Below are 270,552 nucleotides of genomic sequence, written 5' to 3' on the forward strand. Positions count from 1 at the left end.
GAAGGCACACGCACAGGCTTGTTTATTAGGCAAAGTCTTGGAGGCTCAGTAAGGCACATGGTCCAGGAAGACCCAGTCTCAGGGCTGAGCATTCAGAGTGCTCAGTGTTCATGGCCTTCTGAGTGGCTCTGACCAGTTCTCCCCTTCAGCCCCTCTCTCGGGGAGCATAAGAACAGGGGCCCGTCTGTCCCAAGAGGGCAAGTGTGGGTGACGAGGGGCAGGGAAGGAAGAGGCAGCTCGTGGTCTGGGGGTAGCAGGAGGGTGGAGCTCAGACAGGAGCCTGATGTTGCTCAGACCCTGAAGGCACTAAGAATGGCGGGCACTTGGCTCTGGCTGTCCTGGAGGAGGGTGGGTGGGCTCAGCTTCACTGACTGGCGTGGGGAGGGGAAAACTGGCTGTCACTGAGCCATGATGCACCGAGTGGGCAGGCTGCAAGGGTGCCTCCTCAGCTGAAGTCCCGGTTGGGCAGGAGCAGGGGAGCCACCAGGGTCCACAGGTAGAGGCACAGCCCTGCCCAGCTGGCGCAGATCTTCACCCACACGGCGGTCCACGTGCTGATCATCTTCTGCGTCTCATTGGGGCTGGAACATACCATCCCCCTCGTGAGCCTGGACCCATCTCCTGAGCTCTGTCCTGTTCCCTGACCTTATGACCAAGTTGTGACCCCTGATTTCAAGGCTGACTCTTACCCTGTAACTCTGGTCCTTGTCTCTGATACTACAGGTACCTCAGCCTTGTGACCCTGGGACAAAGCTTATGGCCCTGTACTACAGACCTGACTTTGACCTCAATTCCAGGATTGACCCAGTTCTAGACCTCAAAATAGACCTGACTCCTGGTCTCTAACCTTGTGACCTTGGAACCCTGGAGGTCCTGACCTTAGTCCTGATCTGAAACCTTGACTTTGATACTTGATCTCATATCCCAGCCTTGGCCTCTGATCTTAGCCTCTCAACCCTATTTCTGGCCTCTCAACTGCAGTTTTAACTAAATGACCCAGCCCTGCTGTGTGTGTGTGTGTGTGTGTGTGTGTGTGTGTGTGTGTGCACTAAACTACTGTTACCCAGTAGTCCTGCATAACCATATAAGCTGTGGTTCTATATGGCCCCAACCCCAACCCCAGATCTCATGACCTCTATTCTTGACCTCATGATTTTGGTTCTGACCCCCACACCCTAATCTTTACCCTCCAGCCCATGAATTCCAAACCTGACCTTACAATCCAGCTCTAATTTGCAAACCCAGCTGCCCAGACAGACCAGTCCCACCTCCTGTTGGCCCCTTTCAGTCACTCAGTGAGCATGTTAGGAGCTGAGTCAATGAAGACATGTCAGGAAAACTGAGGCAGGACAGGGGCAGTCTCTGTGAGGGTCCTAGACAGCCAGGTCTTGAGCAGGCACCCCCTCTGGGAGGGGGCCAAAGAGAGGAGATGTATGGCACGTGCACGCAGCACCCCACGTCCACCCTGCCCACCGGGCTGCCCGTACCTGTACCAGTTGGTGAGCGTCATCATGATGTACAGAGAGGCCAGCACGAGGCAGAAGTGGAAGAAGGAGTAGCTGTAGGTGACCCCATCCTGCTCGTTGTCGAAGGCTCGGCCCTCAAAGGCTGCTACCTGCTGCTGCTGCTGTGTGGCCTCCAGCACGGCTGGGCACTCCTCTGTCCGCATCAGGTTATTCACCTGCCGGTGGTCTGAGGAACGAAGACTGCAGGGAGAAAGGCAGGTGGTCATGGCCATTGCCACCAAGGTGGGCAAATGGCTATGAGTGGGCGACCCAGTCAGCCACGGCATGGGTCACAGCACTGGACCCAGATGGTCTCAGAGCCTCAGAGGCCAAGGACCTAGTGGTTGGGTGCCGGGGCCAGGAGTTAACAAATTATTTTGATTCTCAACCTTATTCCAACTCCCTGTGTGACCTTGAGCAAGAACGTCTGCCAGCTCTGACCCACCAGCTGTAAAATCTTCTGCAGGCTTCTGGGAAGATCCAATGAATCGTGATGTTAAGTCCCTGGCACTGTGCCTGGCACAAAGTGGAAACTAAGAAAGCTGTCACCAGTATTAGGATGTGTCGTGCCATTTTCACAAACACCATATCAGCTGCTTCATTCATTAATAATGTTAAGAATTAATTAATAATGCTCACTTGCCATTAACTTTAAGGATTCTTCGGGGGCTTTTGTTGGGAGCTTAGTTTGTTTGAATTGCAGGTTGTTTTGGTTTTGTTTCTTTTTGTTGTTGTTGTTGTTTTCGGGGAGAGGGTCTGGGTTTTGAACTCTGGGCTTCACGTTTATAAACCAGAGGCCTACCACTTGAACCACACCTCCAGCCATTTTGCTCTGGTTGTTTTGGAGATGGGGGTCTCTTGAACTATTTGCCCAGGCTGGCTTCGAATCTCCATTCTCCCAATCTCAGCCTCACAAGTAGCTAGGATTACAGGCGTGAGCCACCGGGCCCAGCTTTATTTTAGTTTTTGAGACAGGGTCTCAAATATATAGCCCACACTGGCCTCAAACCCATGATCTTCCAGCCTTCGCCTTTCAGACACTGGAGTTACAGGACGTACCACCACACCTGGCAACTTTATATTTTATTAGTCTTATGTAATTAGTTTTACCAAGTGTCTCAACTTCCTTCATGTTTACACTAAAAAAAGAAAATAATAATCATAGTAATGATTGTATGTCATTTTTCTGTGATGAGGTCTCAGTGTTTAAGAATTTAATAGTTTGAGGCACATGTCATTTGAAAACCCAGTCCATATTTTTGAAAAAGTGAGGAGAAGGGGCTGGGTTTGGTGGCTCAGGCCTGTAATTCCAGCTATTCTAGAGGCAGAGATGGAGATTCAAGGCCCGCCCAGGCAAAAAGCCCAAAGTTGTTATTGAGGAAAATAGCTAAAGCGAAAAGGGATAGAGGTGTGGCTCAAGTGGTAGAGTGTCTGACTTGGCAAGGCTCTGAGTACTGTACTGCCCACCCCCCCGCAAAAAAAGAAAAGAAAAACAGTGAAAGGAGCTGGATACCAGCTTCAGCTCAGTTCACAGATGCATCTCAGCTTCCCCACCTGTAAAATGGAGATAACTAGGGGCTTTCCAGGTTTAAAAGGAACCAAATGTGACAAAGAACAGAAATGTTTGTGAACTGTCCAGATAAAACTTAGAGAAATGGTTTCTTTGTTTGTTTGTTTTTTGTAGTACTGGGGATTGAACTCAGGGCCTGGTATTTGCTAAGCAGGAACTCTAGCACTTGAGCCATACTCTCAATCCAGAAATGTTTTGAAAAAGGTCAAAACCAGGCAAATTGTGAAACTGCCCCCAAAAACATCCCGGCCTAGGAGTCTGGTGGTGCCTGGGAGAACAAAGCTGGAGATGAAGAGGCAGCCAGGATTCCCTCAGAGAGCCACAGGCAGAAGGGACAGTGTGCTGGGGAAATGCTGGGCCTCGGGAGGCAGACGAGGCATCGAGGCATCGGCCAGCTCCAGCATGACAACAACTATCCCAATGTCAGCCACCCTCCGGGCCGCCAGCTGTGTGAACACTCATGCAGTCTCACACTTACCCAGCACCTACTACCTGCTGTAACAGTAACTCATCATGTCTCCCTTCAACAATCCAGTGTGTAGGTACTATTTTTATCTTTATTTCAGAGTTAAGGAAACTGAAACTCAGAGAAGTGACATGACTTGCCCAGGATCACACAGCTAGCAAGTGGCAGTGACAGGCAGTCAGTACATGCCTATAATCCCAGAACTCATAAGACTGAGGCAGAAAAAACAAAACAAACAAACAAACAAAAAAAGGAAGGTGGCCCAGCTCCAGAGTCTGCACTGATCAACACTTGCTAAGATGTCCCTTTTAAAAATCACTGTGATTTTTGACACAGCTGCCCTCTCTCAGGGGAGGTTAGGGGGCCACAGCCACCTCTGCCACCATGGAGATTATCACTCTCCTCTGAGAAGAAAACAGAGGCTCAGAAAGGTGAAGTCACTTATCCAAGACCACACAGCAGGTGAGAAGCAGAGCTCAATCCAAGCTCCCTCACTGCCCAACTGCTGCCTGTGCACCACTGAGCTGGAGAGTAGGTGGCTTGGTGCGCAGGAAGGGGCCCTGGGCCAGAAGGCAGGCTCCAGCCCCCGTGCCCCCCACTCAACTGCACCCTCTGAGGACACCCTTATCCACCAACACAAGGTAGCAGCTGGACACCTTGCATGCTGGGACACTGTCCAGCATGGTGGCTTGGCTCCCATATGCGCCCCTCACTTCTGCTCTGTGGCTGATCAGAACCCCCTGCACCGGAGCCCACAGTCCCCGTACCTAATGAACAGAGTGCAAAGGAGGAAGATGATGAGGCCCAGGATGCTTGGGGCGTCCCACCACTGCGTCTGGTAGTCCCCGAGCGTCTGGTTGCCCCCCGCGGTCGGCAGGTGAAGATTACACTTCTGGTCTGGGAAGGGGAGCACAGTCTCCCTCAGCCTGAGCTGGCTGGGTCTAGGGAGCCAGGGAGCCCTGACCCAAGAGGCCAGCCCTCCAAGGCCCAGCAGTAGACAGCACTGAGCAAACAGAATGACAGACAGACAGGAGCAGGGTGGGGGAGGGTCCTCCCACCTTCCCAAAGGACTGAGTCTAAGATGGGCTGACTTGGGGTGTCCCTGTGAGGGTCCCCAGCCCCTCAACAGGTTAGGTCTCTGCAAGCCTGAACCCATACTCACCAGGGACGTTGGACAGAGCTGACCAGGTGACAAACATTGTATACAGTGTGACGACTGATGCCTGCAGCAGACCTGAGTTCGGCTGGGCCTCCTGGCAAGAACCATTCATTGGTAAAACCCTGCCAGACCTGGGGGCACCCATTCCCTCTCAGCCCACTCACACCAACTGGGGCTTCAGGGACCCCACCCTCTCCAGGGGCATCTTACCCCACACCAACCCGGTCACCACCACCCCTCACACCCAGTGGAGACTTAATTTCTCTTTCTTTTCACACCCCTGAGATTATCCAATGTCCTCCCTCCAAAAACTCTTCAAGGGCAGCAGTGAAGGACTAAAGCCTCCTGGTTTTGCTCCATCTTCACCTCCATCTGACCTGCCATGCCACACTCCAGCCACAGAAGCCTCCTCGGTGTGTGGAACCTGCCAAACCCTCTCCCACCCCAGGGCCTTGGCTTGTGCTGTGCTACTCCCTGGCACATTTGTTCCCAGGTCCCCCATAGTCCTTCCTTAGACCTTCCCTATCCCTCACCACACAGGCACTTAAAAATCTGAATGGAAAGTCTGCATTTCAGAGCATAGGCTCTAATATCAGGCTGTCTAGGTTCGAATCCTACCTCCACTGTTTACTAGCTGTGTGACCTTGGCTAATTTTCTTCACTTCTTTACATCTGTTTGCTCATCTGTAAAGTAGAAATGACTATCGTGTGAGGACCAAGTGACATACATGGCATTTCTCCTCTCTTCCTCACAGCTAATCCTTAACACCTAGAAGAACAAATGCCTGGTAAACAATAGGCGCTCGAGAGGTATTTGCTGAATGAACCCTAATTGCTGTGTTGCCTGGGACAAAGCATCACCATCTCTGGACTTCATTACTGACCTTTCTGCCAATGACCCCTGAAAACCACCTGAGCAACCTGCAAATGTCCTGTCATGTTAAGATTCACCCTGGGAAGCACCCCTGGGTGCCCAAGGTGGTCCAGAGGTAACTTCTGAAGGACAAACCATTACTCTGGGGACTACCCGGTCTCAGCTGGCCTGGGATGGGGACTCTGTGGAACTGCTCTCCCAGCACCAATTCTTGGGGTGAGGAACCATCACTCTCTGACTCTTCCTAAAGCCCCAACTTGCAGGGACACAAAAAACAACAAGCTTAAGAATGCCAAACAGCAGGTGTTGATATCCTCATCTTACATTTGAGGAGAGAGGAGCTCAGAGAGGTAAAGACACTTTCTCAGTGACACCCAGCATATAAATGTGCAGCCAAGACTCTAAGTTGGAGAGGATGTCCCGGGAGGCTGCACATATAGCCTAAGCATTTGTGACTGTCAACCCAGCTCCAGAACCCTGGTTCCTACAAGAAGTCTCACTCGCCAAGGGGCCAGGCTGAGAAGCAGCTCACCTGGACCTTGGGCAGGACAGCAATGATGGAGACGCAGACGCAGAAGGTGAGGTTGAGGCTGATGAAGATTTTGCCCTCGTGGCAGGCGCCAGGCTCGGTGTAATAGATGAACATGAGTGTTATGGCAGCAATGGAGAGGGCGTAGAAGAGAAGGGTGAAGAAGAAGAGGCCTGGGCAGAGGGGTAGCAAGCCACAGGCTCAGGAGGCAGGAAGCCTAGGGACCCTGACCCCTCAAGGGGGCCTGCAGGGCAGTCCCTCCCCACCCCAGCCTCAGTTTCCTCATCTGAGGAGCAACATCAGTGTCTCCCACCAGCACCTTTGGGAGTTCTTGCCCCGTCCTGACCTGACAATTCACTTGCTATAATGAGGTAACTGTCACCATAAATGTGATGAATTCAAAACAGTGCTGTAAAGAGTGAATGAGGCAGCTGGGCACCAGTGGCTCACCCTATCATCCTAACTAGTCAGGAGGCAGAGGTCAGGAGGATCGCAGTTTAAGGCCGGCCTGGGCAAATAGTTCAAGAGACCCTATCTTGAAAATACCCAACACAAAACAGGGCTGGCAGAGTAGCTCAAGTGGTAGAGCCTACCTAGCAAGCAGGAGGCCCTGAGTTCAAACCCCATTACCACCAAAAAAAAAGCAAATGAGGTACCCAGTGGTTGGAGAGAGTCTGGCAAGCTTTAGAGCTGAAGGGCAGAGCAGTGCCCAGGCAGGCCTGGGTTCTAGATTTAGTCACAAGAACTCAAAGACAGTTGGCTGGGCCTCGCTCTGCTAGTGGGGTTTCAACCAGCAGGTGTCCCTTGACATCTGGTCCAGACACCACCACCCATCCTTGGAGCCCGAGCCCTCCAAGGCCTCTCCAGGGCAGCTCCCCTCTGCCTCCGAGATCATCCTGTAATCAGCACCTCCCCTCCCTCTGGACCCCATCTGCCTGGCCAGGTTCAGCTTCCGCCTGGGGCTGCTGGAGTTGCTCCAGGCTTCCGTTCAGCACCTTTGGGACCCCATCCAGCCCAGCCCCATGTGGAAGCGGGGACAGCACTGACCTGCGTACCAGGCACGGGAGTCGCACTCCTCGGCCTTGCCCAGCCACTGCTGGTTCCAAGAGTGGGCAAAGTCAATAAGCAGGATCAGCTGGATGAGGATGAAGAGGAAGGAGCCCACGACGCCAAAATAGAACCAGACTGTGGGGAAGGGCAGAGGGGAATGAGCAAGGCAAGGTGAGGGGGAAGCAGCTCCTCAGAGTTCCTAGGGAAGACATATGCCCCTCTGCCACACATATTCACTCAACAATCATTCATGCCATACCTCACACAGGAACATCGAGGAGAAACAGAGTCCTGCCCTCGGGGAGTCCCAGCCATGCTGAGACACATGCAGTGTGGCAGAATAGAGGTCAGGACCAGCCAGGCTCCCTCACTCCGAGTTCCCCAAAGGCCAAGAGGCTGAGCACCAGGGAGTTATCTCATGGGTGGAAGAGGCCAACACCCAGCCGCACCTGGGGTCAGTACACCCAGGGAAAGAGCAGCCCCCCATGCTCCTCCCACCCAAGGCCACGCCCTGCTGCCTCCCTGCTGTCCCTCCATGTCCCCCAGCCACCTACTCTTGGAGAAGGAGCCGTCAGGGATGTAGAAGGCACCCACGGTGATGCCCACGAGGACCAGGAACTTAAAGAACCAAAATCTATCATGGAAGAGAAGTGGACAAGGAAGTTGAGTCAGGGTAAGGACACCGGAAGCCAGAGCAGGCCTGCTCCAGAACCCCCACTCAAGGAGCAGGGATGGGGGTGTGGATGGAGGGACTTCCTGATGGGCTGATGGGCACAGAGTCTGTCCCGCCCCTAGAAAAAGCCCCAGCTCAGGGCAGAGGGAAGAACCAAGCAGCAAGCACTGTAGTGAGGTTCTGGACCAACAGCGTCACTAGGAGCTGGGTGGCTTTGGGCATACTGCTGACCTTTCTGATCTCTTTTCCTCATCTGAGAAATGGGTGTATCTAAGTGAGCTGTTCTCTGTGAGGCAGCCCCTGGGTTCAGAGTCTGTCCAGATGCCTGGAGAAAGGCAGGGAAGGAGAAAAGCCACTGGGGAGGGTGAGGCCCCTCACCCATTCTGGATGGCAGCCCGGGGGTCCCTGCTGCTGCGCACACAAATCATGAGTAGAGTAAAAAGGAAGAAAAAGGCGGCCGTGGCAAAGCACATTCGGTAGACGGAGCGGAAGCCCAGCAGGGAGCCACAGTCGTTGGGGCCTTGCAAGACGTCCTCACACACCCAGGGCAGCTGTGGAGACAACGGGAGAGACTTGAGGGTCCCACCCCACCCTGAAGCCTGCAGTGCTGGGCCAGGCCTGGGAGGGGAGCAGCCTAGCTTCATCTCCACCCTCTTCCACCTTCCTCAGGCTGAGCCCTGAGGGGGCTCCCCAAAACCCCAATCCAGTTACAACCTGTTCTTGGCTGTCCCTTTCACTGTTGTCACCCCAGGCCTCACTAACATGCTGCACTGTCTGAAGAGGCTTCCCTGAGCTGTCTCCACCCACGACCATGAAGTCCTGGGGAAACAGAGTCCAGGCTGCAGAGCCTCTAGGACAGGGCTGACTCCTTCACACACCCTGACATGTAAGAGCTGTAGGCCTAGGCGCCCCCCTGAGTATGTGCCACAGTGAGACCCTGAACTAAAGGGAAGAATCAGGATCTCCACACTGGGCCTGGGCACTCTCAAGGAGAAGCAGTCCCTGGCCCATGCCTAGGGGGCAGTGATGACTCACGATCCTCTAAGGGGACAGTGACTTACAAAAAACAGGAATGGCATACTCCCCACCACTGCCTCCTTCTGGTCATCCATGCTCCCAAAATCCTGCTACCTCCCCTTGACTGCTGGGCCGGCCCTCCAGCCTGGAGCAGCGGAGGCCCCCAGACCACCCCTGGACTGCTCACCTTGTGGAGTTGACTCTCCACACTGGGGCTCAGCATAATGATGGACACCAGCACCCCCAGGAAGAGGAAGCTGGTGAAGAGTAAGCGGCTCACGGTGGAGTTGGGGCTGGAGGGGCAACAGCCGCACAGGATACAGGGGGCAGAACCGCAGAGGCAGGATGCCTGTGGAGGGAGGGAGGGTGGGGGCACGGTTAGTTACTCCCTGCCACCCCTTCCCCGGCACAGGCACACAGCATGTACCACCTGCCCGGTCAGTGTCTCCAAGCCTGCGCTGAGCTGGACAGGAGCACCCCTCCCCAGATATCCTACCTTTCGTTTTCAAACTGGAGGGGGGAAACTGAGTCACATACAACCATGACGCCACTAAGCAATAGAAAACAGACTGAGACCCATTTGTACCTCAAGTGCTACTGTGGCTTTAGCAAGAGAACTGCGGTCATATGGTTACTCACTTAGTTGAAGGAAGTGGTTAAAAAGGAAAAAAGAGGCCAGCTCTGTCACTGATTAACTGTGTGATGTTATACAACTCACTGACCTCTCTGAACCTGTTTCCTCTTCTATACAGTACAACAGGGACTGTGCAGTACTTGCTCCTCTGCCCCTCTTAGGGTGGCTGTGAGAACAGATGGGAATCTTAAAAGTGTAACCCCCCTCGGCTCCCTTGTCCCTTCCCGCTTCATTTCTCTCCATAGAACTTACTGTCATGTGATAGGCTTTGTATTTTACTTATCTGCCTGCCTCCCCCTCTAGCACGACAAGGAAATGTTTTAGTACATTTGTTCACTGTGCTGTGAACTGATACAGAGCCTGGCACATATCTGTTGAATGAATATAAAGTGCTTGGCACGGAAGTAGACACATTCTAAGACCTCACAAATCAGCAAGTGCAGAACAAAATCTGTTGCATGAAAGGAATTGAGAATCCCAAGTGGCCATTTCCCACCTAGGGCTGGACCAGGTCTGGACAGCAGGTGGTGGCCCTAATGCTTCCCCTCCACATCTACAGTCCATTCGGCCATCAGCCCTCCCTGGGCTGCTGAAACTATTGAGAGGCTGGGGAGGCCACACCACTTACAGTTGTGCCGAGAACAGAGACTCACCCCTCTGGGTGGAGAGTGGGAAACAGACCAGGCCTTGAGGACACAGGCCCTGCAGCCAGCCACCAACAGCCTTCACCCCAAAATTTAAGTCCTCACCCCAGAATGTAAGAGCCCCACCCTCCCAGAACCTCCCAGAGCCAGAAGGCAAACAAAAAGTTACAGGCATCTTAGCAAGTGCCCAAAAAAACATGCCCACTGCCATGAGAGTGCTGTCAAGGCCTAGTTTTGATTGGGGCTGGCTGGTCAGGGAAGGCCTCCTTGAAGAAGTGACATTTAAACTCTGGGCTGAAGGACAAGGGGGTGCTGCCAGCCCAGGCAGGAAAGTACTCCTGCCAGGGGCTCTAGGATGACAGGAGCTGGGCTCCAGAGGAAGGGAAAGCAGGCTCTTGTGGCTAAAGTGAGCTGGCAAGAAGCAGCTAGTGCCTGGCAGCCGAGCACAGCACCCGGTTTTCATCTGGAGAGCATGGAGGCTCCACGGAGGGTGGACAGCTAGAGGTTCAGGAAGGGACGGCTTCCCATTGCAGAAGCAGATTTGCAGACAGCAAGCCCTGCTCCTCAGAGACTCTGATGCTATGAAGTGTGTTGTAATCTTCCACTTAGGGATGGGGAAACTGAAGACTCAAAAAAAGTTACATGAGAAAAAGAAAAAAAAATGTGACATGAGGCCTGAAATTTTACTTCACACCTATAATCCCAGCACTTGAGAGGCTGAGGCAGGAGGACAGAGGTTGGAAGCCAGCCTGGACTATATAGTGAGACCCTGTCTTAAAACAAAAAAATGACATGAGCAAGGTCACATGGCAAGTAAGTCTTGAGGCGCTAGGATCCCAACCCAGGTCTGTGTGCTGTAAGGGCTAAGCTCTGCCCACAGAGCTACACTACTTCCCAGCCCACTAACTCACTGAGGTCTCATTTAATTTAAAATCCCCCACGATGAAAACAACCCCTCAAAGGCCAGAGGAAAGCAAGGAGGCCACCAAGCCCTGGTCTCAGGAACACATGGGCTAGACAGGCCCTGACTCTGGCTTGTTACCATTTCAATTTGAGAAATTTGAAACAAGATTGCTGCCCCACTTTCGGGGAGCTTGGCCTTTGAGCTCACTCTGGATTTAAATCCAGGTGTTTCTGACACCAGAAACCTCAGGATTTCCAATTTCCAAAGCTCTGATCAGCGACCAGACACCAGGTCTGAGAGAAAACACCACACCAGCCCCAGCTGCTTGCAGAGCAAAGTTCACCCACTCGGATCCTCCCCCCCAGAACAGCTCTTGCTGGAACCCCCAGCAGCCATGGGAGGGCAGGCAGCCATGTGCAGCACGAACACACAGAAGCGCAGTGACGTGTGCACAACAAGAACTAACCGGGCACACCAATAACCGAGTGCCCTTCAGTGCATTTTGGTATCCACAGCAGAAGCTTCTCTGCTACAAGGGGCAGGTGTGGGTGACACTGAACTGAGGGACATCTAACTGTATATAAATTATATCTTGACTAAGTTGATTTTACAAACAAAATATTTTTAATAAAGGAAAAATCTAAAACACAAAGCTTGATTAGAAATTCAAGAAACTGCAAATAATCTTAATGTCCTACACCTGGAGACAGTGGTGGCCCATTCACTCCCGCCTCCTCCTCCTCCCCCCATGCACCCTGGAGAGGCAGCAGTGGAACAGCTAGGTCTGATCCTATGCCAGCCCAGCTTCTCCAAATGGAGAACTCGGAATCTAAGAAGCCCTGGATTCTGGAGCTTGAAAGCTGCAAGGTTTCTTAGCACTCAACCAACCCAGTCTCTGCCATGAAGACTAGACCAGAAACAGCCATCCATCCTCCACTGCCTGCACACTGCCAGTGACAAGGAGCTCACCACCTCCCAGAGCAAGCTGGACAGCTGCTGGTCACTGTGTCATTTGCACTCTTTCCTGGTTATTCCTAGAGCCAGTGGCAGGGGTTCTCAGAACCACTCCTGGGGTGGGTAGAAGAGGCAGCTCAGGGTAGTTTTAAGTTGTGCTTAAAACAAACTGTCCCTTGCCAGGCACTGATGGCTCTTGCCTGTAATCCTAGCTACTCAGGAGGCAGAGATCAAGAGGATCAGGTTCAAAGCCAGCCTGGGCAAAAAGTGCACAAGACCCTATCTTGAAAAAACCTGTCACAAAAAAAAAGACTGATGGAGCAGCTCAAGGTGGGCCCTGAGTTCAAGCTCCAGTACCACAAAAAAAAAAAAAAAAAAGAACTGGCCCTTCACTTCCTGCTTTATATCTAAAAGCAATAAAAGCAGAGACACTCACTCATACGGTCACAATCACAGTCCAGGAGGTGGAAATAAGCCCATGTCCACTGATGAATGAACAGATAAACAAATTGTGGTGTAGAATGCAATGGACTCTCACTCCCTTTTGAAAAGGGAGGAAATTTACATGTGCTGGAACCCTGAGGCTATGATGCCAAGTGACAGAAGCCAGGCACAAACAGACACACCGTAACCATATGAATCTAGAGTGGTCAGGGGCACTGGGAGGAGAGGGAGAATGGGGGCCAGCAGGAGCTGGGGAGCTGCTCCGTGACAGGTGCTTCAGTTTGTGGAGATGAAGGACTGGAGAGCACGGCACCAGTGGCTCACACCTGTAATCCTAGGTACTCAGGAGGCAGAGATCAGAAGGATCAAGGTTCAAAGCCAGCCCAGGCAAATAGTTCACAAGACCCTATCTTGAAAATACCCAACACAAAAAAGGGCTGGTGGAGTGGCTCAAGTGGCAGGGCACCTGCCTAGTAAATGTGAGACCCTGAGTTCAAATCCCAGTGCCACCAAAAAAAGAAGGGCTGGAGATGGGTAGTGACAATGATGGCACAACACTGTGAATGTACTTAATACGGCTGAACTGTACACTTCACAATGGCTAAAATGAAGCAGGGTACAGTCCTATAGTCCCAGCTATGTGGGTGGTTGAGCAGGAAGATTGCTTGAGACCAGGAATTTGAGGCCAGCCTAGGCAACATAGCAAGACAAAAAAAAAAAAGCTACAATGGCCCATTTTATATTATATATATATATATATATATATATATATATATATATATATATATATATTACCACAATAAAAATGGGAGGGGGCAGCTACTTGAAGATCAAGAAGTCAGCCACTTGAGGCTGGGAGAAAGGAGGTCCCAGCAAAGAGGATTAGACATGCAGATGGCCCTCCTAAATATCTACTGACTGTAGGCACCCTACACTGACTTGCCTAGTGACTGTCACCCCCGGTCACCCTATCTTATCTCCCCATCTAAGACAGGACTCACCTTCTGCCCAGTACAAATGCTGAGAGAGGCACAATGGGCAAAAAGGGTCACACCTGGGAGGATACAGAAGCTTTCACCAACCCATATAGGGCAACTAACTCTTCATTGACCCAGGATATATACATCCAGGAGTGCCCCACTGTATCACTTAATACTGTGCAGCTATGGAGAAATCGCCAGCCCTCTCTGATCCACCTTGCTCATCTGTGAATTGTGATGATTAAATGAAAGGATGAGGTGGAAAGTGCTCACTACAGTGCTGGGCCTGTCTCAGCTCCTGCAGGACAGCGCTATGACTTAAGTAACCAGTAAATGGTGACCATTGTTGGTGTGGTCATCTGTAAAACAAGAAAATGATGTCACAGAGCTGGGGGAGAACCAGTGAGGTGGCACTGGTGAGGGCTTCAGCAAAGCACATGGTACAGAAATGTCAGAGTCACAGTTCGAAGAAGGGTGCCAAGTGAGGGAAGGGCAGGTCCGTTGCAGATATTGGACCCTCACTAACTTACTTAGCTCCCCTCCCCCCACAGCCTGCCAGGACACAGAGGAGGGAGGGAAGGTGTGAGCAGCAGCCTGGCCAGAAATCAGATTTTCATCCTGACCATGCAGTAGTACCCCCATCCTTTCAAGTGGCTATGGGTCTCCATGTCTACACAGTGAGGATCTGAGCAGGCCTGTCTGGTCTCAGCTCAGTGGGACTCCATGACTCAGACCACTCTCCCCAGATGGAATCCTCCACCTACCTTTCCTCAGGGATAACAGCCCCTGAAGTGAGCCCTCACTGGGCCTGGGCTGGACACTTTCAGAATCTTATTTAATCCTTTACAGCATCATGAGGAAGGCACTACCATCCTCAACTCACAGACAGGAGACCCCAGCACAGGGGGCTGGTAGGTCTTCCCTCACACACAGGGTGCCAAACCAGGCAGGACAGACAGGAATCTAGTGGACCTTAGGAAGCTCTCCCGCCCTCACCAGGAAGCAATGGGTTCTGCCCCAGCAGATCCAGCAGATCCCTCCTCCAGCACACACACACACACACACACACACACACACACACACACACACACACACACACACACGGAGGGAGGGAGGGGGAGAGAGAGAGAGAGAGAGGCACTTCACTGGAGGTCCAGAGAGAGAGAAATGTGTCCAGTGACACACTCCACAGCTACACACACACACACACACACACACACACACACACACACACACACACACACACACACACACACGGAGGGAGGGAGGGAGAGAGAGAGAGAGAGACAGAGAGAGAGGCACTTCACTGGAGGTCCAGAGAGAGAGAAATGTGTCCAGTGACACACTCCACAGCTTCCTTAGGCTCTTGCTCATTCTCAGAAATTGGCTACAAAGAAAACCTCTGGATCCCCAGCTCCATCCCCCCAAACCCCTCCTAACACACACAAATCAGGGACAAAGGAAAGCCAAGCCTGGGGAGCCCCTTCCCCTCCACCCCTCTTTGTGTGGGGCCAGAGTGGGAGGGAGCTGTCTGAAAGAACCTCAGATTTAATGAGGGGAAGAGAGGGGGCTGGGAAAAGGAAAGAAGAAGGCCTCCCAGCCGGAGTCTAGCTAGAGCCCCTCCCCTCCCCTATGCTGGCTACCATCCCAAAACAGAGCTGGCTGCCCCCCAGATCCCCTAACATAGGCCACCAGGCACGCACACCCAAATCTCCCTCGATTCCTGGGTCTCCCAATCCAAAGTTTGGCCCAGGTGGCCAGTGACAAGGGCAGGGACTTCCTCCCACCCCCATCCCCACCCCTGTCTGGCCGAGAGGAAAAGGGTCCAGCGCTTGCCGGGGAAGTGCACAGGAGTGAGTCTGGGCCAGAGTGCATAGAGCAGACAGGGCAGCCAGAGACCGGGAGGCGACAAGCAGACAGACGGACAGACTCCGAGCCCTACAGACCTGTATGGGACAAAAACAAATGAGCAAACCGGGCCAGAGAAAAGCACACAAAAGAGAACAGCCGGGACCAGGCAAGCCACACAAAGACAGCGACCGGGAGGGAGTCGCGAGACGCACCCCGGGGACTACTCCAAGTTGGGTGGTGGGGCGGGGACCCGGGGCGGCGACGAGCGCCCCCTCCGCCCTGCCTTCGGGCCTCAGTCTCCCCAGTTCCCAGGAGGGACACCGCCGAAGGCCCTCCCCGCCGGGCCCGGCGTGCCCCACCCCTCCCGCGCGGTAACCCGAGCGGCGACACCAGCAGTCCCAGCGCCTGCCGGCCCGGAGCGGGGTGGTTGCGGGGGGCCGGGTGAGAAAGGGCCCCGAGGAACGAGGAAGCAGGGTGCGGACCCAGAAAGTCAAGTTTGGAAGAAGGAAAAAGAAACTATTTGGAGGAAGAAGACAGAGAAAAAGTGCAGGGTCCAGCTGGGACGGGGTCGCGGGGTGGGGACTCACGCAGCTGAGCAGGGAGCAAGCGCCCAGGCAGGCCCCCATGGCGGCGGCGGCGGCGGCGGGGCGCGGGGCGCGGGGCGCCGGCCTCAGGATCCGGATAGCTGGGCTGCGAACGCCGGGCCCGGCCCCTCCCCACCCCCGCCCCGCCCCGCCCCGCCCCGCTCGGCCCCGCCCCACCTGCCGAGGCCGCTCGTCACTTTCCGGCGGTGTTCGGGGCTTCCCTGGACACACCTGAGTCAGGTGCGCGGGGCGGGACCGTCCGGAAAGGGTGCGGCCGCGCTAACCACACAACCTGACCCAACTCCAGCCCGAGCCCCGATTCTGGTCCAAAGCGAGGACAAATCGAAGATTTGGAAATAGATCTGGATTTGAGCTCTGGCAAAGCCACTATGTGACCTCAGGTTACTGTCACCAACAGATACAGAATCCAAGAGGTGGTTACCGCTGACTCCTCGGCCTTGGTGCAGAGCCTCTGCTCAACACATGAGTGTTGAATGGTGAATGATTGGATAAAGAAAAAAATAACTGAGTGATTGGATAAAGAAACGTGGGCTAGTGACTTCACCTGTCCAAGCCTGTTTCCCCAGTTATAAATTGAGGATAGTTACCCCCATAGGGCTGTTACAACAGAGTAGATACTTGGTGAACCTAAGTCCCCTAAGTCCCCTGGCATCCCTGTTCCTTCTAAGAGCCTAGTCTCATACTCTTTCAAACTGTCTCCCCTCCATCCACCTGTTCAAACTCTACTGACTCTGAGCACCCTGTCTTGGGCCACACCCTCCCCCAGCCATGCTCAGTGACTTCTCAGTCCCTAGATATGCCCAAACCCTAGTCCTTACAAGGGGCAGGGGGATCCTGGCAGATGGCCACCAGAGGTAGTTATGAGACCTAGCAGCAGGGCTGTGTGATTACTCCACTTAGCCTCCAGCCCTCTCCTACACTTACTCTAGACTGAACGATGTTAGGGAAGGAGTACATATGCCTCTTAGCCGGCCCTGGGAGCTAAAGATCCGGCCTGACTGCTTGCTTGGATGACTCAGAGTGCCAGGCTTGGCCATTAATTGTGCCAGGACTGTTCCCCAAATGCACCCTACACTTTCCCTCCTCCACACTTTTGCCCACACGAAGCCCTCCTCTTGAACATTTCTCCTTAGCCCCCTTCAAAGCCCATGTCCTTATGTCCCATGTCCTCTCAGTGAGGAGAAGCTTGGCCCCCACTCCAGCCACTACCTGGCCCCATGAGGAATAAACCTCCTCCTGCTTCCCTTGTCTTCAGAACAACGGGGCCTCGCAGATACCATGAGTTCCCATAAAGTTTGAGCAGGTGCCAAACTCTCACCATTCGAGGCCCACAGCTGTCTTAAGAAGTAGGACACCCCGAGCAACAGATGAGAAACTGAGTGCTAACCAGACATTGGCTGTGACAGTGGTTGTTGTCACTATCACTCAGGTTCACACAGTTCAGAAGGGACAAAGCTGAAATGCTACTCTGTATGGCCTTAATCTCAGACCCCAAGCCCTAATAGTTCATGCCCATCTTGGAAAGTGGAGATGATAAGATCCAGTCCACTTTTTCCTGTCCTGTAATTCTTCAGTCCTTCCCTAGCCTCCTAGGAAGCAGACTTGAACTGCCCACAGACCATCTCATTCATCTCTGGCTGTCCCCTGTCCTGGCCCAAGCAAGTACAGGCCCAGCCCATGATAGGACAGTAAATGCTTGCTGAGCAAATGTCTGAACTCTTACCACAAATCCAGTTCCCTCATTGTGCTGTGACTGATTGTCTGATCCCAACCCCCCCCCATAGGCACCTTCTGCCTAGCAGTCCTCTATGCCTGAAATAAGGTCTGAAGTGAGCCCTCCCTGTTCCTATCCCAAAGTCAGATCCCTTTGACACTTCTGCCCCATTGCTGAATTCTCCAGATCACAGTCTCTCCCTTCCCTGGCACAGTAGACAGGGCCAATACCCAAAGGGGTGATACCTGGGGCCCTTGTTCTGGTCCAGCCTCCCATACCCTATGCCATCTCAGGCAATACTTAGCCTCTCTTACCTCCCTTCATCCCCTCCCCTGGAATAGGGCTGGTTAGTCTGCTCAGTCTCACAGAGCAAGTGTGAGTAAACACATTCTAAGAAGCAGCTGCTATCTGAAGTTCACCTGACTGCAGTGTAGACAGTCCCTCCGGTTTTACGTTGAAATTAGAACAGGATAATATGCTCCCATTGTCCTGGCCTCACCCCTGTCCAGGACCGAGGCCAGTGGGCTCTCACATCCCCCTTGCCAGTCCACATGGAGGGCCAGCCCGCTCTGCAGTCAACTCACTGTGAAGCTTTTTCCTGGTGAGTCCTCCTCCTCTTTCAGCCTCACGCTTCTCATCTGTAAAGTGGAGATAATCGTTTTTGCTCTGGCTGTCTCCAGGGGCTACTGAGGAGATGATGTGAGGAAGTAGATAAAGGAGCTTCATTGCTTGGCAGCAATGACCAGCCCCTCTCTTCTAGTCCTGAATCTTCTGCCTCTCTGTCTCTCAGACCTCCAAAGACAAGATCAGTCAGCAGCTGTATGACCACAGCAAGTTATCCAACCTCCCTGAGGCTTACTGGAAGACTAAGATTCAGGATTCTTGCACTCAATGCCATGTAAGCCATATTCATTGAGAAAAACATGCAGGTGTCATTTGGTCCATCCCCCTGTGCTCACCACCCAGCCCAGACAGATGCTCAGCCCCCAGTATCCAAAAAGCAGGTCTGACTCCATAGACCCCCTCATCCCAAGGGTTCTCTGATCTGATCTCATTGGGCCTCACTTTTCAAATCTGCAATATAGGAGCAGATTTGCCCAAGCCGTCAGTGCCCCCCAACCTCCCCCAGCCCATTCTTGCCCCATTCCCTCTCACCATCCTCCCATCCATGAGGACTCAGATGTATCGCTGCTATGAGCCTCCTGTCCCCTGGGCCTTGCTCTCTGCACTGGCCTCCACTTCCTGCTTCTGACCCATTTACAGAGTAGGGTTGAGGCCATCTCTTATGAATATTCATGTAGGATAATGAGGGCTTGCAATTGGGGAGTACCTGGGAAGAAGAACAGTCATCATCCACCCTGCTCTTACCATACAAATTTCCAGCCAAGGGTGCCCTTCCTCCCAGAGGGTGCATGGGAGTTTGGGGAAAAAGTCAAAGTAACAATAATCAACAACATGATAATAATCACATCCACAGCAAGCATTTTTAAGTGCCTACAACATGCTGGCTCCCTGCTAAGAACATCTCCTAGAAGATGTACTTACGGAGGGACCTACTCTCCCCACTTAGCAGACAAGAAAACTGATGCTCCTGGAAGTTAACCAACACACACAGAAGCTATAGGTGGGATGTGTGCGGTGATTATGTGCAGAGCTGGGGTGGAACCTGATTTTTTCCAGAGGATGGAACTTCAGATCTGGTGATGAAGCCCTGCTGCCCAGATGTTCAAGGACAAGTGGATCCTTCATGTACAGGCAGATGAGCCCACAGTGATCTTAGGTGACCAAGGACTTGGGAAGAGACTAGGGTGGAAGTGATTACACGTACACTAACACTCCAGAAGGGATCCACTCCCTTCTGACTGAGTGGAGGAAGAGAGAGAAGATGGTGGTGAAGATGGAAAAGGCGGGCACACAAGGTGGGTCGCTGCCAGATCTGAGGATTCCCAAAATGTCTTGGATTTGCTTCCGTCACAGGCGTCAAGCATCTGCCATGAATACGAAACACATGCACAAAGGGCAGCGGCGGGGCAGGGTGGGGGGGATTGTCAGGTGTATGCACTGCAGAGTGTGTGCGGTGTTTGCTATGGGGATACGTGTTGCTCTGCACATGGAGTGTGCATGTGTGAATTTGGGACACAAATCATATGCAGTGTGTGTACATGTGGATTTTACATGTAGGTGTGTGGGGCCTCAGTATATATGCATATGTAAACAGGGCCTGTTACTCTCGGGAGAAGGAAAGAAAAAAAATGTTATTTGGCCCAATCCTCACAATCAAAAGCCTCAAAAAATTCATGGATGGAAGTCTGGGTGCCAGTGGCTCACACCTATAATTCTAGCTACTCAGGAGGCAGAGATCAAGAGGACTGCAGTTCAAAGCCAGCCCAGGGAAATAGTTCATAAGACCCTATTTCGAAAAAAAAAATCACAAAAAAGGGCTGGCAAAGTGGCTCAAGGTATAGACCCTGAGCTCAAACCCCAGTATCACAGGAAAAAAAAGCCTCAAAACTGCAGAGGGGGGGCCACTCTGTCTTGGGACTCCTCCCAGCTCTGGGAACTCTACTCTTTGCTAGTTTTCTATCTCAATAAACTTTCCTGCTTTTAAAAAAAAAAATGCCTGGATGGGTGGATGGATGGCAGATGAGTGGATGGATGGATGGATGGAGAGGTGGCTGGAGGCCTGGATGGAGGAATAGATACATGATAAAGCAAATTCTGTGCAGTACTGTTCATTGTAGGCTCTAGGCAGTGAGTATATGGGTGTTCACTGCACAGTTCTTGTAACCCTTCTAGATACACTAACGTTTTTATAGTAAAATGTCCACTCAAAGTGGCCTGGAGGTCTAGTCCCAGAGAATCACAACAGGATGGAAAGAGCGGAATGCTCATCAGGCAATTTTAGACTGATCCCATGGCCAGATTCCAAAGCACTGCTTTTTGTATGAGTGTGCTTGAAATATTAACTCGTTAAATGAAAGCATATAAAAATACTATCATTGTGACCATCCTGTTTAGGCTATCCTTCATTTTTAACTTACTGGGCCTTGCTTGAGCCACATAGCAAATAAGCAGCAGCACCAATCCAAGGCCTGCAGAGCCTGCAAAAGGGGGATCCAGACCCAGCAGATCCCGCTGCTCAGGTTGCCTGTGTTGAGTATGTCAGGCCAAGGCTCTCGTGCCCACGGGGGATTTAGCCTCTTCCTAGCCACCATGAAGCCAGCACTATTCCTGGACTGGGGGATGTCATGTGGTTGAGGAAGGGCAGCCACCAGCCCCAAGGAAGCCTTGGGGACCAGGAACTCTGTCATCTAAGGCTTGGACACGCTCAGGCCAAGCAGCGTCCCTTGGCGGGCAGCATGAGTGTGGGTGGCTGAATCGTGGGTGTTTCCTGGAGGGGGTGGGGCAAAGGGAGGGTATTTGGAGACCTCCTGGGACCCAGAGAATGGCTTCTCTCTTCCTCCTTGTACATTCATTATCTCCTGCCTGAGCCATTCATCCTGCCCTGTTCCATGTCTTAGGCGCAAGCTACCAATACCCTCTCATTTTACAGCTGGGGAAACTAAGGCCTGGAGCTTCTTAGGGCATACAGCATGTTAGCAGCAGCAGCGGTGCAGCCCAAGGCGTAAGGGGAGCTACAGACGAGAGATCCAGGCCCAGCAGATGCAGGAGGGGAGACTGGAGTGCCCTCCTGCCTGAGCAGATCACACATGGAATCCAAGAGTCCAAGGTGGGCACCAGAAGCAGCACAGGGCTGGGAGGCAGGGCCTGGATTCTAATCCCAGCTGTGCTAGGGATGCTGTCAGAGTGACCCTGAACACTTCCTTCCCCTCTCCGGACCTCAGTTCCTCCATCTGTAAAATGAACAGCTTGAACTACAATTGTGGTCTCATGTATGCTTTGAAGCAGATCCTAAGTAGCTTTAAGGGGCACTGTCTTGGTCCACGTAGGAAAGCAGATGGATCTCCACCATTGGGCTCCCTCACCTTCCCAAAGAAAGTTCCACTGAACCAAAGGACCTGTGGATAAGACAGCAACTTTCAGCACAGAACCAATTCCAGCTGGGTCAGACAAGGCTCTCAAATCCTCAGCTTGCCCATCTGTGAATGGGGGCAACACCACCAGCCTCCTAGGACTGTGTGACAATGAGGCTCACTCTCATTCAGTGCTTGGCACGCAATGGCCATATTACAACTTCAAGCAAGAGTGGCTGTTGTTAGAGATATCCCCAGAGAACACGTATGAACTTGCTGGCTTCACTATGAATTTTAATCGCTATTCCAGACCCCAAGAGCAATGCATTTGGGCAGCTGATACTCCAAATCCTTCAGCCCCACCTTTCACAGCTGTTTCAGAACAGCTGGGCAGGCAGGGGCTTTTGTAAGGTTTGGCTGGGCCCCAGGCAGGGGAAGCACAGGGTTCCCTGTAATCAGGCCAGCCTCAGAGCAGGACCCGTTTCATCTGGACTATCCAGCCCTTGGCAGGCTATCATTAGCTCCCCTAGCCCCAGGCTGTGACCCAGCCGCTTGAGCCCCAAGGAGAGGGGTAGTTAGCCAAAGCCTTTCATGACAGGAAGTCCTCTTTCAGGCTCTCTCCAGGGCCCCTGGGTTCAAGTAAGGGTGCCTGGCGACACTGGCAGGAAGAACAGTCAGCCTAAAGCCAGGGTACCCACTCATCCCACCAGGCAGTGGTCAGCCCAAGGGATTACAGAGGCCTGTCATTGGCAATCCTATAACCTCTGAGCTGAAGGAAACTCAAAAAGCATTGTATATAGACACTTTCAAAAGGAAGAGAATTCCAACACCTTCTACAATCTGGGTGAGCCTGTGGACATGATGCTAAGTAAGTAAGTCAGTCCCAACAGAGCAAAAATTGGGTGATTCCACTCATATGAGGTCCTGAGAGTAGTCAAATTCATAGAGAAAAAAGTAGAGTAGAAGTGGAGAATTATTTTATTTTATTTATTTTTTTTGGGAGGTGGGACTGGGGTTTGAACTCAGGGCTAGACTTTGCACTTGCAAAGCAGGCACTCTACTGCTTGAGCCAGACCTCCAGTCCAAGAATTATTTTTAAAACACAAGGGCTGGAGGCATGGCTCAAGTGGCAGGGCACCACCCAACAAGTTAAGGCCCTGAGTTCAAATCTTAGTACCACAAAAAAAAGAAAGAAAAGAGAGAAAGAAAGAACAAAAGAATGAAAGAAACAAGAAAGAACAACAAAAAAGAAAAGAAAAACAAGATGAAGCCGGGCCTGGTGGTATAAACCTATAATCCCAGCACTCCAGAGGTTGAGACAGGAGGATTGTGAGTTTGAGGTCAGCCTGGACTACATAGTGAGACTTTGTCTCCATAGTGAGACTTTGTCTCAAAAAAAACCAAAAACCAGTCAGGCACCAGTGGCTCATGCCTGTAATCCTTGCTACTCAGGACGCAGCGATCAGGAGAATCACGATTCAAAACCAGTCCAGGCAAATAGTTCCAGAGACACTATCTCAAAATTACAAAATTTTGTATTATCTCTAATACAAAAAGGGCTGGTGGAGTGGCTCAAGTGGTAGAGTGCCCGCCTAGCAAGCATGAGGCCCTAAGTTCAAACCCCAGTACCACCACCACCACCATCAAAAAAAAATCCAAACTCAATAATAATAATAATATTACATACATAAGGTGAGAAAAAGGAAGGGAAGAGGAACGAGGAACTATTGCAGCTTTGGTTACTGTTTGCAGTGGTGTAGAGAGGAAGAAGTTGGCACAGTGGGTAACGGTTGCTGTCTGCCTTCCAGATGGCAGAACTCGTGGGGTGCTATGGAGAAAAGGCTGTTCACAATATAAAGAGGGAACCAGCATGACGTCCTGCTCAGGCCAGTGGAAAATCCTTATAAGAATGTAACTTGTGGTGGAGGTTTGGCTGAAGTCATAGAGCAACTGCCTTAGAATTGTGAGTCCCTGAGTTCAAATCCCAGCACTGCCAAAAAGAATCTTGTGTAGTTTGTAAGAATGTATAGTTTTTATCCCAATTTATTTCTCCATTTCCTGGATACATTTGTGGAAAGCATTTCACAGGTCTTTGTGGAAAGAAACAGAAAGAAATAACAAAAGCAATTAAAAGAGTTCAAATAATGGGGTTTCTGCCAGTTACATACCACAATCCTGCATCTCAAAGATCCTCAAGTTTGTTAACATCGAAAATCGCGAATAAAGTATATGAGGCCACTGTCAGTAAACTGACTTTATAATAAGGGTTGCACACTGACTCAGACTGCCCTTTGGGTAGAAAAGTGTTTCAAGTGTTTCAAACGTGAGATTGGGAGTGACACTTCCCTCCATATCAGCGTGCTCACTGAACAGATTGCTTTTTTAAAATGCTAATGCTCACATGGACATACTCTGAGAGTGCTGCTGTCTGATCGCCACTTTAAAAAATAACGCACAAGATGAAAGACGGCAACTGTTAGAAAGACAGGGAAAAAGGGAACCCTTCACGCTGTGGGAATATGAATTAGTGCAGCCACTAAGGAAAAGCGGGGCGGGGGTGGGACTGAGGAGATAGTGGGTCAAAGGATGTGCAAATCCAATTGAACACAGCAGGCAGGCGTTAACAGTGCTAAGAGAGGAGACAAAGCGTTCTTACTACCACAAAGAGAAAGCTAAGTGGAAGACACGCAAACGCTAATGGTTCAGTTAGCCATTCCCAGTGTGCCCGTTGTACACTAAAAAACTGCAGAGTTTCATCAATTAATTTCGCTGTTGTTATTTTGTTTTGCTTTGTCTTTTGAGACAAGCTCTCCCTATTAGCCCAGGCGGCTGTCAACCTTCGATCTTCCTGCCTCCTGAGTGTTGGGATTATAGGCCTGCACCACCATGTCTGGCTTTAATTAAGTTTTTAGAGTAAACGCTGGGCCTTGAACATGCCAGGCAAGCGCTCTACCACTGAGCTACACCTGCAGAACCAATTTAACTTTTTTTTGGCAGTACTGGGGCTTGATCTCAATGCCTACACCTTGAGCCACTCCACCAGCCCTTTTTTATGAAGGATTTTTTTCAAGATAGGGTCTTGAGAACTATTTGCCCAGCCTGGCTTCGAACCACAATTCTCTTGATCTCCACCTCCTGAGTAGCTAGAATTACTGGTGTGAGCCAGCAGGGCCGGCTCCGATTTAACTTTTTTTTAAGCTTTCTGATTTGAATGATAAAGAGAAAATACACAGCATACCTAGTGTCTTCTCTGGTATGGGGAAACTGAGGCCAAGATAGTGAAGGGACTCAGCAGAGTGCATGTCTAGGGCACTCCCTGCTCCTTCCCAGTTGCACTGCATCCTTCTGACAGCTTCAGGCTTCCAGCTGCCTCTGTGCCCCGCCCCCCCACTACCCCTGTCCCATCAGCTTTTTAAGATGTAACTCTGTCCCAAAAGTAATCTACATGTTTAATGCAATTCCCATCAAAATTCCAATGACATTCATCAAAGAGATTGAAAAATCTACTGTTAAATTTATATGGAAACACAAGAGGCCACGAATAGCCAAGGCAATACTCAGTCAAAAGAACAATGCAGGAGGTATCACAATACCTGACTTCAAACTATATTACAAAGCAATAACAATAAAAACAGCATGGTACTGGCACAAAAACAGACATGAAGACCAGTGGAACAGAATAGAGGATCCAGATATGAAGCCACACAACTATAAGCAACTTATCTTTGACAAAGGAGCTAAAAATATACGATGGAGAAATAGCAGCCTCTTCAACAAAAACTGCTGGGAAAACTGGTTAGCAGTCTGCAAAAAACTGAAACTAGATCCATGTATATCACCCTATACCAAGATTAACTCAAAATGGATCAAGGATCTTAATATCAGACCCCAAACTCTTAAGTTGATACAAGAAAGAGTAGGAAATACTCTGGAGTTAGTAGGTATAGGTAAGAACTTTCTCAATGAAACCCCAGCAGCACAGCAACTAAGAGATAGCATAGATAAATGGGACCTCATAAAACTAAAAAGCTTCTGTTCATCAAAAGAAATGGTCTCTAAACTGAAGAGAACACCCACAGAGTGGGAGAAAATATTTGCCAACTATACATCAGACAAAGGACTGATAACCAGAATATACAGGGAACTTAAAAAACTAAATTCTCCCAAAACTAATGAACCAATAAAGAAATGGGCACGTGAACTAAACAGAACTTTCTCAAAAGAAGAAATTCAAATGGCCAGAAAACACATGAAAAAATGCTCACCATCTCTAGCAATAAAGGAAATGCAAATTAAAACCACACTAAGATTCCACCTCACCCCTGTTAGAATAGCCATCATCAGCAACACCACCAACAACAGGTGTTGGCGAGGATGCGGGGAAAAAGGAACCCTCTTACACTGTTGGTGGGAATGTAGACTAGTACAACCACTCTGGAAAAAAATTTGGAGGCTACTTAAAAAGCTGGACATCGATCTACCATTTGATCCAGCAATACCACTCTTGGGGATATACCCAAAAGACTGTTACTCCAGAGGCACCTGCACATCCATGTTTATTGCGGCACTATTCACAATAGCCAAGTTATGGAAACAGCCAAGATGCCCCAGCACTGACGAATGGATTAAGAAAATGTGGTATCTATACACAATGGAATTTTATGCAGCCATGAAGAAGAACGAAATGTTATCATTCGCTGGTAAATGGATGGAATTGGAGAACATCATTCTGAGTGAGGTTAGCCTGGCTCAAAAGACCAAAAATCGTATGTTCTCCCTCATATGTGGACATTAGATCAAGGGCAAACACAACAAGGGGATTGGACTATGAGCACATGATAAAAGCGAGAGCACACAAGGGAGGGGTGAGGATAGGTAAGACACCTAAAAAACTAGCTAGCATTTGTTGCCCTTAACGCAGAGAAACTAAAGCAGATACCTTAAAGCAACTGAGGCCAATAGGAAAAGGGGACCAGGAACTAGAGAAAAGGTTAGATTAAAAAGAATTAACCTAGAAGGTAACACCCACGCACAGGAAATCAATGTGAGTCAATGCCCTGTATAGCTATCCTTATCTCAACCAGCAAAACCCCTTGTTCCTTCCTATTATTGCTTATACTCTCTCTACAACAAAATTAGAGATAAGGGCAAAATAGTTTCTGCTGGGTATTGAGGGGGGGGAGCGGGAGGGGGTGGAGTGGGTGGAAAGGGAGGGGGTGGGGGCAGGGGGGAGAAATGAACCAAGCCTTGTATGCACATATGAATAATAAAAGAAAAATGAAAAAAAAAAAAAAAAAAAGATGTAACTCTGCTCCTTTACTCTGGGTTTCATTTTCCCCAAGTGTAAAACCTACCTGTCCCAGGGCAGCTGGGACCTCATCTGTCTAGTTTACCACCAGGTCCCAACTCCCAGATTTGCATATGGCCAGACAATTAGGGAGTTGGAAAGCACAGAAATATTTTTTTAAAAAATTCAAAAGAGAGAACTAGGCACCTGTAGTTCCAGGTACTTTGAAGGCTGAGGCGGGAAGAGTGCTTGGGTCCAAGAGTTCAAGACCAGCCAGGGCAGCATAGTGAAGTCCAGTCTCAAAAACAAAATTAAAAAGAACTGAGCTATGGATTCTCACCCTCAATGTTTATTTACTTATTTATTTATTTTGGGTGCCGAGAATGGATTTATTTGCAGGGCCTCACACATGCTAAGCAGGCACTCTCTTACTGGGCTATATCCCCAGCCCTCAACGTCTTTTACTGTATCTTAATCTGACCTCTTCTGTTGGGGGAGGGAGGACATAAGGAAAGTGTGAAGGAGGTGAATATGCTGGAAATATTATATACTCATGTATGAAAACGGAAAAATGAGACCTGTTGAAACTATTCTAAGAAAGGGGGGGAGGGATGATAAAGAATGATGGAGGGGTGAATTTGACTAAGATACATTGTAAGCACTTTTGTAAATGTCACAATGTACTCTCAGTACAACAGAAATATGATAATAAAAATTTAAGAAAAAAATTAATATCTTCTAATGCTTAAACAGTTTCTCTGTTTTGTTTTGTTTTTGTGGTACTGGCCCTTGCACTCAAGTGCTTTGCCACTTAAGCCACTCCCAGCCCTTTCTTCCTTTATTTTGCTTTTGAGCTAGGGTCATGCTAACGTTGCCTGGGCTAGGCTCTGACTCAGATCCTCCTGCCTCTGACTCCCAAGTGGTAGGAATTACAGACATGCACCACCACACCTGGCTCAAATGCTTAAACACCTTTAAAGAAACAATTTGGGGGCTAGGGATATAGCTCAGTGGTGAAGAGCACTTGCCTTAGCATGTGTGAAGCCCAGGGTTCAATCCCCAGCACCGGAAAAAAATCCTGGATAGAAAGGGACCACGGAAATGAAATTCTACTATACATACAGAACCATGGTTAGGTAAATAAGTAAACCTTTAAAAAAAAAAAAAAGAAACAATTTGGACTCACACTACATAAATAGTTTTGTGTCCATCTTCTTTACATAACACTCCACCAGGCACATTCTTTTTTTCTTTTAAGACAAGGTTTTGCTATGCTGCCTAAGATGGTCCCAAACTCTTGGTCTCAGATCCCCGAGTAGCTGGGACCACAGGTGCACACTAGCACGCCTGGCTCCTGTCCTGAGTGTTTGTCCTTGCCATTAAAATGTTTTAGTGGCCAGGTGCTGGTGGCTCACACCTATAATCCTAGCTACTCAGGAGGCAGAGATTCAAAACCAGCCCAAGCAAATATCTCTCCAGACCCTATCTCACAAATACCCATCACAAAAAAGGGCTGGCAGAGCAACTCAAGCAGTAAGAGTGCTTGTCTAGCAAGCGTGAGGATCTGAGCTCAAACCCCAGTACTGCCAAAAAAAAAAAAAAGTTTCTGTAACAGCACCATGAGTCATGCTGTCAGTCAGAGGCTGTCCTCCACTCACAAGTCACCTTCTTAGCCACACTGAATCAGCCTGAATCACCTCCTCCCGAGTCACTTTCTTTTTTTCCATGACATTTACCACTACTATAGATGAAACTATCTTATCCCCTCTCTTGCTCACTAGTTTATTGTCTATTTAGTAAACTGTCACGAGAAAGTTTAAGCCCTGGGTCAGCAGGAGCCACTGTGCTGGGGACGCTCAGCACATCAGGGGCTGGGATGAGGTACAGCACCAGCTTGGCATGCATGAGGCCCTGGGCTCTGTCCCCAGCACTGCCCAAAAAATTATTCCACAGCTTGTACTTGGCACACAGTCCCTCTCAACAAACATCTATGCAACGCTCTTGGGAGTACAGCAGTGAGCAAAATAGACAAAGTCCTCACTCCATGGGGAATGAACAAACGAATGAATGAATGAATGAATTAGTATCACTGCCTCCTGCTGTCAGCCACGCACGTCAAAGCTCCTTAAACATTCTCTCTGCAGCACCCCTGAGGGACTGAAAGCAAGAAATTACTTTAAAATCTCTTATTTTATCATGAAATGAATTCATTCCTAGCACTGCAAAAAACAAAAACCAGAAGGCAAAGTTCACATTCTATCTAGGGTGACCAACTGCTGTTTACCTGGGTTTTGTGTCTCATGTCATCTTTCAGTCCTGGGAAAACTGGAAACGTGGTCACCCCAATTCAGTGTAATATCATAATCTATGTTTTGGTTTTGGTTTGGTTTTTCTTTTCTCTTTTTTCAGTGCTGGGGCTCAAACCCAGGGCCTCAAACATCCATGGTTTTCATTTTATTTCTTTTTTAAACAGCTTTATTGAAACATATTTCACATATATATTCCACTTATGTTAAAGGCCACCATGTAAAAAAGTTGGGCATGGTGGTACATACCTGTAATCCCAGAACTCAGGAGGCTGAGAAGGAGAATTTCGAGTTCAAGGCCAGCCTGGGTAATAGGGAGGCCTTGTCTCAAAAAAAAGAAAAGTGCACAGAGCTGGGGGTGCCTGCCTAGCAAGTCCAGAGTTCAAATCCCAGTACCATTTTTAAAAAGTGCACAACACAGTGGTTTTTAGTACATTCACTGGGTTATATAATCAGCACCACTATCTTGTTCTAAGATATTTTCCTCACTTCAAAAACAAGCCCCATACCCATGAAGCAGTCACCCCTCATCCACACTCCCTGGCAGCCATGAATCTATTCTCAGTCTCTGTGGATTTTCCTAATCTAGATATTTCATAAAAATTAAATCGAACAGCACATTCTTCCTTCACATTTTGGAGGGGAGAGAAGATAGTGTCTTGCTATGTAGCCCAGGCTGGTCTTGAACTTATTACCCTCCTTCTTCAGTCTCCTGAGTGCTGGGATTACAGGTGGGCACCACCACACCTGGCTTATTCTTTCACTTGACATGATGTTTTCAAAGCTAACACAATGTGTTTGAGTCTCATCCCTATCAGTGCATATACTAGGACTCTATCATCTTCTATTGACAAACAGTTTTCCACTGCATATATATACTACATGGGGGCAACTAGGATTTGAACTCAGGACTTTGAGTTTGCAAAGCAGGCACTCTATCACTTGAGCCACACATACACCTCCCATTCTTTTTTTTTTGGTGTATGTGGTACTGGAGCTTGAACTCAGAGCCTACACATAGAGCCACTCCAACAGCCCTTTTTTGTGATGAGTGTTTTCCATATAGGGTCTCACAAACTATTTGCCCACCCTGGCTTCGAACCACCATCCTCCTAATCTTTGCCTTCTGAGTGGCTCAAATTACAGGCGTAAGCCACCAGCACCCAGCCTTCCAGTCCATTTTGCTCTGGTTATTTTGGAGACAGGGTTTCTTGGACTGTTCCCTGGGCTGACCTTAAACCTTGATCCTTGCAATCTCAAACTAGTAGCTAAGATTATAGGCATGAGCCACTGGTACTGGCTATTCTATATATTTTTATCCAGTGATCATTGTTTGGCATTTAGGGGGTGGTTATGAATGAAGCCGCTACAGATGTTCAAATGTGAGTTTTTGAGTAGACGTAGTCTTGGCCTCTGTGGGGACAGAGTGGGGAGTTGAGTCACTGGGTTCTGTGGTGACGCCATGCTTAGCTCTTTAAGAAGCTGCCAAACTATTTTCCAAATCTGTCGCTCGTTCTACATTCCCACCAGCAATGCCTGAGGCTTCAATTTCTTGGCACCCTTGCCTGCACCTGTCACCATCTATCTTTTTTATTTTCACCATCCTAGTGATGTGGAGTGCTCCACTGGTTTTGTAGTAACATAAAAATTTGGCTCTAAATTACTTATCATTAAAGAAAACCAAAGGTTAGGAGTGTAGGTCAGTGGTAGAATGCTTGTCTAGCAAGCACAAGACCCTGGGTTTGATCTCCAGCTCTGGAAAAAAAAATTCTTTTAAAGTTAGGCATGGTAGCATTTTTGGGAGCCTGAGGCAGGAGGATCATAAGTTCTAGGCCAGCCTATGCTACGCAGCAAATTCACAGCTAGCTTGGACTACATACGGAGACACTGTCTCAAAAATAAATAAAATAATCAGGCAAATAAAATCAGCACCCTTTGAATGTGCTCAGAACACCAACATACTGCTTTGTACCTCTGGGGACAAGGGCACCAGCCCTCCATGTTGCACACGACACCGTGATAACCAGACACTATGGATTTGTGCGCCTCTAGGATCCTTTCCTCCGGAACGGTTCATAGGAATGGAGTTATTTGGCTAAGGGATCCGCATTCAACTCTAGACCCTGGCCCACTGATATAGGCAGTGGTGAACAGGGGACAGCACATTTCCTCTTTCCCTTGCCCCCAGGCTCCTCCCATAGCCACCTCGGCACCAGTTTCTTAAGCCTCCTTCCCCAAGCATCTCCCAGTGCACTCTGGAAGGCTTTCCAGCCTCCTGGTACCAGGAAACTATGCCAACTGGTAAATCCACCACTGGTGGGGAAGTTTTCTCTTTTTTCTTTTATTTTTCTTTTTGTCATTGTATTCTATCTTTGTTTTAGTTCTCTTATTCACTAGTAGATTGCACTTTTTTATATGTATTTTTACTTTTGTATTAGTCGTGTGTTATCGTTTGTATTTTTCATGTTTGTTATTTGCATTTCTTTTTTCTTTTGGGTTTTCTTTTCTTTTTTAAACAGGGTCTCACTAGGTAGCCTAAACTGGCCTTGAACTCTACATTCTTCTGCCTCAGACGCTCAAGTACTGGAATTATAGACACCCGTCTTACTATTTTCATTTCTTATTTGGTGCCAGAATAACCTTTAAACAAACAAACAAGCCCACCTCTAATAAAGACCCAGATCCCGCACTGGCCACAGACTCCAGCTGCTCTTGTCCCTTTGCAATATTGTCTAGAAAACTTGCAGTTTCCAAAAATAACTATGCAACCTCTCTCTTCCTGGCTTTGGCAACTGTGGTTATCACCTCTGCCCTGAAAGCCTCCAGGATGACTCCCACCCCCAGCTCTGATGGAGTCACTGTTTCCAGAGCCAGCTTCAAGGGAGCACAGGCTCTGCAGAAGGGCCCTCTGGCCCTGGACTGGTTTAATGCTGTGCAGTCACTGTTTTGAAATGCATAATAACTTTTTAACAAGGGGCACTGCATTTTCATTCTGAAACCTACCAATTAGGTGGTGCTTGTTTGCCTTCTGCCTCACACAGCACCTTGACCTCAGGGCTATCCAAGTCCCCCTTGCACTCCAGTGCCGGGCAGAAGGCAGACAAAGAAATGTATGAATAAATGCCCGAATGAATGAGTGAATGAATGAATGAATGGGCAGAAGAAAGGAAGATGGGAAGGAGCCAAAGAGGGGGGAAGGAAAGAAAACAAGGGAGGGAGGAATGGAGGGAAAGAAGGAAAGGTGGGGAGGAAGAAGTCTGTTATACCGAGGGGAGTAGGGTAGGAAGAGTTTACAGTGCAAGAAAAGCTGGGAGGGCATTCCAAGTCACAAGAACAGCTTGGGCAAAACTCCCATGGTGTACAATCCATGCTGGCCGGGACCAGAGACCCTGGGAAAGCAGCTACACCGGCCTCACTGAACCCCAGACCTGGGAAGTGGGAGAGGAAGGGTGATGGCTGTCCTCTAGAAGAAAACATTTCCCTGACTGGAGGAGGGAGAAAGCCCTGGAATCCAGAAGAGGAAGCTAATTAGTACCCTGGAGGGCCTCTCCTATCAGGGGGTGGCAAGAGGTCAGATCAGGAAGCTGAAGAGACCAATGGGACAGCTTGGCTTACGGTCAGGCCAGCAAGGCTTGGTGAGCTTAATGGCCCATTAAAGTGGCTTTGCTACCACAGGGCCTCTGGTCAGGGTCAACAGCTCTACCCCAAATCCCCCTCAGCTGATAGGGCTTCTCTGGGCCCCAGGCCCTCCATCCCAGCCCATGCTTGGCCCCCAACTCCCCATCAAAGAATCTGGATGTTGATCAGAGTCCCACAACCAGTGGAACCAGAGAGAGGTCAGAGTGGGTGTCCCAGCTGCCAACAGGGATGGAGAGGTAATGACCTCTTAGGGTTTTAGGGGGGTAGGGCTGACCTGCCTGCACAAGGAAAGAGGCCCAAATGGCTACAAACTCCTTGAGAGGTTTTATGGACTGAATATTCTTATCCAAAGTGCCAGGATCATGGGCTCATGCCTGTAATCCCAGCTACTCAGGAGGCAGAGATCAGGAAGATCCAGGTTTGAAGCCAGCCTTGGGCAAAAAGTTCACAACACCCTATCTCAAAAAAACCCATCACATAAAAGGGCTGGTGGAGTGGCTCAAGGTGTAGGCCCAGAGTTCAAACTCCAGTACTGGAAAAAAAAAAAAAAAGCGTTAGAAACCAGAAGTATTTTAGATTTTTTGTTTTCAGATTTTGGAATATTCTTACATGCACAATGAGATATCTAGGGGAAGGAACCCCTCAAAACACAAAATCCATTTATGTTTCATCCGTACCTTATCCACATGTAGCCTGAGGTCCTTTTATCCAATGTTCTTAGTAATTTGTGTGTAAACAAAGGCTGTGTGCATGGAACCACAGAAGGCAGAGGTGTCGTCATGTCAAGTTGGCCTCCCGTGTGGAGATTTGCAGTTGTTCGGCATCATCCCCCACTCTGAATGTACATTCCATTTGTTTATTTTTGAGACAGAGTATCTATATGAAACCAGGTGAGCTGTGAACTTATGAGCTTGCTGTCTCAGCTTTCCCGAGTGCTTGGCGATCTTTTTTTTTCTTTTTTCTTTTTTTTCTGGAGTGGACTGGAGTTTGAACTTTGTACTTCAAAGCAGGCACTCTACTGCTTGAGTCACACCTCCAGTTCATTTTGCTCTGATTATTTTGGAGATAGGGTCTCTCAAACTATTTGCCCAGGCTGGCATTGAACCAAGATCCTCCTAACCTCAGCCTACAAAGTATCTTGGATTGTGGGCGTGAGCCATTGGCACCCGGCAGCAATCATTTTCTTAATATATTTATTCACATATAAACACTTAACAGTAAAAAATATATATATAAGTATATATATATGTATCATATACACATATAATACAGTGGGAAAGCTGGGTACCGGTGGCTCACACCTGTGATCCTAGCTACTCAGGAGGCTAAGATCATGAAGCATAAAAGTTCCCCAAGACCGCATCTCAACAGAAAAAAGCTGGGCACAGTGGCACTCACCTGTCCTCCCAGCTACAATAGTAAGTTCAGAATAGGAGAATGGTGGTCCAGGCCTGCCTAGGCAAAAAACAAAGCCCTATCTCAAAAACAACCAGAGCAAAAAGGGCTGGAGGCATGGCTCAAGCAGCATAGGCCTGCCTAGCAAATCCAAAGTCCAAAGTCCAGTACCAAAAAAAAAGAGGAAAAAAGATGTTTTCAGATTAACTAAGCAACACCATAGCATCACCAGGACACCTGTATTGGCTGCAACCAACACCAGCAACAGCAAATACCAGCAGCCTTCCGTTTCCACAGGTGATGCTGCATTTGATTAAAAGGTTGCTGTAGGGGGTGGAGCTCGGTGGAGAGTGTTTGCTTAGCTATGTGAGGCTCCTGGTTGCCCTCTGAGCTCTGCAAAAGAAGAAAAGACTGTTCTTAACTTGTGAAAGATAACTGTACTGTGCCTTTTTTTTTTTTTTTTTGGGGTATTGGGGGCAGAACTCAGGGCCTCATGATTACCAGACAGGTGTTCTACCACTTGAGCCATACCCCCCAGCCCTCTGACTTAACTTTTTAGGAGCAGGAACATCAGACTCAGTTGAGGGATCATTAAGTGGGTCCTCTAGGAAGGAGGCATTCAGCCGGGTGGCTTTTTAAAATGTTTTCACCAAGTCAAGTGTGGTGGCTCATGCCTGTAATCCCAGCTACTGGGGAAGCAGAGATTGGGAGGATGGAGGTTCAATGTCAGCCTGAATAAAGTTGATGAGACTCCATCTAAAGACAAGCATGAACTTCTCCAGGAAAACACCAAATGCAGATGACGCTGGTCCAGTGAGAGGGCCCAGAGGTTCCGAGGGGCCCAGGCATGGGAGGCCAAGTTGGCTTCCTCAGGCTTTGGCAGCAGACTCCAGGGTTGCAGTGGTGGCCTAGTTTGGACCAGGGCCAAGGCCACAAGGCTGGTGGAAGCAAGGCCAAAGACAAGAAGTAGATCCCTATCACCAAGTTGGGCCACCTGCTCCAGGACATGAAGATCGAGCTCCTGGAGAACATCTGTCTTTTCTCCCTGCCAGTCAAGGAGTCTGAGATGATGAACTCTTTCCTGGGGGCACCCTGCAAGGATGAGGTTTTAAGGATTGTGCTGGTGCAGAAGCAGACCCCCACTGGCCAGCGGACCAGGTTCAAGGCATTTGTTGCTGTTGGAGACGACAATGTGTCATGTGAGTCTAGTGTTGAGTGCTCCAAGGAGGTAGTCACCACCATAGATGGGCCATTGTCTTGGCCAAGCTTTCCACTGTCCCTGTGTGGAGAAGCTACTAGGGGAACAAGATTGGTAAGCTCTACACTGTCCCATGCATGGTGACAGGCTGCTATGGTTTTACGTTGGTGGCCTCACCTTGCCTTCAGAGGCACTGGCCTGGTCTCAGCTCCTGTGCCCGGGAAGCTGCTATTGATGCTGGTGTTGTAACTGCTACACTTCAGAGAGGGACTGACTGCAACCCTGCAACTGTGCCAAGGCCACCATTGGTGCCATCTCCAAGACCTACAGCTACCTGACCCCTGACCTCTGGAAAGAGACTGTGCTCCATGTCAGGAATTCACTGACCATCTTGTGAAGACCCACACCTGAGTCTTCGGGCAGAGAACCCAGGCTCCTGCTGTGGCTATGACATGAAGTTTTATACAGCAAAAATAAAGTGAATTAAAAAGCCAAAAAAAAGCCATGTGTCATGCCTGTAATCCTAGCTACTCAGGAGGCAGAGATCAGAAGGATCATGGTTCAAAGCCAGCCTGGGCAAATAGTTCACAACACACTATCTTGAAAAACCCTTCACAAAAAAATAGGGCTGGTGTTGTGGCTGAGGTGAAGGTCCTGAGTTCAAACCCCAGTACCGCAAAAAAAAAAAAAAGACAGGGTGGGGGCAGGGGGGAGAAATGACCCAAGCCTTGTATGCACATATGAATTAAAAAAAAAAAAAAAGACAAAATGAAAACAAAAGGGTTGGGGGTTGGGGCATAGTTCAAGTGGAATCATGCTTCAAGCATGAGGGTCCAGAATTAAATCTCAGTACGGGGGCGGGGGGGGGGGTAGTTTTCTCCAGACTCTGTCTCACTAACAACCATTCTTAGAGGTCTCTCTTTGATTTGATTTGATTTTTAGTTACTTTGTGTTACTGGGGTTTGAACTCAGGGTCTACACCTTCAGCCACTCCACCAGCACTTTTTTATGATGGTTTTTTTTAAGATAGAGTCTTGAGAGCTATTTGTCTGGGACTGGCTCTGAACCTCTGTCCTCCTGATCTTTGCCTCCAGAGTAGCTAGGATTACAGATATGAGCCACCAGGTGCTCAGCTCTCTTTGACATGACTCCTTGCTGTGTGATGTATGCACGTTGCTCTAGTCCTTCATGAAATCCCTCCTACATTGTCACATGTCATCTACAGGCACTTTTTCTGCAGTGTTAACACTGCCATTGTCATGGTCACTACTATCAGTCACCTTGATTTGGAACCATTTTGGCTATTTCACCTCAGTCAATGAATGAACAACACAAGCCTCATTGTCAATGTTAACAGCTTCTTTGGTATCCACTTTCCAGCTCACTGACACTTTGAAGGCATAGTTTTGCACAGGTAAGGAGATCAGGCACTATTTTCTTCTCATTGATTCTTCTCAGAGGAACCCTTCAAAGTCACCACATTGAGGAGGGACAAAGGAGAATGGTGGCTAAACGGGGTGCATTTAGCTAAGCTGTACTGTAAACATGTTTGTAAATGTCCCAATCACCCCCAGTACAAGTATAATTTAATAACTAAAAACAATTTTTTAGCCAGGTGCCAGTGGCTCACGAACTAATCCTAGCTACTCAGGAGGCAGACATCATGATTCAAAGCCAACCTGGGCAAACAGTTTTGGAAACCCTATCTTGGAAAAAACCCTTCAAAAAAAAAAGGGCTGGTGGAGTAGCTCGAGGTGTAGACCCTGAGTTCAAATCCCAGTACCGCAAAAAAAAAAAATCCTTCATGCTAAACTCCTTCACATGTCTTCCATACTCAGGCTTCTGATCACTGTGGCCAGCCTGTTGTTCAAGAAAGGCTTTCTCATTTACTCCTCAGTGCCTCCAGGACACCCTGGTCGCATGACTGAATCAAAGTCACACTTTGGGGAAAGCACACGGCATAAACATTATTTTCGATGAGAATTTCAGCTGGAGGATGAGCCAGACAGTTAGCAAGGAACAGCAGGATCTGGCAGTCAGCCTGCAGCCAGCTGCCCTACAGTGAGCACGAGCCACTGGTGTACCCTGGACCCTCTCTGCTTGGATGTCCTCACCTACAGAATGAGGATGACAACAGCACTCACCTGCCATGTTGTTGGAAGAAGCAAATGAGATAACACAGGGCTGGCACACAGCAGGGCTCCACCCATGGGAACCATTCTAGCCACCGCTGTCTGTGCCACAGGCTCCAGGGGAAGAAGGGGTGGTGTCTGCTCCTAGCTGTGACTGCAGGTGCTGGAACAGCTCTTGGTACACAGAAGGCGCTGCAGAAACACGCACTGAAGCCATTGATCGGTTGGTTTCTCCATGGGCATTTTAGCCTTTCCTTACTTCCCCCACCCCCAGCTCAGCAGGTGGTCTGTTAGGGCAAGACCAGAGGCTCCCCAGGCTAGAGGGAGAGAGAGATGGAGCCAGTGGCAAGTTCAGAGACATCCCTGGCCCTGAGATGGCCTTGTAGATAGTGGCCAGAGCCCACAGGGGGGCTGACCAGAATGACCCTGAGCCACACTGTGACCCTGACTCAGCAGGACAGTTCTGATGCTCTCCAGTAATGCCCAGAAGTAGAGGGACACAGCCCCAGAAGGGCCACTCAGAGCAAAAAACACAGTGGCTAAGGTGTCCCATTCAGGGACATGACGGGGAGACACTGGACCTTAGCTCTGCATTAAAAATAAAAAAGCCTACACACATAGCACAAGGACTTGATGTGCGATGTCATTTAACCTCTCAACAGTCCTCTGAGGTGAGAACTACTACATTAGCTTTGCAGATAAGGAAACCGGGGTGCAAACCTGTGTAACCAAGTCTAACTCCAACTTCTCCCTCTTCCCACACGATGTTCAGTAAACCTCAAAGACCTGCGTGCTACGGGGTGCTGACTGCTTGGCCGAGGGTCCTGGACAGAGCAGGGGTGTAGCCGGTGCCGTTGGTGTCCCAGTGGAGTTGCGACACCATATATGCCAGCGATGCAGGGCTGTGGGTCAGGGCAGCCTGGCCCAGGAGCGCCTTAGCAGAGGGTGAATCTGCGCGCAGAGGCTCCGCGAGCCCGGGTCGTTAGCGCCCCCTGGTGGGAAGTTGGTGCGCCTCCATTGATTCCCAGGCTAGGACCCGGGGGAATCGCTCCGCAGCCCGCGATCCCTGGCCCCGCGTGCATGGAGGAGGCGCTCCCAAGCCTCATTTCCAGGCCCCAAGAGGAAGGTCTCCCGAGGAGGCCTAGGTGGGACGGGTGAACTCCCAGACTCTGGCTCTGTCACTTGTTCTCTCTGAGCCTGTTTCCCTATCTCGTAGAAGAGAATAAATACGATGGGTCCAGGGGGTCTAGGGTGTAGCTCACAGGCAAAGCACTTGCCTAGCATGCGCCAGGCCCTGGGTTGGATCACCAGCACCACTAAAGAAAAAAAAAAATGACGAGAAAGGATGACTCCTGACCTGAGAGTCATTAAGATTTCGTTTTTTATTATATTAATGAGCTGTGTGAGTTTAGGCAAGCCTCTGCCCTTTCACTGGGCCTCAGTTTCTCCATCAGTACAAGCAGACTTGGGACCAAATGGCTTCAAGACCCTTCTGGCTCTGACACTTAGGAGTTCAAGTGAGTTTAGGGAGATTAAGAAAATGTATACGGAACCCCAAGACGTTTTCTGAGGTAAGAACTAGATCAGAATCACTTCCTAGAGCAAGTAAGAGGCCACCTGGCATTGAATACACATTCATATTTTTAGATTTGACGTTTTTATTGAGAACATGCTTGATGCTAGGCCCTGAACTAAACATTGGCCATACAATAAACAGCACACAGAGAGACACCATCCTTGCTCTTGAGAAAAAAAAACTTACAGCCTAGCCCAGAGCACTGAGTAGTTCACAAACATTTACACTATAGTCTGAACAAGTAACAACAGGGTGTGGGTGCATCAGTCATGTTTCTGTTGGAAGGTGAGGTGACACATCAGTAGGGTTTTTTTGTTTTTGCTTTTATTTTTGCTTTTTGCAGCCCTGGGGTTTAAACTCAGGGCCTACACCTTGAGCCACTCCACCAGCCCATTTTTGTGATGGGTTTTTTAGAGATAGGGTCTCTGGAACTATTTGCTTAGGCTGGCTTCAAACCACAATCCTCCTGATCTCTGCCTTCTGAGTAGCTAAGATTACAGATATGAGCCACCAGTGCCCGGCATCAATAGGGTTTTGAAGGGTGAAGAGAGGTATAACATGCACTGAGATCTTTTAAAAATAAAGCAGTTTTTTTCCTGTTTGCGATCCTAGTGAAAGTCCTTCCTTCTGATGGGAAAATGGTCAGCAAACTATGATAGGGATGGAAAAAAATCTAAGGAATGACAGGGCTGCTTCTCTGGGTGCCTGAGATGAACACAGGCAACTAATGACAGTAGTAAGTGGGGGCGTCTCAGACTCAGAGTGGGTGCAGTAATGAGCTGAGGCCAAGGGTGAGGAATGTCTGTGGAGCACTTGATAATGATCACTCAACCTCACATTTTGAGCTGGGAGAATCCATTTGGAGGATCTGATTGGCCTGCTTGGATCAAGTGGCCAGGACGCTGGAGGAGTGGGGAGTCAAGGATATACAAACATAGCTTGAGTGGAGTCGGCTGGGGAAGGAGGGTGGGGCTGGCTGAGCAAAGCTCTGGAAGGTCTGTCATTCTAATCTAGGTCATAAGTAAGGGCACAGAGTTTCCTCCCATTCCTGCAGTGAGAAAGTCCTCTAGACCAGAGAACAAGCCACTTTGTGGACTATCCATTATTTAACCATACACTCTTGTCAGTGCAAATGCTGTTGACATAAAAATACCAACTGGGGGCTGGAAAAGGCAGTAGATGCCTACTTTGCAAGCATGAAGCCCTGAATTCAAACCCCAGTACCACCAGAAAAAAAGAACCAAAAAAAAAAAAAAGCAACTCTGCTTTAAGGAAACAAGAGAAGTTTATTCTAAGCCAATCATGAGTGAACACAGCCTGGGAACATGGATTACAGTTACCCTGAGTGACATGCTCCCCCATGGAAAAGGTTACATGAGCTTTTATGGTCATAGAAAACAAAGTCAAGCTTTTATGGTCACAGGTAGCCGGTCACACCAGTAATCCTAGCTACTCAGGAGGCAGATATCAGGAGGATCACAGTTTGAGACCAGCCCAGATAAACAGTTCATTACACCCTATCTCGAAAAAACCCAACACAAAAAAGGGCTGGTGGAGTGGCTCAAGTGGTAGTGTGAAGCCCTGAGTTCAAACCCCAGTACTGTGAAAAAAAGAAAGTCAATGTGTTTACAAAATACATAGGTGAAAGGAAGGATAAGAGAGGAAGATGGAGGAGGTGAATTTAATTAAGATATATTATAAGCACTTTTGTAAATGTCACAACGTACTCCCAGTACAATAGTAATATGAAAATAAAAATTTAAAGAGGATATACAGGTGAGGCACCAGGTGGGTGGGCTACAGCAAGGCAGGGAAATGTATAGAATTTAGATGTCTGTATCACACTGTCAGCTTTAGGTTGGTGGAGATGAGGGATACATTCCAAGAGTTTTATGGAAAAGTCAATAGGATGATAGGTCCAATAAACAAGTTAAAAAAGGCTAAAGGTGGCCCAAGATAATTCTGACTGACTTACAACATTCCATCTAGGTCAAGCAGTCTGCTTCTTTGAAGAACTTCAATTCACAATGCCATCATTATGTATTTGACAATTTGTTTTAAAAATGAAAAGACACATGTCTTTCATTCAGATATCTTTCAAATATTGAGATTGTAATAAGAAGTCACTGGCAGAGTGGCTCAAGTGGTAGAGCACCTGCCTAGCAAGAGTGAGGCCTTGAGTTCAAATCCCAGTACCACCAAATAAATAAATTTTTAAAAATATGGAGTGGCTCAAGCTGTAGAGCACCTGCTTTACAAGCATGAAGCCCTGAGTTCAACCCCTGCCCCCCCCAAAAAAAACGAAGTCACCTCTGCTTCTCCAGGCTGTAGCATCCTGGGACTCCAGGGTTGTCTGTGAATCCCTGTCCATGTGACACTGCAGCTTTTTTTTTTTCTACTGGGTCTTCACATCAACAACTCACAGAACTTTTACTCTTTAGCAAACAGCCTGAGTTCAAATCCTGATGCCATTTTTTTTTTCAAAGACAAAGTCTTACTCTGTAGCCGAGGCTGGACTACAACTCACCATCCTCCTGCCTCAGTCTCCCAAATGCTCAGATTACAGGCCGCCACACCCAGCTCCTTGCTCCTTTCTTACTAGCTGTGTGATCTTGGGCAAGTGACTTGGCTTTCCTGTGGCTTCAGTTTCCACGTATGTAAAAGGACAGTGCCCATCCCATGGGGCATTGAAGATCAAATGAGTTAGGGAAGAGGGCAATGCCTGTCCCTCCAGGTGCTTTTCGTACTTTGCATGCCTGCCTGCAGGAGAGCAGGTGAGAATGAGATGCCAATACATGGGTAGGTGCTATAGGTCTAACACTATAAATTCTATTATTCCCCTGAGCCAGCAGGCAGGCTAGTGGGAGGGACCTGACTGCTAGATCTGGGAGGGTCTGGTCCCATGAGACATATGGCTCTGAAGTGGACAGGACACACAACTTGGTGGCAGAGCCGTGACTCAACTATGTCTTCCTGCCAACCCTGCCCCCATGCCACACTGCTGCGGCCACCATCACTGCTCTGAACCACAGCAATTCTGTCACTCTCGGGAACCCAGCACCCACAGCTCCCTCTCTGCCCCAGCCCCTAGTCTTTCTGCCGGTCACCAATGAGAAAGGGTTGAAGAATGCCATCACACTTTTCCCTCATTGTACAGATAGGGAAACTGAGACCCAGGGAGATGCAGCAGTCACTCTGACACTTAGCCAGGTGGCACCAGGAGCCTCACAACTCCAAATCTCATGCCTCTCTTCCCATCCCCCTGCTCAGGACTCCAATCTCTGCTAAGCACCCATAGGCAGTGGAATCTGAGGGCTTTCTCTGTCCCCCTCCAGCCCACACACCCAGGGTAGGGGCATTATCATAAGTGGGTGGCACTGGCTCCCAAGCCCCACCCTCCCTGGCCCCCAAGGAATCTTGAAACTGGCCTCCCCAGGCCTGGGGCCACCCAAGGAGGTTCCAGGCCCCTAAATAGCTTCCAAGGGCAGTCCCCTTTTATTTAATCCCTGGAACTTCCATCTAAGAATTTGTTTGAAGACAGGACTCCGTGGTGTTAAAATAGCTACCTCCAAAAAAGCCTACTCAATACTCAGATGGGGAGAGGGTTCCAGAGGGCAAGTGGTTTGTCCAAGGTCATATAGAAAGGTGATGAGACAGTCCTGCCTGGGACCCAGTCTCCTACCTCCCAGTTGTCTTTCTTTCCCCCAAGGCCACATTTCAGATCTTCCCCAAAGCAGGATGAGGACCAGGGAAGGGTCACTTCCCGAAGGCCCCATGGGAGCTGAGTCTGGGGTTCATCCACAAACTCTGAAGACATGTCTGTTTTCAGTGGGGGCTTACGCTGTGCCCTAGGAATGGGAGGAGAGATGAATAAGGCATAGGGCCTCCATCAGTGAGCTTCTCAGCTGGGCCTGAGCGTGGGTTTCCCCCAAAAGTAACTCTAGACACTCCACCCCATGTCAAGGTAAAATAATGACTGATTTAAAGGAAATAATATAGCTTATTCAGAGCCAAATATGAGTGACCATGACTCAGGTACATGGATTCAAATTACCCTGAATAATATGTTCGACCTTGAAAGAGTTTACATGATGTTTTGGTTTGGTTTTGGTGGGACTGCATTATTTCACACTTGAAATCACTCTATCACTTGCGCCACAATTCCAGTCCATTTTGCTCTGGTTATTTTGGAGATGGGGGAGGGTCTCACCAACTATTTTCCTGGGCTGGCCTGGAGCCATATCCTCCCAATCTCAGCCTCCTAAATAACCAGGATTACAGGGTTGAGCCACTGTTTTGTTTCCAGAAACAAAAGAAAGTCATGAGTCAATTCATTTACCAATCACATGGGCAGGTATATCAGGCAGACCTGCTGCAGCAAGGCGGTGGGGGGGGGGGGGAATCCCTTCCAAGTGTCTCAGACTTTATTTTATAGCATTCTTAGTTTAAGCTGGTGGAGGGGAGAGGTCTGCAAAGCTTTTGTGTTAAAGCTTTGAGAGGTTTATCTACTAGTCAAGAGAATATTAGGTCACACACAAAAGTTAGGATAATTTGCTATTAAGGGGCCTCTTAAGACAGCCCAAGGTAATTTTGGCTCTGAACCTACCACATTCCATGTAGCCCACCAAGGTCTCAAGTCTGCAGGAGCTGTAACTCAGGTGCATCTTCTTCAGAGAGCTTCAGGTCACCTGTTTCACTATAAGCTTTTCACTGCCCTCCCCACCCCTCACCCCCCACACCCTATGAATCCTCAATCTTATCTCTCTGCCTTTTCCCTGAGGTCACAATTCTCTCTCCTCTTTCTTCTTACCTAATCTCCCAGGGATTTTCCACTCCCACTCCCACTATTCTTATCTCATCTGTGAGGTGTTACAATCTATAGCCTGGGGAAAGGAGTTTAGGTAAAAGGAGAAAGAAGGCAGGACTCACAGGTATGGCTCACAGGACCAAACTCCGAAGCTTCTCTTTCCCAGGAGGGGGCGCACTGCCAACAGCAGCAGATGGACAACATCTTCCAAGGTGATCAATCCTGCAGGGAGCAACTCAATTCCAGAGCCAAGACTGACATCTCATCTTCACAATCACCTGCCAGGAAAACAAGGTTAAGCAGTTCCCAACTTCCAGATGGGAAGACTTAGTCCAGAGACTGACAGTGGAGGCTGAAGGCCTGGGGCTACTCAGCAATTGTGAGTCTAAACTGTGGTTCAGGTAACCTGAACTTCTAACTATCTGCCCCAGGACTTCCTGCCTGAGGTTCTGGGAGGTCTGCTGTGCTGTGAACAGGACAGAGGAAGGGTCTCCAGGCTGGGCTGCCTCTGAACCTGTTGTATCAAGCTTTAGGCCACCCATTCTTAGAATCCTACCCCCAATCCTGCTCCTGGCATTCTGCATCTCTGCTAAACTGTGGGTGTGAGGGAAGAGCTGAAGGGTGCAGTTCATAGGCCTGGTGGCACCAGCCAGATGTGCACACCATGTGGGTGTCTCAAATCTACCTGGGGTGTGTTGGTTCACACCCCAAGTTGCCCTTAGATGAGACATCTGAGGCACAGAGAAAGTGGTAAAGCTGGACTTAAACTCAGGAAATGTGGTTTCAGAGTGAGACTTTGAAGTACTGTGCTAAAGACCTCCAGGCTCCTGATGTCCCACTCTCGTTTTTCTGAAAAACAGCACAGAATAATGACCATATTCCCCAGTCTCACTGGCAGCTAAATGTGAATGTGTGGCTAGGGTGTGGTCAAGAGAGATGTGCTCAGCTGCCACCTACCGTTCCCCTTCCTGCTGGCTCATGTGGGTGTAGATGCAATGCGCTCTCCTGGACCACCAGTCCACACAGCTGCCATAACTCCTAACTGGTCTCCCACCCAGCCCCACACAATGGCCAGAGCATCTTCATATGGTAAGAGGTGGATCATGGAGCCCCCCTGCCCAAACCCTCAGCACCTCTTGACTGCCTTCCAAAGAAAGACCAGGCTGGGGACGTGGTACAGTGCCTGCCTGAAAGTGTGAAGCCCTGATTTACCACTTGCCATTTTTATCCTCTGCTTTCACCCAGGCAATTATCAGGAAAAGCTCATCTTTTTTCACCAAGTCCTTCCTCCTCTGCCTTCCCAATTACTCTCCCAACACCAAGCATACTCCTATACATACTTCAAGACCCAGCCCAAAGAGTGCCTCCTGGGAGGGTGAGCGGCTTCCTCCTTTGGTCTTCCCTGGCAGGTCTGTAACCAGTCTTGTGAAGGCTTGTAGATATGGTTACCTCTCCTAGCTCATGAGATGACCAAGTCTAGGTCATCTGTTGGCCATTGTACCCAGTTTGGGACCAAGCAACCAAGACAATGGGCAGTCAAGTTAAGCAAGTGACTGAGAGAGAGAAAGACAGAGAAAGAGACTCTGTGTGTGTGTGTGTGTGTGTGTGTGTGTGTGTGTGTGTGTGTGTGTGACCTGACCTGGCTGGAGGCCCAGACCAAGGAGACAGGGAGAACATCTAGAATTTAGAAATAGCCCCAGACCAGGCCTGGTGCCCAGATAAACTGAAGCTATGTGACAGGGCAGGTCCCAGCATGGGCAGGTGGAGACTGAAGTGTGAGTCAGGTGGGCTGTGGCCCTGCTGCCTGTGGGACTGTTAGCCAAAGTAGTTGGGCCCTTCCTGTCTTTTGGCAGGCAGTCCTGACACAGACCTCAGTGACCCTCAGTGAACAGTGAGTATTTTGGGCTGGAGCTGAGTATCACTTGCTCTCTTGGCTCCACTTGTAGGGCAAAGGGGAACCTGCCAGTCTTATGAAGGGGCAGGCTTAAGACAGGACACTGGAAAAATTTGTCCTCTCTCTACTCTGCTCCATGTCACCCTCTTCCCCACTTGGAAATTCCCTTCCTGAATCATGGGCTGGCAAAGCTTGAAGGATGAAGGGATCACTGGCCTGAGCCCCATCATGGAGTTGTGAAGAGTCAGGCCCAAGGTCACAGTGCCAGGAAGGAGAAAGACTGGCACATGGAAAGGGGTGCAGAAGCACTGCAGCCTCTAGACCAATCACTCAGTCCAAAGCCTGGCTCTTGCCTGAAAACTGGGGATAGGAACCACAATACCTGCACCACTAAGTTATTGCCAGGGTCACAGGAATTGAAGAGTCCAGCACTTAGTAATGGCTGCATTGATGCTAGCTATCATGGCGAGAGGAGAAATTCCTGCAGGAGTGCCAGTCCTGGTCACTCCCTAGTCCATCCAGTCCTTCTGAAAATGGCCTCCTTCCTCCTACCTATTGTTGTTGTTTACTACCGAGAACAAGCATGATATCCCCCGCACACCTTCAGACACCCCTGGATCCCAGACCCCTGGAAAAGTCCAAGCCAGACCTATGGTCTTGGCTCTGTACCTGCTTCCTGGAACACATCTGGCCCTAGACTCCTGAGAACAAAGTCCTTTCCCTGCCAACCCCTTGACAGCTCTCTTCACCCAGAAACACACAGTGGTCATTTGTTCTCACCACCAGGCTCATCACGCCTTCTGGAACTTCCTGGATCCTTCTAAAATTTGGGGCAGGCTGTTTCTGAACAGAATGCACTCTGAGCATTGGTGCCAGGAGAAGAGGCAGAATATCAAGGGATGGAGGCCAGGCTACCTGGCCCAGGGGAAGGACACAGGTATTGATCTGTAAAGCATTACATTTACCTTTCTAATTATACTTCACCTAATCCAACATTAGAGGTTATTTAGATTTTTGCAGAAGCAATTTTTTCATTTGTGAGAGGAGGAAACTGTAGTTTGGGGTGGGAGGAACTGGGGTCAGCCCCAATTCTGGGACTTGGTTTCATTACTTCCTGGGAACAGCCCTGTCTTCAAAGAAAGCTGCCTTTGAGATCCAGGCTACAGGGAGCATCCAGAAGGCCAAATGTCAACTGGGAGAACTTGGGACCCCACCACACACTGGAAATAACCCAGTGTCCTGGCCCTGGGAGATGGAGTGAGACGCAGCTCAGGAGACAGGATCCTCTGGCAAGAGGAAAGTTGAGAGTAGTTGCGGGGAAGGACAGAATTTTCAAACAGAGAGAATACTGAGGGGGACAAGTGACTGTCTTTGCTCTGGAGAGACTGATCTTCCACTATCCAAACTCTTGCCAGACACTGTGCACAGCAGAGAGCAGCACAGACCCATCCAACCCCAGAAGGGCCAGACTTGGAAATAAATGGCTTGCATCAAAGCAGAAGTGCCACGGTAGGGGAAAAGGGGCTCCCCAGAGACAGGACTTAAAATTAAGCAGAAAAGGAATAGTAGTAATTACATGATACCAGGGGGTAGGCAGGAAGAGCCAAGAAATGGGGCTTGTGCCATGTGGCAGGAAAATGACCTTTGCACGGCATTCCCCAAGAGTCCTATCTTGTACTCTGAGTCCTTGGGAGGCCAGCTAGTTGGAGATCCTGGTGTTTTTTACAGATGAATAAACTGAGATCCAGGGAGATCATGCCTTGCAGAGGGCACCAGCTGGTATATAAGTAACAGAGGCAGGACTGGAACTCAGGTGAGTTTCACTCCAGGGTCCCTAAAGCTATAGAGGTTCACTCACTTCTCACTCATTCATTCATTCAATATACATAAACCCTACCATCTGCCAAGTACTCTTCTTGGAACAGGATTTCAGTAATAACTTAGACCGACAAAACAGAGGAGAGCAGGTCAGAGTGTGGGCTTTATTCTGTCAGCCACAGTCAGAAGGACTGGTTTCTGGGAAGGCAGAGTGCCCCCCCTACCTGGGCCGCCCCTCTCCCAGGCAAAAAAGGGACATTGTTCTTCTTCTAGTGAGCATCTGCCCTAGGCAGCAGTTTCTCAGAAGCAAACTGGTGTTAGTACACCCATACCTGCTCCCATCATTTGTCCTCTCACACACAGTCTTAGAAATCTGTTTTTGTTTTTGAGAGGAAGTAGGTTCTGTAGGCAACCTCTCTTCTGCTTCTCAATCCTCCTCAAATTTCTCCAAGGCAAGGAGGTCAGAACCTTCTTCAGATGCTGGGCACTGGTGGCTCACATCTGTAATCCTAGCTACTGAGGAAACAGAGATCAGGATGATCAAGGTTCAAAGCCAGCCTGGGCAAATAGTGCGCAAGACCCTATCTCAGAAATACCCATCACATAAAAAGGGCTGGTGGAGTGGCTCAAAGGCCTTGAGTTCAAGCCCCAGTGCTGCCAAAAAAAAAAAAAAAGCTTCAGAAAACTATCTTGTCACAATCCCTCCTGTTTGTACGTATATCATATATGTATGTATATCATTATATGTATGAACTCATATAATAAATAAATATATCATGTACCATATGCAAGTATGTGCATGGATGTATATATGCTGCACTACTGCTATTCCATAATCTTGAACAATGGAGACAAGTTTCTCCTCTATTTTATTTATTTATTTATTTTGTGGTACTGGTGCTTGAACTCAGGGCCTCGTGCTTGCTAGGCAGGTGCAGGTCTTAAGTCACTCCATCAGCCCCTTTTTTTGTTGGGTAATTTTGAGATAGGGTCTTACAAACTACTTGCTCAGGCTGGCCTCTGCCTCCTGAGCAGAGTAGGATTACAGGCATGAGCCTGGCTTCCAGAACTCTTGGGGAACAAAGAAGCAGATTTCCTAGTGGTAGAAGAAACATTCCCCTGCACTCGCTGTGGCTGCAGTCACCCTGAGCTGTGTGCTGTGCCCTTAGGAGGCAGGGGCAGTGGCTCTCCTGTTTACCCAGGGTCCCCATTGAGCACAGCACAGTGCCTGGCCATGGGAGGTACTCAAGTAAGGTTAGTAGAATGGACAAATTACTTAAAGAGAGAGCAAGGGAGAAGGGCTGGGGATGTAGCCTAGCAAGCTTAAGGCATTGAGTTCAAACAGTAAGGCCAAGAGAGCAAGGGAGAGATGAGAAAACTTCTCTGCAGTATCTGAAGGCTGCTCCATGACCTCAGTAGAAATTGTCATAGATCCTTTCCTTCTAACTTGGCCCATTCACCTGTCCTAGGAAGGAGACTTGGAAGAGAGAAAGAGAAAGGAATTACTGTTCATTGAATATATTAGTGTGTGTTAGGCTTCCCAGTTATTCTCTTATGCTTGTTCTCTCTCTTTTGTTTGTTGTGTTTTTTTGCTTTTGTTGGTACTGGGTTTTGAACTCAGGGCTTCCCACTTGCAAAGCAGGCTCTCTACCACTCGAGCCACACCTCCAGCCCATTTTGCTCTGGTTATTTTGGAGAAGGAATCTCGAGAACTACTTGCCTAGGCTGGCCTCAAACCTGTGATCCTACTGGTCTCATACAGGTGTGAGCCTCTGGCGCCCAGCTTATCTCTGTCTGTGTTTTGGTGGGGCTGGAGATGGAACCCAGGGCCTCACACATGCTAGTTACGCAAGCACTGTACTGTTAAGCTACACCCCAGCCCCATTTAGTCTTTCTTTGAATCCTGTGAAGCTGATGACTTCCTCCATTGATAGGAAAGGGGACATGGGGGTGAGGGGGAGGCTTGTTCCAGGGGTCTAGTTAGTAGGCTTGGAGCACAGGCCTTTCCAAATGGAACCCACCATGCACCAAGGGAGGGGTATGGAGGAAAGGGGAAAAGAATCATCTAAGAATTGATGATTCCATGACAGGCAGAGGCAGAGTGCCCTGCTGGCTGCCATTACCAGCAAAAGAGAAAAGCTTCCAAACTCCCAGTTATAGGTATTTGCGGGGAGGAGGGGGTCAGCATCCACTGGCTCAGCTCCACCCAGCTCATCTTCTTTGGCCACTATCTGTAGGCGCTCTCCCATGCTAGTAGCTCATTTCTTGGCGGAGGCATTCAGATGTCAGGGAGGGCCCAGGAAACAACTGAACATGCTGAGCAGACCTCCCTTCCCTCCCCCCTCCAGATGGCCCCATGGATCAGCCGGTGCTGCTGGCCCATCTCATTGGTTCCCTTCTGGTTACTCATCTCTCCTCTTCTCCATCTTCCAATCCTGTGGTTGCCATGGAAACAGAACAGTGACATCACCACAGGGTGAGGACTGGGGAGATTTTGCTCTTGACAGGCACTAGTTCTGCTGTCTGCCAGATGTTACAGCCACATCTAGATCTGCCAAGGGCAAGAAGAGCAGGAAAAGGGACAGGGCTCACTCCCTATCCCAAGGTACTGAGCTAACAGGGCAAGGTACTCACAGGGATGGGGGAGAACTGCATTCTCAGAAGAGAGGATGGGAGTTGGTCTGGGGTTTGTCTAGTTTTCAAAATCCCATGCTTGCCAGGCATGTTAGTGCACATCTGTAATCCCAGCACTTAGAAGGTGGAAGATTTCCAGTTTGAGGCCAGCCTGGGCTGTATAGTGAGACCTTGTCTCAAAACCAAGCCAAAACAAACAAACAACAATAGCAACAAAGCAATAGCAGCAAGAGAGCAACAGTGAGTCATTACTAAGTGAACCATATGCAGCATTTTAAATGTATTATCTCAGGCGATCCCCAAGTACCCCATCTCAAAGCTGAAACTGAGACTCAGAGTGGCTAAAATGAATTGCTCAAGGCCACAAAGCTAATACCCAGTGAAATCAGGATTGGAACACAGATCTTTCTGCCCAGCCCAGCCACATCTCTCCATCACTGAATCTTGTAGGAAGACAGCTCTGGTCCCTGGGTCTTTTGCCATTTGCTCCTTGAGAGAGGAGACCCTGTGTCTAAAGACTATGACCTTGAACTGGAAACCATCTTCCTCCCTCTCCCCTGGTACCTGCTCTGGCGGTGAAGTCACCAGGGCTTCATGCCCAGCCCTAAGGCCTGTCCCTGTAGTTTTGGCAGAAATGGGCCTCTCAGTTCTGGCAACTGGACTGTCCAAAGGAGTCAAGACCTCAGGGGTAGGAAGTGAGAGGACTCTTCCTTACTGGCCTCCTTCCGAGAACCATAGGGAAGAGAGGAAGGGACCTTTACACGGACAAACAAGAGGCCCAGGAAGAAGGGCTTGCTATACAAGTGTGTGGCAGAGCTGTCCTGGCCCCCGCCAGCTCTAGTGCTGACTGCCCCATGTCTACCCTGGACACCTTTCTGCGGGCTGAAGTTCAGTCCACACCACTCCCTCAGGCATGGGGCCATAGGGTCAGGAATTCCTTTGCACCTCTCCTCCTCTGAGTTCCCAAGTCAGGCCAGGCTTCCTAGAGTCACCACACTAGTGTGTGACTGCTCCTTGTATAACAAGTACTTAGAAAATGCTTTTGCTGAAAAGCACTGACTCCTCTTTGGGCCCACAAGATACTAAAAGCAGAAAGAAAGCCTGGTATCCCTGCCTTCATTTTGTCTCTATCTCCTTTGTCATAAGATTTTGGGTCAGACTCCTGCTTAACTCTGCACGTAGGCATGTTAATCGCTCAGGACCATCTGTCTAAAAACTGGTGACACCTAACCTATCACACCTACCTTCAAGGCTGAAGACACAAGATAAGAATAACAGAGGCATCTTGCTGTCAGCTTTCACAATGTCTCCTATTCCAGACCCCAACGGGCACCTGAAAGTCTCCAGTTACTGTCCTAAGGGCCGGTGACCTTGGATTCCAGGAAAAGCAGAGATTTGCAGACAGATCACCCCACAATGAAAACACCCCCACGCAGGAGCAATCATGTCACAGGAACTGGGTTGTCACCTCATGCACTAAGGACTTCTTTGGGTCACCTTGCAGAACCAGAACTGAGATAATGATCAACCAGCCACACTTTGACCAAGATTACTTAACTATGCGTACCTCTTACCCCCTCCCCCAATTTTTCCTCCATTTAAAACTAAGGCCCATGCTAGTTAGTTAGTACCCCATTTAGGGGCTGAACTGCTTACTTTCTGCCTTCCCAGAATGGTTATTTTGATTAAACACCTTTCCTACCTTTCGCCATTACTTCTGTTTGCTTTCTTTGGGGCAAGTGGCTGGACCTGAACCCACAGAGTAAGACCTCTGGTTTGGGCTCCAGTTATGCCTGGAGGTGAGCTGGCTGAGTGTGTGTCTTGTTCCCTGTAGTCTCTCTCCAGAGCAGGGTGAGTACAAAGGAGGTGCTTTGTTTTATTATATTCACGTATTTTATTTTTAGACAGGATCTCACTATGTATCTCAGGCCAACATCCAACTCTCCATCCTCCTGCCTCAGCCTCTCCAGTACTGTAGGTGCTTTAATAACTGATGAATTAAGCTGGGTGTGGTGGCATTCTCCTGTAATCCCAGCACTCAGACGCAGGAGGCTGAGAGAGTTTTTGTTTTTCCAGTATGCTGGGGATTGAACTCAGCACCTCCTGCTTGCTACGCAAGCACTCTACCATTTGAGACATGTCCCCAGTACAGGATTGCAAGTCTGAGAACAGCCCAGGCTAGTGATAGTAGACCAGTCTCTCTCTCTCTCTCTCTCTCTCTCCCCCTCTCTCTCACTCACACACACACACACACACACACACACACACACTCACACACACACATTTCAAAAACTGCTGAATTCTTGAATGGGCTCTGTGGAGCTTCGGTTTGTCACCTGTAAAAGGGGATAAAACAGTATCTACTTTATAGAATTTGTTTTAAAAGTTCAATGTGACAGTATACTTAAAGCCCTCTGCATGCTATTCTTGAAAGTGCTCTGTACACTGTAAAACACTGCAGTCAGCTCTTTAAGGAGGTGACAAGTTTGAATGCAGGTTAGTTGGTGGGCAGAAGCCGGAGGAAGGACTTGTAGGAGTGTCGGCACCTATCCGGCAGGTGGGTGAGGTGGCCTGGGGCTTTGAAGAATGGGCTGAATTGACAGATTTCTAAAGGAGGGTGAGGGGAATGACCTGAGCACAAGCTCAGAGACCAGAACGCTTGCAAGGGCGGGTGGGGAGCAGAACCGCTGAAGGAGGGGCACCAGCAGGAGACATTCCGAAGGGAGGGGCAAGCACGTGTGGGGCGGGCACCAGGGAAGGGTCATGCTTTCTCCCAGACCAGGTGAGGACATGGGCTTTGGGCTCTGGAGCGAGCTAGACCAGGCGTGCTGTCTGGGATCCAACTCACTTCCTACTTATCGTGACCTTGTCAGTTCCCCTCTAAGCCTTGGGCTTCTCACTTACAAACGAGGACAAGGATGCCCGAGCCACAAGGGTCAAGCAGAGCTCCCCTAGCTTTCTCTAGTCTCATCTCAGGGAGGGACTGGGCGATGGAAGAGGTCGGTGGCGTGCGTCCTGGCTTGCAGCGGTGCCCCAGCTGCTTCCTTCTCAGGCTCCGGAGGTCGCCCTGAAGCCAGAGAAGGGGACAGGTCCTGCCAGCGTGGGCAGGGACTCCGAGGCCCCGCACCCGCGCTGACGCAGGCAAGCGAGGCGCCACTGGTCCCCTCCTCCCTCGGCGGGCTGGGGGATGGGCATCCAGCCCCTCTGGTGAGCTCTAGCCTTGGGCTTCCTATTTCGGGAGCCGGGTTGTGGGCTGTGTCTAATCACGTGATGCGAGGGCTATTTAAAGCGTCGGCTCCGGCTGGGAGCCGCGGGTCCCGGAGTCCCTGCAAGGTTCCCTCTCGCAGCTTCTTTCCCAGCCCAGTCCAACCTCACCATGGTGGACGCCTTCGTGGGCACCTGGAAGCTAACAGACAGCAAGAATTTTGATGACTACCTCAAGTCACTTGGTGAGCAAGCTCGGAGCTCGGGTTGCGGGAATGGGGAGGGGCTGGCCGCATGCGTACCCGGAGCAGCGATCCCGCCTGGCTAGGGCCCCGGGCGGGCGCACTGCTGAATCCCTACCTCCTGGTCAAGGTTGGAGAATAGGGACGAAGAGATGGCAGCCTGGACTAGGGCATGGGGTGTGTGTGTGTGTGTGTGTGTGGTGGTGGGGGAACCTGTGGGAGGGCGGGTTCAATGCCTGAATCTGGCGAGGGGAATATCCAGGTTGGGAGGCGCAGCAAAGAGGCTGCAATCCACCCATGTCCGGGTGGTGCTTTCTAGGAAGTGGGGTATGTGATCGGGAGGTGGTAAGAGGGCTGGGTAAAAGGAGGGCACTGAGCGCAGAAGGCAGGAGGCTAACTGGGGGAGAAAATTAACAGGGACACAATGGCCTTATCGGAGAAGCCGGAATCTGGAAGGTGAATGGGGTAGACAGGGAGTGTACTGTGTCCTAAAGTCGGAGGAAATACCTAAGGGGAGGGGAATTGAGTGAGGAAAATTGACGAACAGAATATGGGGAAGAGGTGAGACAGGGACCTGACACATTCGCGACAATCGCTTTCCCTGCATATTGGGTTAGGGAAGATTGTCCCTGGAGGGTGCCCCCTTTCTCACGTTATGACCTTGTCCTGCAGTGGTATGTAACCAGGCCTTCACCACTGCTGGTGAGCTTTGTGGTAGAGCGAGGCAAGAGGCCCATCACCACCTGGGCCTTCCCATCGGCCCCAGTCAATCTCACCACCTGTTCAGTTGGGCAGGTAGGTTGGAGAAAGCCACTGAACTTCTGGGGTGCAGCAGAGTCCCAGGGCAAGGCCAAGACCTGTTAAAGGGGGTAGGGTCATTAAGTCTAGGAGGACTAATGGAGAGCTTCGTGGTGATGGAATGAGGAAAAATAAAACTTCAAAGAATCTTACAGATAAGGACCTTGGAGATGGCCATACCTTGCCTAGTCTGGGAAACAGTCCAAGAATAGAAACGTGCCACAAATTGCACAGCAGAGCTAATGTGAAAACCCAGGATTTCTTAGATCTATAGTCCAGAGCTCCTCCCACTACACTGTGGGCCCTGGGAGTAAGGAGTGGCATGAATTGCTGACGGGACTCCCCTCAGCAGGCTTACCCCTGGTTTGGGCTTAGATGGAGGGGATAACCTTTCCCTGAAATTCCTGGCCGTATCTTCCCAGTCCACAGGCTGGGATGGGAAAACCTAGGTTGAGCTAAGTTCCATGCCTTCCTCTCAAGAAAGGAGATGTAGATTGTGGGGGGAGGGCAATCTCACCTTTGCTTCTGTCCCTTTCCTAGAACAGGGCCCGCAAGTGTGCCTGAGGCCATAACTCTCAGCTACACCTACCCTATCCTGGGCACTATGCCTAGTGACTCCAGAAAGACAGTCTTTCTTGAGACTGTCTTCCCAAAGACGGCACTGGGGAACTGGGGCTGTGGCTCAAGTGGTAGAGTACCTGCCTAGTGAGGCCCTGAGTTCAAACCCCAGTACTGAAGGAAAAAAAAAAAAAAAAAAGACCTAGCAGAGCAGACATTGTGCGAAACAGCTGAATCCCTGAACTGAGAGGTGCAGCAATCTTATGTTCCCTTATTCTGCCCCAAGTTGGGCTGGGGAGCAGGTATCCTAAAGACCTGTTGTCTTGGCTGGGTGCTGGTGGCTCACTCCTGTAATCCTAGCTACTCAGACAGAGATCAGGAGGACTGAGTTCAAAGCCAGCCTGCACAAATACTTTGCCAGATCCTAGCTTGAAAAACACCATTACAGAAAAGGGCTGGTTGAATGGGTCAAGGTGTAGGCCTCGAGTTCAAACCCCAGTATCACAAAAAAAAACCAAAAACAAAAACCTGTTGTCTTTGGGTTGTGTGTGTGTGTGTGTGTGTGTGTGTGTCACTGGGGACTGAACCCAGGGTCTTGGACATGCTAAGCATGTGCTCTATGACAGAACCACGTCTTTAGCCCAGGGCAGCTTATGTGAGGGGCCAAGATTTCATTCAGCCTGCTTTTCTCATCATACATATGGAAAGGTTAAGGCCCACTGAAGAGAGAAGACCTACCCAGCTCTCAGTAAATAGTTCTGTCTTCATTTCTAAGCAGAATCCATCTCTCTGAGTCTCCGAAATTCTGTCAGCCCAGTTTTCTTAGTTTCTCTCAGCTCAGTCTCGGAATAACAAGGTGTTTTCCTTCCTCAAACGCTCCACACTTCTGAGGAAGGTCCTAAGCAGATAGCTCCTGGTTCAGTGCCAAAGCCATGCTTTGTCCTGGGAAACATAACTGGTCCAACTCACTCAGCTACTAGGAGGTATCTCAGATACCAGGTCCCTCCCTGGCAGGGGAGGGTAGATTGGCATCAGCACGGCTATGGCTGAAGTCCCTGCCCCTTTTGCCCTAGACCCAGGGTTCTTAGGCACTGGTAGAAGCCCAGCCTACACCAGCGACCACAGGCACAACTGGTAGCCTTGCTGGACTGAGTATATGCTGGGCAAAACAGCACAGTGGGAATAGTGAATACTTTGAGACTCTAGGTCAATCACTTCTGTTGATTTTGGGTAAGACACCCAGCTCTCTGAGCCTCATTTGTAAACTGGGAGTAATAGGACCGTTCCAACCATTAGGTAAAACAACCCATGTGGAGCATGTGTAAAGGACATAGCTTCCAGCAAGCAGTGTGTCACCAGGCACATTTGGAGACCTGACACCACCACACCACACTGAGCTGCCTCTTGCCTCACCTATGCCTTGGAGGTCAGCTTAGTATAGCTGCTGAGGGCAGAGGGACAGACCACAGGAAAGCTACAACCTGAAGGGGGAAGGTCTGGCCTAAAGAATTCTGTACCTGCCTGTAGGGCACTAAGGACTTTGCCAAGCATATAGGAAAGCCATGCTTGATCAGAAGAGTTCCCCCAGAGCCCCAGACTAGGAGGCAGGAGGCTTTTGAGTTTGAGTCTCAGTTCATTGTTGCTACCACTTTAGGCCATTTCCTAAACCTGTACAATGGGACAAAATTCCCTTGTGTCCACCTCCTAAACAAGAGGCTTTGAAGCTGTCATTTTGCCACTTATAGGGGACAAGAGCACTAATGCAACTCAGGTTTCAGGATAAGAACTTCCCAAGGTACAAAATCCTTGTTCCAAGGGCTTTGGAAGGCAAAATCCATTTCTCCTTTCTTCAGCCCCCAGCTCTAGACACTAAGGTGCCCTGGAAGGCAGCCTGGTGCTGTACCTTAGAAGACTGCATTGCTGAGCAGTTAAGTGAGCTCTGGAGCCCAATAGCTCAGGGCTTCAATCTCAGATCAGTGACCTGGGCTTAAACCCAGTTCAGTGTTTGCATCTATAAAGTGGAGATGACAGAATCAGTCCTCCAAAAGGACAGGAAGGACTGATTTAGGTAGCATATGTATGTTTCTTACCATCCAGAAAGTACTCAATACTTTATTTTAATCTCAAGTCTGTCGCTGACTTGCTATGGCATGCCTGTTCCTTGCATCTCTCATCTATCTAATGGCTGCACAGAGCTAAGGAAAAGACTGAATAATAATAATCAAAAATGACCTCACAAAGTTTGGTTTATTTTTTATTTATTTATTTATTTTTGAGGTATTGGGGCTTGAACTCAGAGCCTTCACCTTGAGCCACTCCACCAGCCCTATTTTTGTGAAGGATTTTTCGAGATAGGGTCTCATGAACTTTTTTGTCCACACTGGCTTCCAACCATGATCCTTCTATCTCTGCTTCCTGAGTAGCTAGGATTACAGGTGTGAGCCACCAGCTCCTGGCTCAAAACTGGAATTTTTTTTTTTTTTTTTACTGGGCTTGAACTCAGGGCCTCACGCTTGCTAGGCAGGTGCTCTACCACTTAAGGCACTCTGTCAGCCCTTTTTTCTTAAATATGTAATCTTTTTTTTTTTTTTAATTTTTTTGGTGGCACTTGGATTCAAATTCAGGGCCTCACGCTTGCAAGGCAGGTGTTCTTACCACTTGAACCACTCTGTCAGCTTAGTTGATGGTTCTGTTTTTTCTTAAATGTGGCAAAGGTTTTTTTTTTTTTTATTTCCCCATTTTTTCCAATTAAAGATTTATTTATTTATTTGCAGTACTGGAGTTTGAACTCAGGACCTCATGCTTGCTAGGCAGGTGCTCTACAACTTGAGCTACTCCCCCAGCCCTATCACAAAGGTTTTGAAAGCAGGGCAGCTATAATCTCAGCCACTTGGGGCGGGGGAAGATAAGGAGGATTTTGGTTTGTGGCCAATTAGGCAAAAAGTTATTGAGACTCATCTCAACAAAAAAGTCAGGTTTGGTGGCCCACACTTGTGATCTCAGCTACTGGTTTGCATAGGTAGAAGGATTTTGGTCTGAGGATGGCCCAGGGCAAAAATGTAAGACCCTATCTGAAAAATAACTAAAGCAAAAAAGAGCTTAGGGCATGGCTCAAGTGGTAGAGTGCCTGCCTAGCAAGCTCAAGGCTCTGAGTTCAAACCTCAGTACTGCCTTGGTAGTGTTTTTTTTATTTTTTATTTTTTTAAGTACTGGTAATAAAAAAAGGCCTTGAAAGCTATGGTCCTCCTTTGCCCCACACCTGAGCATGAGAGTTATCCCTTGAGCTTTTATAGTGCTTCTCTGCTCCAGCTCATATACTCCTAACTTTCTTCCTGCCCTCAGGTGTGGGCTTTGCTACCAGGCAGGTGGCTTCCATGACCAAGCCTACCACAATCATCGAGAAGAAAGACAGCACTGTCATCATAAAAACACACAGCACCTTCAAGAACACAGAAATCAGCTTTCAGCTGGGAGTGGAGTTTGATGAGACAACAGCAGACGACAGGAAGGTCAAGGTGAGTGAGGGAAGGGGGAATGGGGAATGCAGGGTGCTGAGACCCTGAAGGGAAAGAGGCTGGTTGTCTCCTTGGTTCCTTGCACTGTACTCTTTTGAGGGTTATTATGAGGGATTTAGATGAAGGAAGGTTCATAAAGCCTGCTCAGTGCTTCAGTGTCCCTGGAGCTCAGTACATAGTTCTACTCTTCTGTTTTCTTCCCTCCCTTCTTGGGAAGCATCTACTAGCTGTCTGTGAGTGAGCAGCACAAGCTAGGATGTTCTTCTGACCTTAATGTCTATGCTAGCTCCATCTGAGTGACCTCATGCAAGGTATGCATTAGCTCTGGGTTTTTTTCCTCTGTCATAGATGGAGGAGTTAAGTAGCATGATTGTGACCTAAAGTGCTTTAGGAATGAAGCCCAGGAGAAGTCAGGGCCTGCCTCTGAGTAAGGTCATCCAGGCCTCCAGCAACTGGGAACAAGAGGCTGGGACCTACTCAGATGCTTCCTCTTCTGCAGCTTCAGCTCTCAGATTTGGCCAGTGACCTGCTGCACTGTTTCCAGTGCTGCCAACTTACAGGCAGGAGGAGCTATGTTCTGGAATGTGCATTCATGTTGTTGTGGGTGTTTGCAGTCTTCCCACCAAGCCTTAGCCCCCTCCCCCAGGGTGTGAGTAGGCAGCAACTATTCCCAGTCGGCTTTGTCACCCCATGGTGCCTCTGCCTCCCACTACTGGGCCAGGCATGGGAGACAGAACCAAGGGACTGACTTTGACAGGGTATCTCTACAGCAGTATCTTTTCCACCATGACCCTAAAATTCAGCTCCTCAGCTGTTCGTTCCTCTTCCTCACAGCTGCCTCCAAGAAGAACAGGGTAGGGGCTGGTCTCCTTATAGAGGAAGAGGAGATAAAGTGTAGCCCAGGATCCCACAGCAGGCTGAGACAGTGGAACAGGGGATGGTGCCCAAAGACGGCAGCCTTCCTTGGATGAAGGTGGCTGTCCCACCACATGCCACTACCTCCTTGGTCTTGCTACCTTCTGGAGGGGCAAGAACTCCACAGAGCACAACAGGGGTCCTCTGAGATGTCTAGGACGAAACAATCTATTCAGAACCAGATGTGAGTGGTGCACACCTATCATCCTAACCACTTGGGAGGCTGAGATTAGGAGGACCACAGTTCAAGGCCTGCTTGGACAAACAGTTTAGAGACTCCATCTCCAAAAAAATAACCAGAGCAAAATGGACTGGAGGTGTGGCTTATGCAGTGGAGTGTCTACTTTCCAAGCATGAAGGCAAGTTCCCACTGATTAAAAAAAAAAAAAAAAAAAACCTGTTCTGAGTGGGCAAAAACCTGGGGAGAATGAGAATAGGAGGTAAAATGGTATACAGACAGCACACCAAGAGATAAGCAACCCAAACATGCACAACTTTCCCAGCCTCCTGCTGAACCCTGCTCAGTGACAGTTCCTTAGTCTGGTGTACCACCCCCAAATTCCTAGAGAAAGACCCGGGAGAGCTGCCACATGCAAACCAGCTGATGAAGGCTGGCAGCACCCAGAGGGCTAAGAGGGCTTTTGAGCCAGGACTGAGGAATACTCCAGGGACACCGAGTCCCGGAACTTTGCCGTTGCTGCCCTCTTGTCAGCTAAAGGGGTCACAGGAAGTGGACCAAGAAGAGGGGACGTGGGGAGGGAAGTCTAGTTTTCCAATGCTTCCCAACACTAAGTGTCTTTTAGACGCTATGATGACCACAAGGCTAGAGTCTCAGAACTTCTCCTCAGCCAGTCTTTCTCAGGGATAGGGACGGGTACATGTTCCTCTATCTGAGGGGAAACAGGGCCAAGGACATTACCTAGAGTATAGAATAAGTAACCATTTTTTGGAGGGTTGCTGAGGAATTGAACCCAGGGCCTCGTGCATGCTAAGCACTACCCCTGAGCTATATCCCCAACCTAAGTGTCCATCTCCTGGTGCTTCTGGGCTAGACCATCTGGATTTGCCATGCTGTCTGACTCTCCCAACTCATCCAGTAACCTGAAGGCCTCTCCCCCAGTCAGGCAGCCATGAAGCAGAAGCTGGAGGGCACCGTATCAGGCTAGGTTACAAGGCAGGGGTTGCCTGATACTGTAACTAGGTTGGGTCAGAGGCTGTCCTCTGTGACTCTGAACCCATCGTGCTCCTCAATCCTGGCTCACAGCACTACTTATGCCGCTATCCTCTTTCCACAGTCCCTTGTGACGCTGGATGGAGGAAAGCTTGTCCATGTGCAGAAGTGGGATGGGCAAGAGACAACACTTGTGCGGGAGCTAAGTGATGGAAAACTCATTCTGGTAAGATGGAAAGCTTTGGAACCTCACCTAATTAGTTACTACACTGCCCTTTCAGCCAAAGTCCTGCCATGAAAGCCATTGAAGCTAAGAAAAGAGGCAGAGGCAGGGTCTTTGCTTTAGAGTCACACAAATCTGAGTTCAAATCTCAGCTTACAGGTTGCAAGTCACCTCCAGGTGTAACTGTAAAATGAGTATTAATCATACCAACCTTGTGGGACTGCTGTGAAGTCTGAAAGAGACAGTGTATATGTAGTAGAAAGCATCATGGAGGTGGGAGGAATACAGCAGGTGCTCCACAGCCTTAGTTTCTTCATCCTATTTTTGGCTTGCCTCCCCCAAGAAAAGGTAGAAAGCAGGGCCAATCTGATCCCAGGTTCTCTAGAGAGAGGCTCCCATCTCCCATCCCAGCATTCCCTTCCCCCTCCTCTCTAGGATTGCATGTTCATGTACAGGGGCAGGCTAGTGACTGGTGGGGGGCGGGCACTGACTGGCAGTGCCTATTCCAGTCTTCCCCAGTTCAGTCTCCCTCTCCTTTGTATGGCTTTGTATGGCTAGTACCCTGCAAATACTTGACTATTGCCTGGGCAGGAAATAACACAAGTAGGCCCACAAATCTGTTTAGGGATAAGCTTGGGGAGAATGTTGGCTTGACTGAACTGTCCCTGGACTCAGGGGCACAGAGAGCAGCCATCATGGTCTCTGTCTCTTTTCTTGGTAAGGCCTCAGGTTCTCACCTCAGCATCTGCAACGCAGACCTCCCTGTGTCAGCGGAACCTGCTGACTGCATTTCTCACATTCACACCAGATGGGGTCCCCACAAAGTTAGGAATGAGGTGCCTAGCTGTGGTGGAGATGTAACATGCAGGACCAAATACTCACTGGGCACTTAGACTATGGTGAGGCTTGGCTTCATGATGTCAGACTGAAAAAAGTGGGAGTTCAGGTATCTAGCCCTGGCATTTCCCTGAATTAGGGAAGGAAGAGTTGGCAGTTTAGCAGAGTTCTTTCTTGAGTCTCTGGACATTTTTATTTACCTATCTGTTTACTATGTGCCAGTACCATCTTAGGTGCTAAGCTTGAAGAAAGCTGAATGGTATAAGAGAAAGGGGAACATTCTGGATCTTGACTAACTTCTCTTTCAAGACTTATTTTTCCAAATTGCTAAAATAGGAATTATAATATCGATCTTAAAGCCTTGTATCAGAACAAACACATATATACAGTGCCTGGCACATAGTAAGTACACAGAGGTGACCATCAGGATGGAGGGAATGTGAGCACTGTGGAGGCCTGCCTTGCTCTGCACCATCTGACTCTGTCTTTCCTTCTAGACACTCACCCACGGCAATGCAGTGAGCACTCGCACTTACGAGAAAGAGGCATGACCTCCCGGCGCTGTCACTGACTGCTCCTCTGCCATCTGGCTATCCCTCGACTCAGTACCGCATTGCCTCATTTTTTTTTTCCTGTGGTATTTTGTATAAATCCACTTTGATTGGGGAATTCTTCTGGGGCCAAGTGGTACCAGCCTGAATACAGTTTCAGTTCCCATTGTGTATGTGTTTTTTTAAAAACTGCATCCAAGGGGTGCTCTAAGGTCAATAAAACATAGAAAAGGCCACCCCATTGCCTTTTTGTCTTTCATGACATGACTCTTGGAGTCTGCCTTTTCCCTGTGTGACTGCCTGAAGCTCAGGCAAGCAGCAGCACTGGATAAGAAGGTGAAATGGACAGTCTGAGGGACTGCTAGGCAGCTGACTGCCTTACATATTCAAAAATGAAACAGCTATACCTACATATTGCCTTTTTATCATCAAGTGAGCTAGTTCAGTCAGTATGGTGCTTCCCCAGACTTAGTCATTGAGTGGTCACCTCAGACCAGTCCTGCATTGAATACTTTTGGGTCTGGCTCTCTGTGGAATGCAGATTCAGGACACAGGATCTAGGCTTGCACCACTGTGGTAGGAGATGGCCACTGGCCAAAGGGACTGCTGCGCTTACACTGCAGGTTAGTACCCCATTCTTACTAATTCTCTAATCAACCCTGTGGAAAAAGGTCACTGATCACTACAAAAAGGAGGGCTGTAAGCGATCTCTCAAAAAGACTCTGACCTTCCAGTGCCTCTGGCTCTGTACCTCAGCTTGGCCTCTCTCCAAGGTCTCAAATAACATATTAAATGTTTTCCTGTCAACTGATGCAGGCTCAGTAACTGTTAAGTCTGTAAGTTACCTAGGAAGAGGATTATAGGAAAAAGAACTTTTGGTAAGTTTAAAACCAAACACACTTCCATTTAGTGCTAGGAATTTAAGCAGAGACCTGAAGTGGAATCAACTCACACAGTAATAAACAGAAAGCAGAGCAATGACCTTGGCTTCAGATGTCTGGTTCAGTGGTGTCTGTTGGAATGTCATACACAAGATAAGTCACACTGCAAATGATGGTTTTCTGGCTGTGGTCACTTCTAGCATAGTAGAACCATGTTGAGGGAATGGAAAAAGTGAGCACCAGTCGGTTCTTACCAAGTTCTCCCTTCTGCTGCCAGTCTCCTGCTCTTGAGCTGCAGGCAGGAAAGACCACTCACCAACTGGTCCAACACAGACTGACAGGAAAGAGCCAATCACTGTTCTCTAGCTATACCCAGGCTCACCTCTACAGCAGTACTTGTGGCTCTAGCCTGGACTCCTGCAGGGGATCCAGCTCTGGCAGTGGCAGCTGGGGAGGATAACGGTACCTCCTGCTGTATGAAGGAAGCTGGGAGAATGAATGAGTGGGCTGCAGGGGTCACTTGCAATGGGATCAGGAGCGATAAGAAAACAACTCATTCAGGCAGCTGCTTTTTGCCTTCTAGCTCCCAAAGTTGCCGGCTGCATGAGGGAAAGGCGTCTCCCATGGGAACAGCCAGTGGGTGGGAGGCTGCATTCTCACTACCGAGTCTTTCCAGGAGCCAGAGCTTCAAGCACACCTCCTGGCTCCTTATTCTCTCAGCGCCCCCCCCCCCTCTACTCTCACTCCTTGTGCTTCCTCTTGTGCTTTTTCTTCTTCTTCTTTTTCTTTGTTGCCTTGCTGTCTTTTGACGTGTGTCTTGTCCTCTTGCCAGTGTCACTCTCAGAGTCTGAGCTGTCAGAGTCAGATGACTTCCTGTCTCTATGTTTCTTTTTCTTCTTTTCCTGAGAAGAAAATTTAAAAATTAAGGGCTGGGGCATGGCTCAAGTGATAAAGCACCTGCCTGGCAAGCATAAGGCCCTGAGTTCAAACCCTAGTACTGCCAAGGGAAAAAGATTTAAAAAGAGAACAAAGAAAAATTTTAAAAATAAAGATTAATAAGTTCAATATTGTGTATATATATATTTGCTTTAAAAATCATAGCAGGAAACCAACAGGGGACCACTTAATTATAAAACAGTAATTAAAAGCAATAAATAAACCTTTAAATAGCCAAAAACAAATGAGCCAAGACACATTCCACTATGTGTTATAGATTCTAGCACACTAGAACTGTGTTGAGGAAATTCTAGTACATATAACATACACACATGCATTTATACATACACACACGCTTACCATAATGTGTATATTTATACGTATATAGATATATAATTTTTTTCTTTTTTCAAGACAATGTCTCATTATGTAGCCCAGGCTGGCCTCAAACTCATAGTCTTCCTGCCTCTGCCTGGGTTACATAGTGAGACCCTGTCTCAAAAGCAAAACAAAACAGAACAAAGCTCAGAAAGAAATTTCCCAAAACTAGATATCCTTCCCCCCCCCCCACTCCCCCAATAACATGCTGCCAGAGTAACAGTGCAAACCCATACAAAGAACAGGAGGCAGGTTCCCAGGCTTCTATGAGGCAGTCTGGGCATTTTAAAGTACTACATAAGCCTTTTCTCTGAGTTTCAAATATCTATATTGCCTCAGGAAAGTTTCCAAGAGATGGAGACTACAGGAGGAAAAAAGAGAAAGAAAAGGGTTAGACTGCTGCCCCTCATACAGGCATCCAGCCAGTATCCTGAGAGGCATATGTTACCTTGAGTGATATACCAGATGTTAGAAGGTGGCTGTGATATGGTGGAAAGAACAATAAACCAGATGTTAGACAGACCTAGACCTGAGTTCTATTTACTATTCTGTAACCTTGGGAAGTCATCTCATCTCACTGAAGCCTACCTTATCTACTCAAATGGAAACCAGAGGGCTGATGGGGAGTTGTTCAAGCTGTAAAGCATCCTAGAGGAAATCAGGCAACAACAGCACCTATGTCACATGGCTGTGGTGATTTAATGAGACGGTATCTATGGCTTGGGGAAGCTGGAAGCCACTTTCTCCAGATCATGGAGGCAAAGTTGGGATCTACATATAGACACTAAAAATGGAAATCTGAGTTATCCCATGTAGTACATGGTCTTTCTTCCCATAGAGTGATGGAACGTCTCATAGTGTAGTGGTCAGAACAGTAATTTTGGAATAAGAATTAATTCAAATTCCAGCTCTGTCACTTAACTCTCAATGGGACTTGGAATAGAGACTTGACTTTTTTGAAGCTCAGTTTCCTTTTCAGTAATTTGGAAATAATAAATATCGATTTCAAAGAACGTTATGAGAATTAAGTGAGTTCTAACTATAATGTCTGATACCTTATAGAAACTCAGTGTTAGCTAGAAGTTTTTCCTAGGTAGTTTTTCTAGTACTGGGGATCCAACCTAGAGTTTCAAGGATGCTAAGCAAGCACTCTACCACTAAGATAAACCTCCAGCCCACAAGAAGGTTTTTGATTGTTTGCTTATTTTTGGTGATATTGGGGTTTGAACTCAGGACTGTAAGTTTGCAAGGCAGGTGCCCTACCTCTTGAGCCACACCCCCAGCCAGAAATATATTTCTCTTATTTCTGAGAACTCCCAGAATGTTCTTCAGTTTGGCTAAATAACTACAGCAGATGAGTCAGTTTTAAAAGGAGTTTAATCCAAAATTCTTTCTTGGAATCTGGTGGAGCAGAGAGTAAAGAAAGCTCCCTAGATCCAAATTACTAAGCTACAGCAACCGTGGCTAGGACTGAGTGCTGGCCAATTAATGTTTCGGCTTATGGTGCAGCACCTTCTTGGATGGCAAGACTGTAGAGATCTACCACAAGATATTATGGCTTGGCCATCTCTCCAGGTTCTGCCTCTTACGTAGGACAGGGTGCTTGGAAAGTAAATAAGCGAATGTAGAGCCTGGTACCAATTTCCTCCAAGCCTGGCCCAGCCTGGGTAAGGAAATGAGAATAATAACACTGCATTATGTCTAAAAAACACAAGCTTTTTGCATCCTTTGTATTATTGCAATAATAATAATAATAATCGGTCAGCATCAATATTCGTGATTTGTTTCTGAGATTGGGGGGGGTCTCACTTTGTAGCCGAGGCTGACCCTGACTTAGTAATCCTCTTGCTTGGGACAACAGATGTGAACCATTGCACTAATTAAAACCCATTTTACTTGTTTTGTTTTTTTTGTCAGTATTGATATTTGAACAGGGCTTCAGGCTTGCTGGACAAGAGCTCTACCACTTGAGCCATGCCCCCACTTTTTTTTTGCGGTACTATGGTTTGAACTCAGGGCCTTCACCTTGAGCCACTCCACCAGAACTTTTTTGTGATGGGTTTTTTTGAGATAGGGTCTCATGAACTGTTTGCCCAGGCTGGCTTCAAACTGTGATCTTCCTGATCTCTGCCTCCGGAGTAGCTAGGATTGCAGACGTGAGCCACCGGCACCCAGCTGCCCCCAGCTCTTTATCCTCATTTTATAAATGAAAAACTGCAACTCAGAAGACACAAACACAGTGTCTAATTCTGTTAGAACAGAGTTTTACACTTCTCCCACTTTTTCTCTCAAAGATGCAGACTCAAATCACTAGAAAAACAAAATCACCAGAAACACCCTGGCACACTGAAAGTGAGCCCTAGCTCATAAGGAGGGCTGAGGAGATGGCCTTCTAGACCTCAATCAGATGCAGAGGTGCAATTGCAGTTTGACTCCAGCAGGTGGAGTCACACATCTGGATCTAGCTCTGAGTTACAGAACAAAAGAACAGTTACTTCAGAAGCACAAGTTCAACAGCAAACTTTCTTCCTTCAACTGCCTTCAAGCGGGAAAAGGAACAGAAGGGGCTAAAAAAAAATAGCCAGAGATGTGAACCCATGACAGACAGGGAGGAAAGGCACTGGAAAGAAGCCGTTGCACATACCCCTTATTAGAGTATCTTCTCCCTATCTTTGAAGCGGGATAGCAGCAACCCATTGTGACAGAAAGACAAAAATGAAAGCAAAGTCTAAGAAGGGGGAATAATAGCAGTGAGCATTTACTCAGCACTTAATACGAATTAAAGTGTTGGGCTGGGCACTCTGCACATGTATATCTAACTTTTGTCAGCAAATCTACAAAATTTTTAGGGAAGAAAATGAAAACCTCAAAGAGGGTGACGAAGCCAGGCTCTGGTGGCTCATACCTGTAATTCTAGACAGAGATCAGGAGGATTGTGGTTTGAGGCTAGCTGGGGCAAATATTCACCAGACCCTATCACGAAAATATCCAACACAAAACAGGGCTGATGGAGTAGCTCAAGTGGCAGAGCAATAGTGAGGCCCCGAGTTCAAACCTCAGTGCTGCAAAAAAAAAAAAAGAGGGTGACTGAATTGAAGTGACTTGCTCCGTGGTAGGATCTAGACTTGACTGGCTGGGTCCCAAAGAGGATGTTCTTTTTAGCCCTGTCTATAGTAAAGGCAATACCTAACTTAAGCACCCACAACCTTTGGCATTGATTTGACTGGAAGTTAAGCAGCCATTGGTTCTTCAGAAATGACTGACTCTCAAGAGATGATTTGCTTATCAAACTGATTCTCTAGAATAAGCTTTGGGAAGTAGGACATGGGGTGATTCCTGGCCAGAATTTGCCTACAAAACACCAGTTTATTGTAGCTTGAAAGGAAAAATAAGGAGAGAAAGAAAAAGGTTTATCAATCAATTCAAATATTTACTACCTACAAAGCACTTTAGAAAGTCTTAATTATATACAGGGTTGCTTAGGCGATAAGGTGAACACAGATTCTTAATAAAATTCAGACAGAGTCTATTATATACAGTATTATGCAGGTACTGGGGATGAGTTACAGAGTAATCACTCAACAATGGAGTCTGAAACCATGTCCTCCAAACCTGAGCCAACCTCATCAAATGAGAGTAAGAGGAACTCCTTATATCCATATAGTACATTCTCATCGAACAAAAATTAAGGACTTCCTATGAGCCAAAAACATCCACTAATTAAATGTCTCTTATAATAATAGTTGAGTGAGGTCAGAAATCAGAGATCATGAGCCTTTAAGGAACAAAGTATCTACTTGGGAAGGAAGACTGAAATACTAGGCAGCAGTCCATGCTAAGTGATGTCAGGTACAACAAATGCACAATAACACTCAAGGGAAATAGATAAATTATGTCCTAGGAATTTGAGAATGATGTCATGAAGAACATGTAATGTGTTATGCTTTGAGGCATGAATTGTTGATGGGTGGAGTAGTGGTGGTGATGATACTGGACTAAGGAAAGTGAGGGCATTCCAGCCAGAGGGAAGCCAGGATGAGGCAAAGACATGACAGACCTTTCAAGAAGGTATAAATTACCCTGTGTGGCTTACTTATTATGCACTGGATCCCAATTCTTCTTTCTTACTCAAAAACACAAGTCCAGGGATTATCCACTCTGGCTTGTTTTCAACAACAAACAAATATGCTACAATAGTTTCCATCCAAAAAGACAAAAACAAAATCCAACCCTCCTGAGCAACTGTAATCAGGAAGTCACCCTGCCACTCTACTGCAACATCTTTTGTCAAAGTCAGCAATAGCCACCACATGGCCCAATCTAATGGCCAATTCTTGAGCTTCATTTACTTCATCACACAGTCCTCACCTAACTTCTACTACATTCATCTTTATCTTGATAACCTCGAAATGTTGGGCACTCTGGGGCTCAGTCTTTAGATGCCTTCTCTTTCCTATATTAACTCTCCAGGTGATCTCATATAATCTCATGAACAGAAAGAACATCTGTATAAGATGAGTCTCAAAATTTGTATCTTTTACCTGACTTCTCCCTTGAACTCCAGACTATATCCAGCTGCCTGCTCTCCAGTCCACTTGGATATCTGATAGGCATTTGAATTAATCTTCTCCAGCCTTCTTTCCCATCTTCACAGACAATAACTCAGACTAGACTCCTGATAGCTCTCCACTCCCACTTTTACTTCTTTTCTGTTCCTTCTCCCCTTAACTCATTTAGTTACTCAGTCCTAAAATCTTGGAGCCATCTTCACCTGCTCTTTCCTACCTCACATCCAATTCCTCAACAAATTCTGTCAACTTTATGTTCAAAACATATCCACACTTCAACTCCCTTCATCTCTGCCACCATCATTCTAGTGCAAGCTACCGTGCTCTCACCAGGATTAATAGTGCCTATTAACTGGTTTGCTACTTCTAACCTGAACTTCTAATCATCTAGGTTCCATGTAGCATCCAGAATAGTTCTCTTAAAATCAGATCATGTCATTCCACTGCTGAAAACCTTGTAGTAAAAGCTGAAAACTGCTGGGCACAAGTGGCTCATGCCTGTCATCCTAGCTACTCAGGAGGCAGAGATGATGTAGAGGATCGTGGTTTGAGGCCAGCCTGGGCAAATAGTTCACGAGGCCCTATCTCGAAAATACCCATCACAAAAAAAAAAGCTGGAGTGGCTCAAGGTTTAGGCCCTGAGTTCAAGTCCCGGTACTGGAAAAAAAAAACAAAACAAAACTGACCTCCACACAATCACCAACAACACTCTCTACCATCTGGTTCCCTCTCTGCCTTTGAACTTCTCCTACCACACTCTCTTTTCACTCACTCCTCTCTAAACTACGCTGACCTTCTTACTGTTCCTGAATTGTGCCAAGTTCATTCCCAACATCCAGCTATCACACCTGTCAAAGTCTTCTCTCTCCACTTATCTGAATAATCTGCTTCCTCACTTTTTTCCAGGTATGTACTCAGGTGATGTGTTATGAGAGAGGCTTACATAAAAAACACCCTATCTAAAATGGGTCAGGGCTTAAGGTATATCTTGTTGGTACTTGCTTATCATGTGCAAGGCCCTGGGTTCAATCACTAGTACCACAAAAAATTAAGTAGATAACTTTAGCACTTTCTATTCCCCATAACCAGGTTAGACCTTCTCTAAGGCATGTTGACTACCTGACATATTATTGTTTTGTGTTTGTTTACCAGTTATTGTCCATCACCTCCATTAGAATCTAAATGCCACCAAGATAGGAATTTTAGCTGTCCAGGTGTTTAGTTCATACCTCCATTGACCAGAACAGAGGTGGCACATTGTAAGAGCTGCATTAATGAGTCAGGTGTGTGTAGGAAGGGACGGTGGAAGATGACGCCGAAAAGCTAAGCAGATTTCAAGAGTCTTAAAGGAAGATGGACTTTTTGCCAAAGAAGTGGACTCATCGATAGCTCTTGAGCAGACTACCCTGGGCAACTCTTTGTGCTCTGTCAGAATGGGCCCAGGCCTGGCAATCTCTCTCTAGATAGGCATCAGAAATTTTCTGACAGTAGGATAGCACCAGCACTGCAGCTGAAGAATGACATTCCTGTTTGTTTTTCCGTGAATGGTACAGAAGAGAGCAAATCAAAAGAAGAAAATTACATTCTGGATTAAATGTAGCTAAACGCTGAGTAGCTGTGTTCCTAGCTACTCAGGAGGCGAGATCAGGAGGACTGCAGTTCAAAGTCAGCCCAGGTAAATAGTTCGTGAGACCCTATCTTGAAAAAATCCTTCACAAAAAAGGGCTGGTGGAGTGGCTCAAGGTGTAGGCCCTGAGTTCAAACCCCAATACTGCAAAATTAAAAAAAAAAAAAAAAAAAGGAGCTAAACTTCACTATTATCAGTGGGTAGCCTGATCCCCAAAGCACATGCTTTCTTATGATACAGCACTGATTTAGAAAGACCCATGGCAATACATAAATGGAAGAGGCCAGCAAAGCACAAACCACAGGTTCATGGGAAGATTATCCAGGAATTCACTACAAAATTCTCCATTCCTATTTTACCAACTACTAGACTGTTGAAGTGGTTCAACTGGTAGAGTGCCTGAGTAGCAAGTGTGAGGCCCAAAGCTCAAACCCCAGTACAACCAAAAAAAATTAAAAATAAAAAAGATTTCCTATTTTATCAACTACTTCATAACCCATTTCCATTTGCAACAGCTTCCTCTTGTTCTAGTTATATCCAATAAAATGATTTAGAATTTTCAGACACTAGAACAAAAACTGTCATAGTACTGAATACAAAGCTAAACCAGCACACCCTAGATTTGTGGATAAGGGCACATGTTCACCACATGTATGTTTGGTGAAAAGAGGTAGGGGCTCCAGGTAAGGAGCCTCTCTTCTCCTGCCCTTGCTCCCTTTATTATTGCCCACCAGCAGCAGCAATAGTCAATTTCTATTATGGTCCAAACTGAGGGCATTTCTCATAAAGTGAAAGAACTCAAGGAGCTACAGACAGCAGAAATTATGGGGTCCATCTACTCAAAGTAGTTAGAGCATATCTATTGTGCCAGGTATTTTTTGGAGCCCCAAACATCTTTTCTTTGTCCTGAGTAATTTCCTAATGGTTCAACATGCCTAGCATTGTCTATCTCAAGAGTCTTGGGTTAGACTGCAAAAAGAAGTGAGACAATGAAGCAGACTTGTTAAGAAACAGATGAGACCCAATAGCCTCAGTTTCTGCCTTTCTGGTTTACAATCCTGACTAGCCTGGATATACTTCATTTCCTGTCCTTTGATATACATGAGATGTGATGACTGACTGGGGTGAGTTTTTGTCCTTTACTACCTTACAAACCTTGGCTGCTTATTCTTCTCCTTAAGTATTAGCTACTTGAGTATGGGTGCTATGTCCATGATTTCCTGTGATCTTCTTTCTACCTACCAGCCATTCCTGCTATCCACTGACCAATCTGGTAGCATGGACTATGAGGCATTTCACCTCATCTGAACCACCTCTGTTTTACATTTGACTGCCAGAGCTGTCTAGTCCTGGAACAGGTATCCTAATCTACCACTCTCACAAACTCCACAAAGTCCATCTCAGAGTTGGGGGTTGGTGGCTCATGCCTGAATTCCTAGCTACTTTGGAGGCTGAGATTGGGAGGACCATGGTTCAAGGCCAGTACAGGCAAAATGTTTGAGACCCCATCTCAACCAAAAAGCTGGACATGGTGGTTCATGCCTATCATCCCAGTGACAGTGGGAAGCATAAAATATAAGGATCATGGTCCAGACTGACCTGGGCAAAAAGACAGACTTTATCTCCAAAATAACCAGAGCAAAAGGGTTGGAGGTGTGGCTCAAGTAGTAGAGTACCTGCCTATCAAGCACAAACCCCAGCACCATCAAAAACACACACACACACCAAAAAAAAAAAAAAAAAAGAGGCCATCTTAAGTAGAAGTTTATACTGAAAAGCAAAGTCAATCTCCTATTGAAACCAAAGATTTCGAGGGGCTAGGCATGGTAGCACACACCTGTAATCCCAGCATTCAGTTGGTAGAGGTAGGAAAACAATGAGTTGGATGCCAGCCTGGGCTACATAATGAGACCCTGTCTCAAAAAAGAAAAAAAACCAAAAAACCTAAATAAATAAAAATAAAAAAATTAAAAATTAGAAGATAAAAGGAAACAGACAGGAGGCCTGGAACTTTGATTTACAGTGTGTACAAAAACAAATCAACAGATAACTTCATGTGGCTGTTAAGTATAGCTGGTAATAAAATAAAAACCAGCTAAAGATGACCTTATGAGTCACTATCACCGTGCTAGACATATAGGATGCAAATAATACCTGGCTGAAGTGTGATACATAGAATATTGTTAGTAACCAGACACCTGAGCTCTTAATTTTAGCACTGTCTCTTATGTTTGTGCGACTGCAGGTAAGTCGATTTCTCTGAATCTCCATTTTCCTCATGTGCAAAATGGTGTGAAAATAGTATCTACTCTAGCTACCTCAAAGGAGTATATGAGGATGAAAAGAAATGAAAACAGGAAAGTACTTTACAAACTGCAAGTACTGAACAGAGAGAGGCATAAGAGACAATGAAAGGATTAACACTGAAGTGAAAGTGTAATGGTACTAGATGCTACATATCTTGATAGAAAGAGCAACGTTAAGGGGGAAGTTTCAGGCTTTCCAACTCCCTCAAATTTTTATTATTTGTTTTGGTGCAGGAAGTGAAGCCAGGACTTCTCCATGATAAACACGTTTCTACCGCTGAGCTATACTCCTAGACTAGAGCAACTGTTAGCCCAATTGGACTGTGAGTTATAAGTCACATACACAAAGGTTCTTTAAAAAATAATAAGGCATAATGATTATCACTGTCATTTTTCATCAAACCACTCTTACACTAAGTGATGGGCAATGGGGATTAGTGGATTGACTAAACCCATAAAAAGCCTAAAACCTTTAAAAAGCCTCATACTAGCAGATTCTTAGTAATTGTTTTGGTGAACTGAAATACATATGTCACAGCAGCTTTAGAAAAAAGCAATAGCTAATTGTACTAGTATTCAGCAATGCAAAAGAACTCAACCAAAGACCCAAAGAAGTGTAACCACTTTAAGAATGTGACAAATACCATTCATTCCCCAAAAAGTTAAAAGAAAAAAAGTAATACTTGGAATATATTAATACAGTCATAGTTTCTAACTCTGCTAAAGAAATAAAATTATTTCTCTTTGCAGATAGGATCTTCTTGGTAGAAACCGTACAGAGGGCTGAGGGTATATGGGGGGAAGAGACTGGTGTAAAGCAATTGGACATCTAATCTATAGGCAAAAAATTAAACTTGACCTAAACCTCACACCTTACACAAAACTAATTCAAAATAGATCAAGAACTTAAAACTATAAAAAAGAAAACCATAGCAATTCCACATACACAAAGTCTGTTTAGAGCTAATAAATTAAGGGCTGGTGGAGTGGCTCAAGTGGTTAAAGCACTTAACCTAGCAAGTGTGAGGCCCTGAATTCAAACCCCAGTACCTGCCACCCCCACAAAAAAAAGAACTAATAAATTAATTTAGCAAAGTTACAGGATACAAAACCACTATGTAAAAATCAATTGTACATTTATTCACTAAAGATGAGCAATCCAGAAACTGGAAATTAAGAAAACAAATCCAGCCAGGTGTGTAGTACACATCCCAGTACTTGGAAGGCTGAGGCAGGAGGATCTCAAGTTCAAGGCCAGCTTGAGCTACATACTGAGCTTCAGGCCAGCATGGGCTACACAGGGAAACCCTGTTTCCAAAACAAAATTCCATTTATAATAGCATCAAAAAGAATACAATATTTAGGAATAAACTATCAAGAAGGTGAAAGATCTATACAGTGTTGCTGAAAGAAAACAAACAAGTAAGGGCTGATGGAGGGAGGGAAGGAGGGAGGGAGGAAGGAAGGGAGGAGACTCAAATGGAACTTAATATAGTTAAGACACCCATACCATCCAAAGTGAACTACAGATTCAATACAATCCCAATGACATTTTTGTGAAAACAGAAAAATCCACTCTAAAATTTATACAAAATCTCAAAAGATTTCAAGACAATCTTGGGGAAAAAAAAAGAACAAAGCTGGAAGACTCACATTCCCTTAATAAAAAGCTACAGGAATCAAAATAGTATGATACTGGCATAAGGACATACAGACCCATGGAATAAAAAGTTCAGAAACAAATCTTCACATACATATTCAAATGACTTTCAATAAAGGTACAAAGACCATTTGTGAGGAAAGGGCACTCTTTTCATCAGATGGTATTGGGAAAACTGGATATCCACACAGAAAAAAGTTAATTACTTTATACCATATATAAAAATTAATTCAAAATGGATCAAAGTCCTAAATGTAAAAAGTCTTCGAAGAAAAACGGTGGTGGGGGGGGACTTATGACACTGGACTTAGCAATGATTTCATGTTCTTTTTCTTTTTTTTTGAGACAGAGTCTTGGTATATAGCTCAGGTTTATCTCAAACTCACTATGTAGCCCATGCTAGCCTTGAGCTTGCCATCCTCCTACCTTGGCCTCCTGAGTTATGGGTATGTCCCACTGGCAATGGTTTCTTGAATATGACACCAAAAGCACAGGTAATAAAAGAAAAAAGGTAAGCTGTATTTCATCAATTTACAATTATTTGTGCAAAGAATGTGAATATACCTAACAATGCTGAACTATATACTTAAAAATAGCTAAGCAGGGGTTGCAAGTACAGCTCAGGGGTTGAGCACTTGCCTAGCATGCATGAGGTCCTAGGTTCAATTCTCAGCACCATGAAAGAAAAAGTTAGGATGGTAAATTTTATGTTATGTGTTCTTTACCACAATTGCTAAAAATGTAAATCAGAAGGGGGCAAAAAAAAAAAAAAAGATGCAACACAGTAAAAAGGCATCCACAGAATAGGAGAAAATATTTGCAAATCATGTATCTGATAGGACAGTCAGAACATATAAAGAATACCAGTAACTCAAAAACAAAAATAACACAATATTAATAAATAATAAATATAATAAAATGAAATAAATAAACAATCTGATTCAAAAATGGGCAAAGAACTTGAATAAACATTTCTCTAAAGAAAATATATAAATAGTCAATAAGAACTCAGGAGATCAGGAGGATTTACAGTTTGAAGCCAGCCTTGGGCAAATAGTTCACAAGACCCTATCTTGAAAAAAACCCATCACAATAAAGGGATGGCAGTGGCTCAAGTGGTTGAGCACCTGCCTAGCAAGCGTGAGGCCCTGAGTTCAAGCCCCAGTACCACAAAAAAGGATCATGATTCAAGGCCAGCCCAGGCAAACAGTCTGAGAGATCCAGTCTTGAAAATACCCATCATAAAACAGGGCTGGCAGAGTGGCTCAAGTTGTAGACAGCCTAAAATACTAGTAAGACTCTTTCTGAGTGGAAAAACTACGGGAGATCTTGATTTTCTTCTTTGTTTCTCAGCATTTCTAAAATTTCTACAAAAAGCACATTTTCATTTTAAAACTCAAAAAAATATGATAAATAAAACCAAGACAGCACTTACCTTCTTTCTTTTTCTTGAAGAATTCCTTGTGGGATCAGGCTTCTCAAATTCTGCTGCCTTTGCCTCTTCTTTTTCTTCTTCCTCATCAGGTATCAGAGAATATTTGGTCCCACCTGGTTGCATGAAGCAATCTTTTGCAAAGTGGCCTGCAGAAGAGAAGCAGAAAAGGTAGAAAGGGAGGAAGTAGTTTCTCTTCTCTGCAGGTTTATGCTCCTCAGAAGCTCCTGACAAAGGTCCTCTGCTCAGGAGATACCACTGAGTTTATTCAGAGCAGATTTTCTGCCACTTCAAGATGGCATTGCTTACTTAACTAGAGCCAGGTGAGCAGCTGGTGTCAGAGCTGCAGGAGACACTGGTGCTGCTTTGAAAATGGCAGATAATGAGGATACAGGCCTGTGCTGCCCTCCACAGCAATGGGGCTTATTAATTTTTAAAGATCTATTTTGGAATTTATTCCTGATAATGAAAGGCTGCTCCAAAGAGCAGAATGCTTAGCAGGAGGAGCTGAGTGTCAGGCCAAGCCCTAAAGGAAGATAGCTGGCAGGAAATGGGCACTCACATCCAAGCTAACACAGACAGACAGGCACAGTCAGCGAGGGGTACTGAACATTCACAGATTGTCAGGTCTGGCAAAGGCCTTAGAAATCATGAAATCCAACATCCTGCAATTGGGAAAGATACTAAGACCTGGAGTTAAGAAACAGCTCAAGGTCACACACACAGCAGCAGAGCTACTTACCTCATGGTTCATGCCTCCCTGCCCTGTGCTCTTATAGCTGCACCAAAACTACCTTTGGCCTGACCTTTGTTGACTGGAACAAATTATTATTTATTTTCATTTTTATTCTCATGATTCTTCTCTGCCTTATGTAGCATCTGGTGGACAAAAGTGAAGAAAGGATACTCCACCCTCTCTGAACCTACAAGTGCTACTGAAGAGCCCTTTAACACATATAGTGCCTACACCACACGCCTCATCTAAGCTTCTAATAGATCTTATCCCAGGGGCAGAGAGGAACTGCAGGAGATAAAAGCCATGTGTAAGCTGTTGTGCACCTTGGGTCCAGAAGCTGGATGGTGCCTGGAAAGGGAACACAGCACAGAGTTCTCCAAGTATCTGAAATGCTCACACAATTCCCCTGACAAGGTATTCTGTCTCTCAACTTTTCCTTTCTTCCTCTACATTAATAATAAATAGGGCTTAAAATCCCACAACTTCAACAGGGCACAAACTTGCTACACATCACTGCAGAAAAATGAACAGAGCAGGATGGATGGAAGACTGGGGAAAAGAGGTGACAAATTGAGGTCACTCTGAAAATGAGAAGCTAGCAATCCCACTCATCATCGCTCCAACAAGGGAAGTCAGGCTAAAAGAGCTTTTTAGTATTTCAGTAAGACCAGAAGAAACCTGAGGAAACTGAACTGAAAGGAAGTAACTATCCTATATTTTTATTACTAAAAGGACACTGTATTCAGAACTCTGAAGTTAAAGATTTATCTTGGATCCTTCAGGAATATATTTCTAAGTTACTTAATTTTCTTTTGGCAAAATAATTGTCCTTAGAGATAAAATTTAGTGTCAATCATAATCTAACAGTCTTCCTCATCTTGGCCTGGTATATGGAGACCTTACCCAGATCAGGATTCTGCTGCACAGTCAGGTGCAGGGTTTGAGTGGGAGGGTAATGGTGGTGATGTGGTATCTTGCAGGGCCGGCATTCAGAGAAGTAAACAGAAACAGCATCAAGTCATACTCTCTAATATAAGTCTGGTGGAGTAACAGCATGTGTAAGTGCATCCATCAACTGGCTAAAAAACAGAGTGAGGTGAACTAATGCTGAGCTATTCCTTCATTCAGTAGAGGGCCTGTCCACAGGAGAGAAACAGAGAAATGACCCACTTCATCTTACCTTTACAGCCACACTTCTTGCAGGTAGTGTTCAGGACAGCCTCAAGGGTGATCTTCTGTCCAGTGTAATCCTGAAAGGACCGCCTCCGCCTCTCTTCTTGTCTGTAAAGAAGAAAATACTGACTGCTGGCCCTCTTAAGAGATGTAGTCAGAGATACTACAAGGTAAAGTTGTATGTTGGGTTTTTGTTTTGTTTCTGGCAGGGAGAAGGGAGAGAGAAGGAAAAATGTTGGTTAGAATGAGACAGACAGTAAAATCAATGATATAGGAACAGTATACTTTTTTTTCATTCAGAACAAGACTTTGAGTTAATCATTATGAATGAGATTAGGTCCCATCTTGCTAATGTACAAAAGATGAAAATATAATTACTAACAATAAATACTAAACACCCTACAACCCTTACCTAGCTTCTCATGAATTTAAAAGAACTTCATAGGCTTTCTAGAAAATCAAGTCCAAATTCCTTACCTCGACATTCACCTTATTGATGCAGTATGTTCGGGCCAAATGAGTTTACTGTACCTTGTCCAGACCTAATTTGTTCAACAGTTCCCACTCTGTGAAATGCTCTGCTTCCCCTTTTTACTCCCACCTCAGCACTTCACTATACCCAAACCTTTCAAGGCTCCCATCTTTCTATCAAATCTTTTTCTCTGAGCTCTTCGGTCAGCATTAATCTTTTTGTTCACATTCCCAAAGCACTTTTAATAATCATAAACATCTAATCAATATATAACATGCACATAGAAAAGTATTTGTACTAAGCATACAGGTTGATTAATTTTCACAGTCTGAACTTACTCATATAACCAGTACTCAGATCAAAAAACAACATAACCAGCACCTCTGCAGCCCATCATCTCATGCTCTTGTCGCCTGCCTCCCCTAAGGGTAACCGCTATTCTGATTTCTAATAGCATACACTCATTTCACCGATTTTTATGACACAGACAGTAGCTGGCCATAAAGGTGCACACCTGCAATCCCAGCTACTAAAGAGACTGAGGCAGGAGGATCACAAGTTCAAGGCCAGCCTGGATGACTATCTCAAAATAAAGTAGAAAAAGACTAGGGATGTTAACTTAGTGATAGAGCTTGCTTTGTATATGAGAGACTATTTGTTCAATTCCCAACACCAGACAAAATATATTTATATATAATAATATATACATATAAATGCATACATATACATACATCCATAAAATATGTATATTTCTGTGTTTGGCTTCTTTTGCTTGTTTGTAGCTCTGGAAGTCTCATTGCTATATAGCATTCTATTTGGGTTTTTGGCGATACTGGGGTTTGAACTCTGGGTCTCATGCTTGCTAGACAGGTACTCTACCACTTGAGCCACTCTGCCAGCCCTTTTTGTGTTGAGCATTTTTGAGATAGGATCTTGTGAACTATTTTACTGAGCCTGGCTTTGTACAATCCTCCTGATCTCTGCTTCCCAAGTAGTTAGGATTACAGCTGTGAACCTATTTAAAAAAAAAAAAAAAGTTGGTGCCCGGCTTGAAGAGAAATCTCACTGTTTGTTACTCAGGCTGGTCTTGAACTCTGTGTGGTCAAGGATGAACTTACAACTTGCAATTCTCCTGCTTCTACCTCCTAAGTGTTGGGATTATAGCTGTGTACCACCATACTCTACCAAACGGTTTTCCCTAATGTTTACCAATTTACACTCCTACCAGAAGAGTATAAATGCTCCAGTTGTCAGGTTTTTTTTTTTTTACGTTTACTATAACACAGAGTGCCTGCAAATGAGTTACTCAAAAAGTAGTCAATTGAAAAGCATCATTCTTAATCACTTTCTTTTCATATTTATACAAGCTTCAGTCCCAGCACACAACACTGTATCAGATACTTATATTAGGATGGTAAGTTGGTTTTTATTTGTTTGTTTTGAAAGAGGGTCTTACCATAGCCCAGGCTGGCCTCAAATTTGTCATCCTCCTGCCTCAGCATGACAGAATAATATGGCATTTCACCATCAAAAGCAACAATTAACATTATGGCTGACCTAAGGATAAATGTATGATTTTGGTTGGCTTTCTGAAATACTGAAAACAGTTAATAACCTCCCCCAAATTGCTTGAGGGATCTAAGATTCAAGAAACCCTGATTAGAAATTTAAGAAAGATTTAAACAGATAGCAAATTTTTTGTGTCACTAGACATTAGGTCAGTAGAAAATCTTCCATTCTATTTCAGAAGAGACAATGAAAGTAAGGTGCTATGCTCACAAGATGCTCTGAGACTACCTTGCTCTCTCCCACACAGTCTCTACGTTTTTTCAGCCAAATGAATAAGTCACTAGGAGAGAGGCAAGAAATAATGCTTTGTAAATGCTTGTTAGTTAGCAGGCTAAAGGGTAGAAGCAGAAAGAGACAAAGAGGAAGGAAACAAAATCACTGATGGAGCACTCCTATGCTAGGAGACTGGTGTGTTTAGCACGTCATCTTCGAGCTCTCCTCTGTAAGCCAAGCATGGTGGTACATGCCTGCGATTCCAGCTCTCAGGAGGATAAGGCAAAAGCATCAAAAGTTCACAGCCAGCACATAAGGAGACTCTGTCTCAAAAAAAAAAAAGAACTCTACACTCTATGCAATTGTGTCATGTACACTTTATACCTCTAAAAACCAAACATTATAAAAGTTGTATAACTACTCATTAATATCACAAAGTCTGCAAATGGTAGAGGTCCCCATTCAGTCTGATTTACTACAACATTCAATGCTTTGGGTAGGATTTTAGCCTTTCCAAACCTTTTACCTACTCAATGATAACGTTGTTGGGATCGAGGTCTTTCCCAGTCCCTTGGTTGACAACTTTCATGGAGAGAGATACTTTAATCCTATCATTTTTCATCTGAAAAAGATAAAAGAACAATCACCAAAAACTCTCAGTACATAACTGAGATTGCCAGTTTACAGTTAACTGACAAAGAATCAAATTTTCCATCACCACAATGAACACTAAGCTCCTCTGCAGGACACAGAACTGTGCCAGGAACACTGGGAGTACAAAGAGTCATAATAGCAGACCCTATGGCCAAAATGTAGGATATGGTCTTTATCTCATTCTTGTCCTCTGGGGGAAGACAAATGGTTGCTCGGCAGCCAGGTGCTGGTGACTTATGCCTATAATTCTAGCTACTTAGAAGGCAGAGATCAGAAAGATCATGATTCGAAGCCAGCCCAGGCAAACAGTTCACAAGACCCTATCTTGAAAAAACTCATCACACAAAAGAGCTGGTGGAGTGGCTCAAGGTGTAGGCTCTGGGTTGCTCAGAAATCCAAGGGCTGCCAGACTAACAAGGCAGAAAATAAAAGCTGAAACCCAATGATGGGTTCAGAGATACATAAGCCTAGAACAGATTTTAGAACATTCCTAAATCTCCCTTTGGATTTGGTCTAGAATTTCTTAAAGCATGAAGGACACTTGTTTCCATGTTGGTCTTCCTTCACTTGTCTTTGTATCAGTTATTCTCTCTACCTACGATGTTCTTATGCAAACTCTTCATATGACTAGTGAGTTTTCTTTTGAGGTCTCAGCTTATATGCCATCTCCTCAGAGGGCCCTTTATTTAAATTATAATGTATACCTAAAATCTGCAATTATTTTATGTATATATTTGTTTACTTTCAAAAATTTGTCTCTCCACTTATATTCTACATAAGCTCTATAAGTAGCTAGGATCATTTACGTCTGGCTCACTCCTTTTGTTTTTTGAGACCAGGTCTTGCTATTTAACTCAGGCTAGCCTGAAACTCAAGATCCTCCTGCTTCAGTCTCCCAAGTGCTGTGATGTGCCATGCCCAGCTTCTGGTTCATTCTTGTATTCCCCCAACCTAGCATATATTAAGCACTCAAATATTATCAAATAATAGCCTTTCAGGTTTATCTCCCCTGCCATTCCCTCGTAAAACAGGATGAGTGCATATTCACATGCCTCCTGTGGTCTGTGCATACTCACAGCTCACATGCCCTCAAATGAGTTGTTAACAGGTCCTTCATATCATTCTCACTTCTACCACATTGCTTGGTAACAGATATTAGGAAAAATGACTATAAATCCTGTGTCTTTTTTGTTGTTCCCTAAATTAAAGTATATCTGGCAGGTACTCTTGGAAGTTTGTGATAAAGACTTTCCCATAGATCAAGTTTCCTTCCCTCTTTTGGTTATTTTCTTTTTACCTCTTGTCCACCACATGAGATAAGGGTTAGGGAGGAGAGTTTTACCAACTTACTGCACCATACTTTCATTGTTCACATCATTCCTCTGAGTGTGCAGGACAGACAACTAGAAGATTTAAATTTAAGACAGATAATTGTGACAAATTAAAAATAAGATCATCGGTCACAATTAACATCATAAAATTCTAAGAAACCTCAGCCTTTCCTAATCTTTCTAACCACATGAAACTGCACAGAACTTTACCTCTCGGCCAATAAGCTTCACCCACACTTTGTCTCCAACATCTACTATCTCAGAGGGCTTATCCACCCGACAGGAAGACATGTGAGTTCGATGGACCAGACCTGGGCACAAGAGAGAGAAATAAAATAAAGTGGAGAGCACATCTGGTATTTAGACACTAAAGGACTGCATAAGGAAAAGATAGGAGTTGAGAAATGTGAAGGAAAATGAAAAATTTCACTGAAAAATATAAATGAATTTAAAGCTACAAATTAATGCCATTTGAGGTCACTTTTTGGTTTTGCTTTTTTGTTTTTATGAAATAGTCTCACTACATGGCTCAGGCTGGCCTCAAACTTGTAAGCCTCCTGCCTCAGACTCCCAAGGCTGGGATTATAGACACGTGCCACTGTGTATGGTATTATTCTATTTGGAATTCTTTTTAAACAGTGTTGGGGATAGAATCCAGGACCTCATGCATGCCAGGCCAGCACTCTACCAGTAAACTACATTCCCAACCTTTGGGATCATTCTTCTACCTAATCAACCAGCAAACTTTCTTTAAACACTGCTTGGCTGAGGGTACAGCTCAGAGGTGGAGCACATGCTTGGCATAACTAGGACCGGGATTTAATCTGCAGTACCAAAAAATATAAATAAAAAAATAATGTTCAAGGTTAGTAAATATGTGAAAAAATAATAGCAATTATATAGTGTTGGTAGAAATATAAATTGGTAATACTCTTTGAAAACAACTGCATAAAGATATTTATTCCTTTGATACAACAATATCATCACTGAAATTATTCCCAAAGAAAAAAACCCAATAGAGGCAAAAACCCAAGATCATAAAACATCTGCAATTTTATTATACTCAAATGTTTAAAATAAATAAAAAATAGGGCTGGGAAGCCAGGCACTGGTGGTACACACCTGTAGTCCTGGCTACTTGGGAGGGTGAGATCCAGAGGCTCAAGCTTCCAGGCCAGTCAGGACAAATAGTCTGTAAGACCCCATCTCCAAAATAACCACTAAAATAGATTGGAAGAATGTCTCAAGTGTTAGAGTGCCTGCTTTTTAAGTGCAAAGCCCTGCGTTCAAACCCTCAGTTGTGCCAAACAAAAACAAAAAAGAAAGAAAGAAAGAAAGAAAGAAAGAAAGAAAGAAATAGGGCTAGGAGCATGGCTCAAGTGGTAAACCTGCATGAGGCTCTGAGTTCAAACCTCAGTACCAAAAAAAAAAAAAAAAAAGAAGTATAAAATGACTTAAGTGACCAATAATTGGAAAACAGCTTGGCAAACTATGATAAATCTGTCAAACAGAAGTGTAAACATCCATTTAAATTACAGTTATGGAAAGTAACTATGGTAGACATTAAGTGAAAAAGGGAACTAGAAGCAAAGTATCTTTTCTTAAGGTTAGATCAAAAAGAATTAACCTAGAAGGTAACACACACTCACAGGAAATTAATGTGAGTCAATTCCCTGTATAGCTATCCTTATCTCAACTGGCAAAAACCCTTGTTCCTTCCTATTATTGCTTATACTCTCTCTAACAAAATTAGAGATAAAGGCAAAATAGTTTCTGCTGGGTACTGACGGGGTGGGGGGGAGAGGGAGGGGGCGGAGTGGGTAGTAAGGGAGGGGGTGGGGGCAGGCGGGAGAAATGACCCAAGCCTTGTATGCACATATGAATAATAAAACAATAAATAAATAAAAAAAAAGTATCTTTTCTTTTTTTTTTTTTGAGACAGCAGGCAAGTCTGTCCTCCTGCCTCAGCCTCCCAAGTGCTGAGATTATAGGTATGCATCATGGCACCCCACCAAAGTACTGTTTTTAATTTATTAAATTAGCAAAATATTTAGAAAAGAACAATATCCAATGTTGGGGAAAGCATAGCAAAATAAAATTACTAAGGCTAGAATAAACGTAATCACTTAGCAATGATGACCAAGATGATAGGTGTGGGGGTGTAGCTAAGTGGTAAAGCACTTGCCCAGTACTGTGAAGCCCTGAGTTAACTCTCCAGCACTGAAAAAACAAAAGATAAAAATTTATAGAAATTAAAATAATTTAAAATTAACAATAATTAAATAATAGCACTACATTTAATAAACACTTAATACTTAATGAAACACATAAACACCCTCTTCCTGGCTGGCCAAGGTCGTTTCCTGCAGAGATCCACCTTCCCTACATTGGTCAGCCATGTGATTTGGTTGAAGCTGAACTAGCCTCTAACTGTGGGCACAGCTATAGGCTTACTCGGTCAAGGTACTTACTTCCCCTGGTCATGGTGATTGCTTCAGGGATAGACACAAAAACAACTAAGGCAATCATCTTTCTCAAAACTTTTGGAAGGATATAAGCTGAAAACAACAACAACAACAACAACAAAAAACCGAAAAACAAAAACCTGCCAATAGCCCATCTTTCCCAGTAGATGGCAAGAGTCTACCAGAGGGAAGCAAAGAACAGCATGAGTGAACAAGAAAAAGGCGTGGAGGAGTGAACTGAGCAGCTGACAAAAGCCAAAGCTGAAGCTGCATCTCTCCTGCAAGTCCCCAGGAAGACCGGCAAACATTTTTTCAACAGGTTTGTGCCTCTTGCAACTAAGAATTCTAACAATAATTACACCATAATCACTTCTGAGAATCTGTCCTAAGGAAATAATCCTTTTTTCTTTGTTTTTAAAGAGTTGGGAGGGGTCTAGCTATGTTGCCCAGACTAGCCTCAAACTCAAGCAATTCTACTGCCTCAGACTCCTGAGTAGCTGAGACTATAGGGGCACCCCACCATACCAGGCAAAATATTAAGACAAAATTTAGAAGTGATCTAATACTAACTCAATTATGGTAGTCATTCAAAGGCCACTCAAATGTTCAGGTAAAACATGTCAATTAATTTGTTTTTCAGTAAAAATCTATTGATTGCTTACTATGCACCAATTGCTATAGTCATCTAGCATTTTCCCAGGCTAAAACAAAAGTAGAACGTAAAATTAGACAGTACAATTACAACTTATATTTAAAAATTGGAAAGAAATTACCCAAAATGATAACAATGGGTACATTATTACAATTTAAGTGTTTCATTTATTTTCAAAATAAAGAAAATTACTTCTACTCTACAGAAAGCAAAAATATTTTTTTTTGTGTGTGTGGTACTGGGTTTTGAGCTCAGGGGCTCACTCTTGCTAAACAGACACTTACCACTTCAGCCATACCCCAGCCTTAAGCAATTATTTTGAAGGGCCATAAACCAGGAATCATGTCTAAAAATAATTGCTTTTAAAATAACTGTCCAAGGTTTGAGGCATGGCTTGAGTATTCGAGCACCTGCCTAAAAACTGTGAAGTCCTGAGTTCAAACCCCAGTACTGCCTCCCCCCACCCTAAAATAATAACTATCCAAGCAACTCACTTTCTTGGGACACTTAACCTTTATCTCTCTGCTCCACCCACTCCCACATATGCACAAGGGTGCCTGGATATGCCTGAAACTCAAACTGCCTACCCTGGAGCTCCTATTAGAAGCTACTGCTTTCTTTATGGTTACTGGGTCTCTCATGCCTACCCCAGATAATTCTAGAGGTTGACAGCCTATCTATGTGAAAAACTCCTAGGCCTCCAAAATGGTTTAATTAATATATGAGGTATGGTTTTAATTTTAGATCAATACATAATCTCCAAATTGGGTAAAATTTGTGCAGCTAAGGTTTCCCACCCCCCCATGGTGATATAATGAGCAGACTTGCCTAATTGGAAAATTTGAAGAGGAAATTAAGATTCCCCTGGGGAAAAAAGGGAAACCTTTCACTTTGACATTTTTTTGGCTGCCACTGTTCTCAAGTGGTTAAAATTCACCTCTTCCCTCTATTGTTAATTGCAGTTGTGAAAATTAATGTTGTACCTAATATACTTGAGAGAACATTATTTTTCTTCCCTACAACTGGAATTTGAGTCCTACCGAGAAATAATCAGCAACTGTCTTTCTCCCACCTGTTCCCAAGTATGATATTCTTTTGACCCAGCCATCTCTCCCCTGGGTAAATATAACACTTCTAGAAGGATTAACAACAATAAAAAATTGGAAATACCTTAAAATGTGGAAACATTGAAATGACAAAATAAAGCCATTGAAGGTTTACAAAAGGTAAATGAGCTTGGCATGGTGGTGCACACCTGTGATCTCAGCATTTGCGAGGCAGGACAATCTCAAGTTCAAGGTCAGCCTGAGCTACATAGTGACACTGACTTAAACAAAAATGAGGAAATGTTAAAGGTCCATTTAAGCATAGAAAGCTACAAATTCACATATAATATGATATTAATCCCGACATGTTAAATTTTGTACAGATATGTGACTGCAAAGAAATATATCAAGGGGCTGGTGGTATAGCTCAGTGGTAAAGCACTTGTCTAGCATGCACAAGGCTGTGGATTCCATCCCTAGAACCACAAAAACAGATAGATAGATAGACAGACAGATAGATAGCTAGATGAAAGAATGAAAAAAGAAATACATCAAAAATGTTAACAATGCCTATCTCTATCTCTATGTAGTAATAACACATAAATATTTTCTTTTGTTTCCCCTTTTTTTTTTTATAATGAGCATGATTTCTAGTCATAAAAATACTTTAAAAGTAAATTTATAAATCACATACATGCTATGATGGACAAATGAGTATATGCTCATTTGGACATGAATCAAAAGTAATATAAAAAGTTATACTAGGGTATAAAAAAATTTTTTTTTCCTGTGGGATTAGGGTTTGAGGTTTGAACTCAGGGCTTTGCACTTGCGAGGCAGGCGCTCTACCGCTTGAGTCACACCTCCAACCCATTTTACTCTGGTTATTTTTTGGAGATAGAGTCTCCTGAACTATTTGCCCAGGCTGGCCTTAAATCTTGATCCTCCCAATCTCAACCTCCCAAGCAGCTAGGATTACAGGCCTGAGTCACTGGTGTGTAGGTACAAGATTTTTAAAGTTGAGACATTAGTGACTTATTACCAAAAGTCCTTAGCTTACACAGTGAGTTAAACAAGGGACATGATCTAGTTCTCAATCTTGAATGCAAGTATCAGGTAGGCAACTGCATAGCTATGTCTGTAACTCAGGGGAAAAGCAGGAACTGCAGATACAAGTGTAGGATTCTTTGCATGCAGATGCTTGGACAGTTGTCCCTGAGAATGGTTCCAGGGCCGCCCCACCCCCCAGTATACTAAAATCTGCAGGTGCTGAAGTCCCTTAAATAAGATGATACACTACATATATATAATCTACACATACCCTCTGGCATACTATAAAGCATGTCCAGATTACTATAATACTTAATATAATGTAAATAATTGTTGCACTGCATTAATTAGGGAATGACAAGAAAGAAAGTCTGTACACGTTCAGTACAGATGGAACTTTTTTTCTCACACTTTTGATCCACAGTTAGTTGAATCCATGAATACAGTGAGATGGATGACTGTATACTAAAATGCATTAACCAAATTGGCAGTTTAGTGATTGGTCCAAGGAGATACACAATTCACCAATTTATTAATTTATAATAAAGAACAAATTTTTCTTTTGCCTGGAAGGTTCTCAGTCCTCATCTAGGTAAACTATCTGCTACCCCATCTATCACATACCTGAAAATTTAGAATAATCAGAAATTACTTCAATGTGGAATTGGAACAAAAAAGCAGACAAATGTTTTGAGATACTTTTCCATTCCAGGAAGGGCCAATGGATTATCACTGCCTCATAAAAGAATTCATCTATTTCCTATCATCAGATTTTTTTTTTTTTTTTTTTTTTTTGGCAGCACGGGGGTCTGAATTTGGGATCTCATGTTTGCTAGGCAGGTGCTCTACCATTGGAGTCACACCTCCATCTTTTTGGTACTTTTGGTAAAAATAACTTTTTGGTTATTTTTCAGGTAGGATCTCCCATTTTTTTGCCTGGAGCCGGCCTCAGACCAAAATTCTTCTACATACGGTTTTTTGGTTTTTATTTGTTCTGCAGTGTGGGACCCAAACCCAGGGTCTTACACATACTAGGTAAACCCTTTACCACTGAGCTATATCCACAGCCCTTCTGGTGTTTCCTGTCTGCATCACTTATCTGGTACTTGACTTAACCTCATGTTGTTTTGTTCTTCACACCCCTATGAGCAAGACTGTGTGTGTGTGTGTGTGTGTGTGTGTGTGTGTGTGTGTGTGTGTGTGTGTGTGTGTGTGTGAGATATACTGCATAGGCAGGTAGGTAGACTACACAATTTAGGTTTACATTTTGTGATGCTTGCAAGACAATGAAATTGCCTACATACACATTTATCAGAACATATCCCTAACACTAAGCAAAGCATTACTACAGTTACACTGTTGTTTAGGGAATAAGGAAAAGGATAAAAAAAGTCTGCACATGTTCAGATTAATGATTTTTTTTTCAAATACTTTACATCCGAGGTTGGCTGAATCCATGGATGTGAAAGCCAAGGATACAGACAGCCAACTGTAGAACTTCAATTCAAATGAACCTTTCAGTGCTCCTATGGCATACGAGTATTTCCCTCAATTTTCTTTCTTTTTCTTCCTTCCTTTCTTCCCTCCCTTTCCCTTTCTTTTTTTGATTTTTTCCAACAAGGTCTTGCTAAGTTGCACAGGTTAGCCTCAAATTATGAAGCCCAGGTTGACCTCAAACTCATGATCCTTCTGTCACAGCCTCCTAACGTGCTGGGATCACAGGCAAATGACATATTCAGCTTCCCTTTCTTTCTTTTCTTTTTTTTTTTTTCAGTGGTTCTGGGCATTGAACTCAAGGTCTTGCACTTGCTAGGCAGACGTGATCTATCACTTGAGCCACTCAACCAGCCCATGGCTTCCAGTTTTTGTTATTTATTTGTGTGGTGTTAGAGATTGAACCTAGGACCTCTACCACTTGAGCTAGGCCCCAGCCCTCATTATTTCTTTGCTGATCTATACTATCCTTTCAATTAAAAAAACAAAAAAGAAATACAGTTGCCTACAAACAGTGGAAACGTATAATTCTACTCTAATACATACCCGAAATGCAACAGAAACAAAACAAATGCCTTGCTTGCCGTGCCTCATGGCAGGGAGTTCTTCAGGGAAATCTGTGCCTGATTTCTTCCTCCCTCTCCTTTTGCTCCCAACCCTTTCTCTTTCTTCATTTTTACCCTTCTGGAAACTGAACCTACAGCCTTGGGGATACTAGACAAGCATTCTACCACTGAGCTACAGCCCAGCTCCTAGGGCTGGATTTTGGGTTGTTTTTTTTTTCCCCTTCACCATATTCCTTCTTATATGTATCAAAACTCATACTATACAATGAGTTCTGGGTTGCAAAAGAGGATTATTTTTTGTTGTCTGTAAGTCTTTGTCCACAAGCTAAAAAAAAAAAAAAAAGTACAAGATCTTGTTTTTTGGAGGGTGTCTCACTATACAGCCCAGGCTGGCCTTGAACTCAAAATCCTACTTTTAACTCCCTAGTGCTAGAATCACAGTTGTGAGCCACCATGCCTAGCTCTCTGAAATGAAGCCATACATGCCGAAAGGGCATATCAAATCCATCATCATGTTCAATAAGCCCAACATGACACTTAAGCAAAACAAGTCCTATCTGAATGTCTGTTGGTTAAAGAAGAAAAAAAACACAAACCTGACAACTTGGAAAGAACTAGTTCCTTAATTGCTATATCAGAGAAACAGACTGGGCCTATTACAGTCTCCTGAAAACTGTTCTCCCAACTGTATTAGGCTCATCAACAAGGGAAAAAGTTGAAAATTTCAAACAATTAAAGGACAGCTGCAGACAAAAATGTTAAAATACAAGGTCTCCTTTATCTCTGGGAACTCTGAATTCCCTCTCCGGACATTTCATGTGAGTCATCTTTGACCAATGGAACATACATACATATAAAGCATATATATAATATATACATACGGAATGCTTTCATACCCTTTATTTGCTGGAATTAAGGATTCATTCAAACATTGACTAATACTTATTATATTATAGGCAAAAATGGATCCAAGGGTGAATAAAATATGATCCTGACAGTTAAGCAACTCAGAGTCTAACACATGTACATCATTCCCATCTCACAAATGAAGAAACTGAGGCTCAAAAACTAAGTGATTTGTCCAAGTCAAAAAGCTAGCAAATGGCAGAGCTGGGTCTAGAATTCATTTATTCATTCAACAAGATTTATTGAACACCCACCATACCTCAGGCACTGTACTAGGCCCAGATTCATCTGAACAGCCTAACTATTCCAAAACTTGGTGGATTAAGGTACAACTTCCCTCACTTTTACTACACGCCCTTGTAATTTATTCACACCTGTAGAATATGGATAATCTGAGGGCAAGTAGCAACTGTTTTTCTTATCTCTGGATTCCCACTGGAAAAGTCAATCAGAAAGTGGAATTTAGTAATTATTTACTAAGCTGACTTCATTGGTAAATATATTTGAGCTTCCACCATAAGCAAGGAACTCTAAAAGTATAACACTGAGCAATTTCCACTCTCAAAATTTCATATTTAGTGCTAAAAGAACAGAATACAGCAACGAAAAAACCTTTGTAATTGTATAGGGCTACACAATCCACTACTATAGTCACTAGCTGCCTAGTTATTTTAAATTAGTTAAAATAAACTTAAGTTTCAGTGGCTACTGTATTGGACAGCATAGATAGCATAGAATATAATAAAAATGTATTTGATCGTTGTCCCTGTTCTTTGCAAAGAGTTCCTAAAACTCTTAGAATTTCTAAAGTGACAGAAGTGTTTTTTATTGCTCATAAGAAACCCCTCTTGATCATACCTCAGTCCACACTAATAAAGTGACAGAGTGGGGCCCTAGATGGTCTTTGGATGGGGCTGGTCACAAGAAAAAACAAGTAGTTAGAAGTTTGGAACATTAGCTCCACCCATCGACTTCCCAATTCTGGGAAGGGAGAGTGGAGGCTAGAGATAGAGCTCTATAATAACTCCTGAACATTAATGTATGCTACTTAAAATGCATAAAAAGAGGGGGTGAATTCAACTATGATATATTGTAAGAACTTTTATAAATGTCACAATGTACCCCCAGCACAACAATAATAAAATAAAGCATATTGCAAAAAAAAAAAAAAAAAAACCACTAAAAAAAACCTCTTGCACAAAGAGATCTGTAGAGCTTATGGGTTGCTGAACATATCCCAGTGCTGGGAGGGTGGCACCACAGAGGACATGAAAGCCCCTCCCACTTGCCCTATGGATTCCTTCCATTATTTAGCTATTCCTTGAGGGTGTTTCTTATAATAAACTGTGAAAAATAAGTGTTTTCCCAAGTTCTGTGAATTATTCTAGCAAATTCTCACACTGAAGGAGGGGGTCATGGGAACCCCTGATCAAATTTTAGCTGGTTGGTCAGAAGTACAGGGTCATGTGAAGTGGGGCAATCTTGTGGGATCTGATACTAACTGAAGGTTGATAATGTCAGAATTGAATCAAAGTGTTGGATATCTAATTGATGTTCAGAGAACTGGTTAGTGTCAGAAAACAAGAGCTGGAAGTAATCCTAGCTACTCGGGAGGCAAAGATCAGTAGGATCATGGTTCAAAGCTAGCCTGGGCAAATAGTGTGCAACACCTATCTCAAAAAAAAAAAAAAAAAAAAACCATCACAAAAAAGGACTGGTGGAGTGGCTCAAGATGTAGGCCCTATGTTTGTGTACCACAAACACACAAAAACACTGACAGGGGAAAGAAAATCCAGTTTAGATCTGAATATTAGGAAAGGATCTTCAAGTTGGCATTGGTTAAAGAATTCTGTACAGCAGTCTGGGAAACTAATTCAAATTAGAGTCTACCTTCCTGAATCAGAGATGTTAAGTTCTGATCGGACCGTAGTTATTCCACTGCTCGGTCCTTCCAGGGTGGGGTCAATGATCTCCCCCTTAGAGAAGCTAAGATAGATACATTGTAGTTTGGAAGTCAATTGCTCAAGTTATTCAAAAAACCTGCAGAAGATGTCAGAATTAGAACTCAGTTTCCACTTAATTATTTGGCTCCCTGATCACTCTCTCTCTAAGGTTTGTCTCAGCATATCTGTCAGACTGACAGATTCGCTTGTAAGTGGTCAGCCATAATGTCTGGGAGTACAGACACAACTGAATTTTAAATTGCAAAAATGTAGCAGATCTTTAATTTCTAAACAGTTCCAAAAGTGTCACATAATACCCAAGTAAAAATGGCACTTCCAGGCACTGGCAGCCATGGCAAGTATAAGAAAAGGTACACATTTGTAGGGGTGGCAATGAGTTCTACCTCATTAAATCCAGCCAACATAAAATGAGAAACTTAATTACAGACTGCTGACTGCCAGCTTGAAAACTACTGGTAAGCTATTTCTAATGCAAGGATGCAATATGCAGCACAGTAGTCTCTGAGGCTAGAGAGATGACTTTATTTTCCAAAGATCAGCTATCAGGCTTTCTGAAAGAAAAGAACTCTTAAAAAAATTACACAAAGTTAGTCTTCCATATATATCTCTTCCTTAGTAAACCAACACACCAAAGGTGACCACTGTTAAGAATTTTTTTGATATCCTCTCAGACTTTCTTCTAAATATATGTAATAATTAAAAAAATATATAGACATATGTATACTTTCTTTAAAAGGGCGTGGAGGGGCATGATATGCGAACTCTTCTGCAGTAAGAATTTTATTATATTATCATTATGGACATCTTTCAGTATCAGCAAATTGAGATCTATCCAGAGATCATGCATTATTTATTTATTTTTTTATTTCCTTTCTTCCTTGCCTTTTCTTCCTTCCCTTCCCCTTCTTTCCTATCTTCCTCCCTCCCTTTCTTTCTTGTTTGTGCCACTACAACCAGTAAGACTCAATTTCTTTTCCTCTCTTTTATAATCTCTGAAAAGAAAAGCTTCTTTGAATTTTTTTTGTCTGTCTTGTTTTTGTTTTTGCTTTGAGACAGGTCTTGCTATAGAGCCCTGGCTGGCCAGGAACTCAGTATGTAGCCCAGGCAGGTCTTGAAATTGCGCTCTTCCCCCCTTAGCCTCTGCAGTGCCGAACATGCTAGGATTTCAGGCATGGACCACCATGGTTGGCTAGAATGCCGCTGCTTCTTTTTTTTAATAAGGAACATCAATTTATTTCTCAGAGTATGAAGCTGGGAAGTCTAACATCAAGGTGCTGGCAGATGAGCTTTTGGTGAAAGCCCAGTCTCTGCTTCCAAAATTACACTTTGAGTGCTATGTCTGTCCTCATATGGTGGACAGCAAAAAGGTGGAATACTTCTTATAATCAGTGGTTATGTTATAACTGCTCACGGGTAGCATGTGATAGAATTGTATAAAAACCTTCCAATGATCCTTTCTAGTTAGAGGAAGTTGGAGGTATAGCTCAGTGGAAGAGCACTATTTAGCACGCACAAGGCCCTGGGTTCAATTCTAGAACCAAAAAGGAAATAGTTATCATTCTTTTTTTTCATCTGCATAATCTGCACAAATGTATATAATTTATGTAACTTTCTACTGTAAACTAAATTCCCTCACCGCTGGGAATGTAGCTCAGTGGTAAGCATGCAGAAGGCCCTGGGTTCAATTTCCAGCACCACAAAAAATAAAATTAAATTAAAAAATGGAAGACAAGTACATTAAAAGTGTTAATAATCATCGCCAATGTCCAAAAATTTATGCTCAGAATGGTGAATAAAAGTGCCTAGTTCCAACAGCGAGTCTTAATAGCCATCTTTTAAATATTTGTTAATTTCAAAGATGTTGTATGTTAAATCACCTCGAGATGTTTTTGAGATAACTATAGATTCATATACACTGAAAAGAAACAATACAGTGAGCCTATTACCTTCTACCCAATTTTCTCCAGAGGTAGCATTTTCCAAGGTGACAGCACACTATCACAACTAGGATGCTGGAACTAACATTATGATACAAGAAATAAATATACTCTGTCTTTGTCCCTAGTTACTGGTACAGAGCTTATAAAATTCCTGGAATTTCTTGAGTGACAGAAGCATCTTTTATTGTCTATTAAGTTCCTTTCACCATCCCAGGAATTTATAATAATGAGATAACTACTAGTGGATCCTTAAATAGCTTCAGGACAAGGTCTAGGAGCCAGAGAAATGAGTATGATTAATGGATTGGAACTTTCAACTCCACTCTTTCAGTTCTGGGGAGGAAAATGGGTTGGAGCTTAAGATCAATCACCAGTGACCAATGATTTCACCCATCATGCCTATGTAACAGAGCTCCATAAACACTCCTAAGCAATGAGGTTCAGAGAGTTTATGAACACATCCAAGTGCCAGGAGGGTGGTGCACCCCAACTCCCTGGTAAGTTGGAGAGCTTCACCCAATGTACCTCCTCATCTCACTGTTCATTTCTATCCTTTATAATAAACTAATACTATTATAGCATATTCCTCAGTTCTAGAAGTTGTTCTAGGAAACTATCAAACCTGGATATGGCGGGGTACCCCCAAATTGTAGCCACATGAGACAAGGTGTAGACAACCTGAGGACTCGATACGTGGGACTAGCATCAGTCTTAAGTGTCTGAGCCCTTAAATGTGTGGAATCTGATACTAACAACCAATAATGTTGGAACTAAATTAAACTGCTTAGACAACCAATTGACATCAGAGTCAGACAACTGAAGAATTAGTTGGTGTTGGAAAAAACATCTTAGATACAATCCTGAGTCTTACTCAGATTTCCCCAGTTTTACCTGTATTCATTTGTACAATCAACCACCACAGTCAAAACACAGAACAGGTCCACCATCACGAGGATCCTGCATGCTACCACTTTCTTCACATACCACTCCTACCTCCTCCTCAATCTCTGCTAATAACTGATTTGCCCTCATTTTATAGAACTTTATCATTTCAAGAACATTACATAATAATATTTGCTTTGGAAGCCAGGTGCTGGTGGCTCACACCTGTAATCACAGCTACTTGGGAGGCTGAGATTGAGAGGATCAAGGTTTGAGGGGAGCCCAGGCAAATAGTTTGAGAGACTCCATCCCCAAAATAAACAGAAAAATTGACTGGAAGTGTGGCTCAAGCAGTAGAGTGCCTGCTTTGCAAGCATGAAACCCCGAGTTCAAACCCCAGTCCCACCCAAAAAAAAAAAAAATTACTTTGCAAATTATATATTTGATATGGAATTAGTATACAATTTAGCAACAACAAAAAAAAATCACTCAATTTAAAAAAGGCAAAGGATTTGAGCAGTCATTTCTCCAAAGAGGATATACAAATAGCTAATAAACACATGAAAAGAAGCCCAACATCATTAGACATCAGGGAAATGTAAATCAAAAGCACATGAGATACTTCATACTCACTAGGAGGGCTATACTCCAAAAGAGAATTACATGTCTGGCAAAACCACAGAGAAAAGATAAAATGATGCAGTTTAGAAAGACAATTAGGCACTTCTTCAAACACCATACGACCCTGCAATTCTACTCTTTAGGTATTCACCTAACAAAAATGAAAGTACCTATTCACACAAAAACCTGTATACAAATGTTCATAGTTATCATTATTCATAAGTAAAAAAGTGGAAACAAACCTACTATCCATCAACTGGTGAAACTGCAATGAAATGACTTGGAATGGCAATAGAAAGAAATGAAATACACGGACAAAACAGGTGAACCCTGAAAACATTAAGCTACGTGAAAGACCGCAGTCATGAAAGACCACACACTGTATGATTCCATTTTATAAGAATTGGGCAGAATCTGCAAACATATAGAGAGACAGTGTAGATTGGTGGTTGCTAAAAGCTAGAGAGAATTTGGAGTGACTGCTCATGGGCCCAGGGTCTCACTCTAAAGACAAAAAAATGTTCTTAGATTGCGATGGATAGACTCTGAATATACCAAAAACCATCTATCGGTACACTTTTAGTGGGTAAAACATGTACTGTGTGAATTATTCATCAATAATATTTTTAATTTTTCTGTGGCACTGGGGTTTGGACTCAGGGCCTCATGCTTGATAAGCAGGTGCTCTATTGTCTGAGCCACTCTGTCAGCCTCAACATTTTTAAAAAGAATGTTCCATAAGTGGAATTATAAAGGGTACACAACCGTTTGGGATTAGCTTTTTTCACTTAGTTTAATTATCTGGATCAATCCACGTTGCTGCACATATCAATACTTCATTCTCACTCCTTTTAATTTCTGAGTGGTATTCCATTATACTCCAGTTTTTTGTTTGTTTTTGGCGGTACTGGGGTTTGAACTCAGAGCTTCATGCTTGCTAGGCAAGAGCTCTACCACTTAAGCCATGCCTCTAGTCTTTAGTTCTCAGTTACTTTTTAATTAATACTGAAAATGAGTACCTTTTAATATAATGATCAAATGATATATTTTTCCTCCTGTGAGATGTGTTTTCCTATCTTTGGCCCCTTTTCCTACTTTCCCTTTTATTATTAGCCTATTATTAATTGTACAGCAAATTATTTTTCCCACCTTAACTTTCCTTATGATGATTTTTTTGAGTGGTACATGAGGCACAGGGCCTCATGCTTGCTAGTCAAATGCTGTACTGCTTGGGTCACACCGTCAGGCCATGATTTTTATAATTACATTTTTTACTTCTATGTAGTGAAATATTCTTCTATATTTTCTTCTAGTCCTTCTATGGTTAATTTTTTTATGTTAATATCTTAAATAAATCTAAGGAGTTAGGAAACATAAGAAGTTGGCAAGATGAGTCTCTGGGTCTACCAGCAGTGTGATAAAGCAGAACGCTCAGTTGGTTTGCACTCAGAAGGCTTTGGTTCTAGTCTTAGTTATACACATTTCCTAGCTACATCACTTTGGGCAGGCCACCAGTCTGTGGAACCCAACTTTAGTACTTCAAGCAATTACTTTGAGAAATAAGATTATAGATGTGAGATAGATTCTCCAAAAATGTCTAACAGCTATCTCTTTATGAAGAAAATTTAAAAACATTTTACCTACCCACCCCTGCCAGTACACACACGCATGCACATTGGGAGCAGGGGTAGTGGCATATACCTGTAATCCTAGCTACTCAGGAAGCTGAGGTGGGAGGATCACTTGGGCCTAGGAATTTGAGGTCAGCCTGAGCAACATAGCAAGACTTTTTTTTTCCTTTATTTTTTGTTAGTGTTGTTTTTGAGACAGGATCTCACTATGTAGCCCAGGCTGGCCTCCAACTCTTGATCCTCATGCCTAAGCCTCCAGACTGTTGGGATTACATGTATGTGTCCCTCTGTCCAGGAAGACTACAGCTCTAAAATAATACTGTTTCTATTTCACATGCTAATCTGGAACACTCACAAGGTCAGCCATAGAGAAGTAGCTTGCCACATGCAAATTCCTATGCCCAAAGAGGTCAGGTGACTTGCCTAGAGGCACAGGAAGCCTAGGAGGAGTTGGTTCCAGAAGTAAATCCAATTAGCTGTACCTCAACCATTTCCCCAAGTCAGAGAGCAGCATTCTTACTCAGTGGTAGAGTGCTTCCTAGCATGCACAATGTCCTGGGTTTAATCTCCAGCACCACCAACAAAACAAAGCAAACAAAAAAATAAGAGTACCATTCTTCTGATTTAAGACCTGCTAAATGGGTTAGGGGTATAGCTCGGTGGCAGAGCATGTGCTTAGCATGCATACACCCTTGGGTTCAATCAACCCAGCATACACAAAAAAGAACCTACTAAAAATAAGCAGTCACCACTCATCTGTATTTATACCACTACACTAAAAACAAAATATAACAAAAAAGCCCAAAACTCTCTGAAAAATGTAGATCCCACAATTAGGATGTGGTGGGGTTATAGCAAAGAAAGTGAAATGGGAGGGCTGAATTTCAAGTTTAGTCTCTTACCTTGCTTCCGACATCCTGGGATTTTGATAAAGGCTCCATAGTCTGTCACCATGGCAACCTAAAAGACAAAAAAAAAAATCTATGTTGTACAAATGAGACTCTTTCTTCTACAACATTTAACCTAGTCTCCCTGAACTTGTATTTGGTACTGACTTGTCTCTGTCTATTATCAAACTGCCTAAAAGTGATGTTCTGTTAGACACTGGGTTTTTTTGTTTGTTTGTTTTTTGTTTTTGGCAGTAGTAAGATTTGAACCAAGGCCTTCCCCTTGCTAGGCAGGTGCTCTACCACATAAGCCACACCCCCCACCCTCTTTCAGTTCTTTTTAAAATGCAGACTGCTGGGGATATGGATCAAATTGAAGAAAGCATGCCTAGCAAGTCTAAGGCCCAGAGTTCAAATCCCAGTACTGCCCAAAAAAAAAAGTCTTTTTAGACCAACAGATGTATGTGTATGCATTAAAAATACTTGTGAAACTGGAGTGTTCTCATATGGTATGATGATAAACTAGGAAGGCCCAAATTTCACATCTATCAAAAGCATTAAAGTTTAATGAACAAAAGGAACAAGCAGCAGAAACCAGGTAATAAAGTTATATTTTACATCATCTGGGACCGAGGCCCTCATCACAATACAGAGAACTTGACTAGTTTGGGATGGATTGTGTGGAGCATCTGTTTTCTAAACTTCAACCAGACCACAGCCTGCTGTCTTTCAATCCCACTCTTATGTTTTATTGAGACAATTAGAGAAAAAGTCAATACACAGACATCTGACAGAACCTGAAAAGATGTAATCAGAGAGAAAAAGAGTTGTCCCCAGGTCTTTTGTAGAGTTGACCTACCATGGAGAAGGTTAGAGGCTTAAGATTTTATGTAATGAACAAGCAATAGATGTTAGTGATGAAAGGCCCAGAAACCCTGCCAGATGAACTATTATCCCAGGCTCTCTTTTCTTTCACCTTAATCTTCTAGTCTACCCCTCAACCTGTGGATTAGGATTAATGTTGTCACTATATACTATATTCATCACTAAGTTCATTAATATTTACAAAATATTTAATAGTCTTACATGTGTAAAATTTGTTCTTTGCAATGCTTTTAGTTGGCTGTTTCATCTTGAGCAACTACTGTTTGAGCGTCACATAACAAACATAAGTATACTGGACAAGACAGTCCCTGCTATGTGCTCTTCACCAGTACACACTCAACACTCGCTAAATGCAGAACTGGCATTAAAAATCCTCGGGACTCTGTATGAAGTTGGCACTGTTATTTTCATTCAACAGATAATAACTGGTACATGGAGAGATGAGGTAATTTACTGAAGGTCCAAAGCTAGCAAATAGCAGAACTGGATTTCGAACTCTGAATCCTAACTACAATACAGCTGCTCTTGGGTTCCCTTTAAAATTCTAATGGCCAAAGCATTGTAATATCTGGTATCCTATCTGCTCCTGGCAACAATCCCAGGACATATATATGATAGGTTCCTATGTTGCGTATGGGTAGAATAGTCTATGTGTAGAAAGAACACAGGCTTTGAAGCAAAAGATGTGACTTTTTTTCCTTGGCAGTACTGGGATTTGAACTCAGGACTTCCGGCTTGCTAGGCAGGCACTCTACTACTTGAGTCATACCTCCAGCCTAAAAGATGTGGCTATGTGGCTTCTAATCCTAGCTCTGCCATTTCCTACCTGTGGAATATTGAATACAACCTGCCTTTCACTGCCTAAGCTCCCATTTATTCTCATTTTGGTGCCACAGATAACAAATATTGTACATAAAAGTGCCTGGCACTAGTATCTGGCACACAACATACATCCAATAATGTGCAGCTTTTTATTTATAGCCCAAGACAGTAAAGCACAAAAAGATTTAGCAACTGGTAGAAAAGTATACAATTTAGATACAAGCTAGGCACAGACCCTGAACCTCCTTCTAGTTCAGTGACTGATTTTAAGTATCATCATTACTCACTTCAATGTAAGATGGAAAAAGAATTAAAAACTTTCATTTTTCTCATTCTTAAATGGGGATACTGAGATAGAGGACCTGAACTGATTTCCAAGACACAGCATGAAGAATGGGTTACAACACAGAAGTTCTAAACTTCTGTTTTCCACTGGTGAACAAGCTATGCTGAAGCAAGGACAAACAGCCCCAAAGAAAGAGGATAATCAAGTAGATACTTAAAACTCAAGGCAACGAAGAAGGACTTTAAAACAAGACCATATTCCTTTTTTCTGGACCAACCAAAAGCACATTGACTGACTTTTGCTTCAGGATTCTAGAAAAAGGGCTAAGGAGTCTCAGGTTGTGTAAATGATATTATTAAGGAACATAACTAACAAACTTAACAGTAGCATCTGGAAGTTAAAGCCCAAATCACCTTGCTGCTGTAAATTAAGACAATCTCACTTTTCAATCACTTTTTAAGCTCCATTATAGTCTTTAGAGGTAATAACAGACCTTAATTTGGGCTCTCCCAAAAGGAAAGGTTAATGTGTTCCAGAAGAGAAGCAATCAACTGTTCAGTTAAGAAAAGGGATTCTCGCCTTTTTCCAATACCAGGTGTTTCTATCGCTATGTCTCCTAGGGTATACTCAGTTGAAATTAACAGGATGCCACCTGCTGTAGATGATCACACAGTCTGCCTGGTGTCCCAAGAATAATTACTCAAATGGCTCAGGGGAAAAAATTCAGTAATTATCTCAACTGAATTCAGGTCTTAGGTAAAATTAACTTCCCATCTTCAGATTAGAGGTAGCAATGGCCTTGAAATTTGTTCTCCCCATAATGTAAATGATGAATTTGAGGCTGAAAAACATAAGGTATTTGTTCAAAGTCACAAAGTTAGAAAGCAGAACAGCCACGATGGTGCACAGCTGTAATCCCAGCACTCAGGAGCCTGACGCAGAAGGATCACAAGCTTAAGGCCAGCCTGGGCTACATAGGAAGAGAGCCTGTCTCAGAAAAACAAACACAAAAGAAAGAAAACAAACTTTCTAACTTCTAGTATAATGATATTTCTAGCTCATCAACATCAATCTCCCCTCTGCATTTCTTTGCCTATGGTGAGGCTGAGCCAAATATCAACTCACACTGCTGTGATTGTACCCCTACCACGCTTCATAAATACTAGCAACAAGATGTCTCTGAGGATAACAAAAGGAAGAGTGCTGGCTTCTCAGCTATTCAGTCACTGCCCTCCCCCAACCCCCATTAAGCCAGTTAAGAAAAGGACTGCTAAGATATGAGCTCTACTTCCAATTTCTACAAGGCTGGGGTACGATTTTATTCCAATATTTACACAGCACCTACTATATGCAAGATACCATGCCAAGTATTGTGAAGTAATAACTTTACAAAAGAGAGATGTGCAGCCTATTTTAAAATGAGTATGAAGTAGTTACCAAGATATGAGATAACCACAGTCCCTGCCCTCTAGTAACTCACAATCTATGAGAAGACACATATACAAGTAAAAATGATATGACAGACTATAGAAAATGCTGTAACAGAATTACACAAATAAAACTGAAGAACAACCAGATCTATCATCTACCTTCCTCCTGTTCCTCAACTCAGTCAAATGAATTCTCTCACAGGTCTTTTGGTTCCTCCATGTATTAATGACAATCCCAGCTGCAGAAAGTAGACATGAAGACATTTAGAATCCCAGTTTTGCCCTTTATTAATCATTGGGTGATTACTTAACTCCTGAGAAGCATTTCCCTATCCATCAAAAGGAGTAAATGTGTTGGAGCAATTCAATTGTTATTGAATACTGTGTTCAGAATGATAGAAGCACTAATATACATAGGCTCTCAGCTTTTTTTTTTTTTCATTTTAATGTAACTGGTCTTCCTTGTAAATATTAGGCACTTACTAAATGTTCACTGAATGATATTCTGCAAAGCAGACATTCTACTACTTGAGCCACGCCTCTAGTCTCTTGGATGATATTTTGTAAGTAAGTTTCTTGTTTCCAGTTTATCATGAAATTTGTCTTTCCCTAATTCCAAGTCATTTCTAAAGTATCCTTTTACAAAGTGTGCTCCTAAAATAGCAAATTAGAACTAAAAGTTCTCACTGAACATTTTCTCAGACCATCCTTTCTGGTGGTAATATATAAAACCTACACTAATTCAAGGCCCATCTCAGGTAAGAAAAAACTGCAGGTCAGGAACCACCTTAGAAATCTGAGTCAGCCTACAGAGGGCAGACCACTCTTTTTCTGTGCAGCACCTGACAAGGGAGGGCTTCATGACCAGAAAAAAATCAATTTTACCTCCAGTGTCACTACATACTTTTTCTGACCTCTGGTACCTCACTATCCACTTTGAAAATAAGAAAAAAGAACAGAGTTGTTTGCTATTTGTCAGAATGTTACTAGGGTCTCACTATATAGCCTGGGCTGACCTTGAACTTGAAATACTACTGCCTCAGCCTCTCAAGTGCTAGTATTATAGGAATGCATCACCATGCCTGGCTGAGTTACTATTCTTTGTAGCTTGACTGCTACATTACAAGTTGGGATCAACTTAACAGATGTCAAGAGCCACTCAATTATACATAACTGACTGACAAGAGCACAGTGTATCCTCAAAGACCTCACACATTATTAGGACGTAAAATTTTTGTCAATCATAAGGTATAAATGCCAGAAGAATGGTATATTTAAAATACTGCAGGCACGCATAAGACACTAAAAACCATTTTGGGGCTTTACTCTCACTTTAAGAGGAGAGAATCCCCAGCACTACAAAACAAACAAACAAACAACAACAAAAAAAAACCAAAAGAGTGAGACATCATTAAAGAATTCATGTCTATCATTTTTATAGATACCTTATTTTTACTCATCACAGTAATAGTACAGAAGTAGTTATAACCATTTAACAAATGAGAAAACAGGCTCAAAGATATTAAATGACAGTCTCAAGGATCACATATCAGTAAATAAAAGAGCTAGGACCAGAATCCAGGATGTGTCTGCACACACGTCTTTCCCCTAAAGATCAATCATTTAGTCAGTCACCAAATATATCAAGCTTTTACTATTTTCTACCTATCTACCTGAAACTGAAATGTACAATAAAACAGTCTGCCCTCATAGAGCTTAGTGTCTTATGAGGAAGGGAGATATTAAACAAGTACATAATTAAATAAAGGCTGGACCTATTTATTTATGGTAGGTTAAGGTCTTTGAGAAAATGACATTAGGACTGAGGACTAAAAGAAGTTAGTGGGAAAGTGGGTGACTAGAAGGAACAGTATCTTAGTTGGTTCATATTGCTATAACAAAATACCATAACCTGGATAATTTATAATAGAAACATATGGCTCACAGTTCTGGAGGTGGGAAGTTCAAAATCAAAGCACAGATTTGGTGATAGGGCCCACTCTCTACTTTCAAGATCACACCTTGTTGCTGTGTCCTCCAGAGTGAAGGAACTCCGTGTCCTCACAAGATAAAAGGGACAGGTTAAAAAGGCCAGGTAACTCTCTTGAAATCCTTTTTTAAGGGCATTGATCTCATTCACAAAGTGGTCTGAATGGTTGTACATTCACCAAAATTCACACAGAAACTGAATACTCAATGCAATAGATTTAAGAGGTGGAGCCTTTAGGAGATATATTTGTCAGCTTTCTATTGCTGTCTCAAAATACCTAAAATAAATAACCTAAAAGAAGGAAAAATTTATTTTGGCTCAGTTTCAGAGGTTTCGGTCCATGGTCATTTGTGCCTTTGGCAAGGAAGAACATCCCAGCAAGGAAGGTGTGGTAGAGCAGAGTTGTTTACCTGATGGCAGTTAGGAAGCAAAGACGAAGAGAAAGAAAGGACAGGGGCAAGACATAGCCCCCAAGGGCATGTCCCTAAGGACCCACAGCCTTACCTAGGTCCCACCTCCTAAGTTTCCATCACCTCCCAATAGCTCACCAAATTATTAACCCACTGATGGATTAATCTATATACGAGGTCAGAGCTCTTGTGATCAGATACTTCTCAAAAGCCCTACCTGTGAACACTGCCACACTGGGGACCAAACCTTGAACACAAGAGACTTGAACTTTCAGAACCAAACCATCATAGGAGGTGACAAAGTTGTGAGGGCTCTTCCCTCATGAGTACCTTATAAAAAAGCAGGATGCAGCAATAAGGCAACATCATGGAAGCAGAGACCATCCCTCACCATGTACCAAACCAGTTCACATTTTAATTTTAGGCTTCCCAGCCTCCAGAATTGTGAGAGATCAAGAAAACTGGTGGGGAGGGCCGTTCTGGGGGTTGAATTCAGGGTCTTGTGCTCGCTGAGCCACTCTGCCACCAAGATGAATTTTTGTTCTTTATAAATTATCTAGTCCCAGATATTTTGTTGTAACAGCACAAATGGACTAAGACAAACAGTGTATGCAAAAGTCTTGAAAAGAAAGTAAGCTGAGAAAGTTAAGAGCTGTAAGGAAGCCAGTGTGGCTGGAGCATGAGCAGAGTAGAACAATACAACATTGTCAGAGTAGACAAGGCCAAGAAATGGAAGGGTCACAAAAATGAGCTTACATTCAAGTAAATTGAGAAGCCTATAAAGAGCTGTGAGAAGGCAGCATGCCAAATCTATTTTAGGGCTGACCACATTATTGGGGTCAAATCTGGGGCCTCTTGCATACTAGTCAAGCATTCTACCACCGAGCCACATCCCTCCAATCTATTTTTAAAATGTAATTCTGATCCAATGTGAAGAACAGACTGAAGAGGGTCTACAATATACGCAGGGGTTCTGATAAGGGCCAAGCAAGAGATGAAGAGCTTGAACCAATGGGGTGCCAAGGTGATAAAGAAGTATACAGACTGGAGCTAGGACCACAGCTCAAGTGGTAGAGTACTTGCCTAGCAGAAAGAAAAAGAAATAAACAAAAAAGAAAATATAGACTAGAGATTAAAATTGAGACTTTTAAATTAAAAAAAATTAAGACTATGGATGAGGGAGAGAGGAATGAGGGAAAATGCATTGCAAGCACATTTGGAAATGTCACAGTGAGACCTCCTGTACTGTTGTATGCTAATAAAAATGTTTAAAAAAAACTTATGGATGGACTGTAAGGAAGAAAAAATTAAGATCAAATCAAAAAGTGAAATCAAGAATAATGCCCAGATTTCTAGCTTGGATACCTGAATGGATAGAAAGTTCCATTTGCTGAAATAGAAAAGGCTAGAAAAGAAACGGACTTGGTGGAAAAAAACTTCAAAAGTCAGTTTAAAACACAAGTTAGAGATGCTACAAGACACCCAAATGAAGACGTCAAGCATGCAGTTAACGTGTATAGCATGGAGAAAGTGCATGTGGTCACCGAATGCTCCATGGCCTTCCCATTTAAACCATAATGCTCAAGACAGTCTTCACCATCTATTCTTCCTTTTTTTAAACTTGTTTTGTTTTCTTTACTCACCCTTAATCTAGTCTTTTTCTCAATCTATTCTTAATACACTATAAATGGGGGATGGGGGGGGAAGGTTTCAAAGTGCAAAACAAATACCTCTCCTTGGAAAATAGTGTAGAGTGCAGGCAAGTTTTCCATGGTCTCAGGCCTTCCCGAATTCATCCTTAATGTTCTATGGTTCTTCCATTTCTCTTCTGACAGTTAATTCAAGTGTCCTGTCACAAAGAAATAGAAAACAATTAGAGAGACATCTGCATTGAAGAAGACATCAGTGGGGCTTTTGGTATAGCCGAGTGGCAGAGCACCTGCCTAGCATGATGCATGAAGCCCTAGGTTAGATCAGCAGTACCTCAAAGAACAAAAAAAAACCAAATGTGCAGATACTTCATGTCTAGCTTCTAAAAAATAATACCATTAGACTGAACACCATGTACTTTTATCCAAATCTCTTTTGTATTCAAACCATGGAGAGTTTTGCAAATCTTGACCTCATTTCATTTTGTTTTGTTTTCTTCTTTTTGGCAGAACTGGGATTTGAACTTAAGGCTTCATGGTTGCAAAGCAGGCGCTCTATCATTTGAGCCACACCTCCAATCTATTTTGCTCTGGTTATTTTAGATATGGAGTCTCACAAACTCTTTCCCTGGGCTGGCCTCCAACCATAATCCTCCTGATCTCAGCCTCTAAGGAGCAAGGATTATAGGAGAGAGCCACCAGCACCTGCTTCATTTCTTTTCAATTTGTTATTTACCTTTTAAACTACTGGTTTTTTGTTTTGTTTTGTTTTGAGATGAAATCTAGTTATATTGCTCAGGCTGGCCCTGCACTAGTGCTGAATTCCTGGGCTCCACCAATCCTCCTGCCTCATCCTCCTGAGTTAATAGTTGAAACTACAGGAATGATCACCACACCTGGCTGCGTTTTGTTCTTTTTATTACCATTGTTGATATTCTTTTGCCAGGGGAAGACTTTTGGGAAAGGAGGGAGTATGTGTGCCTGGATCTCAAAACAAGGTATTACAGTAAAAAACTTAATATTTCTCAAGCACTTACTATGTCCCAGTACCATGCTAAGCCTGGACATGTAGTATCTCATTTAATCTTCAAAAAACTGTTGGTTCTACTATAATTACATTACATTATATTAAGAAAATCAACCACTCTGGAAAAAGAATTTGGAGGCTTCTTAAAAATCTAAACATTGATCTACCATATGATCCAGCAATACCACTCTTGGGGATATACCCAAAAGAATGTGACACAGGTTACTCCAGAGGCACCTGCACACCCATGTTTATTGTAGCACTATTCACAATAGCCAAGTTATGGAAACAGCCAAGATGCCTCACTACTGACCAATGGATTAAGAAAATGTGGTATTTATACACAATGGAATTTTATGTAGCCATGAAGAAGAATGAAATGTTATCATTCACAGGTAAATGGATGGAACTGGAGAACATCATTCTGAGTGAGGTTAGCCTGGCCCAAAAGACCAAAAATAGTATGTTCTCCATCATATGCAGACATTAGATCAAGGGCAAACACAACAAGGGGACTGGACTTTGATCACATGATAAAGTGAGAACACACAAGGAAGGTATGAGGATAGATAAGACAACCAAAAATCTAGATGCATTTGTTGCCCTCAATGCAGAGAAACTAGAGCAGATACTTTAAAGCAACTGAGGCCAATAGGAGAAGGGGACCAGGAACTAGAGAAAAGGTTAGTTCAAGAAGAATTAACTTAGAAGGTAACATACATGTACAGGAAAGCAATACGAGTCAACTCCCTGTATAGCAGCTATCCTTATCTCAACTAGCAAAAACCCTTGGTCCTTCCTATTATTGCTTATACTCTCTCTTCAACAAAATTAGAGATAAGGGCAAAATAGTTTCTGCCTGGTAGCAAGGGGTTAGGGTGGGTGGGTGGGGAAGGGAGGGGGCGGGGGAAGGGGGGAAAAATGACCCAAACATTGTATGCATGTATGATTAAAAAAAAAAAAATCAAAGCTTCCAGTGGCTAAACTACTAAGATTAGGTGAGAAAGTCAGCAAATGAAACCTGGCATGGTGGCATGCTCCTGTAATACCAGTAATCCCAGCACTTAGGAAACGGAGGCAGGAGGATCATGAGTTGAAAGCTAGCTTAGGTTACATAGTAAGATCCAGTCTCCAAAAAAGAAAAAGCCAGTAAATGGTAGAGTCAAACTTTGTCAAACCACAGAGTCCATACTCTTAGCCATCATGCTAGGAGTTAAATCTGAGGTGACAGAGAGGGGAGGATAAAGGAGAATGAGTGAATGAATTCAACTATGATATACTGTAAGAACTTTTGTAAATGTCACAATGAACCCTCAAAACAATTATATAAAAAAAAATAAAGATTTTCTTAAAAACCTGAAGTGACTTCAGAAAGAACAAGGAGAGCTCACTTTTTCCTGATAAAATTAAAACACACTTGCTCATTTTAGTTCAGACAATACCTTAATAATGAAAAAAAAAAATACTGCCCATAATTCAATTTGGTTTATAGTCTTCAGGATTTTCTTTTCTTCTCAGTGCTAGGGATTGATCCTAGGGATTTGAGCATGCTAGGCAGGTGCTCTGCCACTGAGCTACATCCTTAGCCCCTTTTCAGGCTTTTTTTTTTTTTTTCAGTATTGGAGTTTGAACTCAGGGCCTACACCTACAGCCACTCTACCAGCTTTCTTTTGTGTTCATTATTTTCGAGATACTCTCTCAAGAACTATTTGCCATCGCTGGCCTCAAACCTTGAACTGTGATCTTCCTGATCTCTGCCTCTGGAGTAGCTAAGATTTCAGACATAAGCCACTGATGCCTGGTCACACCTTTTTTTTTTTTCTTTTTTTTAAAACGGGATCTCCCTATGTTACCCAGGTTGGCCTTGAACTTGCAATCTTCCTGTTTCAGCTTTCTGAGTGCTGGGATTACAGGCTTGTACCACCCAGAGGACTCATACATTTTTTTTCAAAGCCTACACAGTAATTCATTATCAGATCCACCAAATTTATTTAACTATTTGTGAAATGTGTCAAAATGCAGATTGCAATTCAGTATACAATTGCAATCAGCTGATACACCTGATATTGTACATTTTCAACAAGGTCTCAGGGGAGGTTGAGCGCTTTAGAGGTGGAAGGAACCTTAGAGATACTCTTGCTCAGCCTCCTGGTTTTAAGTAAAGAAGAAACCGGCAATCCAGTGGCTCTTAGCTATACCCCTTTCTTCTGCTGCACAAATCACCGCTAGGTAAAGATAAATCTAATGGCACTGTCCTTGGTTTTCTTTTTCTTTCCAATTTTACTTGATATCAGTAATACCTGAAACTCTAATTGTCTTGGATTTTCATAGGCTTTCTTCTCAACCTCTGCTGTTCCCCCTCACTTCCAGAAGATAATTTCCTGCCCTACTTTTAAAAAGTCTGATTTACAATAACCATCTATTAAGCTGACAGCTTCACTTGAAATGGAAATGAAAGAAAACCCTGTAAGACTTCCAAACCCTTGTTCCCATGTCCCAAGAATGGCTCTGTCCTCAAGTTCCATAGGATAATCTTTTTTGTTGTTGTTTTGGGTTTTCCTTTGTTTTTGAGACAGGGTTTCTCTATATAGTCCAGGTAGGCCTTGAACACATCATCTTCCTGCCTCAGCCTCCCAAGTGCTGGGAATAAATGAGTGCAACACCACACCCAGCTTCCATAAGATAAATCTCTCTCTCTCTCTCTCTCTCTCTCTTTTTAAGGTATGAGAGATTAAACCCAGGTCCTCACACATGCTTGGCAAAGACTATGCCATAGAGCCCCTAATCTTGTATCCTTATAATAAACTTGCCCTTTCTGCTTAGGTCAGCCAGAAATGTATATTTTTAATTACAACCACATAGAGCCTGACATGGTGGTTCACACCTATAACCCTAGCACAGAAATCATGGTTTGAGGTCAACCTGGGCAAAAAGTTAGCAAGAGTCCATCTCAATAAACAAGCTAAGCCATGGTGGTTCACACCTGAAATCCCAGCCACACAAAGAGGCATATGTAGGAGGATCGTGATCTGAGGTTTGCCCCTGGCAAAAACATGACACCCTGTCTGAAAAATAACTGAACCAAAAAGGCTGGAGGTGTGGCACAAGTGGTAAGGTGCTTGCCTAGCATGGGCAAGGCCCAGAGTTCAAACTCCAGTGAAAAGGAAGGAAAGAAGGAAGAGAAGGAGGAAGGAAAGAAGGAAGGAGGGTGGGAGGGAGGGAGGGAAGAAGGAAAAAAGGGAGAAAGGGAAGGAAAGGATACATAAAATGGAGGCTGATTTGTCAGATCTTGAAATATAGTTCATAAACAGGTTAATTCCAAGTTTCATAGCATGGTTGAATCCTGCTTCTTCTAGTTCATAGCTAAGCAATTTCATCTCTAGCCCTTCCCTTCCCTCTGTCCAGTATCTCTCATCTCACATCCCAGAATAGGTGGATGGTTCTATTAAGATTCCTTTTTTATCCCTACGATGCTTAAAGCATCAATAGCGAGGTACAGAATCTGTACCAGCAGCTAGGACATATTAAATGAGCTCCATTATCTGTTCCTCTCCACACAAAGTCACGGAAAGAGCAATAAAAACCGAAATAAACCTAAGTTGTTCCTTACATACATATGCTGTGACGAGAGCATAAAAAGCTAAGTTTAAAGTTTTCCTGTTTCCTCCTCCTGTAGAAAAGAAGCCTGAGAAACCCCATGCAATTCTTTAAGAAGGAAATGGGCATGCATTTTTAGGAAAAGCCTGAAATATAACACTAACAGGTTTATGATTTTAGTAAAGTAGATGTTTGCTGTTCTAAAAAATAAGATTTAGGGCTAGCAGAGTGGCTCAAGTGGTAAGAGTACCTGCCTAGCAAGCGTTAGGCCCTAAGTTCAAACCCCAGTACCACCAAAAAAAAAGAAAAAAGAGCTGGGCACTGATGGCTACTCAGGAGGCAGAGATCAGGAGAATCGTGATTTGAAGCCAACCTGGGCAAATAGTTCCTGAAACCCTATCTTGAAAAATCCCTTCACAAAAAAAAAAAAAAAAGAAGAAGAAGAAGAAGAAAATCACAGTTTGAAGCCAGCCCAAATAGTTCACAAGACCCTCTCTCTAAAAACCCCTCACCAAAAAAAAAAAAAAAAAAAAAAAAAAAATAGGACTGGTGGAGTGACTCAAGGTAAAGGCCCTGAGTTCAAGCCCCAAGACCGCAAAAATAAGAAAAAGAAAAAAGATTTTTGTTGCTAATGTTAAGTTTGGATTTTGGATTTTTTTTTTTTTTTTGTCAGTTAGCAGTACTAACTGAATAGAATTCTAAGGACATTGAGAAGAATTTGAATTGAGGAGAGTTAGCAAACTTTTAGCTAGAATATGAGCAAAGACAGAATAATGACTCCAGAGCCTTCATTCTTTTTTTCCTCATAGTGCTGGGAGTTAAACCCAAGGCCCTGAGCATACTAGGCAAGTGTGCCACTACTCAACTACACATCCAGCACCAGAGCCTGCATTATTAACTACTTCACACACTGCCTCAAAAAGAACTCACAGAAACCAGCTGTGTTGGTGCTCACCTGTAGTACCAGTTACTTGGGAGGTAGCGGTCAGAAGATTACTTGAGCCCAATTCAAATCCAGCCTGGGCAACATAGTGAGAACCTGCCTAAAATAATGATGATGACAAAGAAATAAACAAAAATAATTTTAAAAAAAAAATTCATAGTTCACATCTAAATTCTGTGAAAACAGCTCTTAACACTAACTAGTCTTATCATTGGAAGAACAAAGGAAGGGTAATTAGGACATTGCTCGTGAAGATGCTAGGATGCACAGGTCTGGATCCATTCATTCAAACCTGAAACCAAGGACTATTTTCTATTTGATTTTATGTTCCAGGTGCCTGGTATGCTGCAGGTATAAAAGTTATTATCACAAAGCCTCTGTTTTCTTCCAAGCTATCAGCTGTTCCTTTTTTCTTCACTGTTCTTCCAAGCCAGCTTAGTTTCCACAGCCCACCACCATCCTAAGCCTCCTTTAACGCTGTCTTCATAGCTTACCTATCTGGCAACACCCCTACTGTAGTAGGGTACAGTTGCAGACACAGTTGTCTTACTGTATGAAAACCACACAGATAGAGAAGGGGGAATAGATTCTGGTCTAAAGGATACAGAAGAAGGAACTGGGTCCCAAGCATTGTTGGCTAGGTCAGCAAATACAGACAAATACTGAACTAACTGCAGGCCCAACTTTCCTCCACTCCACCAAACTGTATTGTAATGATAAGATACTTCCTCCTTTTCAAACTCCAGTAAGATCACATCGAGAAAATGACAAGATGCAAGGAACAGGAATAGGAAGAAGGCAGGAAAAGACATGAAAGACAGACGCATTAAGTGTAAAAGTGGAGGGGTGGAATAAAATAAAAATTAAAAAAAAGTGGAGGGGTGGGATATAACTCAGTGGTAGAGTGCTTACCTAGTATGTGCGAGGCCCTGGGTTCAATCCCAAGCACTGCCAAAAGGCAAACATTGGTACCAGTCCCCAAGACCAGTACTTACTTGATTGCCACATACTTTCTTTCAGTTGGGTCCCTTCAAAGGGACTAATATTAATATATTAATATTATATTAATATATTAATTATATTAATATATTAATATTAATATTATATTATATTATAATATAATTAATATTAATATTATAATATTAATATTATATTAATATAATTAATATTATATTAATAGCTAATATTTAAGTGTTTCATTAATTGCCATTACCTATCTGACAACAACCCTACCCTGGTAGGTTACAGCTGCAGACAACAGAATCCACTGTAGCTAGGTGAAGCAGAAAGAGATTTATTGCAGGTATCACAGAGCATCCAACATTATTGGAAACACTTCACAAACAGGCTTTAGCAGAACTTCCAGTAACAACTCCTAACCACCAAAAACACCAACTGTGCCATTATCAAAAAATGGCTGGGTGTGTGCTAATGCCTGTAACCATAGCTACATGGGAGGCATACGTAGGAGGATCACAATCCGAGACCAGCCCAGGCAAAAATATAAGACCTTATGTGAAAAATAACAAAAGCAGAAAAGAACTGGGGGCATGTCTAAAATGGTAGAGTGCTTGCTTAGCAAGTGCAAGACCCTGAGTTCAAACCCAATACTGAAAAAAAAAAGAAGAAAAAAAAAAGTAAGTTATGGAGGGAAGGAAGGATGAATGGAAGGAAAGATGGATGGATTATGGCTATCACTGCAGGAAGCCACCAACCCAGGAAACTGTTGACTGGAGAAACTGACTGTTAACTGCCATATTCGTCAGCAAAGCTAGATGCCTCATACCCTCCTTCTCTTTACATTTAATTCTGCTCCACATTAAATCTCATCTCAGGAGCAAGGCAATCTAGGATATAGTCTTTGGCTTTCTAGGCTGGAACATGTGCTTAGCAAGCCATATTCACAGTCCTTGCCAAACATGAATGGGTTTTCTCCATGCACACAGTAAGCAGCCTGATGTGCTGGGGAAAATTTTTTGCTCTGTTTTGCTTTTTATGAGAAAGGCTCTCATAGCCCAGACTGGCCCGGAACTTGCTATGTAGCCCAAGCTGGTCTCCTGCTTTACCACCTTAGTGCTGGGATTACAGCTGTGCATTACCACGTCCAACTTAAAAAAAAACCGAGGGCTAGGCACAGTGGCTCAAGCCTGTAATCCTAGCTACTCAGGAAGCAGAGATCAGGAAGTCTGCAGATCAAAGTCAGTCAGGCAAATAGTTCATGAGACCCTCTCTTGAAGAAGCCCAACACAAAAAGGGGTGGTTGGAGCAGTTGAAGCAGTAAGAGTGCCTGCCTTGCCGGCGTAAGACCCTGAGCTCAAACCATAGTGCCACCAAAATAAATAAATAACCAACACAAAAAGGACCAATAAAGTACCTCAAGTGGTAGAGCACCTGCCTGGCAAGCATGAGAACCTGTGTTCAAATTCCAGTACTGGAAAAAAAAAATTGAGATGGGGTCCTCCCATGTTGCCCAAACTGTACCTGGCAATCCTACATTTCTCTTATATAAATTCATTCTCCCACTACTGCACTGACTTTTAAATCTTCTGCAATATTCACAAATCTCTGGCCTTGTTTTACTCTACAGTCTTATACCTTCCTTTACAGAGAAAATAAAACCATGACACGGGAGCTAATTTTCAATACCAATCATAAAACCTACATCTACAGCCTTCATTTCCTTCTTTCCTTCTGTTAAATGGAAAAACTGTCCGTCTTCCTCAAGCTGATCCCCCCTGCCTATACTTTGGATCCCATCCACTCTTATGTTCTCAGAAATCTTATACTATCAATAACCCAATTTCTCTCTGATACATTTAACTTCTCCATTGCTCTCTCAAGTGAATCCTTGCTAGCCCTCATCCCCTTCAGTGCCTTTCTGTCCCTTTTCCTTTATGGAGGTACTAGGGTTTGAACTCAGGGCCCAAATGCTCTACCACTTGAGCCAAGCACACAGCCCTCCATTTCTATTAACATCCACGAGAAATATGATCTAAATTGATTTTCTCCATCTCCTTGCTCAAATCTGGTTTCTAGGACCATCACATCAATAAAATAACTATTGCTAAGTTTACCACAAGCTCTACAAAGATATTTTTCAATCCTATATTATTTAAATTCCAAGAGCTTCTATCACAGACCACTTCTTTGCTTCTAGGACATTTTTTTGGGCCCTCCTCTCTATCTCTTCCTTCTGTTTCTCCTGTAGGTTCATTCATATGTTCTTCCCCCAATAAATATTGAAACTACTCAAGGTCCTAACTTAGTTGATTACACCTATGGCTTAATTATCACATATGTGTAAATTATCCCCAAATTTATATTTCTAACACAAATTTCTTCTGAGTGCCAAAGATGTATTTCAAACTGCCGCCGGGATGTCAGCAACGACCATTCCCCACCACATACACACACAATCACAAAGAATAAAAAACTGGTCTGTAGTCATCCAATGTCTGTAGCTCAGTGACTAACACCACCACCTACTCAACTACCTAAGCTGGAAACCTAGGAGCTCTGATTCCTGTCTTGAATCCATCACCAAATCCTACCCATTTCACCTCCTCCATGCCTCTAACATCTAATTCTCTACAGTTCCAGCACTATCAGTCCTGCTGACATCTCTGACCAGGATCACGCACATCCTAACGGGTCTATTTGCACTACGGCTCCCTTCATCACTCCAACCTGTTCACACCAACCACTAAGCCTGTGGGATGAATTCACTTCCCCCACAGGAGGGAAAGCTCTCAGTTGTTTCCTAACAACTTTGAAATAAAAGTTACAAATTCCTGCAGGTATGATCTTTGCAGCCTCCAGCTTCATCTTGCACCACACTCCCCTTCGTTCTTTCTATATGGGCCACACTAGCTCTTTGTGTCCTTAATCATTTTCCTCCCAACTCTCAGGTGACCTCTGCACGTGCTGTTCCGTATGGAACGTTCTGCCATCCCCTGTTCGCCTAATTAGAATTCTTCCATCAGATACCTGCTCAGGCCTCGTCTCCTTATTTTAGACACGCAGCATCAGGTACCTCCTCTGCCTAGCACTTCCATTACTAGAGAGATAATTAACGTCTGTTTTACCCCAGCTCTAAACCCTCAGATCACGAGGTCTGTAAACATTGTGCCCCCCAACGCTCTGCACTATACGTATCACACGATCGAAGAAGGCCCGGTACACAGTTATGAGTCTCAGATTTTTCAACAAAATTGTGCTCTGGAGGAGCCCAGCATTTCCTCCATCACTGTCTCTCTCAGGGACATGGATTTGGACTGCAAAATCCGTGGCAAAAACAAGTCGGCCTCCTCAGCCAAACGGAGCACTGAAGGAGGCTGGGAAACAGGCTTTCTCCATGAAAATTTCGGGCACAGAGCTGGGCAGTAAGCGGCTGGGAAAGAAAGTAGCTGCCTAGGGCCAACAGCCGCAGCGTCTGAGTCCCGACGCCAGCGACCTCCAAACTCTGCTCGTGCGGCCAAAGAGACCACTTACCAATGCTGGGAACTCGGGGGCCCGCCTCCCGCCCCTTGCTATCACCGCCTTCGGGAGAGAACAGCAGGTTCAGGCCGCACCACTGTGGCGTCGCCTCCAGACACGAGCAGTCACCCACCCCGACTCGTCCTCATACTTACTCCGCATCTGCTCTGGATTGCCCAAAACGCCAAGCCCACTCCGCGCTTCGCACCCACAAGACACAGCGCGCCTAGGAGGGACACCAGCTCTGCCCACCAATCCTGGACTCGCTCTCGTGACGTCAGAAAGATTTGCCCAATAACATGAGATTACCCAGAGGGCGGTACAGAGAAGAATGTTGACATTCGATTGGTTTCTCTAAGCCGGAAGTTCTGGAGGAAGGACTAAGTCGGAGCCAATGGTGTGACGCCTGAGGCTGCCGGCGCGGTCAGTGGAGGCGCTGAGCGGAGCTGCTGCCGCCATGATAGAACAGCAGAAGCGCAAGGGCCCGGAGCTACCTCTGGTCCCCGTCAAGCGGCAACGGCATGAATTGCTCTTGGGAGCGGCGGGGTCGGGCCCCGGAGCCGGGCAGCAGCAGGCGACACCGGGAGCTTTGCTGCAAGCGGTAAGTAAAGAGGCAGGGGGCCTTCGGCCTGCAGCTCATCTCACCCTCCTCTGAGTGCTGTACCGGGAGATCCAGCACTCCGGGGGCGGAACGAGAGTGAACCTGAAATTAAAACAGATAACACTTTTTAAAAAGCACCCAGTATCTTGTGTATGTTCCGTACACTTCTGCCTTTCTGTCGCCCTGCGAGGTACTTTGAGAGTTACTTAAAATCAGGACCCAGTGTTCCGCATTCTAAATCATCCTGGGATTCAGCATAAAACAGACGTTAAGAAAAGCTGAAAGAGTGGGTGAATTAGTGAATGAGTGAGGGAAGCAAGAAAGGAATGTTTTTGGCTCACTTTGGGAATTTGGGCAAATTGTTTTTCCCATTACCTCTCCGCGCTAATATTATTAACAACTAACATTTATTGACTTGTAAGTATATGAAGTCTCCATTAATTTTGGCAATAACCTGTTAGGAACGTTATTTTCCCGTTTTGTAGATGGAAAAACAAACTCTTAATTTAGTGATAAGTTTTGAATCCTACTTCAGGCTCCTAATTACATTTGTTGTAAAATACAGTGGTCTCCTACCATGCTGTTAGGCTCAGATTAGAAACTATATGTGCTCTCAACTACTCAACCCGCCTGCCAGCAAGTCCTGCAGCCATCCTCCTCAAAATGTCCAGATAAGCTGGGCAGGCAGCCTGTAGTTCCAGCTACTGGGGGAGGCTGAGGCAGGAGGACTGCTTGAGCCCAGGAGTTAGAGGCCAGCCTGGGCAACATAGCAAGACCCTATCTCAAAAAAAAAATAGGGAGTCTGAGGGTTGAAAGTTTGAGGCCAACCTGGACTACAGAGTGAGACCCTGTCCAAAAAAAAAAAAGAAGAAAGGAAGACATATAGAAAATATATGCAGAATTCTCCACTAGCCATTTTTGTTAAGGGTTCCTTCAAGATAGCATCTCAGGAACTATTTGCCTGGCCTGGCTTGGAACCTTGATCCTCCTGATCTCTGCCTCCTGAGTAGCTAGAATTACTGGTTTGAGCCACTGGCACCCAGCTTACTACTACTTCTATCACATCCATCACTACCTCCTGATCTAAGTTATTATCTGGCATTATTGCAGGAGAAACCTAACTGGTATTCCTGCTTCTGTCCTTGTATCAATAATCTATTATTTATCTAGCAGCCAGGAGAATCTTCCTAAACGTTAGACCATATTACCCTATACAGAAAACTCTCCAGTGGCTTTTCATTTCATTCATAGTAAAAATAAAAATCCCTGTAATCATTTCCTGTCATTACCTCTCTGATCTACCAGTTTTCCATTGCTCACCCTATTCAAGGCATACTGATTTACATGCTCCTGCCTCAGCAATTGTATTTGTTGCTCCCTCTGCTGCAGTACTCTTTTTCCAAGTGTCCACATGGTTCACACACTCAGCTCCTTCCAATTTTTGTCCTGATACTACTGGTTCATCAAGACCATCTTACTTTAAATTGCAGCACCCTGTACTCTGGGACCCATACTCCTAGCCTGTGTTTGTCCATGATGCATACCACTATCTATGGGTTTTACTTGTTTTCTTTCTCCTTACCAGTCTCTCCCACTTTCCTGCTAGAATGCAAGCTCCATTATTTGTTTTGTTTTACCAGTACCTAGGACAGTGCCTGGCACGTATCTCTTAATGAATATACTACATGAGTATGATTAAAGTACGTTATACGCATGTGTGAAAATATTATCATGAAACCCATTATTTTGTACAACTAGTACATGCTGATAAAAATAAAATAAGTAAATAATCTGGGAGCTACCAAAGAGATTGGAGAGCTAGGAACATGGCTGAAGTGGTAGAGCCCTTGCATAGCAAACCAAGCTCTGGGTTCAATCCCTAGTATGGGGGGAAAAAAAATTGAGGATTATACGTAGTACATTTGTTCTTCCTATTTAACAAGTATGAAAATCAGCCCAGATTTAGCTGAATTGCCAAGCCTACGCTTAATGTTCAAAACTATAATCAAAACTTTGCCAACTGAGCCTAGTGATTCACGACTATAAACCCAGCAGCCCAGAATCCCAGAACTCAGTAAGCCAGCAAGCTTGAGGCCAAGTTGGGCTTCATAATGAGACCCTGTCTTTAAAAAAAAGAACAAAACTGTGCCTAATAATCTGTATGCTGCAGGGTTGTTGGGAAGGCCCCTTCATTCATTCATTAAATGAGCCAGAGACTAGGAAAAGTGTTGAATGACACAGGCAGGGTCTTCACACTTGCAGAGCTTTATTTCTGTAGGGGAAAGGACAAAATATGTGAACAATTACGTGAGGAAGATAATTTCAGGTAGTGATAAATTCTGTGAAGGGCTATAGTGGAATTAATGGAGGGAGGGGTTGCATGCTACCTGAGTTTGAGTAACTTTATGAAGAGGACATATTTGAAAGAAACCAAAACTAGGGAGAAGGACTCTTGTCAGGAACAACTTTTAGGTTTAAAGATCCTGAGGCAGAAATAAATTTGATGTGTTGAACAATCAAATGTTGGCAGCGGAACAAGTGCAGAATGAAGGAGTAGAGTCAGTATAACTGGTAGCTACTAGACTGTCCAGGAGAGTAGCAAATTAGAGGTATGAGATACATGAGGAAAGCTGCCATTGTGTAACTCACTTGAAATCCACTCAATCATTGTTTGCATTGTTTGGTCTTTTTACTCCATTCTCCATCCCCCATTTTTGCAGCCTCCTTTGCCTGTATGTCTTGACTGCCTCATATTTCTCTTGTGTTTAGGGACCTCCAAGATGTTCCTCCCTTCAAGCCCCCATTATGCTGCTCTCAGGACATGAAGGAGAAGTATACTGCTGCAAGTTTCACCCCAATGGATCCACCTTAGCATCTGCAGGATTCGACCGACTTATATGTGAGGCACTGTTTTTTTATCTGGAGTAATTGCTTTCTGCATCTACATCAGCAACATAAATAACATGGGTAACATGCTAAAATCAGGGCATAAAAGTGCTGATTGCTCATTTGGGTGTAGAACTCAGGCTCCATGTGGTAAATGCAAAAGGAAAGAACTATTTTGCAGGTTGGAAAGTGATTTGCTGTGGTTGGAAAATATATTCTCCATGGAAGAAATCTTGAACTAATTTAGCAGAACGAGCAATCTAGGTTTAACAGGTTCGTGGAGTTATGAGGAAAGGAGGGATCTGAGGCCCTCCTTGATCCACACTCATAGTCCTAGCATATGAGAAGAAAAGAGGGGATCCTAAAGAGGATCACTTAGATACTCTGCCTGGACATCATTAATTTCTGCTACCAGATTTCTCAGCTACTAATTGGGAATACTCATATTTGAAAAAAAAAGTAGAAAAATGAGATTGGGGCTGTACCTCAATGGTAGAGTACTTGCCTAGCATACACAAGGTCCTGAGTTCCATCCCCAGTGCTACCCCCAAAAATAAATAAATAAATAAAAATAAAATAGAAAACTAACTTGGAGGAAGTCATGAGAAAAAGCAAGAGAGAAAAAGGTAGTAAGATAATAGAAGTGTCTGACTTCTGGCTTCATTTCCTCAATTATGAGATAATCATATTGACTCTTTCTCCATTAATTCTGCACTTCTGGATGGGTGATACTTGTCTTCACTGCCTAAAGGATATTTTAGTTCTATGATCCTTATACTAGTGACCAAGCATCTGAAAGGCTGGGGGATCTTTGTAAAACATCCATGGATTACTGATGTGCTTAATTTCTCTTTTTCTTTATTTAAAAAAATTTTTTGGCAGCATTGGGGTTTGAACTCAGGGCTTCACACTTAATAGACAGACGCTTCTTACTGCTTGAGCCACTCTACCGCTCACCTGCTTGAGCCCTTTTTTATGGTGGGTTTTTTGAGAGAGGGTCTCAGGAATTATTTGCCCCTGGCTAGCTCCTGAGTAGCTAGGATTATAGGTGTGTATTTTTGTTGTTGTTTGTTTGTTTTTGTCAGATTCTGACTGTATAGCTCAGTCTGGTCTCAAACTTGAGATCCTCTTGCCTCAGCCTCCCAAGTGCTGGGATTACAGGCGTGCACCACCACCCCTGTTTGTTTGTTTGTTTGTTTTAACCAAAGTGATTGTAAAGTTTATTAGGAAAGAAACACACTTGCAATAGATTGAAAGCACGTTGTCATTAAAATGAGAATGAGAACAACCCACTGCTGCTTCTTATGGGCTTAATTTCATCAAACTAGAAACAGTTTTGTTAGCAGAAAAATAACTATGGTTTTTATATTCATATGTATTTATCTTATGTGTATATACATAACACTCAGCCAACTTCAACCCTTGCTAGATCAAACTCACTGAGTCTAACAATTGTGACAGCTCATTTACTCCAGCACCTGGTGTGTAGTAGGTACTTAGTACATGCGAAATGAATACAGAATCATTGGCATACAGTCCTTGCCAGGTGACCTTCAAGTTGTAGCTTCCTAGCTTTTCCAAAAGCCCCTTATTTTTCAATCTGCTTGTAGACTCAAACAAGCAGTAGTAGTGTCAACTTTTTTTAAATTACCAGAAAAAATTAGAAATTTCAAAAATTATGTACACCTTTTTGTAAAATCCACAGTCTTTCAAGGGAATATAATTTCAGAAATAATTGTTCTTTTAAATTTACAAATTACCTTTGTAAGGACAATACTGTGTTTTCTTTTGCCTAGTAATGCTTACAGAAACCCTGTCTCCCTAACAGTGTTGTGGAATGTCTATGGTGACTGTGATAACTATGCCACATTGAAGGGCCACAGTGGAGCAGTGATGGAACTGCATTATAACACAGATGGCAGGTGAGTATTCTGCATAATAGAATGACAACTGCTTTCCAATGAATTCTTCTTAGCATCTCTGTCACCTTTTGTCCTTGAGTTTCCTCTTCCAGGAAACCATGCTGTGAAAAACTGCTACATGGCTGAATGCGGTCACAAATTCAGTCACTCACGCCTGAAATCCTCGAAAAAAAAAAGGGTTGGTAGAGTGACTCAAGGTGCAGGCCCTGAGTTCAAGCCCCAGTACTGCCAAAAAAAAAAAAACTGCACATTTTGGCCAGATGTGGTAGGTAGTACAGGCTTGTAATCCTAGCACTCAGGAGGCTGAGGCAGGAGGATCACAAGTTCAAGGCCAGCCTGGGCTACAGAGACCCTGTCTCAAGGAAAAAAGAAAGCATTTCTAAAATCAGTTATAACTTAGAAATTATTCTCAGATGCAAAACAAAAACTTTGGTTTTTAGACAAAGGATTGGAATTAGTATATTGGATCCAGTTTTGTCACAGTCTGTGTTTTTTTTCCTTTCGGTACTGGTGTTTGAGCTCAGCCTACACCTTGAGCCTCTCCACCAGCCTTTTTTTGTAAAGGTTTTTTTTGAGATAGGGTCTCACGAACTATTTGCCTGGGCTGGCTTCGAACCGTGATCCTCCTGATCTCTGCTTCCTGAGTAGCTAGGATTACAGCCATAAGCTGCCAGCACCTAGCTCTGTTTTACCACAGCAGCAAGTTACTAAACATTTCCAAGTGAGAGAATGTTGTATGTATAAAATGTTAACTATCTCAAATGAGGAAAAGACTGAGAAAACTGCTATATTAGGTGTGTGGTGTGTCATGGGATTCACAAAGGAAATTTTTTGGTTGACCTTATACCTGAATGTAAAGCATGAATAGGATTTCTATAAGTAGGACAAGGCATTCCAGTATCATGTGCTAGCCTGGCAGAGCACAGTAGGCCAGTGAGGAAATTTTTTGGTTGACCTTATACCTGAATGTAAAGCATGAATAGGATTTCTATAAGTAGGACAAGGCATTCCAGTATCATGTGCTAGCCTGGCAGAGCACAGTAGGCCAGTGATGTGGAAGAATTTAGAACATTCTGGCAAGTGGGAAAGATAGATTGTTATTGTTTATATTTGCTTATTTCTTACATGTTCTTCTTCTCACCTTGTAGTATGCTCTTCTCAGCATCCACAGATAAAACTGTGGCAGTGTGGGATAGTGAAACAGGAGAGAGGGTTAAAAGATTGAAGGGACATACCTCCTTTGTGAATTCCTGTTACCCTGCCAGAAGGGGTCCCCAGCTTGTCTGTACTGGCAGTGATGATGGTACAGTTAAGGTAGGTACTATCTGCGTTGCAGTTTAAGGTGATATAATGTGAGCTTACCTTGCCTTCCCACCTGTACTGTGCCCTACTCTGCACAACTTAGTTTTATCAGCTGTTTTCCAAAATAAACACTTGAAATTTTAGACCATTTAAAATAATACCATTCAGAATAACATAAAAGCCATACAATAAATTGCTACTTAAAATAAAATGAACCATATAGATTTGATTCTTGGCTCAGCTGTTAATTGCATGACCTTGAACAATTCACTTTTCTGAGCTTCAGTTTTTAATCTTCAGAACAGTAACAGTAATATAAATGCCATACAGAGTTATTGTGAAATTAAAGATACACAAAAAGCTTAGTAAATTGTTTCATTAACCCAAGATGGGAACGTATAATCCAATAGCTTCTTACATGTCTGCATATTAGAATCACCTGAAGAACCTGTTAAACGTACCTAATACTCTAGCGATGACCCAGTTTCAGTTTATTGAAAATGTATTCCCAGGCTGGTGGAATGGCTCAAGTGGTAGAGCATCTGTCTAGCAAGCATGAGGCCCTGAGCTCAACCCCAGTACTACCAAAAAAAAGAAAGTGTATTCCTTTCCTAATAAACTTTACTATCACTTTCACTACAAACACACACACACCAAAGGGATAGATGTGGTGATACATGTTTATAATCCCAACATTTGCACTTGGGAGACTTAGACAAGGATGGCAGGTTCAAAGCTAGCCTGATCTATATAGTGAGACCCTGCCTGTCTCACAAAAGAAAATACCCAGCTAGCCATGGTAGTGCATGTCTATAATCCCAGCTGCTTGAGAGGTGTGGGCAGAAGGATTGTGAGTTTAAGGCCAAAGTTATCCAGGCCCTATCTCAAAAACAACATAAAAGAAAAACCAAAAAACATTCTGGTCCATTGGATCTAGAATGGGTAAAAGTGTTCAAGTGATTTCTTATAGCAGGTCTGATATTTTAGAAACCACTGATAGCATCCAGCTACATCATTTTAAAATAAAATGAGGCCTAGAAATACCAAGTCTTCTCAAGGCCTGCAAAGACAGACACACTGCTTTGTAGTATCCACCATTTTATTTTTACTTTGTAACTAATTTTTGATTCTGGGTTGTATTTTAATGATTGAACAGGAGGACTTCAAGGGAGTAGTACACCTGAAAAACAATACTAAACTTGTGGCTGTTAGTTTCTTACTTTTTTTTCTTTGGTGGTGTTGGCAATGAACTTCATGAATGGGAGGGAAGTGCTCTACCTCTGAATTATGCCCCAGCCCTACTTTTTTAAAAGAAAAATAAATTTTTAAATAAGGAGATAATATTGACAGATTATGTGCTTTGAGGTAGTTCTTTTCTTTTTTCTTTTCTTTCTGAATGTTATTTTATGCTTAGTTGCTTGAAGCCCTCTTGATGCTTGGCAAGGAGGAAAGTCTGTGGCTTAGGACTTGTTTCTAAGCCTAGAGCTGTAACGGAGGTCAGCTGTGGTTGGAGAGTCTTAATAACTATTTGCTCATAGGTATAGAAATGCCCTGAATTCTGTTAACAAACAAATTTACTCCTATTTATCTCCTTTCTTTTCTCTTTTCCTATAAACATGTTTATTTATTTTTCTGTCTTTTTTTTTTTTCTTCAGGACTGGGGATTGGATTTAGAACCTGTATTAAGCATTCTGCCATATTTCATTTTTAGTTTGTTTTTCAGATAGGGTCTCAAGTTAACTTTTCCTAGGCTGGTCTCAAACTTCAGTCTTCCCACCTTTTCCTCCAGACCACAAGCCTACACCACTATACCTGGTTTGTTTTGTTTTGTTTGCTGTGCTTGGGATTGAACCCAGGGCTTCTCATATGCTAAGCAAATGCTCTGCCATTTGAGCTACATCCCAGCCCCTGGCTTTGTTTGTTTGATGGGACTGGAGTTTGAGCTCAGGACTTTGCTTGCAAAGCAGGCACTCTTCTGCTTGAGCCACACTGCTGGTCCATTTTGCTCTGGTTATTTTGGAGATGGGGGTCTTGTGAACTATTTACCTGGATTGGCCTCAGACTGCAATCCTCTCGATGTCATCCTCCCAACTACCTAGGGTTACTGGCATGAGCCACCAGCTCCTGGTTCTCCAGCTTGTTTTTGAGATAGGGTCTCACTAACTTGCTGGAACCAAGATCTTCCTGCCTTCTTCTCCCAAGTAGCTGAGATTACAGACATATATCAACCCAGCCTTTTCTTTTTCTAGTACTAGAAAAGAGTTTTGTCTGTCCTTACTATCTTCCTTTATTTCAGCTTCTTTTCTTCTCCCTTTATTAAATATGAATTCAAGCTGGGTGTGGTGGCACATGCCTGATTTCCCAGCTACACAGGATGTGGAGGCAGGAAGATTGATAGTTCAAGGCCAGCTGGGCGAAATATAAACAAAAGGTTTGAGGGGCCTGGTAGGGTGGCTCAAGTGGTAGAGTGCCTACCTAGCACCCCAGTACCACCAAAAAAATTTAAAAAAAAGAGCTGAGGACTCAAGTGGTAGAACTCGTGCCTAACAAGCGAGAGGCCTGGGGTTCTATCTCTATCTCCAGTTACACACACACACTCGAAAAAAAAAGAAAAAAACAGGAATTGGAATAATCGTTTCAACTTTTTTACTTTTCATGGGTAATATGTGGTATCATCTAAAAATGATTGCTTTTGCTTTTTAGCCAGTTCCTTATTTTGAATTTTAGTGTTGTATTTATTTTAAGGCATCATTGGACAACTTTTTACATATACTTTTGGGCTCCTTGTCAATGCTTTGTTGCCATTTTTCTTTTACCAGGTTTGTAGGCACAGGAGTTGAACAATCTCATTTAATCTAAGAGGGGGAACAGTCATGTTGCTTTTTACTTGTAAAGGTTCTCAACAGGAAGCAAAGGTTTCGAATGATAGCTGTATTTTCTTTCTAGAGGTGATGGTCTGAGTATGATCCACACCAGAAGTTTTCAGACTTTTTTTTGCTGCTAGGAATCCAACCCAGGGCCTTGCACATGCTGAGCATGTGCTGTGCCACTGAGCTTCTCCCTGTTTTTATATACATATTCATTGCTCCCTTTCTACTAGCTCATTCCTAAAGCTAGTATGTAAGCCAAAGAAGAAAGGTTTGGGAGCTGGAGGGGGGAGTGGGCTGAAGTGACCCAGAGTAGAATGTCAGAGCCCAAGTAAGAAGAGGAAAGCATCTGCCCAGGGAGGGGCAGATTATTGTAGGAGTCAGAGAGTAAGGAGGACACCCACACAACACAGTAGATAGCCCAATTGGGGTAATTTGAGGGTGAGGAAGGGGAACAGACCAACATGAAACGTCAGTGGCCTAGTGGGGGGAGGGGCATCAGACTGAGCTGAGGCTGTCCACACAGGGTGGAAACAGTTCAGTGTAAGGAGTTTGAGACTGAACATGATGAGATTGGCATCCCTGCAGAAGGGGGCCAGAGTAGAACAACAGGAGTGTCCCAGTTGGATGAAGAAGGAAAACCAGATAGGGTCAGCCCAGAATGGGACTCAATTCAAACAAGGAAAGAAAAATATGTATAGTGGGAGGCAGATTTCTCACTGTCATGAGAATGGAGTTTCCAATGCAAAAAAAAGGGAGAGGGAGAGAGCATTAATTAAAAAAAAAAGAAAGAAAGAAAAGTGGGGAGAGAGCTAAAATGAATCTTGTGGTATTGGATTCAAATTGGAACTCTCAGTGTGAACTCATGACATTTGGTACATAAACTGAGTATATAGAGTAAAGAGACATGACAACTAAATTTAACCCACAATTCACACTGAATCCTTGTGCAATTTTTTAAAAGACATAAAAGTATTCATAAGGCCGTGGGTTGGTTTCTAGCACTGAAGAACAAACAAAACCCCAAGATCTGGGCAGTAGGTATACTTACTGTTATTGGGATCGTGTTGCTCCTAAGCTTTCTCAGTGTATAGGGATACAACATCTGTATACTTAGGTATGTACATCCCTATACACTGTTACAACTACATCTATTTTTTCCTACATTGAAAGGTGATCTGGAACTAAAATTTGTTATTTTAATCAAACATTAAGTGGCTACTGTACCTTTTAGAATAAAGACAGATTGGATCTGGGCATGAGGACGCATACCTGTAATACTAGCACTGAGAGCTGAGGCAAGAGAATTGTGATTTTGAGGCCAGCCTGGGCTACATAGCAAGATCCTATCTCAAACAACAAAGACAGAGATTGTTGGGCCTGTGTAGAGAATTCTGAGATAGATCGCAGATCGTAAGATCTTTGAAGCAAAGATAGTAAGACTCACAAGATATGTGAGAGCCAAATCATAAAAGTCTTGAGTTCCTTGGGCTGGCGGAATGGCTCAAGCACTACATAAAGTGCCTACCTGGCAAGTGTGAGGCCCTGAGTTCAAACCCCAGTACCAAAAAAAACAAAAGGCCTTGCATTCCAAGCTAAGATGTCTGGACTTGATTCTATAGCAAGAGGGGTTAGGGGGGCGGGGTGTGTCCATAAGAGAAGTGAAACACTCATTTTGGACTATTATCTAAATAGTTGCCTAAGTCTTTTTAGTTCATGTTTCCATGAATAAGTTGGAACTACTTTTCATCCTAAACCATGAGAATTGGGAGAAGAGATATCTTGGCACAGGTCCTCCTGTTTAGACACAAGCCCTTAAAACTTGGAACACAGTCACCCTGTAGTCTTTCTCTTCAGATAAAATGACTCATACTCTTAAAACATTTCCTTATGGTTCTTCTCTAGTGTGTCAGTGACTTACTGAACCATCTCTGGGCTCTTCCTGTATCATCTACACTTTAAAAATGTAGAGCTAAGCTAGGTGTCAGTGGTTTATGCCTGTAATCCTAGCTACTTGGGAGGCAGAGATCAGGAGAATCAAGGTTTGATGCCAGCCCAGGCAACAAAAGTGAGACCTTATCTCAAAAATGCCCAACACAAAAAGGGCTAGTAGAGTGGCTCAAGCAAGCGTGAGGCTGTGAATTAAATCCCAGTACCACCAAAAAAATGTAGAGCTATAAGTTTTGTTTTGTTTTTTCTTAAGTACAGCTGAATTAGCTTCAGATAAGTATGGGGTTCTAGAATTGGTATACCTAATTTTCCTCCCCTGTTTATGCATTGAATAGCCATTATAAATGAATATGTTATTTTTTTTTTTAAACAAGTATGTAGAAAGTTAAGACATTATAGTGCTTTTAGTTTAATACAACATTGATGTAGTAGAGTCTTACAATATTAAATTCTGGTCTTCATTTTGCTATTAACTTGTCCGTGTTTTTCATCAAGTCACTTCTTGCTTTAGTTTCCTTATCCATACAAGTTGGGGTTAAACTAAATAGTCTTAAATACAGTAGCTTTTTTTCTTGTTGTTAACGAGACAGGGTCTTGCTATGTACTCCAAACTGGCCCTGAACTCATGATCCTCCTGCCTGCCTCTTCCTTCCTTAAAGCTCCACATAGTACCTTTTAACCTTTGGGGGTTTTTTCTTTTTTCTTTTTTTTTTTTTTTTTTGTTGCGGTACTAGGGCTTCAACTCAGGACCTTCACCTTGAGCCACTCCACCAGCCCTGTTTTTGTGAAGGGTTTTTCTTTTTTTTTTTTTTCATTTTTCTTTTATTATTCATATGTGCATACAAGGATTGGTTCATTTCTCCCCACTGCCCCCATCCCCTCCCTTACCACCCACTCCGCCCCCTCCCTCTCTCCCCCCCTCAATACCCAGCAGAAACTATTTTGCCCTCATCTCCAATTTTGTTGTAGAGAGAGTATAAGCAATAATAGGAAGGAACAAGGGCTTTTGCTGGTTGAGATAAGGATAGCTATACAGGGCATTGATTCACATTGATTTCCTGTGTGTGGGTGTTACCGTCTAGGTTAATTCTTTTTGATCTCACCTTTTCTCTAGTACCTATTCCCCTTTTCCTATTGGCCTCAGTTGCTTTAAGGTATCTACTTTAGTTTCTCTGCGTTAAGGGCAACAAATGCTAGCTAGTTTTTTAGGTGTCTTACCTATCCTCATCCCTCCCTTGTGTGCTCTCGCTTTTATCATGTGCTCATAGTCCAATCCCCTTGTTGTGTTTGCCCTTGATCTAATGTCCACATATGAGGGAGAACATACGAATTTTGGTTTTTTGAGCCAGGCTAACCTCACTCAGAATGATGTTCTCCAATTCCATCCATTTACCAGCGAATGATAACATTTCGTTCTTCTTCATGGCTGCATAAAATTCCATTGTGTATAGATACCACATTTTCTTAATCCATTCGTCAGTGGTGGGACATCTTGGCTGTTTCCACAACCCGGCTATTGTGAATAGTGCCGCAATAAACATGGATGTGCAGGTGCCTCTGGAGTAACAGTCTTTTGGGTATATCCCCAAGAGTGGTATTGCTGGATCAAATGGTAGATCGATGTCCAGCTTTTTAAGTAGCCTCCAAATTTTTTTCCAGAGTGGTTGTACCAGTCTACATTCCCACCAACAGTGTAAGAGGGTTCCCTTTTCCCTGCATCCTCGCCAACACCTGTTGTTGGTGGTGTTGCTGACGATGGCTATTCCAACAGGGGTGAGGTGGAATCCTAGCATGGTTTTAATTTGCATTTCCTTTATTGCTAGAGATGGTGAGCATTTTTTCATGTGTTTTCTGGCCATTTGAATTTCTATTGTGAAGGGTTTTTCAAGATAGAGTCTTGCCAAACTATTTGCCTGGGCTGGCTTCAAATTTTGAGCCTTCCATTCTGTGCCTCCTGAGTAGCTAGCATTACAGATGTGAGCCACTGATACCCAGCTGTTTTTTGTTTTGTTTTGTTTTTTAATCCAACCTACAATAAGGAATGCATTTTAAGGAGGGTGCCACAACACCCTCCAGCAATCCTAGTATTACTTGGGAGGTAGACACAGGAGGATCATGATTTCCATATAGTGAGATTCTGTCTCAAAAAAAAAAAAACAAAACAAAATTTAAAAAGTACATTTTTTTTGTGACCCAGTATGCACTCTCCTCCCCTCAACATCTGTCTGTATTTATGAACCACCCATCTGCTTGCGATATTTTCTTTTTTTTTGTTTGTTTTTTTGTAATTCTTTTACTTGATAAAATTTTGGTAACAAAATTCACCATTTAAATCTTAAGTGGGGCTAGGTATATAGTTCAGTAGAGCACTTGCCTAGTATGCACAAAGCTCTGAGTTCAAGTCCCAGCACTACAAAAATAAATCTTGAGCTGAAGGAGTGGCTTAAGTGGCAGAGTACTTGCCTAGCAGGTTGAGGCTCAAAATTCAAATCCCAGTACCACAAATAAATAAATAAATAAATAAATCACTGCTTTTGTGGAAGGACAATTTTGACATTTTCTGTTCTGCCATTTTGTTGGTTTCCCCGCCTGCCCGCCCCCCACCGTACACTTTTTTCATATATAGACTGCAGCCTGCTATTGAGTTAGGATCTACAGCTTAAAAACAGTGGTCTGAGAATATATGAAGTAAGCAGGTGAAGGACTTCAACTCTGTGGACGTACTGATTATGTTTATGTATTGAGATGGATAGTCTTCCTATGTTCCCTGCATAGGCCTTAAGCTCCTAGACTCAAGTAATCCTCTTGCCTTAGCCTCCTGTGTAACTAGTACTACAGGAACTTCTCACCATGTGTTTCTGGAACATCCAGGAAAATTTCAGAATGAAATGCCTATTGGAGATGTGTTTGTGTTGACAAAGTCCTTGAACATAGAGATACTCTGTGTGATTACTTAGAATGAAGTTACTGATAGATTACCTATTCCTCTGCTTCAGCTTTGGGACATCCGGAAAAAAGCAGCCATCCAGACATTTCAGAACACATACCAGGTATTAGCTGTGACCTTCAATGACACAAGTGATCAGATTATCTCTGGAGGAATAGACAATGATATCAAGGTATGATTGATATGTGTGTTACATTTCCCTTTCACCTGTATGTGCTCACAGAAGTGAATCTTTTAAAACTTTGACATTGTGGTAGGTTGGCACTTAGTGCCAACTAAAAGGAGGATAGTAAGTAGAAACTTAGGTTCTTTCTCTCCTGTCTCCATTAACTTCTAAATCAAAGGTTATGTTGTAGCTCATATAAATGCCACCAAGGACCAGGCAGTTAATGTGAATTCCCTGGGAATCTCACTTAGGCCGCCTTGTCTTTGTCTGTCCACCCCCTGTGGGGGTCTATATGAAAACTACAGAGTACATTTTATTCCCTGACTGAAGACATTAAAAATCTTTAACTGTCTTGGTCTAATGAGATAGCAGTGAGTCAGTTTGTGATTGTCTGCCCTCATCTCAGTATATTTTTTTTTGATAATGTGGAAAGGAAGTTTCTAAGCTCCTCTAAGAATGAGAGAAGGTAATGATACTGGAGTAAGAGGCAGTAGCGAGACAGTACAGTGTAGCTCAAGCTTTTAATTAATTGACCTGGATTCTAATCCCATTTCTGCCATTTTTCTACTTTTGTGACTTCAAGCAAGTTCTTTAATTTTTTAACTTGTTTAAGCTTCTTTTTGGTCATGTGAGCAGCAAGGATGGTAATAATTTCAATAGCCTCTACCTCACAGAGTTGAGCCTAATGGAGCAGAGCACCTAGCAGAGTTCCTGCATAAGCAAGTGCTAGTCAACTAAACATGTAGTGTTATTTTGATGATACACAGTTTGTATCTGTCTTTACCTCTTGGCTTCCTTGAGGGTCTCTAGAGACTTTGTCCTTACACTTGACTTTATTGTGAGCATAGTACCTGTTAGGTAATACTTAACTTCCTGTGGTGTCTCTCCCTAGAAATTGTACTATATATTCCCATCCCTCCTTGTCGCCTTTACTGTTACTGTGGGTGAAATGTCCTTGCTTTTATCTAAAGGTAACCCTTTAAGTGGAAGGATTGCAACCTTCTTTCTTCCTTTAGGACTTCATGCCAAGTCCTAATTTTCTAAGATCCTATGTGCAGCCTCTTATTTTTCACTTTTCTACTTCTTCTCACCAGCATTTCGTCATAATTAGCTCTCTAATCATGGATAGGGTAGGTGGTGGGAATTACCTGTAATCCCAGCTACTCAGGAGGTAGAGACAGGAGGAACTGGAGGTTGAGGCCATCCCAGCCAAGTTAGCAGGAGACCCTATCTCAAAAATGAAATTTAAAAAAAAGCAAGACCCCCCCCCCTTTCCAAAATAACCAGAGAAAAATGGACTGGAGGTGTGGCTCAAGCAGTAGAGCACCTGCTTTGCAAACACAAAGCCCTGACTTCAAAGTCTAGTCCCACCAAAAAAAGAAAGTTATTTTGTGGAAAGAGGTGTTGCTCAGTGGTACCCTGGGTTCAATCCCCAGCATCAAAAAGACAAGTAAGGGTTTTTTGTTGTCGTTGTGGACATGTTTTAGTTTGATTTTGCTTTGTTTTGGAGACAAGGTCTATCTATGTTACTCGGACTGGTCTTGAACTCCTGGGCTCAAACCATCCATCTGCCTCAGCCTCCTGAGTACCCGGACCTAGCCAAGGAAGTTACTTTAATCTCTCTTGTGTCTCCATTTCTTATCTCTAAATGGGCATAATCAATCAGCCTACCACATATAATTGTTATATGAATTAAATGAAGTAAGGACAGAATTTTCCCAGCCCCAGGCCATGCCCACAGTAAGTGTTCAGTGCATGTCAACTGCTGTTCTCATCAGTATTTTTTTGTTATTAGACTATTTAATAAGTGATAAGCATGTCACTGAATATTAGGCTGTTTCCTGTGTATTATTATAATTAATTATACTGCTATGGGCATATTTGCATGATACTTTTTCTGTATTTGTTTCCTTAAAATAGATTTTCACATGAAAATGAGTGTGTTATGGGCTAGGAATATAACCAGTGATAGAGAACTTGCCCAGCATGCATAGGACCCTGGGTCTGGTCCCTAGCACCAAAAAAAACCTAATATGCTAACAAGTATAAGGATGTTTCAATTTTTAGATTGTTTTCTGACAACAACAATTAGTATGGTATTTGAAATCAGATTGCTGTAGTTATTACTATAGTTATTTGTCTTCATTTTTGCTTCTGTATAATTAAGAAGTGTACTGGAGCAATATTAGACCTTGTTAGGAAAGTAGCTCAGTGGTAGAGCACTCACCTAGCATGCACAAGGCTTTGGATCAATCTCAGCACTGCCCAAAAAAACACCCTGTCACCTGATGGCTCCAGGGAGGATCCATGTCCTGAATCCAGCTTCTAGAGACCACCTATCCCTGGGCTCAAGGCCCCTTCCTTCCTCGTTAGAGCAGCAGTGCAGCATCTCCCAGTCTCTCTCTGCTTCTGATTTCCTGTCTGCCTGGTGGTGACACCAGGCCTGGAATGATCCAGTATGACTCCTGGCTTAAGATCCTTTACTTGCTTCCATCTATAGAGTTCCTTCTCCCATGAGAAATGACACAGCCAGAGGTTCTAGGCATCAGGACAAGATCTCTGGAGCCATCCTTTTTTTTAATTATAAATTCTTTATTAGGATATATTCGTTACATGGGGGGATTCATAGTGACAGTTCCAATTAAGCTTATTTTGTACATTGGTTAGATCACCAATTCCTCTTCCTCCCAACCTCCTCCCTACCTACTTAAAGCAATTACAAGAGGTTTCTTTGTTCTATTGCATATAAGTACATGAAATTCATCAACCATATACCCTCACCTTAATCTCCTTCATTCATACCCCTCCCTCTAGTGCTCACCCTTCCACACACACTGAGCCTATTTTACAGTCCTGTCTTTCATTATTAATATTTAAGTTGATGTTCAAAGGGGATTCTGTATGTATCCCCACTGTGGGTATATACTTTTTTTTTTCTTTTATTATTCATATGTGCATACAAGGCTTGGGTCATTTCTCCCCCCTGCCCCCACCCCCTCCCTTACCACCCACTCCGCCCCCTCCCTCTCCCCCCAACCCCCTCAATACCCAGCAGAACTATTTTGCCCTTATTTCTAATTTTATTGTAGAGAGAGTATAAGCAATAATAGGAAGGAACAAGGGTTTTTGCTGGTTGAGATAAGGATAACTATACAAGGAGTTGACTCACATTAATTTCCTGTGCGTGTGTGTTACCTTCTAGATTAATTCTTTTTGATCTCACCTTTTCTCTAGTTCCTGGTCCCCTTTTCCTATTGGCCTCAGTTGCTTTTAAGGTATCTGCTTTAGTTTCTCTGCGTTAAGGGCAACAAATGCTAGCTAGTTTTTTAGGTGTCTTACCTATCCTCACCCCTCCCTTGTGTGCTCTCGCTTTTATCATGTGCTCAAAGTCCAGTCCCATTGTTGTGTTTGCCCTTGATCTAATGTCCACATATGAGGGAGAACATACGATTTTTGGTCTTTTGGGCCAGGCTAACCTCACTCAGAATGATGTTCTCCAATTCCATCCATTTACCAGCAAATGATGACATTTCATTCTTCTTCATGGCTGCATAGAATTCCATTGTGTATAGATACCACATTTTCTTAATCCATTCGTCAGTGGTGGGGCTTCTTGGCTGTTTCCATAACTTGGCTATTGTGAATAGTGCCGCAATAAACATGGGTGTGCAGGTGCCTCTGGAGTAACCTGTGTCACAGTCTTTTGGGTATATCCCCAAGAGTGGTATTGCTGAATCAAATGGTAGATCAATGTCTAGCTTTTTAATTAGCCTCCAAATTTTTTTCCAGAGTGGTTGTACTAGTTTACATTCCCACAAATTTTTTTTTTTTCTGTGTATTTCATCCAGGGCCCCACACATAGTAAGTTACCAGAGTTTACACCCCCAGACCCCAGAAGCATTCTTAATTATCCCAGGAGCTATTAAGTTTCTTTAGACAGGCAAAAGAGAGGCTTCTTTGTAATCCGAAATAGACTTGGAATGTCAAACCTGAAAGACACCTTAAATGTCCATGCCTCTTTTGGTTTTTTTGGTGGTAGTATTTGGGTTCTGAACTCAGAGCTTCTTGCTTGCTAGGCAGGTCCTCTACCACTTGAGCCACACTTCCAGCTCCATGCTTCTTATAGATGATTTAAGCAAGGCCCTAAGAGATTAAGTGATTTGGGCAAGATCACATAGTTAATTGATCACTCAGTATTAGAGGCAGGATCAGAGCTGTTTCTCCAGAGGACTAATAATTTTTCCACTTTGTCTTGCCTCTAATCAATTATCAAGTATGTTTAAACACCAACCTTGAACACCTACTCACTTGGAAAATCGCTATCCTGCCTCACATTAGGATGTGCTCCTCAAAGAGCCTAGTTTGGAGGCTGGGGGTGGAGCTTATTGGCAGAGTATGTGCTTAGCTTACATAAAGCCTTGGGTTTGATCCTCAGTACCAAAAAACTGGTCGACTGGGAAATGGGATAGAGTGTGAGTTCAGTTGAGAGCTGTTTCTTTGATTTAATGTAGTGATTGAAGGGATAGAATAGATGCCATCCCTTTTGATTTCCTACCCTCTAGACTCATCTGGCCAGAAAAATCTTTGTAAAATGCAGATCTGCCCAACTCATCCTCTACTCTGAACCCTTCTGGACTCACCAGTGAGGGAGGTTAAAGTCCAAGCCATGCATTCAAAACCTTTCATGAATTGGACTCCGCCTGTGTAAATCCCAAGTGTCATGCGCTGTCTTTCTGGGCCTGAGTCCCTACACTCCAGCGATTTTGTCTTACCTCTTTCATACCTCACCCACACCTGGAAATACACTTCTACTTTGTCTAAGAAAAACATATCTCTTCTTCCATACTTTGTTCAGGTGCTTCCTTCTCTGGGAAAGCTTCCCCTTTCCCACTCTCACCTCTGTTCCACAAGAAAGTTAAACCGTCTGCCCTCTCTGGTCTTGCACCTTGTGTAGGCCTCTCAGTACTTACTTACATATCTGTTTTCCTTGCTAGAATGAATGCTCCTCGAGGACAGGGACTTTTTGTTTTTTTGTTTTTTTTTTTAATCCATTGGTGACTACTCTGCTACAAATCAGATGCCCAACATGCATTGAGCAACTAATTAGAACATTTGCAAAATTTTTTGCTTAAATTAGTGCCACAGAATGAGTGTGGCAATTGCTAGATAATTTCTGGCTCTACACAGAAAAGATGTGCAGGCCTCAAGGAGGGATGTCTGGAAATAGCACACAAGTGCTAAGAGAGGTGGCAAAGTGCACGCTCTCCTACATGTTACTCTAGGCTGAAGATTTCAACAGTGCCTTTCCGAAGAGGAGAGACAGCAGCTTGAACAAAGTGTCAGCCATTTCAACTTTCCTGTTTACTGAGGCAGCAAACATCCTGTCACAAAAGCATAATTGTATATAAAGTGTGTTGGGCTCCACACACGAATGACTTATTGATGGAGAAGGTGGAGTTGTCTTCCTTTGTATTGCTCTGGCATATGTTACCTAACGCCTTTCTTGTTGGAGAAAGTGCCTTGCTTTAGAGGATGTCAGGTATTTTGTTCACTTAGAAGAATTCCATGACAATGTTAAATAAAATTCAGTAGAAATTTTTATAATACCGGTGACCTTCACAGAAATTCTGTATTTCCACTTGACATCCAGACCATTTGTGTTAGGGTTAATGCTTACTTTACATAGTTGCAGTTCATGTAAATACTATTTTATGTTTTCCTCTTTTGCTTTAATATCTTATCATGTGAATATTTTTACATTTGGCCTTCAGAGTTATTTTTAGGAATAGCCATCAATTTTTGACAGCATGTGCTGTGCATACAATAAGCATCCTTACTTACAATCTTTCAGAAAGCTGTAAGAAGTCGATATTTTGAGGGCTGGAGGTATAGCCCAGTGGTAGAGCACATGCTTAGCATGAACAAGGCCCTCAGTTTGATCCATGGCACTGCCAGAAAAGAAGTACATGTTATTTCCCTTGTCTTCCAGAACAGGCTCAGAAAGGTTTAGTGGCATGATGCCTTATAACTTCAATTCATTCTGATCCAAAATCTGTTTCCACCCTGCCAAGCTATCTCCTGTGCAAGAGCTCATAGTATTCCACATGTGCTCCTAAGCCACAATTTAATGAACCTTCTCTTCCCTGTTTGACATAGGCGGTAGTAAATCTGTATTTATTTTTCTTTGAATAAATATGCTTTCCAAAGTGTGTGTACATGTATGTACATGTACATATGGTCATATACATACTGTTCGCATGTGTTTTATTGTGGCATTAAATCAAAAATTTTGAGCATCAGTCTGTTTACATATCATCTTGCTGCATACTTTTTATACATAATTGTAGTGTCTTTTCAAATTACATATTTACTTATTTTTATGTAGTTATTTCTTTTTTAGTAGCTAAGAATCACAGTTTAAGCATTTCAAATACTATTTGTTTTTTTCTTTATTGCCTAATACATTTTGTTATGATTTGAAAATAACCTCTATATAGTATTTTTTATTCAACTTTATCTTAATGTTTGACATTCATTTTTAACTGTCTAATCAGACATAGTCACTTTGACTCCATTCTTAGAAGGCAAAGAGTTTTTTCTGTACTTTGTGATAAAGTGATATTTGGCCCAGAGCCAGATTTAATAAGGGCTACAAGTTTCTCCAAGTAATTGTTGAGTGATTTTGTTTCTCTGCTATTTCTCAATTTGATTTCTGGAAGCATTTTTTTGTTTTTTGCAGGTCTGGGATCTGCGCCAAAACAAACTAACCTACACCATGAGAGGCCACGCAGATTCAGTGACTGGCCTGAGCTTAAGTTCTGAAGGCTCTTACCTCTTGTCCAATGCAATGGACAATACAGGTAACTTTGACAAGGAAAACTGTCCAGCTCACTCACTGTGGACCCTAAAGAAAGTGGGCTTTAAGTATTAACAAATACTTAATAGTGGGACAGAGGGTATGGCTCAGTGGTAGAGCTTTTGCCTAACATGCACACATCCCTGGGTTTTATCCCTAGCACTGCAAAAAGATTTTTAAAAATGTGTGTCGAGATAAATGAAAGTCCATGGAAAGAGTCGAATGGCTCACAGCCTCTACCTGGCAATTAAGAGAACATGTAGTGGCTAAAGCTTTTGACAAGATGGTCCAAAATCCAGGACTCTAATCCTGCTGTGTAGTCCTTGAACAGCTTTACACATAGCATTTCTTGTCTCTGGGCATCAGTTCTACGTGGATAAAATTACAGAGGACTAGACTTCACTGTTAAGGGCCGTTTCAGCTTTGGTATGCTGCATATTCAAGCAGGATACCTGAAACTCTGGCTGCTTAAAGAGAAAGATAGCATCTGTGGTATATTTGAGGCAGTTCTCAAGCATTTGCAGAGAACACTGAGTTTCTGTAATCCATAGACCTGTGTGCTCTTTCTTCATGTCTTCTCCCCACTGCAAAAGCATCTCAGCAGTCTGGATTTACACAAACATGTACTGTTCCCTTTTCTTTTTTTGTTTTTGAATTCTAATGTGGAAGGATGGGTTTACTATAGCAAAAAAGGAGGATTATATGCTAAATATTGGGGAAGTTTAGAAATGCCCCTGGTATACAACTTTATAGCCTTATCAGGAGCTAAAATACACTCACTGGGCTCGTGGAGTGGCTCAAGTGATAGAGAGCCTGCCTAGCAAGTGTGAGACCCTGAGTTCAAACTGCAGTGCCACCAAAAAAATAAAAATAAATAAATAAAATACACTCGCTGAAGTTTTGTAACCAAAACAGAACCTGGCATTCAATAAATGTTGAGTGAATGGACATTTTTATTTTCTGAGTGTATATTCTCATCTTAATAGCAAATTTTCATGCATATTTTTGCCTTTTTATGCCTGTGACTCCAAGTTAGTATTTTTCACATGAAAGTAAATGGCATCACTTAAATTCCTCTGTAGAAGTGTGTTCAGTTACAGTGGGTATAGCTATCCTGGCTGTTTCTATGCATATCTTGACTTTGGTGGATTTACCTTTGGCAAATTCTAGCATTCTTATTTTTTTTTTTTTAATTATCATCCATCAATAATATGAAGGGATTTCTTCATGATAATTCCATACATGCATACAGTGTATCTTGAACACTGAACTCGCCCCTCCATTATATACCCATTCTAACATTCTTTGTAGTGAGGAACAGTGAGTTTCCCCATGTACTTACTTAAAATAATAGTTAAGAAGAATTTCATGTTATGATTATCCTTAAAATAGTCTTATTTAAAAAAAAAGTGATTTTTTTTTTTCTCTTAATTTTACAGAGTAGGAAACCAAACGATCCCACTATTTACTTGACATAACCCATTTATACAACAGAGCTACGGTTAGATCAAAGTTCACGTTTTATGGTACCAGGGATGTAACTCAGTGGGAGAATGCTTGCCTAGCATACATGAGGCCATGAGTTCAGTCCCTAGCATGGGGGGATGGAGAATGACAGGACAACAAAGTTCATGTTTTCTGATTATTAGTATAGTATTTTTTTATTATATTTGACCTTGTTCAAGTTTAGACTGTCAGAATTCCCACATGAGGAAAACTAGGGAAAGTCAATATTAAGTTGGGTTTTTATAGAGTCAGTGATATTTTGATTACCTTAAAAGTAATCATTTACATTTTTATTTTATTAATTTTTAAATTATTTAATAATTATTACATTAAAATAAATAAAAAATTTAATAAAATAAATTAAAAATTACAAAGCTTAAATGGATGTGACTCTTGAGTTGGCAGAGGAATCATATGTTGTTCCCAAACACATTCTATTTCAAATTCCCAAAAATGTGTTCCTCATTTTTCCTTCCTAGTTCCTCAGCTTTCCTCTGTTCTTTAGCCCCAGTTAATGGGGCTTTGCTGCAGTATATTCCCATAGAAAAAGGAACTTGCTTTACCAGGTAATGGAATGCCATGTTGGACTTCCTCTACCCAGGAAACAGCATTAATCATTTACATGGTACTAGTTTCAGCTGGGTTCTCAGGAGGCCTCTGGCTGATAGTTGTTTTGATTGGCTGGTTGGTTTGTATTGTTTTGCAGTGCGTGTTTGGGATGTCCGACCATTTGCCCCAAAAGAGAGATGTGTGAAGATATTTCAAGGAAATGTGCACAACTTTGAAAAGGTGAGTTCTGTATAGCAAAGGGGTTTTACTGTCCATTTGATTTAAAGAAACATTTAAGATGATGCTAAGGATAGAGAGGGGTCACTCTGCTAGGAACGAGATAGGTTCTAGTAACTGTCACCAAAACTGGTTTGTTTGCGGGGTGGTTTTTTTGTTTTGTTTTGTTTAGATACAGGGTCATGCTGTGTAGCCTAGGCTGGCCTGGAACTTGAGATCTTCATGCCTCAAGTTCTTGTGTGCTTGGATTATAGGCGTGTACCACCACACCTGGCTCAAAACTCTTCCTCACAGATAAAACCAGCAGAGGCATATTGGAGAAGGCAGTCACATAGCTAGATAGCAATGAAGCTAGCTCCCACACTGAGGACTTCCAACTTCAGTCAACTCTCAACAGGACACTCCTGGCCCACCCTGTTGGATCAATGTTACAGACTATTATGTTACCCAAATGTCCTCCCTCACACTCCCAGTGGCCAGCTGTTAGAACCCTAAGAGCACATCCATCCCCTCAGTAATCACCGAGGCCCAAGTGCTGAGGGACAACAATTTTTCTCAAGCCCTCAAGTTCCCAGGTCAGCTCTATTGGAAGGAGCTTTTCCTCGAGTTCATTGAGAATGTTTTGCTTTTAAGTCAAATCTTATTTATTGTTGGGTTTGGTTTAATTTTTATTTTTCTTCAATATTAACAGGAAAAAAAAGAATAAAAGCAAAAAAAACAAGGCAAACAATAAACTTTAATGAGGATCAAGATAAATGGAGAAAAACTGTTTATAGGCAGAACAAGTTTTTGTTGCCAGTTCCAACCTTAATAACTGTAAATTAAGCATTTTCTACAGTTTTTATGTGGTATAAAATAACAGAGTATGCTGTTTTGAGCCACAGAATATGAGATAATTGCTGATCATCTTTCTGGGGAGAATAACTAAAAGTCTACTTAGGAAATATAAAGTCAGTGATTCTGTAGTATACAAAGAGGAATTTGGTATGTTAATATTCAGTGAGTTCCTGCTTATTCATCATTTTAGAATCTTCTAAGATGTTCTTGGTCACCTGATGGAAGCAAAATAGCAGCTGGCTCAGCGGACAGGTAAGGATTGCTGGGTATGAGGTCAAGAATGAAGTAGCCATGCATGTCTTCTCATGCTTAGTGCATGAAGTGTAGGTACAGAGTAGAACAGACATCGAGATAGCTGTACTCAGAGATGAAGCCATGTGCAGGATAAAGGATCTAAAAACCATGTTGGACAAACACATCATTTCTACCTTCTGGATACACTTTAGACAGAAGATCCACAATTTCTTTGCTTCTGTTGGATTCTCTTTGCCATCAAAGTGAAGTTCAGATTCATAATCTTTCCAGTCTCATCAGATTCTTCTGCCGTGCCTTCAGTTCATCATACACACTTGAGGGGGCGAGGGAAGCCCAAGTGGTGGAGCACTGGCCTTGCAAGTGTCTCCATTATCCAAACTCCCATGTCTTCATAGTAACCACCCCTATGTTATATTTATGAACGCTCCTTGACCTCTGTCCCTTGCCTCTTGAGCATAACTACAGCTCTTTGCTGTCATCACTTTTCATACAGCTATCTTTTATTAGTATTCATTACCTCTTACAGTCAGACATATGTAGTGGTGCACCCCCAAAAAGTATTTGCTCCCAGAGGTCAGTGAGTGAGTCTTAGTTATCTCTGTGAACTCAGGGTAATGCTAGTCAGTGCTTGATATTCTAAGCACTTGGTAAAAATAACGTGAATGAATTCCTAACTCAAACATGATGGTCAGATTCTACCCTACATACCAACCCAGCATTTGGTAACAACTATCAGTATGGAGGGTGATTCAGAGGCAGATCTGGGCTCAGTAGAAACTACCATGATTGTAAGTGAACTAGGTATTTTCCATCTCTGTGCTAAGTTAATAGACTAAGTTTTTCTTAAGTGTGACTCTAAACTGACCCAAGGCATTATGTGCTGAAGGAGAAACATAAGGGAAAGAATTGGTCCATCAGATGCTGTTGTGTTTGGTACATCTTTGATGGTCTGTACTTGGGAGGGAATCAGGTTGAATAGGAATACCTAGGTGTCCAAGCTGATGGGCTACAAATGTGTGGTGGGAAAGAACAATAACTTTTTTATATATATATATTTTTTATTCATATGTGCAGACAAGAACTTCTGATAGCAAACTCCGACTTGAACTTCCAGCAGGACCTGTCTTGACATTTTTTTAGCTTAATCCCATCCCTGTCCCCTTTAGGTATTCTTCTCCTAGCCTGCTAAAATAAACACCATTCAATAAGAGGGAAGCCATTCCCAGGTCACCGGGGCTTTCAGCACACTCCAGGGTTTTCCTTTGGAGACTGCACAGAAAAGTCTGTCCCACACCTGTTTGTGGGAAAAAATCCACAGTCTATTTTTTTTTTCCCCCTGAGAAGTTTAATGCCAGCAAAAATGAATAAGTAGTCACAGTTGGGTTTGTTTGTTTGTTTTTGTTGGGGGGGCTTTGGCAGGGGAGAAGGGGTGCTGTCTAGGTAAAACAGTGACATATTAATGATTTGAGTCTTAGTGGTTTAGTGAGCTGCATTCTAAGAGGTTTTCAGTTGTCAGGTAACTAAGACCTTAAATAGACCATGGAAAACTATTGTCTAACGATTGGAGTTGCTAGATTTCTGATCACACGTATTCCCCTAGCCCGGGAAAGTGTAAGAGCATAGATATGAACCACCATTTTGAATCTTTGCTTCCATTTCCATTTTGGGGAGCAGGAATGTTTTTCTTCCTTTCCCCCACTTCTTTCTACTTTATTCTGTTATACTTAAATAAATCCTTTTAAAGAAAAGAAAGAAACAGACCATGGAAACTTGCATTCTGATAGAGTAAGAACCATTGTATTTTTATGTAATTTCAGTAGAAATAGTGTTTCTTTCCTATATTATTAAGTTTTTAAATTATTTTTGCACAAGGTTTTTTTTTTTTTCCCCCCCTGAGGAGCAGTTTGTTTCTGACATTGGCCCCTTCTAACTTGTAATATCCTCCCTTCACTCAGTTCCTCCCCACTGTCCTTTACAATGCAGAAGCTTGGCTATGGTCTGAGGAAAGCCTGCCTCTCTACCAGCTGGGCTGGACCAGATTTCATAGGCTGCCTCCCCAATTACTGCCAACTCAGCAAGCAGCTCTGTTACATAAGGAACTTGGTTCCTACCAAATGTTGCCATGCCAAAGTGAGGAGGACAAAGAACCCATCTAAATTTAGCATCTAATTGGCAGCCATCAAGAGTAAGGCCTTGAAGTAAACACTTGGAGAGCTGGGGTTCTGATGTATTTTGTGTGCCTGGGAAATCTTCTTTCTCAGAAAACTGCTTTTCAGCTGAGCCTGGGTTTGGCAAATTTCCCCTTCCTGCTTACAAATCATCTGCTCATGTTCAAACTTAAAATCCTAGATAATTCTGTTAAGGACACAGAAAGACTGGCCAGGCTGGGCCAAGAGTGATTAATTTAGCTTGTTGACTTCATGCAGTTCTGGCTTCATAATAAATGTGCTCATAATAACAAGAGCCATCACTAAGTCCATGTGCCAGCTACTTTGCCTATAGTATCTCATTTTTCTCAACAAGCTATGAAATTGATTTTTTTGTCCATAATTATAAGTAAGGAAAGACACTCAGAAGTTAAATAATGGTCAAAGTTTACTTAACTAGTAAATAGCCACACTGACACATTAACACAGGTTTTTTTGTTGTTTTTGTTTTGGGTTTTTTTTTTTTTTTTTTTGTGGGTATTGGGGTTTGAACTCTGAGCTTCACATTTGTTTGAAGTACTGGAGTTTGAATGCAGGACTTTGTGCTTGCGGGAGAGGCATTCTATCACTTGAGCCATGCCTCCAGCCCTAACACAGGTCTTTTAGACTTTTGTGTCCATACAGTTTTACTATGCCACACTGACCTTAGCTGAATTGATGAAGTCTAGTTATTTGTATGTGGCAGAGAAAAAAGACAGCATGGAAAGCATGAGCATCAGAACTGAGGGGCGTGGAGAAATGGTAGTCCACGTCTGTCTTGCTTGGAATTTACACAGTTCCTATGAGAGCTGTAAGAAGCTCTTGATTATTTGCTTTTTGAGGGTAGGGCAAGTGAAAAAGGTCTCACTGTTTAGCCCAAGCTCACATCAAACTCATGATTCTCTTGCCTCAGTCTCCCTGGTCCTGGGATTACTGGCCTGTAGCACCATACTCACTTTATTTGCAGTTTAGCCCAAAAGTATAATGCTGCATCAGAGCTAGGTTGGCTTTTTTTTCAGTGCTGGGGATCATACCATACTTGCTCTGCTAGTAATATGGACACATTTGTATCTTTGCACATTCCACAAGTATAATTTATTTAATAACAAGTTGATAACATGCATCAATTTTAATTTACATCACCAAATATTCTGGATTTTACTTGGTACTTGTGATTGTTGTCAATAACAGGTTCTTTTATTCCATCCCAATTAATTATAAACATTGATAATAATTTACGGACTGGGAATGTAGCTTAGTGGTAGAGTGCTTGCCTGGCATGCATGAGGCCCTGCAGAGAGTCATTGCAGGTGGTTAAATAAGGTATTATTAGTCAAAGCTATTCAGGCACTGAGTTGCCAAGGGACAGAGCTGGTTCAAGGTCAGAGCTAATTGAAGGCACAGGGGCCTGGACAAACAGCAGTTCAAGTAGGCTGGAGTAGACTGCAGCAGCAGGAAGATTGGGTTGAACTGAAGCTCCCAGGACAGTAAGGAGTTCATGACACATACACCAATGGCCTGAAGATGGGTCACTAGGTACCACCTAAGCCCAGTATTAGGTGGTCCTCTTTACATGATCCAGGTGATAGAGTTGCATCACTCTGATCTTGTATGTTTGATAAACTTGAGTCTGATTTTTCTGATTTGGTTTTGATAAACCCATATATTTCTGACTTAATTTGGTAAAGCTTATATGAGGTAGGGGCTAGTGGAGTGGCTCAAGTAGTAGAGTACCTGCGTAGCAAGCATGTAAACCCTGAGTTCAAACCCCAGTACCACCAAAAAAAAAAAAAAAAAGTTTAAAAGAGGTAATTTTTTTGTTTAAGTTGCTTATCTGTGCCTTGTGGTTGTGCTATATAGCAGAAGGTTGTTCTGTTTGATGCATTCTAGTACTTATCTACTTGCCCAGACAACCAAGCCATTCTACCTCAGCACTTGCACTCAGAATGGAGCAAACTGCTTTACAAAATGGAGTCACTCTAGGGATGGCACAACCTGAAAACTACTGTTCTGTACAATATGAATAACTGATAGCAGGACACAACCTGCTATCATCAGAACCCTTTGTCTCATTGACACCTTGCAGGTTTGTGTATGTATGGGACACCACCAGCAGGAGAATCCTGTATAAGCTACCTGGCCATGCTGGCTCCATCAATGAAGTAGCTTTCCACCCAGATGAACCCATCAGTAAGTCTTTCCTAACTATTGGGAAAAGGGAACTGGGACCATCTACCCAGAGGGCTGTGGGAAGACTGAGGCAGAAATGGACATCTGTATCATGTGAATTTCCATTCACACAGTCTTTATAGATATCAGTGACAGTCTTGCCATCGCTGTCCTCTGTGTCTCAAGAGGAAAGTTGGTTAGGCTATTTTTAGTTCTTTTGCAATCACTTGCTTCAAATCTATACTTCAGTGTTATATTTGAATAATAGGCATGTTTGGGATATTTCATTGTTTTTGTTTTATTTTCATTTTGTTTTGTTTTGAGACAGGAGTCCTACTGTGTTGCCCAGGCTGGTCCTGAATTCCTGGGCTTAGGTGATCTTTCTGCTTCAGTCTCTGGAGTAGTTAGGACAATAAGTGCGAGTAGTGTTTAACATGTAGATATAAGTTGTGACTCAACTTTTATTTGCTGGCTAATCTAATTAATAGGCCTTAAATCTAAAGAGAAACTGTAACTTTCTCCAGGGTTCAATATAGCAAGCAAAAGCACATTTATGAAATAACTGGCACAGATAGTGATTCCTCTTTCCTAGGATGGCTGGGAAGATCTTTTTCTGGGAGTTTGACTCATAAGAGGTATCAGGATTTAGAGCCTGATAACGTACTTCCCATAGTATAGTCCTCCTCATGGTTTTGAGAGGACTTGGACTGAAAAGCCAGGCTACAGTTCCATGTGGATGGTGTTGAGGAGGAAACTCAAGCTAAATCCAATTGCTCTTTATACCAAAATTGGCTCTCGGCATAAGAGCCCTTAAGCACTGTCTCCTTGAGCCTTCATTGTTTCCAGTTCTCCCCTCTGCTCTTTCACCTCAGTTCTCTCGGCCTCCAGTGACAAGAGGCTGTACATGGGGGAGATTCAGTGAAGATACGGAATGGAGGACTCCAAGACTGCTTGACCTGGAGGCCTCAGACTGCATAATTGACTGCATCAGAGGTGCCAGGCTGACCTCCCGTCAGATGACTGCTGCTTGCAAGAAGCAGGAGGTGGTGGCCATATTCCAACAATTACTTGTACCCCATTCACCAGGATGACTAAGACAAGCCCCATGGCCTCACCTGCTAGATTTCAGGGACTGGTTTCTCCCTTTAAAAAAAAAAAAGGTTTTTTTCAGAGGGACAAATGAAATATAAGTTTTTGCCTTGGTTTAATTTTTTATTTCGTTTTATTTTTAATCTGGTTAACTGGCTTGTATTATATTTTCTTTCTATGTTTCTCTGAGTCATTTTGTATTAAAAGCCAAATAGATGCCTTTTTACACAAGCCTTGTGATCAGATTTATTGCTGTCTTCTCTTTCAGGATTGATTGCTGTAGATCAGAGCAGAGCGTGATGAGGCCAGGGAATGCAATCCATTTAAACTCCAAGAGGCTGTGTGCTTGGGGGAGGGGGATCCCTTTTTAGGTGTTTTTAGGTTTCCTCTCTCCCGTGAAAATGGCAAACACTGAAATTATTTATCAGTAACAAGTATTGTTCTTCTACTAGAATCAGAGCCGCCAAAAGGTAATAAATAGGTCTTACAGGACCCAGGTCTTGTGTACTGGCACACAGTCTCAGTAACAGGGCCCGTCTGGTCTGCCTCCTGTTCAAAGCTGTCTTCTGAGCAGTAGTCCCTACACTCCGTGCTTCTGCAGTAGGCAGTAGTCTCAGCTGGCAGAAATGACATTGGCCGGAATGCTGCTTCCTACTTGACTCAAGTGGAACATGAGGATGCTTTGATGCACCTCCCATGACACTTTTTGAGACTTTTTATATTTCTGTTTGTCTGCCATTTCCTTCACTGACAGGGACACTAAGAAAACTACTGTTTACATTCTACCACTAAGACAGGTTCCTTCCTCCCTGGATCCTCAGTATCCTGGGCCTGGCACATGTACAGGCAGTAGTGGATCCCATCTGGCACTGGGAGGAAGAATATGTTCTTTTCTGAATCTTCCATCTCAAAACAAAGAGGTCTTTGCATCTCCAGCCTGTTCTGAGCATGCTTAGCTTTCTCCTTTTAGTTCATGAACCTGGATCATACATTTATCTTAAAATAGAGGATATTACCCTGGGTTTGGGGCATAGTCATTCAACAAACACCAACCCTATTTATGTGGCATGCATGGTTGCTGAGGACAAAAACAAAAGGATAATTTCCTTCCCATTGTTTCAAATTTTAAGTGAGCACGTGCCAAAGAGTTATTTGACTTGTTAATGAAGGAGCCAACAGCATGGTAAAGCTCTCAGACCAATTCCTTTTAATAAAGTAGATGAAGTTTGAATAAAGTGCACTGGAAACACAGGAGGAAGCGATTTATTGTGCCTGGGAGAAATGAGGTAGCTTCACAGATGATGTGATTATTCTTGGATGGGGACTGGGAGAGTGAGTAGGACTTGCCAGGTGGACAAAAAAAAAAAAACTTGCGCATTCCAGGAAACAAACACAAGCTTGGAGGCATAGCATATTTCGTGAACCAAAGAACTTGAGTGTGGTTAGAGATGGGGAGCAGCTTGAAGTTCTGGTACTCCATCCTCTAGGTTGAGACTTTCTAAGTTGTACTTCACAGAATGCTCTTTCCCAGGTAGGTTGTTACATACTTTGAGCGGAAAGCTCCTGTGCTTAGATACCAGGTCTGGGAGAGACTGGGTTAAACAACATGAAGCTGGTTTCATTTCTTGGAGCCTTCAACATAAAGTACTGAGAGATCCCCAGAGGAAATGGTGTCTCAGATTTCTGGGCTGAGCTGTGATTGTGATTGTATATATGGCTATGCCCTTAACCAGGAGAGGCATGGGCAAAGATGGCCTACCAGCTGCTCTTCAACGTTACCACAGGTGGCACCCTCATCCCTTTTAAGCACCAGCTCCATGAGGTCCATGTGCCTCAATTGGTCCAGTCGCCTCCACCTATCTCATCTTTCTTTGCTTGGGATGAAGCAAGGCTTGAGCTATTGCATTGCCTTTTTTTTTTTTTTTTGGTGGGACTGGGTTTTGAACTCAGGACTTCGAGTTTGCAAAAGCAGGCACTGTACCACTTGAGCCACACCTCCAGTCCATTTTGCTCTGGTTATTTTGGAGATGGGGGACTTGCGGACTGTTTGCCCAGGCTGGCCTCAAACCACAGTCCTCCTGACCTCAGTCTCCCAGTTAGCTAGGATTACAGCCACTGGCACCCAGCTTGCATTGCACTTTTATAAGCCTCCCAGTCCCTTGAGAGGTGGGCGATGTCTAGGAGGATCGGAGACTGCAAGAGCTTTCCTCTAACCTCAGCTTCAGGCTTCAAGCGCCTTCTTCAGGAGACTGGGTAGGAGCCATTAGCAGGAAACAGCCGCGCCACTTAGGATTTGAAGAGAATAAAAGCCGCAGCCTGGGGAATAAAGATTTGGACATAAAATATCCCCAGAGGGTGTGGATTGTCTTCTCACTTGGGGAGAAATAGATTGCTCCCAAATGAGTAATGGCATCTCTGGTTCAGTTAATTTCCCTTTATGACTTCCAGTCTCTAGTACTTAATACTGTTGGCACTTTAAAGAGCCAAATTATTTACTGGGTGGCTTTTTTGAATTGTCAGGGAGGTGGACTTTCAGGCCACTTTTTTCATTTATTTATTTTTGATGGTACTAGAGGTTAAACACAGGCCCGTCAGAGCACAGGTTGGTACTGTCTTCTGCTTGTACAGGGACAGTGACCCCTTTTCAGGTAAGAGGAGAATCCCTAGAGACCTCATGGAATCTCAAGGGCCTCCTGGAGTTAGGCAAGGGTGAATCCTCTTGGGAGGCAGATCTGGTTGTCTACTGCTCCAAGTAAACAGACTGCTGCTGAACTTCAAAGACAAGAATGACTTTGTCCAGGGGCTCAGTCTAGTTAGCAGCTAGAAAGGACAGTCACTTCACAACAGAACTGTCAAGTATTTGCTTCTCACTGATGGACCTACAGTCTGCTGCTTACTAATATATTTTGAGGTCATGCCTGTAATTGTAGCTACTTGGGTAGCTGAGATAGGAAGGATTGAGGTTTGAGGCCAGCCTGAGAAAATAGTTATTGAGATCCTATCTCCAAAATAACCAAAGCAAAATGGACTGGAGTGGGGTTCAAGCAAAGAGCACCTGCTTTGCAAGCACAAAACTCTGATTCACACCCCAGCCTCGCCAAAAAAGAAAAAGCCTCGATTTTGGGACAGGGAAACAAGTAAGAGAACTCTAAGCAGTTTGGGGTTGGGGCCAGTTGAGCCTTAAGGAACAGCTGTGGAACAATTTGGGTTAGAACAGAATTGCTCTTTTGAAGAGATTGTGGATGGAGGTGTAACTCAGTGGTAGAGTGTGTTCAACATGTGCTATGCCCTGCATCCCATCCCTAGCACCAATAAAAAAGAAAAGAAAAGCAAATCAAGAGCCTCAGCCCAAAGAGGGAGATCAATTTAACATGGAAGCTTCTGTTTCTATGGAGCCATCCAAAGCCCAGTCAGCTCCAAGGCTACCCTCAGCTGTCTCTACTGAGACCTAATTTCATAGTGGCCTTCGCTGTAAGAGTCCTGCGTGAGTGGCCTCCCTCTGCATCAAGCCCTGGGTGGGACCAGTCTCCTAGACTTTAAATATTTTTTTCTCACCCAATTCCATAACCCACCTAGTCTCTTGCATTCTTTAGCTTAGGGCAATTTTGTCCCTAAGGAACATTTGACAATGTCTGGAGGTACCTAGAGGGTTGCTACAGGCATCTAATGGGTAGAAGCTGGATACAAAGAATTAGTTCAAAAAGTCATTGTGATGCTATTGAGAAACCCCTCCTTAACATTCGTGATCCCCTACCCCCACCCTGTGCTGGGGATGGAAACCAGGGCCTCACACACTGGATAAGCGCCTTACCACTGGGCTATGCTCCCAGCCCCTAGAGCAGCGATTTCTCAAAGTGTGGTCCCTAGACCCGCAGCATCATCACCACCTGACAACTTGCTAGAAATGCAAATCCTGGAGTTCCACTGAGACCTGAATCAGAAACTTGGGGAGTGAGAGCTGGGGTTGCAATTTGAAAGTAAATCTCTTGCCTAGCATTCACAAGGCACTGGGGTTTGATCTCCCAGCACAATATATATACATATAGAAAATTTTTTTAAAGAGAGAGAAACTAGGGGAGGGAGAAATTCTGTAATCTGTGTTTTGACAAGTCCTCCAGGTGTTCTGGAAGCACGTTTGAGAACCATCATTCTGTAGGCTCAGTAAACTTAAATCCTATGCTGGGCATGGTGGTGTACACCTGTAATTCCACCACCACTCCAGAGGCTGAAGCAGGAGGCTCTCATGTTAGAGGCCAGCTTGGCTCAAGTGTTAAAGCACTTGCCTAGCAAGTGTTCAAACCCCAATCCACCAAAAAAAAGAAAAAAAGGAGAAGCAGCAGCTTTAATTTTCCCTAGGGGGTACTGCAGAAGCTTCCCTGTTTATCCATTAACTGTCCTTATCTGATTTTCACATGGGGGCAAGAGAGGTAACTTGCCCAAGATCATCATCATCCTGTGGACCTTAAAGGTGTCTCATCTTGAATGTACATTAGAATCACCTGGGGAGCCTTTAAAACTCCAGATTAGTTAAATCAGACTCTCAGGCTTAATAGCTTGTAAAGCTTCCTTAGGTACAATCAAGCCTGAGAACGCTGGGGCAGGCCGTGGCCATAACCACAGCCAGGAGGGCAGCATGAAGCCAGATTGACTTAACTGTCACCCCTTGGCTTGCAAGGAAGCCTTTTTTTTTTTTTTCTTTTTTGCGGTACTGGGGCTTGAAATCAGGGCCTACACCTTGAGCCACACTCTACCAGCCCTTTTTTATGATGTTTTTTTCAAGATAGGGTCTCACACACTTTTGCCTGGGCTGGCTTTGAACTGCAGTCCTCCTTACCTCTGCCTCCTGAGTAGCTAGGATTACAGGCGTAAGCCCCAAGCACCCAGAAGGAAGCCATGGTCTGTGTGAGCTTCAGAACAGCTCTGCCAAAGCCCCAGGTGAACATAAATTTAGGCGCTTGGTCAGAAAAGCCATTGTGGTCATCTTTGCCTGGTAGATTTTGGAACTTTGTGTAAAACCAGGACCCTGAAAAGGACCCTGACTTTTCTTCAAAGCCCCCAAATACAAGGGCTGGGGATGTGGCTCAAAGGTAGACCACTTAACCTAGCATGCATGAGGCCTTGGGTTCCATTGCCATCACCACCACCATCCCCCAAAAAATACTGGGCGCCAGTGGCTCACGCCTGTAATCCTAGCTACTCAGGCTACTCAGGAAGCAGAGATCAGGAGGAACTTGGTTTGAGGCAAACCCAGACCCCCCCCCACACCAGAAAAAAAGATCTCTCAAAAATACCCAACACAGAAAAAGGCTAGAGGAGTGGGTCATTGGTAGAGCGCCTGCCTAGCGAGCATGAGGCCATGAATTCAAACCTCTGTACTGCCAAAAAGAAAAAGAAAAAGGCCCGTTTGGAAGGATCTTATAAGGTAAGCCCTTTGACCATCCAGTCCAACCTCACATATAGGTAGAAACTGAAAGGAGTCAGTGTTCCCAAGATCACATGCATACATAGTGGTTTTGCTCATACAGGGAGATTTTGAAGGGGTTTTGTGGTACTTGAGATTAAACCCAGGGCCTGGCTCATCGTAAGACGTGCTCTACCACTGAGCCCCACCCCCAAATCACCTCAACTTTTTTTTGGTGGTGGTACTGGAGTTTGAATTCAGACAGTGATGCTTGCTAGGCAAGCTCTCTACCACTTGAGCCACTCCACCCTTTATTGTGTTGGGTTTTTTCGCGAGAGGGTCTCACGATCTATTTGCCCCAGGTGGCTGCGAACTGCAATCCTCCTGATCTCTGCCCTGAATATCTAGGATTACAGGCGTGAGCCACCAGCACCTAGCCACCTCAACTTTTTGTTTTGAAATTAAAAAAATAGATTAAGGTACTTCACAGAATATACATCTATTCCACCAATAATGTCAATAATCTTTTTGGTCACATGAGTACATACATAAATATACAACTTTCAGTAACCATTGAAAATAAGATGCAGCCAGGTGGCAGTGGCTCACGCCTGTAATCCTAGCTACTCAGGAGGTAGAGATGAGGAGGATCATGGTTTAAAGCCAGCCTGGGCATATAGTTCACAAGACCCTATCTCGAAAATACCCAACACAAGGAAAGGACTGGAGGAGTAGCTCAAGTAGTAGAGTGCCCCCCTAGGCACTGAGTTCAAGGGCAAGGATGAGGCCCTGAGTTCAAACCCCAGTCCCACCAAAAAAAAGAAAAAAGTAAGATGTAAGCCAGGTGTGGTGGCACTTACCTATAATCCCAGCACTCAGGATGCTGAAGCAGGGAGATTGAGGCAAGATGATTTCCAGTTTGAGGCCAGCCTGGACTACATTGGGACATCTCACTGTATATCCCAGGCTGGCTTCAAACTGTAGCTCCTCCTACTTTAGCCTGAGTGCTGGGATTACAGGCCAGCACTATCACCTGGCAAGTGTTGAAACCATGGTGTTGTTTTATTGTTGCTTGGCTGGTTTCTGTTTCATTGTGCTGCCGGGGATCAAACTCAAGGCCCCGAGCAGACCAGACAAGCAAGCTACGACTGAGCTTACATCCCAACCCTGTAGTGTCTCTTAGTCTAGAACCACCCCTCACCTTTTTTCCCAGTGAAATTGACTGTAAATGTATATGGCTTTGTCTGCCACTTCATAATGTCACTGTGCTTGTTTTACATTCATAAGCATTTTTTATAAGCATTTTAAATGACTGAGCACCAACTAAAATTGACACTCCAAGAAGATATACCACAGGTACCCTTGCTTGTTTTAGAAGCAGGTATAAGCAAGCAATGTAAATACAGTCTAATCGATCCTATCAGAGGCGTGCCTATAAATCAGGAGGCAGTTCCTCGGGAGAAATTGGGGAAAGTTTTACTGAGGAAATGACACTTGATCTGAATCTTACAAAAGGACTGGAAGTTGGGGGAAAGGAGGGAGCTTGGAGCAGGGGTGAGGACTGTCCAGGTAGTGGAAAAAACAGAGATGACAGTACGGGTCACTAACTCAGTGTGTCCAAAAATGACACATAACACATGGCAGAACCAGCAGGTGGGGGGGGGGTAAGAGATGAGCAGGGACCTTGGAAATTGTTGGGGACAAATTGCAAAAGCCCTTGAAAGCCAGTTGACAGCTTTGGCTTCATCCTGGAGGAGGAATCCTGCAGAAGTTTCTGCACAGGAGCCGACCACACCTGAGGGTGCTTTGGGTTGTGGGTGTCCTCTCAGGTAGTTGTGGTGGGAAAGAGTTGTAGGAACTCGGGAACATAGACACCACTGTCTCCAAATATCAGAAAGCCACTTTGGGGTGGCTCTCGCCTGTAATCCTAGCTACTCAGGAGGCAGAGATCAGGAGAATCCAGGTTCAAGGTTCAATCCAAGGTTCAATTTGCCCAGGCAAATTGTTCATGAGATTTTATCTTGAAAATACCCAACACAAAAAAGGGCTGGGAGAGTGGCTCAAGTAGGAGAGCACCTGTCTAGTAAGTGTGAAGCCCTGAGTTCAAACCCCAGTACTACCCAAAAAACAAAACAAAACAAAAAGCCACCATTGGAAATAAATGGGAGAATTCTTTCTTCTAGACACCTAAGAGTGCAGAGCCAAGCCAAAGAAAATCATAAGAAAGCAGGTTGCCACTCAACACATAACAGCTAAGTCAGAGCCATCCAGACAGGATGGAGGCAGTTCCTCCTTACGGAGGTGTGCATGCAGAAGCCGGGGGTCACTGGGCAGGAATTCTGCACAGAATTGAGTCAGAGGATTCTAGCTTTTCATCAGAATCCCTAGAGAGTGTATTAAAAGTCCCCATTACCATATGGCGGCACAAACCTGTAGTCCCAGCTACTTGGGAGAGTCAGGCAAGAAGATCACCCAGCCTGGACAACATAGCCAGAGCCTGTAAATAAATAAATAAATAAATAAATAAATAACCAAACAGGCAGGTGGTCAGTAGCTAACATCTCCTAATATCTAGGATCCCTAGGTTCCTTCCAGCTAGACCATGGTATGATTTGTGTGTGTATGTGTGTAGTTGGAGCTTGAACTCAGGACTTCACCCTTGCAAAGCAGGCGCTCTACTGCTTGAGCCACACCTCCAGTCCATTTTGCACTAGTTATTTTTGCAGATGGGGTTTCAAGATGTGTTTGCCCAAGCTGGCCTTGAACTTTGACCCTGCTGACCTCAATTTCCCAAGTAGGTAGGATTACAGGAGTGAGCACCAGCGCCCAGGCACCATGACATAATCTTAAAACGGGCTTTTCCTAAAATGCCCTAAAATTACCATTTTACTCTAAAATGGTAATCTCAGGATTCTCTGGACTGTTTGCTCAGAATGGACACCTGGGCAAGGGCTTATGGAAAATGATGGAAGGGGCCGGGGCAGGGCATCAGGGAATTGCAAATCCTACTAGGGCATTTGGGACGTGCTCGAGGGGCCAGGCTGACCGGACTCCATCTGTCTTCCTGTCCACTGTTGGCCCCCCACACAAGCCAGTGCAGCATAATGAAGGCCCAAGGGCAGTGTGGGGCTGATTAGAGAGGGCCTCCTCTCATCTCTCAATGTCCCAGCTCAGCTGGCCTCCGGGCAGACTTGAACTGAAAGCCCATGTGGCCTCCACTGACTGCTGCAAAAGGAGATTCATCTCAGCTGTCAGCAGATTCTGTGTTGGAAATGTTGAACCCCAGCCCAGAAGAGAAGGCGTTTTCTACAAGCCTTACAACTTGTGCAATTTAGGATTTCCTCACCTACATCCCATCTGTTCAGAACACCCCTTCCTATCCTCTTCTTTGTCTCGAACATTCTTTGCTCTGGGAGATTAGTTTTCCTTTACAGGTTTTCTCTGGGTTTGACATTCTATAGAAATCTAAAGGGGTAGAAAAGGTTGATGGCAGTAACGAGACAAGAGGAAGCAAAAAGCGTGAGCAGATGTGCCAGGTGTGGTGGGTATGGTGATTCATACCTGTAATCCCAGCTACTCTGGAGGCAGAGGTAGGAGGACTGAGGTCCAAGGCCAGCCTGGGCAAAAGCTTGAGATCCTATCAAACCCCAGTACCACCAAAAAAAAAAAAATTAAAAATAAACATTGGACAATGCCACACTGTTGACAGTGTACTGACCCCAGCCTGTATCCCAAGGATTCTTCAGAGCCCGTGTTCAATTCATTTTTGGTTCCAAAGCCCCTAGCTCCATGCCTGGCACTGTAATGGAACTGGAATGACCTGGTGGTCTTGAGATCTCCAGCTCTGCCCCTAAAGTGCTGGGTGACTTTAGAGAACTCACCTACCCTCTCTGTTATTCAGGTTCACTCTTTCTTTACCTCTCCCTCCTTCGATAATAAATAAATAAATAAATGGCACCTCGAGGACCATCTAGAGCAGTAGCTCTTGGGTTGACATGCTTCTCCAGAAGGCTTTCACAGGAGATGGGACCATCTGAGTGAGCAGTGAGTTGCCAATCCTCTTTCCCCACAAACCAAGCAAATTTTTTTTTCTGTTTAGAATATATGCTTTCTTTTGAAGAACAGGGAAGTTTAAAAACTGTCAGGAGTGGTTTAGATAAAATAGTTCTTGCCTGGATTCAGCTACTTCCTTGACCCCAGACACTTCCTTGACCCTGGGCAAGTGATCTAACTTCTTTGAGTCTCAGTTTCCTTATCCAGAAAGTGAGATGATGGCTGCAGTTACAGACCTCACAGGGCTCAAAGGGCTGGGAGGTTTAATGAGGGAGCATAGCAATTGCTCAGAACGGTTCTCTGGAAGTGTCAGCTACTATGTGACACAAAGACGAATTTGGTCTTTGTCCCTGGTTCCTAAAATCCTCAGAGTCTCCTGAGTGACACAAGTGTCTTTTTGGTTTTTTTCTTGTGTGCTGGGACCTTGTACATGCTAAACACATGCTCTACCACTGAGCCGCACTCCCTGCCCAGAGATAGCTTTTGATAAATTCCTTTCTGTCACAGCTGAGTTTATGCTAATGAGGTGAGTTAGGGCTGCTTCCCAGATAGCTTTCTGGGAACCAGAAAGAACAAAGGATTGACAGGTTGGAACTAAGTCCCACCCATGGTCTTTTGGAGAGGGCAGGGTTGGGGGAAGACCTGGAGGCACAGCTCTATGAAAACCCCTGAGCAATGAGATTCAAAGAGGTTCTGGGCTGGTGAATCCATCCACCAGGGAGGGTGGAACACCCCATCCCCACAGGGACAGAAGCCCCTGCACTGGGGACCCTTCTGAACCACACCCTCTCTCCTCTTCATCTGGCCATTCATGGTATCCCTTATAAGAAATGTAAGTAAAGTAACTTCCAGAATTCAGTGAGCAAGTTATGGGACATGAGAGGTTCATGGAGCCCCAGATGGACAGCCTGCTGGCCAGCAGTATGGGTGGTGGCCAGAGGCTTGGGACTGGCCTTTGAAGTGAGCAGTGTTGTGGGACTGAGCCCTTCACCTGTGTTGTATATGCCAAGTCCTGGTAGTTAGTGTCAACACTGAATAGAATTGTCAGACACCCAACTGGTGTGAAAAATTGGTTGGTGACAGAAAAAACATCCCAGAAGCTATAATTAGTGAGCATGTTCCATCCACCAACCTGAAAGAAGGGGAAATTATTAGATTTAGCATCAAGCTATCTTATGAGGGAACTTTCTCAGGAACCTTCAGTTTTTACCCACAGAAGATAGAAGCCACAGACCTGCCTAGCCCTGGTTTAGGGCAGGGGGCACTTGACGCCCCTCCCCCCATCTCAGCCTCCTTTCTGGCCTGACTGTGATCCCGCCTCTGCACTCAGGAAGCATGGGTATATTCTGAATCATCATTGTCCTTTATTTCTGAGCCCTGCCTCATCTTCCCCAGATTAGTCATCCTTCACAATGATGATTGCAAGTCCCCCTAATGTCCTCCCCCTGTTCCTAACCTCCCAACCTCTTGCCAAAGGAAATCCCTTCCTCTCATGCAGTTGGCTGGCCTCCCACTTAGAACTTGGTGATTCCAAGAAGTAAATAGGCCCAAGGTCAGCTGGGCCCTGAAGCAGGGAAGAAGGGAGTGATGGGTGTGTGGTTGTCCTCAGAGCTCGAGTCTGCTTGGGAAACAAACAGAAACAGTCGTGGAAGTTCAGGAAGCTCTAGGAAGGGTGGAAAAAGGCAGCAGAAAGAGACTGTGTGTGAATTGAGCCAGAAGGAGAAAACCTCCCCCAGGTGGCAGAGTGTCAAAAGAAGGCCTTCCAGAAGAAGTGACGCCTGAGCTGAGATTTGAAACATGACTAGGAGTTCTCCATGCTAAGAGTTTGGATGTGAGATGCGTTGTAGGCCAAAGAGCAATGTGCTCAAAGCGGGGACTGGTGGGTGTGGGATTCACCAGGGCAGGATGAGGACTAAGTAACTCGTGGACCGCAGGCAGAGTTTGGCTCACTGAAGTCACACAGGCCATCCTTGGTCCCTTAGGACAGACTTTGAGTGAAGCAGCCAGGCTTTGGGGCAGGGGGGTCACAGGCATGATGTGATACAGTAAAGAGCCTGTCAGGGGTGGGGTCAGAACCCCAGCAAAGCCCCACTTAGTGAGGATTAAGTGAGCCTGGGTCAAGTGCCCGGCTCAGAGCGAGCTATCGATAACTGGTAGCTGTCTGAGGATTACAGGGTCGCTTTAGCTTCCCAGAGGGACGTGGCCCAGGCTCTCTGGCAGGACCTGCAGATCTGCTGAAGAGCCCTTACATCTGGGCTGGTTCTTCTTTCCTGGGAAATGGACTCTGGAGACTGATGAAAGCTGGGACCCTCCCCCCTCTTTCCCCCAGAAAAAGGCACATCTGCTCCCATTACTCTTTGCGTATCATTTCAGGTACTTCACAGACCCCTGGAACCCTGACTTGTCCCAAAACCTGGCTGGACACAGCTGTCATTCCCCAGACATGGCTGAGAAAGTTTCCCTGTTGTCTCAGCTTATTATCCAAGTGGACTTTCAGCATGGTGGGCAAATGGGCAGTCACCCCTGAGAATGGCCTGCGTGGGCTTTTGTTGTTGCTGGCAGTGCTGGGGTTGGAGCCCAACTAGTCCTGTGTTTTAAAACACAAAGTGACATGCTGAAGGTTGTGGGGAGTAAGACCTGTGAGTTTCACGAGCATGTGGCTACTGCATTCACCCAGGGTCGCCCTGCATTTCGCCATCTTGAAACTTGCATTTTTCTGTCACTCTGGGCCCTGCAAATTATGAAGCCAGGCCTGGGAGGGAGTAGTGATGTGTTGGAGGGCTTGCTGTGTAAGCAGCAAACAAGTGTGGGTGTGGGGCTGGAGTCCAGACTGTGGGATCCAGAACTGTGGGACTTAGCCTTCACCACCCCTGTTGTCCTCTCCAAGCCTAAATTATCCTCCTCTAGTTGCTCTCTTCCTTTTTTTTATTATTGTTGTTTGAGACAATAATAAACTTTTAGCTAACTATGTAGCTAAAAGTGTAGCTCAGGCTGGCCTTGAACTCTGGGTCCTCCTGCCTCTACCTCCTGAGTGCTGGATCATCAACCCTGGCTCCATTGACTTGGATTTTTTTATTTCGGCAGTACTGGGGCTTGCACTTAGGGCTCTGATGGTGCTAGGCAGGCACTCTTACCACTTGAGTCACTCTGCCAGCTGTTTTTTGTGATGGTTTTTTTCAAGATAGGATCTCAGGAACTATTTTCCTGGGGCTGACTTCGAACCTCCTGAGTAGCTAGGATTATAGGTGTGAGCAACCAGTGCCTGGCTACTCTACTGCTCCAACCACACCTCCAGCTCTGTTGAGTTGTTTTAATGACAGTCCCTCACTATAGACTGTGCCCGGTGAAACTGATTATGTCTGGTTCCTTCCCTTATGCTCTGTGGAGAACCTGGCACACAGTAGGTATTTCATAAATGTAGCCGAAAGTCCAGCCTACAGAATTTAGTGACAGATGGGATGGGAGAAGGAAGCCTGCAGGGAGAGCTAGGATTCCCACCGAACACAGGCCATTAGGAGAGGACAGGGATGAAGAAAGGGATGTGGTTCATATCCAGTCTGAGTGCTTGAAGGAGGCTGTCGTCTGCTGGGTCACTGTTGACTTCCTCCTGGATGCAACTGGGTTAGACCTCTGCCACCACCCAGTGCACTGTCCCGCTCTTGGGAGCTTGGGAGCCTGTGTGGTCCCTGGGCTGTGAAGCTCCATGGGAACTGGAGTGGTGCTGCAGGCACATCTCCTGCTTCCAGGGCCCGAAGACCGTTCATGCAGTCGGGCTAAATAAATGCCGGGAGAACGAAGAAGAAAGGAAGAAAATGTGGCCACACACCCAGGAGGGAGATTGGGATGAGGAGACCTGAGGACGGGCATGGAAACTGAGGGCTAAACTGGAATCCCCAAGGCCCTAGAGACAGAGTGGACGGAGGAGTGTTCCGGCACCCTCAGGAGGCCAGGCCCAGGGTTAAGTGCCGTACTTTATTCACACAACTGCCTGCCGTCTTCACATCTACAGCAAAAGCGACCTCATTCCCACTTTGTTCTTGGAACCACCGAGGCCCAGAGAGGTAATGAGATTTGCCCAAGGTCACACCGCGAGAGAGCAGTGGAGTCCGGATATGACCCCGGGCTGTCAGTCCCCAAGCCCGCGCTCTCTCACTTCCCTCCACGCCTCTCCCGTACCCTCCCCAACCCTGCACCGTCTCCCCTCCCTTCGCGGCCGCCCCGCCCCACCCCTCCCCTCCCTCGTCGGTAGTGGCGGCAGCGAAGCACGTGGTGGGCCGGGAAGCCGCGGCCGCGGAGCGCCCGGGCGGCTGCCCCAGCTGGGCAGTGCTGCGCTGCGCTGCGCTGCGCCGCGCCGCCCGCTCGGCGCCCGGGGCAGTAGGTGCGCCTGACGCCGCCCGCAGACAAAGGAGGCGCGGCGCGGAGCGGAGCGGCTGAGCCCGCGCGCGGCGGGCGGGCCATGGACTCGGAGCGCGGGCGGCCGGCCCCGGCCCTAGGGACCCGGCGCTCCCGGGCCCGGCCCTAGGCGCCCGCCCCGCCGCCCCGGGGCGCCAGCGGGAGGACGCGGAGCCCGCGCGGCGCGAGGAAGCGGCGGCCGCGGAGCAGGAGGGCGCGGCGGCGGGCGGCCCGCGCGGCCGGGAGCCATGGGCAAGTGCAGCGGGCGCTGCACGCTCGTCGCCTTCTGCTGCCTGCAGCTGGTGAGCCGCGCGCCCCGCGGGGCGGCCGGGCGGGGTGGGGCGCGGGGCACCGGGCTCTGCGTGGGTGCCGCGGTGCTCGCGCGGGGGGCGGCCGGGCGGAGCCTGCTCCAGCTGCTGGCCCGGCCGTCTCTTTGTGTGCGCTCCTCGCCGCGGTGCCCCGCGCTCCCCCGGCGCCGCACGCACAGTCCAGCGCGCCCCGCACCGGGGCTACAACGCGTCCGGCCGGCACTGGCGGAGTGGCCGCCTGTTTGGGGGGGCTGCGCTGGGGGACGGTGGCTCTCTTGGGGGTGGGTGGGGGTGTGTCCGAGGCCGGTCTGTGCCTGCGGTGAGGTCCCCGCCGCGTGTTTTCCTCTCGATCGCTGGTGTGCGTGCATCTCTCTTCCTCCCGGTCTCTGGTCTCCGCCCCTGTGAGTGCTTCTCACAAAGTCTCTGGTCCTGTGTGCGTCTCCCGATCTCTGACCATTCTGGTCCATGCTCATCTGGGTTGGGGTCTGAGACTCCCAAGAACGCTCGACCCTCCTTTGTGCTGCTTCACCTTCCTGACTGGGTCGCTTGGGATGGAGAGTCACCTACTTCCCTGGAGAGGGTCACCAGGCACTGCTTGGACCTGGGCCGGCCTGACTTAGCCCCGCACTGGACCACCCTTCTACTTTGGTCTGGTCACAGTGTCCAAAAAAGTCCCAGAAGTCATCGGTTCAGAGCAGCTGGGTGCGGCCAGGCAGAGCAGCTCTTAGGTGCTCTGGGAATGGTCTGGGTATCTGGGGGTTATGTGTCCACCCCAGCTTGGGGAACTCAGGTCCTTGTCTCAGGGAGGCCAGTGGAGTGAATTTGGAGGCTGAGGGGAACCAGTTATGCCCTTCAAGTGAGGCCCTGGTGGTGAATTTAGGAGGGTGGTCAAGGAGAGACGGGTCTCCTGTCTCCCCTGGAGTCCAGGCTTTGAGGCTGTACTTCTCCTCTAGGAGGAGGTGTGTGAGGACTCCCAGGGCAGCACTTCGGTCTGAAGGTAAGTTAGGGGTATTTGAACTTGACTCGCGATGGCCCCCATCATCTCTACCCCCATCCTGGCCTACATCTGTCTTCCCCTTCTACAGAGAGTGACACTTTGAGTCAGGATGTGCAGACCCCTCTCTCTTGTTTCTCTTCTCTTTGGGCACCAGCCCCAAACGTCCACAGACCTGTCCCAGTGGTAGGAAAACCCCAGGCTCTGGCATTATCGCTCTAGAGCCTTCCCCTGGCTGAGCCGCCTGGGTCTGCCTGTCTGTGACATGTTCATCCTTGAGCTTTGCAAAGGGGATTCACAAGGACCCTGTAGAACAGAAACTCCAGAAGAGCGGAGGTGGGCTGTTTTGTTCCTGCTAAATCCCGAGCAGCTGGAATAGTGCCTGACACCCCATTTTTATTTGTAAAATAAATTAATGAATCAGTGATTTGGCAATTCCTGGCTCTATAGTAGAAACACCCTTTTTATTTACATCAAGGAACACAAAATATCAAGAAGTTTTGAAACCTTTATGAAAATTCTGTCTCTGGAATCAGTTTTTAAATTTTAAACTAGGGCTTTTAATTTCAAAAAGTAATATGCTCGTGTTACAAAATGAGCAAAATAAACACTCGCACAGACAGAAGTAAGTTTCTTCTCCCTGTGCCTGGTCCCTTCCCCAAAGGTGGACTGGTTAGCAGTTTGTCCCATGCTCATTCTTTACTGCTGGTGATCACGAGGGTTAGCTTTGGGGCACATGTTCCAAGGATCAACTCATTTAACCTCCGTAACTCCCTGACAACTTAACTTGCCCAGAGTTCTACAGGAAGCAGGATCCAGGCATCTGACCAGCATTCTCTGTTGCCTTTTTAATTTTAAAATAAGTAGTTGTGGTCCTGGGACGCTGGGGCCCCTGGGGAGGTGCAAACTGCTCTGTGGAAAACTGCCTCCTGCTTGCCAGCCTCCAGAGATCTCTGACTCTTAACCAGCATCTGACACTGGAATTGCACAGGACCTGGGTGCGAGTCCAGTTCCCCACATCCTGCCTGGATGGCTTGGCAGCTTGTGGGGATACATGAGAGAATTTGGGAGATGCTCTGAGGAGGGACTTGAAAATTGGTTTCCAGGCTCTGTTGCTGTGTCTGAGCTGATTGCAGAAAGGGTCCTTGGAACTGTCACTAACCTCCAGGAGCCCCTGCTGCCTGGCAGTTTCTGTAATAGGCTTCAGGATGCTAAATTCACCACCAACTTGAGGGAAGAGAGTGGCTCAGTTTTCTCAGCCAAAGAACTGAGGGATAAAAGAGGCTGTTGAATATTTTTCAGCTGAAAGGTTAAGATGAGAAACTGATTTTTCTTTTACAAGTGGAGTTTAGGCATTTCAATGAAGCAGGCCAGTTCTAAACACTCCTCTGTTTTGGGCTATAAGCTTAGCTTCCAGGCAGGGACTAGAGCATGAAGGTATTGGGGGCCAGGGAAACAGGTAGGGACTGTGCCATCGAGGTGGACAAGTGCTGGGTAGGAGTTAAGGCTCTGGAGTTTGACAAGACAGATCTGGGTTCCAGGCCCAGCTCTCACTTCCTGGCTGTGTTACCTTGGGCAAGTTGCTAGCCCTGTCTAAACCTCTCTAAAAGTCTTGTCGTCTGGTAAATGGTATCAACAGTTCTTAGTTCTTAGGGTTGTTGGAAGGGTTAAACTCATGATGATTTCTACCAGGTGCAGTGAGGTCTCTGTAAACTATAGCTTTGTATTATTATCTCAATGATTCATACCATGGGTTGCTTCCCTAGAACTGTGGCCCAAGCATATCCAGGTGTCCCCCTGCCCTGTCTTATGGGAGTCAGCTTTTGGGCTGATACTAAGAGGCGGGAGGCTTGGCAAGTCCTGTTCTGCTACTGACATCCTGCAAATTTGGGCAAGTCTCTGTCTGTGACATGGGAAGAACCATTGACCTGAATTCCTGGAGTCCTGGCAGCTCTGCCTGTGTGGGACTCAGGGAATGGTGTCTGGGTTGGCATGAAGGTTTTTTTTTTTTTTTTTTTTTTTTGCAGTACTGAGCCTTGAACTCAGGGCCTACACCTTGATCCTGTCTCTCAGCCTTTTTTTTGTGGTGGGGTTTTTTGAGATAGGGTCTCGAGAACTATTTGCCTGGACTGACTTTGAACCGTGATCCTCCTGATCGCTGCCTCCAGTAGCTAGGATTACAGGTGTGAGCCACCAGGCTACCTGGCTGGCGTGGAAGTTTTATTGTGTTTCAGTTTGCTTCTGTTTTGTTCTATAGAACCTCTCAGGTATATCATCTTGATAGTATTAACTATTCGCTCGCTGGTATCTGTTCACTTTTTCATCCCCTGTTTAAACCCTGCCTGTCCTTCCTAGTCATCTCCTTCCTGAAGCCTTGCAGCTGTAGCCACTCTGTTCTCTAGAGGATGAGGCAGGGACATTTGCCCTCAGGGGTTCGTCATCCATGTCTTCATCACTGTCATTATCACTCCCATTTCAGGAAGCCTGTGCTAAGCACTTTATATGCATTACCTCATTTAACCAAATGAGCTTACACATGTAAGCGCTTGGCAAGATGCCTGGCCATGTTAAGCGATCAATAAGCGCTAGCCATTTTCCTGTCTTCATCCTGCTGATGGCAGTGGGTGGACGGTTTTATTATCCCCTTTTTCAGATGAGGAAATTGAGGCTCTCCGGGGTGAGGAGGTTTGCTGCTGAGTGACCAGCGCCTGGCCCTGTGAGCCAGCAAGCTCTCGGCAATAGATCACTGCTGTGGTTGCTCTTGAGCCAGCTCTGTGACCTTGGACATGTGCTTTCACTCTGGGAGCCCCAGCTTCTTCCCATGTGCAGGGAAAGCCTCCTCTCCCCCAGAGGTATATGAGGCTTCCTTAAAGACAGGTGCCAGGCACATAGTAGGCACTCAGAAAAAATGTCAGTGTCTTCTTTTTCTCTTCTGGAAAGCTCTTTGCTTTCCGGAAGGTGGGTGGGGGCCAGGGAAATAAATAGCTTCCAGCTGAGCTGCGAGTAATGATGTGAAACATGGTCCAGCTGATTGATGTCGTCATTAGCAATAGTGATGGTTAAGACAGAGGCCCCACCTGGGTCCTGCGCTCAAGCAGCTGCGTCTACAAGTTCAAGACTCCTCAGGCTTAGCTCGGGGTTTGAGGTCCTTAGGCCAGTGTCAGGGTCTGGGGCATGAAATTGTTCAGGCCACTGGTCCCTTCTGTTCTCCAGTTCCCTCTGGACAGCTTGGGGCTGTGCAGATGGACAGACTGAGGCCAAAGAGCCCTTGCAGCCCTCATGAGGTCAGCAGAGTGAGAATGGGCACCCCTTTGCAGTGCTGCCAAAAAGAGAGAGAGAGAGAGAGAGAGAGAGAGACAGGGTCTTACTGTGTAGCTCAGGCTGGCTGTGAACTTACTACATACCCTAGGCTTGGCTTCAAACTCGAGATCCTCATGCCTCAGCCTCCTGAGTGCTGAGATTATAGGTATGACCCACCAAGCCCAGCTTACTAGGCACTTTATACACCTTGGCCCTTGGTCCTGATCTGGCTTATTCATGACTATGTAAATAGTAGGTGCAGAATGAGGATTCAAATTTAGATCCTCAAAATCTTTCCCCAGCCGTAGGGGGTGTTACTAGGTGCCAGGTCTTCAGAGCTGCTATTCACATGCTGCCTCTCCCCATCTCTACCTACTCCTAGCTCTGTGTTGGACGAAGGGAGCTATGATGCAGGTTAAGAAAATGTTACCCAGGTAAGAAACTAACTTTTTTTTTTTTTTGGCGGTACTGGGGTTTGAACTCAGGGCCTCACACTTACTAGGCAGGCACTTTACCACTTGAGCTGCTCTGCCAGTCTTTTTTTGTGTTGGGTATTTTCAAGATCGGGTCCTTCAAACTATTTTGCCTGGGCTGACTTTGAACCACTATCCTCTGATCTCTGTCTCCACAGGCAGGAGGCACTGGTGCCCAGAGAAACTAACCTTTATGGACAACTTGTCAACCCTTACAACTCTATGAGATATGTGTGGGTTTTGGGCATACCAAGGCTCAGAATAATTTGTCACCAAGGTAACAGGAGATAGAGCCTGGGCCTCAGATGAGTCATGGAGGGGAAAGGAATTTAGAACAATTATTACAAAATCTGGACCAAGCAGAACTGTCCGTCTAGAGCATGTTCTATCCTCTAATTTTACAGTGTCAGAGTTTGAACTCAGGACTTCAATGCTTTCTAGGCAGGCACTCTCCCACTTGAGCTGTGCCCCATACCCCCCATCCCCCAGTTTTGAAGAGAGACGATTGACAGGAGGGCTGACTGAGACTAGAGATGTGTTTTTAACAACTAGTTCTATGCCATGGGGTGAACCTGGCTGGGGAGCCTAGTCTTGGCCTTGGCTTTCCCCAGCCCTGGCCTAGAGGTGTGTTGACTGATCTGGAGACCAAGGGAGAGCCATAGGCAGCAAAGCAAATCTTCCTGAGGTTTAGGGAGAGGTGTCAGCTGTGGTTGCAGGTTTGGATAGTTTGGTTACCTTGGCCTCCTGGGCCCATCCTCCTAAAGCAGCTAGAAGATGCAGGAGCAAAGAGGTGGGCTAGGAGGAGCTTGGGTTTAGGAGCTTGGGTTTGGGGTCAAGCTGGGCTTTGCGTTCCAGTTTTTCCTCTTTTTAAATTATTTATTGGCTAGTACTGGGGTTTGAACTCAAGGCCTCATGCTTGCTAGTTAAGCGCTCCACCACCTGAGCCACTCCACCAGCCCTGTTTTATGTTGGGTATTTTCGAGGTACAGTCTCATGATCCCTTTGCCCTGGCTGGCTTTAAACCATGATCTTCCTGATCTCTACTTCCTGAGTAGGTAGGATACAGATGTGAGCTACTGGGCCCAGCCCAGTTCTGCCGTGGGGCAAGACCTTTTAGCCTCTCTGAGCATCCGCCTGCACCTCTCCAGATTGGGATAGTGATTATCTGCAGAGTCGTTGGAACGTTCCGCGGAAGAAGATATGCAAAATCTCAAAGGGCTCGCAGTCTTCAATGCCCAGGGTATGAGGGAACAGGTTTTGCAAATCTGAATGCTGTGCGGTAAGAATGGGATCTGTTCTCTGTTTCAGCCACAGAAACAGATGGAGCAGCAATTCTGCTTGATGCACATGGCCTTGGCCTCACTGTTCCCTGATCTGTAGAATGGGAAGAATAATAGCATCTACCTCACAGGACTATAGAGTGTAACAAGACAATGCAGGGAGAGCTCTAGGTACAGGCTGGCATTCACCAGGAGGGAGTCAGGAAAGAAGGCTGGCCCTGGCCTCTGGCCTCCTCGGTAGAGGGAGAAGTCTGGCTGAATGTCTCTGAGTTGGCACTGAGTGAGCATCCTCTTCCCAGCCTGAGGTCAGAGTTGCCCACCTTGCTGCAGGCAGTGATGACTGACAGGTACCAGGATATGGGGAGAGGAGGAGACTTCTGCCTCAGGTGGCCTGCTAGAAGTTTCACATCTGGGTGTTGGGTTGCCAGGGACTCGGTTGGTCCTTCTTTCTCCTGTCTCTATGAGTATCTGCACTGTCCCCATCACAAATGCCCATGTGGAATGTTTGGTTGTAAAATTAAGTTCAGAACATAGAGACTCAGTGCTTGGTGGTTCCTGGCCCCGCATTAACCCCTACCCCACCACAGGTGGGCATCCTGAAATCTGGAAAGATGAATTCTCTTGGGCCAGAGGGTGAGAATTGCCATCAGCTAACCCTACTCACAGTTGAATTCAGCAAATATTTATGAAGCACCCACAAAGTGCCAGGTGTGATTTTTAGGTACTTTCATACCTTATGGTATAAAATATGCCTTCAACTGCAAGTCAGAGTCCCAGGTTTTGGGACTCCGTGGCTATGCAACAAAGCCCTTGTGGGCCTTGTTTTTCCATCTGTGAAATGGGAAATTGAAGGAGAAGTTGAACTCCATTATCAGCTTTTCACAGAGCTCTGCAAGGGTGGGGTGATAGCCAGATGGAAAGTTTCCTGTTTGTGACAGTGTCTAAGAATTTATATGTAGGTTGGATGACCTCTTGGACATGTAATGAAGCTAATGATGACCCAGGTCCCTGGAACTACCAGGTGCTGGTTCTAAGCATTGAGAGGACAATGCCAGTAACACAGAATGTTTTATCTATTATGAATAATGAGAGGTTGGCTTTTTTTGTGTTCTTGTCATGGCCCTTTGCCTTAAGCCTGCTCCTTCCTGTTCCCCATCCCTGTTCCCTACCCCAAGTCACAGGGCCTGGCTGAGCTTGGGGTCCCAGAAGCAGGGAATGGGAGTGTAAGGGCGGTTCGCCCTTGCCCACTCTGGCCACCCCTTGCCTGAGAAGGAAAGGCCACCCTGAGATTGTCAAAGTAGGGTTGGCTCCTAAGCCTCTTTTCTTTTGGGAGGAGGAGGTAGGTTCTGCAGCCCCAGCCTGAACCAGAGATGTGGGTTTTCAATTACACAATTAAATGCACAATTAGGCATAATTACCAGTGCTCAGAGCCCGAGACTGCTCATAATAGGCGTGTAATCTACTGCAGCCTCTGTTTATACTACTCAGCGCGCTCCCTAATGTTGCCAGGATGCCTTCACACAGCTTTGTTGCCACGGAGACAATCCTGCCGCTACCATGCAAAGCTGACAAATATTGTTCTGGTCCCGGGTCCCTGGATTGTTTCCGAGACCTCTACAGCCAGCTTTCGAGTGGCCAGGTGGGTCAGGAAAACAGGTCAGCCCTTCCTGTCCCCTGATACACCTAATTGTACAAACCTGCCTTGGAGCCACCAGGGAGCATCAGAAGGGAGCTTCAGCCCCCTCAGAGTCCTGAAGTCACAAACAGGATGGCCAGGTGCTGTGCAAGTTCTTGTTGGATGTTCATTCAAGTATCTCAAGACTCCTGGGGAAGCAGAGGTCTGGACAAGGGCCTGACTTCTTGTACCTGGTTTACAGACAGGCCTGGCTCTGCCATAACTGGCTCTGTGACCTTGGACAAGGCCTTGCCTCTCTCTGGGACTCTGTTTCCTCATGTAAAGTGGAGCACAGGGTCTATGCATGTGGCATTGTCAAATAGAGATTTGCTGGGCATTTAGGGCTTGCCTTGTACTGTTGTAACTATATTACCTAGAGTGACTTGTTCTTCCTCACTATGCCCCTACATGGGGACCTCTACATGGTGGACACAATTATCCTTTTTTCCAGAAGGGGGATTTGTAGCTATTTAACCAGGCAAGAGCAGGCCTGCGATACAACCGAAGTCCATATGGCTTCACACGTGCCATCTCATGTTGTCCCCACAAGAGTGCTAGAGGTGGAACCTTGTCATCCCCATTTCCATTTCCTATATGAGAACTCTGAGGCTGTGAGCACTGAAGTCACTTGTCCAGAGTCACACAGCAAGGAAGTGGAGGAGCAGGGTCTGGCTGCTCTCCAAACCCAGGATTCCTCCCTTGGCTTCTTAGTGTGAAGGGGGTAAAAATATTTCCTTCAGCATGTGCATACAAAGAACCTCTGTCATCCCCACCAGGCCTGGGCCCAGCTACTTGGGAGGCAAGAAGTCCTGGGGTCCCTTGGACCTAGCAGTTCACTCTAACCTTGAAGGAAATTTTGGTCTAATTCTTGCACCAGTCTCCCTCCACTGTGGTTCATAGAAGCAGGGCCTGTTTTCATGTTCTTTTGTTTGCTTCATTTTGCTCTATTTTTCTATAAATCAGAACATTACTTATAGACACCTACTGTGTGCCAGCTCCTGGGGACATGAGTAGATTGGTAGCAAGTTAAGTTACTTGACCTCTCTATGTCTTTGTGTTAGCTAGTTTTATGTCTCTGTTGGCCAAATAAGACCTGAGAAAAAACAACTTAAGGAAGAAAGGATTTATTTTGGCTTATGGTTTCAAAGCGTTCAGTCCATGGTCACTTGACTTTGTGATGACCTGTGGTGAGGCAGAGCATCATGGCAACAGGAACATGGGGAGGGAGGAGGAGGAGTCCATCTCATGGTGGCCAGGAAGCAGAGAGAGGAAGGGACCAGGACAAGATACAGTCCCTCCCCCTCCCTGTGACTTACTTCCTCCCACGAGGTCCACCTCCTGTAGTTTTGAGAACCACCCAGCAAGGCACCGAGCTTTCAATACATGAGCCTTTGGGGAAACACTTCATATCCAAACCTTAACATTCTGCTCTGGCCTCCAAAGGCTCATATCTATCTCACAATGCAAAATGCATTTAATCCATCTTCAAAGTCCCCATCATCTTAACAGTTCCAGCATTGTTAAAAAGTTCACGCTCAAGACCCAAGGCAAAACTCTTAGGCTGCAAGCCCCTGTAAAAGAAAAAAGAAAATGACATACTCCAAGAACAGTGGCACAAAGTAAACATTCCCATTCCAAAAAGAAGGAAGAGGGGCATGGAGGGACTGATGGGACCAAAGCAAGACCAAAACCCAGCAGGACAAACATTAAACCCTACAGATCCATGTCCAGCATCCAAGGCACATGGTGGCCAGATGTTAGCTCTAATGGGCTTCAGCAGCCCTGTCCTGAAAGAAAGCCTTGCTTTTGAAGCCCACTGGACCTTTCTGCGTTCCTGGTCTCTCCAACACTCTGGGATCTTCATTGCAGTTTAGGCTTCATTCTCACAACTTCATGCATCACCATCTCAGGGGCTGCCTGCAGGGACGCGGACCCTGTCATGCATTGCCTGGCCTCCCAGGCTTTCCTTTGAAATCTGGGTGGAAGCCTCTATGACCCCATAACTCTTGCATCCTGCATGCCTGCAAAACCAGCATCATATAAATGATGCCAAGGTCTGCTGCCAGTTTGAATGGTAGCTGGGCCCCCTTGACTAATGGCTGCAACAGACTTTGAGTGCCTGGGCAACTGAGCTCAGTAAAATAAATCCTGGGAAAACAACTTCCTAAATGGTTCTGTGTGAGAAGGGCACCCAGAGGCTCTCTTCTCAAGGAAAAGTCTCAAGTGACTTTACTCTTTCATGCCGCTGAGCCTACTGTGGGTCGTGGGTCGAATTGGATCTGGTCAATTCCTGAGATGCCCTCCAGGCATCTTTCTTATTGTCCCCATGCAAACTACTTGACTTTTTAATGGCACTAAGCTCTTTGGGAACTATGCCTTCCTTATCTCCAACTGTACACAGGCTTTTCTGACCAAATTGCAAGTTTTTCAAGTCTTTTCTGTTCTGCTTTTTGCTACTGGTTAGCTGTTAGCTGGTTAAAAACAGCTAACCACATCCCGAATGTTGGGCTGCCTTGAAACTTCCTGTGAGATTAATTAGTATGTCACCTTTAAACCCAGCCTCTCACATAGTCTTAGGGCATGGACAAAATGTGGACAAGTTCTTTGTCAGAATGTAACATGAAAAGCCTCTAGTCCAATCCCCAATGGAGTCCTTGCCCCTGTCTGAGCCCTCATAGCACAGTCTTTACTGTCCACATTTCTGTTGGCATTCAGACCTTCTGAGTTCCCACCAGACTTGCCCACTCAGCTCTGCTCACAGCATTCGGGGGCTTCTCTAGCCTGTCTCTCTCCAGATTGCTCCCCAAACCAATTCCAGAGGCTTCTGAATCACATAAATCAGGCAGTCACATCAGTGACCTCACTCCTAGTACTGTTTTTTTTGGGTTAAGTCAGCTTTGTATTGCTGTGACCAAATACCTGAGAGAAGTAACTTTAGGAAGGAAGGGTTCATTTTAGCTGTTTCTGGGCCCACGGTGAGGCAAATCATCATGGCAGTGGGAGTATGGGGAGGAGGAAGCTACTCACCTTGTGGTGGGCAGGAGCAGAGGGAGGAAGTGACCAAGACAAGATACAGCCTCTAAGGACATGCCCCCAGTGACCTACTTTCTCCAACTAGGCCAACCTCCTGTGGTTTTGAGAACTTCCCACAACAGTGCCACCAGCGAGACACCACGCTTTCAATACATGAGCTGTTGGGAGACACTTCATATCCAAGCCGTAAGAACCTTTGTTTCTTTTTGTTTTTCAGTGCTGGTGATTGAACCATGACCTTGGTCATGCTAGGCAAGTGCTTGACTCCAGCCCTAATACCTTAGTTTCTTTAATCTGTAACACAGACAACAGTGTGTGCCTCGCAGGGTTGTTGGCAGTGTTAGTTATCACAGCTACTTCATATCAAACGCTTACCATGTGCCAGAGCTCCACCAAGGCTGAACCTGCCCTAGGTAAGCCTTCGTCATACCCTCCATCATTCCCATTTGACAGATGGAGCAGCTTGAGGCTCAAAAGCTTAAGTGCCTTGTGTCTCACCTGCATGGAGGTGTCACCCAAATGTGGGGGTTTCTTCTGTCACTTCCATAGAAGTTCAGCCAGTTTCCCTTAGAGGATGAGGCATTTGGATAAGGGGCACTGTAAAAGGATACTGTTACCAGGCATAGCCCAGGATTCTTCCAGTACTGGGGTTTGAACTCACGGCCTTGCTTGCTAGAAAAGCACTCTACCACTTGAGCCATGCCCCCAACCCTAGCTGACGACTTTTCTAGCTGCACGGTTGCCCCATTGTCCTGCCTGCAAAAGGCTGGCTTTTCTGAAAGGGGCTGCCAGACATCAGTTTCTCACTGATACTATCTAGCTGGGAAAACAAGCCTAGAACTGATCAGTGACTTGTCTGAGACCACAGTGTAAGTCAGGGGTAGCATTGGGACTGACACCCAAAACCAATTTAAGGTACTTCTTTTGATCTCCCTGTTACGAGTCTCCCACTCCTGCAGGCCATTCCAGGGAGAGAGGGCCTGGGGCTGTGGTCTATGCACTTGTTCGTATGTGTTCAGAATTACACACCGATGCATGCCCAGGCATTTGTGGGGCAGACTCTGGAACGCAGAGATTTGTAGATCAATAAACATCCCTTCCTGCTTGCTCCCTCTTCATTTATTTATAAACTCTGAACTCCTTGGCTCCAGAGAAACTGCCTGGAAGAAAGCAATTAGAACATAATTAGAACCACTCCTGTTATCAGCTCTCAGCGGGAGGGGTGGGGCAGCCCTGGGAGTTCCCTGGAGCCCCAGCTCCTGCGGGCCTCTTAGCTCCTTGCTCACCCATGGAGACAGGGACACCCTCTGCAGGGGACAAGGACCTCTCCCAAGAAGTGCTGAAGCAAGCTGGAGAGGAGGGGCCTCTGCCTTGCATGTGGTTAGGCATGCTGACTGAGAGGAGGCCTCCAAATCCCTCCATGCTGAGTGTCTTGGGTGCTCCCTGCCAAGGACCAGGCCAGGCATTGCAGGGACACTGAGAGGCACAACATGCCTCCTGCTCTCTAGCAAGCTGGTGGAGCAGATGGTAGTGAATGGGGCTACAAAGACGATAGGAAGTACAATCATTTTCTTGTAGGAGGAAGCCATTTACCAGGCAGGACTCCATTGCCAGGTGATTAATATTAACAAGTCGGGTGTTGTGGTGCACACCCGTAATCCCAGCATGCCAGAGACTAAAGCAGGATGACAGTGGGTTTGTGGCCAGCCTGAGTTACATATTGAGACTGTTTCAAAAGCAAACTAACAGTAATAGTGATAGCACCAGCAGGTATTTCTGACCTTAGAGCCACTGCACGTCTCCACAAGGTGTTCCATCAGCAAGGAGAAGCCCGAGAAGCCCGCCTGCTTCTGAGGAGCAGGAGGACAAGATCTGGGGCAGAGGAATAGTGGCTCATGCCTACATCCCCAGCAATAAGGGAAGCATAAGTAAGGCAATTGCAGTCCAGGCTGACCCCAGCAAAGAACCTCAAGGCAGTAGCTAAAAAGTAACTAAAGCAAAGAAAAAGACTGGGGTTGCGGCTCAAGTGGTAGAGCGCCTGCCTAGCAAGCTTGAGACCCTGAGTTCAAACTCCAGTACTGCCAAAGGAGAAAGGGAAAAACAAGCCAAAAGCAAACCCAGGGTGCTATCCAACTGTGGCTGTCTTCGGGTGCACTTCCTCACTTGCTCCCGAGGTAACCCTGGGAGGTGGATGCTGTCTCCAGTGTACGGAGGAGCAGACTGAGGGTAGGGATGCAACAAAGCCTGCCAGAGAACAGTGCTGGTGCAGGACTCCAACCCAGGCTTTGACCCTCTTGAACTTTGCACTCTGCTAGGTCTAGAGGTACACTTGCTCTCCCGATTCCCTGTCCTGAACGTCAAGTTGCTGAGGGCCTTGAGAAGCTGTTTATAGAGTGTTCTGTGCGAATGGGACATGCCAAGTCACTGTCCCTCTTCCTCTTACCTTGAGTCAACTGAGGGCAGAGTGGAAGGCCCCGCCACTGGTCCGGGTCACCACCCCCAGACGGGTTGCTGTCCGAGCAGCCTTGGCAGATGAGAGGCTCTGGCCTCTTGAGGGGTGGTCACTAGAGCTACTATGGCTGTAACCATGGAGACAGCCCCCCAGCCCTTAGGCTGCAACCAGAAGTGTGTGGCTTCCTGATGGGGAGGAGAAGAAACTCACCTGCAGCCCCAAATGGACCTAGGAGGCCCTTAGGGCTGTGGGGTGAGTGAGCTCCCTCCCAGAAATGGGCTTGGGCCACCGGGAGACACCCAGCCTTTCTTCTTCCTTGTCCCTGCCCCGCCTGAGGGGAGGTTGCCGTGACAACCAGCTCCCCATCATTGACCTCTCTGTGCAACCTGCCCCCTTCCGCTAAGTGACAGGTGGTCACCCTGGCAACAGGCCCTGTGCCCAGCAGGGGCCTCTGACTTCCCCTTGTCCTTCCCTTTCACAAGGGAAGCTACATTGTTCTGAAGCACACAGCAGCTCTGTCCAGCTGGAGGTGAGGGTCCCCAACAGGCTGCCCCATCCGTCCTCAGCAGCTGCCCAGTGATCTTAGTAAAGTGCAATGACGACCCTCCCTCTGCTTAAAACCAGCTGTGGTTCCTCCTTACCTTCCTGTCTTCCCAACAGAGTGTAAAACCATGGTTCTCAAACTTTAGGCTGCATCAGAGGCACTGGAGGACTTCTCCAAATTCAGAGTTCTAGGCCCCCAGAGTGTCTGAATAGGTCTGGGATGAGGGCCCAATAGTTGGTACTTTTTGCAGCTTCCTAAGTGGTGACACTGTTGCTGGTGGTCCAGGACACATGAGAATGACTGGTCCAGATAGTGGGACACTGAAGTCAGCTCAGGTTACCCATCAAGCCTGACTTGCCATGTACATGCCCCAAAATTCAGCCATGTTGACCTAAAGTCCCTTCCACACCTTGGTGCCTTTGCATTTGCTGTTCCTGCCTCTGTTCTTTCCTCCATGCCTCCTCACCCTGGCTCCTCTGCCCGTGCAGGTACCATGCTGCTGTATTTCTGCTCCAGTTCTACATTGACACTCTCTTCCTAGACTATGTGCTTGTAGTCCTTCAAAGGTACTTGGTAACTGTGTGGTGCTTGAGTGGCCCCAAGGGCAGATGGAAGGCGAAGTGACTAACAAAAGGCTTCATGGTTCATTCAGCTGGGGAGGCACTCATCGGTGCTCCTCTGCACCTGGCACCGTGCTACAGGAGGCACAGCTCCTGCCTGCTGGGACTCAGGTGCTGTCTAGGACAGGGTGAATGCCATTCCAGAAGAGAAGATAGTAAGAGATCCAGGCTTCTTAGAGACCCTTGGGCAGAGTGAAGTTGAACAGTCTGCAGGCAAGGCACAGACCTTTCCCCAGGCCGTAGTACTCCAGCCTTCCAGCCTTCCAGGTGGAAACTGTGTCCCTGTTTTGGAGGAGCAAAAGGGAGCTCACTGGGCCGCTGTCACAGCTAGCACATGGAGCTTGGACTTAAACGGGGATTTCCTGATGCAAAGTCCCAAGCTCCCCATCCCCCTGGGCTGCTCCTGGAGTCCAGGCACCAGGATGGCCTGAGGCTCTCCTGAAAACGCATCTCTAATAAGGGCTTACCACTCTGCTCACAACAGACACCATGGCCCCTTGCATGGGACCTGGGTACCACCAGGCATGTCAGGGGACCTCCTGACCCTGCCCTCCTCTGGCCATGACCCCTGCTACTGTGCATGAGATCCAGAGTCAGGCGACAGGTCCACCAGAAGCCTATGCCCCACCCCACCCTGGACCCCACTGCAGATACTTAGAACCCCAAAGTCCCTGTCCAGGCAACTCCTGAACCTCTGGGATTTCTCTAGCGGGTGGCCTGAACTGCTGGTGTGTCCACACTCAGACCTGAGGGATCTATAAGCAGCTGCAGGTGCAGCTATTGCTGACAGGTGTGTCCTAAGGGTGTCGAGACCTGGGTTTGAGGCCCCCACCAGAAATGGAGACTGCCAGCTGGGGCTGGCTTTCCCAGATGGCCAGAGCTGTTGCTGCCTTCTGGCTCAAGACTCCAAGCAGTTGAGAAATTGAAATTCACAGTCTGGCTTCCACTCCATTAGGTCTAGATAAGAAGACATTTTATTTAAGAGTTTGTTGTCTTGGTTTGTAGCTTTTGACTATTTAGACGTGATGTGTGAACTTTTATGGGTAGTCTTCCCTGGTCCTAAGATCCCCAAACATTGAGAAAAAGGTCTGGACTTGGGGGTGGGGCACAAGCGGAGGTTCCCCTCATGCTGGATCACCCTTTGGCACTGCCAGCTGCTCAGCCTGTCCCTGCCTGTCTGCTGCTGGTCAGGAGCCATCTGAGTGGACTGCCGTTCCCAAGCTGCCACTAGCTGTCCTTACCAAGACAGGCCACCAGAGACACAGGGATCCTGCATTGAAGTGAGAGGCTGTCTGGGGTCCAGCCAGGGAATCACACTGGTTTTCAATGTGACAGACTGGGCTTGTTGGCACTTGGGCTCCTTCAGGCAGGACATGGGGCACAATGGGGTGTGGAGGATGGTTTTTTGAAGATCTGCTAGGGCTAGCCACTGGAGGTGGGATCCACCTTCATGCTCCCAGCTGTCCCTGGCAATGGCAAGATCTCTTCATCTTGCTGAGGGAGAAGCCGAGGGTGTTGGAGTCCTACTTCTGGGCTCCCAGGAGCAGGAACAGGCCAGGTGCTGGGCTTCTCAGCCTCGTCTCTGCCTGTGAAGAGGAGGTGATGCCTATACCTGCCTCATGGGCTGCAAGGTACATTCAGTTCGAGAATGCTTGAAAAGTACTGGACACTAAGACTTAGCACGCAGTGGCCACAGTGATGATGACCCAAACCACCACCTCCAGGCACTGTGTCTGTGAAAGCCATTGTTGTCACCATTTGCTGAACTGAGTCTCCCAGGCAGAGCCCTGGAATGCAGGGATGGTCCCAGAGAACATCTTTCTAACCTCTTGGACCCCAAGGCCCAGGGAGGTGGTGGAGCCCTTAGGTCTCCTTTCCTCAATGCCCTAGGAGGGGAGTGGGAACCCGGCACTGCAGGACTGTGCCAGGAAGCTGACTGATGCCACTGCTGGGAAGGATGGAGGTTGACTGACAAAGATTTCCTGAGTAGAAGTAATCTCGCCCAGATGGGTAGAAGCAGTTGGCTGCTCTGCTCAACCCCGGGCTTTTGTGGGCAGGAGTGGGCAGCTTAGATGGGAGCAGAGGCAAGGGGTCTACAGTCCAGGAGTGAATAAGTGATCACGCCACAACATTCCCAGGAGACCGGACTCCACTCCCACCGATGCCCATGACCCCGGGAATCTCCCCACTCCCCTGGAGCAAAGGCAGCCAGCTCGCCTGGCAGAGCAGTGAGGCTGATAAACACCTGGACTCTAGAGCTGGAGGGCTGGGTGCAAATCCTCTTCAGGCGTGTGACCTTGGACAGGTTACTTTGTGTGCAGATCTGAGTCTGCCTGGCATGTTTGTGCAAGGATTAAATGAATCAAAGCTTTAAGCACTGGGGAGATACGTGGCAGATAGCATTAGCTCTTGTTACCTCTTCCCATCATCCCGAGGCAGAAGTGAAATGCCTGGGAACAAGCTTGCTCAGCATGGACACACAGTAGGTCTTAAGAACCAGGCCTTCCCTCCCTTTCTCTGCTCTGGTTCCACATGCAGTCAGCCACCCCATCCTCCCACAGGTTCCCCAGCACCCTGGCCTAGGGCCAGGAAATGACTGCAGAAAACCACTCCCTTCCTCTCTCCCTCCTGCCCCTCTGCCCTCCCTTTCATCCCCCTGCCTGCCCAGGGAAGGGAGGGTCTTCTCAGCTGTGGTGGACCTGGTTAGGAGCTCAGGCTCTGTGGTCAGACCGCCTGGTTTGCCTTAGCTTTCTCTGCCCCTTCTCCAGCCCTGAGATCTGGGGCAGTCTGTGCTCCCTAGAAAGATAGGGCCATGACCCATCCATCATCTGCAGCTGTGGGGGCTAAAGGAGATGGTGCACACAAGTATTTGGCACCAAGCCGGGTAGTCAATTCACAGAAAATACTAGCCATTGTCATTATGCGTGTACTCAAGTTCAGAGCCGGCATCTTGAGGGGAAATCCATCAAGCCCTGTCACCAGGTGGCCCCTCATTTTGACCTGCCCAGCCCTCCTCCCTCACCCCTAAATGACCCTAACCAGGGCTCTCGCTAGGGCCAGAGTGGAACACAGCACCCATCCCCCATGATAGGTAGAGTACCAGGAAAGGGGGGTGGCGCTCCCTCCATTCATTTATCATTGATTCCCTCACACCAGAGAACTCGGAGGCCTGTGCAGAAACAGACCTCTAGCCCGTGGGAGTGTGAGGCTGCCAGGCTGGCAGTGCCCTTCACCTCTCTGAGCCCCAGTCCTCACTGGGACTGTCCAGGCGGTGGTGGCTGCTATGATTCTCCACTGGAAGGAGAAGCCAGAAAGCTGGGACCCCAGCCAAGGCTGGGACAATAAATGGTCAAGGGATCCCTAGGCTGGATGGGGGTGGGGCTACAGTGCAGTGCACCTTGGCCCAATGGCTCCTGACACCCGCTGTTGCTGGGCAGACTTCCCCACCTGCTTTTGAGTAGGAAGGAGGAGGTTGAAGCGGCTGCCGTTGCCATAGCAGTGGGGCCTGTGTTCATCAGTGTCTCCTTCCTGGGAGCATCAGTGCAGGAGGGCCACTAAGCGGGCCAGGGAATGGGATTCTTTTTCTCCCTGCATCCGGACACATGGAGAGTAGCCCCAGCAGGAGAAATGACTTCCCAGCTCCCTGCTTGAAACCTCCCCCCTCCCACAGTAGTGCCTAATACCTCAAGGGTGATACTTGACCCCAGGGGGACACTCAGAGGACTGTGTACCTCCTAGGTTGTTTTCCTGCTCTACCTCCAACCCTGACTCTGCCAGATCAGGCCTCAGGGTGCAGTAGTCCCTCCAACCCTCCCCTTGGGACCTCTTACACCCCTCCCCTTACCCCCCCCCACTCTAACCACAAGGGTCTTTTCTGGTCGCTCCTAGCTCCTACTTGCTCAGCCCAGTCCCTCCCTCCACAGGTCCTTTGCACATGCACTTCCCTGTGCCTGAACTAACTTATCCTGCTTCCTGTCCTCCTACAGATCCCTTCCTAAGCAAGTCTTCCTGGCCACCCCCATCAGCTCTCTGCTGAGCACTGAGCTTAAGCGTAATCTTGCTCTGCAGGCATGTGTTTCACACACGCTTGCGCTCTCTGTGTTTCTTTGAATGTAAAGTATTTGAGGGCAAGAGTTGTGTTTGGGGTCATCCCCTCCTTTTTTTGTGTGGTGCTGGGGTTTGAACTCAGGGCCCTACACCTCAAGCCACCCCACCAGCCCTTTTTTGTGATGGGTTTTTTTTTGTTGACTTTTTTTTTTTTTTTTTTTTTTTTTTGAGATTAGAGTCTCCAGAAGTGTTTGCCTGGACTGGCTTTGAACTGGTTCCTCCTGACCTCTGCCTCCTGAGTTGCTGGGGTTATAGGTGTGAGCCACCAGCATCCGGCCCCTTTTCAAAAGTTGAGGTATAATTCACATACTGTAAAATTCCCCACCCCACCCCCCCAGTTCTGGAAACGGAATCCAGGACCTTAAGCAAGCTAGGAGGGCGCTCCACTTCTGAGCTACATCCCCAGCTTTTTTGGGAGGGGGGAGCGGGTGGTACTGGAGTTTGAACTCAGGGCCTTAACACTTGCAAAGCAGGCACTCTGTCACTTGAGCCACACCTCCAGCCCCCCAGCCTTTTTTGCTTTCATTCCATTTTGGATAAGTTCTTTATGCCAGGGGCCAGCCTCAGACTTTGATCCTTCAGCCCTTTGTCTCCTGCACAGCTGGGACCACAGATCTGAATCACTACTCCTGGTTTACTGGTTAGATAGGGTCTCATGAACTTTTTCCCTGGCAGGCCTTGAATTTGTGATCTTCTTACCTCTGCCTCCCAAGTGCTGGGATTATAGGCATATACTGTCATGCCCGGCTAATTCTTATATTTAGTTTTTTGATCCATTTTGAGAGAATTCAGGGCTTGGCAGTTACTAGGCTCTACCACTTCAGTCATCTTGCCAGCCCTTTTTGCATTGGTTACTTTTGAGATAGATTCTTGTTTTATGCCTGGGCCAGCCTGGACTGCAATCCTTTGATTTGTGCTCACCTGCATAGCTGAGATGACAGGTCCCCACCACCGTAGCCAGCCATTGGTTGAGATGGGGGCCTCATGAACATTTTTCCTTGGCTGGTTTTGAACCGTGATCCTCCCAATCTCTGCCTCTCAAGTAGTTAGGATTACAAGTGTGAGGCATGGTGCCTGCTGCTTTCTCTGTTGAATGGTTTTGGCACCCTTGTTGAAAATCAGTTGAGCATAAGCGCATTGTCTGTTGCTTACTTTTGGACTGCTCTGTTCTGTTTGTCTCTGTGTCTAGCTTTATGCCCATACTGTATCATCTTGATTGCTGTAGTTATGTCGAAGTTCTGAAATCAGGAAGTGTGAGTCCTCCACCTTTGTTCTTTTTCAAGGTTATTTGGCTACTTGGGCTCCCTTTCATGTCCATATGAATTTTAAGACCAGCTTATCCGTTTTGGGGGGAAGTAGTTGTTGGAATTTTGATAGAGAGCATGATGAACCTGTTGATCAGTCTGGAAAATCTTGCCATCTTAATATGAATGGGGAACAGGCACCAGTGCCTCACACCTGTAATCCTAGCTACTCAGGAGGCAGAGATCAAGAGGATCATGGTTTGAAGCCAGCCCTCACAAATAGTCCACAAGACCCTATCTCAAACAAACCCATCACAAAAGAAGGGCTGGTGGAGGGGCTCAAGGTGTAGGCCTTGAGTTCAAATCCCAGTACTAAAAAAAAAAAAAAAAAGAAAGAAAGAATGGGCCCACTCGTGCCACCCATGATGGCTGAGATGTGTTTTGTTCAGAGCCTGCCTGCATCAGTGACTGTGTGCAACCCCTGGCAAGTGTGTAAACCTCCCTGAGCTTAAGTTTCGTCATCCATAGAAAGGAAAAGAAAACCACCTGGCTGTTTTGTTCTGGCCTTTCCCAACCCACCTCCATCCCTTACACCACTCCTGAAATTCTGAGTGCTGCTGTAATTACTTCTCTGCCTAAGCGCCTGCTCCATTAAGGTGCTTCCTGAGCAAGTTTTTGGCTTAATTATAATAGTGGCACTCATTGTACTTAGTCACAGAATCTGATTAATCACTGTTTTATTTATCCAAATGTTCATTTATCTGCAGCCAGCATCTCCTGGGAGATCCTTGTTTGTGCTTTCTCTGCCTGGGTGACATTTCCCCACCCCTGTCTTTATCAGTCCTCATCAGAGGGCAGCCCCTTCCCAGGCCTTCACTGCCCACTCAAGAACCTTCCCGGAACCCCAGCATTTGGGAAATGGGTCTGGGTTTGGAGACATGGGCAGAGGAAGGGTGGTGGTAGATGGGAGTCCTAGGAGAGTGGGTCCCGGGCCCTGTCATCAGCTTGCTGAAAAGGCTTCAGTGTCTCTACCTCATCACTTTCCTGCAGCCCAGCCTCCTCACCCCCAGTTTCCATGGCTGTCTGCTCAGACCCTCCCTGCCTTTTAGGGGCTAACAGATAAAGCCTAAGGTCTAGCTGCTTCCCTTCCCTCCCTGCCACCCACTGCATCCATCCAGGGCCACTCAACTCATCCATCCTGTCCCACATCGAGAGTGGCCAACTTGTCCCAGCTTGCCTCCGACTTGTGGATTTTGTACCTGAAAGTGCTATACCTCCCAAGAAATGCTATCCCTTCCCTTCCCTTCCTTTCCCTCTCTCTGAACAAAAATAGCACCATACTACTCCCATGGCTCCATAAGCTGCCCTTTCTCGCCACACAGCCAACTGACCCTCTGGCCACAGCCCTGCCTGTGCGCAGGAGCCCCTTCTGAGGGACAGCCCAGGTGTACCTGGTGTCTCACCCATTGTGACAGTCAATTCAAAGCAAAACTGAACCATCAGCTTCTCTGGAAAGCCTTACAGGTGGTCCAGGGTTGTTTCCTATACTATTTTGTTGTTTTGGCGGTACTGGGGTTTGAACTCAGGCAGGGCCTTAGCACTTGACAAGCAGGCATTCTTATCTCGAGTCATTCCATTATCCTGGTTCCCCACCCCACCCCCCAGCCCTTTTTTGCTTTCGTTTCTTTTTGGATAAATTCTGTTATGCCAGGGGCCAGCCTCAGATTTTGATCCTTCTGCCTTTATCTCCTGCACAGCTGGGACCACAGACCTGAATCACTACTCCTGGCTTGTTGGTTGAGATGGGGTCTCATGAACTTTTTTCCCCATCAGGCCTTGAATTTGTGATCTTCTTACCTCTGCCTCCCAAGTGCTGGGATTACAGGCACATATCATCATGCCTGGCTAATTTTAATTCTTATATTTAGGTTTTGATTCATTTGTGGGAATTCAGGGCTTCCCAGTTACCAGGCAGGTGCTCTACCACTTGAGTCATGCTGCCAGTCCTTTTTGAATTTTTTTTTTTTTTTGTGGTACTGGGGTTTGAACTCAGGGCCTACACCTTGAGCCACTCCACCAGCCCTTTTTTATGAAGGTTTTTATGAGATAGGATCTCGTAAACTATTTGGCTGGGCTTGTTTTGAACTTCAATCCTCCTGATCTCTTCTCTGCCTCCTGAATAGCTAGTATTATAGGCGTGAGCCACTGGTGCCCAGCCTTTTTTTGTGTGTGTGTGTGTGTGTGGCATTGGGTTTTGAACTCAGGGCCTCACACCTGGAGCCACTCTGGAGCCCTTTTTCTTTTAGTCATTTGTCAAATAGGATATCAAGTTTTTGCCTGGCCCACAAGATCCTCCTGTTTATGCCTCCTGAGTAGCTGGGATGATGAGCATGCACCACTGTGTCCAGCTTTGTTGATTGAGATGGAGTCTCTCTAGCTTCTTTCCCCACACTGCCTCTCCAGCTTTTTCAAACTGTGATCTCCCCATCTTGGCCTCCCAAGTAATTGAGATTATAGATGTTAAGTCACCAAACCCAGCCCTATCATTGCTTTAACAATAAAAGTTGGGCTGAGGGTGCAGCTCATGCAATAGAGAGCCTGTTTTGCAAGCTTGAGGCCCTGAGTTCAAACCCTAGTCCCACCAAAAAAAAGTTAACATGTGGGTGCCTTCTAAGCCAGGCACGTGACCTACATTATCTCATTTAAATTTTGTGACTTCGAAAGTGCGAAGTCTGTCTTTATCCCCATTTTACAGAGGGGGAAACAGACTCCTATGGAAAATTGAATCCAGGGTCACTCAGCTGTTGAGTGGCAGAGCCCAGTCCTAAATGTGAGCAGTTTGACTCCAGAGCACCCTCTGCCCCTGACTTCCTTAAACTGCCTCTTGAGGTTGTCCAAAGTAGGTGGTGGGGCGGGGCAGAGCCCAGTCAGATGCTGCTCCCTGGGGGTGCACCATAGGTCAAAGCTCATAGAAGGTGCCCATGACAGTTTCCACGGCCAGGACTCAGAAGTGAGGGAGGGAAATGGCCAAGTGGGAGACAGTGGCGTATCAGCTCCTCTGGGCACAGGCTCCATGGGACTCCGGTGGGCTTCCCAGGTCTGTTGAGAGGTGCCCGCACCACAAGCAGAAAGCAAAGAGCTCCAGGGGTACACGTTGTGTTTGGGGGGGGTATTACAGGGGTGGTGGTGAGACCTGGGGTGGGAGTGGACGGGGACCTCTCAGTAGCACTGCGTGGTGCACATCCTTGTTTTCATCTCCAGAGGAGGAAACTGAGTCACAGTCACTGGCCCAAAAACCCTTCTGCATTGCCTCCCATCATGGCCCCTGTGGGTAGACCAGATGGTCGATGAGAAGATAAGCCCAGTGGGATGAAGGGACTTTTGGTTTTTGTCAAACTTACCCCTGGCAGCCCTACCCCCACTGCTTGGCCCAGGGTTTATGCAAATTAATGTAGATGCATTTTAATTGGATCTCTACTGGGCAAGATATTCTAATGAAGCTGCCAGCTCAGAGGTGAAGTGAGAGGGATCTGCCCAGAAGGGGCCTGCAGAGCCCCCAGCTGGGGACAAGGTGGGGATGGGTCAGTGGTCACTGAGATGCAGGGGGGGTGGTTTGCCATGGAGACAGGCCAGGCCTCTGCCTCCTGACAGGCCCAGGGCTGGCCAGATCAGCCTGGTGAGGCAGTCCTGGGCCTCCTTGTAGCTCCAAGCTGGTCTCTGAGGGCTAATTATGCAGAAGGTGGTGACCAGCTGCTCCCTGGCTCCCCCAGGCCCAGTGAGGTGGAGGGCTGGACCACAGCAGGAGGCTGTGAGGACAGACAGATGGCAGTCTGGGGCTCAGGGGTACCAGGACTTGTCCTGAGGAAGAGGGAGGTTACCCCTCCAGAGCAGAGGCCCCTCCATCAGGGTTGTAAGGGGTGAGATTCCCAAAGGTTAAAGCATGCAAACAGGCTTAGTAGCCAAGCCCAGGAAGTGGTGTGGTGGGGAAGAGCCAGGGCCTGGCCCAAGCTGGAGTCTTAGCTCTTCTGTGTGCTCTTGCACAAGCCCCTCCACTAATTTGGGCCTCAGTTTCCACATCCCTACATGGGGATAGGATTGAGATACGAGTATGAATTATGTCATAGGTGCTCAAGAAAGTACTCTAAGACAGGCCTGTCGAGAGAAGTCGTCAGTCTGGGAGGTTTTGGTTTGTTCGTTTCCTGTGGGAAGAACACCTTCCTCCTCGCCCCTCTTTCTCCTGCCCACTCTGTGGGCTAGGACACCTGTCAGCTGAGGAAATGGGCAGGACTGGCAGGCCCAGGGGATGGGAGCTGCTCCAGTTTTCACCTGTGGCGTCTCACTATTTGGCCCACAGAAGGCCCCCTGAGAGGCATCTGTAGAGTGAATGAATGAGTGAATGAGTGACTGAATGAACAGGTGCTAAGCACTCAGAACAGCATCTTGCTTGCAGAGCCAGTTACTGGGAAAGAGAGCACTGGGCCCTCAGCAGAGTCCTAAGGCTAGTTCTGCTATGGGCAGGGAGGCCACAGCAACACCAAGTCTCTACAGCAAGATGGAGCTACAGGGGCTCAATTGTAGAGATGGGAACACTGAGGTCCAGAGGAGGAGAGGCTTGCTTGCCCAAGGTTGCTGCCTAGTCCCATCAAAGGAGACTTCAGGGCCTCCAATACTCCAATGCTTTTTTTTTTTTTTTTTCGTGGTGGTACTGATGTTTGAACTCAGGGCCTTGTACTTGCTGGGCAGGTGCTCTGCCACTTGAGCCATGCTCACACACCTTTTTTGCTTTAGTTATTTTTCAGATAGGGTCTCACATTTTTGCCCTGGGCTATCCTCCTACCTGCACCTCCCTAATAGTTGAGATTACAGGCCTGTGCCACCATATCTGTTTTTTTGCTTGTTTGGTTTGTTGTTTTTTTGAGACAAGAGTCTCACTATGTAGCCCCATCTGGCCCTGAATTCTCAGTCCTCCTGCCTCAACCTCCTGGGATTAAAGGCATGAACTACTATGCCCAACTCTAGTATTCTTTCACATCAACTAAGAGATAAAGCAAATTTGAAAACATGGCTTAACTCTTTTTAAAATAGAACTTTATTGTAAGACCATTCAGAACTACAGAAGAGTATGTTTAAAAGCACATTCCTGAACCCCAAAGATAACTGTTGTGTCTTTCTGGCTCTTGATTCTGCGTTTTCTGTCACACACATTTGGTGTCTTCTTTTGGCCTTTGTTTTTTTTTACACAGCAGTAGTGTCATTCAGCGTTTTGCTTTCTTCACTCCCAGTGATAGCTGGGACAGCAAGGCAGCAGGGCTACGGACGCCCTGGAAGAAAGAGTGGGGTGTGGGGTATGTGGGCGTGGCATGCATGTGTTGGGGCACCAGGGGGAGTCCCTGCAGGTCACTAGGCACAGGAGGGGCCCCAAGTAGAGCAGCCTCCATCAGCAGCAGCCACAGTCCACACTGGCTCGCTCACTGCCACACACCCTGTACCTCACTCAGGGCCTGGCACACAGTGGGTGTTTCTTTCTATTCCTAGACAAATGCCACAGACCCCGGGTGGAGCCTGAGGTGGGACGTCTTTCCCCGGGCCAGCTGCCCCAACCTGCTGTCACTGTTCTTGAGGCCCTAATGAGAGGCTGGACCAGGGGGTCTCCAGGGCTTCTTTCCTACCGCAGCTGCGGATTCAGCCCACTCCCTCATTTCACGGATGAGGAACTGAGTTTAATTTTGTCAGCTGCCTTAGAAATCCACTGGGAAAGGGGGGCTTGAGTTTGGACGTGCTGTGAAGGCTGTCACCATGTACTGAGCACCAGCTGTGTGCCGGGCACCAGACTGGCTGAGAGCTCTACACAGGCTGCAGGAATCTTCAGAACACAATCAGTGAGGAAACCAGAGACTAGGAGTAACCTGCCCAGCGTCACACAGCAAGTCTCTGACCAAGCTGGAGTCTGCGGGAACCTAGCTGAGGAGCCTCACCTCTCAGCCAAAATCAAAAGAGAGAGAACTGGGCTGGACCTACCATCCTCCAGAAACTTCAGGGCACCTCTTCATCTTTCCCCACTTGGCCAGACTTCTACGTGTAAGACCAACAGAGACATGGCTGGAATACTGGCCCTGGAAGTAGTTGGCTTGCAGAATTGGCTGGCAGTGCGTTGGGTGCAAGAGGCTTCTGATGGGTTCCATGGCCCCAAGCCCAGTCCACCTCCCTGCCCTTGCCCCCAGCCAGCTTCCTGGGGCTGGGGTGGATCCCATCTTCATTGTTCATCTCCCCCCACACCTGGGGTTGGTGTCTAGACAGACGAGTGTCCTACTGAGAACAGAGGCAGCCCTGACTAGGAGCTACAGTTCCCATGGCAACAGCATCCCCCTCAGCTGGCAGCTACCTGATAAATAAATAATCAGAGGTGGGGGTGGGGAGTTAAGGGCTGGGGGAGGGGCAACAGGGAAGCCTGGGGCTTCATGTTGGAGAGGAGAGGGGCTGGTTGGGCTCCAAGTAGGCTGGGGAGGGGGCTAGTATTGCAGGTGAGGGAAAAGATGGAGAAAAGTGGCCGGATGGGAGAGGTTTGTCCTGATCAGAGAACCAGAATTTAATGACAGGTGGGCATGGGGACAAGGGGACAGGAGGGAGACCCTGACCTAAGGTTTCTAGCTTCTGTGACTGAACACATGGGTGGGTAGGTGGGGGCTTAGAACACTGGTAATGGGCCAGGCTCGAGCATGTTACATTTACAACGAATTTTGGGTGTAGTGGTACACGTCTGTAATCTCAACACTCAAGAGGTTGAGGCAGGATTGGGAGTTCAAGGCCATCTTGGGCTACAAAGTGAGTTCCTGTCTCAAAACAACAATAAAAAAAAAAAAAGGCTAGGGATATAGGTCAGTGGTGATGTGCTTGTGTAGCACACTCAAAGCCCTGGGTTCCATCCCCCGCACCACAAAGAAAAGTCCACCCAGCCATTCAGAGTGTAGGTGGTGATAAAGGGGCTGGAGGGTGCCATGAGCACGCATTCCCTGTGACATGAGAGGCACAGAATAGGTGCGATGTGGCCCTGGGCCCTGTGGTATTCGTGCCCTGACTGCACGGGAAGATGAGGTGCACCAGGGTCAGGGTTGTAACTGGGGACCGTGGAGAAGTAGTTTAGCTTTGAGCACCTGTAGTGTACCCAGCACTGTGTACACTAGACACTCCACAGAGGGCAACAGTGTGGATCCCTGTCCTCATGAAGGAAGAGGCGAGTGGCACCTTAGCCAATGATCAGTGCCCAGAAAAAATAAAGCTGGGAGCAGTGAGGGCATTAAGCTGAGGAATATGATTTTAAATAACAGATTCCTTATGACCCTATGTCTAAATCATACCCATTTTGTTGACAAACTGAGGCCTGGGGAGGCTAGTGACTTGCCCAGAGCTATAAAATATGCAGTGGCACTAGGGTTCCAACCCAGGCTTGGCTCCTAACCACTAGGTCACCCTGCCTCTGTGGCAGAAGCCACAGAAGAGGATGTCTGAGGTCAGAGGAGTGAAGAAAGCTGAGTACTGAAATGTGTCTGCTGGATTCAGTAACACCCAGCTTGCCAGTGACCTCAGCAGCACTGTTCATGTGGCTGAGCAAAAAGCCACACTATAGTGGGCAGAGGAGTAGCAGGCAGCCAGTAAAGACCTTTTAGACAGTTTTGAGTGTTGAGATAGACTGGGTTTTGTGTTTGTGTTGGGGTTTTTTTTGGCCATACTGGTGTTTGAACTCAGGGCCTCATACTTCCTAGGTAGATACTCTATCACTTGAGCCATTCTGCCAGCCCTTTTTGCGTGTGTGTGTGTGTGTGTGTGTGTTGCATATTTTTGAGATAGGGTCTCGATTTTTGCCTGGGCTGTCTTTGAACTCAGATCCTCTTGATCTCTGCCTCCTGAATACCTAGAATTAGCAGCATGAGCCACCGGCACCTGACCATGGGGACTATTTCTCAGTGGAAAGATGAGTTTGCAGAAGAGCGCATGGATGTTGCAGTGCAGGTTCCTGAGAAGACGGGAGGAGCTGGCTCTAGAGTGCATGGGGAGTTCTTGGCCTTGGCTAGGAGGAGGGCAGAGCCTCAGATACAGTCAGGGGTGGGGACACCAGGCCACCACTGAGGAGGGTGCAGTGATCCCAGGAGGACTGAGAACAGCAAGATCTGAAACGGTCATGGTTATAGGGAAGAGTATGACTTCCCCAGATAAGCAAGTCGAGTTGTGGGATTCTATCCAGAACCCTCTGGAAGCCAATGAGTGTACATCTGCAGTGGATGCACATTGTCCCGGAGTCACTTTCTCCAGCACCTGTGGCCACTGTGTAGACGCTGGTAAAGTGAATGGCAGGGCCTGTCCAGGTGGCTGCTCCTGACAGCTGTAGGAGAGAGGCAGAGGAGGGTAAACCCTGGGCTTTGGGTGAGGCCAAGGTGGAGGGATTGTGGGGTCCCAGCAGAATGAGACTTGACCATTTTGAGGCCGCTGGGAAGCAAGCCAACTGGTTCCAGAGGGGCTGTGGAGGCAGGGCACTGTGGGTGAGGAGATGTGGAGGCCAAGGTCATGGGAAGGCTTTTGACTGACTGGAGATGGAGGCGCTGGGATGACTCCATATATGGGAGTAGACCAGGATGACTCAGAGAGGAGCAAGACCTGTAGGCCAGCAGTGGAAGAGGGTGAGGTGGCCACAGGGTCACAGGTTCTGAAAGCAGCATGGGGACCCAGCAGCCCATGCTCAGACTGAGGAGCACGGAGAAGAGAGAAGCAGAGTCACTGCAGAAGCCGCAGGGGAGCAGCAGGCAGAGGGTGGGGCACACAAGAAAGGAGCAAGGACAACCCAGGGCACCTGCTGGCTTGGGAGGGCACGGGAAAAGGGAGGGCAGGGTTAGTGGGAGCAGCACCAAGCCTTGTGGAGATCAAGGATAGAACAGGAACATGGGACCTACCCTGTAGGCCTTGGCAGGTGAAGGAAGACAGGTCTTTGAGGTTTGACTGACTTGTCCTGGTCTGTCACTCTGAGACTAGTGTCAGGGAACTCATCCTCTGTAGCTGGGCTCCCATGTGGCTACAGTGGCATTTGTATTTTAGGAAAAGCACTGGGCAGGGGCGGCGGTCCTCCTTCCCCTGGCCCACTTAGGAGTGATTCCAGAAGCCTGCTCCACCTGGCCTGCAGGCTCACCAGGTAAAAATATCCCCAAAGCCAGAATCTGCAAAGGAGCGGGCTGTGGCCAATTCCTCTCATCAAAGTAACAGTCACACTGAGGCCACGTGTGATTTATGGACACAGCAGCCTTCAGATGCCTGTTTCTGAGCTGGTGCAGCCCGATGGTGACAGTGGTCCTGTTTTCTTCTCATGATTGCTAATTAACTGTCTATCTTGGCTGCACAAGCAGAGGTACTGGAGTATTTGACTTGGTTTTCCAATAAAATGTAAGAACTTTAAGAAAAGGGCTGTAGCTCAGTGATGGAGTGCTTGCCTAGCGTGCACAAGGACCTGAGTTTGACCCCAGCACAATAATAATAATATAATAACTTTAGATTTGAGATTATTTATAAGACATTGAATCTCAATTTTTATTAGTGTCTTTTTGGTGGTGCTGGGGTTTGAACTCAGAGTCCAAAGCTTGCTAGGCAGATGCTTGACTACTTGAACCGTGCTCCCAGCCCTTTTTGCATTTCCTTTTTTTTTTTTTGGCAGGGTTTGAATGCAGGGCTTCATGCTTGCAAAGCAGGTGCTCTACCCCTTGAACCACACCTCCAGTCCATTTTGCTCCACTTATTTTGGAGATTGGGGGAGGGGTGGTCTCACGAACTATTTTCCCTGGCTGGCCTTGAACCTTGATCTTCCTGATCTCAGCCTCCCATATAGCTAGGATTACAGGCATGAGCCACTGGTGCTGGACTGCTTTGGTTATTTTTTTAAGATAGGGTCTTGATTTATGCCTGTGCCAGCGTGGACCTCAATCCTCTGCATAGCTGGAATGACACGGCATCACACAGCTGCATGTTGAGATGGGGTCTTGCAAACTTTTTGCCCAGGCTGATCTCAAACTGCCATCCACCCAATCTCTGCCTCCATTGTAGCTAGGATTCCAGGCTTGAGTCATGGTGCCTGACTGAATCTCAATTTTAGTAATAATTTTTTTTTTTTTTTGGTGGTACTAGGGTTCAAACTCAGGGCCTCACGTTGCCAGGCAGGCGCTCTACCACTTGAGCCACTCTACCAGCCCTGAATCTTGTTATGTCGACCCTTGATCCTCCTACCTCTTCCTGCTGAGTGCTGGGATTACAGGTGCAAGACACCACCCCCCGAATTTGTCTTATCCAGGCCTGGGCCATAGTACTGATGACACTGATTTCCCAGCCACCTCCCTACTAGACTGCATTCCCAAAGAGCAGGGACCACAACTTACTTCCAGATCCCAGGGCTGGCCCAGGCCTGGAGTGTGGGCTAAATGTCCTACATATATGTCAGTGAGGAGCCCCAGATGGCTGAGGACGGATCAGATGTCAGGCTGTGGGTGAATGAGGGCGTGATTGTGGGTGATGACAGGGGAGTGATGGGCAGGAACACCCAGTGTCTGTGTTCAGTGGAGAGGGAGATCCTGGTAGGCAGTGTGGGAGGCTTTCCTGTCCATGGAGGATGTTGAGCTGCACTTGGACCAAGGAGGATGTGGGTAAAAGAAAGGAAATGAAGGTGAGACTGCAACGCCCCTTGGAATGAAGGATTGAGCCCAATCCTTGCAGGCCTTCGGCGCCAAGCTAAGAAGCTTAGGCTGTTAAGTCTTCTATTAATTAGCCACCATTTATCACATCTAATTGTTTGTTAGTTTATGTGATATCTCCATATCCTGACTACAACCTCTCAGGGGAGGAATAATCTTCTGTATTTATATTTAAGAAATAGTTCAGAGAGGGAAAGTGACTTGCCCTAACTCACGCAGTGGAGCTGAATTGGAACCTCAGTTTGGGTGACTCCAGAGGTACTGCTGCTTTATTATTTTTTAAAACTATCTCATCCTGTTCACTCTACAGCTGGACCACAGGAACAGAGGGGTTTTGAGCAGGGGGTCAAGATGGGGGAGTGGGGAGATCATCTCTCAAATGGGATGTATTTGGACAGGATTCTCCCTGCTATACTGCAGGCCTGAGCAGCTCTGTCACAGCGTCCTCCTCCACCCCCCCCACCCCCCCCCGTGGAGACCTTCTTTCCTAGGACCGGCACTAGCTGATTTGAGAACATCCAGTTAGACTCCAAAGCAGCAGCACCACCAGGGCTGGGCAGAGTCAAGGGAGAGGACAGGACAGTGCACATGGAGGAAGCAGGGTGTAGGGAGCATGAGAGAGACTGAGGCATTGGGCCCCACATGAGCCTGGACCTTTCTCCCCAAGGTCAGCAAACCATGAAAGTCAAAGTTGGATTATCTAGTCCTATGACTGCTACACATGGGACAGGAGCCTGAGCCCCTTCAGAGAAAATGACCTGCCCAAGGTCACCCAGCAGGCAGAGGTAGACCCTCCAACAGAGGCTGCATTTCTCAACTCCTGAGCCAGGGCCAGCTGGGAAAAATGGCACATTGGTACCTAGATGACACAGGCGGCAGAGAAAGGCCTATTCTGCCACCACCCTACTGTGTGACCTTGGACAAGTCACCTCTCTGAGCCTCATGTTCTCTTTCCTCAAGATGAGACAATGGGCCCAGCTCTGCCTTTCTGCCAAGGAGCAGCCAGTGAGAAGTGAAGGTGGAAAGCTCTTTCCAACCTGCAGAGCTGTGAGGGGAGTCACCAACCACAGGCAGGCTAGCACCAGATAAGAAGGTGCCAGGGTTGAGCCTGGCAGTGCCACTCATACCCTTGCCCAAGCCTACAGCTTCCCTGGTCTCTGCCCAAGCTTTGCCATCTGTGTGGTGGTATCTGCTCCACCTCCTCCTGCCTCTTTGCCAGGAAAAGGCTTCAGAGGTCTCCTCACTTGACCAGAATCTTCCCTCTCTTTCCCCAGCCATGCCTTCTCTCTTCTCTGTGTTGTTAGGACTCTTAGTTCCAAGGTACAGAAATCAGAAGTACAGCCAGAAGTTATGGTACATACCTGTAATCCCAGCTACTCAGGAGGCAGAGGTAGGAGGATATCAGATTCAAGGCTAGCCTGGGAAAAGTTAGTGAGAGCCTGTCTCAAAAACAAAATTAAGCTGGTTGCCGGTGGCACACGCCTATAATCCTAGATGTTCAGGAGGCAGAGATCAGGAGGATCACATTTCGAAGCCAGGCACATAGTTCGAGAGACGCTATCTCGAAAAAAAAAAATCACAAAGAAGGGGCTGGCAGAGTGGTGGAGTGGCTCAGGTGTAGGTCCTGAATTCAAACCCTGCAAAAAAAAAAAATTGAAACAACCCCAAAACAGGGCTGTGGGCATGGGTCAACTGGTAGAGTGCTTGCCTAGCAAGGTCAAGGCCCTGGGTTCAATCAATCCAAGTACTGAAGAAAAAAAAAAAAGGAAAGAGAAAGAAAGGAGAAAGGAAGAGGGGAGGAGAGAAAGAGGGAGGGAGGGAGAAGAAAGAAAAGGAAGAGAAAGAGGAAAGAAGAAAGGAAGGAAGGAGAAATCAGAAGTACTGGGTGGGAGTGCTTTAGGCATGACTAGATTCTGGACCTAAAACCATGTCCCCAGCACACTCCCCTTGCTTCTTCCACCCTCCTCCCACTCTCTTTCTGCCACTAGCTATGACTTCCTCCTCCCAAGGTAGCAAAGATGGCCACCAACAGCTCCAATCTGATACCACTCCTTTCAGGTATCCTGGCAGATAGAGAGCAGCTCTGTCCCAATTACCCCAGTGATCCCCAGGGGAGGCACAGGGTGGGTGCCCATCCCCAAGCCCCTCTGCGTCTGTGGTTATTTGGCTAGACCTGGCTTTGCTGCCCAGTCCAGAAATGGAAATGTGATCACCCAAGCCACAGACATGGAGTGGTGGGAGGTGATTTTCCAAAACAGATGGATTGTGTCACCTCCAGGAAGGATGGTGGACAAACACAATAGTTATCCTTGACACCCTTGTTCCTAAATTTACCAGCTAAAGATTAGACTTAAGGACCTGCTGGAAAGGGGTGTTGATTGAGTCCTATATGTTAGCTTTTGTTGCACGACAAATCACTTCAAAATGTCATGGTTTAAAGCAACCATTTTTTGTTTTTTAGCTCAGGATTCTGTGTGCCAGTGGAATGGTTCTTTTGATCTGGGCCATGGGTCTGTAGTTAGCTGGCAGATTGCCGAGCATGGGAACCATCTAGGATGGCCTCGCATGTCTGATGGTTGAGTGGCTGTTGGCGGGGTGCCTTGGTTCTCTTCTATGTGTCTCACATCCTTCCGTGGTCAACTTGGGCTCCTTGACAAGGTGGTTTCGTTACAGTGATGCCAATGGACAAACCCCAGTGCACAAGCATTTTCAAAGCCTTTGCTTGTGTTCCGTTGCTAAAGTCCCATGGGGGAGAGCAGGTCATGTGACCAGCACATCATTGGTAAGAGAGGGCTTCGCCAGAGAGCCCAGAAACAGGAAGAGGAGGAGTGTGAGACCAATTTTTGCACTCTACTAGACCTAGGAAGGAGAATGAAAATTGTCCCTTCTCTGTGGCCCAGGGAACACATGGACCAGGACAACCTCCAACTAGGGATCCTTGGAACAGGTGACCCAATGCAGAGACTTCCCTGGGCCCTTCATGGCTGTGGTTCAGCTCTCTCACCAGCTGGAGAGAGACCCTACAGTGGGAAGGGACAGGAACTCAGGTTGCCAGCAGAGAGGGCCTCCTGGGCAGGAAGGAGGGTGCTTTGAACCCTGGCTCACCAAAAGTAGTGATGAGGCTTAGGGACCCCCATCCCATGCCCACAAAATTGGCTCTCCTCCCAGCATCCCTTTGATACTCAGGGGGCTGGATGGCTATGGGTCTTGTACCTCATCACCATGGTAACTGGTGCCACCTACTCCACAAGACCAAGGGGGAGTTAGCTCCTTCCCTCCCAGGGGGACAGGGGACAAGCCTGTCTCTTCCACAGGTGGCTGCGCTGCAGCGGCAGATCTTTGACTTCCTGGGCTACCAGTGGGCTCCCATTCTGGCCAACTTTCTACACATCATGGCGGTCATCCTGGGCATCTTTGGCACTGTGCAGTACCGCTCCCGGTACCTCATTCTGGTATGGCACACCAAGCTCCCTTCCCAAGCCAGCCCCTCTCCTCAGCCCTGCTCGCCCAGCCCTCCCTAACCCTCCAGCCAGAGCTGTCCCCTGACCCGACACTGGCCACCCAGACCAGCTGGGAGGCCAGATATCCAAACCTCAAAGCTGCTTTGCTCAGAGGAGGCCAGGTCAGTATTTTTCATAAAAAATTTCCCAGGGAAGTTGTCCAAACATGATCGAGATATATATCATTTAGTGACTGCCTCCCGTGTGTCAGGCACACGCTCAGAGTTTCATATGCTGTGCCTCATCTGTGCAAGAGCCCTGCAAGATGGAAAGACCCTGCTTCTCCATTTTCCAGCTGAGGAAGCTGAGGCCCAGAAAGGCTACAGCCTTTCCTGAGGTCACACAGCTAGGAAAAACAGTGCCAGGCCAGCTATGGTGGTACGTGCCTGTAATCCTAGAACTCAGTCAGCTGATGAAGGAGTTTGAGGTCAGCCTGGACTACACACACAAAAGGAAAGAAGAAAGGAAGGAAGGAGGAGAAAGGGAGGAAGGAAGGAAGGGACAAAGGGAAGATGGAAGGAAGGAAGAAAGAAAAATCAGGGTTTGAGTATCAGGTCTGGAGTGAGGGTTCCTGGTCTGGAGGGGCAGGCCACATCTTGCTGAGTTTCTCAGGGTGCCAGGGAAGCTTCACCAGGCTCGGCTTCTGACCCTGCTGACTGGAGCATACGGGGTGGCTTTGAGCTCAGTGGCTCCTGTACTCTAGCCGCAGGGGTCTAGTACCCCCGGCACCCTCCTCCACCCCCTCTTTCTAGGCCTTGGTTCCTGACGGTCTCTCAAACTGTTTCCAGCTGGACTCGCCCATGTTCCCCACTGATCCTCAGTGACGTCATCGAGCAGGTGTCTTGAGGAAAACTGTGCTATTATGTAGTCAGCAATGCCAATGGCACTCAGTGCTGTGCTTTAAAAGCCCGCTCACGTTCGGTCTAGGGTTTCTCCCACCTCTCACAGGCTCAGCTCCCAGGAGCCAAGTGGCAGGGCCAGAACAAAACTCTCTGTCACCTGATATAGGGAGTACAGGAAGTTCCAGGGGCCACACCCAGTAGCACTGTCTGCCAGATGGCAGCCACCTGGACAGTAGGTACAGGAACTCAGGTGAAAACATCCAGATCCAGACCCCCTTTGCCTTCGGTCTCTAGCCATGATCATCGATTGGATGCTGTCCTCCCCCACAAGTGGCCACACATGGGTTGTGGGATGTAGCCAAGAGGTCCTGCTGACCTAACCACACTACTTCCAGCCTCTCTCCCAGTCAGGTAGGAGGTTTGCTGGGCTGCCCCTGTTGGCCTGGGCAGACCCCACTGACAGCACTGTGTCACCTCCCCGGTCCCTTTTACCTAGACTTCAGCCACAGGCATGTGTGAAATGACCCACCCTTAAGCGCAAGCGTCAGGTTTTAGGATGACTTCCTGACTCTTTTGGTCCAAGTTCTAAGTTCTCAGCATCCTTCAACCATTGCTGACTCTACCTTCGTTTTCACTGAATATCACAACCACTCACAAGAATTTTACTCCCTACTCCAGAAAATCCCAGTCCCGAGTCAGGCATCGTGAATGGTGATACATGCCTGTAATCCCAGCACTTGGAAGGCTGAGGTAGGAGGATTGTGAGTATGAGGCCAGCCTAGGCTACGTAGCCAGACCCCACTCCAAACAAATAAATACATTTTTTAAAAATAAGTACACATTTTTTAAAAAAAGAAAGTTGTAGTTCTCTGCCTGAGACCTTCTGATGACCTGTAACTTCTGGTTACCAACTGTGGTGAAAATGCACCACTTTCTAAGCGACTTCCTGTGGTGTTGGCTGATTCATCGGCCACCACACCGGGCTCTGGCATCACAACGTGGTGAGTTAGGACAGCAACGCCCTTGCTGTCTAGTGACTTGCCATCTGGAATACAGTTCTGAAAGTTTATCTAAATCACAATTCCTAGGGGTTCATATTTGAACACCATCCTAAAAATTCACAGGCAGGCCTGGGATCCTGGCTCAGATGATAGAGTGCCAACTAGCAAGTGTGAAGCCCTGAGTTCAGTCCCTATCCAAAAAAAAAAAAAAAAAATCAGAATCAGTAAATCTGGAGGTAGGACTCAGGAATCTGCTTTTTTTCTTTTATTTAAGAAATAGGGTCTTGGGCTGGAGGTGTGGCTGTAGAGCGCCTGCTTTTCGAGCCTGGAGCCCTGAGTTCAAACCCTGGTCCATCAAGAAAAGAAACAGAGTCTTGCTGGGCACTTGTGGCTTACGCCTGAAATCCTGGCTACTCAGGAGGCTGAGATTAGGACGGTCACAATTCAAGGCTAGTCTGGACAAATAGTTTGCAAGACCCCCACCTCCAAAAAAAGAAACAGTCCCTCTACATTGCTCAGACTGGCCACGAGCCAGTCTCCTATGTTCAAGCAATCCTGGCTTCCCAAGAAGCAGGGACTGCAGGTGCACACCACTGTGTCTGGTGGCATCTCCATTTTTAACAAACTCCCAAAGTGTTTCCAGTACATTCTAGAGATTGCTGGTTCAGTGGCCGGTGCTCTCAGCAGAGTGGACATGACTTGGATTCGAGGGCCAGCGCTCCCTCTTCCTAGCTGTGTGATCTAAAGCTTACACCTCCTCTTGGCCTCAGATTAATGATTTCTAGAGGACAATGCCTGCCTGGCAGGGCCCACCTGAGGACTGGATGGATGTAGGAATGACTTGCACACATAACAGTGCTCTCTGAATGAAGCATTTATCGCACTTTCCCCTGCTAAGGTCCCCACTGCCCTCGAGCTGTCTCCATTGACTCGTCCCCTCCCCACTCCCCCAGGCCCCACCCTGAATCCACCTCTGCTTTCCCCAGTATGCAGCCTGGCTGGTCCTCTGGGTTGGCTGGAATGCGTTCATCATTTGCTTCTACCTGGAGGTCGGACAGCTGTCCCAGGTAAGCACAGCCTGGCCCTCCCATCCTCCCCCAGGGCTCATAGAGTGCTGAAGGTTCAAGAGCTTTCCCCACCCTGTACACACTCACATCTCTGCAGCCTCCCCTTTCCCCATTTCTGGCCTCCTCTGCATTTCTCAAAAACAGTGATGGAACAGATAAGTCTAAAGAGCCGTCTGTGTGAAGATGGGCTGGGGTTCTCAGTGGACCACAAACTCAGTAAAAACCAACAGCGTGCCTTGGCCCAGAAAACTGCTCTCAGGCCCCATGAACAGCATCTTGTTCAGAGCAACCAGGCAAAAATGCCATGCTGGTTTGGGTTCTTTGCTCATCAATATTTTTCAGAAAGGAAAGAGACTAGTGTTTGTTCAGGGAAGATTGAGCAGACTATGTCATATGGAGAACTATTGAAGAAAGTGGAGTTATTTAGCTTGAAGAAGAGCTCAGAGAGACACTAACTTCTATTTTTAGAAATAAAGGAGGCAAGCTGGGCCCCAGTGGCTCACACCTGTAATCCTAGCTACTTAGGAGGCAGAAATCAGGAGGGTCACAGTTTGAAGCCAGCCTGGCAAATAGTTTGAGAGACCCTATCTTGAAAAAAACCCATCACACACACAAAAAAAGGGCTGGTGGAGTGGCTCAAGGTGTAGGCCTTGAGTTCAAATCCCAATACTGAAAAAAAAAAAAAAAATGTCACAAGGAGTTTTGGCTTTGTGGATGAACCCGGCTCAATTTGAATCCCAGCTCCAGCGTTTCCAGCAGTGTGACCCTGGGCAAATGGCTTGTCCTCTCTGAGCTTCTGTCTCCTCTAGGAAGAGGAGGCAGTAGCAACCCAGCTTCGTGTGGTCCAAGGTGATGAAATGAGATCACACATCTTAATACTTGGCAAATGCTTAGTACATAGTGACTCTTGGTCTGATTGAAGGACAGCCTGGAAGGATGAACACAGGGCTGCACACCCTGAGTGAGAACTGAGTGAGACCAGGCCCATCTCCATGAAACAAAGGGGAGACCACAGACTAAGGAGATGAGAGGTTTGCCCAGGGTCACACACATAGCAGTGGAGCCAGAATAGGCTGTGAAGGGGTCTGTATGGAGGAAGTCACCAATGGGTGGTGAATTGGGCCTTCTCATTTTTACTGGCCCTGCTAGCTCTGAAATTCAGAGGCTCCCGTGGGCTCTTTCCAGCCCCTTTCTATCTCAGCAATGGGAACCTGGGGCCTGCATGGTCATTCGCTGCCACCTGCTGGCCAGATGTGGGATTGCAGGTGCAGTCTAGCGCAAGCTGCAACAACCCAGATGTGAAGTGAGGCCTGGGGAGTGTCCACCCTCCCTGCCCCCAGCTCAGTATCCCAGGCCCCTCTGCTCCCAGGACCGGGACTTCATCATGACCTTCAACACATCCCTGCACCGTTCCTGGTGGATGGAGAATGGGCCAGGCTGCCTGGTGACCCCTGTTCTGAACTCCCGCCTGGCCCTGGAGGACCACCATGTCATCTCTGTCACTGGATGTCTGCTTGACTATCCCTACATTGAAGCCCTCAGCAGTGCCTTGCAGATCTTCCTGGCGGTGAGTCCTGTTCCCTCACCCACATGTCCTCCTAGGGGTGGAGGCTTCCATCCCGACCTCTTTACCCCTAGGTAAGAGGGGACAACCCTAAGTCTGCCAGTCTGAATGTGCTTTTTCATGGATAGGTGAAGCTCAGACCATCTTTAATTTAAACATCTAATACACCCCCCTGTGGCTTCAGATAAGTCACTTTCCTTCTCTCAGTTTGTTTCCTTATTCACAAAAAAGGAAAGACAATCCCAGCCTCATAGAGTTGTGAGATAAGAAAGGGGTCCAAGAGAGTACAAGTTCCATTTCTAGGGGAGTTTGAACTTCTGCTTGAGCCATGCCACCAGCCCTGTTTTGTAGTGAGTATTTTCAAGATAGGGTCTCGAAAACTATTTGCCTGGGCTGGCTTCAAACCATGATCCTCCTGATCTCTACCTCCTGAGTGGCTAGGATTACATGTGTGAGCCACTGGCACCTGGCTCTTTTTTTTTTTCTTCCCAGGGTAACTGGGAAAACTGTGGCTCTAAAAGGTAGCCTGGGAGGCTGCTAGAATGAAGAATGGGGCCAAGGATATTTGACTTTTAAGTGTAGGCATTTAACTTGAACTTGTTATAGTTTGCCAGATCCAGGCATGCCTCCCGGCCAATTCGGGGTGGGTGGGGGAGGAGGGGCGTCAGGAAAAAAACTTCCTCCCTCTGAGGTATTATTTCCTCTCCCAGCTGTTCGGCTTCGTGTTTGCCTGCTACGTGAGCAAAGTGTTCCTGGAGGAGGAGGACAGCTGTGAGTAAGCCCCCCTCCCCAGGGAAGTGGGGCAGAGTGGCACCGCGCCACTGATGCTTTTCAGTACCTGGGACAAGGGCTGGAACCGCCCTTGGCTGGAGGAAGCCAGGGAGTTCCTTTCCAGGGAAAGAAGAGGCTGCAGGAGTGGATGGGGGTCTTCGTAGCCTGCCTATTCTGGACTGCGGCCCCAGGCGTTCAGATGTCCTGTCCACGGCCCCTTTTCCCAGCCTGGCTTCAACCCCAGCACTCATCTTGTCCTGTCCCCAGGAGCCTTCTCTCCTACAGGACTGCCCCGCCTCCCATGCTCTGTAGTCCAGGGGCCTTGAACCCCAGCTGGCCTGGAGCCCTCCTCACTGGCCTCGCCCCTCACCAGCCTCCCCCCACCCGCTTCTCTAGCTGGGCCTCCTGGGGCTGGGGCGGAGGTGGGGGGGCAGGGGGCTGCTCTCAATTCTTCCCTTTTAGGATCCAGCCTCTCCTAACTCGCCCCCTCCCCTTCCGCAGTTGACTTCATCGGTGGCTTTGACTCCTACGGATACCAGGCGCCGCAGAAGACGTCGCATTTACAGCTGCAGCCTCTGTACACGTGGGTCCTGCAGTGGGGCCGGGTGTGACTGGAGGGACCTGGCCACTAGTGCTGGGGAAAGAAGGGGACGGAGGAGTGGAGGAGTGGCGAGGGCAGCTGGATCTCTCGGCCTGTGTACGCCCCTCACCAGCCTTTGTTTCCTGCAGGTCCGGGTAGCTTCCTCCCTGCTCACTCCCCGGCTTCGCGCCCTTCGGCCGCTGGACTGACTGCGGCTGCCACGAGCTCCATGCAAGATAGGCAAGCGCGCCCCCTGGCGGCTCGCGCCGAGGCCTGCAGCTACTAGCTACAGAGGACTTGGACTTGAACTTGACCCTGGACCTTCACAGCCGGACATCAGGGGTGGGGCGGGGCGGGACGGGGAGGGGGATCGCAGGGTTTGTATTTTTTTTAATCTCAGCCTTGGCTTGCTCCAGGGCCTTCCTCCCTTCTCCAGCCTCTCCCTTTCACTCCGCCTAGCATCTTGCCTCCTGTGCAGAGAGAAACTGCAGGACAGACAGACTCACCCCATCTCACCCTCATTCACCAGCCCTGGGGAAAGATACTGTGAACTAGGAATAGGAGTCCTGGGTTCCAATCGCAGTTCCATCATTGACATCCTGTGTGACATCTGGCAAAGCCCTTGCCCTCTCTGGGCCTTGGTTTCCCCACTTCAAGTAATTAAAATGATCCCTTAGCAGATGGACTCATCTAGCCTTCTCATTTGACCCTTAGTTCCCTGGGCGAGGTTGGGACTTTAATTCCCACTTTGCAGATATGGAAACTAAGGCCCAGAGATGTGAAGTGATTTGCTTGAGGCCACACAGCAAGGCTTTGGTGGAGGCAGGCCTTGAACACAGTGTACTCTCTAGTTTCAGACTCCAAAACCCAGTGTCTGGTCTCTGGATTCCACTTCCAAGCCCCTGTTCCAGCTTGGTCACTTCCACACTCACACACCACCCCCACAACTTGCCAGCACTACTCTTAAAGCAATACACCCGTTCATTCTCTTGTTGGGAACCGGATGGACAGAACCCAAAGCCCTGAATTCAGCCTGACCCACAGGGAAGGTTTTCTAGACTCTGCCTCTGACCCTTGGCAAACCTTTGAAGCTCCCTCCTCACTTCACCCCTTCCAGGTCCCTCTGGGGCCAGGCCTCCTACATCCATGATCCCATGCCCCTCCCCCAGCAACCCCAATGGCTCCATCTACTTCTCACCACTGTGGCTCCTAGGGGAGAGGACCGGTCAGTGCTGCCTGGACACCAGTGTGTATGGATCACCAGCATTTATGACCTCTCCAAGGTCCAGAAGCAACTTCTGGCAAGCCCGGGAGTGCTGAAGAGGCAGAATGGGGTATGGGTGACTGGAGGGTCAGTCACCTTTCTGAGAACAGGCAGGGGTGAGAGCTCTTTTTTCCTATCTCCCTCTACAGACACCCTCAGGACCCTGTGCCCTGGTTGGTGAGTCACAGGTAGGAGATTCAGGCTTCAGTGTCCCAGTCTATAAACTGGGAGTGGCCTGGGGACACAGAGGGAAGCCCAGGCCATGGAGATGGCTTTCACACTGGACCCTGTCATGGTGACCATGTCACTTCTTGCTCCCCACTCTCTGGTCTTTGCTGAGCTAGGATGGCAAGCCCACCCCAGCAACCCATCTGCAGTGCTGTGCCAAGTAGCCAGCCCCAGGCTGGGCTGCTACCCCACCTCTGGGCCAGTTCCTGCCTGCAGCCCTTGCTTCTTCCCCCAGCCCCAGGTCTCTCTTTCTATTGAACGGGTTTAACCACTGGTGCTCTGAAGACTTTTGTTTTTATAAGCTGGTTTTGCAAGGGGAGAAAGTTCCTTCTCACTGGGATCTTGCAAGGCCAGGCATGCGCCCTTGGCTTCTGTGCAGGTGGGCTGATTAAAGATGGTGTTTTCTTCTCTGTCTGCCTGTTCTGCCCTCTGGGTCAGAAAGACCTCCATAGGGACAAGTCCCTGCATGAGAGTGGGCAGAGCCGTGGTCAATGTTGGGTTGCTGGCCTGTGCTCAAAAAGGATCACAGAGGCCGGGCGCCAGTGGCTCACACCTATAATCCTAACTACTCAGGAGGCAGAGACCAGGAGGATCGCAGTTTGAAGCCAGCCAGGGAAAATAGTTCATGAGACCTTATATTGAAAATAACCAACACAAAAAAGGGCTGGTGGAGTGGCTTAAGGTACCACAAAACCCAATACCAAAAAAAAAAAAGACCAGACTGAATCTCCAAGGTAGACTTCATACGCCCTTGAGAGACTCCTGTTTATTTTTCTGAGTAAGTGCATTCTGTGTTGATGCTCTAAATCTCCTTTGTGTCTTAGCTCTGCCCTCTTTTTTGGGAGAGAGAGGGATAATACCAGGATTTGAACCCAGGACCTCATGCTTGCTTGGCAGGTGCTCTACCACCTGAGCCACTCCTCCAGCCCTCTGCCCTCTTCTTGACAACTGAACTCCTGCTTGAAGTGAGCTAGCAGACAGTGCTTTCCACATGGGTTCCTGCATCCTAACCTTGACATCCTGGATTCTTTTCTGCATCAGTATTCCACCTGAATTTGAATCTTGGAAGTTTTCCCCTAATAATGTGGAAGTTTTCCACAGTCACTCCTCCCAATGCCCTAAGTCCCCTACGCCATCCCTGTGGATATATCTGGCCTTCAAGGTCAAGGGAAAATAAGTCAGACACTGCATTCTAGGAGCTCATGGTCCAGTGGGAGCACACTTGGTGGGCTGGCAGAGGGCAAGTGCTGGCAGCAGAAGGTCAATGCTGAGGACATGTCGAGGCAATTGTTGAAGAGCTCAAGAGAAGATCCAAGAGCTCGGGCAGCAGCAGGGGCACAGGTGTGGAGGGAAAATGTGTGGTGTTTGGGGTAGGAATAGAACAGGTCAGAGGAAACTTCGGGGGAAATGTGTTCCTGTCCTGTTGTCATCATAACAAATCACACCTTTAGTGTCTTTTTTTCTTTTATTTTTGTGTGATGGATAAATTTATTGTATACTTCTGACATGGGTCTCACCAGGCTGAAATTGAGATGTCTGCAGGCTCCTTCCTTTCTGGAGGCTCTGAAAGAACCCATTTCCTTAGCTTTTCCAACTCCTGGCTACCTTCCTCCATCTTCAAATCTGGCAACATCCAGCTCTCTGACCGTTCTTCCCTCACATTTTTTTAAGGCCTCACATTAGATTGGGTCCTCAGTTTAATAACATTCACAAAGTCCCTTTTGTCGGGTAACATATTCACAGGTTCCAGGGATTGGAGTGCAGACAGCTTAGAGGGGCCATTTCACCTCCACAGGAAAGGAGCCCGATGTGAGATCAATGGGGAGCTATTGAAGGATTTTGTCCATGATGCACTTGATCAGAGCTGCTCTTTAGAGAGCAGGGCTGGGAGGGTGGGTTGAAGGAGACAGCAGTGTCAGCAGTGTCAGCAGTGTCTTGTCTGCAGGAGGCTTAGCCTTTGTTGGGGTGGGGGGGCAGGGAGGGGTGAACCTGGGAGCCAACAGGGTGACGACCAGCATGACCTGTGGCAGGCAGGCAGGCACCCAGGTCCAAATCCCCGGTTCACCACTCTGGAACCAGCAGAGCTGGTCTGCCCCAGAAGTACAGTGGCCCACCCCCAGCTCCTGCCATCCTGGGCCATCTCCCAGCAACCTTTGCACATTCAAATAATCCAGGTAGGACAGACCATCTTCCAATGACTGTTCAGTCATTAAAATGCCCAAAAACGTTCTCTGAAACAGTAGACTAGGAGTTGGCACTTAACAAGTCCCCTAGGATGTATTGACAGCATTTTCTTAGGCACACTGGAATTTGGGCCTTCAAACTCCTAAACAGATCAGGGATGAGATAGGTCCCAAGGACAAGAAGAGACACTCCCAAGGCGATTCATTACTGTACAGGGCCAGGACAGCTGGATCCTGCAGAGAATAAGAACCCCTTCAAATCCAGATTCCTGAGGCCCGTCACCCAGAGATACCAAATCCACCATCTCCAGGGCAGCAATGGGACTCTTTCACTAATGCCCTGTGTGATCCAGGTTTGGGAAATCCTAGCCTGGGGAAAGAGGCATTCAGACAGTTTTTAAACTTCGTCTAGCCTGGCTGTGGTGGCTCCCGCCTGTAATCCTAGCTACTCAGGAGGAGATCAGGAGGATTGCAGTTCAAAGCCAGTCCTGGTGAATGGTTCCTGAGACCCTATCTCAAAAATTCCATCACAAAAAACAAAAGGGTTGGTGGAGTGGCTCAAGGTGTAGGTCCTGAGTTTAAACCCCAGTAGTGCAAAAGAAGGAATGGAGGGAGGGAGGGAGGAAGGAAGGAAGGAAAAGAACCTCCGTCTCCACCTATTCCATGGTCATGGATGGTAAGGATGAAATTCAGGGCCTCCGGCACGGTAGGCAAATGCTACACCACTGAACTACATCCTCAACCCCAAGCGGAATTACGTTGAAGTTCAGAATGACTTTTGGTAAGTGACAGTCTTAACCAGTTTTACTTATTTATTTGTCTTTGGTGGACTGTCCACTTCAAAGTCTGTAACCAACTCTTAAATTAGGCATGGCTTTCACTTCCTCCTAGCCAAGACAGAGGCAGGGCTCTGGGGAGCTGGGAGGTCAGCTGGAGCCCTGCCTTTCCCTCCTGGGGCCTCTCTGCAGCTGCTGGAGGAGGTGTGGACAGCTGCACATCACATGCAGTCCCATGTGGTTTTCAGTCTAGCCTGCCCTGCAGCCAGCCCCAACAGGTCCAGCCAGGTGCAGCTGTAGAAAGAGCCCCACACCTATGTTCTAGTTCTTCCTCTGCTCCCTCCCCCACCTGTGACCTGGGACAACTCCTCCCCACCTGGCATGGTGACTGACTTCATGGTAAAATAAGAAGAGTGGACTTTGGACTTTGGAGGATATTCCCGGGCATTCCTGCCAACATTCTGGATGAAGCATCTCAACCCACCCTGAACCTGGGCTGCCTTTCTAAAGCAGATCCTTCCGTACCCCCTATACCAGCCATTTGAATTCAAATATTTAGTAAGCTGCCAGGCGTGGTGACTCACGCTTGTAATCCTAGCTACTTGGGAGGCTGAGGTCAGGAGGATCAAGGTTTGAGGCCAGCCCAGGCAAATAGTTCATGAGACTTCATCTCCAAAATAACCAGAGAAAAATAGACTAGAGGTGTGGCTCAAGCAGTAGAGCACCTGTTTTGCAAACACAAATCCTTGAGTTCAAACCCCAGTCCTACCAAAAAAAAAAAAAAATGAAAAAAAGAAAGAAGCATCTAGTTTGTACCAAGAATCAGAGATTCAGTCATGAACAAAACAGACAGTGCTTCCTGCTCTTGTGGAAGATGTCTTTGGGAGGGGATATACACTGCATAAGCAAGTTAAGATCTGTGCTATATCAAAGAAATGTCATGGAACCAAACAGGAAAGGAGCACAGGACAGGACAAATCCCCCCCCATTTTATTATCACCATTATTGTTGTTGTTATTATTATTTGCAGTGCTGGGGATCAGGTCAGTTAGGGAAGATCTTTCTGAGAAAGTTTTTGATTTTCTTTTTGTTTTGGCTGTAGTGGGATTTGAACTCAGGGCTTTGAACTAGGCAGGATCTCTACCACTTCAGCCACACCTCCAGTTCAAGAAAGATTTTTGATAATAGTCCTGAAGAAGTTAGGTAGATAGAGACTTTTTGGCTTTTGCGGTTTTGCTCATTTGTTTGGGTATTTATTGTTCAGTTTTGTGGTGTTAGGTTTCAAAAACAGGGCTTGTGCGTGCTAGGCAAGGGCTGTACCACTAAGCTACACTCTCAGCCCCAAGAAGTTAGGTTGTGGGTTAGAGGTGTGGCTCAGTGATAGAGCGCCTGCCTAGCAAGTGCAAAGCCCTGAGTTCAAGCCCTATTACTGTCAAAAGAAAAAAGTAGTTAGGTTGAAACTAAGCAAAAGCTACAGCAAGTGCAAAGACCCCAAGATGACAATGTACCTGAATACTGAAGAAATGCAAGGATGCCTGTATGTCAGGATCAGGGCAAGGAAAGGCGAAAGCAGTAGAAATGGAGGCAGAGCAATGGCACCAGACACTATACTGGCCTGAAACCTTGTCTTTTCATGTGAGTACAACAGGAAAGGACAGGAGGAACAGCACAGCTGGTTACTATGTGGAGAAGGTCAAGGGCTGTCCAGATTGGATGCCCTCAATTATAATCCAGATTATAGGTGCTGGCAGACCACAAAAGGACAGCATTGGCAGAGGTGGGAAGAGGCTGGATTCCCATATATTTTGAAGATAGGACCAACAGGCATTGCTGCTTGATTTGGACTTGGAATATGAATGAAGGGGAGTCAGAGGAGCAAGATTTTAGGCCTGAGAAAGTGGAAGGATGGCATTGCCATGGAGACAGGGATGACAGCAGCTGGGGCAGGTTTGAGAGGAGTCTGGCATTTGGGTGGGAATGTGTGGAGTTGGGGATGTGTGCTAGGCATCAAGTGAATATGTCAAGGATAGAAAGTCTGATCCTTGGTGCTGGTCATGATCATGAATTCAGTCACCAAAGGAGTGAATGTGGCCAGAGAGAGGGCTAAAGATGAAGTCCTAAGGCACTTCCACACTTAGAACTAGAGAAAAGTAGGCAGAACTAGCAAGGAAGTCTGAAAGTGGAGGAAAACCAGGGAGCTGACCCAAACCAGCACTCCAGGTTATCTCTTGGGTCACTGGTTTCACTGTCCAGAAATCTTTTCTTTTTTTTTTTTAGTGGCACTGGCGTTTGAACTCAGGCCATCCTGCTTGCTAGGCAGGCAGTCTACTGTCTGAGCCACTTCCTCAGCCCAAGAAATCTTTGAGCACTTCCTGTGGTCCAGGCACTGTTCTAGACCCTGGGGCTGCAGCAATGAACAAGACAGACAGAGCCCTTGCTTTCTTTGTTGGCACTTTTTTCTCTCTTACAACTTCTTTCCCATAATCCAGAGAAGGTAAGCTCTGTTTCTGACATCTTACAGACAGAGGAACTAAAGTTGGGAAGAGTGAAGCCAGTCTATGTAGCTAGTGGCAGGATCTGCGTTCAAATCCAGCCACCCACCCTGGTTCACTCGAACCATGGGCACCTACTGTCCTGGGAAATTCTGATGCCCAGCCAAGGTTAAGAACCACTGCCCTAGGAATTGGGAAACTCTACTCTATTGCAGCTGAGGAAGTGACCCCAAAACTTAGCAGCTAAAATCAACAAACATTAGCTCACACAGTTTTTGTGGGCCAGAAATCCAGGAGCAACTTAGCTGGGTGGTGCTGGCTGGAGTCTGTCATGAGGTTGCAGTTAAGGCTTGGTCAGGCTCACAGAGGTGTGAGGGCTTGACTCAGCTAGAGGTCAGTCACATGCCACATGGTCTCTGTTCCTTTTCCTGACAACTTCACTATTGGACTGCTTGAGTGTGTTCACGATATGGTGGCCACCATGCCCCAAAGCAAGTGGCAAGTGATGAGAGAGAGAGAGAGAACACAAGCCCAGACACTAGGAAGACCTAGTCTCAGAAGTCACAAGCCACCCGCCACCAGTGGTTCACACCTGTAATCCTAGCTACTCAGGAGGCAGCAATCAGGATCAGGGTTCGAAGCCAGCTAGGCAAATAGTTCTCAAGACCCTCGCTTGAGAAAACCCATCACAAAAATAGGGCTGGTGGGGCTGGGGGTGTGGCTCAGGTGGTAGGGTACCTGCCTACTGAATGTGAGGCCCTGAGTTCAAACCCCAGTATCACCAAAAAAAAAAAAAAAAATAGGAGTGGCCCAAGGTCAAACCCCAGTACCACAAAATAAAAGAACAGCTTGTCAAAGGCATGCTGCAGGGGGACAGGGGAAGGGGGCATGGCATGTGAGAGAATTTTTCAGTTAGGAGGAACCTGGGGTCGTTTAGTGGAAACCCCACTGCAGTGGTTTCAGAATGCTGGCTATCTGACAAATTGATTGTCCAGTTTGACACTCACAACCCTAGGAGGTGGGGACTGTTATCTATAGTTCATAAATGAGCAAACTGGGACTCAGCAAAGTTAAATATCCTGCCCAAGGTCACGCAGCAAGTTGCAGGGCTAGGACCTCAGTCAGTATGTTTCTGACATCACAGCCCTAGCTTTAACTTTTGAATTTTTTTGCATCTAAGAACACTGCAAAGTGGTCACTCAGCCTCCACCTGAAGAGACAGGAAGCCAGCTACCTCTCTGGCGGGAACATAGAGGTTGCAGGGTCTTTCACTCACATCCCGGTCCTGGAAAAGCAAGCAGCCCAACTGAAGCAAGAAGTCAACAGACCAAACGAAATACACAGCTGTGTATTTCAAGTCACTAAGCATTCATTGGAAAGCAGTCCAACACCACTTACTTGAATAGAGTGTCTAGAGGCGACACACTCGGCTGATGGCTACAGGGGCACTTGTTCCAGGTGAGCTTAGGGTGGGCCTCTGCGTGACCCAGTGAGAAGGAGTTCTCCTGGCCAGAGTTTCTCACACTCAGCACCATTGCCATTTGGAATTGGATAATTTCTTTTTTTTTTTTTTTGAGTTTTGCAAGTTATTTATTAAAACCTTATGCATACATTGTTTGGCTGTAGAATTCTAAAATAATTTTTCAAAATTTATCCCAAATCACAGAATGATTATAGTAAAGGAATACATAAGTCACTCAGTTTGTCTCTCAATGTGTTATACAGAGAATCATTTGCTCATTGGTAAACATTACCTCATCTGCTTCTTCACCTTCTTCACCGTAGCCATCATCCTCTTCAATAGCGTCTCCAGAAAAGCATAACACTGATTTGGGGATTATACACTTACGCAAAAAGTGACCAATTTCAGTCTGCAGCAAGGACAGCTTCGGAATCATCATCCAGATCTCCACTGTCAGGAATTTTAGGAGGGGCAAAACAATTAAAGAAAGAGCCACTGGAAACTGTGCTAGTCACAATACGAACTGTTCCACGTCCCTTGTGTTTCTGCGTCTTCTTAATGGTTTTCAAAGTGACATTCTTTCCCTTTCTCCAAGCGATTTGGCACCCTGTATAGCCCATAATTTCTGGTCCATCAAAAGAAAAGGGATCGGAATCGTCTGGTTGTGACCTCATCCTACATGTCCTTGTCAACACTTCATTTGTTAAATATTCATTGGGTTCAAAGTGCAATTCTAAGCTAAAACTCATAGGCTGGCCGGCATCTGAGAACTTCACTTTAATAGCTTTCAAGTGTTTCAAAATAGGTTCTTCATCTTCCTGAGCCATGTCACTGAGCAAGCGACATTCTTAAAAACAGCCAACCAAACTTCAGGAATTCCTTTAGGGTCTTCTTTTTCTTCATCCTTTTTCTCATCTTCAGTCTTGGCCTTTTCTTTCGGCCCCTCCGAAACTTCACTGCCTCATCTGGCTTCCATTCACATTCTCCTTCCGCAGGTTCATCAATCGCATTCATGATCTCAAATCGTTTATCAAACGGAGGCTGGTAGAGAACAGCGTACTTCCTTTCAGGATCATGACTTTCTTCATACAATTTGGCGTCTATCTGTGCACATTGAACTTGAAGGTTTTTGAGAGCATTCACTCGTCCTTTAACTACCCTAAGCAAGTTGGCAATGTCTGCCATGTTGCAAGAGCTCCAAATATTGGCAGCTAGTACCGGAGCCAGGCGGCCCCCGCTGCGGAGGCAGTGACTCAGGGCGGCGCCGCGAGCAGGTGGCGCTAAAAAAGCCTGGACAATTTCTTGCCATGGGAGGTCACTCTGTGCACTGGGGGTGCTAAGTGACATCCCTGGCTCCACCAGGGATGCACTCCTCCCCACCAGTTGTGACAACCAGAAATATCTCTCACCCTAGGGCCAATATCAGTCCTGGTTGAGAACCACTGTTATTAGATAGGAAATAAAGTGGGTAGGGTCGTTCTGGGAAGGAATGAGACTTGGATAAATCACTCAACGTGAGCCTCATTTTTCTTATCTGTAAAATGGTGTGCTAATCAGATTTATTGGGATAATTAAGTGAGAATGCCTGCAAAGCACCTGACACATAGTAGGTCCCAGTAAACGTTAACTTCTTTCCAGCAAGGACAATGACAACCCAGAATGCCCAGTCTTAACAGACTAAGAGCTGCTTCCCAAACTGTGACCTTTGCACTCCATACTTGGGCTTCAGAGTCCCCGCCATAAAAATGGCATTGGGTGAAGGGAGGAACAGAAACTGAATTAGTGTCACCCAGGTCCCACTTTTATTTATTTATTTGTTTATTTATTGGCTGCATTGGGGTTGAACTCAGGGCCTCAGGCTTGCTAGGCAAGCACTCTTACCTCTTGAGCCACTCCTCCAGCCCAGGTCCCACTTTCAAAAGCAACATTGATTAATAATTACTTTGCTTTTCTACAGCTGTCCCAGCTCTGTAGGGCAAGAATCATCACAGGACTCCCTGGAGAGTTGATGATCCCAATCTGAAACCCTTTTTGTGACAGGAACAGGGTCTCATTATCAGCCTAGGCTGATTTTGAACTTCTGGGCTCAAGTGACTCTACTTCCCCCCCATTCCCAGTGCTGGGGCCACACCATGCCCAGCTGCAGCCCGGCTCTTTACTTACTTATTTTTGTTTCTGATTTTTTTGGTGGGACCAGGGTTTGGACTCAGGGATGGTCATCTGTGTGACCTGGGAGGGTAGAGGGAAATAAAGGCTTGGGTACCAAGCCAGGCAGGTGGCTGCTGACAGAGAGAATTAATATTAAATGCTTACCAGAGTGCCAGATGGACACTTATCACAGCGACCTGTGAGGCAGCTGTCATTTTATAGGTGAGGAAACCAAGGCACAGGGAAATTAAGTTCCTGGGAACGTAGCTCTGTCACAGAACTTGGCCTTGATAACCAGTCACTTTCTTCTCGTTCTGTCTCTCCACCCCAGGTGCTATGCATCTGTCTGCAGCCCCACCCAAAGACCACACTGTCTCCAAGTCCCCTGCAATACGCATGCCCACTCCCCAGACCTGAATGAGATACATGTAGCCTTGGCTCCTATCGTGCAAGCTCTGTACAGCACATAAGGATCTGGGGTTCAGCTTTGCAAGGGTTCAGGACAGTGGAAAGTAGGTCAGAGGAAAGGGTCCCCAAGACTATGCTGGAGCCATTAAGAAGTACGTGCTCTCTTCTGGGACTGAGAGCTAGAAAGTCAGTGAAAGTCCAGAGCTGCTTGACTTGTAGCCAACCAGCTTGGCTGCATGGAAAAGAGGACTGAGAGATGACAGACATGGGGCCCTGCAATCTCCTCTTTGGTTAGTTCGAGGAATGTTTCTGTTCCCTGTAAGTGCCAGTCCTGCTGAGGATCTAACCCAGGTCCTCCGGCATGCTAAGCCCATTCTCCACCACTAAACTACACCCCAGCCCTTGTTTGAATCTTAAGTGGGCAGGAGACCCAAGTCCAGTCGTAAGTCATTTAGCAGCGAGTCTGAACATAATGAGCACGCTCAGAAAACACCACTGGAGCTGGGAGCTGGTGGCTCATGCCTGTAATTCTAGTTACTCAGGAGACAGAGATCAGGAGGATCGCAGTTTGAAGCTGGCCCAGGCAAACAGTTCATGAGCCCCTATCTCTGATGGTAACCAGAGCAAAACCGACTGGAGGCGTAGGCAGTAAAGATTTGTAAGCATGAGGCCCTGAGTTCAAACCTTGGTCCCACCAAAGAAATAAACAAGCCAAACCAAAGCCACAACAACAACAAAAACCACCCTGTAAGTTCCCTGTACATCTTCACCAAGGTAATGTCACAAATTTTATTGAAATTTCTTCCTTTTTTTTTTTTTTTTAATTCTTTTCTTGTACTGGGGATTGAATCTAGGGTCTCTTGAGTGCTAGGCAAGTCCTATGCCTCCTGAGCCATGCCCCCAGCCCTTTTGACTGTATTTTGTTTTTGAGATAGGGTCTTGCTAACTTGCCTCCCCAAGTAGCTGAGATTACAGGTGTGAAACACCACACCCCACTAATAAATATTTTTTAAATATTTAAGAGTATGGGCTTTAATAATTAAGAGTATGGGCTTTGGGGTGAGAAAGATTCCAAAAATACTAATTCAGATTACAGGTTTAAGTCCGGCTCTGCTGCTTACTGGCCGCATTGACATGAGCCTGTCACCCCAGAAGCTCTCCCTGGAGCTCAGCTGTAAAATGACAAGAATATGATCTATTTAATGGGACAGCTGTGTGGAGTATGTGCGCGCTTTTCGTGAGTTATTAACACAGTCCTCCTAGCAAGGAAAAAGTCACGTTAGTGAAGGGGATGGCGAACACGCCTTCTTCGCTTCATTCTGTCACCGGCTGTCCAGTCACCCTGCTAACAAGAACAGAAGAACGGTCCTCTGATGGCGTGGCAGACGGGGAAACAGCGTGAAGTGAGGGAGACACTCACTCCAGGACTCAGTCATGAAGGGCAGAGCTAGGATCTGCGGGACCCGGGACCCGGGACCCGCTGGGCGGAGGGGAGCAGCATGGTCCTGGGCCCTGCACCCCTCCCCTGGGCCGGCACACAGAGAACCTCGGGGCTCCGCGGGCCCCCCTCTAAACACGTGTCCCCGCAGCCCCGCCGCTCTCCGCCCCACCCTCTGGGATCTCGGCCCCGTGTGGGTCCGTGCCCCACGTCCCCCTACCCCGCCCCTCCTCGGACCCCTTCCTGCCCCGGAGTCCCGGTCCCGCCCCCTCCTGCTGGGGCTGGGGTCTTGCCTCCGGATCCCTGGCCCACCCATCCTTGGTCTCCTCCAGACAGAGCCCCGCCCACCACTCCCCCGGCCCCCCTTCCCCGCTCCGCCCCGCCCCTCGCTCCGCCCCGTGGCCACTCTTTGTTCCCAGCAGCTGGGTCAGCGCCCTACCTGGGCGCGCCGGCCCTCGCGCTCCCAGCCCTTCCTCTGTGGGTGGGCCATTCCTCTGCCCCAACACTGCCCACCCGGTGTCTGCGGCTGCGATCGCAGGTTATGCCCGGGAGAAACTGGCCCACCAGCGACCCTAAGACTTGGCCCTGCCTGTTTCCTCACTTGGAAAATGGGAGCCAAAAGGCTGACATGTCGGGGTCACTGTGAGCGTCAATGCTAAAACCCATGGAAGCTGCAGGCACAGATGAGTGTTGGACACCTGCCTTTGGAAGGGCTCCGTGGGAAAAGCTGTCCTTTCTGTGTTAACTTGGATCTCCGCCGTCCATATCGTGTAATGTGGCCCTGCTTTGAAATCTCACCTTCTCCATCAGGCTTGCCTTGGCCTCTCTGGCATATCTACATACTTAGAGATGTAATTACTTATTTTTTAAATTGAGGTATAATTTGCATTCCATGAAATACGCGCATTCCGTGAGACTTCAATTTAACATTTTTTATTTTTATTTATTTTAAATGTCTAACTAAGGCAGAAGTGTGCATATCTGCGGGGTACAGTGTGATATTTCAGTACATGTGTACAATGTATCATCAGCTCCATGAGTTTTGACAAGTGAACCACCCTCCTTCCCCCCCCCCCATAACTCAGCACTTATAAAGACACAGGAAACTTCTAGCTCCCTAGAATGTGCTTTTGGGTCCCTTTCCAGCGAATCCCCACCTTCCTCCTCAGGCAACTACTGTTCCAGTATCTATCACCAGTAAGTTTTGCCTTAATATAAATGAAAAGAAATGCATTTTAGCTAGGCATGCTGGTGCATATCTGTAATTCCAGCATTCTAGTAGCTGAGGCAGGAAGATTGAGAGTTCCAGGCCAGCCTGGGCAATATAGGGAGACCCTTCCTCAAAAAACAAAACAAAGGTGTTTTTGTTTCTCTTGGTTAATAGCAGAATTGTTGCCTCATGGAGTAATTGTGTGTTTCACTTTTTAAGGAACTACAAAACAGTCCTCTATAGCGATTTTACATTCTCACCAGCAATTGCCAGCTCTCCAGTAGCACAACGTCCTCGTAAGCCGTTTGCATTGACAATCATTTTACTTTTAGCAGTTCTACTAGGTTCATCACTTTTTAAAATGATTAACACAAACGCAAGTGCACTATTTCAAAGGTATAAAAAGCTATTCAGTACAGAGGAGCCCTGGCCATTCCATTTGCCCGCCCCCCCCGCCCCCCCGCCCCGGAAGGTGTCTTATGTGTCTTATTAGTGGCCCTATGTCTGCCTAAATTGAACTTTGTGTGTGTGTGTGTGTGTGTGTGTGTGTGTGTGTGTGTGTGGAACTGGGGTTTGAACTCAGGGCTTACTCAGATGCAAAGCTGACGCTCTACCGCTTGAGCCACACCTCAATCCATTTCCTCTGGTTATTGTGGAGATGGGGGTCTCACAAACTATTTGTCTGGGCTGGCCTCAACGGCGATCCTCCCAATTTCAGCTTCCCACGTAGCTAGGATTACAAGAGTGAGCCACAGCGCGCGGTTTACTTTGTTTTTGACTTTTTGTTTCCCCGCTAGAACATAAGCATCGGGAGGAGAGAGACTACCTGTGGCGTTCACAGCTGCCATCTGCCGCTGCTCTGCTCCTTTCCCATGCTAATAAAAGCCTAATAACTATTACCGATGAAAGCGAATTCGAGACGACTCTCGTCATTTAGTACACTATCACATTTTGATTCAAAACAGTAGCACATTCCCTCTGGATAAAGCCTGGAAATGAGTGATATCAATAAAAATTTGTTAAATGAATGTACGTTGACGGAAATTACCCACGGGCCCCACAGGCAGTGCGAGCTGATTTGTTTCTGGTGTTTGTTTGTTTTTTTTTTTAATTTTCAACACTTCCTATCTGTCAGCTGCTGTGCAAACACTGAAAACACACATCTATTATTCTTGCCGCCAGCATTACTTCATCTTTCTAGTAACAGGACCCCATCTTTCTCCGGAGGATTGTCTTCCCCTACTCAGTCCACACCTCCACTCCTTCACCACACAGCGCCAGAACACGTGACTCGAGCCCAACCAATCAGAGCGCGTGAGCCCCTCGGTAACAGTGATTGACGGCCCGGGGGCGTGTCCAGACAATCTGGACCAATGAAAGCCAGCCGTACGGTCTAACTGTTGAGCAAGAGAGCTGTTTTTCCTGCTGGACTCGGACGTGAGAGCATAGCCGCTTAGAGAGATGAGATCAAGGGGAACTAAGTTATTTTGAGTGAAGTGAAAAGGAGCCCCAGGGACGTGTTCCTGGCAGAGCGAGCATCCTCTGGTCCCTCCATCGTCCATCCCCAGATGAGGAAAATCGGGAAGAAAACCAAGGCAGAGAGAGGGGAAGGGAGCAGATCCTAGGGGCCTGGTGGGCCCTGGGGAAGGGGATTAGATTTTACAATGAGAAGCTAGCTGTTCAAAAGTTTTGAGCAGGAGTCAGATGCTCCTAATCACTTTTTTTTTTTTTTTTTTTTTGGTGAACTGGGGTTTGAACACAGGGCTTTGTGGGGAAAAGCAGGTGCTTTTCTGCTTAAGCCATACCGCCAGTCCATTTTGCTCTGGTTATTTTGGAGATGGGGGTCTTCCCAATTATTTGGCAGGGCTGGCCTCTCAAACCATGATCCTCCAATCTCAGCCTGCGAACTAGCTAGGATTACAGGCACGAGCCTGATGCCTGGCCCTAATCACATTTTTTTTTTCTCTTTTTTAAAATTCTTTTTCTTTCCTTTTTTTTTTTTTTTTTTTAAGACCATTGTGTGGAGATGAGACTGGCTGTGAGAAGGAGAAGTGGAGCCAGAAGGGAGACAGGCAATTTCAGTCATCCAGGCAGAGAAGATGTTGGTTTGGCCTAGGGTTGTGGTGAAAAATATTTGGCTTGGCTTGTTTGAGAATGGAGACAACACAAAGGAAAGCAGAGTCTAGAGAGTTGCTTCCAATGTCATTATTTAGCCCCTGGATCCAACTATGCCTGAAGATGTTCTCTTGGCCTGAACAATTATGTGAGCCAATACATTCTTTTGTTCTTATGCTTAAGTCAGTTTGATTTGGGATTCTGCCACTTGGAAACAAAATGAGTCTTGGTATATGTGCATTATCTCATGAATTCTCAAAACAAATCTATGGGTTTGCTACTTGTGTTATCCCAAGTTTGCAGCAGAGAAACTGAGGCTTAAAGAGAGAAAGTGAATTGCCCAGGTCTATATAGAAAGTTATGGTGAAGATAGAAGTCAGACCAGGTCATTAACCCCAAAGCCTGAGCAACTAACTATAAAAGACACTAAATTATATCCTTTCCCAACCCCACCTTTGTTCCTTTTGTTCTGGTCTAAAAGAGGATTCCATGGCTGTGGGCCAGCCCTTTGTACTCCAAAGGAACCCTTCATGGGCGGGGTGGAGGGGGAGGGGGAGGCTCAGAATCTCACTCATGTCTTTGAGGTGTGAGTGGGTGTGGTGGATCACGCCTATAATCCTAGCAACTCAGGAGGCAGAGACCAGGAGGATCATGGTACCAGGTCAGCCCTGGCAAATAATTCATGAGACCCTATCTCGAAAATACCCAACACTAAACAGAGCTGTTGCCTGGCTTAACCATGGTCATTCCACTTCCTTGATTGTGATGGCTGTGTGCCTATGGCTCACACCTGTAAACCTCAGGAGGCAGAGATCAGGAGGATCGAGGTTTGAAGCCAGCCTGGGCAAATAGTTCACTTGACCCTATCTTGAAAAAACCCATCACAACAAAAGGGCTGGTGGAGTGGCTCAAGGTGAAGGCCCCGAGTTCTAATTCCAGTACCACAAAGAAAAAATCAAAGAATGAGCATCTTCCTTGAACGTTCGTGCTGGGATTTCTGTTCTGTGCCTTGTACTGACTCATGCAGATGGTATTGGCTCTGCTCATCACACAGTCTCCACAGGTGTGCGACTAGATCTGGATCAGCAAGTAAAATGCATTTGCTAGGGTTTGTCTGAGAGTACAGTGTCTGGCAGACAGTTGGCTGAGAGATGAGTGACTTCAGCTGACAAACAGGAGAGACTATGCCTTGAATATAACAAGCAAGGACTTGACTTTCTGCAAGAGAGACCATGGTAAGGGCAGGAAATGGATCTGCTGACAGTAAAACAGTACTAAAGACCCTGGCCCAGCATCACACCTGGGCACATCTTGTAGCCATCATTAATGTCAAGCTTCTGTGGTCAGGATTGCCCTGTAATCGCTTCTCATCTGGGCAGTGTGTCTTAACCCTTTCAAAGTTGCCACCAATTGTTTTGTTGCTGTTGTTTTTAAATGTGCAGCAAATACAAAAATGTCAAGCATGATCAGCTACTGGGCTGGGCAGTGACTCAAGTGGTAGAGCGCCTGCCTCGCAATCACCAGGTTTGAATCAGCAAAGGAGAGGCAACAGAGCTGAGTCAAAACTAAGACTTGAACCCACAACTCTTTGCCTCCAAAATCTGGTCTCTTTCCAGTACAGATTGTAGGCAGTTTCCCAGGTTCAGCTATACAAAGTCAAAATCTAGCCCCCTCCCCTGCCAGTGCCTTTTTTCTGACTCATCTAATTCTGGATTGATAGGGTTGGGCATGTGACCAAGTCCTGCCCAGCAGGGTTTCCTATTTGCTAATCTCAGTGCTTAGATCTGAGAAAGGATGGGTACTTCCTCTGAGTCAACTAGAGTCCTTCTGAGATTTTTTTTCAAAGGTACTGGAGAAAACTCTTTCCACTGAAGTTGCTAAGCTAGATCTTAGAGCACTGGAGGCCATTGTAGTTCCCACAGAGAGCCTGTAAAGCAAGAGAAATGGAGACCTTGAACTTGTCGTTTGACTCCTAGACCTAGCCATACCTGAAGCTAATAGATTTCCTAGTTTTTTTGTTTTTTTTTTTGCTTTTGGTGCTGGGTATTGAATCCAGGGACTTGTATACACTAATAGGCAAGTGCTCTGCCACTGAGCTACATGTCCAACTATTTCTGCCCCTTTTTTTTTTTTTTTTTTTTGCAATCCTGGGGCTTGAACTCAGGGCCTACACCTTGAGCCACTCCACCAGTCATTTTTTGTGATAGGTTTTTTTGAGATAGAGTCTTAGGAACTATTTGCCTAGGCTGGCTTGGAACCTCGATACTCCTGATCTCTGCCCCCTGAGTAGCTAGGATTACAGGGTGAGCCACTGGCACCCTGCATTAAATTAAATTTTAAAAAGAACTACACATGAAACATCTTCATGTACATGAGAGACTGAAAGAGCACATGTCAGCACTAGAGGAAATGATACGTGACAGGTCTGATTTTCTTAAGAGTGGCAGAAATAAGCTGGGTATTGGTGATTGACTTCTGTAATTGTAGCTACTCAGGAGGCAGAGATCAGGAGGATCAAAGAAAGGAAGGAAGGAAGGAAAGGGAAGTAAGGAAGGAAAGAAAGAAAAGGAAAGGAAAGGAGGAAGAAAAGAAAGAAAGAAAGAAATCACCATGGTTAACAGGTAGGGACACATCACCTGAGTTTGGGATGGATGCTTAGTATGCATTACCCACAACAGCTGAGCAGCCAAGATGTACGTGCTCAAGGATAATTCATCACCTTCCTTTCCGGTCTTACCACAATGCTTGGTTAGATGATGCGTCTGAAGAAGGCCAATGTCAGGCAACAGGCTGCTCCTGGAGTACAGGACCTCTGGTAAGGACCTGGCAAAGTTTTGCAAGAAACTTGACCCCTTTTAACCTAGATCACATAAAGAGAGGGTTTGTGGAGAGACTCAGGAAAAACTGGGGAAGAACCCCAGTCTTCCCAGGAACTGTGCAACTGTTCTCCAACTAATTGTAGCTACTGATTACAAGTCAACATTTTCTCTTGCTTCATTTACTCCAATCCTCTCCTAACCCTACTCCCCACATCCCTGGTTGCTTTTCGTATCCAATCACCACCCTACAACAGCAGTGGTCTCCTTCACCAAGGCAAAGATGTTACCAGGCTCAATGGCTCACATCTGTAAGGCTCAATGGCTCATATCTGTAAACTCTCTGTGAGTTGAATGTGCCATACTCTTGGTGACCCCAGGGTCTTTGCACAGCTTATTCCTTTTTTTCTACGATATTCTTCCCTCTCCCTCTTTTCATGGATAACTCCTTCTTATCTTTGAGGGCCCAACAGGGAAGGGTTCCCTAGCATCCCATGTCATACGTCTTTATAGAACATCCTATTTTACCTTCACAGCACTTATAAATAATTAATTGATCTTATCATGGATTCACATTGGTACTTATGCTTCTGATGGATGAATTAATTACCCAGTATGCTTTGCTCCCTCACTGGAGTGTTAATTCCACAAGGGAAGGCCCCCTCTAGCTTGTCTGTATCCATAGTGACTTGCACAGCTCAAGTAAGGAAGAAAGGCTCAATGAATGGTTGTTTTATGAATGAAAAAACTGGAAAGCCATGAGACAGCTTCTCTCTGACATCCTTTCTCTGAGGCAATGCTCTCCTCCCTCCCCCTCTGTCTCTCTGAAGTGCTGGGGATGAAATTCAGGGAGGTAAACTCTCTATACTAAGCTACGCCCCCAGTCCATTGCTGTCTGTTGTCTCTGCTTTGTCCTTGAGCCACCTGGATTCTTGTCTCTACAGAGCAACTTCCCAACTCATAACTGCTCACTGCTCAGACCTCCCTGCAGTGAAGACTCACCATGTGGCAACTGTGGTTCTGGCTTGGGCTCTGGAGACCATCATGAGACCACTACGGCCACTGGATTGCAGCCCACATTCTTGGGGAGAATCTACCTTGGTTCAGCCCAACAAAAAGTATTGGTTTCCCTTGGACCAGGGATCCATCCCAGTTGGTCCTCTCTGGCCAGGGCAGCAATAAGAAGAGGGAGGGATCCAGGACAGGTAGGCCAGAAAGGGGATAGGGGAGGCGGAAGGAAACCTGACTGGAGCACTTGTCGCAAATGTAAAAGGAAATAGTAAAAATCTGGTTTAAAGGAGTTAGATAACAGCCAGGCATCAGTGGTTCGATAATACCCATCACAAAGAAGGGCTGGTGGAATGGCTCAAGGTGTAGGCCCTGAGTTCAAACTCGGTACCGCCAAAAAAAAAAAAAAAAGAAGAAGAAAAGAAAAATTGCTAAGGAGAGGACTGGAGGAGTGGCTCAAGTGGTAGAGTGTGTGCCTAGCAAGCATGAGCTGAGTTCAAACCCCAGTACCCCACAAAAAAAAAAAAAAAAAGAAAGAAAGAAAGAAAAGAAAAAAGAGTTAAGGAGAAAAAATAACATAAAGCTGACAAGTAGGACAGGAAGTGTGTGGGCAGAAGAGGGCAAGCACAAAAGTGTTTGTTAGGTATCTAGGGAAGTCTTCACTAAGATGTTAACTTTTGGTAAAGAAGAAAGGAAACGAGCCATGTGGTCCCTGGGGGACAGCGGTCCAGGAGAGGGGACAGCAAGAGCAGGCCCCTGAGGTAGGAGCAAAGTGGTCAAGGGGGAGATAAATCAGAGAAGCCACAGGAGCCAGAACTGCAAGGGCTGTGGAGGAGCTGACTGATGCATGAGCATGAGGCTTCCAGCAGCTACAGGTAGAATGGACTGTTAGTGGGCAAGGGAGAAGCAGGAGTGATGGTGGCTTGCATCAAAGATGCAGTGGCAGGCCAAGTTCTGGTGGCTCACACCTGTAATCCTAGCTACTCAGGAGGCAGCGATCAGGAGAATCAATGGTTCGAAGCCAGCCCAGGCAAATAGTTCATGAGACCCTATCTTGAAAAAACCCTTCACAAAAAAAGGGCTGGTGGAGTGGCTGAAAGTGTAGGCCCTGAGTTCAAGCCCCAGTACCACAGTAGATAAATAAATAAATAAAGACACAGTGGCAGAGTTGGTGAGAAGGGTCAGGTTTGGAAGACACACACACACACACACACACACACACACACACACACACTGCTGACAATTGAACTCCAGTTTTTTTTCTAAAAAGAGCTTGAAAAATCACTGTCTACTTTCAATTAAGTATGGCAAATTACATATACATTTCCATCTTTTCTTCTCGTTAAGATGAGAAGCAGGGTGGTTTAGCTGAATCTTATACCAATGAGGACATAGCTGAAAAATGACCTGATTTTACTGTGGTGTCCCTAACTCAGGAGATGCTAAACAAGGTGACTCTGGCCCAGGAATAAGAGTGGGGCAGGAACGAGAGACTTAGACTTGCAGAAGTCCTGTCTTAGAAGAGTTAGGCCTACAGAGTCCTCTCCTGGTCCACTCACCACCAACACATCCTCGCCAATCTCAGTTTGTAAAGTTTTTTTTTTTTTTGGTGGTATTTTGTATGGAATCCCAGGGCCTTGCATATGCACTCCACCACTGACCTACACTCACCCTAGTTGTTGTTGTTGTTGTTGTTCTTCTTCTTCCTCCTCCTCCTCCTCCTCCTCCTCCTTCCTTTTCTGCAGTACTGGGGGGTGAACTCAACTTTTTTTCTTTTTTTTTTTTTGTGGTACTGGGGTTTGAACTCAGGACCTCATGCTTGCTAGGCAGGTGCTCTACCACTTGAGTCATGTTCCCAGTCTGAAGTAATTCTTTTTAAATTTATTTATATATTTATTTATTGGCAGTGGGGACAGAACCCAAGGCACTACACAAGGTAGGCAAGTGTTCCAACACTGAGTTATATTCCTAGCTCCAGTTGGAAATGATTTTTTTTAATCAGTTTTACATTTACTTACATGTGTATACATTGCTTGTGCCACCTCCCTTTCTCCCCATCCTCTCCCCGCCAAAAATTCTTAATACATCATTGGAGGGGCAGTATTGGGGTTTGAACTCAGGGCTTCATGCTTGCTGGGCAGACACTCTACCACCTGAGCCACTCGGCCAGCCCCATTTTTGTGTTGGGTTTTTTTGGAGAATAGGATCTCACAAACTATTTGCCCTGGCTGGCTTTGAACTGTGATCCTGCTCATCTCTGCCTCCTGAGTAGCTAGGATTACAGATGTGAGCCACCAGTGCCCAGCTTCAATTTAGGTTTGAAGCAACAGAGGTCAGGCAGAGAGCCGAGATTGGCAGTCCGAGCCCCTGAGTCCAGCTGTCCCTGGGGCTAGGGCCCAGCCACCCCTTGTACTCACAAAGGTGATGTAAGACTTCCAGAACAAAACAAAACCATTTGTGTGATCTGGGTTTCCACCACTTGAGACAAAGAGTCATTCCTAGGGCTGGGGGTGTGGCTCAGTGGGAAGACTTACCTAACAGATCAAAGTACTAGGTCCAATCCCCAACACCACACACACACAAAAAAGTCATGCCTAACATAGATATGTAGTAACTAATAATTACAGCTGACAATTAATTGAGATCTCTGTGCCAGACAGCATGCAAGTGCTTTCGTTGTGTTGTCTCATTTTTTCCTGGTGATAGTTATGTATCCATTGAACAGATGCAGTAGAGGAAAGGGAAGGCAGGTAACTCATTCACAGTCTGGGATTAAAACTCTAGCTGAGCAAGGTGGCTCATGCCTGTAGTCTTAGGTATTTGGGAGATTTCAGGAGGATTAAGGTTTGAGGCTAATCCAGGCAAATAGTTCGAAAGACCCCATCTTGAAAATACCTAACACAAAAAGGGCTGGTGGAGTGGCTCAAGTAGTAGAGAGCCTGTCTTGCAAGTGTGAGGCCCTGAGTTCAAACCCCAGTGCCACAAAGAAAATAAATTAATAAATAAAATCTCCCATCCTAAAGCCAGCATCTACACATGCAGCCTCCTCCGTCCTCATCTCAGGTAGAAAATACTGTGAACTTAAAACACAGAGTGTTCATTGGAGCCAAATCCTAGCTCTGCCACTTAGCTGCTGGGACAAAGATCTGAACACATTTGGACTTCAGTTTCCTCATCTGTAAAGTGGGCATACTGGTAGTGCCATGTAGAGTTTTTAAATGAGTCGATAAAGATAGGTAGCAAGTTTTAGAATAGTGGTATTGTGACTCTTGCCAACACTAATGTTTGACTTTATCCTCAAACAAGTACCTCACTCTTTTGAAGCCTTAGAATTTTTTTTTTTTGAGACACAGGGAATGGAATCCAAGAAGGCCTGGTGCATACTCTATCATTTGAGCCATGCCCCAACCCTTTTTGTTTTGTTTCTGAGACTGAGTCTTGCTACCTTTTCCCTGCTGGCCTTGAACTCAAGTTCTTCCTGTCTCTGCTTTCTGAGTAGCTGGTATTACAGGTAGGAGCCACCATGCCCGGCAACTTCCCTTTCTTTTCTTTTCTTTTTTGTGCAGTACTGGGGTTTGAACTCAGAGCCTCATGCTTGCTAGGCAGGCGCTCTACCACTTGAGTATTGGGTTTTTCAAGATAGGGTCTCAAGAACTATTTGCCTCAGGCTGGCTTCGAACCACAATCCTCCTGGTCTCAGCCTTCTGAGAAACTCGGATTATAGAAGTGAGCCACCTTTCATTTCGTGCCAGCTGTGGACACCTGTGCCAGGATGCTCCTGCTCTGCCCTCCTGAGTAGCTGGAACTACAGGCACACACAACCACGCCCAGGTTACCAGGTTATATTCTTTTTTGTTCACTTTTGTTTTTCTTTTCTTGCGGTACAAGAGATAGAATCCAGGACATTCAAGTGCCCTACCACTGAGGAATGCCTTCAGACTGGTTCAGATTCTTTCTTTATTTTTGAGACAGGGTCTCACTATGTAGCCCAGGCTGGCCTCAAACTTGTGCTCCTTCTACCTCAGCCTCCTGAGTGCTGGGATTATAGACATGTGCCACCATGCCCAGCCACTCTGTTCTTAATTCTTGGAACATTAGTTACTTAATTCCTGGATTTCTTATTCTGACCTCCATATCTCTTAGCTATCTCCCTTTCTTTTTTTTTTTTTTTTCCTTCAGAATCAACTCTTGGTATTATCTAAGAGAGTTTTTTTCTTAGCAATTTAACTGCATTATCACAGAGCAATAAAGAATGCTTTAGTGCCTAATGAGTTCATATAGTCTAATATTTCACAACACATTCAAAAAGCACATGATAGTATTCAAATGTAGCAAGACAGAAAGTTTTATAAAGAGTGAAAAGTATATACTCATAATCTTTTTAAAAGCCTTGTCTGTTTTGAAAGACTAACTTTGAGATTTTTTCTCTTTTTCTTTTTTTCTTTCTCTCTCTTCTTTTTTCCTTCTTTCTCTTCGTCTTTGTTCTTTCTTTCTTTTTTCAGCAATGGAGTTTGAATTTAGGGCTCCGTGCTTACTAGGCAGGTGCCCTGTCACTTGAGCCTTTTTGTTCTAGGCTGTTTTCCAAATAGGTTTCACCTTTTTGCCCAGGCTAGCCTCTGACGGTAATCCTCATACCTCTGCTTTCTGTGTAGCTAGTGTTGCAGCCTGTTTGTTGACTTTTTTGCTAACTTTTTTCCCAGGCTGGCTTTGAACTGCAGTCCTCCCAGTCTCCGTCCATCTCCTGAGTAGCTGGAATTACAGGTGTGAAGGGTTTTTTTTATTGTTTTTCGGTGGTACTGGGGTTAGAACTCAGGGCCTCACACTTGCTAGGCAGGCACTCAAGCTCTTGAACCACTCTGCCAGCCCTTTTTTTGTGTTGGATATTTTCGAGATAGAGTCTCACTTTTTTGCCTGGGCTGGTTTTGAATCAGGATCCTCCTAATCTCTGTCTCCTAAGTAGCTAGATTATAGGTGTGGGCCATTGGTGCCTGGCAAGAGATTTTTAATGTATGGGGGGGAAATGATTTTCATAAAAATGTCATGTAAAAACTGTATACCAACATTTGATATTAAATGCTTCAAATAAAATACTAGAGTAGAACAAGTTTTCGAAAGGTTGCCAGTGCTCAGCATGTGAACACTGGTTTGATTCAGCATGAAGTAGAGTCAGGAGGAGCATACCATCTAACACAGAGCCAGGTGGCCCCTGTGTCTCTGGCATGCTGCTCTCTGCCCATCGCTCCCACCTCTGGCAGGATAAGCACCTTTGTCCCCTCAGCAATCTGAGCACCAGAAAGGCTACAAAATGGCTGCTTGTTTTCCCTCAATAGGCTGAGATTCCAGAGCAACTGTTTCCCCAGGAACAAAGGAGGTCATGAAGGCGCTGCACAAACCAAATCCCCTTCCAGGACTTCCTTAACTTGTGACTCTTAACTCTGGAACGTGTTTTATTGTTATTCTTGCATACTGATTGCGATTGCAGGAGATTTTTTTCCAGATATGTACTGTGTATTTCTCTTTCCTAACGACAAAGAATGCTTGCTGCACACAGTCGCGGGTTCCTTTTATTGTACTTTGGTCTGTTACATATTAAGATGCAGGGGAAGAAAAACTGGGAAGTGGATTGCAACACACACACATTTCTGAAACTGAGTAACCTTTGAAAACACAAGATCTAATTCAGCTTTTCCTTGGAGAAAACTTAAGCACTCTGTGTGTGTCGAGCACTCAGATCATGGTGTCAAATTCTAGCATAAATTAGAACTCTCTACACACATATCCATTCAAAAGAAAGACGAATGCAAGTCATTTACAAATCGTATTTTCCTAAATGTCGCCTGATGGATTTTTATAGCAGGTTGACTATTGGGTTGCCGTTTTCTTTCTTCCTTCCCTCCTTCCTTCCTCTCTCTCTCTTTTGTTTTTGTGGTGTTGGGGATCAAACCCAGGGTCTCACACATGCAAGGCAAGCACTCTACCACTGAGCTACACCCCCAATCCTAGTTGGTCTACTTTCAAAGCAGTGTATGTGACCAATTTGTGGGGTTTTGGATGGCACTGGGGTTTTGAACTCAGGGCCTCATGCTTGCTAGGCAAGTGATCTACCACTTGAGCCTCTCCACCAGCCCCCGCACAGTTTCTCATTGTTAGCTGTATGCTGGTAGCTCACACTTGTGATCCTAGTTACTCAGGAGGCAGAGATCAGGAGGATCAAGGTTCAAAGTCAGCCAGGGCAAATAGTTCATGAGACCCTATCTTGAAAATAACCAACACAAAAAAGGGCTGTTGGAGTGGCTCAAGGTGTAGACTCTTGAGTTCAAGTCTCAGTACCATAAAAAAAATTGAATTTCAGAATAATGAGATATTTACATATTCTTATATTGATTGCTCAAAACAGGAGATAATTAAGGAAACCATGTAAGATTATTTTAAAAGCCAAATCTCAATACTGGACTTTTTTGGTATCTAGATTACACTCAGTGAAAATGAAAGGGAAACACAATCTGAAAGAATTTTTATCTTCCATAGTGGGTGCCAGTGACTCATGCCTGTAATCCCAGCTACTTGGGGGGCTGAGATCAGGAGAATCATGGTTCAAGACCAGCCCAGGTGAATAGTCCTTAAGACCTCATCTCCAAAATCACCCAAGCAAAATGGACTGGAGGTGTGGCTCAAATGGTAGAGCTCTTTATAAGCATGAAGGCCTGAGTTTAAATCCCAATCCTATCATACACACACAAAAAAAGAATTTATATCTGCCCGAGTCTTAGGCCAAGTATCTTTTGGACAGCAGGAGAAGAAAATTCTGCTCATCTTACTAATAAATTACTGATATTTCATCTTGAAATAACCGCTCCTTTCTGATTTACTTGTTGCTCTTTTTTCCTTCTTTCCTTCCTTTTTTTGTTTCACTGGGGTTTGAGCCTACAAACAGGCACTCTACCGCTTGAGCCCACACCTCCAGTTTATTTTGCTCTGGTTATTTTGGAGATGGGGGTCTCATCAACTATTTGCTGAGACTGTCCTCAAACCGAGATCCGAGATCCTTCTTATCTCAGCCTCCCAAGTAGCTAGTATTACAGGCACACACCACCGGTGCTCGCTGTCTCTCTCTCTCTCTCTCTCTCTCTCTCTCTCTCCCTCTCTTCTGTAGTCCAGGACACAAAAGGGGCCAGATCCAGATCATCATGGTTTCTGCTTGGGAGAACGTTTCTGAGTTTCTGACGTCTTTCTTACTTACTGTTCTGGTTGTTGTTATAGGATAGGACAGGACAGGACAGGACAGGTTTCCTTGGGCCTCCTAAGCCTTCGGTCTCTTGGTCACAGCCTGCAGCGAGATCTCTCTCCAGAGGCCTGGAGAGGGTGGAAGACGACCCGGCATAGTGCATCTGCTCCCTGGACTAGGAAACAGGAGACGCAGCTTGCTCGGGTAGATTACCGTCTCTGTGAGAAAATGTCACTCACCAGTCAGCTCTCTGAGATGACCTTTTTTGGCATCACTTTCATCAGAGTTGAGCGTCCCGTGGACACTTCCATCAGCCTGACAGATTCAAGCCACCTCCCCGCCAACACAGAGGAGCTTGCTCTGGTCTGCTTGTTCCTTTGTTCCTGAAGCTTTGGCCAAAACTGTAAATAAATTCGTTTTTCCATTTTTATATAGAGTATGTAGCTTTCTCTTAATGCGAGCGAGTCTTTAGATCTAGACACAGGCTGTATGGTGGACAGAGCTCCTGTAACATGCTCACTCAAGTCTTCCTCATCCCCCCCTTTTTTTTTTGGTAGCACTAGTGTTTGAACTCGTGCTTGCTAGGCAGGCACTCTACCACTTGAGTCATTCCACAAGAATTTTTGTGTATGTGCGTTGGGTGTTTTTGAGATAGGGTCTTCAGAACTATTCACCCTGGCTGGCCTCAATCCTAGATCCTCCTGATCTCTGCCTCCTTAGTAGCTAGGAGTACAGGAGTGAGCCACCAGCACCTGTTTGTTGTTGTTGTTGTTGTTGTTTTTGAATCAGTTTGGTCTAGTCTCAAACTGGCAGTCCTCCTGCCTCAGCCTCCTGAGTACTGGGATTCCATGCCCAGCCTGGTTGATCTCTTAGATCACTTCTAATCTATAATCTTGCTCCTTTCCCCACTTTTTTTTCATTTTTTTAAGATGAAGTGTAATTTCCATAGAACAAAATGCTCAGACTACAGATAGATAAAGTTGATTTATTGTTGTTACTGTCATAACTGTTGCTTTTGTTTTGTTTTGCTTCTCTAATGCTAGGTAAGCACTCTCCCCCTGAATCTCACCTGCAGCCCCAGTCATATGAGTTTTGACAAAGGCATGCACCCCTGTAACTCATGCCCCCTCAAGATGTTTCATTGCCCTAGTTAGGGCCTTTGCTTCTTCCTGGATCATTCCGAACCCCTATCTCAGGCAGCCAGTGCATCCCTGCTAATAAAGCAAGGAGTCTGGTATTCTAGGGTTTTTGTTGTTGTTTTGGGTTTTTTTGTGGTCCTGGGGATTGAACCCAGGACCTTAAGCTTGGTAGGCAAGGTCTTACCACCTGAGTCATTCCCTTCTATTTCATATTTTCTTTTAGAGATAGGGTATTGTTAATTTGTGCCCAAACTAGACTCAAACACCAACATCCTTCTTCCTCAGCCTCCTAAGTAGCTAGGATTCCAGGCATGAGCCCCTGGTGCCTGGCTAAAGTCATTTTCTTATATAACCACAATAAACTTAAAAAGTTTAAGAAATTTAGTGTCTGACTGTTGAATCCCAGAGGGCTTTTGTTAGGTCTTCAAAGCACATTGCTGTTTCCTGATACAGTCAGTAACTTCAAACCCCCTGAGGATGCTGGTTGCGGGCTCCTCAGTCATCTCTTCCTCCAGGTCCTTTCTCTCCTGCTTGCCTGGCCAGCAGCTTTTCCTCAACTGCCTGTGGATGAGCCTGTCAGCTATGCATCTCTGAGAAGGAGGTGCTCTGCTCCAGGACTTGGGTGAGCTTGCTAGATTTCTGACTACAGCTTCATTTTGGAGCAATGGGAGGACCTTTATGGGGCCATGGGACCTGTGCGGGAGACTTCCCTTGGGACAGCAGAGTGGGCTGGGTTTCCCTAGAGAAAACCCCACCCATTCCCACGTGGAGTGTGCCCTGCTGGGACTCATTTGCTTCCTCCTACACTCACAGTCCCTTCTCATTTCCCATGCAGAAAGTTCTCTAGAATTCTGCTAGAAAAGGAGATTCTCTTTGCCTCTGCCTTCCCGCATTTCCTTCCCGCATTTTCTAGTTTGTCACTTTTTCCAATATGCTCGTCCATTTTCTGTCACTGTGAACTGCGGTGAAAGCTCTAGTTGACTGACCAGTGACTCTGTCCCCTTAAGGTACCAGTGGACAAGGTGCCTCCTCCTCCTCCTCTTTCTTCTTATTTATTTATTTATTGTTTGTGGTACTGGGGCTTGAACTCAGGGCCTGCACCTTGAGCCACTCCACCAGCCCTTTTTGTGATTTTTTTTTTTTTTTTTTTTGAGATCTGGTCTTCCCAACAATTTGCCCAGAGCAGCCAGAATTAGGAACATGAGCTACTGGCGCCTGGCCACAGCCTCCTCCTCCTCCTCCTCCTCCTCCTCCTCCTCCTCCTCCTCTGCCTCCGCCTCTTCCTCCGCCTCCTCCTTATTCTTCTTCTTTGCAGCGCTAGGGACTGAACCCAGGGCCTTGAGCTTGCTGGACAAGTCCTCTACCATATGTGCTACCACTCCAGCCCCACTTTTTTGTTGTTTTTGAGATAGGGTTGCACTAACCTTGCCTTGGCTGGCTTCCAACTCAAGGTCCTACATCCGGAATAGCTGGTATTATACATGGGCATCACCACACTAGCCAGGTTGCATTTTGAACCATATCCTTCCCAGATACTTTAAATTTTATTTTCTCTTTTTTTTCTAATTTTTAAATTTAATTAATTAATTTGGTGATACTGGGATTTGAACTCAGGGCTTCACACTTGCAAAGTAGGCACTCTCTGGCTTAAGCCACACCATGGTGTATACTATGACATGCTGTTTTGAAATAGGTATACTTCAGTTAACTTTTAACGAAGTTCTCTTAACTGCTTAAGCTAGCTGAAATTTGCATCTGTTCCTTGTAACCAAAATATTTCTAAGCTGCAGGGACTGTGTCAGTCTCTACCTCTACTTCGGTCCAAGATGCCTCATCCACTGTCTGCCTTTCTGCAAACAGCTAAAGTGTAATTTTTGGGTTTTTTTTTTTTTTGGCATTAGGATTTGAACTCAGGACCTCGCCCTTGCTAGGCAGGTGCTCTACCACTTGAGCCATGACCCCCAACCCTGCTAGAGTGTAATTGAGGGCCCTGCCTGGCCTGTGCGTTCACTCCCCACTCTCTTTGGGTCACAGTTTTGCTTGCTCCCCTAATCCTGGGGCACACAGTCAATTTATTCCTCAGTCTCAAATTCAAATGCCTAAAGCAGTCAGGCAGAGGTCATGAAAGAAGGAAGTGGATCAAGTGGAGATCTGGGGCAAAAGTATCCGTGCCCCTTCTAAGAAAGGCAGCCACCACCAGAGCACACTAAACATCCCTGTGTATGGACGCGCAGCTGGAGTCCTGAGTCTTCTGATTTGTAAGAGAAGGTGGATACCCAGAAAGTGTGTAAAAACTCCAGCTTTTTACATGTTGCCAACTTATTTATTATTTATTTATTTATGGCTATATTGGATTTTTCCACTCAGGGCTTCTGGCCTGCAAGGTTGGCACTCTACAGCTTGAGCCATGCCTCCAGCTTGGCAACTAATTTTCAAAAATTGAAAACAGCTAGTGGTGTAGCTCAAGCAGAGAGAGCCTGCCCAGCAAACATGAGGCCCTGAATTTAAACTCCAAGAAAATAAAAACTGTAAAACTTTTTTTAAAATAAAAATAAAATTTAAAAATAAATAAAAATCAAAAACATTGTTTTTGCCAAAAGAAGCATGCTTTAGGGTCACATTTGCTACTTCTGATTTGGTCCCAGAGGTCTAACGACATTGATTTATTTATGATTCCTATAGTGAGACCATTTCCCTGTGTACTTGCTGCACACACCACAGCAACGCTGGGCAGCAGAGACACGTTTCTATTACAGGCCAGAGTGCATGAGTACAGCCGCTGTCATCCTTGTGGCTCCCAGTACAGTACATGCTTAGCACTTGCCTGAATTTGATCCCCAGCACCTCCTCCCCCGCCAAAAAAAAGATAAACAATGGCTGGTTTTAGCTAGGATGCAGAGAAACAGGGCTCTCATGCATGGGTGGTGGGAGTGAAACCATGCCACTGCTTTGAGAAATGGTTTGGCAGGTCCTCAAAGCTTTAACATAGAGTCACCACTTGGCCCAGGGGTTCTAAACCTAGAAATATGCTCAATAGAATTCAAGAAAAAACAAAAACTTTCACACAAATGTTTGGAACATGGCATTAGTCATAATATCTACAAAGTAAAAACACCCCAAATGTTGATTAACTGATGAGTAGGTAAACAAGACGTGATAGAGGCATACAATGGAATACTATTCAGCCATAAACATGAATGAAATACTGAGACTCACTATAACATGGATGAACTTTTTATTTTTGTGGTACTAGAGTTTGAACTCAGGGCCTACACCTTGAGCCACTCCACCAGTCCTTTTTTGTGATAAGTTTTTTTGAGTTAGGGTCTCATAAACTATTTGCTGGGGGCTGGCCTTGAAACTTGATCCTTGTGATCTCTGCCTCCTGAGTAGCTAGGATTACAGGTGTGAGAACGTGGATGAATTTGAAAACATTGTGCTGAGGGATGGAAGGCAGTTACAACAAACCAGATATTACATCATTTGACTTATATAAAATGTTCATAAATAAGCAAAATAGGTGGAAATACAAGTGGATTAGTGGTTACCAAGAGTAGGGGGACAGTGGTGTTGGAAGTTGGAATGAAGCCTCAAGGATATGAGGTTTCTTTATGGGATGATAAAGATGAAAAGAAGGAAGGAAATGAGGGAGGCAGGAGGAGGGGAAGAGAGGGAGAGAAAGGAAAGAGAGAGAGGGAGAAAGTGAGAGAGGAAGAAGAAAAGAGAGAACGGAAAAGAGAGAGGGAGAAATAGAAAGAGAGGGAGAGAGAGAATCTAGTTTGAAAAGTCAATTTCGAAGTTGATTTAAAAGTTCCCTTCTGCAGGGCACCAGTGGCTCTCACCTGTAATCCTAGCTACTCAGGAGCAGAGATCAGCAGGATCACTGTTGGAAGCCAGCCTGGAAAAAATAGTTCATGAGACCCTATCTCAAAAAACCCCATCACAAAAAAAGGGCTGATGGAGTGGCTCAAGCCGTAAGAGCACCTGCCTAGCAAGCATGAGGTCTGAGTTCAAACTCTAGTGCCACCAAAAAAAAAGTTTCCCTTCTGGGTGTTGAGCTTCCCTTTGGAAAGATGAGAGAAGTCACAAAGGGATGGTGGGGTGGTGACGGCTGCACCATGTGAACATTCTTGATACCACTAAACACACACTTAGATGTGGCTAAAGTGGTGGATTTCATATCACCTATGTTTTGCTACAGTACAATAAACAGTCAAAAAAACCCCCCAGCTTTTCCTTCTTGGTTGTTTGTTACAGTGTATAACATTGAATCCCCTGACTGATACAGAGGGATGCTCCCTGTGAGGAGTTCTGGGAAAAGTGTCCAGTTCTTAAAAAGAGGAAGAGTGAAGGGGAACTGCTCCTTCCACCCTGAACACTGGCACAGCCATCTTCCACCCTCTGAAGGGAGGTAGCCTTGAGCTAAGGAAGGCCGGACAAAACCAGGGAATAGCATGCTGTGCTTTTGTGGTTGAGGCACTGGGGATGCACCCAGAGCCTTGCTCAGGCCAAGCATGCACTCCTCCACTCAGCCTCATCCCTAGCCCAGATGTGGGTTTAATTCAGGGCCTTGTGCTTGCTAGGCAGGCGCTCTACCACTTGAGCCACTCCACCAGCCCAAGCTGCTGACCTAGGTGAGCTGTGTAGCCTCTCACTAGTTTGTTTTTTTGTTTGTTTGTTTTGTGTTTTTGTAGTACTGGGCTTGAACTCAGGGTCTACACCTTGAGCCACTCCACCAGCCTGTTTTTGTGAAAGGTTTTTTCGAGATGGGGGTCTCTCAAACTATTTGCCCGGGCTGGCTTCGAACCTTGAACCTCCTGATCTCTGCCTCCTGAGTAGCTAGGATTACAGGTGTGAGCTCCCAGTGCTGGTTTTCACAAGATGTTTTAAATATATGAGAAAATATCACCACATTTTTCTCTTTCCATCTCTCTCTCTCTCTCTCCCAATCTCTCTCTCTCTCTCTCTGGAAATTCGATGCCCATGGGTGATAAGGAACGGCAGATATGCGTCCTGCATGTATCTCCTCTGCTCTTGCACATTCTTCATTTTTCCCATCAGATTTCCCTGAGGGCACAGTTCAGATAACATGAAGAATTTCAAGACTGTGACAGCAGAGTATCATACCCAGCCTGGGGCCCTTCTGAGGATGAAGCCCTGGAGTGACTGCAATGGTCGCATGTCCAGGAGGCTGGCCTTCCCTGCAGATTCCTCAATTATTCTGGTTCTTTTAAGATTTGAGGCATTTAGCATTCCTGTGTCCCATGTTGCAACCAAATCGAAATTCTGGTACAACAGAAAGGTTTCCGCTCAATACTCTGCTCTGTTTGCTTGGCAGATCCTGTTAGGTGCCTTCCAATATTCATTCTTTCCTTCTTCCCTGAAAACTGAATCCCTAGGATTCAATGAGCACAAAGCCCCTTTTCCCAGGCTCCCTTGCACCTAGTGTGGTGTGTGACAATAAAAGTACGCTTTTGAAGAGATTCGTCTTAAGAATTTAAATGTCTCAGGCAGGTGTAGTGGCTCATATCTGTAATTCCAGTTACTCCAGAGGCAGAGATCAGGAGGATGGAACTTCCAGATCAGTAGGAGCAAAAAGTTAGCAAGACCTCATTTCAACCAGTAAAAAAAGCTGGGCATGGTGGCAAGCACCTGTCATCCTAGCTACACAGGAGATGTAAATAGGAGGGTCATAACTCAGGCCAGCCTGGGCATAAATTTGAGACCCTATTAGAAAAATAACTGAAGTTGCCAGGCGCTGGTGGCTCACGCCTGTAATCCTAGCTACTTAGGAGGTAGAGATCAGGAGGATCAGGGTCCTATGCCAGCCTGGGCAAATAGTTCTCAAAAAACCCTTCACCAAAATAGGACTGGTGGAGTGAGTTCAAGCCCCAGTACTGCAAAAAGAAAAAGAAAAAAAAAAAAAAAAAACCTAAAGTCAAATGAGCTGGGAGAACTGGGCGCTAGTGATTCATACCCGGAACCTGGCTATTCAGAAGGCAGAGATCAGGAGGATCACCATTCGAAGCCAGCCCAGGCAAAAAGTTTGAGAGACCCTATCAAAAGAAAACCCACTGCAAAAACGGGCTGGTGGAGTGGCTCATGATGTAGGCCCTGATTTCAAGCCCCAGTACCACAAAAAAAAGAGAAAATGTGAACTCTTCTTTTTTAAAAAAAAACCACCATTTTTATTAGCATTAATTAATTATGCAGAGGGGTTCCATTATGATATTTGCATACATGTACATAATGTACTTTGATCAAACTCACACATAAGTATGAACTCTTCCTAGAAGATTCTGTGATCTCACACACACTCCTTCACTCCTTTCTCTTCATTCTTTCCAGGGGTACAGATATGACACACTGGATCTTGAAGTTAAGAACAAGCATGGCAGAGCCCCTAAAACAGAGGAAAAATTGGCTTGGAGAAGCTCACCCAGATTGCAATGAACTGAATGTTCCCCCAAACTCATATGTTGACATCCTGGCCCTCCGTGTGACAGTTAGGAGACAGGGGACTTGTGAGGTGATCAGGTCATGAAGGTGGAAACCTCATAAACAAAATTAGTGTCCTTATGAAAGGACTCAGAGAGCTCTTTCTGCGCTCCCATTATTCGAGAATAGGCTGACGATCATCTGTAACCTGGAAGAGAGTCCTCCCCAGAAATGACCCACACAGCACCCTGATGTTAGACTTCCAGCCTGCACCACTGTGAGAAATAAACTTCTGTCATTCATAAATCACCAGTACATGCTGTTTTATTACAGCAGCCCAAACAGACTGAAACACTAAGAAACATAATTTGCTTTTTTATTTTTAATCAGTGCTGAGGCAAGTGCTCTGTCACTAAAGCTCCATCCGCAGCCCCTTAAATTGTTTGTCGTCTCTCTTCCTCTATAGACTCCGAGCTCCATGAGGGCAAGAGCCCGTTAGCCTTGGCTGCCCTGTTCACCACGGGATTAAGAACCCCTCACTCAGTGCCCAGCACAGGTTTGAGGTTTTTTTGGTGATCCTGGGGGTTGAGCTCAGGGTGTCATTCTTGCTAGGCAGGTGCTCTACTGGTTGAATCACATCTCCAGCCTATTTATTCATTTTTTGGCAACACTGGGGCTTGAACTCAGGGCCTTGTGCTTTCTAGGCAAATGTGATACCCTCTGAGCCACACCTCCAACCCAAGGACCTGGATTTTATCCACCTCTGAGTTCTCAGAGCCTGGTAGATGCCAGGTGATTGAAATCCTTGTTGAATTAATAGGACCCTGATTCCATTTTAAACAGGAAGAAACTGAGTATAAGACAGCTGGCACCATGGCTCATGCCTATAATCCTAGCTACTCAGGAGGCAAAGATCAGGAGGATCACCATTCAAAGCCAGCTGGGCTAATAGTTTGAGAGACCCTATCTCAGAAAAAATCTATCACAAAAAAGGGCTGGTGGAGTGGCTCAAGGTGGAGGCTCTGAGTTCAAGTCCCAGTACTACTGTAGTTGCAGGGTTTGAGGTAGGGCAACAGGACAGGCCTCCTGGCCTATGTAATCATTCTCTACTGGTTTTCTGGGGTTGCCATGACAAATTATCCAAAACTGGGTGGCTTAATGACAGAAATTTACTGACTTACAGTTCTGAAGACTGGAGGTTCAAGGTCAAGGAGTCGGCAGGGCTCTTCCTTCTGCTTCTTCTTTTTTTTGTGGTACTGGGGCTTGAACTCAGGGCCTCCACCTTGAGCCACTCCACCAGCCCTTTTTAGCGATGGGTATTTTCAATATAGGGTCTCTCAAACTATTTGCCTGGGCTGGCTTCGAATGGCGATCCTCCTGATCTCTGCCTCTTGAGTAGGTAGGATTACAGGCGTGGGCCACCAGCACCCAGCTAGGCCTCTTCCTTCTGAGGCCTATGAAGACTCTGGTCTATGCCTTTCCCCTAGGTTCTGGGGTCACTGGCAATCTTTAGTGGTCCTCAGACTACCCAGGGCCTCACAATACACCTTCAGCCTCTCCTCCTCCATCTTTACATGTGTTCTTCCTGTGTGGCTTTGCCCTTTCATGAGGACACCAGTCATATTAGATTAAGGCCCACCCTTCCCACCTCAGTTTTACTTATTTCCTCTATAAAGACTCTCCAGACCAGCCTTAGTGGCTCAAGTCTGTAATCCCAGTTAATCCAGAAGCAGAGACCAGGAAGATCACAGTTTGAGACCAGCCTGGGCAGAAGTTATCAGGACTCCATCTCAATAAATAAGCCTGTGTGGTGGTGCATGCCTATGATCCCAGCTACCCAGTAGACCTCAGGTAGAAGGATCAAGGCCCAAGGCCTGCCCCAGGCAAAAATGTAAGACCTTATCTGAAAAATAACTAAAACAAAAAAGGGCTGGGGGCATGGCTTAAGTGGTAGAGCACCTGCATTGCAAGGCCCTGAGTTCAAACCCCCAGTACTGCCCCTTCTCTCCCAAAAAGACTCTCTCCAAATTAGGCTACATTCTCAGCTACTGGGGATTAAGACTTCAATATGAATTTGGGACAGGACTGGGGAGGGTAGATAAAATTCAAGCCAGTACAGGCAAGTAGGTCTCAAGCCCCCATCTCCAAAATAACCAGAACAAAATGGCACACAGGTGTAGCTCAAGTAGTAGAGTGCCTGCTTTGCAAGCACGAAGCCCTGAGTTCAAACCCCTGTCCCAACAAAAAAGAAAAAAAGCCAGTGCCAGTGGCTCATGCCTATAATCCTAGCTACTCAGGAGGATTGTAGTTTGAAGCTAGTCAGGGCAAATAGTTCACCAGACCCTGTCTCAGAAAAGCCCATTACAAAAAAAGGGCTGGTAGAATGGCTCAAGGTGTAGTCCCTGAGTTCAAACCCCACTACTGAAAAAAAAAAAAAGAGCTTGGTCCCTGGAGTCAGACAGCTCTGGTTCAAATCCCAACTGCACTACTTGCCATGGGCACACTTAGCCAACCTCACTTAAGTATGTGCCCGAGCCTCAGTTTTGTCATCAATGAAGTGAGCTCTCTCCTCCACAGAGCTGTTCTGAGGGTGGACAGGACTTTTGTGCACAGCGCCACCCAGTACCTGATGAAGGAGCACTCAGACCTATTTGTTACTGTCGTCATTATGCACAAAAAGCTAGCCGCTATTATTAAAAGAACTTGAGGCAAGCATGCATACGCACACACACACTCCCTATATCTTGCCACGTGGTACCTGTGCTGCTCAGATTTTGAAAGCAAGAAGGCCATCTGTCACAAAGTCACACAGCTACTGGGGGCACTCTTCAGATCTTTTATGTTATATATGCTGTTTAGACCTTGAGTCTCCAATGCTATGGGCTGAGTAAATTTCTTTTCTACATTAAAAAAAATAAAAGCTGGGCGCTGGTGGCTCACACTTGTAAATCTTAGCTACTTGGGAGACTGAGTTCGGATCACAGTTCCAGGCCAAACAAGTTCGTGAGACCCTATCTCCAAAATAACCAGACTAAAATGGACTGGAGGTGTGGTTTAAGTGGTAGAGCACCTGCTTTGCAAGTACAAAGCCCTGAGTTCAAACCCCAGGACCAACAACAACGACAGGCAGAACATGAAGTCTTTTCTGCTTTGCATCTATGATTACTAACAAATATTTGTTGATACCTGCTGCTGTTAGGGACCCAGGATGGGCTGGGGCATGGCTCAAGTGGTAGAGCTGCCAAACACATATGAGGCCTTGAGTTCAATCCTCGATACTGCCAAAAAAAAAAAAAAAGGAACCAAGGGTAAGAAACAAAATACAGTGAGAGCGTCTAGAGAATTGAGTCAAAAAATAAAGGTTCTGATGCATTTGACCTACTCCTCAGCAACCCTGCATCTCGGTTTCCTTATTTGTGAAGTGAGAGATGGTATTAGTGGTCCCCTAGAGAAGGCTGAGAGTGTGGCTCAGTGGCAGGGCACTGGCATGGCTGGCACAAGACCCTGGGATCCATCCTCAACAAAGAGAAGAAGAAGAAGAAAAAATGAGAAAGAGGAGGAGGAAGGGGAGGAGGGGGAGGAGGGGGAGGAGGGGGAGGAGGAGGAGTTCCTTCACTAACACCATCCTGACCACTTTGGACCTATTGCCCTTGCAGTTATCAATCAGACAGAGAAAACCCTTTTCTTAGGAGGAGGAGGTCACAGTGTATAATGAAGGCTCAACATTCTTGGCCTTGGGGTCCAAAAAGGCTTTTGAAATCATAGCAGAGATAATATCTAAAAAGCCATAGCTTTGGCTTGTAGGAGTTAGGCATTTGAACCAGGCACCGGTGGCTCACGCCAGTAATCCTAGCTACCTGGAGGCTGAGGATCACGGTTTGAGGCCAGCCCAGGCTAATCGTTCTCAAGACCCCATCTCTAAAATAACCAGGGCAAAATGGACTGGAGGTGTGGCTCAAGCAGCAGAGCGCCTGCTTTGCAAGTGTGAAGCCCTGGATTCAAACCTCGCTCCCACCAAATAAATAAATAAATAAAAAGGCATCGGAGAGAACATGTGTTTGGGGTTTACACATCAGGGCTCAGATCTTTTGTTTAGCAGGAAAACAGAAGGTAAACCCAGAAGGATTTTCCCACCCCGCCCCAGCAGTACTTTTAGGCAGAAAGATGAGAATGCATGGTCACGAGCAGGGTATAGCTGCTGAGTCCCAAACCCACAGGTGCTCGGCCACTCAAGCCACACTCCCAGCTTTTATGTCAGGGTTTATAATCTTGAAACTTCCTGGAACATGTGTCTCATGACCCCAGGGACTTAGTCTCCCCCCCACCCCAGGTTTGAACTTTAGCACCTACGCCTTGAGCCACTCTACCAGCCCCTTTTATTGTGATGGATTTTTTTCAAGATAGGGTCTCTCAAGAAACTATTTGTCTAGGCTGGCTTGAGTTGTGATCCTCCTGATCTCTGCCTGCTGAGTAGCTGGGATTACAGATGTGAGCCACCTTAAGATCCAATATATATATATATATATATATATATATATATATATATATATATATATATATTTTTTTTTTTTTTTTTTTTTTTTTTTTTTGGTGACAATGGGGCTTGAAATCAGGGCCTCATGCTTGTTAGGCAGGTGCTCTTACCTTTTGAGCTTCTCAGCTAGCCCCAGGGACTTAGTCTTGTCATTACTGTGTTCTCTATATGTAGAATGACACCTGAGACAAAGTACACTGTCTTAGGATGCTTTATGTTGTTATAACAAAATACCTGAGAGTGAATAATTTATAAAGAATAGAAGCTTACTTGGCTCACAGTTCTGCAGGCTGCAAAGTCCCATATCCTGGTGCTGGCATCCTCTTTTTTTTTTTTTTGACAGTGCTGTGGTTTGAACTCATGCTTGCTAGGTAGGCACTCTACCAGTTAAGCATGCCTCCAGCCTTTTTTGTGTTGGGTTTTTCCTGAGACAGCGTCTCACAAACTATTTACCCAGGCCACAGTCCTCCTGTTCTCTGCGTTCTGAGTAGCTAGGATTACAGAGAGAGCTACCGGCATGAACTTTTTTTTGTTGTTTTTTTACTTTACTTATTTTTCAGATAAGGTCTCATGGTTTTTCAAGGCCTGCCTCAGACTGTGATCCTCCTATCTATGCCTCCCATGTATCTGGGATTACAGATGTGTACCTCCACATCCAGCCTGTTTGTTGAGATGGAGTTCTCTATAACTTTTTTCCTCCAGACACATCCTTGAACCACAATCCTCCCAATTTCCCCCTCACAAGTAGCTCAGATTATGGGCATTAGCCACTAAACTTAGTCCTGACTGGAGGAATGGCTCAACTGGTAGAGTGCCTGCTTAGCAAGTGCAAGGCCCTGAGTTCAAACCCTAGTAGTGTCAAAAAAAAAAAAAAAGAGAAAGAAAAGAAAATGAACCAGTCCTGGCCCGATCTCACCCTTAACACAGCTGTATTGTACTGAAATTTCTAGTACATGAATTCCAAAGGACATCCCCAAAGCACAGCATAGACTTTCCCTAGACATCTATTCCATGGATGGTGAATGGGTGATGCTGAGGTGCTAGACCCCCCCAGGTTCACTGTAAGAAATCCACAAGTAAAAGGACTTCACTCAGCCCCACGCTGAGACCAGGGGTTTTCAGTCTCCTCCAACACAAGGTCTCAGGAGTCCACTCGACAGCAAAGGCACCTGCATGGGCCCCAGGGCACCTCAGAGAGTCGGGAACATCCCAGAGTGATGGCACAAGGGTAAAGGAGTGGGTAGCTTCACTTCCTGTCTCTAAACTTCAATTTCACCATCTCTAAAAATAGAGATAAACACACTTATCTCTTATTATTGTAACAAATGCTTAGCATTCATGGAGTTCTTCCCGAGGGTGAGGAATTATACTAATTCTTATTCCTCCTTTTTCTGTAAAGTGTTAGGTAGTAATTACTTTTTTTAGGTAGTACTGGGGTTTGAACTCAGGGCCTCATGCTTGCTAGACAGGCACTGTGCCACCTGAACCACTCTGCCAGCCCAGTAATTGCTTTTTCATTTAAGATACAGGCTGGCCTCAAACCTCAGCCTCCCCAGTAGCGGGGATCACCATGGTGGGGACCATCACCATGACTTCAGATAGCAAATATCATGATTTTCAGGTAAAGAGGACATTGTGTAGATATTTATATAACAACAAAGAAAACAAATCTCCACTCATTTATTTTTTTTTTGGCAGTACTTTGATTTGAAGTTAGGACCTCACACTTGCTCTACTACTTAAGCCTCACCTCCAGCCGTTTGCTTTAGTTTATTTTTCAGATAGCATCTTGTGCTTTTTGCCTGTGCCAGCCTCAGCCCACAATCCTCCAATCTCCATCTCAGGATTGGCTGGGATACAGGCATATGCCACATACCTGGCCAGTCCACTAATTTTTGATGAAATTAAAAATGTAAAAGTCATTTTAGCTCATGAGCTATAGAAAAATAGGCAGCAGGCAAGATGTGTCCCACAGGCCATAGTTGGCTGAGCCCTGTTCTACACACACCGTGTGTAATGGCTCAGTTACTGTGAGTACCAACAGGAAGAGGCATGTCCTGCTATTAGCCCTGTTTTTCAGGTGAGGACCTAGAGGCTGTCCTAGAGAGTTGAGGCACCTTCCCCAAGTACACACAACCCTTCAGTGATCTGGCTGAAACTTGAACTGAGCTAGTCCATTTCTGCAGTTTATAAGTATTTTTTCTAAATTTTTTTGTTTTAACTTTTTAAGACAGGGTCTCACTAAGTAGCTCAGGCTGGTCTCGAACTTGCTTTTGTAGCCCGGGCTGTCTTCAAATTTGAGATCCTCCTGCCTCAGCCTCCTGAGTGCTGAGATTACAGGTGTGCACCAGTAGGCCTGGCTCTTTATTATTTTTTAATACTATCCTCTCTCAGAGAAAAGGAGATTTTCACTGGGCACCAGTGGCTCACTCCTATAATCCTAGCTACTTGGGAAGCTGAGATCAGAAGGATCCCCAGTTCAAGGCCAGCCGGGGTAAATAGTTCTCAAGACCCTATTTCCAAAATAACCTGAGCAAAATGGACTAGAGGTGTGTCTAAAGTGGTAGAGTGCCTGCCTGGTAAGCATGAGGCCCTGAGTTCAAACCCCAGTAGCACCAAAACAATACAAACCTAAAAGGGAAGCTCAGAGAAGTGACTTTGCTAAAGTCACACTAGCAAGTGTGTGGCAGAGCCAGCACTAGACCTTCTGCCTCCTGAGCTTTGTGTAGGCTTCATTTACCCAGTACACAGCCTCTTCTGCTGCCTGACTCTTCCTGAGAAGTGTGATCCTGGTTACACTCCAAATCCCAGAATATCAGAACCCATGGAGGACTGAAAATGCAGGTCCATGGGATCATCGGGGACCCTCCCACTTCTAGAAGTCCTTTCTGTCAGGCACTGATGGCTGCCTGGCACTGTTTTTCTCATTCAATCCATTCAAAGACTCCAGACTCCTTAATTTGCTAATCTGGGTTTGCCCAGGTACAGCTCAGTGAAAGGGGCAAAGTCTCTCATGATTCAAGTGCTTACCACCTCAGTGACCCTGGTCTAGTTGCCTCACCACTCTGAGCCTCGGTTTCCTCAACTCTCAAATAGGAATTTTGAAATGTACCTTACGCAACTAGTGTGAGAATTCAGAACAGCTCAGTGTTTGCCTCGCATGTGCAAGGGCCTGGGTTCCACCCCCAAAACCACAAAAACAAATCCAGAAAAATATTTGTATACTATTTTGTTCTCTGTAGTTATCACTAACATGAGGGCCACACACACACGTTTCATTGAGTTCTGGGACTGTGGACTATTTTATAACAAGCATTAGTTCACAGTTAGAAAAGTATGTATAGATGATGACTTTCTACATAAAAAGAAAGCCCATATGAAAGGAAAATATTCAATTCCCCTGTTTGTGTATGCGTTTATTCAATAGACATTTATGGGCACCTATACTATCTACCAGGTCCTGGCTACAAGAACTGCTACGTGGGATCCAAACCCTGAAGAGGTTCCCAGTGTGATTCATGGGGTGGGGTGGAGGCACCTGCTCTGGTGGGAATGGAGCGCCAGGTACAGATGACTGAGCTGCACAGGGACTGCGATACTCTATTGTCAGTGAAGGGTGATGGGGACAGGAAGAAGCAAGTGGACAGAACAAAGGGTGAGTTTTATGGATTTGTAGAAACTTGCCAAAGAGCAGACTGAGCAGGGACTTTCCCACAGCTGGCAATGAGTTTTTGCAGAATTTGTAAGCAACAGAATTCTTTGTGTGAGAATGGCTCTGGAAGTGTCAACTCTGTAGCTGTGATGTCACAGCCACCAGACTTAGGACCCCACCAAATTGAGTCTTGCCTGGTAGAGAAGGGACCACTCTGAGACAGAGGCTGGGGGAGGAGACAGGGACAGGTGCCAGATGGGCTTGATTCTTGTCCTGAAGGAGTCCAGCCCCCATGCAGATGTGAGCATAAAACCATCCAAGTTCAGGAAGGAAACTTGTGAATAAATTTATAATGGGAACATTGAAAAGGGTTCCTAACGAAAGCAAAACCAGCCACGAGGTAAAAGTGTGATGAATTTGAAGCAGAGGGGAAAAAACCTAAGCCGATATGATGCAAGTTAAAGGACACAAATGACAGATTGGGAGTGAACTTTTTTTTTTTTTTTAGTGATACTCAAGTTTGAACTCAGGGCCTACACCTTGAGCCACTCCACCAGCCCTTTTTGGTGTTTGTTTTTTTTGAGATAGAGGCTCATGAACTATTTGCCTGGGCTGGCTTTGAACCGAGATCTTCCTGATCTCTGCCTCCTGAGTAGCTAGGACTACAGGCACGAGCCACCGGCACCCAGCGGGAGTGAGCATTTAGAATGGTCATACGTGATATGCACAGAGGAGGCGTCGACCCCGGGTAGCTCAGTGGTAGAGTTCATTCTTAACATGTGTCAGGCCCTGGGTTTGCTGTCCACCCCAAAGAACACAAAACAGCAGGGCTGCTCACAGCTGGGGTGGTCACAGCCACTTGGGAGGCTGAGGCAGAGGGATCACTTGAGCCTAGGAGTTTGGGATTAGCCTGAACAACACAGCAAGACTCTATCTCAAAAATTTATCAATTAAGTTAAATAAAAATAGCCTCCGACTTTCAAAAAAAAAAAAGGAAACAAAAGATAAAGAAAAATTTTAAAAGAAGAATGCTTTTATAAGAGGACAGACGGATGACTACAAAAATATTGGTTGAAGCATTTTCTGAAATAGTGAAAAGAAATTACAAAATGTTCCTCATAAGCCAGGTGCTGGTGGCTCACACCTGCAATCCTAGCTACTCAGAAGGTAGAGATCAGGAGGATTGCGGTTTGAAGCCAGCCCAGGCAAATAGTTCATAAGACCCTATCTCGAAAAAAACCCTTCACAGAAAAGGGCTGGTGGAGTGGTTCAAGTTGTAGGCCCTGAATTCAAACCCCAGGACCACAAAAAACAACACAAAACAAAAAAAAAGTTCCCCACAAAGGAGATGCATGGGAGTTGGGGTGATCGCGCACTACTGTAATCCCAGCACTCAGGAGGCTGAAGCAAAGGATCATGAGTTCAAGGCCAGCCTGGGCTACAGAGGAGCTCTTGTCTCAAGCCCCTTCGCCCCAACAAAATTAGGGGTTGCATGGGAAAATATTTTATTGTGGTGATGGGGGCTATATCTCAATGGTAGAGTGTGAGGCTCTGAGTTCAATCCCCAGTATCAACCAATCAATTTTGATCAATTTTATTGTGGAGTACTATATGTATTAGTAGAGCTAAATGTGCAGTCTGTGATATTTTACTAAGTTAAAAAAAATTACTTATGGGCTGGCATAGTGACTCAAGTGGTAGAGCACCTACCTAGCAAGGATGAGGCCCTGAATTCAAACCCCAGTACCACCAAAAAAAGACTTGTGCAACAATAAATGTGGGATGAGAAGGGACTTCCACATGCAACTTTTTGATTTTTTAAAGTGTTTATACTGAGCTTATATTAGAACTACAATGTTGAAAAGAATAAAAAAATAATGAAACACAACCTTAAGGAAAAACTCCAACTTTGTCTAAATCATCAGAGTCTGGTTTCACATTACTTATTTACTTATTTTCTGCAGTGCTGGGGATCAAACCCAGGGCCTTGAGTATACTAGGCAAGAGTCCCACAAGTAAGCTACACCCCCTGGCCTGGTTTTGGTTTTGATTTTTACCTTCTTTTCCTCTTCTCCTTCCCTCCCTCTTGCCTAATTTTTTCTTCTCTTTTCTTTTCTCTTCTCCCTCCTCCTCCTCCTTCCAGAGGGCATGAATTATCATGTATCATGCATGTGATATGCACAGATGAGTAAACTGAGGCAACCCAACCAGTCAAGCCCAAGCTCACTGATCTGCATTCAGGAATTACAGTCTTCCTCTGGAAGGTCTGGGGGCCAACCTTTCCCTCGGACTCTGAGGAGAATGGGGGGAGAAGGTGGGAGAAGCTTACTTCTTATCCTCCCTGTGTTTCTTCATGTGTCAAGCTGGGCCCCGGAGGTCGTAATTAAACAATGGACAGCCTTAGGAGAACTGAGGGCAAGGCCTTTGCTTTCTAGGCTTGCAGAATCCTTATGTGGTTAGAAAATGAGTTTGTACAACTCCCCAGGAGGATATCAGGTCAGGCAATTTGTGGGGCACTATTTCCTGCCTGGTCCGAAGGAAGGGCTGCTTCTTCTTGCTCAGACTGCAGCCCTTGCACTGAACCCACAGAGCCCATGCTGGCCTGCTGTTCCCCCACCCCAGGGACCTGTCAGTGACGGTCAGGCAGCTGAGGAAGGAAAGACAACTCTATTCCAAAAAGTAGCTTGAAAAATCATTTGTATAAAGACACTTTAACTGCTTTGCCTTTTTTTTTTTTTTTTAAAGCCTTAACAGATGTAAAATTCTTTTTGAGAACACTAAGGAGACCTAGCTCAGTAGTAGAACACTTCTCTAGAATGTGCAAGGAAGGCCCTGGGTTCCGTCCCCAGCTCAGCTAAATAAATAGGTAAAACCTGAGGTTGGAGGGGAAGGAAGCACAGTCCTAGGCCGTCCCCATATGCACGGCCCCTCCCTGCACTAGCTGAGGTCCGTGTCCATGCAGAAGGCTCTGGCCAGTGGATTGACTCCCATTCTTAGCAGAAGCTTTGGCACGCCTTGCCCTCCCCCACTCCTCCAGGGCCTGGCTGCTCCCTCCTCCACTTCCGACCTCACCGCCCCTTCTTCCTACTTAGCATTTTGGATAATTTAATTTCTGGGGTTCATCTGTGTACAGAGTCTGTGTATGCCCTGGAGGAAGGTGTCCAACAGGAAAGAAAGAATAAGAAACCACAAAACCAAAACTCACACACACAAAGACAACCTGGAAAATAGTATTGGTAGTTATTCTGGTTTTAAAAGCCATGGGGGCATGGCTGAATTGGTAGAGTGCCTGCCTAGCAAGTGCAAGGCCCTGAGTTCAAATCCCAGTACAAAACCAAAACCAAACCAGAGGTGAGGACGAGAGCAGCACTGGCACCACACCTCTAGCCCCTTGTCAGCACCTTTGGAACAGACAAACGAAAATACAGTTACCCAAACTTAGGTGCTAGCTACATTTGCTAACAGTTTGTGTCCTCTCTCTGGATTCCAGGACACCTGTGATGTTCAGGCTTTACCTACCTCTGGAGCTAAAGAAGACCCATGTGTTACTGTGCACTTTCCTTGGCACCCTCCCCCAACCCCCTCCACTTTCTAGTGAGGCAAGGGCAAGGTCAAGGGTGAGGTTTTGGCGAAAGTTAACTGGAGGAGTGGCTAGAGTAGAGGACAGGGCAGGAACCCTCAAGTTGTCCCTCTGCTGCTTGGGAAAGGACTTTGTGAACCATGCATTGAACGGAGATTCCATTTGGGCCCAGAGCGGCCCGGTGACAGAGCAGGGGTTCTTTCCAAGCCTTTTAAAGTGGTTCATGCAGGGGCTGTAGATGTAGCTCAGTGGTAAGAGAGCTTGCCTAGCACGTGTGAGGCTCTGGGTTCCATAGCTAGTAAAAGTATCATTCACTTGTTTATTACAATGCAACTGTCCCCCACCCTGGGCAGCACGCCAGACCAGTGGAGAAGAGCATGTAGTCAAACAGCAGTCTTATTTGGAAAATGCAAAACAAAATTAATTATTTTTCTCCTTTTTTACAGTGCTAGGGACAAATCCAAGGCCTCACACATGCCAAGGATGGGCTTTGAGCTTGCTGGACAAGCTCCCTACCACTTGAGCCACCCTCCCAGCCCTCTGTGTGTTGTGATTTTTGAGACAGGGTATTGCTCTATGCTGTGCTTGCCTGGATGGAGATTCTCCTGTTTGTGCTCCCTCCACCCCCAGTAGTTGGGGTGACAGGCACATGCCACTGTGCCCAGCCATTGATTGAGATGAGGTCTGGTGAACTTTTTGTCAGGGATGGCCTCAAACTGCAATCCTCCTAATCACAGTCTCCCTAGTAGCTCAGATTACAGGCTTGAGCTGCCTGTAATTTTTTCCTTAATACAGACTTCAAAGAGTAAATTGTGAGGAAATCTTCACCCTTGGGGGTTATATAATCTCTTCTGCTAAACCTGGTGGGGACAGAGGGAGGGTCAGTGTTGAGGGGGGCAGGGCCTTGCCTCAGTCTGGAGGCCCAGTGGCCTAGTGGATGGGAAAGGGCTGGTGTCCTGGAGAGAAAGAAGACAGTCCTGGTTAGGAGACTGAGAATCTGGACCCTGGGGGCCAAGAGAGGATCTGGGGGTGGGGAAAAGGAGGAGGGACAAAAGCCTGGAGGTTGGGCAGAACACTGAGGACCCTGAGTCCTGGCTAAGCTTTCTGACCTGTGTCCCCAGGGCAACAGGAAGCCACTAAGGGACTGTTGGCTGGGGTTCTCTGGTTTATGTCAAAGGGCAAAATGACAACAAATTTAGTTATACACTGAATTGGCTTTTATTCTACAAAGCAGAATGAGAACTCCCACTGGACTAACAGGGGGTTTTATAAGTTGGGAACAAGGAACCAAAACAATGGAAAAAAGGGCTGATGAGTTAACACCAGGCTGCTATTTTTGTAAGGGTTGAAGCCCAGGACTTCCTTATTACGCTGACTCAGGTGGACTGCAATCTCCTGTTTTCTGGAACAACTGGTCTGTTTTGGGATCTGTCCACTTCCTTAAAATTCCAGTTTGCTTTTGCACATTTAACATGAGTCAATCCATTTTGGTTTGGTTTGGTCTAGACTGTCAGGGCCCAGCGTAAGAGCTGAATCCAAAATAATAGCCTCCGATAGTTTTTGCTTATCAATAAAAAGCAACATAACCCAGGACTGGGGGTATAGCTCAGTGGTAGTGAGGCTGGATAGATAGATGAGGAGACGGGAAAATTCTGTTATTTTAATAAATATTTAAAGGGCCAGACTCAGACATTGGAACAAGGAAGTAAAGTCTGGAGAGCCAGAGCAAGTAGCCTCCTCCCATCTCCTTTTATTTATTTATTTTTGGTGGCACTGAGGCTTGAACTCAGGGCCTATACCTTGAGCCACTCCATCAGAACGTTTTTCTGTGATGGGTCTATTAGAGATAGGGTCTCTGGAACTATTTGCTGGGGCTGGCTTTGAACCTTGATCCTCCTGATCTTTGCTTCCTGAGTAGCTAGTATTAAAGGCATGAGCAGCTTCTCAGCTGCACAGGGCACTGGTGGCTCACACCCAGGAAAATAGTTCAAGAGACCCTATCTCGAAAAACCCGTCACAAAAAAGGGCGGTGGAGTGGCTCAAAGTGTAGGCCCTGAGTTCAAATCCCAGTACTGCAAAAAAAAAAAAAAAAAAAAAGCTGTTCAGCTGCAAAGATCCTTGGATGGGTGGGGAATAATTGTGTCTAGCAAAGGGAAGTCCTAAAGCACACCACACCTATTGTCTCTGTTTTGTGGGCCAGGATGACACCTCCCTGCTTTAACAGCCATCTCAGCCTCCCAGACCCGTTATCTTTGACCATGAGTATTCCTCCCACTCTCCAGTATAAGACTGGAATATGGGGGTCACTGTTTTGAGTCTTTGCTCCCATTTCCTGTGTGAGGAACAGACAATGTTTTTCTCCCCCCTCTCCACCTTGTCTATACCCTGTTATACTACAATTAATCCTTGCTAAACCTTCCGCCTTACAAGACTCCTTCCTATGAGACACCTTGAAATGCTTTTCCTGTGTGATCTCAAGGACCTGTGACTTTGTTTGGAAACTGGGAAGCTGTGGGAGCTCCTCATCTGTCCTCCAGTGGCAGTACTTGCCCAGCATGTACAAGGCTCTGACTTTGATCCCCAATACTTCCCCCCTAGAAAAAGAAATATTTTTTTTTTCATTTTTTGAGATAGGGTCTTGCTAGGTACTTCAAGCTGGCCTTAAACTTGAGATCTTCCTGCCTCAAGCTCCCAAGTACTGTGATTACAGGCATATGCCACAATGTTGAGATATCATAATCTTTTATTAAAAAGGATGTTAGGCCAGATACAGTGGTGCGTGGCTTTAATCCCAGCTACTCAGAAGACAGCGATTGGGAGGGTCTTGTTTGAGGCCAGTCCTGGATGGGGGGAAGGAGTTACTGAGACCCTATCTTTATCAATAAGCTGGTTATTGTGTGTCCAACTGTGATCCCAGCTATGTGAGAGGTGGTAGGTAGAGGGGTTTTGGCCTGAAGGCAGCTAGGCAAAAAAGAAAGACCCTACCTGAAAAATAACTAAAGAAAAAGGAAATGGGTAGGGGTGTGGTGCAGGGATAGAGTATTTGCTAACAAGTGCAAGGCCCTGAGATCAAACCTTGGTATTGCCAAAGGGGGTGGGGGAGAAGGTATTAATGATTTCAGTATAGAAAAATGAAGTAAGCTGAGTGCTGGTAGCTCACACCTGTAATCCTAGCTACTCAGGAGGCAGACATCAGGAGGATCACCATTCAAAGTCAGCCTGGGCAAATAGTTTGAGAGACCCTATCTCAGAAAAAAAAAAAAATCACAAAAAATGGCTGGTGGAGCAGCTCACGGTGTAGGTCCTGAGTTCAAGACCCAGTACTGCAAAAAAAAGCAAACAAACCAAAAAACAAAAGAAAAGAAAGAAAAATGAAGTAAAATGATTTGGGAATTTAGTTTTGGATCTTGTATGTCACAGTAAAATAAGTCTTCTCCTTGCTTTTAGCATTTTTCTACCTGAGTTAAGACATCAAAGCCAAAATTCTGCAATTTTGAATCAGTAATTTGTTCTTCATAAATCTTGCTTCATTTTAAAAGCAAAGACTATCTTAACTTTTTCCAGTGCTTTCAAGGATGTCATGTGTGTTAAATGTTAGCTCCTTTGTGACTTATTTTTCTTGGCCTTGGGGATCAAGCCCAGGGCCTCCTGCAGGTAAGCATACACGGTGCCACGGAGCTCTATCCCCAATCCATCTATGTGATTTTTTTTTTCTTCTTGATGAGTTTCTGCCTTGTGATTTTCATGCCTGGCTTACCCAACCAAGGCCACCAAACCAGGGAGCAGCAGCTCATGCCTCACATAGGCCTTGGTACCTTCAAGGCCTGCTTCTCTGGAAACCAGGAGCCCTGGGTCCCAGACGCAATCGACCCCATTACCCAGGCTGCCCCCTGATTTATGTCTCCCTCAGATTAGCTACACGAATTATCAATAAGATTTTGCCTATGCATTGTTTCATATTAGCCCTGAGTGAATACATTGAAAAGTTGAAGTTTGCTAGAGTATAATTTGCATTCTAGAATTTATTTATTAACAGTCCTAAAAACACTTCCTAAAAAGGGCATGCTGGCTCTGGAGTGTTTTTGTTTGGTTGGTTGGTTTTGTTTTAGGTAATATTGTGGTGGTGGGGAATGCCTCTGGCTTTTTAGGGTCATAATAACATCTACTTGACAACATTAACCAACATTCAACAATCAACACACTTGAAAATTAACTTTTGAAAATGTATGTTCAAAATACTTCAATAGTCAGGTGCCAGGGTCTCACACCTGTAATCCTAGCTACTCAGGAGGCAGAGATCAGGAGGATTGCAGTTTGAAGCCAGCCCGGGCAAAATAGTTCATGAGACCTTATCTTGAAAAAACCTTCACAAACAGGGCTGGCAGAATGGCTCAAGTGGTAGAACACCTGCCTAGCAAGCATGATGCCCTGAGTTCAAATCCCAGTACCACCCCTCAAAAAAATACTTCAATATGTGGTATAGTTGTTCAGGTCTGTAATCCCAGAACTCAGAAGGCTGAGCAGGAGTATCTTGAGTTTGAGTCCAGATGAGGCTACATAGCAAGACCCCGGGTCAAAAAATAAAAAAATAACCAGGTGCTGGTGGCTCAGTCCTGTAATCCTAGCTACTCAGGAGGGAGAGATCAGGAAGATTGTGGTTCAAAGCCTGCCTGGGCAAATAGTTCAAGAGACTGTATCTTGAAAAACCCTTCACAAAAAAGGGCTGGTGGAGTGGCTCAAGGTGAAGGCCCTGAGTTCAAACCCAGTACTGCAAAAGAAAAAAAAAAAATAGACCCTCCAACATTTCTTCAAAACTGAAATCTTGCTAGATAGTTCCTAGACTATATTAAAAATTCAAAATCTTTTGATGTCAGAAGATCTTTTTTTGGTGCTGGAGATGGAACCCAGGGCCTAGTGCATGCTAACCAAGCTCTCTAACACTGAGCTATACGCCCAGCCTCAAAAGAATTTTTTTACCATGTCATAAACTACTCAATTTAAGGAACATGCAAAGTACAATAATGAATGTAGAATTTTTGAACCTGTTGAAATTACCATAAAATGGTAGATAGAAAGGAGAAAAATAGAGGAGATGAACCAATTCAGGTTGTAATATACATATACATGGAAATGTCACAGGAAACTCCCTGTATAGCTATCTTAAACCAACAAAAATGACTTTTTTTTAACGGAGAACAGGAAAGTAAACAGGACCTGTCTGGTGGGTTGGTACTAGTGGGCAGCACCGAGGATATAAGGAAGGGGGTAGGAGGGTGAATATGCTGGAAATATTATGTACTTGTGTATGAAAATGGAAAAATGAGACCTGTTGACACTATTCCAGGAACTGGGGAGAGGGATGATAAAGGAGAATGACGGAGGAGTGAATTTGACTAAGATACATTGTAAGAACTTTGGCAAATGTCACAATGTACCCCCAGTGCAGCAATAATATAATAAAAACAAAACTACATCACCCATAAAGGAAGGAACATACAAAGCAGACAGATTTCCCTAGAGTTATTTTTCAATGATCCGTTGCAGTTTATCATGGCTTTTTCTGCATTTTTGTTCCAATGTCACATCCCTGGCCCCTTGGATTATTTTTGCCTTGATTCAGGTTTTGTTAGTCTACTGAGAATGCACAGTTCCTTTTTAGTTGACTCATCCACTAAATAAAACCCCAAAGGATTTCCATAAAAATGTACTGGGGAAATTAGCAAGTATAAAAGAATCGTTAAGTGTTGTAGACACCTCAGTCCTAGAGTCCTACCACAAATAAACGAGCATGGGGTGAGGAATGTGGCACTTTCCTAGAAGTCATGAGTCCCTGGGTTCCATCTCCAGTGTCCCCAAAATGAAATAAAATAAGATCGTGTAGAATCTAATGCTTCCTTCTCTCTTCAACATCGTCTCATTCATTGCATCTACAATTTTAAGCTGGTTTTGACTTTCATTCCCTAAACAATGTGTGATATTATTTCCTATCAATATTTATATTTCCTGTAAGTGTTTCACCATAATTGTATCAAATTGTGTTATGATCCTGCCAAATGCAGAGAATTTCCTGTTATCACACTCAGCAACTTTCTTGGATGAGCCTATGGATTCTGGCACGAAAATCTGGATCAGGAGTGTCATGTTTCAGTAACAGCCCCCACTTCCTCTCCCTTTTTCACATAGAGAGGAATCCTTGTATTTATTCATATCTATACAATAAATATATATATAAGATTTCAAAATATCTATGTATGTATGTATGTATCTGTCTATCTATCATCTATCTATCCATCCACCTGTATGGATTTTGGAATCCAGTTTCCATTTGGTTGGTGTGAGCCTCACGTTCTTTGTGTACATGACAATGACACTGACACTCTCATTCTAGTGTTGATTCCAGTTTTTCATTCTTTCCAACCCCAGACTTTGCTACATAGACAAAATATAGGATTCCCCATGACAAAGTGATTTTTCCCCAAGAAGACCTGTATTAAGTTTTCTAGAGCTTTCTCCCTGTGTTGTTATTGGGAAACTTAAAAATTCCTATCAGAGACAGACAATTTCCAGTAGAGTTGCATTTCATCTGCAGAATGATGGGGTCACATACACAGATAGGCAGCACCTCACTTTATTTAATGAGTTACTTTCTAATTTTGTTGAAATCCATCAGTAGGGATGGAGTGTGGAAGTTGAAGGTAAATTCATATTCTACTTTATCCCTATTGTATTTAAAATGCTACATTTTGCGGGGCACCCAATGCTCTCACCTGTAAGCTACCTACATGGCTAGGATCGGGAGGATCAAGGTTCAAGGCCAGCCTGGGCAAACAGTTAATGAGACCCCCCCCTCAATCGCCAAAAAATAACCAGAGCAAACTGGAGGTGTGGCTCAAGCAGTACAGTGCCTGCTTTGCAAGCACAAAACCCTGAGTTCAAAATAGTCCACACACACCACACACACTCACAAAGTTCAAGGTCAGCCTGGGCAACTTAGTGAGACCCTGTCTGGAAATAAAGTGAAGTCAGGTGTGGTGGTACACACCTGTAATCCCAGCAATCAGGAGGCTGAGGCAGAAGGTTCAAGAGTTGAAGCCAGCCTGGGCTACAATAGTGAGTACCAGGCCAGACTATGCTACCTCGTCTCAAAAAATAAAACAAAACAAAAAAAGCCCCACACAGACAGAAAGTAGAGTGTTGGTTCCCAGGGTCTTTAGGGAGCAGGAAATGGGGAGTTATTGTTAAATGGGCATAGAATTTCAGTTTTACAAGATGAAGGGTTCTGGAGCTCGGTTGGATGGTGGTGATAGTTGAACAAACACTATGAATATGTTTAATACCACTGAATTGTCCATTTAACAATAGTTAGATGGCAATTTTTTGGGGGTGGGACTGGAGTTTATCCTCAGGGCTTCCCGCTTATAAAGCAGGTGCTCTACAGCTTGAGTCATGACTCCAGTCCTTTCTTTTTTTTTTTTTTTTTGAGGTTCTGGGGCTTGAACTCAGGGCCGGCCTACACCTTGAGCTACTCTACCAGTCCTATTTTTGTGAAGGGTTTTTTGAGATAGAGTCTTGCAGAACTATTTACCCAGGCTGGCTTCAAACCGTGATCCTCCTGATGTCGGCCTCCTAAGCAGCTAGGATTACAGGCGTGAGTCACCAGTACCTGGCTCTCCAGTCCATTTTGCTCTGGTTTTTTGGAGATGGGGTCTTGTGAACTATTTGCCCAGGCTGGCCTTGAAACTTGACCTTGACTCTCTTGATCTCAGCCTCCCAAATAGGTAGCTAGGATTACAGGTGTGAGTCATCTGTACTCAGCTAAATATATATATATATATATATATATATATGTATATATATATGTGTATATATATGTATATATATTATATATTATATATGTATATATATGTGTATATATATATATATTTTAAATATTTTTGTTTTGATGGGACTAGGGTTTGAACTCAGGGCTTCACGTTTGCAAAGCAGGTGCTCTACTGCTTATGCCACATCTCCAGTCCCAAAAAATATTTTTAAAAATTCAAAATAGCAAACTGGGTATAGTGGCAGTCAGCAGTCTGCAATCCCAGCAGTCTGGAGGCTGAGGAAGGAGGATCACAAGTTCAAGGGTAATCTAAACATAACCAAACTTTGGCTCATATTTTTTGACTTCAGAATGGAAATTTGATTTAAAAAATGGCCTAGCAAACAGGGGGAATTTCAAAATCTGTGCCCACATGCATCCTTTCTCCTGGCAATTAGAGGTGAGGTTCTTTGTTCCTAGCTGAAGAAAATCTCTCCTGTAAGCCAGGAGACTTGAGAAATCACTCCAACAATTCTTCCTCTCCTACACAGTCAGCTTGTGCTCTCTGCTGGATCGTTCCTATCAAATTCTATCCCTGCCATCTTCAAAGAAGATGCACCACTTACAGCCCCTTTGGAGCCAAACTCCTCCAAAGAGTTGGGTCTTTTTACTATCTCTAATCACTCCCCTCTCATTCTCTTTTAAGGCTGCGCTGGGTTTTGTCCAAGCATTCTGCTGAAACTGCTCTGGCCAAGGTCACCACCAGTGGCCACACTTTGTCAAACTCAATGGTTAATTCTTCATCTCCCCCTTATTTGACATGTTTGATCACTCCTATTGTTTTGTTGTTGTTTGCTTTTTGTGGTAATCGGGTTTGAACTCAGAGCCTCACGCTTTCTAGGCAGGCTCTCTACCACTAGGCCATGCCCTCTCAGCCCTTTACTCTTCCTTCTTTACTGTTTTTTAAATTTTTTTTTTAAATAGTACTGGGGTTTGAACTCAGGGCCTTCATCTTGAGCCACTATATCAGCCCTTTTTTGTGATGGTTTTTTTCAAGATAGAGTCTCACAAACTATTTCCCCAGGCTAGGATTACAGGCATGAGCCACCAGCACTGGCCTATTCCTCCTTTTGATACTCTCTCCTCTGCTGGTTTCCAGGCACCGAGTCATCCACTTCCCATTCCAGCCCTTTTTTGTGTTGGATATTTTCTAGATAGGTTCTTGAGAACTATTTGCCAGGGCTGGCTTTGAACTTCAATTCTCCTGATCTCTGCCTCCTGAGCAGCTAGGATTACAGGCTTGGGCCACCAGTGCTGGGCACCAAACAATACTTTTACTATGTTGAGTTTCAACATAGGAGTTTTACAAGACACATACAGACCGTAACAAATGGGTTCAGGGTTTGTCTTTGGGGTGATAAAATGTTCTGGATGAGACATGGTGATGGTAATACAACTTGTGGGTGTCTCGAAACAACTGATTATATGCTTTATTTTTATTTACTGATTTTTCTTTTGTAGTTCTGGTGATCAAACCAAGGCCTTGGGCATGCTAGGCCAAGTGCTGTATCACTGAGCTGCACCCTCAGCCTGAATGTTGTAAATTTGAGATATCTATTCAATAGTCAAATAGATGCAGTGTTGTTGGAAAATGTCTAGACTATAAATAAAAACTTGGAAGTTGTTACTATATAAATGGTATTTAAACCATCAGGTTAGACAGATTAGAGATGTAAAGTAGATTGAGTAGAGAATTGAACCAAGCCTTGAGCCCTGCAGTACTTGCCCTTAGAAGTCAAGGGGAAGGGAAATGATCTACAGAGACAGAGAAGGAATGGGAAGTGGATGACGTGGTGCCTGGAAACCAGAAGAAGAAAGAGTATCAAAAGGAGGAGTAGGCTAGTGCTGGTGGCTCCCACCTGTAATCCTAGCCTTGAAAAAAAAAATCACAAAAAAAAGGCTGATAGAGTGGCTCAAGATGAAGGCCTTGAGTTCAAACTTGAGTACTGTTTAAAAAAAAATTAAAAAAAAAACAGTAAAGAAGGAGGAGTAAAGGGCTGAGAGGGTACAGCCAAGTGGTTGAGAGCCTGCCTAGAAAGCGTGAGGCTCTGAGTTCAAACCCCAGAACCGCAAAAAGCAAACAACAACAAAACAACAGGAGTGATCAAACATGTCAAATAAGGGGGAGATGAAGAATTAACTAGGCCTTTGATGGCAAATTTAGGAAACCACCATCCTCATGAATGGAATTAGTGATTGTATAAAAAAGGCAGAAAGGAGTTCCCCAGCCATTTTTTACTCTTTGTCTCCTTTGTCATTTGAGGAGGCTATGAGATCAAGCCTTGCCAGACACTAATTCTACTGCCACCTTGATCTTAGATTTCCCAAATTCCAGAACTGTGAGAAATAAATTCCTATTATGTATAAATTATCCAGCTTGTGGTATTTTGTTGTAATAACAACAATGGACTGTGACGCCATTAGCACCTACCCTTCCTTCTCTCCAGCCCTGCCCACCACTAATCAACTTCCTGTCTCTATGAGTTTGCCTATTTTGAATAAACGGAATCAGACAATATATGGGTTTTTTTGCCTTCTTTTATTTAGCATAACGTTTTCAAGATCTCCACATTGTTTCAGTACTTTATTCATTTTTACGGTTGAGTAATATTCCATTGTATGGATATGCCACATTTTGTTTATTCATTCCTTGATTAGGAACACTTGGGTTGTTTCCATGTTTTGGTTATTATGAATAATAGTGCTATGAACATTTCTGCATATGTTTGCGTGGGTACATACATATATATAAATTCTCCTGCGTATACGCCTAGAAATAAAATTGATGAGTCATATGGTGTTCTAGAGTTAATTTTTTTTCTGTGTGGAGGACTGAACCCAGGTCCTCAGGAATGCTAGGCAAGCTCTGTACCACTGAGCCTCACCCCAGCGTACATTTGACTTTTTTTTTTTTTTTTTTTAAAGGAACTTACCTTTATCTGAGTTTGGAATCAAGATTAAGCACACGGTTCCACTTCCTGCTAAGGTGGCAGCCTGGCATAGGTTGCTGCCTTGTTCCCCCATGTCACTTCCTGAAGAAACTTTCGCTGCAGCAGATCCAGAAGATAAGGGAGCAAGGCAAAAGGAAAACCCCTGGAAAACTATTTTTGATTAATGCATGTGCACGTGTGAGTCCCGGCACACATACACACAGGTACATGCAGTCTGAGTCCAGGTGGCCTGAAGGACTAGGAAAGGCTAAATTAGCAGAAGGCAGTTAAAATCTGTGCTTGTCTCTCCCCCACCTTTCCCTTGGTTCACTCATTCCCTGGATGCCCACTGCAGAAATCCGAGGGGTCATGGCCAGTCATGGGGGGTAAAGGTCCACGGTGGTTGCATTAGGATAGTGGGAGGCATTTGGACATTTCAATTCCATCCCCACCTGTCCCAATGTCGCTGCAGGTCCAGCTTGTTCTCCAAGGTTTGTTCCCTGGCTCCTTGAAACCAGAGGTGGCCTTCCCCACCCCCTGCCCCTCTCAGCATTTCCAGGCAGAAGAGTCAATAACCCTAAGGAAATGTGACCTGACAGCCAAATTAAGAAGACATCAGATGACTTTAAATACTCAAAAGAAAAACAACAGACTGGATTACTCATATTATCAGAAATCAAGGTCTTCAAAACAAAGGTGGAGGTTGGAGCTGTGACTCAGTGGCAGAGCGCTTGCCTAGTCTGTGTGAGGACCTGGCTTCCACCATCAGCACAGCAAGGGGAGAAGAAAAAAATCCCCCAAATTTAAAATAAAGATGGAAAGGACATTAAAGGGAGAAGAAAAGTATTAATGTGAAAACAAACAAAAAGAGCCAAGTAGAAATACGGGCTATTAAAAATATAATAGATGGGATCTAAACAAAAATGATTGAATATATACAGCCAAAAATAAACTTCTGAGTTGGGGGTTTGACAGACGAGATCGGGTGCATTCAGGGTAGTATGGCTGTAGACTGAGTTGGGGGTTTGGACTCAGGGCCTCACTCTTCCTAGGCAGGCACTCTACTACTTGAGCCACCCTGCCAACCCTTTTGGTGTTGGTTATTTTGGAGATAGGGTTTTGTGATCCTCCCATTTGTGCTTCCCCACATAGCTGGAATAACAGACATGCATCACCATGCCCAGCCATTGGTTGAGATGGAGTCTCAAGAACTTTTGGCCCAGCCTGACCTCAAAACAATCCTCCTAATATCTACTTCCAGAGTAACTGGGATTAGACTTGAACCACCTAGCCTAGACTGAGTTGCTTTTTTTTTTTTTTTAACCCTTTTTGGTAGTACTGGGCCTCGTACTAGGTAACCAAGGACTCTACCACTTGAGCCACACTTCCAGCCCTTGCTTGAGTTATTTTTGAATAAGGTCTGGCATTTTTGCCCAGGTCGGCCTGGACCATGAACGTCTTAGTTACTTCTCCCACACAGCTGCCGTGATAGATGTATGTGCCACCACGACCAACTTACTGATTGAGATGGGGTTTCACTAACACCTCCCACCTCCTCCCCACCCCCAACCCTGCTGGCCTTGAAGGGTGATCCTCCCGATCTCAGACCTGAGCCACCATGCCCAGCTCACAATTACTAAAATTATAGATAAGACCGAGGCCCACACATCCTGTGTTCTGGCAAACCCAGCCCCATTGAGGTAATGGGGATTGAGCCCTGGACTCAATCCTCGATCTAACAGAGTTACACACCCAGTCCTTTTTATTTTATTTTATTTATTTATTTATTTGTTTATTTTCAGTACTGGGGCTTGAACTCAGGGCCTACACTTTGAGCCACGCCTTTTTTGTGAAGGTTTTTTTTTGAGATAAGGTCTCAGGAACTATTTGCCAAGCCTGGCTTGGAACCATGATCCTCCTCATCTCTGCGGGAGTCACCAGCACCCCACCTTTTTATTTCGTTTTGAGTCAGGGTCATACCATGTAGGCCAGGCTGGCCTAGAACTTCAGTCTACTTGCCTCAGCCTCCCAAGTGCTGGGAATACAGGCATGCCCCACCATGCCTGGCTCTCATGGGTTTTCCCCCCATAACTCGAGGTGCCTGCCCATCCTGGCCACTGCCTGGGAGACAGCTGGAGTTGGAACAGTGGTCCCTGGGAGAGGAAAGCTGGATCAGCTCACCACTACCTCGTTGAAGCCCCATGGGCCACAGTTGGCACTGACTGAGCACTGCGCATGTGTTGTCTGGTAGGTCACAAGGACATGTTTCCCCTCATTCTCATGTGGGCAGCTTTTTTTTTTTTTTTGGTGGTACTGGGGCTTGAACTCAGGGCCTTCACCTTGAGCCACTCCACCAACCCTTTTTTGTGATGGGTTTTTCGAGATAGGGTCTCTCAGTAGGATTACGGGTGCGAGTCACTGGTGCCTGGCTCTTGTGAAACTTCTGAAAGTCCTTTATTGGTGTTGAATCTCATGGCTGGAAGATCTTAAAAAGCTCGGGACGTGTGCCTTTCATTCATCTGACAAATATTTATTAAGGGTCTGCCACGTACAGGTGCTTCTGGGGGATGGGTTGCTGCAGATCGTTAAGCAAAGAATATTTCTGCCCTGGTGGAATTTACCTTTTACTTGGGATGGGAAAGTCGTGTCAAGATGAATTCATTCTTGTCAGACCCAGACAAAACTAGATTGGGGAAGTAGTGAATGGAGAGGGCTCTTGCCTGCCTTAGGTAAGTACCGAGATTTCTCCCTGCAGGTATGCACAGGTTTCTGTAACAAAGTTCATCTTTGACATTCTTCAGGATTTCAGCAATTCAGACGGGATGCTCTCAATAGAATCCGTGCCCAGCAACGTCCCCACCACCAATGAGCTCACTCCTACCCCCACCTCAGTCTCCAGCACCAACGAACTTTGTATCTAAGCGGCTTACAGGAATTCTCCTTTTTGCCTCAAAACTTGCCCTTTTTCCATCTTCTTGAATGCAGCCATAGCTCACTGGGGTGTGTGCTTTCCAATGCAATGCTTTGGCATTTCCTACTGAAATATCATCACTTTCTGGGGAAAACCAAAAAAGCAGATTGATCCCAGCATGGTGATGCACACCTGTAATCCCAGCACTTGGGAGGCAGAGGCAGGAGAATCAACTTCAAGGCTAGCCTGGACTGCACATGATATCTGTCTAAAAAATATATATATTTTAAAAACCAGATTGAGGATGTCTTTAAGAGGAAGGATAAATGTATGGAACTTAAAAATGTTTTTCAGGAAAGAGGAGAAAAGAATTTTTATTATTTTAATTTATTACTCTTTTTTTGTGATACTGGGGCTTGAACTCAGGGCCTTCACCTTGAGCCACTCCACCAGTGCTATTTTTGTGAAGGGTTTTTCGAGATAGGGTCTTGAGGAACTATTTGCCTGGACTGGCTTCAAACTGTGATTCTCCTGATCTCTGCCTCCTGAGTAGCTAGGATTACAGGTATGAGCCACTGGCACCTGGCCTAGGCTAGCCTTTTAACACAGAGCCATAACCCCAGCTCTCTGAAACAGTGAACTGATAAAATTATTCCTTTTTGTGTGTGTGCAGTGCTGTGGATGAAGCTCAGAGCCTTGCATGTGCCAGGTAAGTACACGCTACCCCTGAGCTACATTCCCAGTCCCAAGAGTTTTATTTTATTTTATTTTATTTTGGCAGTGCTGGGGTTTGAACTCAGGGCCTTGCCCTTGCTAGGCAAACACTCTACCACTTGAGCCACTCCACCAACCTTGATAAAATTATTTCTAAAAGTATTGGTGTTAGACTTCTCAACAGCAATACTAGATAAGAGGTAGCGGGGGAATCAATTTTTTAAGACTGAAGGATAATCGTTTTGCTTTATCCAACTCGTTATTCAAATGTGAAGGTGTAATAACAAAAATTGTTAAAAGTGTGCAAAACTTCAGAAGTTTTGCCCACAGACTTTCATTGCTGGGTTGGGTTTTGTTTTGATTTGTCTTTTTGTTGATTTCATGGGTTTGTGCATGCTAAATACATGCTCCACCACTGAGCTGCACCTCCTGGCCCAACTCACATTTAAAATGTTCTTGCAGTCGGGTGGTGTGGTGGCTCAAGTCTGCAGTCCTAGCTACTCAGGAGGCAGAGATTGGAGGACCATAGTTTGAGGTCAACAGAGACAAAAAGTTAGCAAGACCCCATCTCAGGCTGGTCGGGTAGTTCAAGCATGTAATCCTAGCTACTTGGGAGTCAGAGATAGGGAGTATCACTACCCAAGAGCAGCTCAGGCAAAAAAATTGGTGAGACTCCCACCTCAACCAATGGCTAGGTACAGTGGCATGCTCCTGTCATTCCAGCTATGCAGGAAAGCACAGTTAGGAGGCTCAGCCAGGCGCCAGTGGCTCACACCCATAATCCAAGCTACTCAGGAGGCAGAGATCAGGAGAATCGCAGTTCGTAGCCAGCCCAAGCAAATAGTTCACAAGACCCTATCTTAAAAAAAAAAAAAAAGAAATCACAAAAAGGGGCTGGTAGAGTGCTCAAGGTGTAAGCTCTGAGTTCAAACCCCAGCACTGCAAAAAATCAAAACAAAACCAAAACTTGAACGTGATTAGGCAACTCTCCCTAGTGCACACATGTAGAATAATGCGTTCAACACAAACATGTATTCTTCCCAAGTTCATGGAATACTCACAAAACCAACACCACAACAAGTACTAGCAAGGATGTGTCGAAATCTGAGCCCTTAAACGTCGCTGACAGGAGTGTAAAATGTGCAGTCACTTCAGAAGACAGTCGCACAGTTCCTCAACTGGTTAAGCAAAGAGTTACCGTATAACCAAGCCTGGACTACCATTCCTACCCATGTGCCCAGGAGAAACAAAACATGTTCACACAGAGACTTATACACGGATGTTTACAGCAGCACACGGTCATGACACCCCAAAGGTAGAAAGAACGCAAATAGTGAATGGCTGAACGGATACATAAATGGTATAGCTATACAATAGCATATTATTTGCTTGTTAAAAGGAAGGAAGTCTGGGCATGTGGCTTAAGTGGTAGGGTGCCTGCTTAACAAGTAGGAGGCCCTGAGTTCAAACCCCAGTACTGCCCCTCTTAGAAAAAAAAGAAAACAAAGAAAAGATAAAAATGAGAGGGGCTGTTTCAGCACTCTGGAGGCTGAGGCAGGGGTAATAGTGGAACTCTGTCTCAAAAAGAAAGACAAAAAGGAAGGAAGGATGGATAGAAGGAAGGAAGGAAAGAAGAGAGAGAAAGAAAGAGAGAGAGAGAAAGAAAAAGAAAGAAAGAAAGAAAGAGGGCTGTTAAGGGGATTAAGGAGGCTGGGATGTAGCTCAATGGTAGAACATGTGCTTAACATGTGCGAAGTTCTGGGCTTGAGCTCCAGCACCAGAAAAGAAAGAAGGAGAAAGGGAGGAGGAAGAGGCAGGGAGGAGGAGGGAAATGACTATAAAGTTAGTAGGAGGATCCTCTGGTGGTGGAGCTGTTCTGTATCTGGGTTATGATGGTGGTTACGTGCACCCACAGAGGATAAAACACGTACCCCCACAAATGGGCTCGTGTAAAACTGAGTATGTTGTGTGAACTGTGCCAAGGGCAACTTTCTCATTTTGCATTGCACTACAGTTACGCAAGATGTTACCACTGGGGAAACTGGGTGAAGGTACATGGGGGGTTTCTAGTACATTTTTTTTTTTTTGCAATTTCCTGTAAATCTGTAATTATTTCATAGTAAAACAAATTTTTTTTTGGTTCTACAGGGATTTGAACTCAGGGCTTCACACTTGCTAGGTAGGCTCTGTACTGCTTGAACCATGGCCCCAGCCCTAAAAGACACTTTAAAATATGGAAAGAGTAGAAGCTGGGCATGGTGGTCATACTTGTAATCCCACCCCTTACAAGGCCGAGGCAGGAGTGTGGAAAGTTGGAGGTCAGGCTAGGTACAGTGGTTCATTGCTGTAATCCTCGCTAATCAGGAGTTAAGAAATTGGGAAGATGCCAGCCTGAGCAAAAAGTTTGAGAGATCTCATGTCAACCAGTAAAAACCAAAAACAAAAACAATGTATTGGTGTGATGCGTGCCTGTCATCCCAGCTCCTCGGGAAGTGTAACAGGAGGATCAGAGTCCAGGCTGGCCCTGCAAAAGGCCAGAACCAGTTGGAAAAGTGACTAAAAGCAAAAAGGGACTGTGGGCATGGCTAAAGAGGTAGAGTGCCTGCCAAGCAAGTGTCAGCCTGGCCTACATAGTAGACCCTATCTCTAGATGAATAAATAAAAATTGAAAAAGTAGGGCCCAAAACAAGAACAAAAAATTATGAAGGGGGCTGGTGGAGTGGCTCAAGTGGTAGTGCGTCTGCTAGCAAGCATGAGGCTCTGAGTTCAAAACTCAGTACTGACAAAAAAAATTATGAAGAAGAAATTAAACAACTTCCATCAATGAAAACACCAGGCCCTGATGGTTTATACAAGAAAATCCTGTTACTTTTCAAGAAACGTTCTAATTTTAAGCAGGGTGTGATGGATCATGCCTTTAATCCCTGTACCATAGAGGTAGAGGCAAGAGAATCAAGAGATCAAGGACAGCCTGGGCTACATAGAAAGACCAAGTTTCAAGGAAAAGAAAGGAAGAAGGAAAAGAAGGAAAGAACACTCTCATTTTATACAAATTTACAGAGTAGAGGGAATGCCTCCACCATTCCAATTTGATTTAGTCACTATAACCTTGATACCATATGCTGATAAAGAAAGAACAGGGTGCAAGGTCTCAAGCTCAATCCCCAGGAAAAAAGAAAGAAAGACCAGGGCAGGGAAGTCACACACTGATTTCACCAGTGACAATAAGTGCAAAGATGCTAAAGGAAATATCAAGAACAATATCAATAGCAAAGAAAGAAACAGTATATTATGACCAAGTTGCAGCTATTTTAGGAATAGCACAAGTACATATTAGACTACCTATAGATGTCATTTACCATCATAATCATCATTTAAATAAACGCACAAGTCATTTTAGAAAAACTCACCATAGATTACAAACAAAAGGGTAACCCAAAGACAGCACCAACAAAACCTCAACAAATGTTATCTAGATGAGAAGATGTTAAAATTTTCTTTAAAATCATGACCCTGGGCTGAAGGTGTTGCTCAGTGGTAAAGCACTTCATAGCACACCTGAGGCCCTGAGTTTGATCCCCATGAATTGAAAAGGCAATCATGAACCCATCTTTATGTTACAATTTCTATTCTATTCCTATGTGATGAAGAGCCTGGCCAGAGGAACAATATAATAATAAGTTTGATGTGTTGGTATTGAAAAAAAATAAATGAAATTGTCACTACACTCAGATTATATAATTATATTTATTTAGAAAACACACACACACACACACACACACACACACACACACACACACACACACACACATGGAAGAGCGAGCTTGAGACCAGTCTGAGCTACACCAAGAATAAAAAGGAGGGGCTGGGGATTTAGCTCCGTGGTGGAGCACTTACCTAGCATGTGCTAAAGCCCTGGGTTGCATTCCCAGCCCTGAAACAAGAACAAAAACGAAACAAAACAAACAGCACAAAAGAATTTATAGACAAGTTATTTGAGTAATAGAAGAATGTAACAAGAATAATAGAAGAGGGTAGAAGCAGCAGGTGTGATAGTTCACATCTATAAGCCCATCAATGTGGAGGCTAAGACAGGAAAATCAAGGGTTCCAGGCCAGCCTGGACTACATAGTGAGTTTGAGGTCTTGTCTCAAAAAAAACCTAATAATGCTGGTGGCTCACACCTGTAATCCTAGCTACTCAGGAGTAGTGATCAGGAGGATCACAGTTCGAAGCCAGCCTGGTCAAACAGTTCTTGAGACCTGATCTCGAAAAACCCTTCACAAAAAAGGGCTGGTGGAGTGGCTAAAGGTGTAGGCCCCAATATCACTAAAAAAAAAAAAAAAAAAAAGAAACTCATTAAAATAGCCATAAAACTGGCATATTCAGGAATAAATCTAACAAACAGGTATAAAATCTAGACATAGAAAATGATAATAAAACTTTACTAAATAGTTTTGAGTCAGAGCATATTTACAGTAAGATAACAATTGCAGAAATATGGACTTGATCTATAGGTTCAATATACTTCTTTTCCTTTTTTTACTTTTTCTTTTCTTCTTTCTTTTTTGTTCTTTTTTGAACAGGGCTCACTCTACAGCCTGGGCTAACTTTGAACTTAAGACACTACTGCCTCAGCCTCCCAAGTGCTGGAATTATAGTGTGTGACACCATACTGGGCAGATTCAATATATTTACCTCTATTTCATATAAAAACCAGATAGATTGGACAGACAAGCTAATTAAGAAACAGAAATGTAAGAATAGAAGACTCATCAATTGCTAACAAAAAAAATAATAAAAAGACCAAGAATAGTTTATTTAAACTTTATTCATGTTTTAGCTATTACATACCTTTAAAATTTTCTACAATAAAAAGAATTTTTTAATACAATAAAAATCCTGTATGTTCTTAACCATTTACTCTTAGTATAACAAAATTCAGCTCCAACAATCATGCACAATCTCCCTTCTCCTGGACCCTGTTGTTCTACTTCCCCACTTCAGATTGTTTTGCAGCTCATCCCGACATTACATTACTTTTTTTTTTTACCCTAAATAAGGAACCTGCTTGCAGTATTTGCTCTTCAGTTAACTCACACATGCTAATAAAAAAGTCCAAGTTAGACTGTTTACCTTTAATATAGTTTCAATATATTTATTTATTGTGGTGCTAGGGATTTAATCCAGGGAGGCCCTAATGCTAGGCAAGTGCTGTGTCACCCAGCTCTATTCCCAGTCCTTATTTTCACTGTTTTGAATTTTACCCTTTTAATACAACTAAATTTTTAAAATAAATGCAAAACAAATGAAAGAGTTGTTACACTTTTCCTTTTCTTTCTTTTTTTTTTTGCAGTACTGGGGTTTGAACTCAGGCCTACACCTTGAGCCACTCTACCAGCCCTTTTGTTGTGATGTTTTTTTTCTGAGATAGGATCTCACAAACTATTTGCCTGGGCTGGCTTCAAATCATGATCCTCCTGATCTCTGCCTCTTGAATAGCTAGGATTACAGGCATGAGCCACTGGTGCCTGGCTATACTTTTTCTTTCTTTCCATTTTCTTCTACTTCTCTCTCTCTCTTTTTTTTTTTTTTTTTTTTGCAGTACTGGAGTTTGAACTCAGGGCCCCATGCTTGCTAGGCAGGCGCTCTACCACTTGAGCCACTCTGCCGCCAGCTCTTCTTTCTCTGTTTCTTTTTCTCTTTCCTGTGCAGGGCCTTGTGTTACTAGATGAGTGCTACACACTGAGCTGCACTGCCAGCCCCTCGTTCCCTTCCTTATTAGCTTTTCTCCTTTTCCTGTCGTTCACTAGCAATGTGCTCTGCTTCCCCATCTTTTGCTTGTTTAACCTCTGCTTCCACTCTAGTCATCAAGGCCTCTTCACTGCCCTCAACTCAGTTCACTCTGTGTCCCTTGATGATGGGTTGAAAAGACAGCCAGCATCTCCTGAGGCCTTGCCCACATACCAGCCTTTCCAGACAAATGTTATCTCCTGCCTCATTCTTTCCTTCCTCTCCTCCGCTTCTACTCTGTGTTCCACTGACTCATTTTCTCTTCTATGACTCATCTGCCTTTTGACTCGTTATCTTTCTGGATATTTTCACTGACCAATCTTGGAGTTTGCTAATTCTCTCTTCATCAGCATTTAATCTGCATTCAGACCCAATCCATTGTGTTACTACATTTTTCAGTTACAGGGTTAATATTTGGTTGTTTTTGTCTGGGAGTGTGGCTCAAACAGTAAAGCTTCTGCCCAGAAAGTGTGAGGCCTGAGTTCAAACCCCACTCCTGCCTTCCCCTCCCTAATATTATATAGCTATATATACACACATATGTACACATACATCTATACATACACACATACATATATATACACATATGTACATGCATATAGATGTATACAAATATATGGGTTTTTTTTTTTTGATACTGGGGTTTGAACTCAAGGCCCACACCTTGAGTCACTGTACCAGCGCTTTTTTGTTATGGGTTTTTTCCAGATAAGGTCTCGTAACTATTTGCCCAGGCTGGCATTGAACCGTGACCCTACTGATCTCTGCCTCCCAAGTAGTTAGGATTATAGGTGTTAGCCGCCGGCTCCTGGCCTTTCCTCAGTTTTACCACTTTTCCCTCAGTGGGAGGTTTGCTCAGAATTATCTGGTCACCAATACTGGAAGCTGAAGCCTTCCATCACTCCCACCTTCCTATGGGAAAAGCACTCTAATAACCACCATCTGCTAAGAAACAAAAGGACAATGGAAATGTTAACAGTGTAACGATTAATTATCCAAACACCAAAACAATGAAAAAAGTGCATGGAAGGGAGATTTTGCAAATACACAAGCATGAAAGTGTAACAGTTGAAAACCAGTATTGATAGCAAAACATCCTCCCAGAAGAAGACAGACTCCAAACATTAATTACAGTAACTTTTGCTAGCCAGGAACAGTTGGAAGAGAGAAGGAAAATCTCTCTTGAATTGTGTGGCATTTGTCCTTAGTGGTCCTGGTCACTGACTAAGCAGCATGTCTCAGACTACACTTGAACAACCATCACTGTGGGATGGAAGAGGTACTTTTTTTGGTGGTACTGGGGTTTGAACTGAGGGTCTCACACTTGCTAAGCAGGCATTCCACCACCTGAGCCACTCTGCCAGCCCATTTTGTTACTGGATTTTTTTTGAGATAGGGTCTCGAGAACTGTTTGCTCAGGCTGGTTTCAAATCTCGATCCTCCTGATCTCTGCCTCCTGAGTAGCTAGGATTACAGTGGTTGGCGAAGAGGTACTATTTGAAATTCTTATACCAAGGCTTTCTTTAGCTTGAAGTCTAATTGGGCAGCACCTTTTCTCTCTCTTTTTTCCTTACTTTTTTTTGGGAGGGGATGTGGGGCTGGGGAATTGAATCCAGGGCTTCATGCATACTGGCAAATGTTGTTTTTTGAAGACCTTCACTAAAAGTTTCTGTCTGGAGATTTCTATAAGTTTTCCTTTGATTAGTTTACAATGGCAAGGATTAAGTTTCTCCTGATTAGATTAAAAAAATCTTTCTCAAGTCTGCTCTAATCCTCTCCCCAGGTCAGCTTGATTAGATTTTTAGGTTTGGAAAACTCTCTAAAATAGATGATATTACCTGTTATATAGGGTTTAACCAGGCAAATTGTGATGATTCCTGTTTTAGGGAATGATTTCAACATTGTCCTGCCCAGACAACGCTCAGCAAGTAACCTTTGACAGACAATATATTGGGGTAAATGTTAACCCAGTTCCTTAGCCTTGGCTTTCTCATCTTTAATGGGAATGTTAATGTTGCCATCTCCTAGATAGGGCATCTCATAGATTAGGGATTTTAAAAAGAAATAAAATTAAATGACTATAAAAGCCTCAGGAAAACACATGGCACAAAGGTAAGGATTTGATAGCAGGACAGTCTCATGAACTTGTTGGAGTTCATGCTCTGTTAGGGTTATTTTGGGGCTGGGTGGGCCTTAGGCTATTTATTTTATTATTTATTTATTTATTAGTACTGTAGTTTGAACTCAGGGTCCACAGCTTACGTCATTCTACCAGTTCTTTTTTTTTTTTTTTTAAATAAGAAGTGGGATTTATTAGAGAGAAAGGAAAGGCTACAGCTAGAAAAGCACAGCAGAGCCTGGAAGCCGGTAGCTCTACCAGTGCCTTTTTTGTGATGAGTTTTTCTAGATAGGGTCTGAGGAACCATTTGCCTGGGTTGGCTTCAAACTGAGATCCTCCTGATCTCTGCCTTCTGAGTAACTAGGGTTACTCTTAGGCTCTTTAAATGAAAGCAATTCCTTGAAGGAGACCAGGGATTGGTGACATGTATCCTGCTGGGACTGCTTCATTTGATTGAGCAGAGGCCTGAAGGCTGGTGCTATCTGACTGTGGCTAAGCTGATACTAGAATCTCTCTGCCTGAGTAATGGAAGCCAAAGCCAAGACATGGATCTCAGGATGCACACAGAGCTTGGTAAGATTCTGAAAACTCTTTCTCATGTCTGCCATGTTTCTTCCTCCCGCATATTTTGCTATGTGTCTGTTCAGCACTGTGCAGTGTCCTGGTCCCTGGAGCGAAATGTACTACTTACTTTATTTCACTAAGTGCTATTATATCAATGCCATGTTGCAGGGGGAAAAATAGACTCAGGGAGGTTAAGTAATTTCTAGTCTGACTCCAGAGCTGGGTCTCTGAATACAACATATTACTTAAAGTGCTGACACTCAAGTAGTCTTTGAATCCATACATGTTATAAACTTTTTTTTTTCTATTTTGGATGGGATTGGGGTTTGAACTCAGGGCTTTGAGCTTGCAGAGCAGGTACTCTGCCACTTGAGCCATGCCTCCTGTCCATTTTACTCTGTTTTTTGTTTGTTTGTTTTGTAGTGCTGTGGTTTGAACTCAGAACCTACACCTTGAGCCACTTCCACCAGTCCTTTTTTGTGATGGGTTTTTTCGAGGTAAGGTCTCACGAACTTTAGATATAGACACTGTACCAAGAAAAGAAACCCCAGGAATAACATGAAAAAAAATACAACTACCCAGGAGTCAGTGGCTCACGCCTATAATCCTAGCTACTCAGGAGGCAGAGATCAGGAGGATCTAGGTTTGAAGCCAGCCCAGGAAAATAGTTCTTGAGACCCTATCTCAAAAATATTCATTATGAAAAAGGGCTGGTGTAATGGCTCAAGTAGACAGCACCTGCCTAGCAAGTGTGAGGCCCTGAGTTCAAACCCCAGTACTACCAAAAACAAAACAATTTATGCTCAATTCAACTATTATAAGTGCTGATTTCCTAACAAACTTCCAGAAATACCATGTGAACCAGTGTTTAAAAGTAAAAATAGATTACAAACTTGCATTTCTTTTGTAGATATTTTTCTAATCTTTCATAGCTTTGAGATATATTTGCGTATCATAAAATCTACAGTGTACAGTTCAGTTGTTTTTAGTAATCACTGTGACAAACTCATTTTAAACATTTTCAACACCCCGAAAAGAAACTCTGTACCCTAAAGTAGTACCTTCCCATTCCTTCTTGGGCTAGTTATTGTTTATGTTTTTTTTTTTTTGGTCATTTGCGATTTTGCTATGTCTTAGTGTATTTTGGATTTTTTTAGTTACTTTGTTGGTTTTTGCTGACTCTAGAGGGTTTTTTTTTTTTTTTGCAGTGCTGGAGTTTGAACTTTAGGGCCTACACCTTGAGCCACTCCACCAGCCCCTTTTTTGTGATGGTTTTTTTTTTTTCGAGATAAGGTGTCTCCAACTATTTGCCCAGGCTGGCTTGGAACTGCGATCCTCCTGAGAAGCTAGGATTACAGGTGTGAGCCAATGGCACTGAGCTAATTCTGGAGTTTGAACTCAAGGGCTCAGGCTTGCAGCAAGTACTCTATCACTTGAGCCACGCCCCTAGTCCTTTTTGCTTTGGTTATGTTTCAGATAGGGTCTCCTGTTTCTT

General features: G+C 45.5%; 5 protein-coding genes, 1 long non-coding RNA gene, 1 other non-coding gene and 1 pseudogene across 18 annotated transcripts; 3 read left to right on the top strand and 5 right to left on the bottom strand.

Annotated features, from left to right (window-relative positions):
• Positions 1-310: 310 nt before the first annotated feature.
• Positions 311-18,841, bottom strand: Serinc2 (serine incorporator 2). 5 transcript variants are annotated; one of them, XM_074080728.1, is made up of 11 exons: positions 18,729-18,841; positions 18,158-18,211; positions 9,031-9,192; positions 8,205-8,377; positions 7,708-7,787; positions 7,151-7,288; positions 6,107-6,276; positions 4,704-4,794; positions 4,309-4,438; positions 1,488-1,706; positions 311-581 (listed from the first exon to the last, which is right to left on the bottom strand). In XM_074080728.1, exons 1-11 carry the CDS (start codon positions 18,741-18,743, stop codon positions 446-448), a joined length of 1,368 nt encoding a protein of 455 aa, XP_073936829.1. In that variant the 5' UTR covers positions 18,744-18,841; the 3' UTR covers positions 311-445. The 5 variants fall into 5 exon arrangements, with proteins under 5 accessions (XP_073936829.1, XP_073936828.1, XP_020018680.1 ...); XM_074080727.1 differs by having other exon boundaries at positions 18,158-18,256; positions 18,729-18,758; XM_020163091.2 differs by lacking the exons at positions 18,158-18,211; positions 18,729-18,841 and adding an exon at positions 15,842-15,961.
• Positions 18,842-42,510: 23,669 nt separating this feature from the next.
• LOC141424991 (uncharacterized) lies at positions 42,511-52,642 on the bottom strand. Its single transcript, XR_012450000.1, has 3 exons — positions 51,478-52,642; positions 44,010-44,165; positions 42,511-42,928 (listed from the first exon to the last, which is right to left on the bottom strand). It is a non-coding gene; the product is annotated as an uncharacterized lncRNA (long non-coding RNA).
• Positions 52,643-53,515: 873 nt separating this feature from the next.
• Positions 53,516-62,483, top strand: Fabp3 (fatty acid binding protein 3). Its single transcript, XM_020163090.2, has 4 exons — positions 53,516-53,682; positions 58,378-58,550; positions 60,761-60,862; positions 62,194-62,483. Exons 1-4 carry the CDS (start codon positions 53,610-53,612, stop codon positions 62,245-62,247), a joined length of 402 nt encoding a protein of 133 aa, XP_020018679.1. The 5' UTR covers positions 53,516-53,609; the 3' UTR covers positions 62,248-62,483.
• Positions 62,484-63,844: 1,361 nt separating this feature from the next.
• On the bottom strand, positions 63,845-116,060 carry Zcchc17 (zinc finger CCHC-type containing 17). Of its 5 annotated transcripts, XM_074080734.1 has the most exons (10): positions 115,958-116,021; positions 111,339-111,426; positions 105,841-105,959; positions 101,870-101,949; positions 98,303-98,360; positions 82,394-82,494; positions 80,729-80,820; positions 77,952-78,052; positions 76,039-76,184; positions 63,845-64,030 (listed from the first exon to the last, which is right to left on the bottom strand). In XM_074080734.1, exons 5-10 carry the CDS (start codon positions 98,352-98,354, stop codon positions 63,869-63,871), a joined length of 654 nt encoding a protein of 217 aa, XP_073936835.1. In that variant the 5' UTR covers positions 98,355-98,360; positions 101,870-101,949; positions 105,841-105,959; positions 111,339-111,426; positions 115,958-116,021; the 3' UTR covers positions 63,845-63,868. The 5 variants fall into 5 exon arrangements, with proteins under 5 accessions (XP_073936835.1, XP_020018677.1, XP_073936834.1 ...); XM_020163088.2 differs by lacking the exon at positions 101,870-101,949; XM_074080733.1 differs by lacking the exons at positions 101,870-101,949; positions 115,958-116,021 and adding an exon at positions 115,818-115,951.
• LOC141425372 (small nucleolar RNA SNORA40) lies at positions 89,683-89,804 on the bottom strand. The gene has a single exon (XR_012450425.1). It is a non-coding gene; the product is annotated as a small nucleolar RNA SNORA40 (small nucleolar RNA).
• Positions 116,061-116,205: 145 nt separating the features above from the next.
• Positions 116,206-148,072, top strand: Snrnp40 (small nuclear ribonucleoprotein U5 subunit 40). Its single transcript, XM_074080732.1, has 10 exons — positions 116,206-116,403; positions 119,173-119,302; positions 121,118-121,211; positions 122,360-122,525; positions 130,327-130,449; positions 137,183-137,303; positions 139,512-139,594; positions 140,619-140,680; positions 144,956-145,059; positions 145,911-148,072. The coding sequence occupies exons 1-10, from the start codon at positions 116,260-116,262 to the stop codon at positions 145,958-145,960; spliced, it is 1,077 nt and encodes a 358-aa protein (XP_073936833.1). The 5' UTR covers positions 116,206-116,259; the 3' UTR covers positions 145,961-148,072.
• Positions 148,073-160,193: 12,121 nt separating this feature from the next.
• On the top strand, positions 160,194-201,951 carry Nkain1 (sodium/potassium transporting ATPase interacting 1). 4 transcript variants are annotated; one of them, XM_074080736.1, is made up of 8 exons: positions 160,194-160,275; positions 161,235-161,278; positions 194,039-194,176; positions 197,054-197,134; positions 198,504-198,701; positions 199,409-199,469; positions 199,971-200,052; positions 200,199-201,951. In XM_074080736.1, the coding sequence occupies exons 3-8, from the start codon at positions 194,117-194,119 to the stop codon at positions 200,206-200,208; spliced, it is 492 nt and encodes a 163-aa protein (XP_073936837.1). In that variant the 5' UTR covers positions 160,194-160,275; positions 161,235-161,278; positions 194,039-194,116; the 3' UTR covers positions 200,209-201,951. The 4 variants fall into 4 exon arrangements, with proteins under 4 accessions (XP_073936837.1, XP_020012192.2, XP_020012200.1 ...); XM_020156603.2 differs by lacking the exon at positions 161,235-161,278 and having other exon boundaries at positions 160,195-160,275; XM_020156611.2 differs by lacking the exons at positions 160,194-160,275; positions 161,235-161,278 and having other exon boundaries at positions 194,048-194,176; positions 198,488-198,701.
• A 6,495-nt stretch (positions 201,952-208,446) lies between these two features.
• LOC109681736 (nucleosome assembly protein 1-like 1) lies at positions 208,447-209,639 on the bottom strand (annotated as a pseudogene).
• Between the last annotated feature and the right edge of the window lie 60,913 nt (positions 209,640-270,552).

The sequence above is a fragment of the Castor canadensis genome, chromosome 7 (assembly GCF_047511655.1).
Source record: "Castor canadensis chromosome 7, mCasCan1.hap1v2, whole genome shotgun sequence".
Classification (NCBI taxonomy): domain Eukaryota; kingdom Metazoa; phylum Chordata; class Mammalia; order Rodentia; family Castoridae; genus Castor; species Castor canadensis.

Coding starts and splice junctions, on each gene's coding strand:
- Serinc2 (XM_074080727.1), bottom strand. Junction 9,193..18,157: donor CACCAGGAAAAAGCTTCACA/GTGAGTTGACTG, acceptor CTCCCTCCACAG/GCATCCTGCCTCTGCGGTTC. Junction 7,289..7,707: donor TGACGGCTCCTTCTCCAAGA/GTAGGTGGCTGG, acceptor CCTTCCCCACAG/TCTGGTTCTATTTTGGCGTC.
- Fabp3 (XM_020163090.2), top strand. CDS start 53,610: ATGGTGGACGCCTTCGTGGGCACCTGGAAGCTAACAGACAGCAAGAAT. Junction 53,683..58,377: donor TGACTACCTCAAGTCACTTG/GTGAGCAAGCTC, acceptor TCCTGCCCTCAG/GTGTGGGCTTTGCTACCAGG. Junction 60,863..62,193: donor GTGATGGAAAACTCATTCTG/GTAAGATGGAAA, acceptor CTTTCCTTCTAG/ACACTCACCCACGGCAATGC.
- Zcchc17 (XM_020163086.2), bottom strand. CDS start 105,906: ATGAATTCGGGAAGGCCTGAGACCATGGAAAACTTGCCTGCACTCTAC. Junction 78,053..80,728: donor CCCAACAACGTTATCATTGA/GTAGGTAAAAGG, acceptor TCTTCTTTACAG/ACAAGAAGAGAGGCGGAGGC. Junction 76,185..77,951: donor CAAGAAGTGTGGCTGTAAAG/GTAAGATGAAGT, acceptor TCTCTTCTGCAG/GCCACTTTGCAAAAGATTGC.
- Snrnp40 (XM_074080732.1), top strand. CDS start 116,260: ATGATAGAACAGCAGAAGCGCAAGGGCCCGGAGCTACCTCTGGTCCCC. Junction 116,404..119,172: donor CGGGAGCTTTGCTGCAAGCG/GTAAGTAAAGAG, acceptor TCTTGTGTTTAG/GGACCTCCAAGATGTTCCTC. Junction 130,450..137,182: donor GAATAGACAATGATATCAAG/GTATGATTGATA, acceptor TGTTTTTTGCAG/GTCTGGGATCTGCGCCAAAA.
- Nkain1 (XM_020156603.2), top strand. CDS start 160,222: ATGGGCAAGTGCAGCGGGCGCTGCACGCTCGTCGCCTTCTGCTGCCTG. Junction 160,276..194,038: donor CCTTCTGCTGCCTGCAGCTG/GTGAGCCGCGCG, acceptor TCTCTTCCACAG/GTGGCTGCGCTGCAGCGGCA. Junction 197,135..198,503: donor AGGTCGGACAGCTGTCCCAG/GTAAGCACAGCC, acceptor CTCTGCTCCCAG/GACCGGGACTTCATCATGAC.